Source organism: Nelusetta ayraudi, unplaced genomic scaffold, assembly GCF_046127955.1.
Source record: "Nelusetta ayraudi isolate G7.1 ecotype Tasmania unplaced genomic scaffold, CSIRO-AGI_Nayr_v1 ptg000052l, whole genome shotgun sequence".
Classification (NCBI taxonomy): domain Eukaryota; kingdom Metazoa; phylum Chordata; class Actinopteri; order Tetraodontiformes; family Monacanthidae; genus Nelusetta; species Nelusetta ayraudi.
In genome coordinates this window covers 6,052,035-6,297,810 of record NW_027466102.1, presented here as the reverse complement: position 1 = coordinate 6,297,810, position 245,776 = coordinate 6,052,035, and the positions used below count along the sequence as shown (strand labels likewise).

The 245,776-nt window shown below is 43.4% G+C and overlaps 5 protein-coding genes and 1 long non-coding RNA gene across 10 annotated transcripts; 3 read left to right on the top strand and 3 right to left on the bottom strand.

The window, feature by feature from the left end:
* Positions 1-4,552: 4,552 nt before the first annotated feature.
* Positions 4,553-142,557, top strand: fam184ab (family with sequence similarity 184 member Ab). Of its 3 annotated transcripts, XM_076037734.1 has the most exons (22): positions 4,553-5,367; positions 54,227-54,346; positions 55,136-55,294; positions 56,304-56,543; positions 58,502-58,585; positions 59,423-59,674; positions 65,862-65,997; positions 68,854-69,035; positions 76,045-76,230; positions 88,964-89,086; positions 89,985-90,146; positions 91,221-91,342; positions 97,782-97,932; positions 100,303-100,515; positions 107,583-107,736; positions 109,387-109,514; positions 114,883-115,067; positions 119,129-119,275; positions 130,056-130,173; positions 134,065-134,169; positions 135,917-136,164; positions 141,498-142,557. In XM_076037734.1, the coding sequence occupies exons 1-22, from the start codon at positions 5,203-5,205 to the stop codon at positions 141,577-141,579; spliced, it is 3,462 nt and encodes a 1,153-aa protein (XP_075893849.1). In that variant the 5' UTR covers positions 4,553-5,202; the 3' UTR covers positions 141,580-142,557. The 3 variants fall into 3 exon arrangements, with proteins under 3 accessions (XP_075893849.1, XP_075893850.1, XP_075893851.1); XM_076037735.1 differs by lacking the exon at positions 135,917-136,164 and having other exon boundaries at positions 4,554-5,367; XM_076037736.1 differs by lacking the exons at positions 4,553-5,367; positions 54,227-54,346; positions 55,136-55,294; positions 56,304-56,543 and adding an exon at positions 57,202-57,505.
* Positions 142,052-143,605, bottom strand: LOC142896203 (uncharacterized). The gene is made up of 2 exons (XR_012928308.1): positions 143,495-143,605; positions 142,052-142,971 (listed from the first exon to the last, which is right to left on the bottom strand). It is a non-coding gene; the product is annotated as an uncharacterized LOC142896203 (long non-coding RNA).
* ptrhd1 (peptidyl-tRNA hydrolase domain containing 1) lies at positions 143,507-145,794 on the top strand. Its single transcript, XM_076037740.1, has 2 exons — positions 143,507-143,729; positions 144,657-145,794. The coding sequence occupies exons 1-2, from the start codon at positions 143,520-143,522 to the stop codon at positions 144,825-144,827; spliced, it is 381 nt and encodes a 126-aa protein (XP_075893855.1). The 5' UTR covers positions 143,507-143,519; the 3' UTR covers positions 144,828-145,794.
* A 2,216-nt stretch (positions 145,795-148,010) lies between these two features.
* On the top strand, positions 148,011-198,646 carry ncoa1 (nuclear receptor coactivator 1). Its single transcript, XM_076037518.1, has 22 exons — positions 148,011-148,754; positions 157,940-158,164; positions 171,635-171,740; positions 175,964-176,130; positions 177,076-177,182; positions 177,304-177,481; positions 180,018-180,197; positions 180,919-181,011; positions 183,639-183,779; positions 184,724-184,871; positions 186,674-187,529; positions 188,580-188,813; positions 190,363-190,714; positions 191,262-191,444; positions 192,284-192,398; positions 192,483-192,651; positions 193,298-193,615; positions 193,727-193,831; positions 194,590-195,049; positions 196,528-196,696; positions 196,800-196,983; positions 197,923-198,646. The coding sequence occupies exons 3-22, from the start codon at positions 171,652-171,654 to the stop codon at positions 198,094-198,096; spliced, it is 4,422 nt and encodes a 1,473-aa protein (XP_075893633.1). The 5' UTR covers positions 148,011-148,754; positions 157,940-158,164; positions 171,635-171,651; the 3' UTR covers positions 198,097-198,646.
* An 8,310-nt stretch (positions 198,647-206,956) lies between these two features.
* LOC142896211 (protein unc-93 homolog A-like) lies at positions 206,957-215,954 on the bottom strand. Its single transcript, XM_076037753.1, has 8 exons — positions 215,687-215,954; positions 214,920-215,101; positions 212,705-212,934; positions 210,832-210,960; positions 210,147-210,358; positions 208,148-208,283; positions 207,535-207,666; positions 206,957-207,325 (listed from the first exon to the last, which is right to left on the bottom strand). Exons 1-8 carry the CDS (start codon positions 215,774-215,776, stop codon positions 207,030-207,032), a joined length of 1,407 nt encoding a protein of 468 aa, XP_075893868.1. The 5' UTR covers positions 215,777-215,954; the 3' UTR covers positions 206,957-207,029.
* Positions 215,955-218,656: 2,702 nt separating this feature from the next.
* Positions 218,657-240,037, bottom strand: LOC142896210 (protein unc-93 homolog A-like). Of its 3 annotated transcripts, XM_076037749.1 has the most exons (11): positions 239,926-240,037; positions 239,547-239,665; positions 236,257-236,319; positions 227,136-227,270; positions 225,996-226,177; positions 225,140-225,369; positions 223,732-223,866; positions 222,511-222,722; positions 220,199-220,334; positions 219,616-219,747; positions 218,657-219,183 (listed from the first exon to the last, which is right to left on the bottom strand). In XM_076037749.1, exons 2-11 carry the CDS (start codon positions 239,571-239,573, stop codon positions 218,888-218,890), a joined length of 1,548 nt encoding a protein of 515 aa, XP_075893864.1. In that variant the 5' UTR covers positions 239,574-239,665; positions 239,926-240,037; the 3' UTR covers positions 218,657-218,887. The 3 variants fall into 3 exon arrangements, with proteins under 3 accessions (XP_075893864.1, XP_075893865.1, XP_075893867.1); XM_076037750.1 differs by lacking the exon at positions 239,926-240,037 and having other exon boundaries at positions 239,547-239,684; XM_076037752.1 differs by lacking the exons at positions 239,547-239,665; positions 239,926-240,037 and having other exon boundaries at positions 218,658-219,183; positions 225,996-226,172.
* Between the last annotated feature and the right edge of the window lie 5,739 nt (positions 240,038-245,776).

Sequence of the window (245,776 nt, the reverse complement as noted above, 5' to 3'; positions counted from 1 at the left end):
GCAGACTTTCGCTGCGTGTGAAGTCTGCTGTACAAAGGAACACCTTGCGCCCATAAAATGACTCGCAGCTTCGAGGGAATAGCGCTGCTCTCCGCATCCTTCAAATTCTCAGCGTGTATTTTCAAATATAAACTTGCCCCCACTGTATTCACGCTATCGACCATCCATCCTCTACCAACGCAGCTACACTACTGGGTTACCAAACCCTAACCATAACTTGTCCTGGGGTGAAGGCGGGGGAATGTACGTCATAGCTTTGCTACCAGATTATCACAGGGCCAAATTCACAGGCACGGACAATTATAGCTACGAACAAGATTCACACCAACAGACAAGAGTGCATGTGATGCACCACTGCATTAAAAAAAAAAAAAAAAAAAGATTCATCTGTCTTAATCAATGTTGCCTAGATGCTTTACTTGTGACTAATTTTAATACACCTCATGTAATGTCTTTAAACGTGAAAGCAATTTCTCCCCCGCAGGAGATCATAGAAGCAGAGCCTACTGGTGGTAGATGGGTAGAAGGTGGGATTGCAAGAAAAAATAAAAATAAAAAAATAGGGAGCAATGTAGCGGTTAGCAGAGTAGCAGAGCGGTGTGGCAGTAGCATTGTTAGGAATAACCAAAGACGTTGGGAGTGTTTAAATAGCCCACTGTATTAGGTGTGGAGAGCATGAGGCCAATCAGCTGATCCGTCGCGTGACACACGCAGAATTGAGATGTCTGACTGCCGACTAGCTCCGCAGGCTAGCTTTGCATCGTTATTGTCAGATAGGATGTTTAATGATGATTCATACATGCTAATAATAATCTCTTGCGAGACTGAGGCTTGAGGCAACAAAAAAAAAAAAGAAAAAGGAAAACGCAATTATTTCAGTTGAATGTGATTATGTTGCGACAAGCCGATAGGTTGAAAACAGGTGGGAAACATTAATGGGAGAAAAAATATATTTTTTTCTAAGTTGAAGGCCCCCAGTCAGTTGCCCTCTAACCAGCATGAGTGATTCTGTTCCTAAACTAGGCCTTTGTGGATTACAGCCGAAGGTATCTGGACACGAAATGCTGACTGCATATGACAACCTTGTCTGCTGAAATGAATAACTTCACCACCTGGGCGCTTTATCCCTCTATTGATTGACCTTCAAGCAGATTGTTTTAACCCTTATAGAATATACTATTGCTAAATGCGTCAGACTAGCCGGGGTGACTCGCTAGGCTTGCCCGCTGGGTTGAGGACGTTCACGAGCGAGTTTTCCCACTCTTCTCCTAGGCTTGAAGAGTTATTGACCCACAACAAACATTTGTAGCTGTGTGTGAGTGCGTGTGTGCAGCGTGTGTGCTCTTCTGCTCGGGTTTTGCCGCAACGCTCATTTTGAGATATGGATCCCGCACAAATGCTGGGGCAAAGTGGAGGCTCTGGGAAATAAAGTTTAACAACAAGTTCAATCAACTGTATAAAGAGGCAATTGATTTACTTTGCTGCATCCTGTATTACATTCTCGGTTAAACAATTAGATTTGTGTGTGGGGTGTAAATATTTATGGTATCCACGGCAAACAAGATTGATCTCTCAAATATTTTTTAGCTTTTCTAGTCTTTTCTGAACCAATATGCCTGTGTCTTTGTTTTGTTTACTTTTCCATAAACTTGGTGTATTTTTGGGATAAACACACTGAATATTATCAGAGCGTAAATTAGTAGTATACTCATTTTAATCTTAGTCAATAATTCTAACTGCTACAAATGCATTGTTGTTCATTTTGGAGGAGAAAAAAAAAATCTAATGTCCTCACAAGTACAGAGAAGTCCGTTTAGCACCATGGACAGTGAAACAGACAATTGCCATCGTCCCTCATTAGTGGATTCAGCATTTCAGGATTTAGCTAGGCCTACATATTTAATATCAGATTTGTCTGTATTTTGCCTTGACAAGAATTTACATTATTTGGCCCTTTTCCCCCTCAGCTGTGCGCGCTGATGCCATCAGCGCGCACAGCAGCGTCACTCATCTCCAGTGTTGTTGGGATTACTCCGTAAAAGTAATGCAACTACTGATGACTCCTTAATAAAGTAATCTAATTACTTCTTTAACTACTTTTTTTTCATAAGTAATCAATTACCAATTACTTTACTTCAAAAAGATAAAGTAACAGCGGCTCAGTGCTTTGGAATGAACTTTATTGAAGCGCAATCTTTGCAATTCCAAACATTGTATGACAGCCCGATTTGTTGTTGATGTTGTTTAAGGATGGTTAAAATTCGGTTTCATTGGTATAAATAAATCTTTGATACGCCTTTCAAGTTCAAGCAACACTGCGTGTGTTAAATTTGAGAATTTCAGAATAAAATATCATCTCACAACTTCTTGCAGCTTCCTTATACGAGTAGATGTCAGTGCTGGAGGAAAAATGAGTAATGCATCTTCTTTGAAATAAATGGATCTTAATTTGGCTTGCGCTTCGATGATGGCTCTGACTTGAAGATATTTTCGTGTTTCTCTTAAACATGATTTCTTTAATATTGCGGTAGTTCTGACGTGCTTCAACATGCCACGATCACGGTGGCAGTCGAATTGCACTGGACTTGTTGACTGCCATGTCAACAGTTGCGTTCAGTTGCCGACACGGTGTCTATTGCAAACAATTATTTTTTATGAGTTGACATTCACCCACCCCTTGATGTCCCAAATAGAAGACATTAATGTGAATACCAAAACATACATGAGTTTGTATCCATAAGACAAATAGTTACAAACCCAGGTGCCACAGCAGGGAAAGTATAAATAGAAATCAAACCTGCTTGCGTCATCCTGGCCATTACGACCATGTCAGGTACCGCCTGCAGCTGCCATTCCAGCTGGTTGGAATTTTTTATTTCGCTTCAGTTTATGCGAGATGGAGGGATGTCACCTTAAATTCAGCTTGGTGGATTCATGTTTCACGGAGGAATGGCGCACTTCATATGAACTCCCTACTGGGACTTTCTGTTCATGTCCGCTGGTAAAAACACTGCAAGATAAAACTGGAAATCTGGACCGCGTTTAATTTACTGCGGTGGTTTGTCTCTCAGAACTCAAGTTTTTAAAAAGAAAGTTTGCTTTTTGTGAAAACTTTAGCTGGTGACCTCTCTTGGAAAAAGGCAGTGAAGAAGATGCGACTTAAAGACCCAGCAGCCGATGGGGTTCAACTGGAGTCGGTACGCCATCCTTTGCAGAGCAGATGGCGAGCCAGGTTTTAATCTTTATGAAAACACGGCATGCCGTGCATCTGAGGAAGGCCTCGCTATGGCTGTAATCACCATCACATGCTCTCTTTTTCACATCATGTCCAAGAACGACTGACGACAGAAAGACAGATGTTGTCATTGTATTGCAGTAGTTCAATAGGGACGTTAAAGTTGTGTGTTAATCTCATGGCAATTTTAGGGGTAAATTGTCACAACTTAGTAATAAGTGTAGTATTTTTTTTCTTCTTGTGTACCGAATGTATTATAGATGGGAATCCTTCTTTGTAAGAACATCTCATTGTTGCTGTTGTTGTGGGCTAAAACATCCAGAATGTCTTTCTTTGTTTTACAATAAAATAATTCAAACTCTCTGTAAAAGGCAAATTAAACAACCATCAAGAATTTTGCACACTGAAATAACAAATACAAAATAGCAGAAACATGTCAATAAAGAAACCCTGTCACAAAATGGTTTTGCACTCGCATGAGACGGTAGATACGTTGGTTTAGAGGAAATCTTAAATGGAAGAGTTACGGTCTTCAGTACAGTGGCAATACGTAGTTCTCACCGCTAGAGGGCACAGCCGGGCACAGAGGCTTTAAGCAGGTCATGTGAAAATTTGAGTCGACTCTGAAAGTCCATCGCCTCCAAAAATCCCATATGTGACAGCTGCCGCGCACAAAGAGCTTAATAATAATAATAATAATAATAATAATAATAATAATAATAAACTTAGAGCGTCCATCAAAACGACTGTACCACTGTATAATGACAATAGGATGTGCTTCTTGTCACATCACACTTTATGGAAAGAGTCATTTTGTATTTCAGTTGTCTTTTCTTATTAGCAACGTGCAACTTGAAACCCCTTTAATGGAACAGAGTCTTGATCGAAAAATTCTGGTACTTATCCAAATATTTCAAAAACATATTGATTCTGGGCAAATGTTTCTATGTTTATTTTTATTTATTTTTGTTTGCACATTTGAGCCTTGTGGTTGTTGATCAAGAATCAAAGTCATAATTGAATTAATGTAAAATGAGAAAGCTAACAAGATATTATTGATGAGCGTGAGCGAGTTAATCGAATTACGTCCTTCAATATTAGTAAGAAACCTCTGCAATTCTCTTCATTTTGAACTTATCTCGGGGTTTGTTTGTTAGCGGGTTTTTTTTTTTTGGGGGGGGGGGGAGATTTATTTTTTCCACGCAAATTATTCAACTCTTCTGACGTGACGTCTGACACTGAACGTCACACATTCATGTCGAGTCTCGCTAAAAACGCCCGTCGACCGTTTGCGGCTTTCTCCCAACCTTTCCGACGGCACTTGAACGCGGCACTGCTCCCATCCTTCGTGAATGCAGCACAAACTGTTGAGGTGATCCATGGCAACAGAGGAGCAGCAACCAACCGCTGAGCCTGTCCACCTCACTCAACACTCTCTCAAACACATACCTTCAGACTCTGCGCTCGCGCTTACCGCGGCTGGAATGCTACGGGGAGGAAATCGCCCGTAACGACTTCCGTTGATAAATTTCGTTATCAAGGTGACCGGGTGGGAGGCAGGCAGCCGAGCAGAGTGGCCGAGAGCCGCCGCTACATCAGGGCCAGGTGACAGCAGAGTGCACCGTGTCTCGGACCGCTGGAACGGCTTCATTTTTTTTTTTTTTTTTTTTTTTTTTTTTTTTGCACCGACAGGATGCTAATAGCTAACCTCTCCGGGGCTTGAAAGAATAACCTTTTTTTTGGTGTTATATTATCCGAACCTTAGCAAAAATGAAACAAAATTGTAACACTTTGTGGTCTAATAGGGGCTTTATTGTTTGAAAAAAAAAAAAAAAAAAATTCCTGGGAGAGGGGGAAAAAAATAATCGTACACTGCCCCGACCTCTCCTCCGTTCACTGGAAGCGTCCGGTTGAATAAAAAACAGCCCCTTTTATCGCTTATAGGCATCTGAAGCATCGCTGTGAAGATGGCGACGGGGTCTGGTTGGCAGCAGCAGTATTACTGCCCTCCCGGTCAGGGGAAATTTACTTCTTCCTCGGCAACCAGCGTGCCCTTTCAGTCCGGCATCGCCATGGAATATACGCAAGACCTGCACCTGAAGATGAGCAAGAAGATAGCACAGCTAACAAAGGTGAGTACCCTGAACTCCGGGGCCTGTCTCCCATCTCACTCTCGCCGAGCAGCGCGAACCGAACCTCTGGCTTCAGACCCCCGCGCTCGTCCCGTTCCGTCCCTGCGCGAGAAGTCCCGCCGGACTCCCTTCGCAATTCGATCAGTTTTTGACATTTTAGCGCCGTTTTTGACACTCTCAATGTACCCTAAATATATTTTACGGTCTATCAAATTTAAAGCACATTTCGTCGTTATCGGCGACATTTTGAAGAAAAAATACGCTCGTTTTGGTCGATGTAAAGGCGAATTGTTGTTGGCTTGGAAAGCTGGGTGTTTTTTTTTTGACAGGAAAGACGAACTACGCTGGATTAAAAATAAACCTGCCATTTGTTTCCCTCCCTCATTATCTCGAGAGCAAGGCTCGAGTAGTCGGCAAAGAGCCGCGGAGTCTTGGGGGGGGAGGTGAAAATAAAATAAAGTGTCGAAGGGAAATCCGTTTCCTCACTGGAGTGAAAGTGTACGCACGGGGAGGCGCGAGCCGCCCTGAAGGCGCGAGCCGCTCCGTTTCAACGCCGCATCCATCAATAGCGGGTCATTAGCCGAGACATTAATTAGATCAGTCATTAAATCACCTCTTGCATCGCCGTCTGCGTGCAGGCATTTCTGTTTTACTCGTCTCGCGTTAGCGTTCGTTTCCAGGGGGGGCTATAAATAATTATGCCGTTAAATAAGACACTTCCACCCAAACTTTGATCCCCCGTTATGACAAGCCGGACTTGAAAAGGTAGACGCAGCTCTGAAATTAAGACAGGCTTGCAAGGCATTTCGAACGTGCTGCTACACCTTAAGTGTTTTTTCTCCCCTCTCGTTTGTTTCGTTCCCTGTATAATTTCTCTTCCAGGCCACGCGTGAGGTGAATTAAAACAGGTCAGCCTTTGATGTGCGTCCCACTTCAGCATTTATTTACGCATGAGTTTCTCCTTGGTTCTGTGAAAAATATAAGTGTTTTACGTGATAAATATATCTATATGTATATATATAGATTAAGTCATTTATTAATAGGAATTAGTCCTTGGCAAACCTTAGCTTCTGCCCCCCCCAAGTGACAAGGGTGCTGGTGTTCCTGCGCCAACAGTCCCCGTGGGCTTTCAAGGGCATTTCAAATGCAGTTTCGCCCTGAGGAGCAGCGCTTTCATCTTTCACTTACCAAAATGACAGGGTTTTTCTTTTAACTTCTAACACAGAGCACCCCCCCGCCCCCCACACACACACACACGGTCCGCCAGGGTCAAAGTCTGTTTGTTGCTCAAGTGTGTCATTAGCTGAAAGCTGTAGGTTTACCTTTTGAATCACATTTCCAGGTGTTTTGGTTTGTTTGTTTTTTGATTTTACGAGCTGCCTAAAGGTTCGACACTTTCAATTTGTTGCGTTCCCGTGGGACTCACTGCAGTAACTAACGTCTGATTTGTGCCGGCAGTATTTGTCATCGTGCTCACCACCTGTATGTTGTAAATCATGGTGCGCGACTGATCTCTCTGAAATTCGAAAACGTGTATTTTTTCCTGTACAGTTTTTACCCCCTATGTTTTAATATATTATATGATTTTACCAAAAGAGAAGAGAGAGAAACAAAATGGCTCTGCGGGTGACAGCTCGGTGCAGTGCAGTCGCCGTTACCTTCACCACACAAGCTTTGAGAATCACTCGAGTCTTCATTGGTGGAGTTTGCTCGGCCTCTCCCCAGGTGCACACACACACACACACACACACACACACACACACACACACACACACACACACACACACACACACACACACACACACACACACACACACACACACACACACACACACAAGCCAAGTTGCCAATTTAAAATTGTTTCCAAGTGCAAATCTTTCTCCGTTTCTCCGTGTCGTCTACTGGCAACTTGCCCAACTTGCATCCAGCCTTTGGATGCTTGACCACACGTACACGTCTGGGAAAGAGCCTGCCTGTGTAGGAAGTGTTGATTAAGCAAGAAAACTTGGAGGCTAACAGAGCAAAGCTTCTGTCCGTCACATGCCGAGCGTCCGCTGTGCCTCGCGTCAGTGGGGAGCCGTGACGTGCTGGGCGGTTTAATGCAACTCTTGCCAAAACCAGTCGGGAGTGGAGTGAAAACACATCCACAGAGCCGTGGGTGCTGTTTTCGTTGTAGCTCAAGCATACCAGAGAACAAGATAAAATAAATCAAAGCAAATCCATCTTTTTAGGAGAGTGACACGTGACAGAAATTTGCCTCATTATCTCTGGATGTAGCGCATTGCACGTCATTTTTTGTCTAATTTTTCTCATTTGTGATTTCATTTTTTTTTTCAGGGTTGGCTGAAAATAACAGCACAGTCTTCAGTTGCAATATTGTTGCAAAGCTGCTGTGTAAAGGGGAAATGGTGTTTTTTTCTAAAAAAAAAACCAAAAAAAAAAAACCCCATCCTATAAATTCCCTCACATTTTGGAAGAAAACAACAGTCTTCATCAAAACAAGATAATTCCCCAATTATTCCATTAAAGTTTGTTCATATGGACAGTTGTTGCGCAGCAAAAACAACAAGGCATGCTTTATGTCAAGTCATATAATTCCCACACATTCCCACGGGCATCACGTCCGAAGCCCTGTACCTCCAGTGTCACAACAATGCAGGGGAAGAGGCCGATAGCATGCGAGCCATCTGCTCACACTGACTACTGATCCCTGTTGAGTCAGACCTGTGTTCAGGAGTGCATGGCAGCCCTGAAACCTATCGCGGTAGCTTCTGTATAATAGATATATTTTTTTATTTTTTTTATTCCGTCAGCCTCACTGCATCCGACTTTGGCATCTCATTTTTCATCACATTTTCTGACTGGCCTACTTAAATCTTGCTCTCATTCGCCCGGCATGTTACTGTGATTGATCAGCTCAGTTTTTAGACCACAGTCTATGTAATCCCTCATGCTGCCCTTCATGTATTCTGGGATGTTTCGTCTGGCTTCCACTGTGACTTTTCCCATCTTTTGATAAAGACGCTTGTCATAATAACAAGGGGGGGAAAAAGGAAATATGCACAGACATAAGACAGAGTGTGTGACACTGATATCTTCCTTTCACCCAAACATCGGCTCTACTACTTTTCCCTTAACAAGCACAGACCCGATAACCCAGATAGAAGGGAGGAAACTATACTGTGTATGTCTGTTCCATTCAAGTTACAATTTTTTTTTTTTACCACCTGCCATGTTCTGTCTGACGGAGGCCAATTTAAAACAGCTGCCTAATGAAAAATGGACAGTCTAGATATACATATATTTATATATAGATATTTTTTATTATATATTGAATTCTAGTGTGTTTCACGAAGACTTTGGCATATTTATTCAGCACGTGCAATTTATTTTCCACCATCGTCTGACAACCCAAAATTTAAACAAACACAGAAAGAACGTTGCAACCAAACATAAACCAGGACAGTTTGCACCCGAACCTTGACCCAGGGTGGATTCACCCCACTAATTGACCACATTCATCATCAGAAACCCAACTGCAAAACATCATCACAGAAGCGCACAGCTGGACACAGCACCATGGAAAAGTACAGTACATGTCTAACTAACAAGAATTAGAGCCGTGCGAAATAAAATTCCTCAGTACATCCTGGAATAATAATGACTTTTCCCCCCGTTCCAAAAATGTCATTAAGTCACTCTTGCCATGGGGAATTCTGCTTGGGTACAGGCGATTCCACTTAGAAGGGGTACGGCAATGCCACATGCACAGGACTGGGAATTGAATTTCTACTTTGTGAACTCTGGATGGTTAAGGGGCACTTCCAAAATATCAGTGAGTGGTTCAATATCTGTATCTGGACGTCGGACATTACCTCGAAACATTTTTCTCTCTCCAAAATCCCATTAATTTTGGACATTACCAGAAGGTGTGCGCTAGGTGGATTGGGTAGGGTGGCCTGGCTGGAGGGTGGCAGGGAAGTATTTTGCTTTAGCTCAGAGGATATGATAATATAACTTTAAGTCAGGCTACTCAGTTTTTATGGTTTGCCTAAGATGTTTGATAGAGGCAGAAATATAAATTAATGTAAGGCAAATCGAACTTGGTGGTATTCATTTAAATGTTCAGTGTGTGAAATTGGCCTGCTTTACTATTTTTGGTATTGGTAAAAGCTTAATATACTGACCTTAAATAGATTAACGAGAGCGTATACTTGCAGTACAATAGAAGTTATTCTATATATAACTCTTAAAAACGGTTCTTATTTATATACAAGAATATACACCAATTGTCTTGCTCCTAGTTAACTGCCATCTTGCACTGCCATATTTTTAAGGAAGCCAGTGTGGACAATGCGGCCCGCCTGTCAACCCGCTTCATATTTAGGGTGATTGCTCGCGTTGTCAAATAAACCACCAGCATCCAGGTTTGTGTGCGCAGGCTACCGTAGTTCACTGGCAAGCTTGGAAGATTGCCAGTGCCAAAATTTGTTAGATAAGAACATTTATGAACAGGGGCCTACATCATCTCTTAGACCCACTGGTTCAAGTAAACCCATCAATGGAATGACCATCATTATCAATTTCTCAATTTAGGTTTGCTTGCTCAGGTGGCGTGAGCTTGTAAACGAGTGCGTTGCCACAGAGGTCACCGTGACGGAACAGAAGGCGAGATTTCACATCGTAGGAACACGCCTTGGTTTTGCTGAAGCGTTTGGAGGGAAATAAATAATCAATGAGAAACCCAGTGCAGCTGCAGCCATACGAAGAAGCAACAATAGACAATTGTGTCAGTGTGCCAGTTATTCAGGACACAGGTAAATATGACAGCAACGACACAAATGAACCGTGCAAAATCCATGTGCTGAAAAATCCATGCGACCACAACAATGACAGTCTTATCCTCTCAGTTGAAATTATAAACATAAGGGTAAATTTGCCTACCTTTCATGACACAAGCTTTGAGAATCACTCGAGTCTTCATTGGTGGAGTTTGCTCGGCCTCTCCCCAGGTGCACACACACACACACACACACACACACACACACACACACACACACACACACACACACACACACACACACACACACACACACACACACACACACACACACACACACACACACACACACGATCTGGTTGCATTTTTGTCCGTTTTGTTAAATTAAAATTTGTATCTTACAGGCTGGTGGCTGTTTTGAACTATTTTTAAAAGGTCTCTTTTGACTTTGTCTGACAGTGTTAGACAAAGTGTTAGAAACAACTGCACAATATTAATTTACAGATCCCTAAAGGTTTTCGGGAAAAAACACTGCAAAGAAATACAGGACAAAACTATTCAACTCAAACTAACCCTTATCAGAGGAGTCTTTTTAATAAAAAAAATATAATAATATAATATATATAATATGGGTATGGGATAGGGTATAGTGGGTTAAAGGGAAATAGTCAAGGGCAGGTCATTCGGATTGAGCAGGTTTATTGCTCCCTTCCCTTTAACATGATTAAAAGCACCTTTTAGGCAAGCCTATCTCATCAGTGCATTGTGTTCCATTTGTTTGTATAACGTGTGATTCGTTTAAAAGTAAACCTTTCCATGTTATTTTGCTTTATACACAGTTTAAGTGTATTTTTACCCCAACTCATGCCCATCACCTTCAATATGTAGTGTATTTGTACGTCTCTGGAATATTTTCCATTTAAATGCAAGTCTTCCTACTTGTACAAATATTGGAACGCCAAGTACTTATGGGCCGTTGTGTTAGTAAATCAGTCGCAATCGATTTTCGTTTCCCTTCTGGCATGGAATTGCTTTAATTGCGAGGCAACACTTTGCTGTTCCAGTTATTTAAGACATCCTGACTCTTAATCCCACGAAGCAGCTTTTGAGCCTTTTGTATAGCACTGACGCAGCAAGGGTTTTTTTTTTTTTTTACCGTCATCATTTTTTTTTTGGAAAGTCCTATTTCATGAGTTGTACTCTCTGAGGGGTTTGCCTTATTGTTGTGCCTCTGTCAGGGAGAAGGCAATGTAGGGATTTTGCTGCTATGGCAACGGGTTTTTATATGAATTATAATTCAGGGCAGTGAGACGCAAGTGTGGTGTGCTGTGGACTTTTTTTCTTTTTTTTTGTCTGGGGTGAAATTTCGATTTTTGCGACCCACAGTAAATAAGACCTGAGCTTTCTGGTTATTGTCTGTGCACTGGGAAATGGGGAGCAACATGTCATTTTGCATCATCAGGAGAATGCCTTGTAACAAACGCATTACCTAGCCTAGGGAGTGTGTATGTGTGTGCGCGCGCGTGCGTGCCTGTGTGTGTTTCAGCAATGCCTCGATGTCTTTACTGTCGAAACAAATCAGAAATAGACCTTTGAGCTCTCCATCTAATTCCAGTCGAAGGGATTGAAAGAGACAAGAGATAGTGGAATAAAGTGTGTGCGTGCGCGTTTCTGGGGAGGCAGTGTTACATGGCATTGCACTCCCATCTACGACAAAAATATATATTGCCATAATTTTAACGCCTGCCATTTCATTTTGCTTTAAAAACTAAATTGCCTCGTTGTTTGCTCGACCACATTGACCCGTTGTGTGCTGCAGCAGGAGCTCCAGGTATGCGCTTGCCTTAAAAAAAACGAAAGTGGTTGAGGCCGTTGACGCAAACTCAACATTTCCATGTATTTTATTTTTTTTCAATGTAAAACCTATTAATGTCCACTGTAAGCACCGACTCATTAATCTAATGGAAGAGCATGGACGGTTATGATTAAAGTCTGAGGCAGAAGTAAAGAGGGGATTAAAGTAGCACACTGTAAAAACGCATAAACATAGAAACTGTCAAATGTGGAATATGGATTATCAGGTCTTGTACCTTTTCCTTCAAAATAAAGCAGCGAGGAGGCAAAAACTAAACGTTTTTGGAGCTCAACTCCAAATTTTTTTTGTAACTATTGTATTGTTATTACATATTACTAGAGAAAAATGTGCTTAAATGGTATTCTTAAAGGTTTGATGCGACAGTGCAACTTCTCATCCAAAGAGCTGTTATGGTGTTGATGCAGCAATAATCTAGTCTTTATTCATCGGCTCAGATATTTGCAATCAAATTGTGTTACTCGTCAAACTCTGTGTGTTTTCTCCCTCAACAAAAATATATAATAAAAATATATCTTTTGTAAAGAATAGAAATGAATTGATATGAAAAGGATTGCCATGGTTAGCCATGTGCATCTGTATATGCTAGTAACTGAATTGGCAGGCAATACTGCTGAAGAGGCAAACATCCTGACATCACTTGGCAGCAGTCAAGCCACAGTGTGTCAGTATGTGTGCGTGTGTGTGCGTACGTGTGCGTGTGTGTCCGCTTATGCCATAATCCAGGGGTGGTAGTGCAGTAATATGCAGGCAGGGCGGGGTTACAGAGCAGATGGTCCAGGCAACATGACTCCAGAATCAGGAATAAAGACGGGACAAATCCATTGGGATTTTAATTCCAACCACTACGACTACTCATACGAAACTGAAGCTGAGTCACCGCTATTATTGTCTCTTTACATTGTTTTTGAAAAGTACCTTGAAAGACAATTATATCTTGATTCGTTTTTTTTCCCTCAGCAGCAACTGTTGGATTTGTTAAACTCAGGAAATCAAATTAAATGAAGAAGAAATTAGGAAACCGGCGTTTCTTACATCATGCATACCAAGTCAAGATCATTTAAGGCATTATAAATCAACTCTCTCTGCTTTGGCGCAAATAAAAAAGGCAGCCGATGAAACAGAGAAGCAGTAAACATGATTATCCTTGTGGAAGGTGTTGTTTTCAAGCGGTGGCCTCATATGCTCTCTTCCTATTCTCACTCATCTCTAGTTTTGAGGTCTTCTTGAATCCTTTTAACTACTGGTAGTGCGAGCAGGCGTCTGCAGGCAAATCAATCGCACAAGATCAACTGGTCCCATGAGGGTGGCACCATACTGTGATGACACGTTTTGTAGTGTCTTAAACTGTGTGAAATTTGGCCTGATTTATGATTTTTACATTAGTAAAAGATTAATATACTGCCCAAAACACAACAAACAAAACATGAAATTAAAGTGTATACTCACAGTACAATCAAAGTTATTTGGTTTTCCTACCACTCGAACGGTTCTTTCTGCCAGTTAGCTGCCATCTTGTACCACCATATTTCTAAAGAAGCCGGTGTGGACAGTCCAGCTCGCCTGACAGCTTGTTTCATATTTAGGGTGAACGCTCGCTTCCTCAAATAAACCAACAAAGAAGAACTTGGACGAGGTATCCAGGTTTGTGTGCGCAGGCCACCGTAGGTTACTGGCAAGCTCGGCAGAGGTAGGGAGAGTAAAAGAGCACTGCAATCTAAAATGCAACCACTTGATGCTGCTCTCTCTTTTCAAAATCTCCAAATATTACACACTTAACCTTTAACAGTATGAAAGAAAAACCAAATGACAAAGGAACATAAACCAAGCTGGCATGTGTGCCATTGTGCAAGTAGATAAAACACGCACTTAAAAACAGAACAAGCAGTGACAGAGCCCTTCAGAATGACCCTAAGCTACAATCCCCAGGTTTTAATCAATGAAATTCCAGATGCAGAACACGGCTTTCACAAAATGGACAAATATAAGATGGCCTAACAGAGAAGCGAGTAGAAGGAGATGTAAATGTGTTTTTTTGCCAGTGCAGGTTAGATAAGCTACATACAGAATGAAATCTCTGAAGCATTTAACCGCACGACAGCAGATGTTACAGTCGTTTTGAATTGATGCATTTAAGATAGTTACAATCCTTCCCATTCAGACACAGATTCAGTTTGAGAAAAAAAAAAAAAGACTGAAGATAGAATTAGTCTTAATATAGAAGCCAAAAATATTCTGCTGCTCCTTTAAAAAGCCACATCCTGACTGCGGCCTGAGGATACCCATGACTGACTAGAGAGGGCGGTTCAACTGATTGGCTTTAGCTCCAATCAGCCACAAGTATCAGCAAAAGCAAAGGCATCATGGGCGATAAATTGCCCGTCCAATCAGTGAATCGAGTTGAATCATCAAGCGCATACCCAGAAAATGTACCTCATTTCAGAAGCTAAAAGTTTTACGCACTAATGCCATGGAGTCGACAAATGACCATCAGTTTCTAACAGTCTTCCTTTTGATGGAAATGTAAAATTATTTCCCTCTTCTTTCAGAAGTGCACACAGAAATGGTGTTGTAAAGAGATTCATGTGCAAATAAATCACAGAGAAAATCTGCTTCATGCTTTTCATTTATTCAAAAACTCCATGGATCATTTGATTCCTTTTTAAATAAATCATCCACTATATAAATCTATACAATGATAGATCAAATAAGATCAAATAAGTTTCAGCTTAAAGGCTCAGTGTGTGTCTAACTTGATGCAACACCAAAGAACACCGTGAAAACTGCAACACAATAAAAGGTTTCAATGAGTGCTTGTAACAATACAAATTCTTGTTCAAATACATTAACAAATAATAGTTAGCAACTTTTAATCAAAATAAATCACAAGTATAAATTTGCATTTAAAATTCAATAGCAATACAACAATAATCTAATCGTATAAAAGCGAGATAAATTGAAACATATTTAAAAGCAAAAATAAACAACCGAAGCGTCTCAAGCAGCGCAAATCAGTGCTCACACAAATCAGGTGCGCAGGCAGGACAACGCCGTAAACAGAGCAGAAGAACGCGAGTGCACATTGTCATGCACACCTTTCAGAGCGACAATCAATATTGCTAACAGAAAAGGAACAAAAAAAAAAAAGAACGTACCGTGTGCGCCCTTGACCAGTAGTTAAAAACTCTTTTAATGTCCCGTTCTGTGTTTTCCCGTCACTGTCTCTCTGTCGCTCTCGCTCCCTCTTCGTCGTTCTATTTGAGCGTTGCCGCGGTAAACTGTTTCCGGTTAGCGGATGTCAACATCTGGATGCCAAAATAAAGGTAACCGGAAACACATTACATGATCATTTACAGTGTGTATTTGGATTGCAAGTGTTTACATTTTAGATTGCGGTACTTACCTTCTCACCCTCCCTCTCCCGAGTTTGCCAGTGAACTATGGCAGCCTGCGCACACAAACCTAAATACCTCATCCACCTTCTTCTTTGTTGGTTTTTTGAGGATGCGAGCATTCACCGAATACGAAACGCGCTTTCAGGTGGGCTGGATTGTCCACACCAGGCTTCCTTAGAAATATGGCAGTGCAAGATGGCACCTAACTGGGAGCCTTGCTATATGCATATTCTTATACATAAATAAACACTGTTCTGTGGGTAGGAGAACCAAGTTACTTTTATCGTAGTTCGAGGATACACTTTTATTTGTGTATTTATGGGCAGTACATTAAGCATTTAGCAAAATAAAAATAGTAAATCAGGCCAAATATTACACACTGGACCTTTAAGGAACAGAAACGTAATGAATCTTAAAGTAAAAGCTCAGTCTGTATCTGTATGCAGGTCTGTGATGCAGCAGAAACTAGTAAAAACAAGTGTTGAGAAACTATTTGTTTCATGTTTGTAAAGATTATTTCAACAGAATTCAAAAGTCTTTTGAGCTGTGAGCAGATGAAATCCTTTCAGGAAGAAAGTTCTTTCTTTCTTTTTTGATGAGTGACTGTGACCTGCAGTTTTTTGCAGTTTTCTGCTGCATGAACAGCACAACAAACCAGCTTTCTATACGGCGTCAACCCCAGTTTGTGTCGTGCTTTGACCCTTGCTATGTGTCTATTCTTATAATAAGAACTGTTCTCTAGGTAAGAAAACCAAACTACTTCTGTTGAACTGCGACTATACACTTTATTTGATGTATTTCTGGGCAGTATTTTAAGCTTTTACCAATATAAAAATCCTAAATCAAGCTAAATAATACACAGCCGACCTTTAATCTGTTGATGTGAGTTGAACAGTGTGTTACTTTGCTTCCCACCTCCAATATTGTTAGTGTGTTGTTTAAATTTAGAATGAAAGGCTGCATTCTCAAATCCTTGACATCATCCTACCAGTGAGGAACAATTCCTCCAAGACTATTTACAGCCGCCGCTGTGATGATGTTCTGTCGGAACTTTTGTTGACTATAGGAAGTAGGAGGCAAACTATCACACGACAGTTTGTGAGTGATAGCTACTTACTGGGTGCTATTAATCACAGCCATCAGGGAGAGCCGCGTGCATTCGGGTCCCGCTAGTGAGGGCTTTATCTGGAGGCGTTAAACTTAGGAACATTACTCCTCACAGCGGCAGGCAAAAAAACAAAACAAAACAAAAGACACAATAAGAGAATGGGGCCTGTTGGTTAGCGTTTGCGCGGCGCTCTGCTGCTGCAGCTGGAGAGCACAGCTTATTAACCTCTGCAGGAAGCTGCTTCTCTGATTGCCACAATGCTATGTCAGATTTCATTACGATGCGGCCATTAACACACACACACACACGCGCGCGCACGCACGCGTACACACACACACACACACACAAACACACACACAAAGACACACAGACAATCACGCACGCCCAAGCCTTCACTGAAACACGCAAATAGGCTGGAGGTGGAGATGGAGGGAAAGGAAAATGCAAGCCCCAAGCACTGCTCAGTACAAATAAAACACGGCTGACGTGGACTTGGACTAACCAACTGGCTAGGACCATGTCACGCATGTGCGCGCACACACAGGGACAACACAAATTGGCCTCTGTCATGGAGAGGTACACACACACAGGATAATTTGATTAGCCATTCTTAACCTTAAATATTCCCTTTGCCTTCGGAATGCCCCTCAGGCATGTTTCTTCCATTCCTCTCTCACCTACCAGTGATGAAAGGAGGTCCCTCTTTCTCTGTTTCTGTGTTGCAGATGCTGTGTCTGATTGTCTTAAATGTTAGTTGTGTAATATTTGGAGATTTTGAAAAGGCACGGCGACACAAGTGTCTGCATTTTAGATTGCAGTGCTGCTTTACTCTCACTACCTCTCCTGAGCTTGCCTGTGAACTACGGTGGCCTGCGCACACAAAGCTGGATACCTTGTCCAACTACTCCTTCTTTGGTTTATTTGAAGATGCGAGCTTTCGCACCTAATTATGAAATGAAAAACTTTGATTGTACTGTGAGTATCCACTTAAATGAATGTATTTATGGGCAGTATGTTAAGCTTTTGCCAATACCAACATACTGAATCAAGCTAAAAAAGCTTTAAAAAAAAAAACAGTTCTTTGTGTTTATTTTGTCGATCACATTCAGTCGATATCTTTGTGCTGGCATCTAAAATGGACACCTATAGTTACACCGTCGCTTATTAGGTGGCGCAGTGAAGGAACAAATTCGAAAATTGAAAAAGACAGGAAGCGTGGACACCCACCCCAGCGTAATTTTCACTTACCAAAATGACATTTCTGCTGTTTCATACTTCCTCTTGGGATGCTTCAAAATAGTTTTCAGGTAGGCAACTATTGTGCTAGTGAGAAACGGGCGGGAGGTTTTCTCCCATTGTAGGTCAGCGGTTGAAGCGCTTGAAACGGTTTTTCCGTGGACGTCCCGTCACAGGCGGCTTCCTGCACGGGACTGTTTGACGTGAGAGCTTTCAGGTGATGTAACCGTCCTTCTGGTGACCATATTGAAAGGCAGCAGCCCGTGGGCAAGAGCAGCTGTGCAGTGATGCGTTGGTGGATGCATACTCACATTGTTAGAGATGGAGCGGTTACAGTAGGTTTTTTTGGAACCTCTTGTGCGTTTTCATTTTCTTTTAAAAGTTACCTATTCAGGTTATTTGGAGTTTTGTGTCTCATTCTGCCACGTTGTATCCTGCACTCACGGTTTAGTTAATATCTGTAATACATCACGCTTTTGACATACTCTGTGTTTTTGAAGGCAGTTGAGCTAATTTTCACCATAGACAAGTTAACTAATGAAAACACATAACCTGGGAACACCTTGGGGTCCCGCCGGATGAGCTGGAGGAGGTGACTGGGGCCAGGGAAGTCTGGGCATCTCTGCTGAGGCTGCTGCCCCCGCGACCCGACTCCGGATAATGCGGCAGAAGAAGAGAGAAGAGAGAACACACATAAAAAATAAAAAAAAACCTTCACCAACATTATTGTTAATAAACTGTTAACAATAATTGGCTTCTAAGTTATCCATGAAAGGCTGCTCTCCACAATTTGATAAATGACAATCCTCTGGATTTTCAATGGAAACCACAAGTCTTCTTCAAGCAAACAGCCCCCGATGGAAGCAGTCTGCTGAAGAAGAGTGACAGCGGGTGGCATTACCTCCAGGCTTTGTTCCCCCGGGTCCATATTCCAAGCTTAACAGTCCTTAAAACCAATATTTATGTAAATGCAGAATTGAAAAAAAAAATTACAATTAAATAAATTCCAAAGTTTATTTGTTAGTCATTTGCAGATTTATTCACATTAGCTTGCTAATATGAATGGATCTGGCTTTTTCATCTTGGCACAGAAAGAAACTTAATTAAATTTGAATCGACTTTTCAAAACCAAAAGCCTTTTATTAAGCAAATCCTTTTATCAACATTTTGGGTGGTTAAATACCTGGGACTCTCCAACCGTTATCTTTTAGAACTGAAGAAGCCCTTTGGATGAGAGGCGAAACGTCTTCAAGATCACAAAACAAGTCCAGTTGCCCTAACTCAACCCTTCTACCTTTTATGAACACTTTCTAACAATAATACTGTATGTATCTGTAGCCTGTAAAAAGGAAAAGCCCCAAAACTGAAGAAAGTCAAATCGTCAATAATTGAAAAGACGTTAAATCAAATTGCCCAGATTTACATATGGATACAAAAGCAATTTATTTCCTGAGGGCTTTGTTTTTTGTATTTGATCTCTTTTATTTTTGTTCCATTAAATGTTTCTGTTATTGCTAAGATTGGATATTTTCTGAGTTATGTATTTCATGTATGCAAATAGAATAAATGATCTTATTATCGGGCACATTGCCATGAGTCTACTTAGGTAATCTAAGACATAGGACTTGGCAGAAATTGTCAGTATTAGGTAACCAGATTCTGAAGGTGTTTGACTTTAGCCAATCAAATAATAGTGTCATACTACTACAAAATATACTAACAGCCAATCAAATAATAATAACACTACAAAACTAGCTGTACATTAGTCCTTTTCCTAATCAAACAAACAATACCATGTCTATGTTCAAGATATCGGCTTTAGCACCACAGGCTGCTTCACAGCTGTCATTGCTGCACTTGCAAAGTTTGAAACTATTCCCCTTAGTTATATTATTAGATGCTGCCACATGTTATTAAATATGCATGTAACAAGTGTCTTCTTTCAGAGTTGATATAGAAGAATTAGACCAAGAAAGAAGCATCGTAACACCATTGTCTGCAGGAAAAAGTTGAAGAAGTTAAGGACTTTTTGGGATTCTTTCTTTTTAGATGACACAAAAGACGGCAGTGTGATACCCTGAAATCATTTATAATTCATCCACATTAAAGTATAATTCCTATTATATATTAACCAAATGGCTTGCTGATGACTTTATTGCCTGTCTGTCCCGATTTCTGCATCTTGCCCCTTCCGTGCTTTTCATTTTTCATCAACTGAATCAGAGAGCCATCTTTGCATTTCCTGGATTTGGCAAGGCCGGTTTAATCCTCTCTCCTTCACGTCCTCGCTCCTTGTCTCTGTTTATCTGTCTGTCCTTCCCTGAAGCAAAAGCACATCCAAACAACAGTGGGGCTTGCTGTGACTTCACCCAGCCTTTAGTCTGTTTTCCCATTAAGCAGAGATGAAACAGATCCCTTGAGGGATATTTGGACCGTTTTAACAGCAAACGGTGGGAGGAAAAAAAAAAAAAAAATAGAGCCAACCTGGGTAGGCGCTAGCTCTTGAATTTCACATCACATAACTTAAGAATTTATTCAATATTTTCAGACTCCTGGAAATGTAAAACATTTCAAATGTAAACATTTAGCTACACACAAGCACAATAAAAAAAGATGGAAGAATGGTAGGTCCTTATCTCATGAATCTTGGTGGTTTGGGACGTCATATTTGCAGAGGTAGTCATAAAATCTTTGGCACTTTTTCTCTTTTTTTCCCTCAGTGGTAGAATGGATAAAAATAGGCAAATGAACTAAATCCATGCAGAAAATAAAACCTGACAAAAGCCTCAACAGTAGCAGCTGTTATTGGGATCCTGCTGTCTATTACCCATAAATATCCACTAATCCTCACACTTGTCTTTGACCTCATTGGCTGACTGCTTGACGGCCTCATGACTCAGCAGTCTGTTTAAAACTATCGCTTCTCTACGCTGGTAGTTTATGTTCAATCAATAAGGTTCATTTTGCACAAACGCTTACCTTGCCACTCTGCGCCTCTTCAGATTTCCCAGTGTTCTTTTAATCCACGGAGATGCCCGACTCTTATTATGAAAGGATTTGTTGCAGCTCAGGGTTAGTGGTGTTGCCTCACAGCAGGAGAGGTTGCGTGTTAGATTCCTCTGCCTGGGATGATCCTGTGTGGAGTTTTTTTTCCCTGTTTTTTCCCAGATGCTCTGGCTTCCATCCTCACATTCCAACACGTGAGGCCAACTGGGGACTCTAAATTGGCCGTAGGTGCGCGCGAGAGTGTGGATGGTTGTTTGTCTTTGTCGTCCTATGATAAACTGCCGTCTTGTCCGGGGGAAAGCCACGCCTTCGGCTGAAGCCAGCTGAGATAGGCTCGAGCATCCCCTGCCGCCCCAAGTGCAGGAGAAAGCGGTAATAGAAATTGCATGCATGCCGGAGCGGGGCAACAGTGAAGCAATACAGACAAATGTTGGACATAATCAAGCGGTGAGGTAGCGATTTGCGAGATGATTGCGCTCACCCTGAACTTCATATTAAAGCCATGCTTCCAAGTGAAAGGTTTCACTTCATTAAAGTTGAGGAGGCCCAGGGGAGAATTTCATGTTACAAATACATCTGCGTAGTCTGCCCAATGAGAAAGTACAGCTGCAACAAGGAAAATGACTCCCAGTATCGGGAACCAGGGAGCTGTACATTTACACTATTCCGTTGTTGATATGGTGACCTTGCTGCTCAAAGGAGAAAGGAATTGGCTCATTTCAGTAATGTCTTCCTGCCACTGTCTTGTTTGAATATTTACGGATGTTTTCTGCAAGAATTTATAAAATACCATGTTTAAACGTTTGCACTCCCCAGATGGCATTGCTGCAAGATGCAAGACATGCTGCTAGTTTGTCATGGGATAATTGCTGGGGTCTCTGGTGCTGTCAAACCTGTCAAGTGACTTTCAGGCGTTCTGTCAAAATTCCCAGCCATCAACGCCAACATAAAGGATGTGTCCCAATCAGCGAAATAAATGACTAGATAGCGTTGCACATTTAAAAACAAAAACAAAATTATTGATAAACCTTGGTTCTACATTAGCTCAGTTCCGTTTCATCTATTACTTTATAAAATGTAAGAATTGTAGTTTTAATTTGACAATGCTTTGCATGCTTTACAAAAAAATTGAAATGGGTTCAAGCTGTTAATCTTTTAAACGAAGAGTTTTGGGTTTTCGGTAATTTTGGTTCTTGTACTGATGAAGCCTGAGCTGTCATCTTGTGGAAATTTCACTGTGCCCATTAAAGACATTTTCAAATGTTAAATAATTGCTGACAGGTTTAGACTAACAGGTGTTGTGAAATCAAGGCGTGCACTAATAATCTTAGCGGTGAGTATTTTCCAAAGAATGCTTCAATATGTAATATACCATATCACTATGAAATGAATCCCAGAATATGATAGGTTGGCAAGTGTACAGCTATGACCTTTACCTCAAATGCAGTTAATCAAACTACTTAATAAAAATTATGTTTGTTTTTTTTTTTTGACATTTTATGAAAGATCTAGACAATCGTAAGATAGAATCCACACATCTGATTCATTGTGCCGTTTATCCACTTGCTCTTAAATTACCATGATCCATCTACTGACGTTTCAATCAGTCCTCAATTTTTATAAATCGACAAAATAGCCTGGACAACAGCCAGAAACGAAGATTCTCTTCAATGAATCAACCTTCAGTTTCAAACCATAGACAAAACAGAGTCAGATTCCTCCTGCCATACACCAGAACAATATAAACTATATATATATATACATATATATATATATATATATGTATATATATATATTTTTTTTTGCAAATATATCGTCATAAAATGTTAGCTCTTTGCTGTTGCTGGTCTAAACACAATAAAAAGAAGTATCATGGAGAGTGGGAAGTGGAAAGTGGGAGACTGAATACGGTGCCAGATGTCTGCGTTAATTCCTTTAGCTTGTCAGTCAGCGTAGCAAGCGGACAGTCGGCTGCAGTTTGGCAGCTTGCTGTCACTTTAGCGGAACGCTCCACTGACTTTTGATTGGAGTACAGCTCTGCGCACCTCTAGCTCACTGTTGTTGCGATGTTGACGTTCTGCGCTCGTCCTCCCTCTTTTTATCTCCACACCTAACCACCGAGGGGATTCACATATGTTTTCATCCTTATTCCTTTGACTTTCTCTAACTCGATGGAGTGAACGCACTCTCACAATGCAAAGCCGACTCGCTTTCCCCCTCTCTGTCTGAAGGCGGCTCGCTCGGCCCTGTTGCGTCTGAAATGCGTGCGCACGCCCCCACACCAGCGGAACTGTGAGACTGCAGGCTACAACTGCGGTGGCAGACACTCATGCCACCGCTAATGGAATTCAGTGTGCTGTGACTGTGCGCTAGCCAAACAGAAAAAGGGGCCCTGAAAAGAAGAACGCCGAGCGCTTTCCTCCGAGGGGCTCGGCGCTGAGCTATTCTTAACACTGTCTGTAATGGCTGTCCCATTCATACATCACGTCTTGCCTCGCTACGCTGACTCGTTCTGTGATGGACACTTTAATCAGAGTCGGAATTTTAATTAGGGACATTTGAGACAGCAGCCCGGTAGATTGAGAATTCTGGATTCATTACTCTCTTCTTGAACATAATTCAAGAGACCTATGGATGATTTTACTGTCTAACTGGCAAAGCTCACGGGAAATGTCCGTGAAGGTGAAGCGAAGATAAAGTCGAACGCAACTGGACTGCTATCTGGAAGACGTTTCACCTCTCGTCCGAAAGTAGGGATAAAAATAGTTCCGCCTTATCCGCAGTGCTGGATTTAGTTTAAATTGCTGGCTCATTCAGTAGGCCAGTGGTTCTCAAACTTTCTCTGTCATGCCCCCCTTTGGAGGAAGAACATTTTTCATACCCCCCCGCCCCGCACTGACAAAATAGGCTGTTTTCACCTTTAAAATGTCTGTCTTTTATTTTGTCGATAAGTTCTATTTCAAAGAAATTGTGCGATGAGTCATCATCACCTCTACGGTCATTGGCGACTTGTTCTTCTTTACCTGCGGACGTCCACCTCAGTTACGCCTTCTTTAAACGCATATATCTCCGTGCCTTCTTTGGCCCCTCAACAACCTCCCAACCTAGTTTCAGCAACTTAGTGGCCACTTGGTCAAGTCCTTTGATGCTCACAAGCGACACAATTGCATTCTGAAAATTCATCGCTTTGCATCCACTTAACCGTCTGATCAAACACCATTCGTCAAGATGTCCAGTTTCCTGCTCTCCTGACAGGAAAAGGAATTGCCCGTCACTTTTCATAATCGACATGATTTAACCGCCGTCTTCTCTTCATGAATGTCAGATGCTATATTCCTGCGGCCCTGTGACTGCCTCCCTGCACGTCACAGTTGCAACTCCAGGATTTTAGTTGAAGTTAGCTTAAGTTAAGTTCAACTCAGAAGTCACAAGCGTGTTAAGTCAACACCGCAGATTAGCTAATGAGCGAAAAAGGGAGAGACCAAAGAGGAAAATAAATAAAGAAATGATAATGACAGATTTTGGGCAAAATTCAGTTGGGCCTGAGCATGAAGTCAAATGCAGGCATGTGTCCTTGTTGTTCTCTATTTCATAGGAGAGTGAGTCGGAACCAGGTGACGTAGAACAGGAAGTCACTATTTAAAAGCTGTTCATACTCATCCACACACAAACACCCTCGAACCAGGCTTGTGTGTCGAAGGTCAGATTAAATCAGACTTTCGTTTCCACGACGGGCCATCGAATGTCTCTGCCTTGCTTTCTGGTGTGTGTGTGTGTGTGTGTGTGTGTGTGTGTGTGTGTGTGCCTGCAGAATACTGGATGCTTTTGGAACCACTATGTTGCATTTAGCCTCCGGGCAGGGTTGGTGTCTGTCAGGGTTAGCCAATGCAGGGAGGGGTGACAGCTGGAAGAGATGGTCGACTGGGCAAACAGGCCACCACCTGGACACCCACACCGCACACACACAGGTTACCCACGGCTCCAAGCTTGTGCTGCGGTTAACCTCAAACCATACCTTGACCCCTACAATAACTGGGGTCTAACCATTTTTTTTTTTTTTTCAAATCCAATTGATATGTAATGGGCTTACAAAATATATTGGGCGTTCATAATGTGCATAGATTTCCCGGTAAATAAGAAAAATGTGAGTGCATCATATTTCACAGGGGAGATTTATGGAACCTGAACGTGAGAACGTGTGATTATGGCTTTGGTCTTTGGAAATATTGTAGGTGGGTGAACTTTTAGACGCTGTGTCATTCTTTAAAGAATGACACCTTCAGTGGCATTAAACTAGTCTATGACCTTTAGATGATTGATGTACACTTTCCACAGAGGAGACAGTGGTGTTGTTGGCGCACTGCCACAGACCTCCACCTCTTGACAAATCAATCAATCTCTGACCTTAACCAATTATTGTCGGCCGTACCCTAGTTGAATTGATAACGTGTTTTACTTACATGTCTTCAAACCATGCAAGCAGTGGTCCGGTAGTTCTTTATCACCCCATTCAGTTTCGCCAATAAGCATAGAAATATTTTTGAGAGTGGGAACCTTGAAGATTCAAAGCTACAGATATTTACTTTAATAGATGCCCAAAAGGATTGTGTTTGCGCGCGGCCAGCAGTGATTGCACTTCCTCACGATGCTATGCAAAAATGACCTTGAGGTGAAGTTGCCGGGAGTTATTAAGACAGCCCTAGAAAAGAAAAAGAAAAGAAAAATCATCTTGCAACCCCTTTCACCCCAGTCGCTGTCTGTTCAACATCCTGTCCTCCTCTATGAGGGACAGGAGTATTGAATGCGCTGCAGAGTCAAGGACAGTTTTTATCCTTTAGCAATCACATTGTTGGACTCGGAAATATGCACTTGCCACAGTGCAATTCTATTAGTTGGATTTTAGATTTCCTTGGCGCAATGGCAATTTTCACTCTATCAAAAACAGAAGTTTGGGAGCCTCTTTAGTTCATGCTGTGCCGGCTGTGCGATGAATCGATTTCAAATCGAAATCGCATTTATTAGTCAAGACGATGTTGATTAATTTTACAAACATGTGAAAGTTTTGAGCTTTATTCATTCATCGTTGTTATTTTTAAAGCAATGTTTTGTGAAAGACAGTTGAGGTTGTCACTTTATCCACAGGGGGATTCATTTGTGTTTGGTTCTTAAGTTTTCACTTTACTCCCAAATAGGGGAACTTCATCTGTGTTTATAAAGAACGTGTTCATTTTCAAGGGAAGTTTAGTGAAAGTGAGGTTCTCAATTCATTAATCCCAAGGGTTTCATCTTTCTTTGGTCAAAAAGACTGTAAATGTTCTCACTTTACTAAACCCAAAGGAGAATTTATAGTATCTTTCAGTTGCACTTCATTCCCAATCGCTACATTTGTTTGCTATCTTGCTAAGATAAAATATTTCAAATAATACATTCCATTGTCTTTTGAATCCACAAATTGAAAGATTTTCTTTTTGTCCAAAATTTCCCAGCTCCAGTTCATGTCTCTATAAAGTAAAAGCCAATCGCCAGCGACTTTAGATCTTGACACACGTATGCCAAATGATTATTGACTTGCAGATGCTAGGATTTGACTGGTGGACAAGTAGGAAAAAGGGGTCTTCACACCACAACCCACATGTATTTTTTTTTTTTAGAATTGACATTGACATAAATACACTTTTGTAATCAACGTATCACTCTTAGTCTGTTGGGTTTTCAGTGAGGTTTATAAAAGCTTTGCATTGTCTGAAGCAGCAAAAAATAGATAGCTGTCATAGCAAGGCAATGCAAGAGTTATACAGTCAACACAAGAACTGATGATGCAGACAACATCCATTTAATTAGACCAGACACTTCCTGTTTTCCATTCATTACAGAAATTAAATCTGTGACAAATGTTTGTTGATAAGCCCTGTTTTATTTTTATTTTTTTCCAAGCATTTTTACATGAGTCACTTCGGATGTGGTCCACCAGCAGCTTTAAGTTCCAAACAATGACAACCTCAGAAAAAAAACAAAAAAAAAACAGGCACCAGTCAAAACCTTATTCAGGCAATTCACCAAGCAGGAGACAAACGGTACAAATTGTGAGACACCAGCCATCGACAGAAGAGCGAGCTGAATGAGATCACATTATCACATCAGGCTGAGAGTGGATTAGAGAGAATGTAGCTCTGGGCCTGTGCTGCTGGTGACTCATCTGACCTGAATGAGAATGGCAGTAACGGCGGAGGCAGCGCAGCACAATGAAACACAACAATTTATCACCTACATGTCATCCTATGTGGGATGTTACATTTTCATTTTATTTTTTGCATATGCCTTTTACATTTGAAATCCACAAAAACGAAACCTTGTGCGTGTCTGAAGGGGTGAAGTTGGGCAGATAAGGAAGTGCGGCGAGCCGGTTTGTTTTGTTCTACACGCTACACGGAACCACTTTTAGCGGTTCAACGTCAATATAATATACAAGCTTTTTTGCGCAAGAATGCCACACGCCCTGCAACAAACTGCCTTTAACGTCTTTTGCAAATGCATTTAATAATGCTGTGTTCGCTTGTAGTCCAGAAAACTGGAAGTTGTTTTTTCGTGGATGTAAGAAGGATGATAAAACTTGGTCGAGGCCGGCAGAGGATACACGTGACGTAGTGCCAAAAAGAGACAAAACACAGCTTACATCGACAATGAGAAGCTGGTTATTTAGTAGTAGCACCCAGAGTTATATACCTACACCGCAGAAGGCAGCTTTATTTGTATAGCACATGTCATAAACGGGGGCAATCCAATGTGCTCTACGCAAGTAAAATGAGAAGACAATGAAAAAGAAAGAAAGAAATGACAATCGAGGATGATCTACTCTTTGAAATCCACAATGACATTTTTATTTAGAATTAATTCGAGAATTTGGGTTTTAAAGAGATCACCTCGGACGCATGTGGATGAGGGAGATGATGTTTTGGAGGGAAATTTGAATTACAGTCAAATTTGCAATGCAATGTCTGTAGAGGAGAATGTTATCACGATACACCCTCCTGAGCTTGCCAGTGAACTACAGTGGCCTGCGAGCACAAACCCAGATACCTTGTCCACCTTCTTCTTCGTTGGTTTATTTGAAGGTGCGAGCGTTCACCCTAATTATGAAATGCGGTGTCTGGCGGGTTAAATTGTCCACACCAGGCTTCCTTAGAAATATGCCGGCGCAAGATGGCAGCTAATTGTCGCGATACACCCCTCCTGAGCTTGCCAGTGAACTACAGTGGCCTGTGACCACAAACCTGGATACCTCGTCCGCCTCCTTCTCCGTTGGTTTATTTGAAGGCGCGAGCGTTCACCCCAATTACTAAACGCGCTGCCTGGCGGCTGGATTGTCCACACCGGGCTTCCTTAGAAATATGGCGGTGCAAGATGGCAACTAATTGGGAGCAAGACTCCTTCCCCTCACTCTGTTCTATTTTGTATATATGAGAAGGGTAGGATAACAAGGTTACTTTTAATGCACTATGAGTACACACTTTCATTAATGCAAATTATGGGCAGTATAGTGAGCTTTTACCAATATAAATCATATATCAAGTCAAATATTAAACACTGACCCTTAAGGTTGTTTTCCGTTCACCACTGCCAGGATGGAAGAGTGAGATTTCTCTCTGAAGCTCAGCTCGTCCAGGTTGGCTGGGTCTCCCCCGAGCTGCGGAGCGGCGTAACATTTTTGCAGGGGTCGTCCATTCAACAGACTAGAAAACATGACTTAACCTTGTCCCTAATGTAGAATGGCCCTGAGCCCCTCTCAGCGCAACAGCAACTTGAAACAAATCCAACCGCCCGCCGTCACCGCAGGGTGCTCGGGGAGAACGGCGGGGACATGCCTGGGCGAGAGAAGTGTTTATCTGCTTCTTCTTTTTTTTTTTATTGGTCACACTGCAGTGGCGGCAGAGGACAACCGGTTCCTCCACGGCTGCTTCTAGATTGATCAGGTTCTGCTGTGGCAACGCCGCAGATACTGAGGAATAGTTTTTGGAAGTTTGGAAGAAAAAGCCAATTGCTCTGCTGCTCCTTCCGAATGTTTGAATTCACCAGTTTGTTAAAATGCAAATCCATGAATGTGGGCGGAACGGTCTGTGTTTATGTTTAGGCCAACCCATTTTCATCTGCAAGCATAAATTAGTATTTCAATTAATGGAGATTACACGGTGAGATTTAACGTAACCATTTGATTTAAACAATTTGTCTTCGCAACTGACGTTTTTTTTTTTTTTTTTTTGTTTAGTCTTCTCGAAGTGCAGATATTCTTGCATTTTTACATGATTACATACCAAGTGTCACCATTACTTAATATTCTGAGGGAGTAGCAGGCATCTCGCATCCGGAAATGACATTATTCTGCAGTAAACCTGCGTACAACGCGCAATTCATTGCCATTCAGCGGTGCTTACATAATACACACGACGTATACTTTTGAAACGAGCACATCTTTTTATCCTCAACTCTCTTTTCCCCCACAGTGCTGCAGCTCGCGAGGATGAAATAAGCTCTATTCATGGTTCCCCGTGGTTCACTGCCTTTTGCTCGGCAGCAGACATATCTTATCGTTTGTGATGGGTTTGAGCGTTTTTTTTTTTTTGTTTGTTTTTTTCATTTCCTCGTGCTTGCCGCTGCTGTAGTCTCAACGACGTGTGTTTACTCATGACAGGGAAGATGACAAAGGGGAGTATTTCACACCTTCATCACCGCGTAGGTGCCCAGCTGTTAGGGAGACAGTCTCAGGCGAAACGAGCTGCACCCTTCACTGTTCACTCGCAGAGATTTCACGATACCGATAATCACAAGCGGTGGTGTTTATCCTGCTTGGATCTCGAATGTCTGGACTGAGCGACCGTGATGAAAACTGAAGTAGTGACAATGATTAATGTGGAAGGAAGCAAAGCATGGAGATTCACAATAAATTGCCAAACCTTTTGAGGCAGCGAGATTAATGACATTTTTTTTTTTTTTTTTGTCTTGCTTCTTTGCTCCTTTGGTATCAAGTCCTACGGGGAGTCTTGAGAGGCATTCATAAATAGAATGTATTGTTTTCTAATTACATAGACCATTTATCATCGCATAAAAGCATACAAGGAGATTTTGTTTGACAGTCTTCTTTGTTGCAGCAAAGAATATGATAATTATTAGTTACATACCAGACCATCGGAATAATTCCAGCAATTTCAACTCCATAAACTTCCCAAACATCACGCACTGAGCTGCCGGTTTATTAGGCACCTGATATGAGTACCAAGAATGAGTGTATAATTTCTGTCTGGATTGTCGCGTACGACAAGTGCACGTCATACGCGACTTTGGAAAAATTATTTACTAACAGGTAGTGGCGAGGGCAGCATATGGGAATCACTTCCTGGTTTTAACATCTGCTGTAGCTAGGTCAACCACAGATGCGGGTAAACAAAGGTAGCCAGTTAACAGCTTCTCAAAGGGAGAGGAGGACTATGGTAGTGTAGAGGCGTCGACCCGGAAGCATGGGAGAGAAAAACTGATTTTCCGATTTTCCTCTTTTTAACATCGTCTTGACGAATAAAATCCTGTTTTGATTTAAAATCGATCAATCGCACAGCCCCAGTGTATGTATTTACACTGTCATCTATTTGATGGAAATGTCAGCATTTGAGGACTGTTTTGAGTCGAAATTTTATCCATGCGTACAAATTAGCATAGTGTTGCTCATCCACTGGAAATAGCTCCCCCTTGACCCTACGTTTTTACATACTCTCCCAGCAGGCGTTTTCACTCGGGGGCATTTCTTTTGCAAGGCAGCACTCGGATTTTGTGTGAGAAGTGACGGTGACCACGCCTTGGAAAACACAAGAAATGAGGTCTTTCCTCTATACCAGACAGATAATTATTTTAGACGTTATCTGCTTACCCTGGCATGTTTCGACGGAAGTGTACGAGCTGAGGCGGTGTGCTTTTTTTTTGTTCACTCACTTTAGCTTATTGAGTGTCGTCGAGCTCAAAAATGCTTATTTTCTGCAAGTTAAACTACTGGCCTTTCTAACATAAGTTACGCAACAAAAATCATCAGAATTTGAATTGTATCGAGGAGTAGATGGCATCACGTAGCCTAGCTGTGTACCGCACGCGCGCACGTCATCACGCTAGGCAAATCAAGTACTATTTGTTTTGATTGATACGATCATTTTCATGTGTGTACAGACTGGAAGTATTAACTCATTAGAGCTGAGTAGCAGCTATTTTTTTTTATATTTTTTTTAAAATCCTTTTCAAACAAACCGCTAATTTGAACCCGTTCTCACACAGCCGAGGCAGACGCAAGTTTTTCCACACAACTTTTAACCAGTAGGAGCCCTAATTGCCATAATGACTGCAATTAGCTCAATTATCATCTCCACTGCGAATTGCGCTCCCCAGCCACTTACACAACACCTGACTGCCAACCTGCACATGTGATTACCGCTTTTAGTACGTACGTCACCGGCTGATGCACAACCACTGTTTTTGAATATAAAAAAAAAATAAATGCTCGGCCTCTGAAGAGTGTTTCTGCCTCGCATCCACCCGGCCGCCCATCCCCCATCTTTTCCAACACCACCCCTCTCCCTCCACCCCCCATTTTTGTAGAAGCAGCTGTCTAGTTGCCATGGCAACCGCTGCGATCACCCTTGCCAATCAGGCGACTGTGTGCAAGTGAAGGCTCCGTGGCGCGGTGGATGTTTGAAGGCCCCCCCCCTCCGCCCCCCATACCTGTCTGCGCGCTGTGTAATTACCTCCTACCCACTTCTAAATATATTCAGCGCATCAGCATGTACCTGCGGAAACTTTTGCAAGTGGGTTTTCGGCGAAGACGGCTGCAGACATTTATTCCTTCGGCCCGGCGGCATCGGTGGCTCACGGTTCCCCGCGCGCGCTCTTGCGAGTCGTAGCTCGAGGGTACCGATACCGTGTGACTTCTAATGCAATGGAAAACGCAAAACAGGCAAACTGGGGCCAAAATGTGGGGAAAGCTGACAACCAACTCCCATTATGGTTTTTTTTCTCCCCCCCCCGACGGCTATCTAATGCATTGCCTGGTGATGATCCCCAAGTAAATTTCTCACCACATCGTCATTTGTCATCATCGTGACGCGTGCATTTTAAATTTGGAAAATCAGAGCTTTATTCGAATCCCCATGATGATAGATGCTGAAACGTATAAAAAGTTTTTTTTTTCGGAGGACTCGAAAAGCAATTAAGCACTTTCATATATCAAGACCTGTCAGCCGTCCTCCCACCGATTTCTGCTGCAGTGGTGATATTTGACGGTATAAAGTTGCACGGCCCACTGCTCGCCTTAATTAACAATCTCCAAACATGTACTGCAGTTGTCGCTGTTTATTTTGGTTTACGCTTTTCTCCATCCGATAAATGACCAAAATGCGGCTTCACTCGGATTAGCGTTCCTCTCTTTTTTATGTCGTAGTTGGATCAGAACAAACTGTCGTACAAAGCTCTTGTCCTCGGTGGCCTCGGATGTAAAAAGCACTGAATAAGCACTGAGCCAGCATGGATATAATGGGGCATTCATAGTTTTTGTTTTTTTTTTTGTTCTCTGCCAAATATCTTCTGTGGACCTGTTGCCGACTTTGGCCGGAATAAACTGTTAAACTGGCTTGGATATGTGTCTTTCCTGTCTGTGCCTTTGTCACAGACGGGATTATTGCATTCCAGGCGCACTTGTTCTTGCTGGAGAGGAGTTAGCATTGACCTCTAAGTAGGTCTTGGTACCGAAGTTTTGGTGCATTTGTAGCACTGACCCAAATGCTCCGAGGCTATCAATATCAAAAAATGAATAAACTTTCCGCTTCAAATTCCGATATCCAAAAAAAAGTATATCTTAGCTTCTGCGAGGCAATGATCATTTGGCATAGATTTGGCAATTGGCTTTCGCATTACAGATGTGAACTAAAGACACTTACAAATGTTTCAAAATTGCTGTGTCTCCACTTAGTAAAGGTAGATAATGCAATAAGCAACCCAACGGGAATACTAATTTGGTATCATAACGACAATTTTTGAACGATATCCATCCCTACCGCCAAGCATTCGGACGGGAAGAGTACTGGAGCTTTGCCAGTTGATGAATATTTGTCGTTTGGCAACTGTTACTCATGATCAACGTTTACAAATATAGCATCTTGCCCTGGTGCGTAATTTGTGCCCACTCAGATCTTTCCCTGTTTCTGTTGTGGCTGGAGTCCTAAATGGAAACAAAAACAGAGTGCGTGCAAACCCATGAGGAGAGTCGAAATTCTCGCACTCCTACGTTTTTCTGCACAGTCTGTTCTCTGGGGCGGTTGGTTGAGCCAGTTCTATCTAACAGTCGAACAGGTTCCAGCATCCAGATACACAGACATTTGCACAGATATCAGCTAAATCCACTAATTTTCATTCATATGGTGTTTGGCTCATGGTTTCAATCAAACTTCCCCTTTGTGTTGCTGATATGCGTCGCTTTATTTACATGAAAAAAAAAAAAAAGTTTATCTGGGAGCTGCCGTTTTACAATTCAAAATCAATTAAATAGGTGTTTGTGTTTCCAATAAGCTCAAGAAAATTGTTGTATTTGGAACCTTGTGTTTCATTGCTCTCATTCTAGTTAGTTTAGAGATATGATTAAAAAAAATGGACAGCTCCAAAATTGGCCTGCTATTTTTATTGCCAAAAAACAGTGGACAGGTTATCTTGTCTTTTTTGCCCCTAAAGATTAGCACTTTTAATGTGATGTTTTATTGATTCCTAATACGTCTTGATTTGCAATTGAAAGCTTGCTACCACGGAGCGCCGACAAAAAATATCAACCGCAGCACCGATTGCAATTGCGTGTCTTGCGTACTTGTATAATTAATGAGAGGAGCCAGCGCATTGAGCTCGGAAGCTCAGGGATAATTGGGACCATGTGAATTTCTTATTTCATCCTTTTCACCATATTTCATAAGCAGGTGAACTCACCGCAAACCCAATGTATTCACTGCATGCACAAGTGTGAAGGTCACTCACCACACAGTGCGAGGATCCGCATTATTCACGAGGCGTTCAGGTCCAGAGTTGCTGTTCGCCCACACGTGTTAGCCATATACCTACAGGAAGAGGAGAAAGATGGTGCCGGCTGGAGCGCAGCACGGAGAGGAGAGATAATGTCTCCTCATCAGTTTTATCTGCGCTTGGCTTTGGCACCTGTCCTCTGTTTCCCGGAGCCATGGCATTTTTATCTGCCAAAAGCATAGAGAGGAAGGAGCAAACGCTAGGATTAGTTGCACTAGGAAATTGTCTTCAGCACTGTGATCACCAACTATGGGCTGTGGCTGTTTTTGCGAAATTTTGGTTGCGCGTAGGGGCCTTCTGCAGGCTACAGTTTTGCACGTCAACACGCTTGGACGCAACTCTCACTGATGTGTTCACTTCATTGACACAGTGTCCTAGCAAGAGGACCCGTCAGTCTTTCATTTACTTTTACACGTTTTTTGACACCTGGTTGAGCTGGGAATGCTAACATTAGCTACATTAGCAAAATAGCTGGATGAAACCCTCAACCCAAAAGGGTCGCCTTCTCTTACCAAAAATCTGTTGCCATGTCTCTGAGGGGACCCACTGTCAAGGACGGCGTTCCTCCGACACAGAATTCCGACACCATACGAAATACTTTTTGTTGTTGTTGCTTAGTTCTATTTATCCAACGTCAGTTGAAATAAAACACAAACTAAAACCCCTCACGTGTTTTGAGTTCGGTATCACTTGGGGGGCTGTGACACCAAGTGACCCTGATAGTGGTCCCCTTGGAAACACGACATGGTCGCAGACATGGTCATTGCACAAAGTTATATCCAGCTTAATATTAGCGAAACATTAGCACTCATTTGAATCGCGTTTGTACTATTTGCATGTGTCTTTTGTAGTTGTGGCTCGTTTGACGACTGTAGAGGCTGTTGCTTTTTGCTATTTATACCGGCGTTAAGTCAACTGTTTTCAGTTGTATACCTTATATCCGACAATGATGAAAATCACTTGTTGCCCCGTTAGCAGTTCTGACTTCGGAAATAACCCTTATTAATGGTGTCGAGATTTGAATTCTCTGCTGTTTTTAGAGTATTGGTTAAATTTGTTAGGTTAAAACTTTGTACCTAATTTTGTTCATGCAAGCACTGCGTTTTTGCAATTTGTGGATATTCCTTGGAGAAAGGGCAGTACTCCCAGACTACAGACATGTCTTCTTATTTACATTTTCCTCACGGCCCACGGTACGTTGCTGCGAGACTGGACTCTTCCAAGCGCAACTCAGACAAATTTGGCTCAGTCCAGGGAGATAGATGATGGCGCTGTCTCTAAGATAATCAGGCCAATACTGATTTACCTATAAAAAACAAAACAAAACACTAATATCGTACCATCCTGATGCGGTCGCCAGCAAATCTTGCATCCCTATAGTTTTTTTTTTTTTTTTAGAGCAGCCATCCTTAGCTGTTGCCTGCACGATAATAATCTCACATTTACAAACTACATTTAGCTTTTAAGTGGCTGGCTGATCTCTCAAGTGATGCCTTTGACGACTGCAAAATAAGACAACAAATGAAAAAAAAACATTGGCTTCAAGCCATGAACCCAGTTCTCTCTTCACGTCAGGCTAATTAGATTTCTGACGCTTTCAGAAAAGTGTGCTAGTGCAGCACAGTTTCAGAACAAAAAATAAATCAGTCAAAAAGTAAGTCTGACTGATGATTTTTGATCTGTGCGAGTTTGCGTTGACTTTAGTCTGCTCACCCCTTATCTGGGTTTCTGATTTTGCTTCTTTTCCCGCATTGCCCAACTTCGTCTAACTTTTGGCGAGATACACAGTTAGGATCAGTTTAATTCCGTTTCCAATGAAGTGTAGTAATTGTAAGCAATTTAAGTGGTACAAGCCGCAGGGAGTGCTATTGAGTTTTGTCGATGATGTGGTTGAATTCATTCCTTCCCACTTGATTTCTTTAATGGAAACAAAACGTTTGCACGACTTCCCAGTTTGTTCGGTGTTAAAGGGCAATTGAACAGTAACAGTCCGGTGGGCACAGCCAAAGTTGTGCCTGTGCGTCAATTGCGACATTTAGATTTATTTCGAAAAATACAATAAAATAAATTTGGACTCTTCGGGCTGCCTGGATTGGAAACGGTTTGCATTTAAATGAGGAAGCCAGTGGTTCAGTGGATAAACCAGTGCTCTGAAGTCAGGCTTCTGTGTGAGAGTGCTGCCTGAAAGCTAGCTGAATGGGTTTGAAGAGCCGCAGCTGGGTTAACAAGAGGCAGATTGTGCTGAAGTGCAGTAATTATAAAGGTGAGCAAAAGTCAACATCAAGCCCTCTGAATTTTCGTCTCAAATGTCAGTTTTCTCAGCTTCATTTTAATGTCACACATGCACCAAAGCTTCTTTAATCAAACTCTGTGCTGTGTTTTGGGTGCCAAAATCTATTTATCCATTTCAGGTGTTTTTGTTGAGGTGATTTTGATGCCCAAAGGTAGCTGAGTCTGAAAAAAAAACCCAAAACACTATTCAGATTTTAACCCTAATGAATAGTGTTGGCTTTAATTACACAGTACTGGCGGTGTTCTGTTCCTGTTTCACTCATTTTCATACTTTTCTCAATCTCGTACGTGGCTATTCTCCCTACTTGTGGGCTTGCTTGGTTTAATGCTGTGGCGTTCACGTGGTCAGTGGGATCGAAATTGTCCCAAATTGAGACAATGTCCTGACACGAACGCTGAACGGAGTGATCGGATCGACGAAGCTCCGACGATGGCAGTCCGACGTGCCCGTTGTCATGGACTCTGATCCGAGGAAAAGCAAAGCTGCACCACTTCCTCGACTGAAATCTCGATCGAACGGTGCCCAATTCAGCGAGTGACGCAGTTTTTCACTGGGGTCACCGATCACTTCCACTTAAGTGCACCCTGGTATTTAAACACCCACATGTCACAGGTCTGTGCTTGCGATACCGACCTGTCAATGAAGCACCATGTTCATAAAACCTTACTTTGCAAACAACAAGGAACCTGTATGATGCTTCTTGCTGTTGTTTCGCACGGATGACTTCCACTGTAACAGGGCTCTGTTTCCGTGGATGACGTCACGTATCATGACACGCGGTACTTAATTGGACTTCTTCCAAAATGCTTTGCGAGTATCCGCCACGTGCTCGACGTGGCGTTGGCAAACATAGGCACTGCTATGCGGTAGGTAACAAGAATCTGATGAAATTTACAAGGAAAATTAAAACACGGCCAAACGTGGTATATCTTGGTTTTGCATTGGCTCAATATGTCTTGAGGCATATGTCCTAATGTTTAACATCTCAAAGTTCAGAGTTTCACACTTTGCAACTCGCTCGTCACGCATATAAGGAGAACTTCGCTCTGCTTTTCGTTGTTTTTTTTTTTTTGCGCTGATAATTTTAGAATTTCCCGTGAGCCTTGCCAGTGCATAATTCATGAACTTTACCATCGGCGGAGAAAGAACAGAAATGAACAGATTGTCGAGGACGCTTTCTAATTCTTCCCATCCGCGCCGAGGCGTCCGCGCTGCCAACTTGCGGCACGCTGGGAGGACTGCGGGGAGCGCATGAAAGTCCGACTGGCAGACCGAGGAGATTAAGGGGCTAACGGAACGTGGGCGTGTGTGTGCGCGCGCGCGCGCGCGAGCCCGCGCGCGTGCGCAGACCCATGCGAGGGGAATCAGATACAGGGAAAAGATGGAACGAAAAACTGTGATGTGTCAGCACAACTCTCCGCGGGTTTTCTCCTTGTCCCTCTCCCAGCTTTCCCTCCGTCTCGGCTGATACCCCCGTCAGCTCCGACGCGGACCTCCAGAGAGCCTCTTTTTTTCTCTCTCTCTCTCTCTCCCCTTCTTCTTCTTCTTCTTCTTCTTCTTCTTCTTCTTCTTCTTCTTCTTCTTCTTCAAAAGGCAAAAAAAAGTTGCCTTCACGCCGATATCTGCTGAGACGGGTGGAACGGTGGAAAGTGTGTGTGTGTGTGTGTGTGTGTGTGTGTGTGTGTGTGTGGGGGGGGGGGGGGGTACGGAGGAAAGAAATTGCTTTTGACTTGGTGTTATCTGAAGCGCTTCAGTGTGTGTGTGAGTGCGCAAACGTCCGCTCGCGCGTGTGTGCCGTATGAAGTGACATTAAATTCAGGTTGGCCCTCAATTTTAGAAAGTGCTCTTTGAAAGACTTTAAATTGAAGGCTTTAGGTCGCTGCAAGGGTTCTGGCTCTCGTTTTGAGGGTTGAGCTCCTCAAGTGATCGGACAAGGACCACTGACATACCTGAAGTATATTATCACACATTTAGTTCCATACAACTAAATTACTCAATAGAGACCCTATTTATATCTCAGGTATGTAGATAGCATTTGTAAATTCAACTGTCTGTAGCATGTAAATATCTTGCTCTTTATTTTTTTTTTTGTTTATACCTTACAGACATTTTATTTTTATTTTTGTCTGTTTCTTTAATTAATATCATTCTCGATCTTCTCAAGTTTTTTCCCGCACTGTACAGTTTTTTTTTTTTTTTTTGCTGCTGTAATTATGCAAATTTCCCCACCGTGGAATCAATAAATGGTTTTCTTTTCTTCTTCTACTCAAGTTGAAACATCAACAACTGTCTTGAGAACATCCCATGTAGTTTGTCAGTACAAAAAAAAAAGAAAAAAAAAACTGGATCAATCAGCCTCCCTTCAATTAGATTGAGAAGCATTATCCCCCAGCAGGGTTAAGCTGTGACAACGGCAAGAACAGCTGTGAGCTTGTAAACAACAGCAGTTACTGCTCGGGTGTTGCGATGTTTGGCAGCTTTATCAGAGCCGGACAGCAAAAAGGAGGAGCAAAGAACAACACTGAAGGTTTTTTTTTTTACTCCTCACTGTACTCACTCATCACTCTTAGCAAGGGGCACGTCAGCAATTTTGGTTGCCTTCAGGGCTGCGCGTAAACGTGCGCTTGCAATCACCGCTCAGCGTATTGCGGAACAGCTGTCTGTCTGTCATGTTTGATTATTATTCATTTAGCACTATTAATGTTCCATGTGCATTTGCATAGCTGTAAGAAAAAAGAAAAAAAAAACAAACAAAAAAAACATACAGTATGTGCAAGCATGCCATTTTAAATCATTTTAATTGAACAGGTTGAGAAACTCATATTGATCAAATGTGTTCATACAGTTCCGAAAAATGCACGCCTTTTTTTGGGGTGAATCCAAATCCAAATCCTAATGACGCACGTGACCTCCTATTATACGTGTAAGAGTATAATTATGGGGAATTAGAAGAATAGCAAGGTCAACTAATGAAAATTACATTAATCGCCATGAACATCATTCAAAAATGACCTAAGTTCAGCGAGACGACCTCCGCTTTATCACAACGTATGTAATACTGTTATCTCCGCCCATTAAGGCAAGGCCTTGATCTGAACGATGAAACGTCCACTTGATCAATGAGAAGCTACCAGCGTCGGCATCGGCCAGCGCTCACGGTCCTAGACGGCCTCTTCCAACCGTCCGTTGTGCTCGGACCGGAGCCCGATGTCGGACTTGAATCGTTCAAAGATCATTTCCCACCGCGCATGGCATTGATCTCGTCTCACTTTTGGATTCCGCCGCGGCCACGACCGCGGCCGCCCCCCTTGCCGCAGCTCCCGTTAGCCAGCGCGTCGTCCTCGGCGAGGCCTCGATCAGATGCGGCCCCTTGTCTTTTCCGAGTTGTTTTCTATACAGGCGGCCTTTTACACGGCGGCGCCTCGCGCTTTCAGACGAGCGGCGCTGAATTACCCGAGTTGAAAACAACTCCGTTCTAAAGCAGAAACACAGGTAAGTAGCGGCAGCATTTTTTGCGCTTTTCTCTCCTCATTGTCCTCTTGGATGGACTCGGCGCAGTCCTTTTGTGTAAATTTTTCGGTTGCTTGGAAACAGCAGGGGAAAAAAAATATACCTTTTTTTTTGTCTTTGTCTGAAAAATCCAAAGCTTTGTGACTTTTCAAACTGTGATCTCTGAAGTGCGAACAATACAAACCAGAGTCTGGGGGCAGAAAACTTTGTCATTTTCTGTTATTGCTGTGCAGTATTATTGCTTTTGTACTTTTTGTGTGGGCTTTGTACGTAATAGGAAAAAAATGAAGTTTCCTTTTTCTAAAATCAAAAAAATTATGAGCATATTGTCTATTTTCATTTGATTTGATATCATTGAAACAAGAAGTTTGCTTCCACTTTCCTTTGTATATATTGTGGTTCAGTCTCAGACTGTGGACTTTTAGTATAGTCCTGCCTCGTAACGTGCTGTGAGAAGTATTCCAACTCCACTTTTAGGGCGCTTTAAATTCTGATGTTACGAGTCTTTCATTTAAGAATTAGCCGGCAGGATGACGAAGCGGTTTCAAACCTGTGAGTCAACCAATTGCCGTCTTAGGGATGAGGCAAGTTGGATGGCTGACATCAAATAGGACACTTTTCTGGCACTGGTCAATCTTCTCTAAAAATTGCATGGGGATGTCATGTCTGTGGTTTGGTCATTGTCTCTGTGACTAGAAAGACTGCTACATCCCTTGTACTGTGCTGTCGATTTTCTTATCTAAATTGCAACATCAGAAAACTTTCTGAAAGTCTCTTTTTTTCGCAATGGCTTTGCTCTACGCAATCGCCGGGGTTTTCGCGGAAATGGCCCGCGCAATCAAGGGCGACTCCATTAGTGCGTCATAGAGAGGAGGTTGTTGGAATATATAAATCCTTTTTTTTTTTTATCCATCTCTTTGATCATCTCAAACACTACAACTGGCTTCAGGCAGTGTACAAGTCATGCTTGTGTTCGCTAGGATGTTGGAAGGCTTGGAGTTGGTTTAGATTAAAGACGACATCGCCGTACACCAGCCGAATTTACACTGTGTCGTCGGTTTGGGCCTTTGAAGAACCTGCACCACAAATCAAGCATGAAGAAAAACATTAACAGAGGGAAGACAAAACAGCACAAAGTTTATTTTATGCTCACGTTGCCAAGATATGCAGCATGAGAGTTCATCTTTATGATGAATACACTGGTAGGTTATTTCTGTCACAAAGGGCCCAAGACGGAAATAGCGCGAATTCGCAGTCATGTTGTTTGCGTCAGAAGGCATCTAAAACTAGCATCTCACTGTAGCAGTAACGTCTAACCGTGTCACTGCTTTGTTTGCGCTAAGCTAGCAGTAGGAGGGAGCTCCTACTGCTTTACAGTTCCAGCATTTCTCTTGATGGACGAACACAAACACCACCACACAACAGCTAGCAAGGAATGTCCTCTTCAGTCAAAACAGTCAGCGATCCACTGATTAACTCCTACTTTGAACAAACAAGTCGCAGGTAACTATTCGTCGTCTACGGGTATACCTTTCTCTTTCCCTCACTTTATTTCTTTTGGCAAAGTAACACGGTGTGTCACTATATCTTGCAATAGATTTAGAAAGAGTGTCCACACCACGACGGCAGACACTTGGCTACGCCTCGCATGGCCCAAGTTGCATTGTGGGCCATTCCGAAACTTCCCTATGACGTAAAATCATTCTTCTTGAATGTGAAGGATGCTTGTGATAGAGGAAAGGGAACTGCCTCAGTCATTAAACGAGACCTACTCCAGCATCCTTACGTCCTCCCTAGAAGGTTTAAGGCAATATTGCAATATTTAATGCACTCGATCCTGAGATTAATCTCCGTAACTGATCTTTAGGCCAAGTAGTCCGCTTTACGCGGCATCTTGGCAAGAGCGAACCGTCGCTGTCGGAGTAAGACTCTCCATCTGCTTCTCTGCAGCATGGATTCTGACGGAAAATCCAGTCTGTGGAACTCAGCCAGGTTTAGACCCAAAGAGGGAACTTGATGGCGTGGCCACAGTTACAGTGATTGACAGTGTTGCACATTGAAGGGACCATATATCCACCCATCGTATCAGAGTCCTCTTGCTCTCGTTGGGTTATTTTTTTGAAGAGACACCCACAGAAGACATACATACATACTGTACATACATACATAAACGACTGCTCATAACAACAACAGCTAAAGATGATCATCCGGAAATGGACTGGACCAGCTGCAAACAATAGTGGACAGTAACACATGGTGGTCTTGGATCGACCGTGGTACTGGAGCCCTTTCAGACCTTTTTGTTGCGTTTTCGTCAAAACAAAGACATATTTGGAGACTGCTTCGTCTAAACGCGACGTTTCTGAAAAATGGCGGTTCAAAGAAAATGTCTTTGTATAAACGGAGCCTCAGAATCAATGCTAGTGTCAGTAACGGAGCAATTGCTCCCATTTTAAGTGGCAAAAAAAAACAAAACGTCTGCATTCCTTGCAGACTGTCTTCTGTCAGGAATCTCCTTCTCGGCAGTCATTCGCCCTGCCATTGTGAGAGATTTAAGCTTTCATCACCACTTTGTCTGTCCAGCACAGGGGCGTGTTATTTGTAATTCAAAAATACACATCTTTCCCTGAAAGACGAGTGCGCGCTCACACACACACACACACAGGCACACACACGCACGCACGCACACACACACGTATTCAGAAACGTAATCGGATCACAGTGTTTTCCTCCGGGGCCTGTTGGCGACTGCAGAGAGGACCGGTCGGATGGATCGGGAGAAAGATAAACTCACCACTTTTTTTAATCCCCAGTTCCCTGACATCCCATTCTGGAAGATGGGAAGATAAAGTGTTGCTTATGAAATATCAAATGATTAAAGAAAATAGATCCAGGGTTTCTTTTAGAATGATTAAAATCCTAATTATCTCTTTGAAAGGCCCTTTAGCAATGGATGTGGGTGAGTTGAGCTTCTAGGATTTTTGCTTTTCAATCCAAAATGGGTGGCGAGCGAACCAATAAATGTCTCAAAAGTTCAGGTCCAAAGAAGACGTGACGACTAGGTGAAAAAAAAAAAAAATCAAACAATTATCCCTACAAATAAAACTTGTTTTCAGCTGCAGGTCACCATTGCGTTGCTTGTCTGTTTTCAGGCCCTGAAGAATATTGACTGTCCACCTGCAAGTCAGAATGAATGTTTCGCTATCTCTTACCCATTTATAACACTCTGAAACTTAGAAGTTGTTTTGACAAACATTCTGTCCGTGATAGCAAGCGGAAACAATCAACAAACCACCGTAATAGCAAATGGACCTCCTGCTTATCGTTGATTGGTTCTGTCCTTCAAACCTTATTTTCCAACTTTACACTGTACACAGTTTACTATAATCTCTTGTTAGTTCCAGAGAGCCTACAAAGACCGAGGAAAGTGAGTAAGAACATAGGTAAAACTAATAGCTTTGTTGCTACATCCATTGTCATTAGAAATAGTTTGAGAGAGTGAGATGAGACCTCGGTTGTTCGCCATAAAAGCGGAGTAAAGATCGGCTGTGGAGCTGGAAGATGGAAGAATGTGGAGAACGGCTTGTAATTAACTTAGAGCTTCCTGAATGCACAGTCACACAAACAAACAAATGGCCCGTGACAGCACACGGGCTGCATTCCAATAGCGTTATTGATGTTTGTTAAGCCAGGAGGGTGAAAAGACCTATTAGGAGACAGCCAATTACAGTGAGCTATAAAATTCACATTTCTTTGGCCTTTCTTTTTCTCGACCCATCAGGCCTTGTGGTCTCTCTGCAACGATATGCACAAGCCAACCCATTGGTCTGGTTAAGAATTCACTGATTAACACATTAAAATGTCTGGTCTCCCAGATATTGCATTTCTAAATAGGAGATCCACCAGCCTCCAGATGAAAACAAACATTCATGTTTTTCCACTTTTCCTTAACGGCCTAAGAAAACGTTGCTACACACAGTTAATATAACTACAATATAGAAACACCCTTTGCCATTTCCTTACCTCGACCGAAACAAATACGCAGGAAAAATCCAGAAAAACACACTGTTATTGTACGAAGCTTGTCGCGCTTTGGATTCATTCTGCCTCTTTTTTTTGTTTGAGAGACACAAAGAGCAATACAATGCATGACTAACTTGATGTGTTCTAATGGCTCCAGATGGTAATTTTTATGTAATTGGAGACATCTTGACTGCAGATTGCACAATGCTTTGAAAACACACAGATGTACACACATGCTGGTGAACAAACAAGCAGAGCGCAAACATATTTTGTACGTCTTTTGAGGTTGAATGTAGCGCTGACTAGAATAACTGTTGGGATAGATTGCGGCCATTTGGGTCTGTATGACAACGTAGACAATAAGAGTTCCCAGTTTGCCTCACATGCAGGTAAACAAGCTGGAAAACCCTCAGAGAACCCATGCAGACACGGGAAGATCATGCGAACTCACAGAAGAGCTCCTACGCTGTGAAGGCAACAGTACTAACCACTGCATCACCATGTGCATTATGTCTCTGAACAATTTGCATTGTATTTTTTTTTTCTACGCTAGTACTAGTTGTTAGTCAGTTGAAGTCATGTGACCAATTTCTTTTGTCCTTTGGCGTTCCTCAAGGTCTTGTACTGGTTGCTGTGCTGTTTGCCTTATATATGCCGCCCGTTGTCCAAATCATCAGCTGCACAGTGTCATCTATTTTCACACCGGTAACACGCAATTATATTTGAAATCGTTTAACTGAATTTCGTTTAAATTGTTGTACAAAAATGGAATTTTATCATCAACGATTTACCTAAAACTTTCCAAAAAAGGTTGCAAGCAGTTTCCATTTCTTTAGGGTTACATTAGTCACCTTGTAGTCCGTTTATGTTTCTTTTGTCAGTTGAGACACTTTGCTGTCACAATCAGTACCAATACGATTGAGATTGAAATGAAAGACTGATTTTTGCCCTCATCTCTTTTCATATCTTGTCTTTTTTTTTCTAACTTGCTGAGTATAGATTTTGTTAGCAGTTTTCAAAAATGCTGCTGCTCAGATTTTATGGCAAGAGATCATAAGTGACGCTTAGCTTCACTTTGTAGGCTCCCTGTTAACTTTGGTATTCAATTCACACTTGTGCTTACCAAAATACTGGAACTTGAGTCCTTACTTTCTCCAAACTTATTGCAGTTTAAAATGAGAGTTTACCATGTGTTCCAGGCTCTTTTACCATTTTGTGTTCATTAGATTTCAGTGTTGTTTTTATGAAACAGCTTTCCTACTCATAGAGGCGTATTCCTCATATTGGCTCTAAACAGCTGCTTCATCTTAGTTATGGCACAGTTGTTGGTCGCTGCTTTGTCTGCCAGCAGCTGTGTGGCCACTTTAGCCTGTTAAGATGTTTCTTCAGTTTTCTTATTTCCACATGGATGATTTTGTTCTCAGAAATATGGTTTCACATTCATGACTTAGTGTGAAAGGTGCTACGTCCTATAATTGCCATCAAGGCAATCTACGTTCCTTTAACGCACTGTATTGTGGCATCGTTCAGTTTACATTCATTACTTGACCCAATAACAAATTACTGGTTATACTGGTGAAACGACTTGCTTTTAATTAAGAGCTTTCCTATTTGAGTGGAGCCGAACACAGACACAGCCTGAACTAACCTCATTTCATTCTCTGCCCTTTTGAGACAACACATTCTCATAAGCAAGCCACAAATTTCACACGTTCTCTTCATTTTTAATTTGACGCCCACACAGGTTATTTGGCATATTACAGAGAAAAAAAAGTCATTTCCCTCATCCCAGCGACTGCATTTAATTAAGGCAAAACTTTATGTTTCACACTCAGACTTAAACTCATCTCAGCCTTGCCACCCCTGCACCAAAAACAGAACATCCAATAATTAGCTGGCGGATTATGGTGTAGCTTACAGTTTAGGAGAACACAGCTTCAAATTATAATTAAAGTAATTAGGACTTCTCTCTCATGCTCTCTGTCTGCTCTCCTAAATTCGCTTGCACTGAATGCATAAGGCCGTGGAACTGAGATGTGCACATTGCCTCAGTCGACAATTTCAATTTATGTGTAAGTCTTAAATGCTTATGGGGGGAGGTAACTGCTTCTGTACTGCTTCTTAGACGAACCCGGCCTGTTTATTCATCTGGTGTTTTTATCAGTACACATATACTTATGTAAAAAGCCTAAAGTTAAGCTTGATCCTAATGCAAAAGGACAATAGATTGAACTCAACTTGATCATTGCCGACATTTCATTGCCGACGGAAATGACCTCTGCTGATGTGCGGGCAATCTTCGGTCGACAGTTTATGATTAATATGGTGCGTTGAGCACTAAAACTGGACCCCCTCTGATTTCATTGTATTTAAGAGAAGGGATCTTTTCACCTTACCTCTTCAGAATAAGCAAACTAGACCAGTGAATGTATCTATGAACCACGAACCAAACAAGAGATGAACTGGGAGAGAGCTCAGGCTGAGTTGCCATTTCACTGCATCGTGTAAAAGGGCATCAGGACTAAACACCTCCATGTAGGAACGCAGGTAACAGGAGAGTTTAAACGCAGCCGATGAGTCATCGTTAATTACATTGAAAATGTTCCATGCATTTGTTTTGTGACGAGGGTTGTAACTAAGGCTTGCAAAGCATTTTATGTCTTTGCGCGGCTGTATATAGACTTGGAGTATAAGAGCTAAACAAAAAAAAAAGGTCAGAATAATGATTTGGAAGGTCTCCCCCTATATTTGATGGCTTTCTTAAAAAGTAAATTGGTTAGATCTCTCGCAACCTCTCTTATAATGTTTTATATTTTGCATTCACACTTGATAAACATGACCTTTGAATTAGACGTAGACCAATGAATCGATCGATTTTGGTTTGACCAATTACCTTTACATTGGGGGGGGGGGCAAAAAAAGCAATAAGGCCTTTTTTGGTCTTCAGATGACCTTAAGTGTTCTCATATATTTTATAGATTTTTGTGGAAGTTTTGTTTGTCATTATTTCTCATTAACATTTGCTGGTTTATGTCAATGGCAAAACCGGAAAACAAGCATTATGCTTTGGTGATTGGTTGACCTGTGCTCCATTCGTTGTATATAAGTGGACACTAATTGAAAAGCTGATTTTGGTCCAACTTCTTTAGCCTCAGCAATTGAAATTCACACACTGTAAAATGCTTCAAATGAATGTGGACGTATGGGACATCGTGACGAACACCATCCGCAGCTGGAGTCACAACTCTTGCGCCACCATTCAATTACTGTATAAACATCTTGGGAATGCACCAGGACTTGAGCAGACTCACAAAGTTTTCCGCATGTTTTCACAGCCCACTCTGCTGCAACGCTGATCTCCAGCTCGGGTAAATTAAGGCTTCAGACAGAGTATATGAAGCGGGAGATGAAATGTTTGGCTCCCCATCAACAGAATAATAGTTTAGCATGCTTCAGTAATGATGAAGTTAATAGCCCGCTAAAGCACTTTTATGCTAAACTGACTCTACCCTGTGCCTTCTGCAAAAGGCTGCTGCCAGTGAAATGACACATCAATAGTAGTTGCGGCAATTAAATGCTGCGTCCCAGTGCCCCTTCTTTCACGGGGTTAACGATTTTATCCCCAGGCGTACAAAAATCAGTACACTGCTTTGAAAACGCAGCCACTCATTTCTGCAGGGCTTTACTTTTGAATTCCGCCTGGTCTAATTTCACTCCGATTTGCCTTCAAAATGCAGAATCACCGTAAAGATCGTGACATTATTTATAAGGATTATCATAAGGAGCAGTGTGTAAGAGCAAGAGCCTTTCTCAAAGGAGGTCGCCATCTTGAAACGCCATGCTTGTATGGCAACCCAGGACGGACAGTCCAGCCTGAACACTATTATATTTAGGGTTGGATGCTTGCATTATTCTAAAATGACCTAAAAGCAAAGAACAAATGATTTACTGTCAATAAAACACAGTAAAACGGTGAATGGTAAATGGACTGCACTTATATAGCACTTTTCCAGCACCTTCAAGGTACCCCGAAAGTGCTTTAAATTGGCCTCTCACTCACCCATTCACACACACATTCTTACACCAATGGGTGGAATCTTTTGCGCATAGAGAGCATAAATGCTACACTGGTTGAAATATACTGTGTAACCAACAAATACAGCTCAACCTTTGAGCCTGAGTCCCACCCCATCCCCAAGGATACTGTTGCTACACCTAGCATGTGTTCACTTCTGCTTCATTCACTCCTGTATGTCAACCTGGATTTTCCCGCGATTTTGGAGGAAGATACTCCATAGCAAAGCGTATCTGATTTCTGCAGTAGCTGTTCGGAAATGTCAGGGGGAAGTCGAAAGAAAGGACTGCATCGGGCATTCGAGCGGCAGAGTAATGTGAACAAAAAGGACATTTAAACTGAAGGCTCACTGTTCCTATTGCTAAGACATGAAAGGATATTGCATTTGTTTTTTATAGCCAGCTAGCGCTGGGTGTCATGCGGTGCAACTTTGCAGCGCTTTGGCAATTTTTTTTACACAATTTATACAATAACCCTAACAACTAGCTCCCCCACCTAAATTGCCTTACTTTTGACCTTTCAAAATAGTTCTTTGCATGAACAACACAGTATACGGACTCTAAAAGTGGCTGCATGTTGCACCTGGTTGTTTCAGAGTTTCATTTATACAGTAGCTCCCACATTACAGCAAAAGCAGTGCCACTAAAGAGTGATCTGCATCACATATTGAGTCCCCAAAAAAAGAGAACACTCTCGGCAAGTGCTTTATTGCAGACAGAAGTTTTGCCCGCAGGAGTCGTGGACTTTACTCGATTTTTTTTGTGTTGAAAGTTTAAGCCACAAGATTGCAATTCCTAGTAATTGCTCGCTCAGGGGTGAGCCGGTTGTGTGCCCTACAATTACACAGGCTGCTGCCAGACTGAAGCTTTTCCACTTCATTTCTCGCATAGATTTTGCAGCGATATCCAGTTTATCATACGGCAACTTTCTTCATTGCACAATTTGCGCCTCAGCTTGTTTTGACTTGAGTCCTTCTTGGGTGTTTCTATGGGCTCACACCAAGAAAGTGGACCTTATCACCTCAGTCCTCAGATCTCTGCACTGGCTTCCCAGAGAACAGATTTTGATGGTTTACAAAGCATTAAGCGGTCCAGGGCCGAAATACATCTCTGACCTTCTACTCAACTATGAGCCATCCAGACCTCTCAGATCATCTGGTACTGGTCTTCTATCTGTACCTACAGTCAGAGGTAAACAAGATGAGGCATCATTTAGTTTCTATGCAACCACGAGTTGGTTGCAAACTCCCAGAAACCTGCAGGTGTACAAGAACCCAGAGTGCCTTTAAGTCAACATTGAAGACCTTCATGTTCGCTGATGCCTGTTTTTTTTAACTGCACCGTATTATTTTAAATATTTTTAAATAATGTTTTAATTTTTGTTTTAGCTTGTTTCTTTCTCGTTGGTTTTTAAATAACGTTTGCTTTTTATGTTCTCGTTTGCTCATATGTAAAGCACTTTGAGTTGCCTTGTTGCGGAAATTGTAATTCAAGCCAAATATAACACCTATTATTACATTACACCTAAGGTCCAATATTGGACCTTTAACTATATGTATTTCAAACTCAAAAACTCACTGTGCAGTGTTTTTGTTGTGCGTCTGTACCGACTGGGCTGGTAATGCAAAGCTGTACTGCCAGAGGCTACGAGAGGGTTGCTGGCTAGCGTTTAGGTAGTGAAAGGGGTCGTTATTAGACATGGCCATTAGCATCAAAGACTCCGTCAGTAATGAGCTTCGAGATAAATCAGGTGTGCGTTTGGGCCTGTGATGGTGAAATGAGACGAGATCACAGCGAACCCGAGTTCATGAGGACTCATCACATCCTTTGAGATCGGAGCCCAGCATCTTTTTTTTCTTTTTTTTTTTTTCCTTCCATATTCTTCTCTTTTGATCCTTTGTGAGGCCGGCGAGAACCAGCACCACGGCAACGCAATTTGGCGCACGCTGCCATTTCTGTGTCCAGCTTTAAGTGCAAATCACTCTTAATGCGTCTCCTCGCGGTGCGAAGGTCCATTGTGACATTTTCCGACGTCTGCACCGCGAAGGTGAGGACGCAGCTTTGTTAATGGACGACGCGTCGGCGGCTTTCATCCCGCTGATTCAAAGACCTTGGCAGCGAAAGTCTAGACACATCTCCAAGTTTGATGACCTCCGCATTTTTTTTTTTTTATTTAACTTGAGTTTAGTTTTTCCACACCGGAAAAAGTATTTACAAATTCTGAAATAATCCTCGTATTGCCTTTTTTTTTTTTTTTTTTTAACTGGAAAGGCTCGCATTTCGTTTTCATTAGCATTTGCAGTCATGTTTTGTCAATAATTGGCTACCCTGGACGTTTATGCACAGCATGGACTAGAGTGAGAGAATCACAGAGCTGTGGTTTTTCCCTCCTCCTTCATTAGTAGAAGTAAAGTAACACATGATGGGAAAATGTGTCCAAATATTGCATCTGTATCCAGCATTTAAGGCAGAAATATCAGCGGGAAAGAAAACTGCTACATGCATATTGGTGTAATAACACGTGGCGATGCCATGGTTTACCTCTCCTTTTATTTTCCGTTGCACTCCTCTACTTGAAATGCGGCACTTTCCTCCGTCATTTCTGTTTGTGCAAGTCTGAGGCAACTGGGTTGTTCGTAGAATGTTCTATACCTACTCTATATTTCAATGGAAGTGGGTTGAGTTGGAACTGCGCTTTTTTAGTGGTCTTGGGAAAAAAATTTCAGCCCCTTCAAATATATCTGACATGTAAAAATAAAAAAGGTTGATAACTGCTGTATCCAAAGATGTCTTTAAATATAGAAAGTTAGAGAAAGAGAGTGTGCGGAATAATATGTTCAGTTTGCTAAAAGGCTTTTAAACAAGTACGAGGGAGGGAAAAAAAAAGGGGGAAAGAAAGTAGCCGGAAAATGAAATGTTCCCACTTTTGCGGTGTTTTGACAGCGTCGTCATGTTCCACTGAGCAGCGAGCTCGGCTGGAGCTCCACTGGCGAGCGTCGCAGACTTTGACTTTCTCCCTGCTGACAGATGGAATTTGTGGCGTTCATGGCTGTCGCCGCATCGACCAAGCCAGGCTTAATTGTCAATTATGCAAACCCCTCCAAGGACATGGGACAGTATGGCGATGAGTGATCCAAGGCGCCGATAGAGGATCACGCGATCACGCGCCCGCAATCGTTCAAAACAGTAGATCCATCACGAAATGGGTCCCTTTCAGTGTAAATAACGTCCACGTTTGAAGTTGAACCGCTTCACGTGTCTCCCAAAATCGATGCAAAGCAAACGTTGCTTTTGGGGAAATGTTTTATTTTCCACCATATGAATGAATGAATGAATGAATTATATGCGTGTGTGCAATTTAAAGTGTGTTACTTCTAACTGATAAGAACAGCTGTTTTGCATGTTATTTCCGATGCTCAGGTTCACCCCAGAATCCTAAAGAAGTAAAATAGATGCGATTTTCAGATGTTCAAAGTGCCTGTTTCTCTATTGTCTTTTGTTTTTCCACTTTTTAAATGATAAAAATAATCATGACAATAACTTTGAAAAAAAAAACAAAAAAAAAAACTAGTTTCCTCTGTCAGGGGGAGGCTTTAGATGGGATAAAAATCTTCTAGGCGCCACTGAGGAGACTCAGTCGTCTAATATACAGTAAACGCCTCCTTCGCGCCTCGCGGCATGTATTTTGTCTTAGGACCGTCTTTTTTGGGCTCTGGCTGTTTGTTTTCATCAAACGGCAGCGTTCAAAGCATCTGCAGAAGCCCACACCGACTGTTACCCCCCCCCCCCCCGCAGATACTTCCTGGTTGTGTTTTGACTGTTGAAACATAAAAATTTAAGATACGTCGATGACTCGCTTCTCTCCGATTCCCCCCATTTAAGTTAATGTGTAGCAACTTTAATGGGTGCAACTTTCCAAAAAGGCATACAGGGTTCCCCCCCGAGCCCTCTCCCACACACACACACACACACACACACACACACACACACACACACACACACACACAAACACACACACGTTTTGGACGATGTACTACCTTCTGCATCTCGGGCATTCAGAGGGAAACCTGCTCTTAGGTCGTTAAATCAAATCAAGCATCCATCATGATTCCCATTATTGACGAGCAGTTCGTATTGACTTTGAGCAACATTGCGATATTCAATAGTTCTTGATCCGTTACGCTAATGGCGTTTATTAAAATTCTTGCAACTCGCCCTGCCAGTCACCCGAACACGCACATGCTTGGAAGGCAGAAACACAGACACACGGGTCATTGAGTCATTGGGTGTGCCGGTCAAATAAACTCAGAAATCCTTTGACTTGCCCTTTGTATATAATTCAGACCGTGACATTGTTCCTAAGTGACATTTACTTCTTTATTTGCTGTCCATTAGCTCAATTATAAGGCACAATGCGATGTGATGATCGACTAGATACCTGTCAATCAACCAGAGGGAAACGGCTCCAAATACTTTGGCACTTAAAACAAGGAGATGAGCAGACAAGGAGCACATGACAGCCTAATATGTGGTGAACACGTTTTTTACGTAAAGGCGTTGTTCACCCAGGGCCACTGCCACGCGGACCTGGCAGGTGCAGGACATACAAGAAGAAAGAATATTATTCATGAGCGAACAAATTGCCTCTTGATTCTCTTCCTGATTCTTGATTATGTTGTTCTATTTCCTTTTTTTTGCTGTTGCAACTGTGGCTTTCGGCACGGGGCAGACAGGGGATGTTGAAAAACACAATCACTTGTCGAACCAAGTGGCCCCCGAGCGGAGCGCCTCAAAAGAGAAACACAAAATACACCAAATTTCCATCACTTCTTTAATTCCGCCCGATGGACCACGATCCAGAGTCAGCAAAGGTTCTTTAGCTTCATTGCGCGGTTGCTGAATTATTGACTAGTTGTTTTGGGTTTTTTTTCCTTTCCGTCTTTTTTTCTTTCTTTTTTTTTACGAGGCGAAACGCAGCCGCTCCTCTCACGGCAAGGAGAGAGACGAGAGCCCCGCGGTTTCTCCTTGCGGACATGAACGAAACCCATATCTGACTGCGCGCTCTCTCTGCGCCTCTTTGCATGTGTGCCGGGGATCACTGCGCCGTCAGATTATCGCTCTATGGATGGGCCCGCGTGGTATTTTTGGTTTCGGATTTGAAAGGTCAATCCCGTGCTCGTGTTATTTTTATCTCCGGCAATACGGCCGTCAACCAGTTTCTAGTTTATTAACTGTGGGATGCCACTGATGCCTCGGAGGCCCGGAGCGTAAAAGCCTGTCGTGCACGCACCGTTTGCAGCGATATGCTTGTCATAGTGTCCAATCACGTCCCACCTGTCCAATCAGTTGCCTTTAGCAGTGCAGTAGCTGCGCTACCATCTCTCTTTTTTTGTTGGTTTTACCTTCATTATTTATTTAATCTGTTTGAAAATTTGAACAAAATGTGAGCCATTAATTCTATGCACTGTCAATCAAACAAACGGAAGAACGCGCACGGCCGCACGCTCAAGGTGAAAAAAGTTGTAGAGATGCTCGGCCAAAAAATTTAACTCCAAAATAGTCAAAAAGAGCCAGTCTGTGTTAATCTGTTGACTAGTGAATAAAAAATAATTTGGAAGGACACTTTTTGACTCTTTTGGATTTTCACAAAATCTGAAGAAATTTAGAGAAAAAAAAAAGGAAAACAGGTAGCAGGTTGCAGGATACGCAATCACAAACCAAACAATCCCACACACAAATGAAAAGGCCAAGGTTTTTTAACGCCTTTAGGAAGCATTTTGATTGTATAGACCACATTAGCCATGTTCACTGCTCAAGTGATTATCACGATTTTGCACAATACACATTCTATTTAGTCCATCCATCTCGTTATTAGCACTGAGTAGCTGCCAATTCAAGCAAAAGCTTGCAAAATTGATTGATTGATTGTTTATTTGAACATATTTGTGAGAAACCTTCTGATTCCATTTATGATTTTTAGTTTCTTTGTTCAAACTTTGCATCCGTGAAAACTACTCATAACATGTTTATCTTGTCAAAAATCCTATTATAGTAAAAAGGTATTCATCAGTGAACATCATAGTTTTTTTTGGCATGTTTATTTTAAGCACCAACCAGTTGATGACACAAAACAATACTGTTGCAAAATTACAGGAAGATTCTGAAAAAAAAACAAACCTTGATGCTCTCGGTAAAAAATGTGAAAAGTATTTAACCCTCGGACGATTCCGGGGCGGAAACAAAGTTCCTTGCTTTATCTCCTCCATTGTTTGCTTACTTTGCACGTCCTGCTGTTTAATCTCCGGCGTCCGTTTGATTGAGCACAGCGGCGCCTCACCTCTCCCCAGCCCGGATGAATCGGAGCGTGGAGAATTGCGCTTGGCCTCCCGCCCGCTTTTTTTAGGACCACAATAACTCCTGATTATGAGCGCGTCCAGCGCCTAATGGCTTTCTTCTCTCCCCTGTGCTGCAGGTTATCTATGCACTGAACACGAAAAACGATGAACACGAGGCGGCCATCGCCACTCTGAAGGAGGCCCACGAGGAGGAAGTGCAGCAGATCCTCTCCGAGACCCGGGAGAAGATATTACAGGTTGGGATCTCCTCGCTTTCATTTACCAAAAATGTTCATTATTTCTCCTTCTGGAGAGAGAGACTGAGAGAGAGCGAGAGAAAGAGAGAGAGAGAGAGAAATCTCCCAATACTTTAGAATTCCACTAATGGTTGCTGCTTCAGTTGAGGGATTTGTTTGCAGAGGAGTGCCACCTTAAACTGGCAACCAACCGCTGAGCGGGCAATTGATTTGTTTGCGATTGCAGATTTAACACTAGACTCAAGCGGTCACCCGGCACTTCAGAGAATTGTGGTCAATATGTAGCCCGGGCCCGCTTCACCGTCGGTCTCTCAATAATGTATAGTGGCTGCGCATAGAGCTGCGACATGATGCAGCGGAAGCTGATCCCCTTGGGAGCGAGAGAGAGACGAGATCGCGTTCATAGAGGAATTATGAATATTTAAATGAGCCGGGATTTAATTATTGAATGTGTGTGTTCTCACTTCCTCCCTCAAACAGCTACAAACTTTACAGTGGAGCACATCCTCACGGAGTCGGCCGGAGGCGAAGGTCTACATGCGAAACATGGCAAATGCGACACAGCCTGTGGCTATGCATTTATTTAAAGTCCCTGTTTCAGCAATGCAACGATATGTATCAAAGCCAAATGTAGCTGCCTTTGCCTTTCCCTGTTCGGCTGCCAAACCTATAATTAAAGATGTCTCCTGACTTGTTTTTGACTATTACGTCTTTAGTTTGGCGCGACAAACTTCCCCAGGCTTCAACTTTCTAGTGGTCCAATCAAACTCTGCTGCGCTCTCGAACCAGTACAAGAGCAAGATCAGCGACGAGATGGACCTGAAGAGGCGCATCCAGTCCCTGGAGGAGTCGATGGAGCTCCACGAGAGGATGAAGAGGCAGGCGCTGGCCGAGTTCGAGAGCTACCGACAGAGGGTGGAGGACATGCAGCTCTGCACCGAGGCTCAGGTACGCCCTGTGACGCCCTGTGCGTGTGTGTGTGTGTGTGTGTGTGTGTGTATGTGAGCGAGCGGGCACTCTTATTAGTTTTTAGTTTTTACTTTTATTAGCAAGTTTTTATTAAATTAATCGTGCGTTAACTCGGGACAGTATGCGATTAATCGCGATTAAAAAAAGTAATCGACTGTAATCGACTATATATATATATATATATATATATATGTACACAGACACCTACCTAAATACAAACGCATATACATACATACATACATACATACATAAACACACGTAGAAGTCTTACAGTTCTTATATTTCACTCTGTCGCAGTTTGTGCTGCAGCACGTGAGCTTGTGTGCGCGTTCAAATTTGCGCTCCGTGTCTATTTGCTGATTGTGTAATTAGCCGCTGCCTCGCTAAATGAAATGCTAATTCCAGACTACGCGGGCAAATTAAATGAGAGGCGCGCGTGTTTTCCTCACCGGCGTCATGTCACGAAGTCATTAGCGGTGAAATCGGAATAAATATGTCGCCAGCGAGCCGAACTTAATGCAGCTCGAACGGCACATTAAGGACTCAACAGTGTCAAAGAAAATGCTTTGTTTTTTTGCACCCTGCGGTGATATTGAATTGGCTGTCCTGCGAATGGAAACGTTTGAAAGATCGGGAAACATTTATTCCTGCGAAGGGTCACGCAGGGCTGAAAAGGGAATGAGTGAATTCATTTTTGCAGAACGTGTTAAATATTACCCTGAGCTTAGGAAGAAGCATGTATTGAAAATGGATGGATGAATGGATGGATGGATGGTGTTGAGTATTTTTCTTACTCTTGCTCTTTTGGCACAAGGTAGCTGTGTTTGCTTCCTTTCCACGCACATCTAAATCGGCTGCCAGTGGGTTCAATTCCCCAAGGTCGACCCGTCATCACCAGGCCTCAGGGCCTTTCAAAACGTTCACCCATGATGTGACAAGCCCGTGAGCCCATGGAAACTGTTCTTTTCGCCCCTGTGTATCTCGGCAGCACACGCAGCGTGTGGTCTCCATGTCGAGGGAGGTGGAGGAGATGCGGCGCTCCTTCGAGGAGAAGCTGCGCACGTTCAGCCAGGCGCAGAACCAGTTTGAGCAGGAGAAGAAGGTCGCCCTGGAGGAGCTCAAGGGCCAGCACAGGACGGAGGTCGGGGAGCTCCTGCGCAGCCACCAGAGCCAGAACGCAAACTACAGCAAAGACCAGGAGAAACTTGGGCAGCTGCACAAGGCGGAGGTAGTACACCCAGTCATCCCATCAATACTGTCAAAACTAATAATAAATGACAATTTGAATTTGTCAATAAAGTTTTAACAAGTGCAGCAAAAGTGCGCCGTGTGAGCTTAAACAAGTTTGTCCAATATGCACCGTTGCCATTTCATATAAGAAACAAACGAGACAATGACAAAACAAAACAAAATATTCATTGAAAATAAACGTTAAAGAGATTATTTGCATTTGTTGTAACAGCAAAACAACTGAACAATAAGGTGCCAAGTTATTTACATTATAAAAAGCAGATGATTCAGCACATTACCTTCTCCTCCTTCCACCACGAAGCTGCAAAGTTGCTTCTGATGCACGGTTATGATCATTGACGAAAACGACAGAAATAATGAAAACTAAAATTAAAAAAAATAAAAATAAATTATTTAGATAAAAACTAAAATTACAAGACAAAAACGATAACTAACTTAAACTGTTTTTGTGTGTTAGAAAACTAACTAAAACAGACTTAAATTTAAGTCATATTTCCCTTCGTTTTCGTATCTGTCAAATTAATATTTGCCACGGAAATTTTTAGTTTTAGTTTTAGTTTTCCGCAGCAGCACCTAAATGCAACTCGCGTTTTGTGGCGTCACCTGTCTTTCGCAGCCGTAGGTTAACAAAGGACTCTCGCGGCGGCAAAGTCCGATATGGGATTATTTCGAATATGACGGGGAGTGCGGTGAAAGCTAATGTCTTGTTGTGGAAAAAGACAAAATATGTGTCTTTCTTCTAAAGGGGAAAAACCGGATAAACCTCCATATAAGAAGCTCGCACAAAGCGGCTAATGTTGAGTACCTAAACAAGCTAGCCTCTGTCGGTCCCCTCCCCTGCCGCCGCCCTCCGACAGATAAGCAACATCTCGGCTAGGTAGCACGGGGAAGGAGACAACTGTAATGGACAGCTTTCACCGACGACCAAGCAGCTGGTCAGTAACTACACAGGAACACCACAAGCGGGAAGATGCATTAGTGTTTATTGAGACCGGGATGTCGACACGCCTGTGTGACAGTTGCCCTCAAAAGGTTCGGCACTTAACTCAGACCAAAATTCAAATGCCCCGATGCTTTTAGAGTGAATAACCTTTTTGGAGCTAATTTGGAAACGGTTCGGCTGGTTAATTTTATTTTAGTTTTAATTTTTTGGTTTTTGGTCACAGTGCCACACACAGTGTTCATTTTTAAAACTTCTATCTTTTGTTGAATTTTATCATACAATAGTCACTCCGACCTTTTTGAATCCTGCACCAAACAAATAAGTATGAAACAACTAAAACTGTAACTAAAAGTTATAAAAACAAAAAACAACTCAACAATAACTAAGCTTTTTTGAAAATATGAAAACTAGCAAACCGCTAAAAACTAATTTAAATGAACTACTAAATTGTTGGGAAATAAGTCAAAACGAAATAAAACTAAACTAAAATGAAAAATCCCAAACTATTATAACTCTGTTCTGAAGGACTCAGGCAGATTGCGTAGAACCTTACAACACAAGCTTGTTGAAATATGAAATGGTAAATGGTACTGCACTTATATAGTGCTTTCCAGCACCTTCACGGTACCCCAAAGCGCTCTAACCTTCTGAGTCACAGTCGCTCTGATATGATTGGATAAATACCATAGTACATCACAATGGAAGCAGCGGAACCCAGTGGACAATATAACATGAAGAAAGCAGCCCGTGGAGAATAACTTTGTTCTCATACTAATGGGAAAAAGCTACTATGTTTTGGCCAGCAGAGAAGGCCTAGCTGGCCCGGATGGTCCACCGCTAGGAGAAAGTGGGACTTTAACTGTTTATGTACAACCGTTTGTGTCTTGTTGTTGTTGTTGTTGTTGTTGTTGTAATGTATTCATCATAATTTTATTATGATCTCACTCGCCGTGCTAGGTTGCTGTTAACATGACTGTGTTGGTCCGTCCCAGGTGGATTCTCTGTCGGAGCGGGTGGAGGAGCTCAAGCAGGACAAAAAGAGGCTGGTGGAGGAGTACGAGGCCAAGCTCAGCAAGGTACGGCCGCTTGTCGACGAAACTTTGCGAGAGAAAAAAAATGTCCTGTGCCATGTCAGCTCACGTACTCCAATCCACAAACCTCATCCTTCCCTTCTCGTTCTGTTTGCTCAATGAGTCCATGATACTACGTGTTCTGCTCCACAAATACGTACAAAGCCAATGTGCCTTTGCGACTTTGCGCAACGTCACCTCAGGCAAGGTGATTCTCGGTGTGAAAAATTAAACCTTCTGGGCGTCACCGTGTGACGCTGTGTCCCGCCTGAGATATGATCCAGTTATATTTACATCTCGCCTGTCGACTTTTGCTATTGTCGCACCTTCATATGAAAATAACTGTGTCCCTGAAAAGACCTGAGGTTTATGATCAGGTTTTGCTGATTTAAAACTTTTAAGGACGGAAATATTGCGATCGCTGTCCTGTACGTGATTTGGTACGGATATCAGACTGTCCCTTTTGTACCATGAATGGTTTTGCAGCGAGGCGTTGAGCCGAAATTCTGAGAACATTCATTTCCCTCTGCCGTGTGTGCTTGAATGAGTTATGCTTTGAAAGAAGCCTGGAAACTGAGTCACAGTCCGTTGGCCTTCCTCAAAGTACAAAAACGCTGCGGTTCAATACGAGGAAAAGGCAGAATGGTGCATTTGATGTACTTCATATAGAAGCTATTAATTTCAATAAAGCAGGGGTCCCCACTTGACTGTGAGCACCGTCAGCCAAGTCATTTTGGCTTCAGTTTTTTTTTTTTTGCTGGCATATTAATTTTTTTAAACATGAGATTAGAATTTGATGAGAAAGCTACTCTGCCCAATCCAAATCCGGTCTTTTGTCATCAGGCTCAGGCCTTTTACGAGCGCGAACTGGAGGCCATGAAGAGAACCCAGCAGCTCACGGCGGACAACCTGCTGGCGTGGAAACGCACCGAGGCCGAGCTGCGGCGGGAATTCCAGAGCCAGGAGGCGGCGCTCCAGAAGACCCTCGGCAAACTGAGGGCCGAACTGGCCCGGGTGTCGGACGAGGCTCGGGACAACCGGGACAAGTGCCACAAGCTTCAGACGTCGCTCACGACGGCGGAGAACAATGTCAAGGTGAGTCTGAAAGCGAAACCCCACCCACCAACTCATTTTTACCCGTTGGCCCATGGAACCAAGTCACAAGAGGTCGAGGCTGAGGTTTTGCCCTACAAATTGTCCCCCGCCCACTTCAACAATGTCGGAGGTCGCCATTAACGTCTACATAGACAGACTTGACGTGTTTGCAGATGATTAATGACAATTTTGCAATGACACGAAGCCGAAATTTTATACTGACAGACCGTCGTCCGCCATCTATTGGTGGGAGGGTGGGATTGAAAGACAAAATACAACACTGATAATAACTAAGATCTGAAATTTATGTTACTAATACGAGTATTTTATGTGGCTTTTATAAAAAAGGGTCCCATAAATCATCAAAGTAATATAATAACAGAGACAACACCATCTAAATTTCAAGTCATTACCAGAGAAAATACTTCTTTGGACGCTTGAGTCGATTTTGCTGCCCCCTATTGGGTAATCAATGTCTTACAGCCCTCCGTCTGAAGTGAGGTCCAGAAAAATCTCAGTTTGAAGGGCTAGTTAGCCTTCACTCTTTACCCTACCTCTTCGTCATTAAGAGGATTGAGGCACCGTAGCCGTTAGCGTCGGGCTAAGGGGTTGTTGGGACTCATCAATGCTCACTTTCAAATATGTGGCTGGATGGTGAAATTTTTATTTATTTATTTTTTTTCACACTCAAGGGTCAAGGCTTAAGGTCTTTCAACACAAAATAACATTCAGCACAGTAAACATCCTGCACTGAAAATATGGTGCGCAAAGGTGGTCTTATTGTTATTAAAAATTCTTTCAGCACTTCTGCTCATTGTGTTATTTCAGAGTTGAAGCAAATTTGTGTAAATTTGAACTTTTTCTTGATGGGTCAGTGCAGTAACTCGTTCATTTTTCATTGCCTCTGCATTTGCCGGCATTTCTACTTCAAAGACGGACATGGTATTTGATATAATGCTCACCCAAATAATGAAAAAGTAGACACTAACATATGAAGAGTTGTCTAGACCTGCATTTTGTTGCGGGTTTAAGCTACCCTAATAAAATGCAGCTTGACAGCATGAATGATCAAGCATTGACAGGATGTTAAAACTTGCGAGGAACACTTTGGTCGCCTCATTCATCCCGACAGATCTGTTAATGCTCACGGCCACGTTTCCTCGCTCGTTATGGAAACATCCAGGAAGGAAGTAGGACTTGCCAGCCAAACCCCCTGTCTGTGAAACATTTTGAACATGAGCTCTGATTAAAAAACAACGGGGAAAAAAAAAAAAAAAAAAATCTATCCTTCAGCAATAACTTTATTGTAAATTAGACCAATTTGTTTCGAATGGTGCCGTTAACCGTAAAATTTAAAACACGTCCCTCCCTGAAGGGCTATAGGGATGTTTCACACCTGTAAAGTAGTGTTGTAAACCAGGAAACAGGGCCACACAGAAAACTATGTTTCCTGGTTAAAATACATTAAAATGTTTTTATGTTTTTGATTTTGACCTTATTCATGGTTTTTATATTGGTAAAAGCTTAATATACTGCCCACAAATACATTAATAAAAGTGTATACTCGCAGTATATTAAAAGTAATTTGGTTTTCCTACACACAGAATGGTTCTTATTTACATGTTAGAATATACATAGAGCAGCGGTCCCAGTTCGCTACCATCTTGCACCGCCATATTATTCAGGAAGTCGGTTTGGACAATCCAAGCCTGCCCGACAGCGCGTTTCATATTTAGGGTGAATGCCAGCGTCCTCAAACAAACTAACGAAGAAGAAGTAATTCACTGGCACGTTCAGGAGAGGGAGGAGGAATGAAGAAGCTCTGCAATCTAAAATGTAACCACTTGATGTTGCTGTTTCTTCTCAAAAACTCCAAATATTACACACTCATCCTTTAAAGTAGATTCCTTTCAAGACTTAGTCATATTTGGATTGTGCAGCTCAACTCCTGCGTGTTAAATACAGATCTTCTACCTCAAATACCTCAATTGCTTTGCATTTTGTGGGACAAATTCCGCAGACGTCTTGCCGCGCAGACGGCGTCCTTCTTTGTGGACCAAAAAAACAAAACAAAAGAAACCAAAACAACAACAACAGCAAGGGCTCCGGAGTGCCTTGCGTTCGTTTGCTCGAGTTGGTTTACGTAATTATCTCCAGCAGTTAAAAATAAAGTTGACACGCGCTTCAGGGGAATTTGTTAAGTCGGCTTTGTTTTGTTGTCACGGCTTCCCCTGAAGTTTGGTTGGAATCACCACTGACTGCACAGAGGACAGAAGCCCTTTTTCTCCGACATGCTGTGGGTGTGATCAAGGTCAGCAGTTGTTCCGTGGCCTGGAGTTAGTGGTTTTATTAGTTATCAGAGCAATTAAGCGTAACCCAGATAAGGAAGCGAAAAGAAGAAAAAAAAAGAACAGCAAGTTCCCGCAGTTCTGACAGAAAAAAAGAAATTTTAAAATGAAGAAACAGCCTTTTCCTGTTTCTCTCTCTTTTTTCTTTTCAATATTCAGGCTTTTAAACACACAACTGGTGGCACGATACATTATTGAAAAGTAATAACGGCGTAATCTCTCGGTAATGGCCCCAGTCTATAAACATATCCCTTAATCCTCCCCTGCTTCGTCGCGAGTTCACCATCGGCAGATAAGAAATTTGAATTTAGCCAAGCCAACACAAGATTTAATCTTTTATAACGGCACTTTTAAGCCTCACCCCATGTTTGTCTTGACTTGGATTATCTGTCGTGTGGGTTTACCAAGAGCAGTGTTGTGTCCAAAGTTGCTGTCAAGTTATATTTGCCAAGACTTTAAAAATGTTGATGATTTTTACTGATTTGATTTGATTTTTCATATTTTGATTTTAGAGCAATGGTTTCACCACTGGCCAGTCAAAGGGTGAAGAGCAGCTGAAGGCTCTCTTTTTCCATTTCCATTCAGATTTTAGGAGGCACGTATTCCGTAGCTTCAGATGAACAAAGGCTGCTATGGCAACCATTCTTAAAGACTCGTTCCCCAGTTTTGAGAGTTACAATTGAGGCCTGGGCAGACCTTTGCATAGAGTCTTTTATCGCTGTTCATCCCACATTCATGAACTGACTTCAACCAGGAGCATGTAGGATTAGCATTCAAGAAGAATCCGTGTATCTGGCTGTATCAAGCAAAGACATTTGGTCACTTTGGATATAAAAATATCGAATTTTTCCCAACGTCCTTTTTGAGCCGTTTCAGCTGCTTAATTCTGCACCACCTGCAGGGAGCGTACCGAGTCCTGGCCAAGGCGAGGTCAGTGCCGGGCACCAGACATGTGGGTACTAAATATTGACACGACGCTGGTCCAAAAGCCCCCCCAGTAGGTTTGTGTGAGAACGCTACTGCTCCTTTTTCTCAGTGCTGGCTGACATTCTCCTTTGGCTCGCGCATTAGTGGGCGAGTCTCCGTGGAAATGTGAGCAAACGATCGCTTGGAGAGGCCGTGAGAGACATAATTAATGGCTGAGTGTTTTCACCAGCTTCCGGACGGAATGTGCATGCCAATAATAAAAAAAAAAAGAAATCGCAAATTATCCCCCAAAGTGAAACGCTCCACTCCAACTACGTCAAACTGCCGCTGTCGCCGCGTTCGGACTGAGCACTTCCCCGTCAGGTACGTGCTGAGTACCTGAGTATCAAGTGGGATGAAGTAGCAGAGCGGCCGCTTTGATGGACCTCTGATTCTTCAGTGAAATTCACTCGGTACAATTTGGGTCTCGATGTGATTGGGCCTGCAATATTGAGCTGCTCCCAGTTATATTTTTACACTGCACTTTGTCAAATACACCAAACCTCCTCGCTCATGGTTGGCGCTGTGTTAAGAATTACTAAAAGAGCAGATGCGGTTTTGCTTCCGAATTGAGATTCCTAGTGTGTAAAGACATAGCAAGACAAGACAAGACCTAGCACAAACATAAAGAATAAAATAATAAAAAGCTGAGAGGTTTTTCTGAGTTATTTGCAGTGTTTTTCAATGTCTTTTGTTGCCTCATTGTTTCTACATTAACACCAATGAGCAGCTGTTGGTTAACTGCCGAAAGGACACCAAGCCTCTCTAATTTTCTTTTCATTAGAGCATTGTTAACAGTGAAGGTAAACCAGATATGTGTGTGTGTGTGTGTGTATATATATACTACAAACTTTTGAAAATTCAAATACACACACAAAAACAAAAGTGTGTGTGTGTGTGTGTGTGTGTGTGTGTGTGTGTGTGTGTATTTGAGTTTTCAAAAGTTTGCATAAAATTTACATTTTATGGAAAAGCGCTAAATGACCCATAACTGTTGTAAGAAATTGTTATTTTTGTCATTTTTAATGTTTTTATTTTCACATCTCACATATCCAAGTAAAAATGACATGGTGATAAATTAGTTGCAACGTTTTTTGTTTTTTTTGCCTCTCAATAAATAAGCTGTAGCTCTCCAAAGCTCAGGTCGATCCTCAAAGAGATGCGAGAGATGGAGGGTCTCGCACACACACACACACACATCACATCTAATTTGCCAGAGACTCCTCGGTGGTTAACAGCTTATTGAGGTTTCGTTCTCTTTTTTTTTCCTTTCTCTCCCCCTCTCAGCCTTGGCAGCAGTAATTAAGCTTGAGGCAGCCCGTTTGATGGGACTGAAAGATGTGAAATTGCCTCTCATGAGTTAAAGAGTTTTAAATGAAGCAGCCGCCCGTTATTGTGCGCGTGTGCGCTCGTGCGCGTGCGCCGCCCGCGTCACTCTCGTCCCCGAAGTCTAGTCCCTGTTAATTGAACAGCGTTCGGCAGCATTGACGCCCCTGATCTGTGGTATTAGTTGAAAGCCACCAATGTGCTCCGTTTGACGAACAAGCTGTGGCGGACCATGACATTTAAAACCCTGCTTCTGCCTCTGCCTCTGACTCGTGCATTAACAACGTGCGCAATTACAGCTAATGGCTACACGGCCTGTGTCTGTGCCCCGTGATGTTGAGGTTATTCATAAAACGTCCATGAATGTTTTCCTCCGTCTGGCTGCTGCTCATTTAGTGCTTTCCCATATTCACAAGCTCTTTGCTTCAGATGGGGGGGGCATTTTACTTATTTTGAGACTTAAACTTATAGTTTGTGGATGTCTAAATAGAGATATGCTGCTTTGTTATTAGTATTCAGTTGAATATCTAAATACTCCGAGTTATTATTAGGAGATAGATTAGTATGCGTCTAGATTATGAAATGCATCGGTGGTAAAAAGGTTTGGTAAAAAAAATATACATTGGTAAAAGCTTAATGTACTGCCCATAATTACATTAATAAAAAAAACAATAAGAATATACATAGATCAAGGGTCTTGCTTTCAGTTAGTTTCCCTCCTGCACCGCCATGTTTCTAAGGAAGCCTGGTGTGGACAATCCAGCCACTGACGGCGCGCTTCGTAATTAGGGTGACTGCTCGCAAATAAACCAACGAAGAAGAAGAAGAAGGTGGATAAAGTATTCAGGTTTGGGTGCACAGGTCAACGTAGTTTACTGGCAAGCTCAAGAGAGGTGGGGAGAGTGAAAGACGATTTCTTCTTCACAATCTCCAAATATTACACACTTAACCTTTTAAACTCCGAGTGAAATTTCTTTATTAGTACAGTCACCCACAACCCACAGGTCCACACATATCCAGGGCAAGTTTAAGAATTTACAGTAGTTTGCCTTTTGTTTTTTGAAAGTAAACAAAAAACATTTGTACGTTTGTGTTTGTCTGAAGTGGCCACAACTTTTGAAACCGAAACAAATATTTCCTCATAAGTGTAAAACCTTTTAAGGCTGTCCATTCTTTTCCCCGTCAACCGCCACTACTTCTACGGTTCTCTGTTTTATGATTTATTCTCTCATTCCGAATGCCCAGCTGTTGCCAAGTGCCTTCAGAAAATTCATGAAGCCCACTTTAATTTCACCTGACCAACCAACCAACTTCACCCTGAGACGCCAACGACTGATTTATTGTCAGTGTTTGTCTCCTGCTTGTCTGGTCCTTCACGGACTCTCATATTCTCCCATTTATTTAGCTTTTTACACTGAAACCCTGAAACCCCCCTGACCCCCCCCCCGAAAAGTAAGAAAAACTGTGGTTTTAATTATCTGGGGAGGCAAGTTAAAACCTCCCAGTGGTAACAGATGCCGTGTTTGGTTTCTCTGGTTCTTCCACAGGACTTAACCAAGCAGCTGGACGAGGTGACCCAGAACTCGGAGATCGTGGAGATCCGTCAGAAGGAAGCCGAGTGTGAACTGGAGGCGGCCAGAGATCGAGTCCAGCAGCAGGCCACTGAAATCCTGCTCAAAGCCAGTAAGACTCTCGCTCCTCCTCTCCTCTCCTCTCCTCTCCTCATTTTCCCCCCTCCCCAGTCGCTTCTTGCATCACCACCCGCAACAACGCGTCTTCGTTTTCCACACACACAAACGCATCAAACCTATCCCCGCGGATCCCCCGCTCTTGTCAGTGGAGTCGTCGCCTTGGACACTTTAATGGCCTTGTGCTGTACATCCACGCTCGTGTCATCATCCCCTCGGCCCCTAAAAGGAAAATCAGCGAAAATCCTCCTTGCGTCACTCGCGGTTGGCTAAACGCTGTGTTGTGCAAATTTGTCGCGCGCTAGCTTAGGAGTCCGATCGAATGTATTTTTTTATTTTTTATTTTTTCCTCAAGCAACGCTGCAGCGACGTCAGCGTCTGGGACGTGTCAGCAGCAGCATACCGCGTGCAGGATTATGCGCAGCCCATTAACTCCCACTGAGGGCGCGTTATTGGTTTCCACCGGAGCTGCTCGCGTGCAACCCCGGGTTCACCACGAGGGGCGAGAGAGGAGCCCCGGCTCCTCGTTTATTCATAGCGAGGGATCAACTGTTGTTTTTGCTCATTTAGCCGGTGCGAGGTCGCAGCGAAGCGGGAGAATGCAAAACAAAACCAAAAAAAATCCGCTTTTCGGCATCTGTAAGAGAATATTGAGGGAATATTGAAGGGGAAGAATATGTTTTTTAAATAAAGGGAAACTTTCCTCTGCAGGGTTTCCATTTAGAATTGTTTTATGCACCTTTGTTTCCTATTTGCGCACCAAAACAGTTTTGATGAAAGCCCACGGTAACTCGGAAATATTGCAGTGCGGCCAAGACGCGCATTTGAATAAAAGCATGAATAAAATATTATAAAATCCAAACTCGCGCAACTTCATCCACCCACTCTGCCCGAGCGAGGAAATAACGCCGGGGTTGAGGAGGGAATGGCGGCGTTCCACGTATTAGCGCATTCGTCACGCCGCATGTCGCGCTGTTTACACTCGCGCGTTCATAACAGTCGCCTTGGTCGTACATTAATACGAGGAAAAGACTGGGCCGCATGCTGTTTCTGTTGATGGACTGACTCCCGATACGCGTATTTGCGCAGCAGGAGTCGATGGAAATGCACACACGTGCACGCTTTCTCCTGCAGAATGTGTAAGTAGAAATAAAAAGTGGTCGGGCTGGAGTGGAGTAACGTCCGATGCGACACATTTTGAATATAAATCCAATCAGTGTCTTCCCATGTGTTCGCCCTGCCAAGGAAAAAAAGGCTATTCCAGGCTAAATGCCAATATCAGCATCTTCTAAAAGGTGCATTCTGAAGCAAACTGACTGGAACACTGACATACATATATTATTTTTTTATATTATTTCCTGGCCCAGGACCAAAAGAAGACTCTTATATTTAGTCCAGTTCTTCCACTCATCTGTGACAGTAATCAATGCGCTCGCTCAGAGGTGGGGAAACAAACCTATTGTAGTTGTGACCTCACCAACAAGCCCCTGAGGGACAAAAGACTTTGAACATCAGCTGCTCGGCCGTCAAGTCCGAGGCAGTATATTGAGATTGGCTCTTGACGAAACCTTTTAAACTTTACCTTTTACTTTTTTAACAGTCCTATGATGGGGATTCCTGAACTCTTGGGAATCTACAGCCACTTAATCTTACAACCATATGTGTGGCTGTGACTGTGGCGATAAAATACTTCATTACCCGGGTGTTCTGTGTGTCTTGCGAGAAGTTTTTTTATTTTTTTTATTTTTTTTTGCAACGTTAATTTGGTGTGCTGAGCGTTTGATAGAAACCTCTCAGCTACCTGAGCTCAGTGAGCCCTCATCACAATGTCTATATTGCAGAAATAACTGCAGTGGTGCCCTTCACGAGCTAAATGGGTCTTTGTTCATCAATTGCAGGGTTTTTAGATAAACCTAAGCACATTGTTATACAATATAATGATGTAATAATATAATAACAACAATATAATTATATTGTTATTTTATCATTTTATTGTTCTCTCTCAATAGATAGATAGGTGGATTGTTTTCTCTCAATGGATGAATGGATAGATAGATGATAGATCGATGTGTACACAAACAAACTCTGTTGACAGTCGTGTCCTTGAAAACGGGACACATTTGTTGTTGCTAGGCAGAATGACAGATAGATAGCCAGTGGAAAAAGTGATCGGAACACTTGTGGGGAAGACTGAAGAATATGAATTAAATCCTGTTGAGTGTTGTTAACCTTCGTGTAAGTTAACCTTCCCACAAGGAACCAAAGCCAAGTATCAAGCTGCTCCTTGATACTTAGGTTTTGTTGGTTTTTAACTATTAAAATAGATAATTACAATTTTGTTCTGGGCAATGATTCATACTGTGGACACAAACAGACTCAGTTGAGAGTTACATCCAGGATTCATCTCTTGTTGCCTGATAGAATGGGAGCAGTCTGTACTGCAGATAGATAGATAGATAGCTAGATAGATAGATAGATAGATAGATAGATAGATAGACAGATTGTCCCTTTTAACATTTCTACACTTTAGCTGCTTAGATTTCCTTTTCTGAAATATCTATGTTGACAGAAATCTGGAATCTGAAAATTAGATTGCTTCAGTTTCAACCACAGAATTATTTTGACTTAGCCAAATTGTGTATTCTGTACAAATAACTGTCAAATTGGTACAAAATGGTAAAAATGAAATAATGAATTACCAGACAAATTTTACCCTTCCAATACATCCCCCTTACGTCATGTGTTGTTTCCCGGGCGGGAGGCCTCCACGAATGACAATGAGCGCACGGCAGCCTGACCGTCTCCAGTCGGCGGCATTCGCCTCACGTCCGTTGCCTCTGTCCCGCTGCAGGTCAGATAAGCAGCCTGCAGGCCAACCAGATGACCCAGGAAGCCGCCATCAGGGACCTGGACAACGAGCGGAGCCGGCTGAAGGACAAAGGGATGAGGCTGGAAGAAGAGAGGGAGTCGCTGCACACACAGTGCCAGGCCCTGGAGGACCGGCAGAAACAACAGCTCCTGTCCCTGGAGAAGGTCTGTGCCGGAGACTGTCACCCGTCATCTGTGTGAATGGTCATAACTGAGCAGCTGAACTATTTATAGTGCATTCAGTACATTTAAAATAGAGTCTTTTCAAGCTTAAAATCCTGCATTGTCAGGATGAGATATGACAAGATTTTCTTACTGTAGTGACTGACTTAGTTACTAAAGTAACATAGTAACTTTAAAGTAACTTACTTAGTAACTTACTGCCCATAAATACATAAACAAAAGTGTGTGCAATAAAAGTAATTCGGTTTTCCTACCCTTGGAACGGTTCCTGTATGTATATAAGAATATAGACAGAAAAATGGTCTTCATCCCAGTTAGCTGCCATCCTGCACCACCATATTTCTAAGGAAGCCTGGTGTGGACAATCCAACCCGCCTGACAGAAGTGTTTTGTATTTAGGGAAGAAGCTTGAGAATAAACCAACGAAGAAGAAGGTGTACGAGGTATCCAAGTTGGTGCTCGCAGGCCTCCGTATCTCACTGGAAAGCTCGGGAGAGGGAGGGTAACAGAGTGTACAGAAGGAACTTAAGTGACAGAGCGCATCAATCTAAAATGAAACCACTTCATGTTGCTTTTTCTTCTTAAAAATCTAAAGTATTAAGCACGTAACCTTCGAAATGTTTCAGTTTTCAGCTAAACAAGACTTGAAAATGTTAGCACATGCTATGTCATCTAGGATTTCCTTAAAAATACTTTATATGTAAAAATGATAAAATATCAGAAAATTCTAAGATTATTCAGTTACTCTTTCTTTGGAGCTCTGTTTTATATAGCATGATGAACACATTTACAATGGACTCATAATGCTTCATAAATGAAGTGGTAAACATTGATAATCGCAAATGACAACTTTTGACAAGGCTCATTAAGGATTACAAATAGAGGATATACAACGCGTTATAACCTTGTCATTCAAAGTGATTTGTATCTACATTGCATGAAGTTGTGTTCTCATACTACCCGTAAAAATAATGAAAGGACGAATGTATGTATAACTGGATTCTGTACTGCTTCTTATAGTCTTTTACATTGTCATATGTAATTATATACGTAATTACTTTATGATCTAAGAATTACAATGCCTAACAAATGTGCTCATGATGCATTATACAATAGAGCACCATAGAAAGTGTTACCTAAGATCCACTTCTTGGTCACGAGGATCTTCTCAGCTGTCAAAATATCACACGCGTGACTCACTGACTTCAGCAAGCAGGCAGTTGATTTATTTTTTTTTTTTTTGGCTTGCTTAATATTCTAATCGTATTCTTATTGTTTCTGGTCATGTAAGATTTAGAGAAGTCCTCCAACCGCAATGGATTTGATGGTTTTGTCCTTGCGTGTAGTTATAAAAGATCTGTCCGTCACACCAAATATCAGACGTGCCATATTTACAGGAGCTGTCCCTGTGGGGCCATCCGTTTATTTTAGCACCACGTTTGCGGCTTGAGGCATGAGCGACGCAGATCATTTATTACGTGCATCTTTGTATTCCCTCCCTTTTGCCCTGAGCGTTCTCCTACTCCTATTTGATGAGGCCCATTTTCTCAAGAACTCTTCAGTAATCCCCAAAAGCAAAGACAATTTGTGGGCCCTGTGAAGCAATTCAAATGGTTATTTGCAACAGGAATTATGATAAAAAAAAATATGTTGTTAATTTTGTTGTTGTTGTTTCTTTACTTTCAGCCGAGTTGGAACAGCTTTGTCATTTATTTAGCAAAACTTGACTGACTGGCTTCTCCAGTGTGAGTCCGATGTTGTTTGCATCCTGAAGGAATATTAAGCTTCATATAGTCATATGGTTTCTGAATTCTTTTTTTTCTTTATATCATACTTTTAAAGCTTAAGTGTGCAATATTAGGAAATCTTGAGAAGAAACTGCGGCATCGAGGGGTTACATTTTAGATCACCCTCCCTCTCACCGTAGTTCGCCGGTGAACTACGGTGGCCTGCGCACACGCACCTACGCACCCTGTCCACCTTGTTCTTTGTTGGCTTGTTTGAGGCTTGCGTGCATTCACCCCAATTACGAAACACGCTGCCAGGTGGGCTGGAATGTCCACACCAGGCTCCCTTAGAAATATGGTGGTGCAAGATGGCATCTAACTGGGAGCGAGACCCTTGCTCTATGTATATTGTTATATATAAATATGAACTGTTCTGTGGGGAGGAAAACCAAATTACATTTATTGTACTGCGATTATACACATTTACCAATGTATATATGGGCAGTATATTGAGCTTTAGCCAATATAAAAATCAGAAATCAAGACAAATATTACACACTGGACCTTTCTTTTTCACATTTTCTGTCCATAACTACAAAGACATGGACCATAATAGTTCAAGGCAAAACAAAATAGACAGAGTAACAAAAACATGATGAGACAAAACCAGAAATTATGATAAAAGGGGGTGAGAAGGTTGGCACAGAATATTACGGCAAAGCGAAACAATGTAAAAATAATAATAATGAATAAATGTAGCTAATTTCTTTCAAGACAAAATCTAGTAAAATTCCAGGGACCATGAAGTTCATCAGGAATGACGTCATCTTGGAGAGTTAGAGCAACATGTTCCATTGAAAGTCAATCTGTAGTAAGTCCTTATACCAGTTTTCCATGCTAAAGCAGTTTGCTTTACGTTGTTTCCAGTTCATCAAGATATGTTTGGCTGAAAGAAAGGCACAATGGACCTTTAAATAGCCGCCGTGCAATTCATCAGTCCTCACAAGAGTTCATCCTAACTAGTTTTCAATGGATTGAGGTTTTACAGCACAACACAGCAAATCTGCCTTGATCAAAAGTGAAAGGCTGGGAGCAAAAAAAAAATCAATACCCTTAAAAAGTGTTCAACTTGCCAATCGTGTTGCATTTACAAACTGGCTGCTCCCCTGAAAAAGCTCAAAGGTCAGATGCTTTAAGAAACGCTGCAGTCAGCAGACCAACCGCAGCCAACGCTAAATGTCAAGTGCCGCTGCTTCATGTGTGTCCACCCCCACCACCACCACCGCCACACACACACACACGCACACCACCACCAACCCTCCCTGCCGCTCCTTTATGTCTGACATTTGGCGGCGTAATCCTCTGGGAGCCGGGAGAGTTCTCCCGCCGAGGGAGGCTGCTGTGAATTTGAATATTGTCCTCGGGATGAGAGAGAGAGGGAGAGAGACGATCTCGCGCCACATAAATTTTGCATCCCTCCCCTACTTCCCCGTGACGACCTCGGAGCTTGACTGATTCGGGCTTGAAATGGATTAATCCCAGTTATCAGCGGCTGTTTGCCGGCGGCGCGTCTCGTCAATCCGCATCAGGCGAATCTGGTCATGTAAAAGTGGCTTTTTTTGTCCCGACATACAGCTGCTCAACCTATCTGCATCTCGTCAAGATCGTTTGTCTGATTGCTGGTGATGACACTGGACGTAGGAGGGGAGGGAATAGAGGAGATGTCGAGGGTTATTCGATTTCAATGCGGCGACTGCAGCTCAGGAGGTAGAGCGGGTTGGCCAATTACCGAAAGGTTGGCGGTTCAAATCCCGCTCCATCCCAATCTCTCGTCCTGTCCTTGAGCAAGACACTTAACCCACATTGCCTCGTACGAATGTGAGTGGATGTCGGGTGGTGGTGGTGGTGGTTCTGAGGGGCCGTTTGGCGCAGATTGGCTGCCGGAACAGCTGCGGTGACACATGTAGCTCGCCGCCACCAGTGTAAATGTGGTGTGAATGAATAATAGGTTCAATGTAAAGTGCTTTGGGTCCTTGAAAAGCGCTACAGAAATCCAATCCAATCCAATGTATGTCTGTGAAGGTTCTCAGTCATCCAGGTCATCTTGAGGTATTAGAGTTGAGTGAGGGCAACTGGACTTTCAAGACCACAAAAACAAGTCCAGTTGCCCTAACTCAACTCTTCTACCTCATTGTTAAATGTAAAAAGTGGTAGACGTGCTCTCACGTCGACTTCATTTCTTTATTCAGATCCCTGTTAGCTTCCACAGCTGCGGTCGCTAATCTACCTGGGGTGCCGGGTATCAAGTTCAGAGAAGTCGGCAACACTGTGTATACGCGGCCGTTCAAAAGTGTGCGGTCACTGACTCATTGAAGGCCATTATAAGCAGCTTCATGAAATAATCCACTGGTCTAAGAACTGGTCTAAGAACATTACTAGTGCACGGAAATCATGTGGATGTTCTGAAGACATTATGGGATGACTTTCACAGTTGTTGCCTTGAATGTGATTTTAGAGATTGAATATCAAGTGCTCAATATGTGGCCATCGTTACAGATGTTGAAGGCCTAAATGCTAAAACATATAGATATTTCTAAAGCAAAGCTTTGTATTATAATCACGCTTAGCTGTGTGTGCTAAACCATAAAACAGTAAACAAAGCATCGTGGTTTATTCATGGCTCTTTCAAAACAGCCTAGTTTTAGCATTTAGAATTTTGCACGCTTGAAATTCTCCCAATGGTTTTCGTTAAACGCTAAAATGTTCGCGTCCTGGTTAGGCTCATCTTGAATGGAATTTTCCTGCACTCATAATGATGGCAGATCATTCAAGATCGTCATACAACTGGTAACAGTGGAGCCCAATGCAGAAATGAGTCAGTGAGGCTAAACCTTTGCACAGTAGTGTCACTTTGAATACATTGTGCAAATATAATTAACCTCTCATTAAAAAGACCAAGTCAGTTGCAGGAGCAAAGTGACTTTTGAGCGCTGACGGTGTGCAGTACAAGCAGAGTCATTCGTCTATTTCAATCATTCCTTAATCTATGTTTATCCTTAATGCTTCTCATGCTAGTTAATAAGGAATTCCACTGTTTTGTCTATGACTGCTTCCTTCATTGGCTTTGTTTTTGGCTGTGGGAAGTCAACACAGCCTGAAGGCTCCCTCGCTACTACCGCTCTCCGTTCCTCGTTCACGTCCCCTTTGCTTTTAATTGTCCTCCCATCAGCGGGACTAATTAAGGCCACACTGATGTTTCTGTGCCCCCGCTGTCGCATTCCGTGCTGTTTACCCCTCCCGCCGCTGCGTGGACGCGGGGAAAACACGGCAGCCGCCGCTCAGTTCGACCACTCCCGTGAATAATTCTTGGCCGTCGCCCAAAACAGCCTGTTGGTTTACAGCGACGGGTAATTACAGCTTTTCTTCTTTTTTTTTTTTTTCCCCCCTCCCTGCTCCAAGGTCAGTCGCGCACGCCTCGTCATCAGGCAGGCACTGGCTAGCTAGTATTGGAGTGCACTGTCAGAGAATCAGCTGATCCGCCAGCCCCGGTTGAGGCGGCTATGGGATCCGTTGATTTACTCGGGAACGGAAGAATTGGCTCGGTTGAAACATCCCGCAGCAAACTGCAACCATAAGTCCGTCAAAGTCCTGAAAGTGTTTTTGCAGCGGACGGCGGGACGGCCGCGTCGCTTCGTCCCGCCATTGTCCCCGTGCGGTGCCGCACGTCCGGCCTTATCGCGGCGCGAAAGCTCTTGTTTGTGCAGCTGTAAATCAGGACCGCCCGAGCTGTATCCGCTTACTGCGCAATCTGGCCTCCGACTAATCTGAATTGGCCGTTTTCGTTCCCATCTTTTTTTTTTTTCCCCCCTCCTCGTTTTTCCAGCTGTGTTTAGACTGCGTACCCGATCAGCTAATACACGGACCGCGTTGGCCAATAGTCTTCCGGTCGCTTAAGCTGCAACGAAAACACACAGGACACATTTCCCGGCTGTATTTTATAAATTGCTTGACTTGAGTCTGAATTCGAGGCCGAAAAAAAATCAATCTACTGGAAGCATATTAATTTGAGGGTTACTGTCAGCGGCTTTACCGCCCATGTACGATACGTGCTCCGCAATAGAAGACAACTTTGAGGTAAATGTCATACGTTCCTGTGCTGTTCTGCAACGTTTTTGCTGTTGTTTTTTTTGCTAGAATTGATGAGATGAATGTGTTTTGTCATGTGTCAATTGACAGAGCAAAGAACAGTAGTGAAATAATAATTTCCTATTTTGCTTTACATTGATTTATTTCATTCTCAATGGCAATAAAAAAGAGAAATATATTATATATATGTATATGTATATATATATTTGATTTAAAGCAAATATATTTTTTTCCCAGCACAGCATTGTGGGAATGTCTGCCATTCGGATCCAAGACTGATATGAGAATAAAAGTGGAACTGGCCCGTGATCGTTTTCACAGCTAATTGTCGAGACTCTGTAAGATTGGGTTGCAATCTCCGGCTGGTTCGAATTTGCTTTCATACTGCACACACATTGTCAAATGAACCAAACCTTTTGAACATGGCATTCCCCTCCACGCCTGTGGTGGCGCTGCATCAAGAATTAGTGAAGGTAGAGGTTCCCATGGTTGTGCGTTAACACTGTGATTCCATGGGGTTTATGGGTAATTTGAAGATTATTTTATCGAACAGATAGAAATGTCTCTGAGTTTTAAATTTATTTTTGATTGGAAGAAAAAAAAAATCAATTTGCGGGGGGAAAAAAACTCATCTTCAACCCCTGTTGAAGACAAATGGTTTAAAACATGAAATAAAAGCCACCTGCAAATTCAGCTGCAAAGTTGATCGTTGACAACTAAAAGCGACGCTCTGATGATTCTGAAAAGTTTGAAAAGAAAATTGATGACTGTTACTTTTGCTGAGGGCGAATTATTCTGAAAAACGCCACGCTGCTGCATCTGTCACGAGTGATAACAAGAGGCGGCACAAAACGGCCTAAAAATCCACCTGGAGTTGCAGCTCGCTGGCAGGGTGCTTTTCGGCACTGGTGTTACCACAGGTTTACCATCATCGTCTGCATGGATTATTTTTGTTTCAAAAAATCAGAGCTCTGGAAACGGAATGATATAAACGGCAGCCATCTGCACAGGAAATAACAGACGGGCCAAATTCCTTGGCCGTGTCTCGGAAAAACTGTGGCAATATGGTCTGTTTATTCTCCTGCCTCAATTTTTTTTTTTTTTTTTTTTTTTTATAGACCCTGTGTGATGAGAAGTCGGCCCATGAGAAGGACGTGAGCAACATGCGTGCCCAGTTCGAGGACGAGGCCAGCCAGATGAAGGAGAGCCAGACTCGAGCGCTGGACGAACTGGCCAAGAAACACCGAGTGACCCTGGAGAACACTCTCAATATCGCCGAGAAGGACAAGAACCGACTGCTCGCTGTGAGTAAAGAAAACCAAAGCAAAACACACGTTCGCGCACGTAGCACGAGGGTGGCTAACTGCGGTGGTCGCTAGGTGACTAGCGTTACCCAGAGTAAACGGGGAACTACTGTGGTGAAAACTGAGGTATATTACGAAGCTTTTTAACAGATTCTTTCTTTTTTAATCACAATATTCCGACTTTATTTCAATATTTATTTCAACATTCCGACTTTATTTCAAAGTGATGAGGGCCACTTTAATCCTCTTTTGTACATTTGTTTTTAAATCACATAATGTCGACTTTATTCTCAACATTTCAATTTTATTCAGGGAATCGAAACTTCAACTTTAATCTCTAACTTTTGACTTTATTCTCAATGTTTTGACTTAAAGCTCGAAATTTCAACGTTGATATCAAAATTGAAACTTGATTTTTTTTTTCTTTTCTTTTTTTTTCGTTCTCTCCTTCTTTGTGGCCCTAATCCTCTTCCGTACATGCACAGATCTCTGTGTGGACTGCAAGGGAAGGGTAACTTATGCAGGCCACCAGCAACGGTTGACTGGGTTTTAATAATCAGCGGCAGTTATTTGCAGCCGCTCTTCGTGATGCCGGTGCTGATTTTGAACTCCACTCCGTCGTCTGACATCTGAGGGAGCAGTCGGTGAGCAGGAGTGCTCGACAAGTCTCTGTCTGACAGTCTGCGTCAGACGGTTTGCTCCGCGGGGCAGAATGCATGAAGTAAACATCACATTAATTCATTCAAGATTCGTTTTTTCCGACCGCTTTGTCTTACGCAATCGGCCTTTAACTCAAATTTGGAGGGAATTGAGGAGCTGTGTATGTTTTATTCTATCTGAGCCTGGGGACCTATTAACAATCGTTTTGCACTAAGACTAAAGGCGGGTATGAAAAGTGCTTTACATGTTTGTTTGTTTTTTGTGTTGGTTAACACATCATAAAAGCTTCCAGATTTCCATCGTTTCAGGAATCATGTTTTCGGAATAAACGGGCCTCGCCTCCAATTTGTATCTGTCGGCTCTTTGCTACTGTTTTGCCTCATGAGAGATGTGAGACTGATTAAAGGCTCCATTTCTGTTATATATTGACTGTTCCTACTTTTAAATAATCAACACGCAACCATGTGCTGCACTTGGAAAAAGAAACAAACAAAAAAAAAAATCTAAATTCTAAATATGTGGTTTCATGAATATGATGAAAACACTTCGACAGAGTTGGACTCTAACTGAAGCAATGTCTGCAAATGTCGATGGTAATTGGAAATCAATTTAAGAAAAAAAATAATAAAAACAAGCAGACATTCGGTATTGAACACATTGCGCCTATATAGGGTTCTGAATGGAGGACGGAGAGGCGTTGCTGTGCAGAACGATACAGCCAGTATCGGTAATTTCATTTTTGGTTTTCTCTTGGTATCCCATCGTAATGGAAATAACTGGTTCAGCGTTTTGGTTAACTTTTAGCATTATTGTTTTTTTTTTTTTTTAATATACATAAATATAATTACAAGGTAAAAGTACTTAAGAAGCATCTGCCACCCCACTCCTTTTCATTATTTGAAGTTTTTAATTGACAGTATAGCCAAAATGTTTACTCCACCCCATGTTACTCCCTAGTGTATCAATAGAGGCTCTGGTTACAAGTTTCTAATCCACACAGAAATTTGGTTTTATGGATGTGAAGGAGATTTCAGCCCGTGTGTCCACTGGAGAACACCTGCCAGGGCGATCGAGGTCAGCCAGCTTGGGGTGAGGACGGCTGCTGAGATCTGGAATGCCCATCGTCTCTCTGATACTGTCCAAGAACCACATGACTCCAGTTCGGGAGGCTGCAGCGTGTGATTTTGTTAAAAATGTGGGTTTCAAAAGTTTCGCAGTCCAATGATGGGACTCCCCACCGGATCCAGGCACCAGCCGAAGTTAAAATTCCACTGATTGTCACATCCCAAAGGATTTTTTTCAAAGGAAATTTGGCCTCCTCATTTGACCCGTCCCTTTAGGGAGCGGTGATCAGCATTGCAACCATTGCTGGTAGCATTGGGCGATTGAACCATTGTCTTTGGTATGACCCGGCCAGGGATTGAACACACAACCTCCCACTCTCAAATTCTTTCCATCCGTTTCTTGAACGGTGGTTTTGGATCAGAAATGCCGCTAGCCGTTAAATCGCAAACGTCCTTCAGATTCTTCAGGAGGTCGTTATCAGTGCGGTCTAACCGCTGGGAAACGTCGCATGTGGTTTTTACGTCCGCTATCTTCGATTCGACAGCCCGGAGCTCATTACGCTCGGTGTCGAAATTTAAATGTGCTAGTCAGCATTACTGCTCGTCGGGGCCGGCTCGTGCAAAATAGAAGCTGTCAGCTCTCACTGCAAACAGGATTTGTTTCCTGCCAAAATATTTGGACCCGTTACATCCTTTCCGCACGTCGATATTAAACAGCGTTTGGGAGCAAATGCTCGGTGATGATGACTGGCAGACATCCGTGTGTTTCAGTCTGAGCGAAGCCACGTAGATGTCACAGAGACAAATAACACTTGGTCTCACATCGTAAACATATCGTAAAAATGAACCCATAAGCATAACACACTTCAGTTGATTCAACGCTGACGCAATGGAGACGCTACGCTTCCCCGTTGGCCTCAGATAGCTGCGAAAGAGAGCCATCCTTCCTGCCAAAGTTTTCAGCTGACTGTAAAAGCGAGATCAGTGTTCGGTTCCCTGACCTTGATCCTGGGCGCCACGGGAAACAGACGCTGCCAAAAAGTGCTGAAACCGTGTTCCAACCGTGACGAAACGTGGGTGCGCTTTTGAACAATAGGCCTTCCGATTGCCACCGTTTGAGAAAAAGGGCATTGTGAGAAAGGAACACAGCGTGCTGAAATTATAATGATATTTTTCCGCCGGCTGACACATCACCTTCCGCTTTGTTTGAAGATGTAATAGTTTCCTCCACCCCCACCACCCCGCCAACCCAAATAACCCCCAGGACTGTTTAGATTAAATAACTGGACCCCGACAGGATCTATTAAAGTTAACGGTAACCTCAAGTGGTGACAGATTTTTATAGACGATGTCATAAGGAGCCGAAAACGATCGTAACTTATTCCATTTTGCCTTCTGGCTTGCATTTCCAGTTCAAGCCCCTGAAATCCATGGCACATTAAACTGTTTTATCTTTACTACAAAAAAAAAAAAATACTGGCTAGTATCTATAACTCACACACGGGAAACTGAAGGTGGGAGGTCTTGAGTATTTAATGAATGAATGAATGAAGGCTTTATTTTAAACATGTGTGAGTAATACACATATAAATAATTATCAGAAGCAAAAGAAGAAATGAAAACACTTGTTTGAATCAGTCTACATACAGGGGTGTCAAACGCAAATACACCGTGGGGCCAAAATCAGTGAACTTTTTCATATGGACCCCCAAGTTTTGCTTCAACCTAAATGTCATTAGTAACCTTTTCCCACGGGCTAATAACACATTTAAAAACAAAAATAACAACAAGAAACCAATTAAGTAATAATATACTTCAATAAATGTCCTGCCCTGATTGGCGCATCAAAATACCAGCAGAGCATTCTGGGATTTGTAGTACTAGCGGTTACTTGTGCTGTATGATAGCGGTGGGCCAGCTTGAGTAGTGATTTTGTATTGCCTCGCGGACCAAATATGATTACACTGTGGGCCAAATTTGGCCCGCGGGCCACAGTTTGACAGTCTAAAACAATAGAAATGACATTAGAATAATGTATATAGGATTAGGGGTATATATTTTATCTTAGGCTTAGTCAAAATAGTAATAAAATGTCAAATAAGTCAACATATGTTGTGAGTTTGCATTCAATCAGCAGCTTAGCTTAGCTTCCGTTACCTTAGGTGCCCCGTGGATTCTCACACATCTGAAGGGGTTAGAACAGTGACTAAGAAGCCGGCTACCTTGAAGGATTCAGACGCACTCCCACTGGCGTGGGAGCGCGTTTATATTTATCATTCATGAATGTCATCTCGTCCGCCCACCGAGCTCACGTAACCTGGATGGGGCGGGCGTGAGCAACCTGGATGGGGCGCCACCGTCGCAGCGCGATCCTCGAGTCGGAAGACGAGCCATTCGCTTTTTTTTTCCCAATTAAAACAAAATGAGCGGACGGCAACGGAAGGAGGAAACCGCACAGTCCGGCTCAGGAAGATCACGGCAGCAGTGGTGGGAGCGGTTTTGCGCCGTAAGGGCGACGACTACGCTGCTGCCTTTCACCTGCAGTGCAGCTCTTTAGTGGCACTTGCCTTTACAAGTAAGCTAGCGGCGGTTGAAAAAAGGTTTTTGGATGGACATGAAATGATGTTTCTCGAACATATCTGAATATTTGTCGAGACATCATTCTTTGGAAAGTGTGGTTGCATTGGTCACTGTCAGACAGAAAATTGTTTTTTGTTTTTTGGTCTTTTGTTATCAAGAAGAAAAAAAAATCGTAGTTCTTGCACAGAAAGTAGAGAACAGCAATCTGTAATCAGAACTGCACTGAAGCTCTAAAGCTACATCAATCAAGGGGATTTAAAGGCTGTCGCCGCCACAGTGCAAATATTCAGGCTTCTTCAGAACAGATTCATAAGGGATTTGTGTTCGCGTCTTCGACAAAACACTTGCAGACGTATTTAAGTGGTAATGTAGTTATTTGTAATTATTTTCCGGCGCCATTTCTCTCCCGCAACGAAATCACAGTTTTTGGAAAAGCGCAGCGTTCTGACATTTAAATACGCGGAGTCACAGTTTGCATCCGCACTTGGGAAATTGCGCCGTGACATTTACCGCCTTGCAACTCTGGAAGTGGGTGGGGGGTGGGGGGGGGTGGGGAGGGGTGGGGGGGTCGGAATTTGAATTTTCAATTTGAAGAGTTGATGCGAGTCTGACACATCCATCTCGGCGCGCGCGCGCTAGCACGCCTCTGTGAGTTTTCGGACTTGCAGTATAAATATTTTACCTGTACTCACTTAGAAGAGAGTGTGGCTCTCCTAACAGGCCTTAAGCTCATACATACACTGCTCACTCGCTTCTTCGATGGCGCTTTTACGCTGCTTGTCTCCTGCATATTCTATGATATATATTTTTACTCCATCACCTTTTCCAGACCCTTATTTTCCTGTCTGTAAGCAGGTTTAAGATATTTTATGAGGAAACTGTTTATCTGTTTGTTTGTTTGTTTGTTTTTTTCCCCTGAAAGTGCTTTAAAGAATGCAGATAGACATTTGTTAGGTCTCGCGGGATGTCGAATGTATTGGCCCTGCCATTTTTGATGATGCCTCAGGCAACTGATAGAGCGCAATCAGTGAAAACGTGAGTTCTGAAAAACACATTCTGCACCATTTAAACACCACTGCATGATTTCAGGACGACAAAGCACACATTAAAAGGAATCTGTTTTAGCAACTAAGTTGTTGACATTTATTGAGGACAATTAAACAAGTGAAGTAAATTCATATCATGGTACGATGAGAACATTTGAAAAATAAAATGCAGTTCCAAAAAAAACGCAGTCATGTCATTTACAGCATTTACTGCTTACCAAAATGTTTTTTTTTCCCCACGTTTTTGTTGTTTCCATGCCAAACTCGACAAAACGGAAAATCGAGAAACAAATATTGCAATTATATTTAAATTGAGAAATCATGTTTTTTTAATAAAAAAAAAAACAACAACATTTGAATGTAACTTTGAGTGTAACTGCATTCCCCATCATACATTCTGAGGGACTGGCTCCTTAAAAGTGAACCCCCCACTTTATTTCATTATAAATGCTCATTTTGGGGGAATGAAAACACATTATATCTCGCCATTATGTTACGCCACTAATAGGGCCTTTAAATTGGAAATGCAAAAAGAGACAAAGGGGCAATTATATTTTAGAGGATACGTCCTTATGTACCTTAACAAAAAATATAATCCCCCTTTCCCGTGATTTCAAAGCATGTCCGGGGACCTGTTTAATGAGCCCGACGTCGAAACCGCAGTCGGCCACAGATCTGACTGCAGCCAGGAAGAAAGAAAAAAAAAAAAAAAAAATCACACTGATGCTTGCCTCAAATAGTCCCGTAATGACGATGATGATGGTGGCGGTGGTGGTGGTGAAGATGAAGCCGCCGAGTCTTTTATTCCGGGCGCACGCATCCACGCTATCAAGTATTCTCTTGCATCAAAGTTGCATAATGAGTGTGTGTTTTAAATCACATGACACGGTGGAGCTGATTGGGGCCGACAGCTGCATTAGGGGCAGAGCGGTGTGTGTTTCTCCCCGATATTAGATACGGCTTTTATGTGCGGCACTGCTTATTTATGGATGTATGTGATTTCTCTCGGCCTCATATTTCCTCCCTCTGTGCCTCTGACGCGCGCATTGATTCCCCCCTCCGCTCGCCCCCCCCACCGCGTGATTGTTCTGCCAGCGAGGGCGAGAGTGACGAGAGGGAGGCGGCGTTCATCCACCTTTCGTTCCGCGCGCCGCCTCGGTCGCATGGATTTCCCACTAGATCAGCGGGCAGCGCGGTGGAGGCCCAGTTTCTCCTCTTTCCCTTTCAAATTCAACCTTTTTTTTTTTTTTTTTCCTTTTTTTCCCACCCCTCTGCCTTATGTTTTATTTTAGACTTGTTAATCATCTCTCCCGTCATCAGCTCCACTCTTTCATCTCGTTAGATTGCCCGCGCGAGTCGTCTGCGAGAGTTGTCGGGTTTGGTGTTCATGTTTTCATACCTGCGATGCTTACGCCAGGGCTGCACGATTGATCGTCGAAAGAAATTGCGAGCTCGATTTATAACTTGCAGCTCATCTCATCTCAAAATTGGGACGATTTTCTGGCGATTCTACAAATTTTTCCCACAACATTTTCATTCGGGACTTCAACTGCACCACAACGAGCGCTCCTAAATGACAACGCAACTACTGCTTGAGAAGCACCCACGGATGTATTGTCAGAACTGAATACTGGACTGGCAACATGGCAGCGCGGCGATAATTTTCCAGTGGCCACCGGAGGTACTGCAGACTGCAAACTTTTGGCGTATGTGCTGAGTGAGCAGCTACGAGGCCCCCCAGAGTCCAAGATGGCGGCCCACTACAATGGAAAGATTTGCTATGAACTGCGTTTCAGGTCACAGTCGTCCTGTGAGCCGTTGTTTATTCTTGTATTACGGTTTATGGGGAAAATGCTTTTTGGGCCCATGGGTTTTTTTATGCTGCACTACCTCAAGTGGCCACTGGGAAAAATACGTGCGATACCATGTTTCAACGCGTGAAACGCATTGAAAGGAAGACGTGTACAGCCAACAAAATTAATTTAGAAGAATATGCATCAGTCCATGGTGAGAAGAATATTAAACTCCACTGTCCTCATACCGAACAAGAGATCACTCTTGAGATCAGAATCAAGAATGAGCTTTATTGGCCAAGTTTGTGCATGCCAATCAAGGAATTTGACTCCGGTTTTTTCTCTATCCCACTACTTAGGTTAAAAAAAACAAAAACAAACTACAGAATAAGTAAAAAGTAAGGGTAAACAAGTAAACAATGTGCAGTTGGAAGCATAAATAAACTATAAACAGTGTGCAAGTCGGTGGAGGAGTAAAATAAGGATCTATATACAAGTCTACATAGTATATATAAATAAAACATATATATAGATATATATAGATATGCCAGTATTTGTTAAATGTACACATATACCTAAAAATACCTAAATATAAAATATATACAAGCCTGTCTAAATATACCTAAATATAAAAAAAAAATATACAAGTCTACATGTGTATACCCTGTGACAGTAAAATAAAAAGAAACATATAAAGAAAAGAAAAGTCGAGGTGGAAATGTTCACTGTAGTGCAATATGAGTACTGTAATGTAATGTAATGTAAACGCCTATGGTAACAGGTACACAGTAGTGCAGTATGAGCAATGTAAGCAGGTGAAGTGGAAGGATGGTTATTGCGGCGATGTCCCCTGAGATGCAGTCGTTTGTGCAGAGATAATCGTGATCTAATTTCTAAACCGAAAGGAATTGGTGATTCTCATTTTCTTTCCGGAATATTGCAGCCCTGGCTCGCGCCTGGCACAAAACGGTGACGTACGCGTTGCGCTACATCTTCCCTCTTCTCGGCTCGCGGAAATGAGCCGTCGGCCTGATAAAAAGTCGCCCCACGGTGTGGCCACTTAAACGAGTCAATTCCCGGGGAGCTTTTTTCGTTGGCCAAAAGGCATTCCATCAGTGCTAACGTAGACTATTAGAGCAACCGGCGCTTCGAACTTTATGTATTAGCCTGTGTGGGAGTTAAAAGAAAAATCCCCACACAAAGAGGAGGTTCTTGAAGTCCGCGGCTGTTCATATCCAACTGGGCACAGAATCTCGCACAGCACAGAGCCGTGCGGAGAGGAGCTGCCGAAACAGAGAAACGCATCATTATTTTTTCTTGTCCTTCCATCACAAATCTGCGGATACGGCTGGAAGGGGTGAATTTCCCCAGGGAATGAAAATCTATCTATCTATCCATCCATCCATCTATCTACAGTACAGACTGCTCCCATTCTATGGAGCAACAACAGAATCCTTTTTTTTCCCGAGGATTTAACTCTCAACTGAGTTTATTTCTGTTTGGAACAATCTATGTCGATGGTTAAAAACCAACGTAACCTTCGTATCCATCATCGGTTCCTCGCATGAAGGTTCACTTACACAAGGATTAAAGCTCGACAGAATTTTTTTTCCCCATATTCATCAGTCTTCCACCGTTGTTGTTCCAATCCCCTTTTCACTCGGAATCCCACGAGCGAATTCAGCCGGTGCCTCCGGGTCTTGAGTAATTAATGTGACGGAGCCCTTTATGTGATGTTCAATTTGCGCAGTTCACTAAATTTGCATTGGCGGCCAACAGACTTGGCAGCCGCATTTGGACACGGACAGAGGAGCTGCGTTGGTTTTACCTTCAGACTCGTGCGTCGCCCACAGAAGTCGGAAGAAGAGCTTGCTTTAATTTTTGTCAGTGATAAATGCCTCACTGCTGATTCACTGAATATTTATTTTTTTGAGAACTGAAAGTCAAACCGGTCCATGTGGGAGTGTTTCTGTTTGCAAAGAATTTCAATTGATCTACCCACTAAAAAAAAATGTTTTGGTGTTTTTTTTTTTTGTTGTTGTTTTTTTATCCTAATTACTTCTGTTGAGACGCAAAATGACAATCAAACATTCAAGCCTGAAATTATGTGACCATTATTCAAACCCAGTGATTATAATTAGGACCACACAATGAATATGGAATGGGAACAATCATCTAGGCTAACGATGTTTTTCTTCTTTTCACTGCTCTTGGTATCGAGTTTAGCATGTAAAAAAAAAAAAATCAACAAAATGTAAACATAGAAGGGTCCGTCTGATGGACTCAGGGATGAGTTCAAAAGCGGGACAGAGCCAGTCAAATATTTTGGAGATAAAGCCAGACGGGCCAGAATGAGATGACTACTAGATATATAGACTGGAAGGTGTCGAGCGAAGGAACGCTGAGGTCGGAACCGTCAGACAGCAGGTCCAGAGGACGACCGGAGAGCAGATTTATTGATGCGGCGAAAGAGGAGAGGGTTTCGTAGTTTGTCTGAGAGACGAGGATGCAGAGGAGAGGCTTACACGGAGGCTTTCGACACAGATTGCTTCCGTGTCTCTCTCGTGTTCTCTTCATTTTTTTTGTAGTTACTTTTCACCCCAAGCGGTCGAATCAGAGAGTCGCCTTCCAGAGCTGGGGTCTGCTTTCTTTCCTGGTAACTGCCGCCCCTTTGCTTGCTCTGGAGAGATCAGTTGGTTATCTTTCTGATCCCGCGAAGAGCTCCGAAAACACCTTTGCATGTGATTTAGCGCTTTACAAATCAAATGTGACTGATTGATTTATTGATTGATTAGTTTCTTGGATTTCATTAGGAACATTTTTGAATATGTTTTCCATTGTGCTGACTCTGCAGCTTCTTTTCTGCTGAACTAAGGCAAAGCCCCTCCAACTCCTATTTCGACAGGTGGGTACATGTTCAACAGGTCATCACAAGTTTGAGTGCGATGCAGGAAGGACAGCATATATCTCACACACCACGCGCCATTCATTTCTAGTGAAGTGCTTTTTTCCCCCCCCTGTGAGAACAGCTGTTTTGTTCAGCTAGCCAACAGGTGTTTCAGGGTCAAGAGCGCTGAAGGCCTATCGCAACCGGCAGGGTTGAACAGGTCGCCAGTTCGTCACGCTTCCAAAACAGTGTCGGAGTGTTCAGTATTATCGGTGTTTATTTGGATCCTCGTATTCTATTTCAAAAAAAAAAAAAAAAAAAAAGGAACAGACCTCGCGCCAGTGTGTGTTGACAGGCGTCTCCCGGCGCTCATCAAGCGATGCTGCCGCGCGAGTGTGTCTTTATTCTCCGTTGACTACCTAGTGCGCAGCTCCAGCGATGGAACATTTTATGGCATCACAAACTCCATTGTCGGGGGGGTAATCAATAACGGTGGCAATTTTTATTCAATATCACAGCAGTTTCCCCTCGGCTCTAATTGTCCTTGGAAACCAGCAATCATTGCGCGTTGCAGAGGAAGATTGCTCCCCATTCGTCAGCGGACATAATCAGCGTTGTTACGGTAACAATGCCAGTACTTCATCTCTCTCTGTCTGGCAAGGACAATAAAAAAAAAAAGAAAGAAAGTATTTTTAGAAACTTGTGCGAGTACAGGCAGCTAATTTAAAGCTTCCGGAAGGGAAGTAGGCCGGTTATTCAACAAAAATGTTATTGTTTCAGAACGTGCGGAACGTGCGGAGGTTCCTCTCCATTTTGATCTGTTTTGTGTCACACCGTGGTGAGGTTTCGTCTCGTCTTGGGGTTTTGTCTGGTCATTTCCTGTTTTATTTTGACAACTTCCTCTCGCTTCAGATCACAACCTCTCCTCGTGTTCCACCTGTTCGTCTGACCCAATTACCCATTGTTTCCAGCTGTGCCTCGTTACCTTGTGTGTTCAAATAGTCTGCGTTAACCCTTGTCTCGTGCCAGAGTGTCTTCGTTCCGTCACGTCGAGCCCCGAACCCGGTCACAGCCACAGCCTTAAGATTCCACAGTAAGACGATTGTTCCCCGAGGTCGAGTGATTTTTCTTTTAATGCTAAGTTTTGTTATTAGAATAGGATTTTGTTTACTAGTCAGTCATTTTCCTCCTTGTGAGTGATTTTTCGTTAAAACCTAGATTTTTTATTAGAGTATACTTTTGTAAGTTGTTCAGTCCTTTTTTCCTCCGTGCGAGTGATTTTGATTTTGTTGCCAGCTCAGTGAGCATAGTTTTCTTATAGCCTGTTCATTTGACCTCTCTGATCTGAGGACAAATTGCTTGTGAAATAAAGTTACTTTTCTGTTAAACCCCTGCGTCTGAGTCGTGCCTCAAGTCCCGGGGCCTGACATTTTGTAGCTCAAAACAACCCTTTCCGAAAGCCCCATCTTGTCCCCACTGTGATCATTCAGCATTCACAAGTGAACATTGCCGTTAGTTTTCATGGCTTTGACATCGTCACCATTAGAGATTCCATATTGTGAAAAATTGCCTTTGCCAATGCTTTGTGACAAATATGTGTCTCTATCCTGCCTAGGAATATGAGTTCATCCATTATTTTTTTCCTTTTGCTTGATGCAAATTTCCAAGTCGTTGTCTGAAATACATCATTTTGGAAGTCAGCCCTTTGTAATGTCACAAAAGTCACCTGTCACCTGAGATATGTGGTATTTTGGGATGATTAATCATGCTCGGTTTCTCAAGTGGAGTGGTGAAAAATGAATGTTTATCGGGCCTTCAAAGGCATTGCTCAACACTTTGTAAAACTCACCTATTGCCATAATCCCTATAATCATTAGTACATTCCTTCTAATCATCAGTGCTGATTAAAAGACACAGCTCAGTGACCAAGATTGAGGTGAACAGCGCAGGTCTCCCCCCCTCGAAACCCATCAAATACACAATCCGACAACTCCAAAACGCTCTTGTGCACAAGTTGTGACCTGCACGTTCACCGCGCTAGGAAGTAATAACTTATAATGACGTAACATTACGACTTATTAAGCAAATACTGAAATCTGCTTTCTTGAGTAAACCGCTTGGCGGAGGGATGCAGTGCCGGAGTTACTGAGTTACTCGTTTTTTTGGCTCAAATATGATTATTTATATGTGGTTGTTGGTTAGTGATGAAATCATCATCCCCATCTGCCACAAAGTCTGCGACGTCGGCCTCTTCTCAACATTTTTTTTTTTCAGGATTGTAGTAGCTGCACTGAACCCGTCAGCTGTGTCTCGAATGCAGTTCCAGTTAGGCGTTTTCCGCATAACTGCTCAACTCTGTTCCTCAGTGGTACATTATGTCATAACGTGGTGCATGTGCAGGTCACAACTTGGGTTCTGACCCCACCCCACCCCATTTTATCGACCTCCCCAGTCTCAAAACCACAGACCCTGTTAATTGTAGAGACAGCACCTACTCAAATTTGCCAAAATGTTGAACAATATTGAATTGACAATTCAATATTGCCCAGAATGCTTAAACGGACGCGATGGCGCAGAGCTGATTTTACCAAAACGTGTTGATTATCGGGTGAGGCGCTGGAAATCGTTGGTGTTGATTCTCTTTAGCTTGACAGAGAACTAACTGTCTCTGTGTGTGTGTGTGTGTTTTGTTCACCTCGGCAGGAGCTGGAGCAGCAGTTTGAGCGCGAGCGCCTTTCGCTGGAGGAGCAGAAGACGCTTCTCAAGCAGCAGCTGGAGGCGCTGAGGGAGGAGCTGACGGCCAAGCTCGCCGCAGCCAACGAGGAGGTAACTCACCCACTTTAGGTCACAGTGAGACTTTACTAAACAAACTGCTGGGATCAATGTGAGACACCCCAGATTGGACCCTTATTACCGCTGCGAGCCTTTAAGTAACGTTTAAAAAAGCCCAAACAGACCATTTTTTTTTCCCGAAAAAAAATCGCTAGCTGGGATAAATGTCGCACTGCAGCGCTTCAAAGGGATCAATTCAAACTGAATCAAGACAAGTAGTGACATTAGCTTTACAAGGTACCTAAATGGCCTACACTCACTGCATCACGGGTATCTCAAGGCAGCACTTTAAAGTTGCGTGCCAACACGGCTGCAAGAACACTTGGCAACGCCGCCGTTTTACTTTTTACTGTTTTTCCATAGATATTAGCATTCATGATTTATGCATGGTGTTGGTTTTTTGTTTCTTTTGCACCAATAAGTGCTCAGGCTTCCTGGCATCAACTCTTGTGTGACTCGGCTATGCTTGCCAAAACTCTTGGGGACAGCCAATTATTTTTTTTTTCACGTTGATGGCTTGAAGAGTTTAGTTTTAATCAAATCTCTGGTTCAGCCTTTACGCCTTCAGTCTTTTCGAAATTTACTTTTTTTTTTTTTGGCCAACATCCTCCGTTTGAATCACAGCTTTGCCGTTTGTTCCGCACTCCGATGCTGGCGCACTGCAGAACCATGTTGCCGCGTTGACAAAAAGCACATGGGGCCCGTCTCATTTAAAAATCTGATGCAGAAGTAGTTATTAAATGCATTTTTGATGGCAATTCCTTCTCGCGTTTGCATAAAGTGCTGATGGAAGTAGTTTTTTTTCCCCTTTCCTGCCGAGAATGCAGCAGTAAGTTGTGAGGTTGTGGATTTGCTTCAGTCTCTGTGGGTAACCCTGCCCGACGTGCCGCAGGTGACCCGGCTGCAGCAGGGGATGCAGCAGGGGGAGCACGACATCATGACGGCCGAGGGACAGATCTCCACGATGAAGGACGCGCAGGACAAACTGCTGGAGGAGCTGGACGCCACCAGGGCCCGACTGAGGGAGACCAGCAACCTCCTGACTGCACTGCAGGTCTGAACTCACAGCCGGCGCTACGTGAGGCGCTGCAGGAGGAATGTCGTGAGAAGAGAAACCTTAAGAGAAACACTGCAGCACCATCCAGTGTAAAGTTAATGCCTCGGCTGATCTGAATTAACAGCACTGGGAAAGAAGTCGTTTTTTGTTTCTATAATGGTTAAGACGCCAACATGTAGAATATCGCACACATTTTTTTTTTCATGTTATAACATGATTATTACTCTTATCCATGAATTTTCTAAACCTACTTTTGCGGAAAAAAAACACTTTGAAAAATGTATGTTATCATTTAAAGGATGTGAAGTTAAAATGTTCAATTTACTTACTTGCATATTTGAACAATTTGCAAAACAATTTACAATTTCGTTACATATCATTTATTTCTGACCTCTCGGAGAAGTTTGTTGAGTTAACTCACTGAACCTATTATACCAATTAGCTTAAGGTGATTAATGGTAAATTTAAAAGATCCTTTTATATAAATTTTTTACTTTGTTTTAGTTTAGCTTAAAAAACAACAAGATTTTAATAGTAAAACTACCAACCAACTTAAATATTTACTTACCTATTTTACAACAGGTGGTTGAATCAATTTGTTATGCAGTGTATGTAAAAAAAAAATGACAATACTCAACTTTAAAATTCTACTGAACATTGACCTATAGACCTTTTCATTCTCACTTGGGTTCCCTGTCAACTTTTGCAAATGCAGTGGCAATGTCGACCATTAGCTGCCATTTAAAAAAAAATGTGTCACTTTGTGAATCATTTATTCCCACAAGTGAGATTTGCATCGGACCAGTGGGCGATTCAAGGTCTTCTGTGGAATCGACGCTGCCAAGAGCCAGCATTTGTGTTGGCCAACAGCTTCAGCTGGCCGCCGGCAATGTCGTTTCAACAGGCTTTAACCTTTACTCGCGCTTGCGAAGGGGTCCAAAATATTATTTTTTTTCCCGGGATGCCCAAGGAAACGGATGGTTGTCGGTGCAGACGGACCTCCGAGCGGCGGCGGCAGTGCGGCAAAGTTGGCCTGCTAATCCTTGCCTGTCCCGTCCGTCTGACTCACAGGGGGAGTTGGAGACCCAACAGCGTCACCACGAAGCCAAACTCATCACCACCAAAGAGGAGGAGAAACACAAGATGGACAAGATGGCCCTGGAGCTGGAGCTGAAATGGACCGAAACGCTGAGGTGAGCAGCGTGTCGGGCGTGTCTGACGCGGGGCGGAGCGCTCGCTTCAGCTCTTTCTGTTGTCCTGGAACCACGGTCGAGAATCTTTGGGTGCCTCGCGGTTCGATTCAAAAGTCGATTCTTGGGGTCACGATTCAATTCGAAATCAAATTATTATTTTTTTTGATTTGTCTCGATTCAACAAAACACTTGCAAAGTCTGCAAATTGCATGAGGCACGTCAACTTCGAGCCCGTTCTTGCCCGGGCCGGGTTGACGGTAAAATTCGAAAAGACGCGGAAGCACCGAACGTTCACACTCAGCCGCTGTTAACTCCCATGCAGACGACTCCCCTCTACTTCTCCGCTTCCAAGATCAATTTGACATCGACAACTCGTCGCCGCCTCTTTCTCGCTCTTTCCCTGTTTGCTTGCGACACCCTTTTCTTGTGTTTCTTCAAGCCACTTCCTGTCCAATTGACACGGATCGCTCGCGCAAAAATGCATCTACCCGACGAAACGATGGCTGTACAGCGACGCCATTGGTGAACGCAGGGCGCCGAATGGAAGCGGCCAGAAGGCTGCAGTTCTTTTGGCGACTCGGTTTCTTTTTCTTCCCGACTCGATATTTTTTAGTTTTTTTTTATCCGAACCCGGAAACGCGACAACGCGCTGCTTGTTGCGCAATACCTACGGCAGCCCAGAAGGCACATGCACATTGCCGGGAATAATTTTTTTTTTGTTTTTTTTTCGTAAATGAGAGTCAACACTGAATCGAACAACGTGAGAATCGCGATTTGAAATCGAATCGATTTTTTTTTTTTGCTCCTCCCCAAACCCCACCTTGTCACACAGACAAGAAAAACGCGTGACATTACGAATGAAAGAGAAGTGGATGTGTGTTTCGCTTTTCCTGTTTTCCCTCTCGGTCACGCTCACGCGAACCCACACAGCCCCACGTCGTTCTTGGCTCATGGCGCCGACCGTAACGGGTCGTTATACTCGCAGGGCCTCAGTCCGTGTGTCAAAGCCCCGCTGCTCAGAGCGCCTTTGAGGACGCCGTTACTCAGAGCCCAAATGAAATTGACTGTTTTCGAGGCGGGGAGTCTCCAAACAAGACTCCATAAAGTTTATGGCTGCATTAAATAGAACTATAAATGTTTTCAACTCGTAAAATAAAAATAAAAAAGAGGAGGTTTTTCTTGCTCGTGAGACGTCCTGGATACCACTACTATACCATACTAGAGCAGTGTTTCTCAACTGGTGGGTCGGGACCCAAAAGTGTGTCGCGGAGCTGTTTTGATTGTGTTGCAGCTTTGTGGGCAGTTTCCCTGTTTTATATATATATAAAAAAAAAGGATTTTAAAATACACGTATTTGTATTTTTTTTTTTTCAGTGCCTTGGAATAAATTCATGTTGCGACTTCGTGATAAGTGAAAAAAATGTGGGTCCTGAGACTCAGCCGACCAGTGGAAAACCACTTTTTTCGGGGGACTGTAAATCCAGGAGATGGTTGTGCCAGTGTGGAAATCCCTGTGGTTCAGCAGTTTCTGAAAGACTCACACAGGCCCCAACAAGCATGTTCACCACATTCAAGGTCACTTAACTCCCCCCCCCCCCCCCCCGGTCCCCGCCCCCCCCGCTTTGAGCTTCAGCAAGTCATCTCCACCAGCAACTTGGCTAAATGCTGCCATGTGGCTGGCTAGCTAGCTATGTGTCACGCTGCGCCTCGTAAAGTGGCTGATAATTGTCTATGTTATAGTGTCCAAGTAAACCAGTTAAAAAAAAAAAAAAAAAAACGTCAGTGGCCCACTATGTTTCCACTATCAGATCTTCTGCAACCTCCTCATTGTAGCAACAAGTTCATATGATGGTATTTAACCTTCCGTTTAAATTGTTTACCTCTGCTTACCAAATTATGTCATTGCACATTTCTATCCTGGCAAGTGTGAAAAACAACAAGAAACGCATCCGTGTGTGCGTGGGCGGTCATTGGGTATTTTGTCCCTTCCAAATACTCCTTGTAAAAGACTTTCTGAGTCTCACCAACATTCAAGTTCTGACTCTGATTCCTTTGTTTCCGTCCAATGACGACAAGTTGGTTTCGTTCTCTTTCAGCAAACACGTTTTAATTTTTTTTTTTTTTTTTTTTTCCCCCAGTTAATTCTCCTCTGCTCTTTGTAAAGGTCAGACTGACATCGTTTGATATTTTTAGTCTCTCCTCACTCTCCAGACCTTTGAATACTGTTGCGCTGCAACAACGTCTTATTACCCCGCTCCTCTCCCTTCTTTCTGTGCGGAATGCAGTAGATTTTGTTTTAGCTCTCCACATCTTTTCAGCAGCGCCACGTGTTTGGGGGCTTATTAAAAAGTTGAAGCATGGCATTTTTTTATTTTTTTATTTATTCATTTATTTTTTTTGGCGGTCTCCTTCAGGGTTCGCCAGCCGTGAACTGATTCATGTGTTGAGTTCGGCGTAGGTTTTCACATGGGATGCCCTCCCTGACACAATCCTTGCATTCAACTGGGCTTGGGGAAAAAAGGCATATACTGCTGTGATTTGGTGGAACCAAGAGACGTGTCAAAAATATCTAAATTTTTAATCAAAACAGTGGACCGAGTGTCAACTCCGCCATTAAATCCTGGAATACACTGATATAAAAAGACTTGACGATGCAGTTAATAAGCTTTGAACGTCTTTTCCTTTTATCTCCGGAATCAGAACAACCTCAATCTGTCAGCCAGCCTCTCTCCAGACATTTATTTTATTTATAGATCCCTGTGGGTTGAAGTTTTCCCAAAATATTTGAAGATGTGATCCTCCTCCGTCTACCAGGGACACGTGTCACTGAAAATAACCGAAAATGCTCGTGATCGTAGTCGCGGCACGCTTTCCCCTCCGTCTGGAGCCGTCGGGGGGGAGGGGGAGGGGGAGGTTTCCCAGACAGAATGCACCCAGTGCACTCCGAGCCCTTTTGTGAAGTCTCAGGTGCGTGAGGACAAAAGGACGCCGCGTCGCCCGCTGCAGTTTTTTGCGACTCGAGTCATTAAAGGCGTTCCGTGTCTCGGCCCCGTTTTCCGGGCTGCGTTTGGCTGGCTGGACTGAATTAAAATCGTAAATTGAGCGCCGCGCGGACCTCGAAAGCGAAGGTTTGCGTACCCGGCGAAGATAAGAACACAAAAAGACCCCGGCTAAGCTCTGAAGCGTGTTTGTCACCGCTCCGTCTCCTCCTCATTACCTCTCATCCACCTGCCTTTGTCTCAGCTCGCAAAGCTCTTTATTCTCGGGAGAGCGCTCGTTCATTTTGTGGCTGGGGGCGAACGCACTTTGGCTAGTGAGCCGTCTGAATTAAGGGGGCTGGGTTTAATCCTTTTTTACACGGCGGAAGCGCGTTCTTTGTGATAGTGTAATCATCGAGAGGGCTTTTCGGGATTATCCGGTGAACGGGAAAGGGTGAACCGCGGTAGCTAGCGAAGTTTGTCAGTCACTTTCGGTGGACTGAAGATCTCCACCAGCCCACCTCCAAAAAAGTTAGGAATATTCAGTTTTCAGAAGAAAAAAACAAACAGAATTGCACCCAAATGCATGTTGGCGCAAATGTTTGCAGGTAGATTCAATTCCTCACTGCCGTCGCATGCTGCTCTCTAACAATGAAATGCGTTGTTGAACACGTTACGTTTTTCATTGTCTGGAATTATCGTGATGGGCTGATCTGTCACGCATCACACCTATGATTTACCGTACATAGGTAAATATAAATGTACTCAGTAAGGCCAAGATAAACAAGGTGAAAGGTCCATGTTATATTGGTAAAAGCTTAATATACTGCCCATAAATACGTTATTAAAAGTGTATAATCGCAATACAATAAACGCCATTTGATTTTCCCACTCTTTTCTACGAAACACAGTTCTGGAACACTACTTCCAAATTGTATGGGAAATATAGGTGTCTGCTGATTAAGTGTTGGAATGTCTTTAACTGACCCCATCAAAAGTGAGACAACATATTACTCCACGTGTTTGTCGATATTGGAATGTCTATCTATTGGATATATTCTATTAATCTACATCTATTAATCACTAAGAAACACGTGTATCTGTAATCTTCCACGGTTGTCTGTTTTCTATGGGTGTCTTTTTACATCTGGCCCTTAAGGCTGCCAATAAAGAATGATCGTGTCACTCTGGTCCAGACTGACTGGACGAAAGCTCCAGCGGAAGATCCACTTGTGGTGCGTTTCCCCATTCAGAATTTCAATGGGACATGAAAGACCTGGCCTATCCTTCCAATTGATGTTTTCTCCTTCATTAGAACTTTTTGCAGCAGCCTCTTGGGTATTTCGAAGCCAATTCAGTTTGGCATCTGCGACTGACAGCCGGCCCTCTGTGCTGTTTGTGGGATAGTGGGGGAGTATCAAGTTGGCTTGAGACAAGAGGATGCAGCGGATAGATTGGGTTGGATTGAGGCAGATTGAAGAAGGCCCATTAAGATTCAGTGACCATCCCACAATAATGTCTATATCCTGTGATTGATTTGTATGAATTGATTGACGTCAGGGATTCTCATCTTCCTGTTTTGCCATTGCTACATGGGGGGGAAAAAAACAACCTACTTTTTATTCACCGCAGCTCATATGAAAAAAAAAAAAAAAAAAAAAAACACCCTGCTGCATTCCATCAGGATGTGCCTTCCACCACTTTGCGGTTTCTCCAACCTTCGGCCCACCTTGTGTCGCAGCTTCCATTGCGACATACCGCCGTTCACACGTGTCATTCAGGTTTGTTTTTTTGTTTTTGTTTTTTTTTACGGCGAACGTGACCATCTGGTGTGCGGGGACGGCATCGCAAGTTGTCGTTGTTGTTTTTTCCGCCACCGCCGAGGGAAAGAGCCTTCATCCGGATGGCTCTGGCTCTCAGAGTGACAACACAACGTGTCGGTCTCGATCCTTCATTTAGCGGATGCCATTTCCACTCCCACGCAGCTATTACACTGGCGTCGCGCGGGCATGCGAAACTCGCTCGGCGCTCACTCGCGCGGCTCGCGCAGGCGGCGCCCGTTTGCAAAGAGCAGTCGTGGAATGACTGCGGCGCAGACGCCCTGTTTGGTGGTGGTGGTGGTGGTGCGGGGCGGGGAGGTTGATAAAGGGCTACGGAAGTTTTGTCGACCCGGGGGGGGGGATTGGAAATCGCGCTAACGGCCCCGTATACTTTCGTTGGAGCGCTATTGCTAACGCTAACGTGCAGGCAAAGTTTCGTTGACAGGTGGGGAGGGGGGGCGGGGCTCTGTCCGGCCGTACTTTGCCCAGGTCTGTCTTTACAGCTACTATTGCATTGTTTTAAGTCACCTGTTGCTCTGGCCAAGCCTCTCATGCACAGTTAGTTCCGAAACCCTCGCGGAACGCCACGCACACAAATGCAAATGACGGCAAAAAGACACAAACAATAACGAAACAAACAAACAAGAAGCCCTGAAATTCCACTTCAAAATCTGCCGGTGCAGTGTCTCACGTCCACTCGTTTGGGGTTCGTGTCACTATATTGTATTGGCAATTGTCTGCCTTGCAGATGCCTGGGGGAAAATATGTTACCCTTTCGCCACTGCCGCTGTTATTTTTTCTTTTCTTTTCTTAAATTGAATCAATTCAAATGAAATTTCACTCCTACAACGGAGGTTTGCATTCGCTAATACGGTGCGTCAAATCAGTATGAAATGCGATTTGGGTCAGATAAGATCGCCGCGGCTTTTTTTTCACCCAAAGTGGCAGCCTTAATCTAATTTGTAACTTTTGTACGGTGTCAGTGACATCTATTCTTTGAACCCGGTCGTCGGATGGACCGCAAATAAAAGCTGTGCTATTTCAATACTACCGTAGCAATAAGGGACCAGAGAGAGAAACTATCCTCAGAGACAAAGAAATATCCAGACTCTAATCCTATCTAGACTGGAGCTGGAACTGTTCTGATATCTTTAAAGGGGTTCTAGTATTAAAAAAAAAGAAAAAGAAAGAGACTTTTTTTCAAAGCTATTTTTGTGCCTTTTTGCCTTGCTGACATGCTAGCTCACTATGTGCACTTCCAAATGGGCCATGTAAACGAGCCGTTCGGATTTTGCTCAGCTTTCTACATCACAAGTCATGCCGATTATCATTGTAATGCCTCTGTAGTTTTTTTTTGTTTGTTTGTTTGTTTCATTTTATGGCCATCTGATCCTGAAAGCCAGTAGCCCTCTTTCCCGTTAGCTAGTGCTACGGATCGAGCAGGGAGGGGAAAAGGGATCAGAGCCAAAGCAGAGTGAGAGAAATGCTTGTTTTGGTTTTTTTTGTAAGGCCTGTACACAGCTCAAGCTGGGATTTCAAAACGGTGTTCAAACCCGATGACGTCGTCCTCGTTGCGAATTTTGCGAACATTACAAACACCGATGTCAAGAAAACCGAAGGCTTTGTTTTCTCGCCTTGTAGACAGGAGTGCAAGAAGCTGCGCGAGGAGCTGAAAGAGGAGCACGAGGAAGACAAGGCCTCGGCACTCTCTCAGCTGGCACAGAGCAAGGAGCAGGAACTGAGCAGCGCCCGGGAGAGCTGGCAGAGGAAAGTGGAGGACCTGCTGGAACAGGTACTGCAGTTCGGCACAGAGTAAATGTACCATAAAGTAGTTGTTTTTTCCTGCTTTTTTCTGCCCGTGGCTACTAGTCTCCACTTACCTATAAAGATTTTTTTTTGTTTGTTTGTTTTTTTTTTGTTTTTTTTACATTTCATATCCACAAGGGCAAAGGTTTTCATCTGGGGTAGAGCAACACATTACACACCTTCGTCTGTTCATTTTGAGGCCACGTGCACACGATAGTGCACGTGCCTGTAAATCTTCACCTCGTTTTGGCCAATCAGAACAGTTACACTGGAAATAGAGAGCAGCAAATGCAACTTCACAAAATCCAAACAAATTAACGTTAGCTAAAGTTGTGAAAATCTCCCACCATGTTGTGTTTTCAAGGAAACCAGTATCAGTGATGGATCTGAAACTATGCAAAAAATACATAAGATTAAGAACATTATCGTTGGTTTTATTTTTAGTGAGTTTGATGTGAGTTTGGCTGCAGAATTGCGTCGTAATATACTTGCATCGTCACTCACTATGTCACTCAATGGGTGTTTGCTGTTTTCACGAATGAAGGTGTAAGACATCATTGCAGTCGTACACTCGGAAAAACAAGCATGGCCTTGTTTATTATGAAGAATTGATATTCATATTTGATTGCATGAATTTTGTTAAGTCGTTAGCAAAACTCATTACAATCAATACGCATATTAATATTGTACAATACACTGCTGGAAGTTCAGTTTTAATATTTTAATAATGACACATTATCTCTCCATTTTTATGATTAAAATCCTCGCTCGGTCTTTCCGGATCATAGGACGAACGTCTTTCGCTGTATTAGTTTGCAAAAGGTCAACTCTTAAAAAGTAGGTGGGAATGCGCAACACAATTAAAAAGTTCCTCCGACGTCATCGCGGGAGCCCGTTCGAAGAGCTAATACCCCCCTGACGCGACTCCGCTGCCCTTTTCACACGACACCCCGTCTTCTTCTCCTGCCGTCAGCTCAGCTCCCCCAAACATTTCACACGTCGGAGACCCAGTTGTGTCAGAAAGTGCACTCGGTAATAAGGTCGGAAGCGTTGCATACATAACCATATGCTTATCCAACCTCGTGACACATGGTGTGAGTCACTCTTAGTCATCGGGTCAATTCCAAATTTGGAGGGCTGCTGTGGAAGCCGGGTTCCGTTGGTCTTGGTTTTCTTCAATGATACAGTGTCTTAACGATGAACATTTTTGATGAAGATTCAATATCGAGCTAAGCAAAAAAAAAAAAAAAAATCCTTTGAGTTTGTTTTGCAGAACGTCGCGTTTCTGATGCGTTTCGCCCTTGATTCGTGCTAGCGGCGCTGGTCACGCAAAACTTGCTAGTTCAAAGAAGAAAAGCAGAGAATCAAAGCAATGGACAGACACGTCGGCGGCAACATCAGAAAAAAAAAAAAAAAAAAAAAAAACTTTTTCCCGTTGTGTGGTCTGTGATTTTCCGGATAAAGAAAATCAAACAAACAGGCCCGAGCTTCAAACAGACCTGCGTCTTTAGATGTCAAAGAAAGAGCCAGAGGAAACAAGTGAGAGGGAGACTGCTGGAAAAGCGAAACTGTCAGGTTTTCTAATCAACGCTATGCGGGCTACGTGAAGCTCTGTTGTAAACTGTTTGGGCAAAATATAAATATTCAAGAGAGTGGTTGAAAGGACTTGATGAAAGTTTCCACATTGTGACCCCTGGGTTCCGTGTCCAAGGAATAAAAAAACGGCAAATGCTTCCAACGTTCTGCCAGTAATTAATTTGCAACCTGCTGTGACTTTTTTTTTTTTTTTTCCCCCAAAACTTTCAAACTTAAACTTTCGGAAGTAAATTAAAGAGGGAGAGAGAGAGAGAGATCATTGACCTACCAGTATTTTCCTCACAACACAATGTGTCTGTTGCCAGTCAGGGAACTTTAGAAAATGTTTGTTTTTCATTTCTTACTCTTTAAATATTTGATTTGATTTCATATAAATTAATTTTTTTTTGTCTTTGCACTATAAGTTGCTGTAATTATCTAAATTTCCCCAACGGGGAATAAGTAACGGCATTCTATTTTATTGTATTCATTTCAGTCCTATTCTAGGATGGAAAGATGTCCATGTTTTATAATCCCTGTGAGGTTTCTCCCCTGGCATCTGACATAAATAAAATGACCTCATTTTATTTATTCGCTATTTATTTAATTTAACGGAAATCACTTTTATATTTAATGGCACAAAAATGGAAACGCCGTGTCCCAATTTGTCCGATCGGATTGACGTGGCCGTGCCTAGAAATACCTCACCACCCCCCACCCCCCACCGCCTTTGGATCCGTCGCTGACGTTCATATATTTCTTTGCCGCGCGCCACTTGCAGATCTCCCTGCTGAAGCAGAGTCTGGAGATGCAGCTGTCCCAGTCCCAGTCGTCGCTGCTGCAGCTCCAGCACCAGTTCAGCCAGGAGCGGGAGCACCTGAGGATGCAGCTGGACGAGCTGCAGACGGAGCACCAGAGGCGAGAGCAGCGTCTGCAAGAGGTCCACTGCTGCTCCATGCGGGACATGGAGCACGCCAGGCAGCGGGACCTGAAGGTAAGGATGCTGCACGCTAGTCCAGAGGATGAGATGAGATGAGAGGGTTTGATTGGATGAATTCAAGTGGGGAAAAACTTTGCATTTAAACAGGTTATTATAGCACGCAGACAGACAAATAATAAAAAAAAATCAACTGACAAATGGCAACATTTTTGCCATTTGTCAGTTCACCACCCGAGAGGTTATTATCATATATAATATTATGTATGTCTATATGTTAGTATTATTGTTATCGTGAAAGAGAAGTTAGTCGGTAGGAGAGAAGAGGCTGCAGGTGGAGAAGGTCAGATAGAGCCACGTGGTTGGCTGTGGCCCCTCCCGGAAGGTAAGAGGCCAGGGAGAAAAAAAGAAAGAGGAAGAAGCAGAAGTACGAGAGAGCTCGTGGTGCACCTGTGTGCAACTTCGAGCAAGCGCAAATAAAGCACAAGATCCCTGCAAAACTGCCAATCAACTTAAAGTTATGGGAGTTTGTCCCGGATGTAACTAACCCTGCTTTCACCTCGAGACAGCCGGGGATATTGGGATCCAACAGGAGTGTAAAAAAGTTTCTATAGAGCTGAACTGAACAGCGCACATGCAGTATGTGTGTATACACACACACACACACACACACACACACACGTACATATTTATATTTATATTTATGTATAAGGGATATATATATATAAGGGATTTCCGATATTGACTTTTTGCCGATATTGCGATATTGTCCAAACGCTTAATTCCGATTCCGAAACCGATATCGATATACACAGGCGTTTTCCCCCCAAACTATTTTGTGTCACATCACATATCTCTCGTCGTGGAATTAACACATCACCTACTTTTTATTGTCATGCCCAACTGAGCAAAAACAAAACCTGCACCCCCAGAAGCATCCACGATTTATTCGTGCACGTTTGGCGAAACCCGGCGTTATCAAAAAATTCCAATATCGGTCCGATATTATCGGACACCCCTAATAGATAGATAGATAGATAGATAGATAGATAGATAGGCACAATATCAGGGTTCTTAGCGTTGGTCAAAACGCCAAAGGAGGAACGTCATCGTTGCATAATTAAATGCCAACAATGCCGATGCATATGTGTATCTTGGAAGAACACCCCGGTTTGGAGCGTCTCAGGCATTTCCATAATTTCCGCCACTGGTTTAAAGAGGCTCCTCGGGAAAAGCCGTACATGGCATTCTAATCCAATGGAGGCTTGTCAGAGTCAAGGTTGAAGCGGCGGTGACTCACCGCCATTCATCGTTACTCACCCTCACTGACGGCACACAGCGTCTGCACCTCACAGCGGCACTGGCAGGTCCGCGCCTCCTCGCCGTAACGTCACGATGTGCATCTGCGAACGGCACTCCTCCCCCCCCTCCTCCCCCCCCCCTCTCGACGCGCAAGGAAAAATATTCTTCAAGCTTCCATCCCTCCCGTTTCACGGTCGAGGCTGATTCGCATCAGCTGTAACGTCGCGATTCAAAATCCCTCTTTCAACCTCGGATGCAGTAATTGTGTTAATGCTCTGCGCTGGGTCCTTGTGACGCACTCCCGGCGACTCATTGGGTTCAAACGCGGTCAAAGGATTTCACCTCTGAGTCACATATTGCTTATAAAGTCTGAGGTCTTCATTATTTTCTTGCAAACCCAAGTGGCTGCAGCATCAGCCCTCATGCGATTCCTGCAGAATAACAACAGAATTGATTGAATGCTCAGAGTATTATTTTTTTCTTGGCCCGACTCTTCATTTAATGAGCGAGGAAAATATGTTTAACGGGCCCACGGCGAGCTTCTGCATTGGTGAGGTGTGTATTTTTCTATCAGCAGCCATCAAGGGAAAACTCAATTACCCGGAGTGGAGGCATGAAGAAGTAATGTGATTGTAAACTCCTCACAATGAACAGGCAGTGAGACATAGCACTGTTTTTGCAGCGTGCCCACAAAAAAATGACTGAGAACTCAATGGAACTGCACTGTGAATTACATTCTACAGCAAAGAATCATCAGCCACTTTATCAGATACAGTTTTCAATTGCTCAGTAACACACATTGCTAATCAGCCCATCAAACAACAACAGATAATTATTGACTATATTCTAAAAGGATTCGAGCATTGATTGGAACCGGGACAAGGTTCCGATTCTCCCGGAATCTTTCAAATCTTTTACATTTCAAGTCCTAACTTCGATGTCCAGTCCGCCGATCACCAACAAAGAGGAAGCTGCCGAGCAGTGGGTGCGTAGCCGTGGACTAAAAGCGTGGCTTCACTTTACCAAAATAAGTACTCCGGGTATAATGTGCATACAAAATTTATCGTGCAAATGTGGGTACACAACCATTATGACATAACACACCTCCGGGGTCATGATTTGAAATAACTGCTGCTAATCTGGACTGGGTTGTTCAGCGTTTGTTTGTCTCATATTCTGCACCAGGTTCGTGCGTCACTGGGAGCTCAGTTACATGTACCTGCAGCATCAGACACTCAGGGCATGTAAAAGGTTGTCAAAAATAAAGCTCTCTTAATGAAAGCGTATGTCCTGTGAAAAGAGAATGCAGTGGTTAGCGCTGCCGCCTCACAGCAAGAAGGTTGTCGGTTCGATTCTGGGCCTTCGACCTTCCTGTGTAGATTTTGCATGTGAGGTGAATTGGGATTATGTGACATTGGTTTTGTAATGAGGGTGAATGCTCTCATATTCAAATCAAATCAAATCAACGAAGAAGAAGATGGAGGTATCCAGGTTTCTGTGCGCAGGCCACCGTAGCTTACTGGTAAGCTCAGGAGAGGGTGGGAGAGTGAAAGAATCAAACTGGAATAGTTCAAATTAAAACGATGCCCAAACCTAATTATAAATCTAGATATTATAAATGTACGACGTCATCAAGAGCATGGCTGGCAATTTTGGGCCCATGGAATTGTCCATGTCCGTAGCACAATCCTAAAAAAAAAATACCTCACACATATGTACTTTGAATCTTCTATTGTGAACACAGGAAATGTTCTTCTGACCTTTTCTGAAGCTGCAAGTGCCAGCAATAGTATATTTCAGGCAATCATTATTATGACAATGAAAGGGTGCTGAAATAACCCCAATGCACTTACCCCATCACGATTTTCCTTAGACAAGGAAGAAACATGCAATGCATTTAGGTGCCAAGTCAATGATGTCAAAATGTTGACTTCTGTTCACTTTTTGTACTTTAGTTTTAAAATGATTCGGCTCTGACGCCCAGATGCACATCCCTTAAACTGCACCAATTTTTGGAGTTGCCCTTGGGGTCAGGATTAAGGCCTGCGCAAAGCAGCTTCATCAGCTAACCAGAATGAACTAGAGTGCCGCGCTTGTGTGCATTCATCTGGTTTTAATGGATTCAGCCACCAGCTAAGCGACAAATATTGACTGTGGAGCAGACGGAAAGAAGATTGACCAGCCGAGCCTCCGAGCACAAACAGCACCGAGAGGCGAGAGGAGGAAGGAAGCGAATGGCGGGGGGAAAATAATAGGCAGTTTGTAATTATGAGAGTTGCTGTGTTTACAGATTATTCCGCTTTAATCAAAGGGGGAAAGGGTATGGCGTTAACTGACCCGCTGCACAAAACGACAAGCGATCGATACAATTCAGCTATACAAAATGGCTTTTAAAATGGACCCTCCCGCCGGAGCGTCAGCTTGCAGCGTAGTTTATGGTATTCAATTCCCACTCAATAAACTAAATTTATGCATTCTGGGTCCGTGCGTTGTTGCAGAAAAATGTGAACGTGGTGTCACTACAAGAGGCTTTTTAGGGTTCTTATTATTTGCTCGGATCACTCAGCAGCAAGGTTGTGGCTTAGAGCAGGAACATAATTCCATACGGAGCTTCACAGACCTTTTGTTGTCGCAGTTTCTGTCGGTAGGATTATTTCGGTACGTAAACAAATATACACATTTTCCCCAGAATGGCATTCAAAGAGACATCTTTGACTTCCCTGCGAGTTAACTCACAAAAATGACATGAATTCACCTTATCTGAGCCGAGCCAATGAAATTAGAATTAAATGGATTAAATTGAAAAAACAACTAATACACATGAATACCCAGAGACATGTAATAAATATTGCAACATTTATTGCTGGGACGGGCTCTAGAGGTTCCGACCCTGAGTGTTGGAGAACCAGTGTTAGCAATTTTTCTGCATAGCGGGAGAATGGATACCAGACTGCCAGTATGGCTGCGTGCTGATTTTTCCCTGTGGCCATTTTGAGGTACTGCAGAAAAAAAAAATCCCATGAGCCCAAAAAGCAATCCCCGCAATCTTGCCAGAAAAGTACCCAATCATGACAGCCATGACAAAAGACGAAATGCTTAAACTCTGCAGATCTAAATTGCGTACAGCTTTGGTATTGTATTGTACTGAATTACATTTTGAACATGCAAAAGAACATAGACAAAAAAAAAAAAAAACACACAATATATGCGTCACTCATAAAAGAGAACTGAGTATTTGAATCACTTGTCCCCGACCCAATCACCCTAGAGTGTGCGGAAATCCCGGAGCAAGTGGCTTATTTGCTCTCTCTTTTTTTTCTTTGCTGTTTTTGGGTCGGGCCAGCCTTCTGTGATCCCCTGTGATTCGCTCGTTCACCGCTCAGCCTCACAGCAGGGAGGGGAAAGTGTGTGAGTTAAAAAGCAAAACGAGAGCCGTTTGTTCGGCACTCGCACATCACTATAGGTGGGTTACAGCCAGTATCCTGGAAGGTCTGCAAGTGGCAAAACGTTGACTGGTTCTTGACATCACGGAGTTGTTGACTGCCAGTTTCACAATATAATGTAAGAAGGCTAAATATTTCTAGCTTCTTTTGAACATAGGGAAAAGGCAACGAATGGAGGGAATTGGTCCAGACTCTTTGCTGTTAGTTTGATTTATGATTTATTAGATTAAATTTAACATGGACGTAATTAAATCAACGTGCTGTGGCTCAGGCACTTTTTTCATGCACAGCTTTAAAAAAAAAAGAAAGAAAGAAAGAAAGAAGGAAAGAAAACATGACCGCAAACACAGCATGGGTGTTGCTTCAATAAGTACGAATCCGTCTGCTGTCACCCGGCTTGGAGGAGGAAGGCTCGTTTGCATATTCAGGGCTATCTTTGCTACGTGACTCATTTCCCGAAGGCATTTCACATTAGCAAATTAAAATGCCGCAGATGTTGCTGTCATCCTTCCACAGATCTCATTTTAGATGCTCCTGGTTGGGGGCTGCTGCTGAGGTGATACGGGCTCCAGTCGATTTTTGCAAAAGGACATTTAAACCAACGAGGAAAAGATGGGTTGAAGTCCACACGAACAGCCGCTGTGTGGGGTTTTAGCTTTTGCAGTCCAAATCAAGCAAGTGGACTTAAATGTGAGAACAGGCCTGCTGCTATATTAAGGGCGGGGGAAGTGTGTTGTAACTTTGTTGGCTGAAAGTGTCCAGTTAAAGTCAGCCATGCTTAGTACCAACAGACTGCAGACTAAAGAAAGTCAGGTGCCAGCCAACTTTGGCAGCTTGTTGAGATTATTGGACAACAGATGTCTTTCCTTTAAACTTGCGAAAGAACTGCAGCTGAAAACAATCAGGTGGAAAAAGTGGAAGCCTGCCCGTCAAAAGCCGCCGTTTGCTGCCAAAGCGAGGGCTTGAGTGCCAGCGCTGTGCGAGTGATTGAGATTCTATGTGCATCTAGTTCTCCAACTACTGTGATTAGACCACATGGTTGAATTTATTCATTCAATTCAATTCAATTCGAGCCCGTCTCACTCCCGTTGCCGACCGGACCGGTGTGGTCCTTGGTGCTTCGGTAGTCGCTTGGTATTTTTTATTTTATATTTTTAAAATTTCCCTGACACAGAAAAAACATTTTCTTGGAGCAGCGCATTGCGACATCACTTCTGGGGCAGAGCGGGGGCAGGCGGAACCAGTCCGAGAGTGTGCCGGAGCTTGGCCGTGAAAGGAGCTCCGGAACGCAATTATGTCATTGCGTTCCCAGTGTTAAAAAAAATCTCTGTGAACAGAGCCTTTAGAACCATGTCCAACAATTTGCATGGCTCACGTCCAAACGCATGAACCTCATTATTTGACGATTTTCTATCGTTTGACGATAGGGTTGAACATTGTAACAGTTTTTAAAGCTCAGAAAAGTGGCCCTAATCCTCTTCCGTACATAAATATGTTAAAAATCCAATTCTTATTTTTTCAAAGCTGAAACTGATTGCAGCCATTATCATGATGTTTTTATTAAGCACCTTTGAAAGGCAGGGTATACATACGTATAAATCCATAAAACTATAAAAGGGCTCATGACAATGTTTGTTTGTAGTTTAGAGCTCCATATTTCAGATTTTAGTAAATCAGCCTCTAAGTGTTCCTAAAATAAATAAAGTTGCTTTTGGATTAAGATGGCTGGACATCAACAAAGCCAAACTTCGCAAACATTCCCCCCCCCCAATTCACACAAAAGTTTGCGGGCTTTGTAACAACGTCAGGCTTCTTCAGTGTACTTTCAACTCAAGAGGTGGCGAGCGGAAGCCGGCCAAGAAGCACATCCCGATATCGACTCGTCCGAAATAATAATAATAAAAAAGAGTTATCTCAAAACACATGTCGTTGCGTTTCCTTTTGAACCTCAGCTTGAATCCGGCCCCTGTCAAGGCCGCCGTGCAGCCAAAATCCGCTGGAGGTGTGAGAAAGCCTTGAAAGCTTAGCCAGCCACCTTTTGAAAAGCAGCTTTTGCGAGACATCAAAACTTATGAGGGACGCTCGCCCGTGTTGTCGGAACAGCTTGAGGTGAATCGAGGGTCAGGCTTTTCTCCTCTCGCTGGCTGTAGCGCCTGAGTGCAGCTGAGGTCGGCGCTCGATGATTGAAAAGTTTCTCCTTCGCGCTCCTGCAGAGGATTTAAAACACTGTAATACTTCTCTCCCCATCCTCTTTCCTCTCCCACTCCCATCTTCTCCTCCCACATCTTGAAACTCCCCACCTGCAAATGATCCTCTTCCCCTTCCCAATCTGCGCCCTTTCTTTCTGTCCTTCTGTCGTTCGCATTGCCCGTCCACCAGGAGTTGGAGGAGCGCCTCCGCCATCACCACCACGCCGACCTGCAGTCCCTCAGAGAGGCTCACCGCCACAGCATCGAGACGCTCAAGCAGCAGTCGGAGCAGGAGCTCCAAACACTCCGCTTTGAACTGGAGGATGAGGGCAAAGCCATGCTGGGTAAGCTCGCGTTCGTTCTTCCGTGACCTTGCTGGTCCATTTTTGGAGATTTTCCTGCCCGCTGCACGCTCTGTTAAAATCGAAGCCAAGCTGCCGACGCCAAGTCGAGGGTTCAGTGCCGTAAGATCAAAAACCATCACGTCGATGCAACTGGCTTTGAAATTTAGACGGCCTTATTTCTTAGTTTTTTGGGTTTAACATGCGACACAAAAGGCGAACTCACACCTTCACACGCACTGTTTCAGTCGAACGCTTGGAGGCCCCCTTGACGTCTTTCATCCTTTCTGATGATGAGAACCTGTAAAAAAAAATATGAGCTGACAGTTTTGTCTACATCAAGGTTTGAAGTACTGTGTGTAATCTGTGTTTACATAAGGATCATATTTATTAAATTAAGTAGACATTTTTACTGCGTGCTACACAGTCAGTGGTTTGGGGGAGCAGCAGGGTATTGGGTTACATCTTTACATTTAACATTATTATATAATGCTTATTTAAGGTGGACAGTAGGTACTGGGCCTTCCATCTAGTCCACAAAAAATGTTTTGAAGGTCTGCTATGTAAAATTTTACCTGAGTTATAATTTTTACATTGACAAAAGCTTGATATACTGCCCATGAATATATTAGTGTATAGTGTATACTCGCAGTACAATAAAAGTATTTTGGTTTTCCTACCCTCAGAAAGGTTCTCCTACATGTAAGAACATACATACTGTATGCAGTTAGCTGCCATCTTGCACTGCCTTATTTCTAAGGAAGCCTGGTGTGGACAATCCAGCCCGCCTGGCAGTGCGTTTTGTAATTAGGGTGACTGCTCACATCCTTAAATAAACCAATGTAGAGGAAGGTGGAAAAGGTATCAAGGTTTGGTTGTGCAGGCCAACGTAGTTCACTGGCAAGCTCAATTCTGCACCGTTTTTGAAAGAAGATCAAGGTAACATAACATGAGCCCATTGAAACTGCTCCCTTAAATCAGCGCCGAGATACCAAATAGAAGTATTAAACGGCATAAACAGTTGATGTTGTCCATGGTTTACAATGCAGTGCGGAGACAGCAGTTTGTCGTAACCAGTATATACTGTGTGTTTGCGGAGCACAATGATGGAGCTTTATAACTCGCAGATAGCATTAAATCAGTCCGCTCCGGTTTTCAGAGCCAGCACAAGAGTGCCGTGGAGTGAAAAATGGTTTTTCATTAACCTTGATGTCATGGTTGTGACACCTCAGTGCCGCCTCCATCTATCTCTCACTTCCCACTTCCTGATGTTCTTTCATTCATTATGCATTTTACTCTTTATCTTCCTTCCGTGTGTGAGTGTGCGCATTTCTTTATTTAGATATTTTTAATTGGACTCCTTTTCAAGCGGAGACCTCAGTACCTCACTGTGCTCCCTCCCGCAGCCGACCGCTAAGGCCGTTTGCAATGAAAGGTGATAACCGGAAGAAGGATTAAGTCCGCGGGAATGATACTTGATGAGAACCCGACACAATAAACACAAAGATCGTGTCTGACAGTGAGAAATGAGGCCTTTGCATTCCTCCCGAGCAGAGAAAGAGTCCCGATAAATATAATGCCTTTTAATTGTGATTTTATTTCTTTGGGACGTAAATATTAACCAGACTCGTTCTCTTTCGGTTTCCCCATCAGCCTCTCTGCGATCGGAGCTGAACCACATCCACGCGTCTGCCATCGAGCATCTGAGGCAAACCCACCAGCAGGAGTCCGCAGTTGCCAAGGTGGAGCTGGAAAAAACTCTGGAGAACAGCCGCATGCAGGTAGGACTCGGGACTTGACTCGACGGCCCGCACATGAATGCCAGTCCATTTAAAGGGCCGGTGTGTAAAGAAGAAGGTGGACGAGGTATCCAGGTTTCTGTGCGCAGGCCACCGTAGCTCACTGGCGAGCTCAGGAGAGGGAGAGGGAGCAATAGGCCACTGCAATCTAAAATATAACCACTTGGTGTCGCTGTTTCAACTCTTTCCGAATATTACACACTTAAACTTATATACTATTCTTAATGGTTATGGCTGTGACCATTTGAAACACATACACTAATGACTGATGTCTTACTTGTAAATATACTGATCCCTTTCCCCCTATACCAGCACTTTGACCAAGAAGGAAAGACCCTGCAATTGGACCTGTAATTTGACTCTCGTATTTCCTTTGCGGTTGGTGGTGACATCATATGCCATTCCTGACACAACCGAATGCATTGATCGCCACTGCCAGGTTGCCGTCCATCACACCTGCTGATTTTATCCAAACAAGGCTCAAGCGTCAATCATCCGACACTGCACTGCCTTTTTATGGAATCCCACAGACAATGAGCACCAAATGAGGCGAGATCTATACGTTTAGGCTTAGTCCTAATTAGACACATCGAGCTCAGTTGATTGTATTGGGCTGACTTTTATTTGTCGTCCATCTCATTACAGCCAGTAGATTAAGGCTAATAAAAACTGCATGTGCAGATTAGTTTCAATTGACTTTCACTCATTAAAATTACATCCTGTAGGTTGACGATGCTAAAAAACCCGACTGAATTGATTCTCGGGGTTCACTGAAAAGGCTTCAGCAACAGACGAGCGTGATTGTAACTGATGGATATTTGAATGTGTTTGGATTTTGTATTCAGGACACTCCATACAGTTTTCACAAGGCATCAAAGCACGCAGCGTGGTTTGTTTTTGCCTGTGGCCCTGCATCAGGCTCCCCGCTGTGGCGATTCCCTTCATGACCCCTCGATCGCTGCAACATTTAAATTGAATCTCTACCGAAAAAAATGTATTTTAATTGTTTTCTGTCTGAATTATTTTTCTGTTTGAATTAATTTTTGGTGCTTAAAGGTGCTTTTACCTTTTTGTGCATGAAATAATGAACATATCAGGTCATTCACTGAAGATTCTTCAACATGTCTTGTAGTTCACTGATTGGCAGACAGTGTGAAACTAGTTTCAATCAAAAAGTTGAGTCTGGCTCAACTCTAGCCTTAGCCTCAATTACTAGTCAGAGTCACTGTTGGGTGTTTCTTGCAGAATTATCTGTGGTGTGAACTGAATCTAATCCAAACCTCCTATATGTGTCTGTTCCAACTGCTTAACAATATATACTCACTGGCCATTTAAAGATTAAGTGTGAAATATTTTGAGATTTTTAGAGGAAACAGCAAAAATAAGTGGTTACATTTTTAGAACGCAGCGTCTTTCACTCTCTCTCCCCCTCCTGTGCTTGCCAGTGAACTACTGTGGCCTGCGCACACAAACCTGGACACCTCGTCCACCTTCTTCTCTGTTGGTTTATTTGAGGACACGAGTGTTCACCCTAAATACAAAACTCACTGTCAGGTGGGCTGGATTGTCCGCACTGGGCTTCCGTAGAAGCATGGCAGTGCAGGATGGAAGCTAAGTGGTAGCGAGACGAGGATAATTCCTTGTGTGTTAACGTTGTAATGTAACCAGCACTCGGAAGATATACCTATGTACTAGTTCACTGCAAGTGTAATTGGTCAGATTATTTCAGTGTGGCAGCACCATAAGTAAGACACTGTATCCATAAATCAAATTTGGGCATCATGTCAACATATATCACTTTTAGCAGGAGCCAATGAAGCAGTTCAGCTAGCGGATTAGCCATTGTTTAATTTATTAGAATTTAATAAATAGTCTCGGAATTCGGATTTGCAATTGTTGCCCTTCTCAAAAACACTTAAGAAAAGGCAAAGGAGAAAATAAAGTGCATTACAGAAGGAATTTATTAATTCATTCAGTCATTCATTTATTCTCTCATTCATTCATACCTACTGTGTTACATCACAGAGGGTAAGAGGCAGTGGCTCGAGGCTCTTCCATTAGCTCCCTCCATCTCTCGTTCTCTCTCTGTACACACACACACACTCACACACTCACACACAACACTCTGACCATCTCTTGAAACTAATTAGCCCGAACACCAGGGGCTCCTCTCTGGTCACCTTGTGCTACAGATGTTCCAGCAGAGAAGCACAGCTGGTTGATTTTAATTTCCCGACAAGCCGCCGCCAGACGCCCTTATCTTCAGTTGCCACGACAATATGGAGTCACTGAAGGCTAATGGTGGGAGGGTGTCTCAGCCAGGGCTGCCTGCCTGTTCAGGCTTCACATTCCCCCGTAGCGGCGCACGAGCTTCTTTGTGGATAACTCGCTTGTTAAAGCAGTTTCCCCCCACCATAATGCAGCGTCATGTGACATTGTTCCCCCATAATGCCACATGGTGCTATGAAATTAGCGAAATCATCGTGCTTAACATGCAAGTGCATTTATGTGCATTATCTGTTGCAGAGGTTAATTATTACCCCTGCAAAAACAGTTGTAATCTAAATTTCTGAATCACACCATAAGATGATTCATGGAGATTGATTGGGCCGTGTTCAGACATCATAAACTGGTTGAATCTGGCCTAGCTAGTGTACGACATTTATATAGCACTTTTCACGCACGTAAAAAAAATGCAACCCAAAGTGCCTCACAGATTAAAACCAAAATAAAATGCCAAAGCATGCAGCAAAACGAACAAATAAAATTTGTGCCTAATGATACTGTCAAACGTAAGCAGGAGTCAGTTTCGAGACACGCTCATTTTGTCGTTGCTTTGTTTTTCGATTCCATTCCATGTTCACCGCGCCGGGTGCCCTGATTGCAGATCAGCCCAAAACGTCCCGAGATGGGTGATTAGGGTGAAAGAGCTCAGTGGCAGACGGCCGTCACGCTGCGTTAAATAAGGTTTTCATTCCTCCACTCGCTGAACAGGCGAGGGGGATCACGCTGACACGGTTGTGTGTGCGCGCAAGGCGGCACGCTGTTGCGCGTCAGTGCGGTCGCGTGTGTGAGATGTTATCTCGCCAGGTGCTTTAATGTTTCATCTGAACGGGCTACTTTGATTTCCAGGGCTGCGCTTTACGTCCTTCAGGAATGCTTCTTGCGATTTTCCTTTCCGTCGTTTATGTAAAAAAAAAAATAAGCTTGCGGTAAAGTCGCCGGGTTATATTAAAGACAGACCTGTTGGGCATACTGCTAAATTATCTCATTAGCATTCCGGTGTCCTTGAAGATTGCAGCAAACCTGACAAACTGTATACTTAGACTAATTACCACCTTAATGCAAATTAATGCCGCAGTCGAGTCGGACGTTTGAAAAAAGAGTTTGAATGTTGGGAGCGGAGACTGAAAAAAAAAAAAAGAAAAAGAAATTGCCTCGAGCTGAGTTGGCTGTCCTTTACAGTCTGGTTGAAGCAAAGTCTTTACGTTGGAGTGGAATGAAAAATAGCCCCCTCGAAAAAATGAAAGAAAAACAGCAATGATGAAACCATCAGACTGGTGTTTAGATCACAGAAGACCTTGAAATAGTCGCTCGCTGCACAAAGTACACGTTTTCATGGGCAACGCTGAAAAGAAGAAAAAAAAAAACTACTTTCGGCTTCCAAACCTCCGCCCATCTCTTCACTCCTCCTCCTCGTACGCTTGAAACAACTCTGGATTTTGTTGTCCACGCTGCTCCTTGCGGAGCGAAGCGAGTCATTAAAGATTAATCCACCTCGTCCCCATTCTGCTTAACTGCACTGCTGGCTTTATTGACAGCAAAAAAAATCGCCCATTGACATTCAATTAAGTGCTTAGAGAGAACCGATGCTGCATTGGGGGTTTGTGTCTGTGCCGCCATTATGCAAGCTTATGGCGCCTGGATGCGTGAGCGCGGTAGCCTCTGGCACAAACTGTGCTGATTGATATTTTAGCGGAATAGAGAGGCCGTTAGTGGACCATATGTGAGAAGCTCGACTCTAATTTGAACAATGTAGTAAACTGGCCTCTTGCTAGAAGTTTAGATAATGAGGCGGTTGTTTGCGTCCGTCGGGATGGAATTCAAGACGTAACCTGTTTAGACAAGATAGTCAGAAAGGGGCTTGTTTAATGCTGTAATCTATATGAATAGCTTTTATCTCACTGGTGATTCCAGCATTCCTTGCAATGCATCTTGAGCAGTTGGGTCACTTCCAGTGCGGTGTTCCAAAAGCTGACTTCAGTTGCTTTTAATATTGAGCGGCCAATCAGCTCCCTCGCAGGAAGTCCATTGAAGAAAATGAAGGTGAAGCTGCTGTGAGTCTTTGCTGCCGCGACTGAAAACTGCATACACAGGACGGAACAGCAGTGAAGGCTTTACTTCGTGGACCCTGTGTTGCCACTTATCAAGAATGCAGTTCAACACAGTGGCACAGTGGTTGCGGCTCACTCAGAGGCGTTGACAATTAGGAAGCCTCTTAGCCTTCGCCGAGCTACCTGGTTAAACTTTTGCTAAATCTATCCTAGTGGTTAGATTTGACCGAGTCAACTTCCAGCGTTTCGCTGATTGGGCAAACATTTTCTGTGGGCCTCTTTTCTAAATGGATGCGTAAAACGAATCAGTAATTGAAATAGAAATGAAACGTCATGTTTAAAACAAGTAATACTCACTCAAGCACTGTGTCTTTTACCTGTAGGCTGTTTTACTCTTAGTCATACACCTCAGTTAGCGTGTTTCCCTAAAATCTGAAACAGTTAAGGTGAAAGTTAGGGTTAAAAAAAATGAAACCGCCTGCGCAGAAAGTGGTTTGATGCAAATTAGCAAGCCTACATAAGGTGTAGTTACTTCCTGGGACGGAGTCACGTGTCGACCAGAAAAACCAGAGCGGAACAAAATCAGCAGAGGACTGGAGAAAGGATTTTGAGGAAATACTGTCAAACTTTTTTTTTTTTTTTTTTCCTTCTTAAATGAGTCCAAGGAACACTGTGTCCCTTATCTATCCAAACAGAACAGTTAATACAAATGGACTAAAACTAAAACCACCTCAAGGGAGCGTACAAACTTTATTGTAAATTGCAGGAAGTCGTTTCAAATTAAGCTGCCCCCCCCAAAAAAAAAAACTTCTCATGCTGTTTTCTTCTTAATACGCAATTGAAAGATTTTATGAACTAATTTCATGTACCTGTAAGTGACTGTTAATTTCATTTCGCGGTTGTAATTGGAAGGGAAATGTGCAAAAGGCTCGAAAAGCCCTTTGCATCTAGACGGCCAGCTTGCTTCCGAATCCCACCGAGCATCAGTCGCTCATTCCTGCCCGCTGTCCTTGCAGGAGCGCGAGCTGCTGGGCAGGATCACCGAGCTGCAGGAGGAGGTGTCCCGGAGGAAGAACCACATCGCCCAGCTGGACCTCCAGATTCACACCCTCAACGAGAACATCAGCACCCTGACCAAGGAGCTGGAGCTCAAGGGCAAGGAGGTGCTGAAGATCCGCAGCGAAGCCAATCAGCAGATCAGGTAGTGACCTCGCCCCCCACCCCCACCCCCTACCCCCCGCGAGTCGCGAATCCTCAAACGCGGCAACGGGTCTCTTTTGACGCCACGGCGTCCGCGGTAAACACTTACGCCCCTTAATCCGGACCGGGGAGTCGGCCGCTGCGGATGCCGTTCGCTCAGTCTGACCGGTGTCCCCACCGGACCTGCCGAGATAGAAATGCTCTGATTCGGGTTGTCACATTGGAGTTAGTGGAATGGAGGGACCTTGTCATCATGTATATTAGAAGTGATTCCTTCCTCTTGGAGGGCTTTTACAAGACAATCACTGCCGGGCCTTTTTATGCCCATCCAAAACAAGACGTCTTCTCTTTTCTGTTTGTCGGAGCCCGTTTCTGTATCGCAGTCAGATTTAGTCACAGTCACGCGAGTGAATCTTTATCTCGAATGCACAAAAAAAGAAACAGATGAGCCGCACTGCGCCACTGTTTGTTTTTGATCCTTTTTTTTTTTACGTGCAACCTAGCAATCAAAAACTGACATTCTGTGTTTTACTTTTTGTTCATTTAAAGGACCCTCTGTTCTTCTTCTTTTATGTTTCGTTGTCTTGGCTTCCAAGCGTTGCAAAGTCCTTTCTCATGTAGTGTCTTGCGTTAGTGGAACAAAGTAAAACAAACTTTCTCTGAGATCATTTGTAAAAAAGTCCAAGACTGATTTAGTTTGACCCTTTTTAAAGTTATCAAAACCAAAGCATTAAAGCTGGTATTGCCAAGAGGTACCAGAGCAAGATTTGTTATCAACGGGCTCCCATAGATTAGACCAGGCATGGGCAAACTATGGCTTGCGGGCCATTCGCGGCCCGTCAAGCTTTTTAAACCGGCCAGCCTAATTTGAAGAAATTATATTAGTAGTAAGTAAGCCCTAAAATAACTGTATTTCATCAATTTTTTCAGTGTTCTAAGAATAATTTCAGTAAAAAGCTCTAAACACCTCGAAAGACACATGTTTTGTTGTAATGCTTTGTTCATTTTCAGTAGATATTAAAGCACATGTTTTATACTTAACCCATGATGTATTTTTTTTTGTGGGTCACCACAACACTCAATCCATCTGCTCCTGGTCCTCCTCACCCAACCAACTGTTCCCACAGATTTACTAAAGAGCGATATAAAAACGCGTGTGAATGTTGTCCATGAGGCTTGTATCTATTGGCGTGTGAGTGTTGTCCTGGAGGTGCGTATCTATTGTAACAGCTCAAGCTAACAGACGAAGAAGAACTTGTTGTTCCAACCTGCTCCTGTTTATGAAGTTAGAGGTCACAGAGTTACAGTTTAATGAGGATGACCAGTAATCTAAAGGAAACAAATGGCCAATTATAACAAGTCTGTGGGAAAAATGCCTTTTTAGGGGTAGGAAGGGGATTTTGGCTCCAGTACCTCGAGTGGCCACTGGTGGCGGGGACGGTGTTCTAGCGGTAGAACGAGAGAGAGAGAGAGAGAGAGAGAGAGAGAGAGAGGGTAAGCGGCAAACCCGCCGCTGTGTTTCTCCTCCCGCCGCCCCGCTAGCGACCTGTGTCAGCGGCTCGAAGATCAGAAGCCGTTGCGGAGATTATCTCGGGCTCGAGCGGGAGACGGACTTTATAATTAAGCGGCTTCCCTGCTTCGTATTCACGCACAAGTCATTTGAAGCGGCGCGCGAGCGCGCACACTGTGCACGCGGACGGCTCCTCTCATTAGCACCAGTCTGTAGCTATGGATTTGTTTGTCTCGCGTTTGCATTGCGCTCGCGCCTCTGATCTCGCTGCGGGTTTTTTTTTTTTTTTTTCCTTCCGGGCGGCTCGCGCGCGCTCGCTTTTTCCCGCGCTCTGCTGGCTGTCTGGTTCACGCGCGCCGCGTTTTTCCCCTCCCATCTCTCCCTCCTGTTACGCAACCTCCCCCTCCTCCACCACCGCCGCCGCCGCCGCCCTCCCATCTGAATCCTGGTCATGGCGCTAAAAATAGACTCATAAATAAATAAAGAGGAAGCAGTGGGAGAGATGGGGGGGGGGGGGGGGTGGGAGCGAGGGAGGGAGAGGGAGATAAGATGTGCGCCCCCTCAGGGGGAGTTGACCCAGTCAGTGTGAGAGGCAGACAGACATCCATGCCTCTCCTCCATGCCCAGCATCCCTTTCAACCCTTTCTTTTCTCGTCCTTCTCATTTAATTATCGTCAGGGTTTTTTTGTGTTTTTTTCTTCACTCCTGCTCCTCTTCTTCTTCTTCCTTCTCCTTCTCCGTCCTCTTTTTTCTTTTTTTTTTTACGGAGCCCCTCTCGCTGCGGAGAAGGCTCCCGCGTTTCCCATCCTGAATATATGATGAAAGGGGGACTGAGAGCGCTGCGTTTGCGTACATGCGTAGCCCCCCCCGTGTGCCGTTAGCGTCCTGCGGTTTGGACATGAATTATTATTTTTTTTTTTCTCCCTTCATTATTACAATGTTCTCCGTATGTTGCAGTAGTGCAGTTTGGTTCCAGGAATCGGCTCGCTTCGTGTTCTCTGCCACTCGGAATATTCCCATCATGTTGTCGCAGCGATAGAAGAGGTGGAGTTCACTCAAGATGACAGAAGTGTTTTTCACTTTGCTGTGTCTTTTTCCGCTGAAACCCATCAGATTGAATCTAAATGAAGTGACGGCAGCAATCTAATACTTTACGCGGCCACGAAAACAAATAGGTGGCTAAATAAGACCTCAACTCATGTCCCAGCTCCCAGTGCGCCCCCCCCCCCCCACCCCCCCCACCCCTCCTCCTCCCGCTTCCCAAACTCAATTACGGAAGCTTTGTCCAAAACGATTACGCAGCAGGCACGAATCAGGTGGCAGGTGGCTGCTGCCCACCCGAGGTACCGAAGCGTGCGGCTTAATTGGCGGTCAGGTTGCAGCTTCCACCTTGCTGCCGTGAGATGGCAGGAGTGTGAGAGGCAGCCGTGATGGCGTGTCGAGCCTCCTGCCCAGCTGACAGAAGCTTTCTTCTTTCTTTTTTCTTTTTTTTTTTAGGTCTGCTTCCAAACAGACTGATATTTTGTTTTTGAAGAAATGAATGCACAGCTTATTTTGGTGACCATGTACAGTACCTAAATTGTAGGAATGCACAGATACCAGTATTGGTTATCGGTACCGATGCCGGGGCTGAGTATTCACGATCGTAAAATACAGTTTGATACCATGACACGGATAATAGTTGTGTACTGTATATATGTATCTGACAATTTTGTTGAAAGTAAAAAAAAAAAAAAAAATACAAAAGTCATTATTTCATATGTAATGGCTTTATTAAGTACTCAGTATCCGTATTGGTAAAATACAAGTACTCGTACTCTGCTTGTTATAATGTGCACATTATGCTCCCTGAACAAAATTAATAAACTGCATATTTTTGCCTATCCTCTAGAATCCATACATTAATCCAGGATATCAGTCATACAATGAAGAAAATCGTCATGATTTTTCATCCTTAATAAGTAATAATAGTAATCCTTAATTATTTTACTTTTCAATATTTTTGGAAACTCAACAGAGATCTACACAATGTCAATTCAGTACTAAACCCATTCCACAATCTAACTCCCAAACATGAAACACGTCGGTATTTAACATTGGTTCGCACATTACGCATTTTAATTCGCTTCATTTAAACCTAAATAACTTGGGAAAATCCTCAGAATGCTCGATATTCCAGAACCAATTGCTGTTTTAGTGGCGTCGCTAGTCTTGTTTTTGATACTAGTCCAGTGGCCACAGCAGCACGTTTATGGTTTGAGCTGATTGACATTGGACGCAGATTGACGCGTGCAAGATGGTTCACCTCAAGTTCGTGAAGTTCTTTGTGTCATTCCACTCCATCCCCTGCCTGGTTGCGACCGTGGTCGACGGCTCCTGCGAGTTTAACCGCCGACACGTCACCGAATGTCGAAATGGCGCGAGCTAAGCACACTTCAATCCTCCCCTGGCCTTTTCGTTTCAATCCCGTCGAGCGTCTACTCATCGTCCTTCCTCCTCCTCCTCCTCCTCCTCCTCCTCGGTTCCTCACCGATCCGTTTCTCCCTCCTCAGGGCTCGAGAGCAGGACCTGACGAAGAGGCAGGATCGGGAGCTGGCCGAGCTGAACGCCGTCCACAGCAGGGAGACGCAGAACATGCTGTCCGACTTCAACAAGGCCCAGGAAGTGCTGAAAGACAAGATCTCCGCCCTGCAGATCCTGTAAGTACATCCTGCTTCCCGGAGCCGAGGTCAGCGGAGCGGAGCGCCGACGCAACAGCGTTCATCTCGTTTCGAAAAGTTTCAAACGCCTTTTCTTTTTTTCTTTTTTTTCCTAAATGATGCAACGTTTTGTGGTACGGCGCTGGGTAAGAGTCTTGGGAGCAGGCGGCTTTTTTTTTTTCTCTCTCTCCTCCCCTCGGGAGAAAACATGTTTCACTGATCTCTTTTTTTTTTTTTTGTCTACTCTTCTCTCAAGCTCGTCAGCGTCCCCCGTCTGTAGTCGAGCCGTCAAATACGAGAGCCCTCTTTTCCGCGTCACACCGAGAGGGGGGGACGGGGGGGGGGGGAATAATACAACAAAAGCAAACCTTGCTTGTCAGTCACGGCTGGCTGGGCTTGGCGCGCCGTATAAATAGCTCCCCGCGACGTTCTCCGCTCTTTTGTTCGGGCTAATTACGCCGCTTGCGTCACCCGCGCCGGCGTGTGTGAAGCGGCCTCGGCAGGGAAAAGCTGGCTCCCCGTCAGAAGGCGCGAGCCGGGGAGATTTGTCGGTCTGTACCTGCAAACAGCGCGTTCCCCTTTTTCCAGAAGAAGGGAAGAAGAAGAAGAAGAAGAAGAAGAAGAAGAAGAGGAGAGCAGGTGAAAGGCAAAGCGTTGATGTAGTTGATGTAGGAATGACGTGCAAACGGTCACATGTAACGTCGTTGGGTAATTTAATTAGAAAATAAAGATAATTGTAATCAGTTACATTACTGGAAAAAAAATATGCAATTAAATTACAATTACTTGTGGATTTATTCATGATTACAATTTTAGTTACATCTAATCAATTTTTACAAAAAAGGTATACATAATATATATACACATATATTATGTCTGAGTGGTTCTGTTAAGTTCGGAATTGCAGCGCCCCCTGCCACTCGCCTGCCAGTTGAATTGTCTCTCTCTCTTTTTTGAGTGCTGATGAAAGCTTAACAGTGTCGTGTTCAAACAGTTGAGAACATTTATTCAAAATAAAAGAAAGTACTAGTTAACATTACTTTGATAAAGTAACTTGTGTAGGTGTAACCAATTACATTTTGCAAAGTAATCTTCCCAACACTGCATGGAAAGCTGTCTAGTTAAAACACGCGCGCACACACACACACACACACATATATATACAAATTATATTATATTATATTATATTATATTATATGGCTGTATATAGCCTATAGCTTTGTGCTGATGTGCATCAATTCGTCCGAGTCCGAGCGGCGCCATCGTCTGAACCATCTCACCGCCGGGGAAACGCCGCCTCTGTAACGGTGAGGCTCTATCCCCCGCGCCAACCATCGGATGGATCAAAAGTAATTAAACGTTGAGCCGTATCTCTCTGAAATCATTCTCTCCCCCGCCGAACCCGCTCGCCCCACCGACCGCGCGGCCAACCCTCAGTTTGTTGTCCTCCATCAAGTTGGAATGAACTGCGCAGTTCCACGTCGGTTTGGACGTTTGGACGCTCTCAGATCATGCAGAGATTGCAAATGAAACGCACGCGTCGTTTGCCTTTGTCAGCTCGCCAGACCGATCAACCGCATCCGAAACATTTCAAGGCGCTAAGGTGTTTAAAGGGGCCACGCGTAAGCTTCAGTGACATCCAGTGGCAAAAAAGACAAACGCAACGACATGAAGCATTGTGGCAATGGATATTTTGTCATGTCATGTTATTATATTTTCAGCTGTCAAAATCACAGACAGACTGTGGGCTAAGTGAGCCGCATCGCTCCAACATTTCCTGACGTCACACCTGGTCTCACGCAGCCGTGATGTCACAGTAAAATTGGCGAAAGGCTGAGCAGATACAGTCAATGGCGGCTTGTGCATATCCCAGTCTCTTTCATGGGACCTATTCGCCCCGCATGAGTATTTAAATCTTCATTACTGCTGAATATGAGCACTAGATGCCATAAATGTCTATTTTCTACCATCTTTAAGGTAAAAGAATATTGTAAATGCTCCACATTTGGCCTTTGAACGTGGGCAAACCATAAATGCATTATTTCTAGTCCCATTAAAAAAACAAAAAAAACAAAGTATTGCGTGTTATCGCTTATTGCTAGCAAAGGAGTATCATTTGTATCACTGTAAAAAGCATGCTCAGTGGTTCGAAATCATTGATTAGCCTGTGATTCGTCCAGGGCAGAGGAGCCGCCTTCGCCCTGACACAGCCGGGATGCAGCTCAGCAGCACCGCGACCTCAAGTGCAAGAGCGCTTTAGTGGAAAACAAATGAATGGATGTGGACGTCAAGGCAATAAAGATCAACCTGCTTGAGCTTATGTGGCGTCTTACTGCGGCCTCAAAATAAAACTTAATCGTCAACTTCATCAACTTTTATTTGTACTGCGCTAAGTCGACCGAAGCCTCCAGAGCAAGCGAGGTGCGACAGTGGCCAGGAAAAACTGCCCTGTGGGAAGAAACCTAGAAATAGAAATAGATGTAGCCAGAGTGGCAGACAGGCCAGAGTGAGTTAGAGGGTCAACAACAAAGCTCTCACAATGTAGATGCAGATATGTATTAATAAATAGATCAAATATAGAAATACAGAAGCCCCTGCATAGGAGTATGATGTTTAATACAAACATGTAGATTTACATTGATAAATGGTTGTGTATTAATGTGTAGTTATACATTGAATTATTATACATTGAATTATACTAAATGTATTGTAATGGGCTGCTTTGGCAGAACGTGTTTGTCCGTGTCTGGGGAGGGCAAGAGTTTGTGACGGCACATGATCCGCCACCGCTAAATCAAGTCCTAATAATAGTCCTCAATACATATAAGTTTAATATAATACTGCCCAGAACCTTCTGAGAAAACTGCTTCCCACTTTATGGTGACAGCTTACTCTCCAACTACCGGCACCTCTTGCTATGAGAAGCAAACTGGCCCACTAGGCTCTGTGTGTCTGTCATGACAAATATAGACAAAAAAATATAGATATATTTTGAAACTATAATCATAAAGTAGAGCATTATACATCGCATTTCTTCAGACTGACTCTTCGTTTAATTCAAATGCAGATGACGCAGGGTGAGTGTCGTGTTGTGCGGGAGGCGGGGGCCACAGCCAGCGTGGGGGCGGCAGCGTATCAGGGACGCAACGTGAATTATTTCAGACGAAGATGGATGGGTATGTTGATGTACGGTGGGGGGGAAGCTAAGAGGCGATACAGCCTGTTTTTCCTGTTATCCCGCGTCCTGTTGGCAGCAGGATAACAAAATTAATGACGAAACGTTGTTGTTGCTTTTACATACACCTCACGGTGATGAAGTAATGAATACACCAGCGGTGTACTTGACTGAAACAGAATTTAAAGCAACACTGCACACATTATCAACAACACTGCTTTTGTTCTGCTTCCTCCAGTAGCCACGTAGCGCCATCCTATGAAGCGACTGTGCATTACGCCGCCTCATTGGATTAAATCAAATCAAATCACCTTGGGGGAACGGGACTCGAGCATTTTGTTATTTATTTTTATTTTATAGAATTACACTAATTGTAAGACGCCAAGCTATCGTGATTGAAATTGTTGACATCATAGCTGTTTAATATCAGTAAATGCAAAAGAGTGAAAAGTAAAAATGAGCTAAAATCACTTAAATATGCATCTAAAATAATAGTACAAGTACAAGTACACATTTTGTTCGGCCATGTCACCAGTCGTCTTGTGTTTGACATGATGCAAATCACACAAATCACAATCACATTTCATTAGATTCATCGGCTTGGCCCGGTCCATTGTGGCCTGGTTTGATTAAAAAAAAAAAAAAAAAAATGAGCAACCACTTCTAAACAAGATTGTGTTTTAGTGCCCTCCCGATTTGGAACAGAACAAACTGGAACAAAACAGTCGGTTGTGGGCTGAACTCGTCAACAGCACGCTGCGTCCCGCTTTCTGGGACAAACTTTCTTTCATAGTCAGCAGCTTTAGTCTTTTGGCAGATTCTTTTCTTTTTTTCTTCTTTTAATATAACAGTGCAGATGCATCGCTGGCTCCGTCCCCAGAGATGATCCCAACAGTCTTCCTTCTAATTAACTCACACCCAGTTTTATCTTGACCAGCAGCCTTTCTTTGCATATCTAATAAATCACTGTGCGGATGACAAGCGCGCTCTCCCTGCTTCTGAGCCTGCTCCCCGAGCTGTCACCGCGGACGCTTTATGCGCTTTCTAATTTGATATATAATGCATCATTTGAACGTTTATTTTATTCCTTTGCCTTATCGGCGGGGCCTGTCGGAGCGTGTGTTCGGTCTTAGGTTATCGTTTGTTTTGTGTTTGTTTTGTGTTTGGCTCATTGAGCGAGCTGGAGATAAAGCCTTTATCAAGCATGAATATACATACAAAGCAGCTCCGCAGTCCGTGAAGAACAGTCAATAAAACTGCAGTAACCGCGGTAGGCGCTGTTTTGACATCACACAACTCAAGAGTGAAAGTATTGAAGGGGGGAAAAATTGACTTTCGCAGCGCTTTTTTGTGGCTTTTTATTGCATTACGAGCACACACACACCAAGTGTGAGAAATTACAAGTAAACCAAGCTGGCCAGTCTGCTCATTTAATGGATCGACATTCGACATTGCTACCTCATATTTCACATTTAAAGGTTGAGCGGGTAACATTTAGCCTGATATACCAGTTTTATATTGGTAAAAGCTTAATATACTGCCCAAAAATACACTAATAGAAGTATATACTCACAAGACAATAAAAGTCATTTGGTTTTCCTACCCTTAGAAAGGTTCTTTTTTGTATATATACATACAGCAAGGGTCTTGCTCCCAGTTAGCTGCCATCTTGCACCGCCGTATTTCTAAGGAAGCCTGGTGTGGTCAATCCTGCCCGCCTGAGCGCTGCAATCTGTGAATTGATTTTGCTGTTTCTTCTCAAAATCTCCAAATGTTAGACACTGAACCTTACAGTACAGGCAGCACACATATGCGACAGTAGACCTAACTTATTCTTGCAAACTCTTGTTCTAAGCTAAGGCTGGAGTCCAGAATCCCAAATTCATACCGTCACCAAAAAAAAAAAGAGAGAAAAAGGGAAAAAGCCACGAGGCTGTTATTTGTTGGACCATCAGTGCTACAAATTACCAGCCCTTTAAAAAGCAGAAGCTGTCTGCGGTGTGTGAAGATAACAGCCTGCTCTCTTCCCTCCAGAGTCCTTACAGGGGCTGTAACGGATGATGGTGTCTCGTCTCTTAATGGGACTTTTTACAAGTTCCTTTCTTTTAGCCTCCATTTGTCTCACATCTCCATTTGCTCTAAAGAAAAAAAAAAAAAAGAAAAAAAAAAGCTCCCTTTTAGCCAGCACGTGTCTCATTGTACACCTCAGAGAGCGTCATCACACTGAGTGCCAGGCACAAAGAGTAAATATTTGATTTGCTTTAGTCATTCAGTGCGTCACAAGCATACATATATTTGCCACATAAATACAAAGACTGAACTCGATGAGATTAACCTTGCTAGTAGATTTCTGTGTGCTTTATCGTAGCATTAATTATGTCCTTTGCTACTGCAGCTCTGTGAAGCTCCCTGAATGGACTTAAAGGACTATTCTGCTGTATTCTATTGTAACGTGTGGTGTCGAGTTTTGCCATATTAGCGAGGCAACGTGTCGTGATCGCTAATCAGCCAGCCGCGTGGCAGCAACACAATGCATTTGGACACGTGGACGAGGTGAAGACGAAGACGACCGGTTCAAAGCAATCGTCAGAATGGAGACGGAAATGAACAAAGTTTGATTTTGAGTGGCCAGAAGAAAGTAAACAAAGAAGCTAGCTTGTGTTTTTGGACTTCTAGAAATGTTTCAGAAATCTGGTTGCGATCACATTGAATCAAGTCAGCACTCAGATAAGTTGTCTGGAAGTCAGTTCCCCTTCAATAAACCTTCTGGAATGCATAACAATAAGAATAATATATAATGTTATGGAGTATTTATAGATTTCTCAAAGACACTTTACAGAGTTAAGATTAAGACATGGAATACAATTTGCCATTAAAGAATACTTAAAGTTATTCAAACAAATAAACCAAATGTAGTTTAGAGTAAAATAAATAAAATGGTAGATAAAAACCAATAAGCAAGTAAAAAGGTGAGTACCATTAAAACAGTAACTAAACATAAGCAGTAAAATAGATGTTTTAAGTAGTGATTTGAACGATGGCAGGTCAGCACACTGCAGAAATGCTCCAGACATGCTCCTTTTTTTCACTGAACTGATCAATTTTATTTGGATTCATATGACAATAGTTAATTCAGTCACTTGAAATGTAGATTTACTTTTTTTTTTCTGTCATATGTACAGAACACTAATGGCATCCTGGGTGGCGTGGGTCGTCCTCCGCGTGTCGCCGGCACTTCAGCAGAGGGTCTCTGCTCAGTGGAGGGCTGCTGATGCTTGGGCAGTCGGGTGTAAAATAGCTGCGAACCAGACATTTGGCCTCAATGTGCCGCTGCCCTGAGGACATTACGCTACAGTTCAGCGGGTGGAAAGATAGATAGGCACACGCACGCACGCACGCACGCACGCTCACACACAAACACGCGCACGCACGCTCACACACGCACACATGCACACACGCGCGTACCGAAGAAATTCTTTTGAGGTTATTGGACAAAGTCGCCACTAGTATTTCCACCTGCCTTGGAAATAGAGCGTAGTGCAGGTCAATTACTAAATCAATCTTGTACAGTTTAAGAGTGCAGGCTTCACCTGCCCGTCCCAGGGCTGCAGCGTATGGCTGGCGTCCCAGAGTCGAGTCCCCTGCGGTCACCGACCACAACTTCCCTCCACTTGTCCTTTAGTTTTTCATTAACCGTGCATGTTGTGCTACTTTTACACAATTGTGGGTTTACGGGACCTGGCAGAGGATCTTACATCATTTTGTACTTTATTGCATCATTTTCTATGGAGAGTATGAACGCCCCTGAATTAAATTTCTTTGTTATGTTCTGAAGATTGAACTGACTTGCAAGTTAATTGGCCCGCATTTTGACACCATTTTCAAATTGAATTATTTCTGTAACGTTGAGGCCGACAGCGATGTGTAATTTCCGTCTTTTACGGACTCGTCGCCACTGACGCTGATGGAAAGGATTTCAATTTATCGATTTCAGTCAGCAGGATCAATGCCATGTCTGCGATTGAACGCTTTGTGACAAATGTCAGAGGTCACAAAACCTTATATAGAATTGTGGGGCGATGAAATCATCGTGTTTTACTAAAGTAAAGTATGCGTATGTCTGATTGTATGACAAAAAGTATGAGAACCTTACGAAAAGAAAAGAAAGCATGTTATTGCATTCAGCCCATTGACTTTGAACCTATGGGGGGGGGGGGGGGTTATAATGTCCCCTGGCAGTAGACCTACCCATCTATCACAACCCAACCCGGCCGGCCCAAATGAGCGTCGGCCCACCGGGAATTGCCCGGTATGCCCGATGGCCAGTCCACCCCTGGTACTTAGTAATATAAAGCGAATCTGGCTAACTGGCTAATTGAGCCTAGCCAGTTAGCTAGTTAAGAAAGCATGTTCTTGTATTCAGTCCATTGACTTTGAACCTAAGAGCTTATTCCTTTAGGGTACATGGAAATATAAAGCGTGTCTGGCTAACTGGCTAATTGAGCCTAGCCAGTTAGCTAGTTAGCCAGTTAGCCAGCCAAGTCCTTCTTGCAGAAATCCATTGTCATATTCAACTTTTCTTTAATTAAACAGTCATAAAACAATATGCTAGGTGTGTTGTTGCCCTCTACGGGAAGTTTTAGTGTAAAAAAAAAAAAAAAAAAAATTCAACCCCCTGGTGTTTTGGTTCGGTGTTACTTCAGCCTTGTTCCCAGCTAATTTATGGACGGCTCTGATAAACCTGCTGCACGAAGATTTTACCATTGGGGAGAAAATGTACTATATTGCTCCCATATATAGTGTAAATATATATATATTTTATACACTTCTGAAGAGCAGCGTGCTGCTGTTTAATGGTGCCTCGGGACCAAATCCAGATTTCTATCAGGGTGTTTGAGTATTGAGTGCGAAGCCTTGAATACTGTGTGTGTGTGTGTGTGTGTGTGTGTGTGTGTGTGTGTGTGTGTGTGTGTGTGTGTGTGTGTGCGTGCGCGTGCGTGTGCGTGCGTGTGCGTGTGCGCATCCAGAGGAAGCCTACACAGGAAGAAAAAACTTGCCAACTCCACTCGGTTTGGGATTGAACCCAGCACGTCCTTGCCGCGAGGTGACAGTGCTAACCGCTACGCAGCGGCGGCAGTCGGCGTGATTTATCGCGGCAGTCATTTTCACTCAGAGCTTGTCGCTGTGCGCTGCGCATTTGTCAAACTCGAGCGCAAATTCGCATGTTTCCTCGTCTCCGCCGCGAAACGCCGCCACCGTCTCACAAAGGGCAATGCTGAGGAGGCGAAAGACACCCTGATGCCCGGTCTGCAAAAGTTGTATGACAAAGAGGATGAAGAAGATGACAAAAAAAGGGGCAGTTTATCTGATTTTCTTTCTTTCTTTTTTTTTTTTTGCTGCAGTTCAGCATGAATCAGTGTCTCCGAGCGCCGCTGCAGTTACTTACCGCCTCTGTCCGGCGAAGGACGTTCGTTCACGGGGAGACGCCTCGGCGTGTTGTACAGACAGCTTGTTCTGGTGCTCGGCCCTTAAGAAAGTGTGATTTCCCACTGCGTCATGAATGTCAAAGGGATGAGTCCCCTCTGTGACTTGCACTGCGGCACTGCGCTACGTTGAAAGACTGTTTAGCTCGCTGTCAGACCGTGTTGCATGAGGCGAAAGCTCAGGCAGAAGCTTTGTTCTGAATCAGCGGCCGAAAAAACAAAACAAAAAAAGGAGCCAAAACAATTAACAATGTATGATGGAGACTTTTATGTTTCCGGTGTTGTCACTGAGAACCAACCTATTTCCTAACTTTCTCAGGAGTTAATTAACTGGCTGCTGACCACAAGATGGCGCTAGAGCACCGCCTCGCTCCTCTAAGGCTCATTGAATAAAAAAACGATGAAGTCTGCTTTAAGGTCCTGATTTATCATTTTTATATTGGTAAACTCCTAATGTAGTGCCCATAAATACATACATACATACAGAGTCTTGCTCCCAATTGGTTGCCATCGGTTAACAGTTAGCCACGCGGAAGAAGGCGAATGAGATATCCAGGTTTGTGTGCAAAGGCCACTGTAGCTCACTGGCACGCTCAGGAGAGGGGGGGGGGGGGGGGGGGAGCGACATAGCGCTGCCATCTTAAATGTTACCACTTGATGTCGCTGTTTCTTCTCAAAATCTCTAAATATTGGGAGTGTATGATCACCGGGCCTGGGGCTATTACATGTGGAGTTTGCATGTTCTACCTGTTGTGTCTGGGCGGGTTCTCTGCGGGTACTCCAGCTACCTCCCACAACCCAAAAGCAGGCACACTCTTCAGGTGGCCATCGGTTGAAATGTGAGTGTTAATTGTTTTGTTTTTTTTATGTGTGGCCCCTTTGATAAACATGGCGACTTGTCAAGGGTGTAACCCCGCCTTTGCCCAAAGACAGCTGGGACCAGCCCCAGCAGACCCCTGCCACCCTGAGCGCAGGAGAAGCCGGAATAGAGGATGGATGAATGGATAATAACAGTGGCGGCCGACCACAAGAGCGGACTAAGGCACCACTTTTACCCTCCTGAACCTCATTGTATAAAAACGGTAGAGTTTGCTTAAACAGGACGAGGACAAGATTACACAATTGTTATTCTACAAAAACATCCTTTTAGTTGACATTCAGAGTCAGAAAAAAAAAGGATGTTATGGAAATCAGACCAGGCCGCCGAAATTTGCAAATCAGGCAACAGGCCGTGAACCGAAGAGGAACGTCCATCTGTCTACTCCCTCGGTGAACGGCAAAACGTCCATTAGATCCTTGTGTTTAGCCGTGTTCTTCGTTTAGGAACTCTACGGACTTCATCTTTATACTCCAAGTCCACAGAGGGAGTACAGCACTTTTTACTGAGCACCGCCAAAAAAAACAAAACATGCCAGCACTTCCTATTAAAAGCTACTGTTGTACATCCTTAAACAAAAATAAGCATTAGTTGAAAGCATTTTCAATAGATTCCGCCAATCAGATGACTTAACGGATCAAAAGCCTCGCCCCTTGAAAACCTCTTCGACCAAGAAACCTCGCTAGGTCGTTCCTTGTCCCCACCATTAATAGGTGAACTGGCTCATCGATATGTATGCTGCATTATAATGTTGCGTATTGTATTGTCGGCCATTGCACATGTGAGCAGTTTTTATAGGAGGAAAAAAAAAAATCAACAGGAAGTTTTGCAGAGGTGCGGAACTCTCCGAGGGCCAGTTGAGGCTTGGTACCATTTTTGTATGTTTTCATAACTGACAAAACAAAAACAATGGATACGGCCGCGCGGCTCCGTTTCCAATTGCAAAGCTCACCACCGTAATGGTTTTCCTAATGAAAAACGAGGAGAGGAGCAGAGGGACGGGGAACAATTACTATTTTTATTGATCAAAAGCTAATGAAAACGGAAGCGGATGCTTCGCTCATCTTTTTATTTCCCTCAGTGTAACCGTTTGACTTTCTCGTCTCCTCAACGCAAGTTCGGCTGGCTTTGTGCACCTGTTTTTTTGTTTTGTTTTGTTTGTTTTTATTGATATCGGCTCAGTTTGAAATTAGCCTCGTTTCATTTCTGAGCATCAGAGTTGTTTTTTTTTCTGTCGTTCTACAGGCTTGAAGGAACAGAGGATAAGTTCAGGAACAGAGAGAGCCGTCCTGAGGACCTGCAGCTCATCGCCGAGCTGAAGGACATGGTGTCCGAAAGAGAGTCGCTCGTCAAGAAACTGGTGGTAGGTAATTGGTGGCTAAGCAATACATATATAACAAGGGGATGCCTTTGGTCTTAGCGTTACCTATCCAGATGCGGAAGCCAATGCAAAATGAGTTCATTTAGCATTAAAACAGTCTGAAATTTTGTTAATTTATTGTATTTTCTCTCCTGGATGCAGAATTAAAAACTTTGTAACAGATCTGATTACCGGTAAAAATGCAGAAGGCATCAAGGCAATTGAGAGTTGGCACGTGTGGTTTATCGGGACTGCTTGTTATCGAATAACAGATATCGCAAATGTGATGATTCCAGAAATCAGATTTTTGCCTGCATGAAAACAGGGCTCGCTATCAACTCGATAGCAAAAGCACAATCACATGGAAGCAGAGTGAGAGGATTTGCAGGTGAGTCCTAAAGAAGAGTCCCTATTAGTCTGTCCTGGTTGATGTCCCACCAATCAGCTGGCAGTCATCCTTCCATGGCTCAAATGTCAGCTGGGCGCCCGAGAGGCAGCGCTGTGGAGGCCGACAACGTGTCCCATCACAGCAGGCCTCCTGGATTAATCGAACCTCAGCGAGGGGGAGTGGCACAGACGCAGCCCGTATCCATCACTCAGCAAGACGTTCGGCAGACAGAAGCGGTGGTGGCTGGAGCTCCATTGGGGTTGCAGCAGATATCTTGACACATCTCACAGAAAGTAATCAGTGTTTTGGGGGGAAAAAAACAAAAAAAAAAAAACAGATTTGGATTTTTGCTGAATGTTTTTTTTTTTTTTATTTTTTATAGCTGTGTCTTGGTTGTCCCCATTATGTGTCTTCTGGAAGGCTAATGGAATCCTGCCTTCTGTTTGTGGTGACCGTGCTACTAGTGTTGTAGTTCTGGCCACTTTTGATGCGGTTTAGATCTCTCTTCGGCCTCAACACTCTTTGGTCTTGGTTTCGGATGCAACAGCCTCAAAGATGGTGCAGTGTCATTATTTTTACGACTCCTTTGCCAAATGCAATCAATAAGATACATCTGTTATAAAAAAAAAAATACTACAATGAAAAAAACAGGGCAAAAAAAATACTACTTTTTGCCCTGTTTTTGAGTGGCATCTCTCACACTCCCCAATATGATTTTTCTTTTTTTTGCTCTACAATATATACAAGTGGTAATAGTAGTATTTTTCAGTCTTTGTCTTGACCATTGACTGAGTATAAAGATGGACAGAGCCATTGGTTTGCGAACCCCCGTTGGGAAGCTCAACGATTGGTCTCACAGTCGGAACCATCTTGAGTTTCCAGTTCGCTTTAAAACCGGAAAATTCCATATTCGAATGTGTGGGTGGCCCTGAAGGTGAGCGATAATTGGATCATGAGTGCAGCATACTGTATGCCCTAATGCCCACCCACCCAGTGGTAAACTGGCTGCAGTTGGATTCCATACATAAGCCATAACCACAACTGTATGGCCATTTTTACTCAAATTAGACCAAATTAGTGATAATAGGAATGTTTAACAAATGCTTCACAAATTGTTTTCTCCATCTATTTAGACCAACAAAAAGTTTGTGCCAATTTGTAACAGTATTTTTTGCAACCAATTTTGGCGGTTCCTGCTGGTCAAATGAGAGAATTCCGATTTTTGGTTCCTCCGTGTTGGCCTCCTTTCTCCTACTGGAAGCTCTGATTATCTTTCTATGCAGTCAATCGGCTCGACTCATTGTCGGTCTTGACTTGGTCTTGGTCTCCACAAGGTCTTGCTTGGTCTTGGTCTTGATCCTGTCTCATCTCAATACCCCAGTCTTTCCTTCCATACCACAGGATAAGTTAGCTTAAGAAAGAATAAAGCAAACACAGGATGAATTGTAAAATGCCAAGCGACCATTTAAGCTGAGGTCAGTAATCTCATTAAAGTGTGCTTTGTGTCCTGCCAGATGTTAGACATCGACATCACTTGCGATACTTTGTATCCTTGACATTTTAAGATCAAATGGGCCCCACCTCATTAACACTTGGGTTTTCATTTAGTGGGTCTGGGGGAAAAAACAGGGTCTGTGTAGTTCAGCTGGACTAATCACATGAGGGTGACCTAATAGATCAAATTTCAATTTGTCATGCTGTAGCACCACTGCGTGGAAATCCACAGTTCAAGTCCAAATGGGATGAAAGGTCCAGAGCTGGAGGACGTTTCAATTTTTTGAAATTTAGAAAATAAATTGTGTCTAAACTTAGAGGCTATGGAAGGGAGAACAGTACCAGAGTTCAAATGGACTTAAAAGGCAATTTTACACCCACTGTCTATGTCAAGAGTGGTAGATAGAGTGGATAGCTGGATAACTTTCAGTAATGTTTCTAAAATAATAATAAGGATAATAACAATAATTACACAATGCTGCCATCCACTTAGCAAAGTAAACCATCACGACAACTGGCAAAACAAGTTATCTCCAGGAAAACATGAATAATTTACGTTGCGTACAGCTCTTTGAGAGTCAAGAATGTTATCAACATGTTTGCTCCTTCTCGTGTCTCTTCTTGCATTTTAGAAATCCTAAAAAGTATGAATTTATTGAGCTAACAACAGTCAGAAGGGGGCTCCACAACGGGGTGATTGGGGCACAGTTGACACTAGTGAAGGGAAACGCAATTCTTTGCACTGACTTGCATGAGTCGTTATTCAAAGAGAATTATGTTTTTAAATCATTTGAGTCACTGTGAGTGAGAGTGAGCGGACATCCATATGATGACCCACTCCCAGAGCAGCAGACTGATCAATTGATTTACAGTTTTGTCAGGCATGGCTGAGGGTTGATGGTCCGAATCTCCTTCCCCATCTCTGTTATTGTGTCCTTGGGCAAGGCATTTTACCCACATTGCCTCATATGAAAGTGAGTGGATGTTTGGTGATGGTCATAGGGGCCATTCGGCGCAGATTGGCTGCAACGCTTCAGTCAGTCTGCCCTCGGGCTGCTGTGGCTACACGCGTAGTTTACCGCCACCAGTGTGACTGTAGTGTGAATGAATAATGGTTTAAATGCGAGCACTTTGAGTATCTGGTAGAAAAGCACAATTTGAAGCTATCCTGAGTTCAAACCATGGACTGTATATAAAGATGGACCGGGTCATAGTGACATCACCCATTGGTTTGCAAATACTGTATTTGAAATGTATACGCTGGTTTCATTGTTAGCGGCATCTTGATTTAACACTTCATTTTGAAACTGGAAGATTCCATATTTGGATGTGTGGGTGGTGCCCAAGGTTGGCAATGATTGGACTGTGGGAGCATCATGTGCCCCATTGCCTACTCACTCACTTGCTAGCGAGCCGACTACATTTGGCAAGTAAATTGTAGCCATGCCCACAAATGTGGCAACTTTTAGTCAAAATTAAAACCAAATTTGACAAAATGGTCATTTGGTCAATTTGATTTTGACTTTTATTGACCCGTGGTTGAAACCCACAAAAAATGTAAACAATTTTTAAAACCAATTTTTGAACCAGTCATTTTTGGGCAGACAGTGGATTACAAGTTTTTGGTACGTCTGTGTTGCCCTTCTTTTTGAAACTGGAAGCTCTGTCCATCTTATCAACATACAGTTGGTGGTTTGAACAAGAAATGGGCTATGAACATTTGCACAATAGTGACATGTTGTCTGGCCTCTTCTTTGCAATTAGCTTGAAAGCAGTAATAGAGAAGAGTCGGTGAACAAGTTAATAGAGACAAGGAATGGTGACCCATGAGTGAAATGACTTGACTTTTTCATGAGTTGTTCAAGACTCACATCACTCATTCATATACTCAATGGACTGTACTTTGGGCCTTGATCGGCTTTGGGGGTTGAAGCTCACACTGTAAAATCTATCGTTCAGGGGTTGCCTAACGATGGCCTGACTTGTGATGTAGCATGGTTTTTCTCCTCCAGGACGATAAGAAGTTCTACCAACTAGAGCTGGTCAACAGAGAGACCAACTTCAACAAAGTGTTCAATGCCAGTCCTAACGTTGGAGTAATCAACCCGCTCATTAAGGTAGGCCCTCATTTTTTTTTTGTGGCAAACCCGGGGCACTGTGATCAGCCTGTCGCCTTGTTTCAGTCCACGGAAAAAGTGATATCCTGTCCATCTCATCTCAGCTCTGAGGTTCAAATACTTCTCACTCTCTGTCACCAGATGAAGTCTATGTCTGGCAGAGAGTTACTGTGGTGCTGCTTTAGCAATGTGTTTCTCCCTTTTACACTCAACACAAAGGAGAGTCTAAAAAGAGCAGTGCACAGCAGATGGCCAATGCTCTAATGGGGATATCTGGCATTAAATAAGTAAGAAAGAAATACAGTGAAATATTTCCACAGTTAAAAGAACGATATCCAATAATTTTGTTCTGAGCGTGAACTGGTGCTCAGTTCAGTATCTCCGCTGTCACAAAAAGATGAAGTGGTAAATCTGCTTTCTGTTGCTGTTCTTCAACTACTAGCAGACGCTTTTGCAATAAAGCCCAGCCTCCTGAACCCTGATTATATTGTTTGAAACTAGATTAAAGGTCACATGCTGTGCAAAGAATACTTTTCTAGTTGTCTGCAGCAATAATACACACATCTTCAGCCTGACACGAAATTCCCCAGAATTTAGAGTCCGTCATTTACTACTTTGGCTTTGCTCATCTTCTCAGAATGTGCTTGCCAAAACCGAACTCCTCCCTTTGTGATGTCACAGAGGACACACACCTCACTGAGACCTCTCAGGATGGTTGCTACACCCCAGCATTGAGTTCATTGAACCTTCTGGGGGCATTTTTGTTTTCACCCCCTTCCAAAGCATCAGTTTTAGCAGGATTCCAAGCAGTAGCTCACTGGCAAGCTCCGGAGAGGGAGAGAGTGAGTGAAAGCCGCTGCATTATAAAATCTAAACACCTCACGTCGCTGTTTCTTCTTCAGAATCTCCAAATGTTACACACTTAACCTCAAAATCGATTTTATCAGATGCTAAATCGATTTAATAGCAGGATGCTAAAACTGAGCGGGGGGGGGGGGCGACAAACAGAGGGCTAAACGTTATGTCACATGGATTTTGTTAAACTTTAAGCTGGGGGTTTTGCCGTCAAGTAGGGTAACCATCACTAACATGACGGTGAGTCTGAGAAAATGTGCCTCCGACTCGTCTTCGCGGCCGGCAGTCCTGGTTGACAGGCACTGACGTCACTTTTCCCAGGGCGTCTCGAGTCCCCACTGCATGACGGGCATCGAACCACCGGCGTCCTACACCTTCCAGCTCCTGCCTCTTTGTGTACTCAACATCACACATGCGTGTGTCTGTCGTTGTCTCCTGTGCGTCGGACTCCCATCTACTCGTATGTGTGTGTGTCCCACTGGACTTAAATTCCGCTGACTCCTCCTCCCCGCTCTCCTCTTTTGCTTTCCAAGCCATTTGTTAGTGTGAGGTGTTTCTGCTTTGATGCATTTTTTTTCTCCCTCTCCCATCTAAACTTTCATCCTGCGCAGAGTGGCCGCCGCTTTAGGTTCTCGATCGAGAGTTTCCCGAAACCGATCAGCATTGAAATCTCAACAGCAGCACACTGCTCTTTCTCCTCTCTGACACTGGTTTAGACTTCTCTCCCTGGAAAACTCCCATTCTCCATCTTTGGTTTTCTTTCCTCTCCTCCATTTCCTCTTATCCTTTTTAACCTTATTTTGTTTTAAACCTTTTTTTCTTTTCTTTTTTTCCTTTTTGCTCCGTTTTTGATCCCGATGCCCCTCCTCTTCCCTATTTGTTTTCTGTGTAGCAAAAGAAAAAGAATGAGAAAACATCCAGCAGCAGATTCTGCAGCTCCTCTAATGTCAGGGCTACCACGGAGGCCGCAGGCGTGGGCGTGGCCGTTTCAGGCTCAGGCGGCGGGCTACCGCCCCCGCCCCCAGCCCTGCCCACTCGCCTCGAGCCCATCCCCAACTCCCCCCTCCACCACCTCGAGCTCAACTCCAACAAACCTCTTCCCCCGCCGACCCCTCCCACCGAAGCCAAGAAATACATGAGGTGAGACCTTGCAGACCAGACAGGCAGCAGCTGATCAGTCTGTCCGTTTCTTCCGAAAAAAGACTCTGATAAAGTCTCATGGTTGTAAAGGTGAAAGGCACTTTATTTGTCTGACTCGTCGTCGGCTGTAAAAAGCCTTTGTTTTTTTGGTTCTCAAGTGGAAACCTCGTAAAAGCCATTAAATTGTTTCTAAACCAAAACATGAAACTTCTTGGTAGGAGAATAAGTGGTGGTTTTAAATGTGTGTTCTTTCCTGCCTTGTTTATTTTTTAAGCTACTGGCTAATAGCTGTAGCATCTTAAGCGTAACATAAATAGCATAATAATAATCTCGCCTACATTCACTAAAAGTGGTGTTTAATTCCAGGATTAAAGGGGCCTTTAATAAAAGAGAAGTCTGAGACTTTAAGATAACAGGCTGTTGTTTTGGAGAGTTTGCTAATCAAGTCCTCCTTTCAGCACAGTTGTTAAGCTTGTAACATTTCCTGACCTCACGCAAAGTTGAGCTCCTAAAACCTTATGCCATGTTTGTACTAAGCCCGTGAGTAATATGTTACGTATCGTTTTTGCCGTGCTAGCTAGCTTTCTAATCTAGCCGTGGCTGTTTGCCTGGTTGGCGGTCTTATTGTGATCATAATCTTAATTGGTAATATTTGTTTTCTTGTAGACTATCTACAAAACAGATACTATGAATGCAAGGATTTTTAAAAAAAAATCCAGACTAATTTTATCGTAACGTGCTGAAGCTGAATGCAAAATTCTGCTTCCTCACATGCTGGTAATCTGACATTCTTTTGCTGCCATAGATCAGATATAAGAAACACAATGTCATTTCATTTCCGACGCGACTGTTTATCTACAAAAGGCAAGACGGATTAGATAATTGATTTATTGTCCTTATCTCCAAACACTGAGTAAATTCTAAACAGAGCCCTATCTGAGGTAACTCTGCTACTGGCTCTCTTAGAGATTAAATTTAACCGAATCAGCGACAGGGCAGAACACACAAAACTATACATTTTTTATTTTTACTAATTCCTACATACAACATGAAAACTGAACTCACTTACAAATGATTTAAAGTTCCAGTGTGTAACATTTGGCTTTATTTATGATTTTTATATTGCTAAAAGCTTAATATAAATCATTTATCATCAATATAAGTGTATGATTGCAATACAATAAAAGTAATTTGGTTTTCCTACCCTAGCAAGTTAGTTGCCATCTTGCACTGCCACTTTTCTAAGGAAGCCTGGTGTGGACAATCCAGCTGCCTGACAGTGAATTTTGTAACTAGGGCATTTTCAAATTAAACCAACAAAGAAGAAGGTTGACGACAGGTTTGGGTGCGCAGGACCCCCGTAGCTCACTGGCAAGCTCAGGAGACAGAGAGAGAGAGAGAGAGAGAGAGAGAGAGAGAGAGAGAGAGAGAGAGAGAGCCGCTGCATCCTAAAATGGAACCACCTCACGTCGCTGTTTCTTTTTCAAAATCTCCAAATGTTACACACTTAACCTTTAAATTGATTTTTATCAGATGTGCAAACAGTTGCATCTGACAACGTGCCACCGAACACTGTTGCAACACTTGTGCTCTAAGCAAAAAACAAATACTTTTGGAATCTGCTAAGCTGTCACTGAACACAACTAAACCCCTTAAACTGCTCTCATAGAGGGAGACCTGACTGGAGTTTCCCTGCGCACAGAATAGAATAGAATAGAATAGAACGTCTCTATTTATCCCACATTGGGGAAATCTGCATAATTACAATGACATGTAGGGCAATAGTTGGAACAAATTATATCAATTAAAAAGAAAATAAAGCAATACAATAGAATAAACTACCTAGACGAAAGAGTTAGAATGGAAGGAAAATCAACTATTTACATCGGTATGGACAGTTCTATTTTTTATCGAAGCAAGATTTGCCAACAGTGTTTGTATGCAAAGTGCTACATGGGACATGTAGAGTTCAACATTTGATACACGCATCCCACAGAAATACAAAGAATGGCCTTGGAATGCAAAAAGGGCATGTTTTTGTTTTTTTAAGTTTTTTTTTTTTGGTTTTATTTTCTCCTCTCTGTGTTTGTGTCAAGTGTGAACAGTGTTTAGCTAGCGCGCATGACGAGCTCCATATTTGTGTTCTCGGGACGCTGTGACAACCTTTGCCCGTCCGTGTCTGTTTTTGTGTGTGGGGGGCGGGGGGGTTCATGTCGTTGCTCTCGTGTCGTGTCACTTCTGTGGTTGTTCACCTCCGTCCGAAACTGCAGCATGTCGACGGCTCGAGCCGAGACGGGGCCCAGCAACTCTAAACGCCAAACCCCCCCGTCCTCCCCCCCCCTGTCGCTGTGAATACGTCATGGGGTTGATATTGCACTCCGCTCTAACAATCTGTCCCCTCTCGGTGTGGTTGGTGGCCGGCGTCTCCTCTTTACAACAGCTTCTTCTCTGTCCGGCGCGACGAAACGCTTCGCCTTTTGTTTTCTTCCCCTGGCTGCGTGCGATTGGTCACCGTGGCGTTCGAGCGACAGTATTGAATTATGTAACATGCTTCCTTACATGAATACATGCAGCAGCTGTGTCTCGCATGCCCGAGAGATTGTGTTGTGTAGGGTTGCTGGTGTTCGGGGGGGCGGGGGGGGGTTTCTTTAGCATGTGTCGAGCGCGCGTCGAAGGGAGAGAAAGTGAGCGCATGTCCCGGTTATTTTGATCTCCTCCGATGCATGATTTGCTGCTATTTATGTAAAGAGTGAAATGTTGGAGGCTGCTGCTTTGTATGAACTTCAAAACGGGGGATTGAATTGGTCCTCTTTTGCAGCAAAATATACACACGCACCCACACACACACAAACACACTCACAACAGAGCCAGACGATGACAGTATGAGGTCAGGTATCATGCATCCGCCCTGAAATATTTTCAGGCATCATTAAACGATTGGCTCCTCCTCCCCAGACGCACACCTTTTTGTTCTCTTAGCTTATTCTGATCCCGCCGCTCGTCGACGCTAATCCTCGCTCCAACGGCGGCGGTGAGCCGTTTGTTCACCTCGCCGCTTTAAATTAACGCATCGGTTTTGTTTTTGCTGTGTTTTTTTTTCTCGACAGGTAGACTTAGTTATCGTCGAACACAAAGTACTGAGCCAAACACAGAGTTAAATAACGCTCGAGGGTAATCAGTGTCACGCCACCATTGGGCCCAGACCATACACTTTTTCTTTTTCTTTTTTTCTTTTTTCTTTTTTCTTCTTTTTTTTTGGAGGACAAAAACGGAGCAGACTGATGAGAAGAAACACGTCTTTGAGGAGCTTGGTAGAAATCAATTAGCTCAGCACTAGCTCGTAGCTAGCTGCCGCTAGGATTTGCTTCTGTTAAATTGAAAAAAAAAAAATCAAACAGTATAGTTTCACTGGTGTTAAACTTGTGCAGCGCTAACCCAGGGGTGGCCAATTTTGTTTTGATTCATGGGGCCACAGTGGGTTCTAAAAATTTGAGAGAGGGGTCCGGGGGAGATGGATGGAGTGTTTTGGTGACTCACCTCATAGGAGAAAAAATATATACATCACGGGATGTGTAGAAAATTGTTAATGTTAAATGTTAGTGCTAAAGCGTTAAAACAAAAATATCTGTCTTTGAAGCACCAAAGTATTTCGCTCTTTATTGAAATGACTCTTAAAACACTGGGGGAAATAAATTGATGAAATACAGCTATTTTATTGCTTACTTGCTATCAATATAATTTCTTCAAGTTCAGAGGGCCGGAGTTTGCCCATGCCTGTGCTAAACAATACTTTTCATATATATATATTTGGGAAAAAAAACAAAACAATGGTGTTTTACTTTTGGCCAGCCATTGAATCATCAAATGATATTGCTAGCCTGATTCAAGGTGCAGAAGTTGTTTGTAGTTTTTACTGTTTGCCAGTAAACGTCAGCCAACACATCTCTTTCAACAATAGATTTTTAGCTAAGTTGAATGATGTTAGTCTAATAGGCCACACCCAAAAGGTTGTTACCCAGGGCGATCTCCATGCCACAGCGTTGAGTCATCCGGCAAAGGCAGAAGCACTTTTGCAGACTCAATACAGTAGTTATTCAACTGTGAAAGAAGATGCGGCATGATATAAGTGACTTCTCTGGTGTTTGTTTAAAACAAGAACCCGCCGGCAAAAGAGGCACAGACAATAATGAATATTTTATGGAATAATAACCGCTGCAGTCTGAGATGTGTTGTGGAATTTAAGCGCGACGCATCAGGCCACATACATTGGAAATTGTGCGGAAGCGAGTGAAAACAATAGGAAATCCAACGAAAGGGAAAATAAACATCAGCTTGGGGCTGCGTAGTGAAAAAAGTGTCAGCCCCAATAATAAACATTAGTGGTGTAAGATCTAAACATTGACTTTATGCTTGAGGATGACTAAGAGCCAGGAAATAGTGACTGCTTCTGGTCTCTCTCGGCCAGGCAAAATGATTACCATTTATTTTGAATGACTTTCACCACTTTGTGTGAGAGAACTTTTGCAATCGACATTGCTAGAACATGATGAAACCGCATGCTAGAACAGGTTAGATCCACCTTTTATGTCATTACAAAGAAAATGTAACTTGTCCGGTGGCTCGTTTGTCCGGTGCCCCTCGTCAAATTACCCTGGCGTACGTGTGTTTAACACCCGGGTTTGATTGGAGGATGATCATAATAATCAGGTGCAAATGAGGAAGCGGTTAAAAATATACATCTTTGGTTGGAAGAATTTCCCATCGATACATATGAACCAAATCCACTTTGGACCAGCGTGTGTGATATATGCGTAATTCCCAAATTTCAAAGTGTTGGATTAAGTCCGAGTCGTGAAAGTGTATTTTTTTTTTTTTTACAAATGCAATGCCTCCGATTTGAATCTTCTCCCGTCACTAAGCAGTTAAATCCTGAGCAGTTTATCCTGAACATTGAGCGTTGTGTACTTTTTCATTTACTGCCCCCTTGTGTATGGTTGCGTAAATAACACTCTCATCTGGGCCGTGGGCTTTCGGTCGTCGCTGGTCGTTTTGCTGTAATGCCAGTTAAATAAATCAACCCTACAAATCATTTTATACCTGGGAGTCTTGGGGGGGAGTTTCTCTGCTATTCAGTTCTGTGTTTGGTTCAGTAGTCACATGGCAGAAAGACAGAGGTAGAACTACCACTATCATTTACTCGGAGTGTAATTCTTTTCTTCTTTTTTTTTTTCATCTTTGTAACACAAACTCTGGCCCCTGCTCTGATTTATTTCTCTTCTCTTTGATTTTTTTTTCTTCCTGTTTGTTCTGGATTTTGCACCTGCACCCTGAAGCCCTCCTGAAACAAAGGACTCTGCCATCGACTCCCCAGACGCCCAGCGCCAGGAGTGGTTCGCCCAATACTTTTCCTTTTGATCGACCACAAACCGTCAAACACAAAGACTCAGCATGACAACCAAATGTTTATTAAAAAAGAAAGAAAAAAATCTGAAACTAAGAAAAAAAAAAAGGATAAAAATATTAAAACTCTTTCTTCTTTATTGTCATTAAAGGTTCGGGGGGGTCAATTCACTTTAGATCCAGTCAATTAAAAAAAATAAAGAATAAAACGGTAATCTGATGGGCTGAGATTTCTTTCTCGCTGATCTGTCGGGGAGATTGCACAGAACTTTGATGTCATTACTTTTCACTTTGGTAAAATAATGCATTAATGGTCCGCTTGATGTTGTTGACTGAGGCCAAACTGAATTGAACCCGAACCGTGACCATCAAATGTCATCACTCTGATCTGATTTGATTGTTTGATTCTCTCTGATTGTTTCACTGTGGATGAGTTTGTCTCTTAGTACAGTGACAATGATCATCACTATGTTTGATGTTTATTTAAAAAAAAACAAAAAAACAACAACCTTTACTTAACTTATTTTGCAGTTTCTAAGAACTAGGGGGTTGAGTGAGTGCATTATCATGCTGCTAAATGCCATTGTTGGACTACAGTAAGAAATATATATAGATATATATAAATGGTAGGTTATTGTGCTCTCTCTCTCTGTACGTGGGCTCACTGCATACTGCATTCTTAGACTAGGAGCGCTGATCTAAGACCAGTTTGCTTCTTCGGCTAAGGCGTGATTTGATCCTGGATCAGATGCACTTGTCCAGTGTGCTTCGTGAACACGGGCTGGTTGTGAGGAACGGCACCATCATGGCGAGTTTGTCGAAGCTGCATAGGAGTTTCTGCAAATTTTGGTAGAATATGAAAAACCTGTTTGTATGTTTGTCTGTCTCTACACAGATATAATGATGTCTCACCAAAATTTTAAAAACAAAAATAGCATATTTTATATTTATATTATAATGTGTATGCTTAATAAATAATTATTGTGACATTTACTTTTGGCTTATTTGTCGTTAATTCGAACATGCTGGCTGTGTAGAACGACTTCATTCATTGAATACCCTAACAGTTGTTTGATAATGAAAGGTTCACTTCACGCGGCGCACTATACTCCTCCACCAGGTTGGACCAAGATTTAGTGCTTTAGGATTGCCTGCAGCCATGACGCGGATGCAGCGAGGTCCTGGAAACACTCGGCGTGGATGCGACAGTGTCATGCGGCTGCTGCAGATTCGGTGATGCCAAACTCCAGCTCCGCCACCGCATTCAGTGAACATTGACACGGTGCGTCGCACATGCTGCTTAGTGGCAGCCATCTACGGATGGTCCAACGTGATTCACAAAGGGGTGGAGATGGACCTCAGTAAAACTCAGGTAGGCATCTGAGAGATGCTGATTAGTAATGGGCCCTGGGTAAAAAAAAAAAGAAAGAAAGAAAAAGATCCCCCACATCATTGCACCTGTAGCGGCAGCCAAGACTGTTACTGATACATAGCAGGATGAATCCATTACTTCAAATTCGGATTCCACCATAACTTGTCGCAGTTAAAATCACGACTCATTGTTATTTTCATAGTCGTAGAAAAAACCAAGAAAAAAAATGATTAAAAACTACTTCCATCTCGAACTTTGGGATAGTGAGGAGAGGTCTGAGCCAGGTTTGGATTTACATTTGGATTGAAAGTGATAAAGATGCGCCATAAAATATACAGGAATGGAATTTGTACTCCCTGATTTGCTAAATATGGTAAGTTTGAAGATAGGGGGCCTAAAAATACAGGATAACAGTCTACATGTAGGCCTGAAAACGTTCATTTCTGTGAACCGTCAGACAGATTTGCACATGCATTATTCAGAATGACCACAAGATGGGAGCAACGCTTCGATATGCTGTGTCACCTGGGGCCTGAACCGGAAGACAAACAAACTCACAAGTCACTTCCGGTACGTGGTAAACATGGCGGCCCCCGTAGCCGGTCCACCGACTCGTCTGGTCCAGTATGTTGTCGTCCGGTCGGACCTGGTCCACAAGCTGTCCTGGCCGCTGGGAGCCGTGATAACTCAGGCCTGCCATGCTGCCACCGCTGCCATCCACCTCCACTACGGGGACGCGGACACCCAGCAGTACCTGGCGGAGCTGGACTCCATGCACAAAGTGGTGCTCGGGGTGAGGGCCGCGTCGCACCAGACTCCATTCAAATAGTTGTCGATTTATTGTCGGCCGGCTCTAGGCACACGTTAAAAATGATGACAGTTAAGACAGTTGTGAATAAATAAAGTAAAATAAAAAGTTGTCTACGTTGTCCGTGTGGTTCAGGGATACCGGTACGTTTGAAGCACCTGTTAATTAAAAAGCACATGAATGTTTTTAAATGCCTCAGTTTGCCATGTGTGGTGGAAAGCCAGCAAGCAAACCTTTTATGCTCGTTGGGTGTCATAAATGTGCCGTAGTGAGCATGTGCGGTTGTTGTCGGTAGAAGCTGTGTGCCAGTTTCCTTGGAAACACTATTTTTGACCTGTAAAGAACCACTTGAACCCAACCACCCAACTGAACACTTCCGGGATCAGTTCACACGGGCTGTATGTGCTACACTGGCCCCCACAATCACGCCGGCTATCCTGCCATAAAGCCTGGTTGGGGAATGGGATGGCAGTATGAGGTGGAGGTACAGTACAAGTAGACTGTTGGGGCTGCATGTGGTTCTTCTTACCTGATTCTGTGACTCCTCATTCTTAAAAATAAATAAATAAATAAAATAAAAATAAACACATTAAAGTTAGCATTTCATCTCATTGATTCCTGCGTGTAGAGTTGACTGACAGTAGTGTAAACTTTCCTTCTGCCACATAATCCCAGACTCCTCTTCTCAGATGCGCTCTTCATCCAACAAGCTCACGGTCCTCTGAAATGGGACTGACTTCTCAGAAAGGGAGATTAACCAGCTTTGCCAATGGTGTCAGCAGATGTAATAGAAATGTCATGTGTCTCAGTGTTGAATTGTCTTGAATTGCTGTCATCAGAGCACTGTGGTGAACAAATGGACGTTCTCTCACACACATGAATGCGGCGTAAAACAGTTCTGTGTTAATCCAGGCTCCCGATGAGGCGGCGCTCTCCACTCTCGCCGAGACTTTGACGCAGGCCGGCGTGGCCCACAAGCTTTGGATTGAGCAGCCGGAGAACATCCCCACCTGCTTGGCGCTGAAGCCGTGCGCCAAAGAGACTGTGCAGCCGCTGCTGCGCAAGTTCAAGCTCTTCAAGTAACCACAACTGAGCGGTGAACTCAACCGCTCAGCACCAAAGTCTTAAAGGACGTTGCGTTGTAACGGGTGTAAAAAATGTTGCATTTGCGAGTTTCTCTCTTCCCCTCTTAGTGCATCCACACCCACCCTCAAACGCAAGATTAAAGGTGGAACATTTGTGAATTTCCTTCCTTGAATTGATCATTCTGACGGAACATAAGAAAGTATTTTTATTTGAAATGACTAATTGAAGAAATCTTGAATCTTTGATTCTATGGTGGTGCAGTGGTTAGCACTGTCTTTCTTTGAAGAAAGAAGGTTGCGAGTTGAAGTTCCACTCTGGGCCTTTCTGTATGGCAATTGTATTCTGCGTGGGTTCTCTCCTCTCACAGTCCAAAGCCATGCACTTTAGGTTAAATGGCAACAATGCATTGGTCGCAGGAGCGCGTTTGAATGGTCGTTTGTGTCTATGTGACCCTGCGATGAACTGGTGACTCGTCCAGGATGTGGCCCGCCTTTGCACTAAGACAGTTTAGGTCGGCTCCAGCACCACACACTGACCCTGAGTGCAGTGATAGAAAATTGATTTATGGATTCTGCTTTTTAATTCATTCTTAGTTTAAGACTTTCTTATGCTGTATGTTTTGGTTTTACATGAAAGACTTTCAAAGACATAAATTACTTTTTTTTTATATATATATATACATACTCGTGTGTGTGTGTGTGTGTTTTTTTTTTCGACTGGTCAAACTCTCCAATGCATCCTTCAAAGTACATTGTTTAAGCACCTTATTTATTGTTCTGGCTTTTCTCAGCACTGCTCAGAAGTATTAGCTGTAGAATTTGCGACAATTAAAAACATCCCCCATTTAGAAAACTCTGGTAAAGTTAATTTCAAGTTCTTGGCAGAGTGCCAACAGCAGGGATACAAAGCAAACAAAATCAAATTCCTGTAAAATTCTGAAATAAATCTCAACATTTTAACCCTGCTTTCAGGCTTCAGTCAATTATTCAGGAAATACACCCTTAACATATGCGAAGTTATTGTTTTAGTTCCACATTCATGTAACTAAATCAGGTTTTTTAGAAACAATACATTTCCTGCTTTCACTTTGTGTGAGGGTCAAGTTTTTCACAGTGTTTTTTTTTTCTCCCCCATGTTGTTGCATCTGAGAGCAGTTTAATCCGGCACAGCTCACTAAGTTCTTTGACTTTCCTCTCAGTCACAGTTGCATAATGGGAGGTTTATTGCAAGTAATTTGTCTCAGTGGCTGATTCCAGTGTTTCACTGAGAAGATATTTCCGCATGACACCCGGCTATTTTTGGAATCTGCCTCTTTGACTGACACGCATCGCAGCTCTGACATGAGAATGCAGGCATTGAGCTAACGAGAGTAGCGCACGGACTACAAAGTGGTTGCTGCTGTTGTTTTTTTTTTTGTATCAGTCCCTTTAAAGCATGCCACTCTTCGTTCGGTGCACTCTCCAGACACCAACAATCATTCAATATGGCAATATTACACATCCCTTACTAAGTTTTCCTCTGTGCTGTTTTATTCTAAGTCACAACTTGACCAAAGCCGGACTACCAGCCCCAGAGGAATGCGAGTGACCAATTAACATATTACACACAATGTAATTACTTCTCAGAGTATTTCCAAGAATATCTCCCGGAGACACGCCTTGGCATGCCGCTGACCCTCTCACGTGTCCTTCCATCACAATAGAGGAGAGCACAATGTACATGAGGAGCTGTAGGCATTTAACAGAGCTCCGCAACTCGTCAAGGCTCATAAATCTGGGGCGCACACAGTGTGTACGTGCTGGCTTTTTCTGTCTTCCCAACAACATCACATGCTTTGAGAAAGGAGAGTGAAACTGCAAGGGGCGGCAAACTGTAGGCCCGGTGTTCAACCTGCAAAAGTTCTCAATGGAGAAATTGACTGAAACTCAATTGTAATTTATCTAATCTGCAAAGCAATTTGTAGATTTCTAGCCCACAGGCCTCATGGGACAATCTCCGAAATGTAGCAGGTAACGGAGAAAGTGTAGTGAGATATTAGAGATAAACAACAACAACAACAACAACAAAAAAAGACCGTCCCAATCTGTCGTCCCTGCAGTGGATTTGTTGATTGCACATTGCAAGTACGCATAATTTATTGAGGGGTTTAATTCCGCTTCAGTGTGGAAGAGCCTTTCCAGTAAAGCAGCAGGAAGGGGAACTGTTTCTGGGTCACAGAAAATGCACATTGCAGTATAGCTTCTGTGGAGATTTATTATTATTATTATTATTATTATTATTATTATTAATAATAATAATAATAATATATATTTTTATTTTTTATTTTTGTTGTTTAATTTATTCAGCCTATTAGCACACGACGCGCACGTTCAATTGACAAACCGAGGTCGTTTTTTTTTGGCGAGGTGAATGACAAAAGCGCGCAGTTCCTATCTAACTTTCACCAACAGTCGTAATGTTGCATCAGACCCCTCTTCCTCTCTCTCAATTCCTGTTTAGACCACCAGGTGACTTAAAAACTTGTAATTATCAGGTTATAGTTTTCGGAGAATGTGCGGTGTTTCGCCTCTTTGTGGTTTCGGGATATGGCGTGGGTCGGAATGATGATTTAGGATACTTGAAAGTAATAGTTGCATAAAATTTAACAATTTCCAATGTGTTATTAATCTTTAGACATACATATCATTGAGATTTTCCTGGAAGACGTGAGGTGAAAAGAGATTAACGCCAGTCCTCGTGTTTAGTGCCTCCACCTCACCTGTAATAGTTTTCTGATTCTGTAACTTCCTTCTCAAAGTTTCGTGATTGCGTGATGATGGACGAAGTCGATGAGTTCTTTCTTCGCGTTTGCAAAAAGGCTTTTGGTTACAAAAAAGTACATTTCCAAGTTCATCAACAACACTGCAGTGAAATAACAAAATACTGTGGGGTTCCGTTTTTGCTCAATTCTGGAAAGCCGAGTCCGTGAAGCTGTTTTCTAACAGGCTGCTTTGTAACCCAAAAATTGTCGTTGAATAAAGTTTATGTAACCACGAGAATCTTGGAAAACACGTATACATGTGTATGCGTGTATGTATGTGAGCTTGCTGTCATTGCCTGTTACCAGTGTATTTTTCCGCCGCCGCCGCCCCCCCCTCCGAGAACATAGAACCTTCTCGTCGGGAACGCGCCCTTACGCTCCATGCGCACGAGCAGCCCTGTTTGTTTGTGTTGAGAGATTGGAAATGGCGGAGAGCAGAGACCAAAGCGATCACTTGGCTTTGCAGACGCGACTACGCCGTCGGTGAAACGCAGAAAACCTCGCGCAAGCGACTCGCGGACTTCCGAGGGATTTGCAGCAGCCGGCGGGACCCGAGTGGGACGCGACGGGCGAGGATTTTGGGCGCAGGGTTCGGGTTTAGCGGGCTGCTTAGCTCGCTGGGCTAACCTTGCTGCTGGCAGCAGCCTGGCGCTAGCTGCTAGCCCCCGAGACGTACGTGATTTGAAACTACGCAGCCTTGTGTTTGTCAACATAAGCTGGCGGTCGCGTCGCTCGCGCCCCGGCTAGCGCACACCTCGCGGGCGGTTTCCGAGCTCACGCGCTCGGGGCTTTGATAACATGAGCCGCGCGGGTGGCATGGGGAAGAAAACATTGTCAACGCGAAGGAACTGCGGATAGAAAGTCAGACATCTGACTATCATTGTTGCAAGCAGTTAAGTTAAGCTGGTTAGCCAAGTTGGCTAACTGGCTTGTTTCACATATACACACACTCACACACACACACACACACACACACACACACACACACACACACACAGTCTAAACTGAACACCCCCACCACCACCTCCTCCCCTGCATTGGATATAATTGTCCGTCGTGACGACTTGCACCGAGACCTCGCCGGAAGGATTGCTGTTTACGAGAATTAAAGGACGATTAAAGAGGTGAGCGAGCCGAGATTTCTCTTTCGCTGTTCATGCTTGACAACATGTCATCACGACCATCTGCGATCTAACTGGCCGCTGCGGAGCATATGCCCAGGGCCTCCGAAACATGCCTGACTCATTGTTGATTTTTCCACACAACGTTGCCACAGTTCACCGACACCGTCTTTTCGTCTTCTCGTACGAAAAACAACAACAGTGCAAGTGGGGTCGCTGGGATATTTCGCCACCTGTTTAAAAAAAAAAAAAAAAAAAAAAAAAAAACGACGCCGCTGTTATGTAAGACAATCCTAGCGGCCTAAAGGTGTCGCTGCGCTTGATTTATTCCAAACTTGCGTTCCAACCTGCGGAAACTTTACGGACTGTCTTGACCTCCTGTTTTTTTTTTTTTGTTTGTTTTTTTACTGCAAAAGCCCGTATTGTGTGCTCCTTATTTAGAGGACGCGCTGCCAAATTTACACCGTCGATTCAACGATTCAATAGCCCAGCCTTCTGTTGGTGGTAATTGGTTGAAAAGACCCTTAATTAACTTAATTTCGGAGTGACGTCAACGTCACCCTGGTGCGCCTTTAAATGGGTGGACGTTTAATTTACATCCGACCTGTTACGCAACGTGCATACTACGGTTATATTCTATCGCAGCGTTATTTTTTTTATTTTTTTTAAAGCGTCCACTTCTGCCATGTTATTCCCCACGTCCTCCTGCATGAATGTGAGAAATCCATAGAAGTTTGAGATTATGTAAAAGCTGATGGATGAACGTTGAATCCCCTTGCAGCAACAAGGAGGATTTGTAATGAACAGTTCAAAACAAGACAACGTGTGTGTACATTTTGGAGGGGGGGGGGGGGGGGGGGGTTTGTGCCTCTTTGTCCTTTTAATAAAAAAAGCTGCCCGATTGATTGAGAAGCATGCGTTGCATTACTTTGTAAATGCACTCAGGTTGTCCCAGAATCACAATGGAATTTGGCCCCTTTGTCATCAAAGTGCTGCAGGCTTTACGGAGCTCAGTGTTGCTCTTTGAAAAAAAACGTAAACGGAAGCCCCTCGCGTGAAGCTCTGCTCAGACGCCGTAAACATGAATCTACCGCGTCAGTAATAGAATGGGAAACTAATTTAAAGGGACGGTAGTTGGAGCGCATTGGGAGTTCCTGATAATTGCCCTCCCCCGGTCCCCCGGTCCCCCCCCCCTTTGCTGAACTGAAGTCTCGTGACGTAAGTGAACACAAAACATCTGAAATAACAACAAATCAAGCCGATGGACGTGGGAGGTCGTTGGAAAGGCCACTTTGTCGTCTTTCGCACGTTTCCCCAAACGCAATTAGAATTTTTGCGTGACGATTTCCTTTTCCAACCTTGTTTGGGAAAACACTACGGCGTCGCTCTGATTTGACCATAATTGCCTCAAAAGTAATTAGCCGACAAAAGTGTATAGGTTTTGAATCCGCGTAATTAAATCCGGTGTAGCATGGTGCTCCCTTTATTGCTCCTGTTGATTCGCCGCCTTCATCCCGACACGCTTGCCCGCAGGGAAATGCCCGGCTGCTGAAATTCAAACGTAATTGATTTGGAGCTTAATTAATAATTCAATTCCTCTCCTCGCGCACGCCGCGCGTCACAGAGTTGTTTTTAGTATTGCATTGCGGCGTACGCATGACTGTCGGTCACTCTCGCTTGCTAGATGCCGTCTGGAACGATCTATAAACACCAAATCGGTGTAAATGGTCCAGGTGAGAAAGGTCGCGACTGTTGCTTCGCAGCTGCTCAAACTTCGAACGAAGGCCATCTCCTCATTACAAGTCTGACTGAGGAGGAGCCCGGGCACATCTAAAACGCATGAAGAGATGAATTATGCTTTTGCCCAAACACGCAGCTGCGTGGAGATGAAGGTCCTTCGGCCCCGGATATCGTAGCCGAAAACAGTGACACACTTCTCGCTCTGAAATAAATCCCTTTGGGAGAAGTTTGTGTGTTTTGATGTGGATGGCTAATGAGGGGTTTTATTACCGCGGCTCTTGTTTTCGGGGGGGGGGGGGGGGGGGGCAGTGGGGGGAGTATTTCTCGTCCCTCATTACTGCGTTATCCCCACGTCTTTGAGATTTATGCTGCCGTGAGCAGAGGCCCTTCTTTGCCTTTTCCCTCCATTAGCTCCGCACGCGAGCTGTTAAACCTACCTGAGGATGAGGCACATTTGAGGCACATAGTTGGGGGGGGGGGGGGGGGGGGGGGAGCCGTCCTCTCAGCTGAGCTTTGTGTCTGTATGCAGAACGCCGGGCAGCCATTTTAGCGCACACAGCACCGCCGCGGCCCGTCCGCCACTGTCACGGCATTCCTTTTCTGCCGGACATACGGTCTAGATTTGTTTTGACCCCCTTCCCCACCCCCCACCCCCCCCTCGCCTCCCGCCCCTCACCCTCCCGCCGCCACCCTGGGACACCAGCAAGAAAACCTGTGAAAATGTCAGGACGATGCTTTCGTAACAGCAGGCCGCTGCACCAAGGAGTTACCCAATCCTCACGTGGTGGCAGGTGGTTCAGTGTGGCTACACTTTCCATCACTCCTTGGGAAATCGTTCCGTTTTCCTCGTATTTGTAAGATTTATGTACGCGTGTCTTTGTTAGCACTTGCAAAAAAAATGTTGGCAAAAAAGTGGGGATGCACCGAGACCGATGACAGTATCGTTACCGATACCAGGGTTGAGTACTCAGTTGCTCAGTATGCATATGACGATTTTGTTAAAAATGTGTTTGTACTGCAGTTAAACCTTACAGTCCTCCATGCTTTAAAAAGACAAGCTGAGGAATGTTGTTCAAATAACAGAACATCTGTGGGGGGGGGGATTCAAAGTAATTTTACAATTTGTATTGGCCTTATCAAGTACTCGGTATCTGTGATTACTGAAATGCAAGTACTCGTACTCGTACTCTACTCATTCTGTAAAAAAAAAAAAAGTGGTATGAAGGCATCCCTACTTTGGACATAGGACCTCATTTTCCAAGTTAGCCAGTGTGCTATGCACCAGTGGAGACCGTTTCAATGTTTCATGTTTCATCCGGTCCTTTAGCTTAGCAGAGTTCGCTGGTGCTCGGCCAGTGCGAGCCAATGGTTTCTGCTAGCCTGCCCATTAAAACCAACCTTACCCACTCGACGGTACACTGTGCTCTGCTTCTGTAGCAATGACAGTGGTGGGTAAATAAGAGTCAGTAGTTTAGGTAATATCAACGCACCACTGCAGTAGCTACAATGTTACTGATTCACAAGTCCCTCACAATGCAGTGCAGTGCAAGGGTGATATTATCAGTAACATTCTATCAACACAGCCATTTACATTGATAGGCTGAAATTATAATTTGTTTGCCGTCGGCGTACTTGATGAGTGGGCAAGATTGGTTTTCATTGACAGGCTAGCAGAAACCAATGAGTCGCGCTAGCCTAGCACCAGCAAACTCTGCTAAGACAGAGGAGTGGATGAAACACCGTGAAAAGGTCTCCACTGATAAATGGCACACTGGCTAACTGGTAACAGTGGACTTGCTCTACCGCCCTCACAAAGTTGCCTGCCATGTTGACAAGCGGGAAACTGCCAAAGTCCCCCAATTTAAGATCACAATCAACACTGCGATTCGACCAGTACAGTCAAGAACTTGTCATGCTTAAATGAGCACATAAACATTTCAAAGTGACTTCACGTTTGTTGCTCAATCTTCAAGTTGTTTATGGCTACGGCTGCACAGGAGAGAAATACAGAAAAGAGAAAGATTGGTTGGTTTTGATGAGCGTAATGTAAATTTAGTTGTAGTTTTGCTATAAGATCAATTAGTAGCAGAAATCTGTATTGTATTTTTAGTTCAATAATTTCTCATAGGGCCTTATAGATGTAAATATTCTTCAATACCAGCTTGCAAAATCAAAGTAGGATTTCTTGGCTGCCATCAACTCATTGAAATGAGTAACTGGAAAATGTATGTATGATTGATAAGATATAATCTAACGTCATCGTCATCATACAGACATCGGAGAAAGTATATATATATATATATATATATATATATTTTTTTTTTTTAAGATAAAACTGTTGAGTCCTGCTAGAAATGATTCTCTTGTTTCAGATATATCTGTAATGGCAACGCTTGCGAGTGTGCATCTTGTTACTTGCCAACATGGAAGAAAACACTCATCCCAGCAGTTACGGGCCGATTTTCAGTACCAAAAGTCAAAATCAAAGTCAAAACAGTTTTTTTTTTGCGTCATGCAGCTCCTGCAATTTGAACTGGCCCCCCCAGAAACCGCACAAATCCCATCGGTGCAATATCATTAGTATATCAGTGATATGTTAAGTAATATGGTGTTTACAAATGAAACCGAGCGTTTAAATGGTTAAAAACCCGTTGTCGTTTGAGAAAACTTGTTCTGGGTGTCGTGCCGTCGAGGAACTTGTACCCGCCCCATGGCTAATCCCCATGTTTTATGTAGTGTTTCTGTACGCAGACTAAAACGCAAGCAAAAACACGGCTCACCTCAAAATCAGTAACACATTTTTTTCCTCCGGTTTGCGGAGATTCCTGTCTTCTCTCAAACATACTGGGCAGCCTCGCGTCGGAACAATTCTCCCCGCGTGTCACCGCGCAGACGGTAACGCGGCGTCATCCGCCGGTCGTGGATAAGACGCCGCTAGCGAGCGCCGCTAGCGAGAGCCTTCACAGCGTCGTCAGTGTTTACACCCGGCCGGCTGGCCGGTCCTGACTGGATGTGTGTTTTCTTTAAGGCGGTTTCGGGGGGGGGGGGGGGAGAAAATGTTTCCGACGCGAAGCTCACAACAAGGCCTGTGAATTATCTTGCGTAACCGAGTTATGATATCTGGGAAGGAAAAAACATTGCCGCTACGTTCTGTCAAAGTATTGTTTTGGTGCGTCGAGAACCGCAAAACAAGTGCAGTCTTGTTCCATTATATTTGAGAACAGGCAGGGAGACCCACGGCCAATATTCCCAAAACGTAGCGACTCGCACCAAAACAATCTGAAGAGCTAAACACGACCACGGGCCGCTGGAAAAAAAAAAATCTCTATTTCTGATTTGGGGAGATTGGTGGGGGGGAGCTGGGGAGGGGGGGGGGGTAGTTAACTGTCCCTTTTAATAGACTCAGCTCCGACTGCGTGTTTGCGCATACGTAAATGTTTTAGAAATGCACGGATTTGTTTGCGCGAGCCGCACCGGTTGAACGGCATTGTCTCTGGCGCTCACGGCCGAGGCCTGGAAAGAAGAAGAAGAAGAAAAAAAAAAAAAGACGACAGCTCGGGTTTCGTCGGTCCGCGACTTTGCGGTTGCGGGGTTTGTTTACTTAAAGGGATATGAAAGAAAACTATCTTTCCCGATGCGACTTTTTTTTTTTTATATAATCAAAGGTGTGACGTCTGCACTTCTGGCCTAGATTCAGCCCGGCAGTATGGCGGGGCAGCCTCGGTTCTCGCCGTCTCAAGCGCATCCACGCCGCCGGTGAATTGTGAGTGGGATAACGTAGACTGTGGCTTTTTTTTTTTTTTTTTTTCTTCTTTGTTCTTCTGGATTATTTTTGATGATATCTAATTGGTTTCGTGGGAGTTCTTGTTTCTGCGAGAGCGAAACGGATCGTCGTATAGTGAGGTGTGCGTGTGCGTGTGCGTGTGCGTGTGCGTGCGTGCGTGTGCGTGTGTGTGTGTGTGTGTGTGTGTGCGTGTGCGTGTGTGTGTGCGTGTGTGTGTGCGTGCGTGCGTGCAGCTCGGGCTGCTGTGGTTTTGTCCCTCTGGCTTTCTGAGTCACCGTGAGGCAGCGACACGCATACGTGCGCACGGTGCGCACGGTCTGCAGCGAGCACGCAGGAAGGAGAGCAAAAACTCTACCGTCGGGAGCCTTATATTTTCTTCCGGGGAGGGGTTTTGGGGGGGGGTAGGGGGAGCCCGAGCGGACTGTGAGAATTTGCGAAGAAGGGAAGGTTGGAAAGGCGAAGAATGAGAGGAACAGAAAGACCTCGAACAGGAAGACATTTGTAGGGCAAGCGAGAAAACAGAGCAAGGAGAGGAGTCGTCGCGGTGTTGTAACGGGAGTTCACCGTCGAGCTCCAGTGGCCCACTTTCATGTGTGCTACAGTGAGAGGGGTCACACACGCACGCGCTTTTAATTTCTTGGCAATTTTTTTTTTCTAAGTTATTTTTTTTTAGGAAATGTTTTTTTTGATGGAACGTGCATGTACTCCGTGCGACCTTGTGCCCGGAGGAGCACCATCGAGCGAATTGAGCGGAATCCTGCATTGAGAATCCTGCAACAAAATAAATGTTTATGTTCACAGTCTTAAGTGGATGTATGTTGCAACTGAAATTGAGATAAACATTAGGTTAAAAAAACAACAACTCAGTTTTACGAAAGTATTGCTGTGCAAGTTGGTCGTTGGTCCTTCAACTTTCGGTTTTAAAGTTTCCGTCTCACCTGAACTTGTACGGCCGATGCCCACACGAGCGGGCCACTGAAGCCGCTGAAAGGGTTGCAACAGATTATCCCATCTGATGTTATGTAACGTTTCACTATACTCTAGGACAAAGCCCGACTTTGATCTACTGCCGTTTCTCCTGTTACGTGTTGTTTTACAGAAAGTCTTTTGGAATAAATGAGACTTTTTTTTTTTATTACTTCAAAAAGTTTGCATGTGTCTCTTTTCCATTGACGTGTTCTTACTGCATATTTTGTGTCAAACTTTAAAGGTACAGTGTGTAAATTTATGTCATCTAGTGCTCACATTTTGGATTGCCCAGCACTCATTCGCTCACCCTCCTTCTCCCAAGCCTGCCGGGTAACTACGTTGGTCTTCGCACACCATAAAAGGAGGTATTTGCCAACAAGCGTGTCAGACTTTTTTGAGGTTCCCCATAAATGCACCGGTTCAAAAACCTATTTGTTTGCGTCGCGCAAGACAGCCAGTATTGCAATGTCTTGACACTGGTAGCATTTGATGACCAGCCCCGTCTCTCGGTAGCCACTCGTGTCAGCACCTAGCGCTAGCTGTCCGCGCACAGGGACCTGGCCAGCCGGTGCTTGCGCTGGCCACTTCTATGAGTGCTAACACTATCATTTTGTTCAGCCAGTACAGAATTAATAACCCACATGCACAAGAACATTCAACTGCACTTCAGTGACGGTAAACAACAATTTGTTCTCTGCATAATTTGGTTTATTGAAGGACTATACAAGCATTAAAATGAATCTCGGTCTCAGGCTGGATTGAACCAGTTGCCTAGCAAACATGGCAGTGCAACATGGTGACCCCCAGTGAGCAAGACCCTCGCCGTATGTATCTGTAAAAGAGCCACTCTATGATTCGGAAGACCAAACCACTCTTATTGTACAGCGACTGAACACACACAAATATATTTGGGGCTAGAATATTAAGCCTTTGACAATAAGTAATAAATAACAATGAAACTTTAAATCATACTTTTAATTCTGACTGTAGAGCGGGATGATTGTTACATAAAAGCAAGTTCTTCTTTGCTGCTTTTAAACTGAATAAAGTGATTCATGGATTTTTCGAATGTCAATCTTTGTTTTTGGACGTTTGTGGCATGATCAGGTGATCGCCCACTCAGTTTTAAAAAGAAACTGAAACCGCAACAAGGAAATAATCTCCCTGCTAAAAAAAAAAAAGAAAATATGGGCAGGAAGAAAGTTGAAAACTTTCCATTGGAATAAATGGGTGTGTGCGTGTGCGTGTGTGAATAAACTAGAAATTTTGAGGTTGGCCCATGGCAACAAACTGAAATGCAGCTGCAGAGAATGTGTTGACGCATAATCATTGGTCAAGTACACTTGACCGTCTTTGCTATTCCTCAATCATTTGCTCACAGCACAGCCACTGATTTCCACTCATACCATAAATATTATATGTTTGGATATGATAAGGATATTTAGACTTGGAAAGATTATACTCTTTCCCCCTTTCCAGCGCATTCCCAATCTCCAATAATTCTACCGCTTAATTGGAAATTCACCATAAATCTTCTACTTACCCTTTTCAACCATAGACATCGCTTGACCGCATGTAAGGCTTAGCAACATCTTAGTAATCTTAGTACATCTGAAATGCACGTAGGGCACGTCTGCGTGCATAGTAAAGGTTGGTAGCTGGCTGCGGTTAGCTTATGTGGGGAGTAGCAACGACACTACCTGCAGCCCCCCTGTAGGGCAAGAAGTCCCAAACTTCTACAAGTCTGATTGATCCTTGATGGGTGACTATTAGCACTTCAATGCCAGACAACAATGGGTGGAAATCCAGGGCTGGTTTTGCTGAACCAGTCCAGTGTTTTGAATAAATAAAATGTCCCACATCTCCTTGGCCATTGGCCTTCATACAGAAGAGGGTAGCAATAAAAAATAGACACGGCATAAAAAGTAAGATGTTTGCTTTTTTCCAACGACATGGTGACGCATGATGCTTGTTCATTTCCTTTGACTCTAACAGGCAAAATTCATCAGCTGTTGTGTTGCTGTTAAGCCGTTTATGGTCAATTCCTTGTTGTTGTTTTTTTTGCATACCCGTTTTATTTTTTCCTGTGTAATCCACAAATATTCCACATTTTTTGGCTATGATGAGTTGAATTTCACATAACAGCATTCCAGAAACACAAGTTCTCTTCCCTGTTCTAAGTATGTAATAATGTGTGTGTAATCATTTATTAAATAATTTATTAATTTCTGAAAATGACCACATGTAGATTTGTTAATGTCAGACAATGAAACAAAAGAACCTAATATCAAGGATGTGTGTGTGTGTGTGTGTGTGTGTGTGTGTGTGTGTGTGTGTGTGTGTGTGTGTGTGTGTTCTTTTTTTTTTTCTTTTTTTTTACATGGAAAGTGGAAAAGTACTCACTCTGGCCCAATAACATTAAAGGAGCTTCATCCAATGTTCAGTTCTTTAGACTACAATATAAAAAGATTTTGCTTGCCAACATTGACATTGATCTCGCTTGTGCATTCAAACTCTTCAGAACCGTGTGCCCAAATTTGCAATTTATAGAAAAATCTAACAAATCAAATCATGGATTCTCACTTGCAACGCCATGCACTCACAAGGCGAAGGATTACTGGCCAGTCTGAAGGAAAGACGAGTTAACCAGGTGTTTTGCCCAGCTCATTTCCCTGTTTCTCGTGTCTTTCGCCAGTCGGAGGCCAGCCGGCTTCATCCAGCACCTGGAATGGTGCCATGTGACCGAGGGGCCTTGGAGCCGTAACGCCACTATCACCGCTCCATCATCTCGACTCAAGCCTCTCTCCCCCACAACTGATTGTACCCCCGTCTCCCAACCTCCTCCCGTTATCTCCGCTCTGAGCCCTGGACAAGGCCACCACAGCTGCCACATGACGCACTCGGTGGAGCCCTAGATAAAGTAAGTAAAATGTGGCCGCGCGGCATTGCATGATGCACCGACACCACAGGTTTTTTTGTTTTTTTGTTTTTTTTTTACAGGATGAGGAGAGTACGAGTATCTGCATTTCACTACTCGCCAATAGCGACAAAGAGTACAACAACGCCATCACAAATTAGAATTACTTAAGAATAGTTTTTTTTCAACCGACGTTCCGTTGTTTGAACAACGTTCCTCAGCATGTTTTTCTAGAACATGGGTGACTGTCACAAGTTTCACTTCAGTACAAACGCATGTTTAACAAAATTGACACATACATGCACCCGGTACTCTCAACTGCTATCGGTATCGTGCTATCTGCATTCCTGGTTTCGCCTGATAGTTCCAATTTTCTTCCATTTGATTGTTGCGGATCAATGGACCTTTTATGTGTGGCTGTGCGCCCGCTTGTTTGTTTGCACATGTTAGTCGATCTTTTTTCTGTGGTTTCATTTATCAAAGGGTCCGCGCGCTTGTTGTTATTTTAGATCCATGCTCTCCGGATTGGCCTCAGGCGGTCTTTGCAGGCTTCAGTGGCGGCGGTTAACAGAGGGCACTATTTTGAAAACGCAAGACACAGGAGCGGCTTGGTGAAACCAAATGCATCTGGAGATGAGTCAGCCGGTGATGACTCAATTTGCCTGGTTACTTCCAATGCGAAAGCTTTCAGTTGGTTGTTTGGTCCGTCTCACAGGGGGATTTCTATTGAAGGGGAGTGAGGGCACAGCCAATCAAAAGCACCGGAATATTTCAAATTACAACAAAGCGACGTTGGACATGAAGTACATTGTGTTGCGCATTACGTGAGGTGTACAATGGAAAGGAAGTTTTTCAATTGGGGAAAGTTGGGGTGGTGGTGTCGCCCTCTTTTTGGGGCCCCATTTATGTGTTTTTATACTCCTAACTGGGTAATTATTCACAGCGGAAAAGATGGTACTGCTACCGCCATCAGTTTTTATTACCGCGAGTGCCTCTAAAGAGTGCTCTGCGGTCAAATAATTGGAAGTCAAGAAGGGTTTTCATTCAAAAGGTGGAACAAAATGAACAATTGGGTGGATTTGAAAGTCTCGGGGCTTTACTGCCTCAACAAAGACCTAATAGCCTGTCATTTTAGTTTGGAAAAGGACCAGCTAGTTCAAATTATTTTTAATGGTTGGTAGTAGTGGGGGGGGACAAGATGATACCTTGCCGCTCACTCCTCCCTGCAGCCCCCCCTCTCACTCCAGCGGCCTCTCTCGGCATTGTTTCCCCGAGTTGTGTGTGCTTTGCGATTTGTGGCCCTAAAGCGTCTGCACGGCTCTTAACATCTCGGCATGTCTCACTGGCTCCCCCCCTCCGCCCCCTCCACAAACCCCCCGCCAGCGCTTGGCGAGGTGAAATGAGGACATGCATGCCCCTCCCCACACTTTCACCTCAAATTAAACAGAGCCCAAAAGAGTTCAGGGAATACATATTCATGTGGAATTATAAGCCCAGCAGTGAGCGCATTTTACGAATTATTAAAAAAAAAAAAAAAAAAAAGTCCCATGGCAAATAGGTAAACAGTAGACACTTACCCAGAGTACACAGTTCCTAGAAATGTTAAAGGAGCGGGTATCATTTTGGCACGCAAGGTTCTCTTCTCAGAAACCTTTTCGAACCATGTGCTGTGGAGATTTTGCAAACAACGAGAACGAGCGTTAACAATGTGAAAGACAGCAGAAACCATTTTGATTGAAAATGTCACCTTTTTTTTTTTTTTTAAACAATATTTAACCTTAAAGCACAGTGTTTAAAATTCATTTCTATGAAATTTGAGACTCTGGTCATAGCATTTGATGATAAATGTGGCCGTAATCTGTGTCACCCTTTGTGTCGAATCCACAAAGGTTTTTTTTTAGTTTGTTTTTGCGAATGATATGCAGGCGCAAAAATGCCAAGAAATGCGGCGCCCGAGGAGTCAGAACCGCAAATTGCGCTCCGTTAACCTGGCGTTGGTGCACACCTCAATCGCCAGAAGTTGAGTGTCTGACGGAATACTTTATTTTTGTTGTTGTCGAATAAATGCACATTAGCTTTCTCCCGAACTCGCGGCGAGAAAGAGACAAGTCGGCCCCGAGTTCCTTAGAACTGTAGGTGTCAAACATATTGGCAATGAGTGCAGTTGCCCTGAATTGGAAGAAAAAAAAGAAGATGTTTCTTTTTGACTGCCATTCGCAGAAGCACGTTTTGTTCACATTGTTGAATGGAAGGATAGGGCCGGTGAATGTTAGGTACCGTTGCTTTTTCGCTAGTGTGCTGGCTGTAATTTGCCACTGCACACTGCTCCACAGCACGCATCCTATACACTAAGGAGACGCACGCACTGTAATAGTGTGCAGGCATGTGTGCTGTAAAGGGTTTTGTCTCGCTCCATGTAAACATCCTGGCTCTGCGTATACACAGATGCTGAGAAACAATAGACAGCGTTTTGCGTGTTTGTATCCACCTACCACAAATCATGTATACATTGCTCCTAACCACCTTCTGTTGTGTTTTATAGTGTATTTAACCATATCCATCTTCGTGTTTGTTTCCATACATTTTACAATTTGACAACATTTATGTTAACTCCCATCAAATCAGAGCAATGTTTTGATTCCTTTTCCCGAAAGAAGGGATGAAGCTCAAAGAAGGAAACCATTTTTTTTTTTGAGTAATTTATATTGAGAGGAATTCTATAGATATATATAGATTTTTGTTTTTAAATAATGGGTAATTCTTTTTTCTTTTCCATTGTTGCCAGTGCTGTGTGTCTGACATTGTTGTCAGCACCGGGGATAAATCAGGATGATTCATCATTTTACCACCAAGGTTGATTGAAGGAATTGAAGGTCAAAAGTTTATCGCATTTCCTGTACTAGAACACACAACAATTGTTTTTTTGCCGTGATTTTCCTCTGACATTAAGGATATCATTCCACCCTCGGGAGCCTGCACTTTGATTTTACTACAAAATGAGATATCACAAGGCCATAAGTATTCAGACCCTTTGCTGTGACACTTGTATATTCAACTCAGGTGTTGTCCAATTCTTCTGATCGTCCTTGAGTTGGGCTGACGCCTTCATTGGAGTCCAGCTGTGCTGATTGGACTTGATTGGGAAAAGAACACACCTGTCAGTATAAGAACTTACAGCTGAAGTGGCAAGGCACTGATGTGGGCATGGCTACAAAAACTTTGTGGCCTCCATAATCCTTAAATGGAAGAAGTTTGGGACTCTTCTTTGAACTGTTGATATGGATCTGAGTTTGGAGTTGTTTTGGAGGCGGAAAAAGCACGAGCGAATGACAGTTTGGCACCGTCTCCTTTGGAAACTGGGGCGTTAGGTGCGATAATCAAAACCTCTGTTTTGGCTGCATCCTGTTGAAGGGAGTTAGTGGGAGTTAGAAGTCAGAAGGGAGTTAGAGTTAGTTAGTGAAAAATATAACTGGCGGTCATCCGCGTACATGTGGTATGAGCTACCTTTAGAATTGCTGATGACACCTCTGAGAGGGAGCGTGCACAAAGCAAAGAGGATCGGCCCGAGCGCAGTTCCCCGGGGAACCCCACATGAAAGGAGGACAAACCCTGAAATATGAGGTCCAACAGCCACAGAAAATGGATCTGTCAGACGGGTAGGATCTAAACCAGTCAGTAGATGCAGTCAGTAGATGTCTTGTGGCAGTGGTTGTAAGCGCCGAAAGTGGGTTACGTGGCTGTGACGTTTGTGGGTGAGATTATTCATTACTGCAGGAATGAAAGCGGGAGTTGGTGGGACAGCAGTGACGAGCTCAGTAGTATGGGCACTAGGAAAGCAGAAGGGATTGTCTAAAGGAATCAGTGGCAACAGGGGCCTGTGGGGGCTATTATTCAGCTGCAGGGACAGGACGACTGGTTCCAATTGATGGGAAGATGAATGCAGCCAAGTAGTACTATGTTTGATATCCACCTTTTCCAGAGTGTTCACAACCTCAGAATGTGCCTAAGGTTCACCTTCCACAACAAGACAATGATCCCAAGCACATAGTTGAAATAATGGAGTGGTTTCAGAACAACTCCTTGAATGTTCTTGAATGGCCGGGCCAGAGTCCTGTCCACCAACATTCACCATCCAACCAGACAGAACTGGAGAGGATCTGCAAGGAGAAATGGCAGAAGATCCCCAAATCCAGGTGTAAAAAACTTGTTGGATCAATGCCAAGAAAACTCATAGCTGTAATGGCTTAAAAAGGTGCTTCTACTCGATACTGAGCAAAGGGTCTGAATACTGACAGCCATGTGATATTTCAATGTTTATGTCGCAATAAATCTGCAAGAATGTCTACAAGTAATTTTAGCAAACGGCTGCAATATGACAAAGAGTGAGAAATTTAAGGGGGTCTGTATACTTTCCGATCCCACTGTAAACCAGCACATAGGACTATATATTTTTGATAGCTAGGTCCCAGTGCCTGCATCGACACACACTTATCACCATTAAGATCCAGACCGTCTGAAATGATTGAAGCCATCACTGCTCTGTTTACTAGATTGGTCTGTTGATCTGTCAAAGAACCAGCATTTGTGTTGTCAATAGTCTCCCCAAAGCAAAATCTGCCTCATCGTTTTTGCAGTGTTGTGCTGAAGGGAGGGGGGGGAGGGGGAGGGGGGGTGTTCATCTTGCATTTATACGGACATCCTGTAATCCTGGTAATTTGATGTAACTATATAGGGGGCACTCATGGTTAATTAATTGAGTGCTTTCCGGGAGAAAAAAAAAAGACAGGGTGGCCAGAAAAAAAAAAAAATTAGCAATGGTTTTCAGTTGCCCAGGAAACAGAGAGCATGAATCTGAACAGATCCCTTCTTCAGGAGGCTTTTATTGTCTGGTCTGATCTGATCGTGCTAAGCACTGTGCAACTCGTGCAAGCGTTTCCCGTGCATCCAAACGCTTCTTGGTTTCCAAGATCAAAGGCCGCGCTCTGGTCAGAGTGACTTCCCGCGCGCGGTCCACCTAAAAAGGTTCTGCCCTGGTCGAGAACTAACCCCGAGACTTTCTTGCCGCGCAGTGATCACAGTAACCACTAAACGGCAATTTCCATGTTTAACAAATAACATTAAAATTCCAGTAAATGCAAAAATATGATTGCAGGGTAAAAAAAAAAAAAAAAAAAAGTGAACTCAGCTCCCATCATCCATTGACTTAGACAGTGCTTACTTAGTATCGACATGCCCCAAAGGCAACATGAGACATTGAAAAAAAAAAAGACCAACGCTTGTTTGACTGATTTGGAATATTCTGTGACTCATGTTGGATTTAAGATGCACATTTAATGGAGCAGACAACAGCACACGGTGCAGAATCGTCAGAGAATGATTACACATCATTTTCACCAACAGCGGACACCACTGTACTTTTTCACGATATCGTTTTCGCCTTCTTGAGTCTGAAACTAGTATTTTTCGGGAAGTCTTTTTTTTTTCTTTCTTCAATGTGGGTTTAGAGCTCTGACTTCTTGGCGGTGTGACGGGATTTTCAGAGACCTCATAATCATTGTGGCTTTGATTGCATTTTTAGGCAATACGAAGCATGAACAAATGCAAATTTGGACATGTGCGAATCCTCAAAAGATCTCGGTTCTGAGTGAACCACTTGAAATTATATCCCCGGTAGTCCACAGGTGAGATGGAACAAACATCAGAAAAATGAGCAGACACGTTTGTTTGCATTTCTGATATTGTCTCCTGTCGTTGTGCATTACTCAACAGCTGTTTCCAGAAAATCTACTGTACCACTGGCATCTTCTAAAAAAAAAAAACAGAAAAAACAATTGGAAATTATTGGGTTTTCATACCAGTGCTGGGTTTTACAGTCAGTTTTCAAATCGCGAATAAAATTTTGTCCAGTCCAGTTGCTAAATGATTTGTGTCAGCGGAGGCGAACAAATCAACCAAATCATCGGTTCAAAGGTTTATTTTATTTTTATTTTTTATTGAAATAGGACCTTGACATGGCTGCAGTAAAAGTTAAAGAGAGAGGCAATAGAATTATTATGGGAAATGAAATGTTATACACAAAAAGCACATTATAAGAAACATTTTTGTAATGAAGTATAGTATTAATACGTAAATAGAAGATGGTCCAGGAATAAAGACATCTTAATTTTTAGAGATCAGTATATGCTTTTTTTTTTTAGGTTTTTTTTTAGGTTTTTTTTTTTTAGTTTTAGTTTTGTCTGATGGGAAGCAAAGTAATGCTTTGTATAAATTATTAATGTCTGGGGGATGTGTTTTTTTTTTTTTTTTTTTTTCAAATTAACTAACTATTGAGTATACGCTCTAACCTTTGCGTAGTTGTCACTAAATAACAAAACTTGCCAGAATAGATCACTTCTTCAGTTGGATAATTATGCGGCGAGTGGGGTGGTCGATTTGGTTTATGATGCGGGTCGTGGCGAGACGCTGGCAGTTTTTTTTTTTTTTTTTTTTTTTTTTTATCGATATTGGTTCGTTCATCGAGTGAATCACGGCTATAACGACCCGTAATCGGACATCATGTGAAGACAACTCGAGCGCTGACATGCTCCCACGAGACCAGTAGCTCTGCGACGCCGCTGCCGCAGTAAATCCACCTGACAGCATGTGAAAACCAAGAAGCCCCCACCGTCAACTGAAACTGTATACATTTTCCTGCCCGTGTCCCATATTCTGGATGGGTGGGCCTTAGCAACAGTGACTGAGCGGCTTCTCATGGGTCGTACCAAGCGCAGCGAGGCGGGGAGGGGAGGGGGGGGCGTGCCTGCGCCGCGGTACGCGCGTGAGCAAATGTCCGGCTTATGCCGCTCTAATTAGTTAGGTGGAACAATCAGATCTATTCTGCCGTTGGTTCACCGTCGCTGCTCTGACGTCTTGATTTGCTTTAGTGTTTATTTACGTTCAGCTGGTCCCACCGGGACTTTGAGCTTTAACAGCGAGAGATTTTTGCTTAAGTACTGTAAAGGCTTTATAGATTAAAAAATAAAAAGGTTTAAATTCTTTGTTGTTCTTAAAACCAGGCATTACATGCACTCATGTACATGTATATGTGTTTATATATGTATATATATATATATATATATATATATATATATATATGTATGTATGTATGTATGTATATATATGTATGTACGTATATATGCCATATTTGTAAGGAAGCCTGGTGTGGACAATTCAGCCCACCTGACAGCCCGTTTCGTATTTCGGGTAACTACTTGCCTCCTCAAATAAACCAATGAAGAAGAAGGTGGACAAGATAGATAGGTTTGGGTGTGCAGGCGACCGTAGCTCACTGCCAAGCTCCGGAGGGGGAGGGAGAGTGAAAGATGCTGCAATCTTAAATGTAACCACCTGATGTTGCTGTTTCTTTTTGAAATCTCAAAATATTACACCCTTAACTTTTAAGGGGGGAGAGTTCAGAAGATGCTGGAGGCTGAGCTGGGCTGTGTCTCAATCCAGGGTCTGCATCCTTCGAAGCATGCGTTTGAAGGCCAGTTGCGTCATAGCACTGCGCGAAGGCTTGGCCCAATTCCCAAAAATCCGAAGGACGCTCCAAATGTGCCTTTGAAATGCGCCCTACTATCCTTCGCGTCCTTCTGTATCCCAGGATGCTTTGCGTCCTGCTGCAAAGCATCGTGGGATCCTGGGAAGTCAGCTGAAATTAGCGGCATGTACTGGCAAAGATACAACGTATACAATTTAAGTATTCAAATTTCACATAAGATATTACTTTTTTAACGTTGGGTTTTTACTTATTTGAACATCCAACACCATCGTTGGCTGGCGAACCAATGGTTAGCTTGATGCTCTAAAAAAAAAAGTCACTTCCGGGGTTGGCCAGCAGGAGGGAACGACGGTGACGCAACCTGGAAATACGCCAAAGGCTAGGACCGGGGAGGCGGGTTTGGGTTCGTTCTTCTCGGCCGGGTCCTTCGGAGGACGCTTCCTTCCGACGGAGGACACTTCCTTCAAAGGATGCAGACCCTGAATTGAGACACAGCCCTGCTCTACAGGTGTGCAGGAAGGTGGACTCGCTTTTGGTGCGCGGTGTTGCTCCTCTACGGCAAAAGCTAATACGTAGGAAAGTCTGAGCGGTTCTCCCTCCTCGGCGCTGCAGCTGGAACAGTTTCTTGTAAAAGGTTGCCTCAGACACATGTAACACAGGCCAGGCATCATAATAAGTGCAAGCTGCGAAAGTGGTCATACGTCTTTTTTTTTCTTCTTCTTCTTCTTTTTTTTAAGCGCTTAAGTGGGTTGCTTGTTTTTCTGTTTTTTAATAGCCACTTAAAAGGGGTCACTGCGGCGGTTGCGAACCAGGAAGACGTTTGGAGCGAACCAATCAGCCGCTCGAAGCCATAAAAACCATTGGACACGTCTGTTTCTTGATGTATGTTGACACTTAGGAGTTAGCGTGGTCGAAATAGCCCAGCGTTTTGCTCATTAATAACGCTTTTATCTAATTCATATAGAAAACCCACGTTGATTAAGGTTTCATTAACTGTAAAGGAACTGATCTGTTGTTTTATTAAAAAAAAAAACTGGCTGACGTGAATAATTTCTATACGTAGAAAGAAGTTTTGGTGGCTGCTACAATCAATTCTGCGTCTTTACTTGTCACATAAACTAAATTGTAAACGACGTGAGAGACCACATCTTCATCTAGATTTAATTCGACGGTGGGTAGTAAAAGGTGTTTGTGTATGTAGCATGCATACACACTCATATGCACGTGTGCATTTATTTTAATTGGCAGGATACTCCAGGTCTTTGGCGTCATGTCTGCTTTTAACTGAGATTGACGATATTGTGGAGGGATAACTGGACCCAGCTGAGGTTTTGACGTTCCGCATTATGAAGATAGATACACACCAAAAAGGCATCTGCCTCCAATTAATTCCAGCCATAAAATAAGGCACCCCATCCCCATTTTTAAAAGACTTATTGAGATTTACCCCTTTTTTTTTTCCTTTTTTTTTTTATTTTAGCAATTCCTAAACGTGTCGTGGAGATGTATTTGCAGGATGTATACCTCCCTAGTTTTCAGTCCAAAAGCGTCATAAATGCTCAACACCTATTGTTTTTCCCATAGAAGATCCTCCAGGGAGTTAAAAGATGTAAATACTATGCAATTGTGCTCCGTAATTACATGTTTACTTTCCACGCAAGCGACTTTTCTGTTTAGCTTGTTTACACGCGCCCCTTGCTTTTACGTGAACCTCTTGACCGGACGTCCTTGGCTTGCTTCACCTCAAGTCTCTTTTGTTTCACTTTCATTGTATGTTTTTTTATTTTTGTTTGAAAGACCCACATGAGGTTCCCTGAAAGTCTTGCTTCTTTTTTTTTCCTACCGGCACACTATGGTGCCTTGATGATTTACATAGAATTCAGTTTTATCAGTCGTTATTGGCAGCCTCATGTGTTTTCTGATTTATTTATTTATTTTTTTTTATTGCCGTTTTAGAAGGTAGTCAGAGCATCCAGTTTTTTGTTTTAGGGCTAGTGATGCACCAATACCACTTTTTTACAGAACAAGTAGAGTTCAAGTACTTACTTTTAAGTGGATCCCACTACCCATGCTGAGTACATAATAGGGCCATTGCATATTAGTTACTTTGGTTTTTTTCTTTTAGTTTTCCGCAGATGTTCTGTTATTTGGACAACATTTTTTGGCATGTTTTTCTGGAACATGGGGTGACTGTTTCAAGTTTCACTGCACTAGAATTTATTGTATTGGCAAGTATTTTACAAGTACAAGTGCTCAACCTCAGTACCGGTACTGATACTTGTATCGGCATCGCTGCATCCCTAATCCTAACCCTTGATTGCTTTTATTACCATTGGACCATTCATCAATGCAGAACGTTGAGAACCGAGCTGCTGTATTCGCACCCCGTCGAAATCATCATCAAAATGCTTTTGGAGAATCAACTGCTGGTACTGAGATTTGTCTTGAACTCAAGTCACGTATGTGTTGGCTCCACTAATTGGACGAGGATCAAGGCAGCTTTATCTCTTCTAGTGCGGGAGCGTAATGCCACGGCTACCGCGCTAAGGTCGGAATTGAGATGATGAGCAAAGACAGTTACACATTGTGCCTATAAAACATTAGATGTAAAAACATTAATCCAAACCATCTGTGACAGCATTGATGGGAAATATGCAAAAGAGTGGACAGCCGAACCCAACGTTTCTCAATGCATCATGCAAGTTTGTTCAGTAGTAGTAGTTTATTTTGGTAATACAACATTTAACAACATTTCATCTGATGGTGTAATGCATTGGTTTAGTCAATAGAAGACTGAAGGTGTAGGCAGAATCAAAGGCTTGTGCCTTTGTATCTCCGTCTAACATGGAAGTAAACAATTGATTGGAAACAAGAAGCAAAGAAGAAACAGAAAACCTAAACAAAAGTTGTTTTTTGTGTTCACAAAACAAAAGAGAAGACGAACGAGCTTGACTTCCCAAGGTGTCATATTCTACACTGTCTTTCTGTTATAGATTGCAGTGAATTATCTATTGTTCTATATATTACTTGTAAGTTATTTTATTGCATGTTATGTATTATCATACAGAAACACAATGGCATCCTAGATGTGCTATTAAATAATACATGAAAAGCATTTCATTTTAATGCTAACTACATTGTAATTATTCTGTTTGTTTTATTTTGTTAGTATGTCATGTTAAAGCCCTATATTTGTCAATTATGTGGCGTTAGTACTTACTTTTAATGTGTAGAGGTACAAGCTACAGCCTCTTAAATTCATAATCTCAACTTTTCCATTGATTTACTTCTTCTTCATAACTATATATAATGACTTTTCTTGTTGTTATTTTTGTTATGATGCAATATCCTCTTAAATTTTGCCTGCTCCCACTTGGGCCGAACAGAGAATGAGCTTCTTTTCATTTTTTTTTTTTTCTTCTTCTTTTTTTGCCATCATGAGATGGGGAGTTTGTATTCAGAAGCTGAGTACATGCACATTAAAAATCAATTTAACTGAATTGAGGATGTAGATGTAGTTAGAAATGAAGAAGACATAAAGTTGGCATTGTATGAACACTGTACCACAGAGTTGCAGTCAACACTAGCTTGTTCGCATTAGCCGAACTTGCTGTGCCACTGTTGCCTGGTTATCAGCTCCACGGCATCACAAACAGCAGCTCGCTGTCCTGATAGCCGTCGCATTGAAGCTTTGTCACACTTTCTCCTTCATTTTGTCGTCTTCGCAACGTTCGCAAAGGACCGGGGGCCGTGTCAGACGCAGGTGATAAGTCCGTCCGTAGCGTTGTGCTCGGACCGCGACGTACCTTTGTACCACTCGCGTTTTAATTCTGGGCGAAAACCTCGGAATCAATATTTTGTCACCTTTTCGCTGCGTTACGTTCGTGGTGTGTGTGAAAATACGTATATCCTATTGTTGAGCGACTTTATGATCAGCTGCATACATACATTACCATGTACAACATCTTTTGAATAAAGTTAGAAATTGGCAGGGTTTTTTAGTAGTCTTGGCAGACGGCGAAAACTCTTGACTCAATTCGGTCCAAAACTTCCACGTCATAGCTCAGAACGTTAGTTTTGTCCTCTTTGAATAAATTTCAGTGGTAATTGTGTTTTTAAAAAGAACTAGTACTATTTATCAGGGGTATTTCAGTTGGGCGAATATGTGAATTTGGACATGAATAGTGATAATTTCAGTATTTTTTACACCTTTAACTCTGCGCAGTATCACTTGGGCTGACAGATGCTTTTAATATAATTCATTGTTGATGGGAGCTTTTAATGTGTGTCCATGGAGACTGGCTGTTGGCTGCACTCACTAGGTAGCAGTGATTCAGTACTGGGAGAGTTTGGCTGTCAGATCAGAGTGAAAAGGGAAAATAATAGAATGATTCTGCCAAATTAGATATCAAACATTATCATATACTGCATAGTAAATAATAGCTTAGGCAACAAGGGAAGAAAAATATCAATTCGATGAAAGACTAAAAGTTATTGGTGTTATTATTGTGCTGCACACACATGTATGACATAACTCTCGCAAACACAGCGGCACCAAGTAACGGTACCAATAAAAGGCCCATGCCGCGTCTTGCAATGTGTCTCACTTGTCTTCGGGAGCGAGCAGTTTTGCAGCCAGGCAGAGGAGAAACGGAAGACGATCCTCATCACCAATTCAGTGTCATTTAAGGACACCGCTGAGCCATTCTTTGAGAAACTGGGGCAATTTTGTTTTTTCACACACTCGATACGAGGCAGGGTTTGTTTTTTTTTGTTTTTTGTTCGCTCTTGTTAACGCGGCGGATGAATCCCTTTTAAAGCAGTGCGTGTCAGCAGCACAAGGGGGCCAGAGGTGGACCGGGGTGATCCGAGGTGAAACGTAAACAAGGCTCGTCAAGAAAGATTAGCGTCCAATGAGCAGCGCGGCCCCATGGTACCAACCGAAGCTGGGATGGCGGCGCCTTGAGATTCTTGTGCGCGCGCACACAATGCTCAATACGTTTCTTTACACCAGTTTTTTTTTTTTTTCAAGCTTTTTTGACCCACAACACATTTTTTACATTAAAAAAAATCCCATGGCACACGGCAGACCAAAAATATTAATAAAGTGACACTTTTTAGCCCTAATAATGACATTATAGTCTTAATTTATTCATACTCACTTGGTGTGAAACCTGGGCCTGTTTGGATGCGCACAAAACTGATGTCGTGGGAGGGATTAAGAGAGGAATATAGTCTTACATTTAAAGAGAAGTTTTTTTGGACACCTGACATTATCTCATGGTACATAAATGTGCCGTGGCACAGTGGTTGAAAAACACTGGTTTAGTTTAATGAACAGCAGCGCTATATCTATTTGTACATACAACAAATTTCCAGTTTTACAAAAAAAAAAAATTGAATAGGAAAACAAATATCTGTCTTGATTAAGTACCAAATATTAGGGTTATTTACTAGCATTCCTAAGCAGAACATTTTGCTTTCCAAGTTTAATGGAAATGTAATGTTGTGCTTGATCAAATTTCTGACTTTTTTTTTTTTTTTTTAGAGAAACTGACTTTATTTCAATTGTGAATTCCAAGGGCTTGTGGGTGACTTGCAATTTCTTGCATTTGCAGGTATATAGATGTTGCGTTTTGCATTTTGAAACATGGCATTCAGTGTGGTTACTTGGATCAGTTGGTTCGGGTTTGTCTTTTCTCGTTGTGTGTGTGCACTCCTGCCCCCTAAGTTTTTTGTTTGTCTGTTTGTCACCCCCGTTTATGTCCGATTTTGAGACGACAGACCTTTTAGTTTGGAATAAAAACAACAATGAATGAATGAATTACGTCCTTGTTTGCTGCAACAGTTCCGTGATTTTGATGGTAATATTTGCGCCAACTGAACTGTTTTTCTGACCTTTAACGTGTTTGCCATGTGCCGTTCCTCTGCAGGTCAGTTCGATCTGAAAATGAGTGCAGTAGGGGAAAACCCCCTGGGCCCTGCCACGCCAGAGTCACGCAAGAGAAGGGGATCACCATGCGACACATCGGGGCAAAGGTAAAGACCCGGCTGCCTGCTTGTGTGTTGCCGGTTACATCACGGCTTTGATTATTTTTGTTACTCAATTCTTCAGCCAGAGTTCTGGGGGGGGGGAATTGAACTTAACGTTGCATTTTGAACTTAACCCCAGCCAAACCTTTAAACCTAATCCTCAGCACTAGATTCCTACTCCTGCTAACTGTATTTGTATTCATTTTCAGACCAATCTGCTTCGTACTTTTAGTGACCTGAAACCTTTGATTTACACGTTGGCTGCTTATTGTTTAGCTCTTACTCTTCGGGTTGCGGCGAGCTCGTTCATACTTGTCACAAAGACTGCAAGAACTTTAGATGAAAACGTCAAGTTTACCAGGCAGAGTGGGTGACAGGAGGTCAAGGTTATTACGATAGATTCTGGTCAGTTAAACAGGTTTAAGGATCGGATTTTGGACAGCCTGAAGTGAAAAATATTTTTCATGGTATTGTAATTATAGCTCTTTGTAGTCTTTTTGTCATTGAGTCCAATCAAGTTTTTTCCCGCTTTGTCATACAGAACATGTTCTGAACCTTTGTTCATTTAAAACCATTAAATAATGGCAGTGCTACTTTCACTCTCTTAAGGTGGCAGCTCATACCACCAGCAAAGCCTGAATAAAGATGATAGTGTGTTGTTGTTGTTGTTGTTGTTGTTTTTAAAACGTTGTCTCTGAAAGTGCTAACTGGTCCATGACTCGTCTACTTTAAAATTCTCGTGGTATTTATGACTGAACGTCCCACACGATTACTTTTGTATCAATTGAGTATTGATGCTGTTGGATTACAGTGTTTTTGCTGTTTTAAAATGTTTTGCTTCCTAACTGAAAGATCCATAAGTACATACTGTATATTCTCCTACAATCTCAGTTAATATCTTGGACCATTTTCCTTCATTCATCAAGTGAGATTAAATTTGGATAGAATTATGTAGGTCAGTGTGGATGTTTTCTGCTTTCTTGCCTTGGCGCCATTCTGTATGAATGGTTTTCTTCAAGAAAAAGCTTTGAATTGATTTAAATTTGTTATTATTTTCACAGTGAAAGAGATCATTAATGCATTTAATTCCTGGTCAAAATGTATGTATCAGCTTATATATCTACATTATTAACATCAATATATCTATATCTAGCCATATTTAACTATATGTGGCCATATTTATTTCATACCATTTTGTTTTTCTGCAAAGTTTCTGTTTCCTTCTAAAAGTTCACAATCTATTAAATAAGACCTCCAAACACAACATGTGGATAATGTTAATGGTTTAATAGTCCACATCATCCATTTTTCCCCCAACCAATACTCAGTGTTGTTAGGTGTCTTTTTTCATTATTTATCTTTCAAACAACTTAGCACCAGCAAAGTTCTGTGTTTTTCGAAGCCTTACATTTGCTTATTATAATGTCAAGACAAACGGGTCCACATTAGCCTATAAACCTTGATGATCTGGGGAGGTCCTTTGAGTTCAGTCACATTTGTAAGATGCTGGTACTGTGGTGAAGACGAAGAAGGAAGGAAGGAAAAGTTAAATGCTATTAGCTAGTAGCTAAGCTAAGAAATGCATACCTCTAACTCTCTTCAAGAATAGGCATGCTAAATGTGCCTCTTTTGCCAACTCAGGACCGAGAACCAAACTCTCCTTCACACATTTCTTATTTTATTTCTAATTATCTATGAATTAATACATTGAATATACATTGTCTTCTCCGACATATTTTTGCAATTTGCGCGCCAGTATTCCTGACGGTTCCGTGAGACGCCACTCTGAGGAGGAAGGAGGTACAAAAAGTGTTGTATAAACCTATATTTCAATGTTGTTTGCTGTCAAGAATAGTTATTACATTTTTCTCTTTTACTACTTGTTAAAAAAAAAAGAAAAAAGAAAAGAAAAAGAAAAGATATTGTCTCCACCGTCCAAACATTACGCGCCATTTTCACTTCAAGTGAACTGGTCACGTGACTCTGAACGTCACCGCCCGGCGATGTGTAAATGCGAAAAAGTGTTGTTTCCATTACACTTTTGAGATATCTCTATATCGACACATCTGGGGGAAAACCACCTCATAAATGCGTAATTTGAGAGTGTTTTTTTTTCCCCGAAGTTTAGTTGTTACCAGTTTTTTTATTGCGATATTTAGGTTTTGCACACTTCTACGGGGATAATGGAAACGCAGGGACGCCGGATATCATTGCGCGTTTTTAGCTAGCCGTCGCTGTACGGTAAGCCAACATCTGTTCACGGGGCACCCGTGTCACACAGTTGTGCGCGTGACTGCAAAAACCGTGCCGTGCGTGTCTGCGTGCGGCGAGGGGAAGCCTCTGGACGCCGGAGAGTTTGCGACGGACGGAGTGCTTCCAGTGCGCCGAGTGTGTGTGTGTTTATAAGGGCCCGGTAGCTGATGTAAGAGCCCAGCTAGCAGTTCTCCGGCAACTGCACACAACCGGTGACCTGCTCATTCTCACAGCAGCGTGCATCCCCTCCCCTCCCCTCCTCTCCCCTCCCTCGGCCACCACGCCTGTGTGTTCTGGCTGGCCAACGCGCTGACCTACTTTTGCTGTTGTTGTCTCTCCCTCTCTCTCGCTCTCTCGCTCGCTCGCTCCCTCTCACACTCACATACGCGCACATGCGCTCCTACTTACGTATATACGCATTCCTCTTTTCATGTTTACCACATACCTTGCTGTAGCTCGTCAGGTTGGAAGTATGTTATTGAAGGAGGAAGGAAGGAGGGCAAGGAGAGGTTCAGCATAAAATTTTTGCGCCCCCTCCCCCTACAGCTGGAGGTTCAACGCAGAAGTACTTTGTCATTGTTTTGTAAATTAAATGTTACGATTTTTTTAATTTATTTTTTTTAACAGAAACACTTGGTCATTATTTTGTCAATGAAATTTTTAGATTTTTTTTGAACTTGGTCAGATATGGCAAGTTGAAAGTAAGGTGATTTAAATGACTTGTACCGACTGCTGAGTCACCCTTGTAATGATATTGTTCCCCACTGCAACTGAAATGATTTCCATTTCAAAGGTGATTAGCGATTTGGTGGGATCAATGTGTGCCGGAAATTGCATTTCATTTTGATGAATCCCGGAAAGCCTGAAGTGTCGAGACCAACTCTGCAATAGCGTTTTGTTTTGAGGTTGATATTGAAGCCGCGTCACAAACACAATGTACGAATATCGTTTGGAAATTATTATTGGGTGTCCTATCTGAAATTAATCAAGTAATGAAAGCGCTGTTGAATATTCACGCATTTAAGTCTACACACCACTCGGTCGCTTGAAAAATGAATTTGCCCATTTTGTTTGTTCGTGCTCCTCATCAACTTTTACTCTGTCTGCATATGAAGCAGCCAGGGGCTGTGTGTTCGTAATTTGTATCTTTCAACAACCCCTGTGAACGAATGCTTCCACAAAATTCCTCAGTTGCGCCGTTTAGAATATAAAGTTTCTGGCATCTGAACTTTTTATTCATGTTGTGACCTCACAAGGGACGTTGTGTTCAGAGCAATGCTTCAGAGCCACGATCTGTGGCCACAAGTCATGGCTAGACCGCCTCCTGGCAGGTGCTCAGTTCACTTGGAAGGAACTGGTGAATGGATTTTTCTATCCGATTGTTTCTAAGAAATAATATAATATAATATTTGGCAGACATTTGTTTTGTTGTTGCTTGCAAACAAATGAAAACCCATTTGTTGCTTATTGTTAATAAGACAAAATAGGACAACTAAATTCTTGTAGGTCCTGCACTCTTGTGCTGTGGGTGTGTTGCATCTCGCTGAAGCATCCGGTTCTGAGCTCGGCGGAATAGTGCACGTGGCTAAATGTTGGCGACTGCGATAAAACAAACTGCCCTGACTTCGGATTGATTCTTCGCACAATGCGGTACATCACAAATGTATGGGGTGTTCCAACAACTATTTTCCACCACCGCTTTCAGGCTTAAGGTAGCTTCATTGTCAATTCTGCAATACACGTGACATACAGAGGACTTTGAGAGAGAAACTGCGTTTTAAAGTCCTACCGTAAAGATTTAGTATATAAAAAAAAAAAACTATTAGTCAAATGTAAAAAATACAAGTCAAAATAGAAAGAAGCAGGTTGATCATTGCAAAAGGAAAAAGAAACGGTGTTTGAGCAATCAAGCACTGTCTTTAAAACAATAAATGAATAATATCCCTCCGCCGCTTCGCTCTCTTTCTTTCCCGCAGCGTGGAGAAGCGGAGACGGGAGCTGGAGTGCCGCTACATCGAGGAGCTGGCCGAGCTGCTGTCGTCCAACATTGGGGACATTGCCAGTCTCAGTGTCAAGCCGGACAAGTGCCACATCCTCAAGAGCACCGTGGACCAAATCCAGCAGATGAAGCGGCGAGAGCAGGGTAAAGCCGTCGCGGGTTTTTATAACTATAAAGTCTAGGAATTCCACCGATACGAGGACTGTTGCGTGTTATTGCAAAGGCGTTGGATCCGTGCCGCTCATTTTAAGAGCACGTTGTAAATTCTCCCAAGGAAGCACACGCCATAAGCCTCAATTCATTTTGATGAATGTGTTATTTTTGGGTCTGTTCACAGTGTAGCATCAAGAAAAAAAAAGAGAAAAAAAAAAGACGACAAAGTGCGAACAGATAGTTGACTCCAGAATTTAGACCAGTCTTATTTATTATGGACAAATATTGTTGTTTCTCCACTTTTAAGTTAAAAGACGAGATGTTTTTGGTCCAAGTTTGTATTCTCGTGTGTCGTGGGACATTAAAACACTGGTAATAACAGTCAAAACAAAATGTAATAAACATAAGTATCGTAACGTACACCCGTTCTGCTTATGTGCTGCAGAAGTTGAAATAAGAAAAAATAGTCACGCACCCTTAAAATGTTACACAATCTCATACGATCATGACATTTTTAGAGGAAACAAACAAAAATCATTCTGTTTATTTCAAATGTTGCAGCTGCATCAGACCAGCTTTTTATTTTCAACAATACAAAGTAATAAAAAAAATTCTCGTGCACGCTCAGGATGTGTGATGAGGGCCATTAGTTTGCTGAAAGCATTACGTTTCCATCTGGTCAGAACAGTGCACATGCAGAAATTGCATTTGGGGGACTTGAGCACTTGAAGTGATTCTCAAATGCAATTTAAGCATAGACATGGGGCACCCAAGGAAATCTTTTGCCACTGCTGGTGGAAACAACCATTTAGGGATAATAGGTGGCCAGTAAAATCTAAAAATCATCAAGTCGTTAATTCAATTCAATGGTTTTGACCAGTGTTAAAAAGCAGGGATTTTGAGTTTTCTGATGGATACTCGCCTCGCTTCCAACAGAGAAGGCAGCTCTTCTGTCTTCAGATGATGAGGTGCAGAAGAGCGACATCTCGTCCAGTAGCCAGGGGCTGCTGGAGAAAGAGGCCCTCGGGCCCGTGCTGCTAGAGGTAAAAACAAAACAGAACACACACACACACACACACACACACACACACACACACAAGTCCACACTCTCTGCAACCAGGTTCTGATCTCTTCCCCTTTTCCCCACTCGCCCTTCACATTTAGGCCCTCAACGGTTTCTTCTTCGTCGTCAACCGCGAGGGCCGCATCGTCTTTGTTTCCGAGAACGTGATGAGCTACCTTGGATACAACCAGGAGGAGCTGATGACCTCAAGCGTCTACAGCATCCTTCACGTGGGAGACCATAACGAATTTGTTCGCAATCTGCTGCCCAAAAGCCTGGGTGAGTCGTCTAAATTGCGCTCTTCACAGCTTATATGTTATTGCATTTAGCTTTTTTTTTTTTTTTTTTTCCATTTACATTAAAATGAATCAAGCCATTCCGTACAAATGTATCGATCAAATGCAAAATATCGTCATTCAGATGTAAAAAGAGTTCAACGGCAAACGTCCCAAGAAATGCCACAACCACGTGACGCAGCTACTGGAAAACTAATCTTTCACACTGGCGCCACAGAAAACATCCATTCATCCGTTTTTCCTTTCCATTTATCATTCTCCATTCATTGTCTGGATAATATGATTTTATGAGCCACATAGAAAAATTCCAATCGTTATCTAATTATTTCCCGGAAGCCCCTGCTCGAGTGTGCGACAACGACATGTTGTTTGATGCATCGCACGGGCATGAAATGGATTCAAGAGGAGAAGGAAACGCATGTGTGCTGCGACGGAGCTGCTACAAGTAAATCTTTGATTAGAAATAAGATATTACGTCAGTATTTACATGAAGAATCAGCAGCATGAGTTACCGCAGCCTAGAGTGTGGATCTATTTGATGTCTGGTGCTTTTATCCTGACATCACAGCAGGCATAACATCAAGTAGGAACTCTGGAAATGGGAAATTAGCATGGATGCTGTTTCACTACACTACCACTGTATCATATACATTGTCCCTAAATATATTGTTAAAACCCACTTTTCATTTATTTTATTTATTTATTTTTTCCAGTGTCCAGTGAAAATCATAAGGACAATGGCAATAGTCAGCAGATAGGTTGCAGACTTAAGACTGAAAAGTCCATTAATCAATTTTTTTTTTATCTTAGCCTAAGTTTGCAAGAACAGTTTGCCTCAGGGGGGCCTGTACGCTAGGGCCCTCAATGCAGTTGACAAGAACTTAAAAAAAAAAAAACATTAAGTGAAAAATAATCCAATAACAGGCATATCGTTAGCCTATTAGCATAATTGCCAAAGCCATTTTCTGGCCAAATTGTGATCTTTGCCTAACTTTACCAATGTGCTTGCTAAAAAAAAAAAAGTGTTTTTTTTCTTGTTTTCTGAAAATGTTGAAATTTGACCTAGGCAACTATGCTATTAGTATAACGATATATTTTAAAATGTATATTTTCGCTTCGCTGTCCCCCGTCTCTCCTCTTCTCTCCTCGTGACATGAAAATCCTTTCATGTCACGAGGAGAGCGCACACCACGCATTTGCCCAGCCTACGCGTATTTTACTGCATTTTAATTCAAATTAGGCGTATGACAAATCTGGGTAATTGTAAAGGGAAGATGAAGATGTGAGAGAACTTGTCAGGGTGTAACCGATCCTTTCAAGGAAAGAAATGACAATGCCTATAAAGTCTCAGCCAACCCTCTGAAAGGCCAAGCTGTCGTGCAAGAGGCCACACAACCAAACACTGGCCGCCGTAGTTCCAGCCAATCCAAACAGCTCAACAGCAACGTGGCTCCGCCTCCGCCGCTGGACGGCAGGTAACACTGCATGACCTGTCGCCGGAGCTTGTTTGAATTCCTCCAAATAAAGCCGGCATGGCAAGTGATGGACATTCCGGTGGGCAGCGAAGTATTTCAAACAAGACAAAGTGCACTGTTGGCAACAAAAGGGAATAACAGCAGGGGTGTGGGTGAGCTTCGCGCGAGGCGGGATTGAAAGACTGAAATCATTTGATCCCGTTTTTTAACCACACACGCGCTCGCTGTGATAAAAATCGATGGGGCACAATAGGGAAATACAGCAGTGTATCATCAGCATATACACGAATGCTGGATTTTCTGAATAGTTTGCCGTCTTCTTTTGTGTGTGCAATTCCTTCAGCAAGACGCCGTTTGCTTTGTGTCAAATAAACGGATACCTGGTTTTATAAATGCACATTGCGAACATTTAATAGACTAAAGGCAAATTCCCAGGCTTCTTCATGTCACACACATGAACTGTGCGGTCCTTTACATTCCAGGTTCGAGGTTAAACGTATACAGAGCATTGTCATTTTGTTGCTCGGCAGCCTGCGCAGTTTAAGGGCAGCATGCAGAGAACGAGAGCGTAAAAAAGTACATAAAGCATCAATCATCACATCATTAAAATAGGATTGAATAATTCTTGTTTAACTATATTTTATAAACTAAAATAGCAGCATAGAAATGGTAGACTTTAAAATGAAACGACTAACAGACAGACAGGCCCGTGGCATTGATCAATAGAACCCCAGTTTCCTGCTCGGCCAAGCTGCCCCCTGTCTTTCCTTTTCTTTCTCACCTCCTCCGTCTTTGCTCTCCAATGGCACCGCTACCATGTGGAGACGGTGAGCTGCAGTCTTACATCTGGCCAAGAGGTGTCCATATTGTAAATAATAACAATAACAAGGTTATATAGCCCGGCAACCAGGCGAAAACCCTTCTCCCTGTTACAAATCATATCAGAAATGGAAAGAAGCCAAAAGAAGAGAAGCAACTTGAAATCAATCGCAGGGAAAAGTTGAATCTTTCCTTCAAGCCAGTTTTCCCCCCGTGTGTCCACAGTGAACGGCGTGCCGTGGCCGCAGGAATCCGGCCGGAGGAACAGCCACACCTTCAACTGCCGAATGCTGAAGAGGCCGCCGGACGAGGTGGACTCGGAAAACCCGGAGGCCCGGCAGCAGTACGAGATCATGCAGTGTTTGACCGTGTCCCAACCGCGGAGCGTGCAGGAGGAGGGAGAGGGTGCGTGGAGCACACACGTCTGCGCGCTCTTTCACTTGTTTTCCTACATTACTGAAATTCCCGAATTCTGAATGGAACCCTGACCAAAGCACATTTGGAAATATTTGGTCGATTTAATTTCCAAAAACGTCTTTGGAAATGATTTCGTCCAATTTGCTCTGTGGCAAAGTCAATGAGCTTTTTAGGAGTCTGTGTGTCTTTCTTTTGACTTCTATATTTTTCACATCAATATATACATCATTTTTCATGCTATTTGTAACCTTTGTTCACCAAGACCTAAAAGCTACAGATAGCTAGCTTGAACCACCCTGGACACAATGGGTAACAAGCTGAAATCATTCGGCACCAACCAACACCTGAGGCTAGTAATGAAATTACAGTTTGTTTGCAAATTTTTAATTGAACACCACACACCGCTGCCTTGTTTTGCAGAGGAAAACCTTTTTTCTTTGTTTTCTTTTTTTGCGATTCAACCCTGATTTTTATGATTTCGACAAAACAAGAACGTGGTCTGGCCCTAGCTTAAGCTGCTGTGAGACGGAAACAAGATCGAGCAGAACAGATTCACGCGGCATCCCTGCCAGAATTGTCCGACAAACTTGTCATAATGAAGTGCTTTTGTCTCGCGAGTTATTTTAAGAAAAGCTGTCGTCCTTGCAGACTGTTGACATTTTCCTATCACTAATCTCTTGAATATTTTTTTCCTCTTATCTTTTGCCAGACCTGCAGAGCTGCCTGATATGTATTGCCTGCCGGATACCTCGCGCTCAGCCTTTCAGCACTGAGTCCTTTGTCACGAGACAGGACCCGACAGGTAAAGTCACGTGGAACCGCAACACGAAACAACGCTCACGAGGGAAAGACGTCCTTAATTCTCTGGAATCCTCAATGGATGCGGTTCACTTGCAAAACTCCTGCTCTCGTAATTTTGTGTGTGTGTGTGTGTGTGTGTGTGTGTGTGTGTGTGTGTGTGTGTGTGTGTGTGTGTGTGTGTGTGTGTGTGTGTGTGTGTGTGTGTGTGTAATAACCCGTTCAAAATTGACGAGCTAATGGGGAGGCCACGTGTGGGAGACGGACGTTTTTTTTGGCGTGGATTCAACCCCTTCATTGACGAACAGGGACTTCTGCCCGGAAGAGAGAGAGCAAAACGCATTTGCGCGTTTTTTCGGAGGGCTGTGTAGTTGCCACATGTGGTTAATTAGGGTCCCAGAGCATGAACCAGCGCAGTATTCCAAAAAAAAAAAATTGGAATTCACCGACGGTGATTGCTCACTGTTGTTGCGAGTTCCAGACTTCCGGCTCTACATATTTTTGGTGAAAATGTAAAAACTTATTTGTAAGGCTGAACTTTGAACGTATTTTGTATTTTGCGACCTCTTCACAAATGAGGCCCCGAAGGTGGAATAGCCGATCGGTTCCTTGCGTTGTTTTTAGCGCTTTTAGCACCACTGCTGCTCTTGTATTTATGCATTAAAAAGCTGAATACACCTCTTTTTATTGAACAGTTGAGAAATGATCAAGCCATCCATTTTGTTGCGTTTAGGGCCGCAGTTTAGTTTAGCTTAGGAATTAACTCTAAATACCAACGTTGTGATCTTGAGAAGTTGACAAAATAAGAAAACTAAATTAAACTAAATTCTTGTAGTTTTTGTACTCTCGATATATTGCGAGGGACGTCATCTTGCTGCATCATCCAGTTCTGGCATGTGGGTAAATGTTGGCGACTGCACAAAAAAACTGTGAAAAATTTGGCTACATTTATGATTTTTACATACTATACTACATACTACTACATACTATATATAAAATGTACTGCTCAAAGATAAAAGTGTATACTAGCATGACTATAAAAGTAATTTAGTTTTCCTTCTCTTGGAACAGTTCTTACTTGTACAGTATATAAGAATATACATATAGCAAGGGCCTTGCTCCCAGTTAGCTGCCTTCTTCTAAGGAAGCCTGGTGTGGACAATCCAGCCCACCTGACAGCGCATTTCATATTTTGCTCGTGTCTTCAAAAAAAAACAAAACAAAGAAGGTGGTCAAGATGTTCAGGTTTGGGTTCGCAGGCCACACTGTAGCTCACTGGCAGGCTCAGGAGGGAGAGAGTCAAAGGACACTGCAATCTAAAATGTAACCACTGGATGTCGCCGTTTCTTCTTCAAAATCTCCAAATATTACACGCGTAAACTCCGAAGTGTAAGCTGGGGGAGCGTGAGGGCAGCAGGACGTTGAGCACTCTTGAAAACAAGACGGGAGAACAGCTCTATATTGGTCTGTGTAGTCGGTGCGGCACAGAAAGACGGATCAACCCTCCAGCCCTCCAGCCGGTCGGAATTTCTCCGCGCACGTGGAGTGAAACGTGGAAGTTGCTGTGACCTCCACTAGCGTGGGTTCATTTCTTGTTCTCCGTTCTACCGAGAACTCGTTCTGACAGACTGCGGCCGCGCAACAGTCGGGTCACTGCGTCGCTAAGTGCGTTGCTAAATACGCCGCGATTATCCCGCAGTGTTTTGCCCTATTTTTAAGAACAGTAACTGGAAAACTAAATGTCCGGGAATACAGTTTCTTCTTTCAAGCTTCCCCCTCTGACTTTGTAATCCTACATTGGCATTGTTTCCTATTTTTCACCAGCGCTGAGAATACTCTTTTTAAGCATAAGACAATTGTTGTCTCCTCGTGTAATGATTTCAAAAGTTGCCGACAAATTCACAAACAAGCAAGGTGAAGATTCCTCGTTCATTCAGTCGATAGCGTCACGTCGCTGGTCCATCACATTAGCCATATTTAAAAAGAAAAAGAAAAAAAAACAAAAACGAAGAAGAAGAACTTTTGGTAACCAAGCTACTTTTGCCATCTGGGTCGCATCCTGTCAGCAGGTGGTAATAATAAAATAAGTACATTAATATAAAAGTATATATATATATATATACATATATCTTGTGACAGATACAAGCAGTACTAAGCGTCCTCCCAAATTTAAAAAAGAATAAAGCCCGCCTCATCTCGCCCGTCTGACATGTTTGTTTTACCCGTGGGTCATTATGAGCGCAATGCATGATGGGATATATTGAGTGGATTTTCACACACAGCCTATCAGTAGGACAAAAAGTTAAATGTGAAATTTAACCTTGTAATGTTAAATGTTAATTTAGATGCATCCCTCATACCAGAGCTTGCAGAATAACGTTTGTGCTAGCTCATCTGGTTTATCCTTCATTAACTGAAGACTTGAAGTTGAGTCTTGACCTACAGCCTTTAAAAATGTTGAATCCCGCAACCAGCAGCGGAAGAAAAATCTCTGAATACATTTTAGCAAAAACAAATGATGGGGCATCGTGTGTGACCCTTGATCTCAGGAAGGTTGCTGCAGAAGTTAACACAATGCCGAATGTGTCCGTGTGTCTGTGTGTGTGTGTATGTGGTTGTCCTCCATTCTAGGGAAGATCATCTCCATAGAAACGGGTGCATTGCGAGCGACGGGCCGGCCTGGCTGGGAGGACCTGGTCAGGAAGTGCATCTACGCATTCTTTCAGCCGCAGGGCAAAGAGCCCTCCCACGCCAAGAAGCTGCTGCAGGAGGGTGAGGAGCAAACGTGCTACGTTCACAGACCGCCAGGCGCTCTCGCCGCCAGTAAATGGCAGAGAGAGCCAATATTATTTCTTTAATAAAATGAATTGTACATTTTTTATTGGGGGTGGTAGGAAATGGGACACATATTGAATTTAATTTTTCGGTTTCCAACTTGTAAAAAGCACCTCTGTTGATATTTTTTTTTAAAAATTAAGAAAAATTGTTAAATCATTGATTATTGTCCATATGGTGATTTTCTTTTTTCAAATGTGTGTATATGTATATGTATATGTATATATATGTAAATATATGTGTGTATATATATATATATATATATATATATGTAAATATATCTGTATATCTGTATATATATATATATATGTATATATATATATATATATATATACATATATATACATGTATATATATATATATATATATATATATATATATATATACATGTGTGTGTGTGTGTATATCAGTATGTGTATGTATATATACATATATACATACATACTGTACATATATATATGCATATATATATTTAAAAAAATCTTTCTTTTTTACTCTATCAATATCAGTAATGCCAATGTGATGTGGCAAAGATCAAACATCAACTCATCCCTCCTCTGTCATCATGAAATGTCTTCTTTTTTTTTTTCTTCATCTAGCTGAGCCAATTTGTAATTTGTCCTTCACTGTGAAATATGTGCACATGCGACGCACCACAACAGAGGGGAATTGCGCCGGCATTTAAGCACTCCCGCTCCCAAATGCCCACATTTGAACGCTATAATTAGAAGCCGCGGTCGCTTCATGAGGCATAAATACATGCGGAATCGGAAAAAGACAAACAGAGGACGGGGGCCAAAGTCTAAAAGCCTGCTCTTGTTTTCTCCTTCCTCTTTCGGCCCGCGCGGGCCGCTGTGCACGCGTCGCCCCGACTCTCCCAGTGATGACTCACGGCAGCGCCATCAGCCCGCTGTACCATTTCACGTTGAGTGACGGCACCCCGCTCAGCGCTCAGACCCGCTGCAAGTTCTGCTGTCCCCCGAACCCCGACGTACAGCCCTTCATCATGGGCATCCACACTATTGACAGGTACTGTGGCAAGCAATCTTTTTTCAGTGCTCTATCGCCATCCTTTTAGCACAGTGATAACAAAAAATATTAATAAAACAATCAATTGCTTTTAATCACAAGTGAAAAAATATTTCATTTGCGTGTTTATTTCTTTATAATGTTTTGTTTCTGATTCATCAGATTGACCTCACTGCCTTTTAAATGAAGTCACGATCACAGTTGTGATAAGGAAAAAGCCTTTTGATTTTAAAACGTTAGCTCTCGTAGGGCTGCGTACCAATTCAAATTTTTTGATACAACATCAATCAAAACTTTGGTTTCCATACCAGTTCCAGAATGATACTTTTTATTTGTTACCAGATGTTTCAAAAACATTTTTAACAAACGAAGTAGGTTGCAATTACATCACAAAAATTTCCAGTTTTACTGATGATTCAAATCAGGATTTCCTCCAAATCAAATATGCTGTTTTCCCGTCCTCTGCACAGATGTTGCAGTTTGCTTTATTTGGATCCACCTTAATGATGCGGAGCTATACTTTGAAATCTTTGATATGTTGCTGCTAATTTTTCAATAAAACATAAACAGAAGTTTGTGAGCATTTTTAGTTCACACCTTTATAATATCAAAAATAATCATCAGCCACTTGGATATCAGAATTCCTAGATATTGGATCGGAATTTCGGTCGGAATGTCTTGGAATCAGTTTAGATTGGTCTTAATTGGATACAGTATGTAGTTAGTTTATGGGTTTTGGATTCATGAGGTTGTATTTGCCAACAGAAAACATAACCTCAATAATCCCCATTAAGTACAAACGTCTTAAGAGTATAAACTGTAGGTTACGGACCAATGTCGATGCAGGTGGATACAGTCGTTGCACGCAATTGAAAAAGTTTTAGGGGGAAAGTAACCAAACTACAGTGTTGGGTTAAATATATTTTGCACGCACATTGTTCTAAGTCGGAAAGGCTTATTGGTCGGCAAACAGCTGATCTGTGCCACAGGCAGAGTAACAAGCGGCCGAGTGTTCCTGAATGGGTCGTTATAATTGCATGGCCACAAGTCAACACAGAAACGTGTGGGTGTCGAGTCATTTTCAGTTAGATTTTCAAGTGTTTCTTAGTATATTTCAGACCTACTCTGACAAACCCGGTAATACTCCTATCATTCTTATTTTTTTTAGCATGATGATTCATATTACGAGGATTGTCGTTTTTTTAAATTACGTTCTTTGTAAATTAATTTCTGAGGATAAATTGGCAGATATAATAAGATTAGTCTTCATTCTAGACCTAAAAACATTTGTATTTATATTAAATTGTTTTTCTTGTCTTTTCTTTTATAAAGAATGAAATAAAGAAGAAATGAAATGAAATTACCAACAGGTTGTATGTTTGATGAAAGCAAAAAAAAAAAAAAGGGTCAAGATGAAGACGGCGTCGCTAAATGTAATGTTCCAGCTAAGGCAACAAGACCAGCATGAAAACAATCAGCTGACCTGCTGTTATGTTACATTTTTTTGCTCTTTACCCTTTGACCTTTGTTTGCAGTTTGTGACTGAAAGAATTCTTCTCAGTAAAATGACACGGTGTACGACGACAGAGCTAGGCTAACAAGTGCTAAACATAACCTGAATAAAACGGGTCGTTTTTACGCCTTCTATTTACACCAACGCCGAAGTGGCCAGGCTGGTCGACACAAATCTGCATCGGAGCGTATTTTCATCAATTTTGTTTTCTCAGCGGCCGCGTCAAACACACCAAAAAACAAAAAAGCAAAAACCCAAAACGTCTTGTCTTTCTGTCCCGTTTCGGCAGGGAACACAACACTGCTAGCTCTCAGGAAAACACTAACCCCAGCCTTCCGCCGAACCTTGGAAGCCTTGCCCAGACGCCCTCCCGCTCCCCATCTGTGCCCCTCCCCCTCCCGCCCGGCAGCAACTGGAACCAGGGCTCGGCCGCGGGCGGCGGCGGCGCCGCTGCCGCCGCCACCTCGGCCCTCGCCCGCAGCAACAGCAACAGCAGCAACAACGCGTCCCCCCACGGCTACCTGACGCCCGGCCGCCCCTCGCCCCTGAGCAGCCCACTCACAGCCGCCCCTACCTCGTTCGTGTCGCCCAGGGTGCCGCAGGCCAGTCCCGGCCCCGGCGGCGGGAGCCCCAGGGTACCCGGGAACCCGTTTTCTCCTTCCACGCCAGGCCTTCACTCTCCGGTGGGCGGAGGAGGAGGAGGCGACGGCGGCGGGGGGTCGACGGCCTCCTTCTTCCTGTCCTCGCCCTCCGCGCAGAGACAAGCCAAGCCCCCGACGGAGGAGGACTCGGCCAAGGCCAACGCCCGGCCCAACCAGCCGTCGCTCGACAGCAACGGGGCGGGCGCCGAGGCCAGCAACGCCCCGTCGCCTCGCCCCCCGAACCCCAACCCCAGCCCCGCCCACCAGTGCCCCGCCTCCCACAGCACCCTCACCGAGCGCCACAAGATCCTGCACCGGCTGCTCCAGGACACCAGCCCCAGCCCCAACGAGGCCTCGGCCGCCGGCGAGGACGGCGCCGGCAGGGCCGCGATGGAGGTGAAGAAGGAGCCGCCCGCCAGCCCGGCCACGGCCTCGGCCGCCCCCAAGTCCCGGGAGCCGCAGGACCACCAGCTGCTCCGCTTTCTCCTGGACACCGATGAAAAGGTATCCGAGCGTCACGACATTCTTAGAAATGTCTGCAATAATTATCGTAACCGTTTTTTTTGCTCTTCAAAATTCTTATCGTTAACTCGCTCGAGCGACAGCCAAGGGTCCCCACTGTCATGGCAAACCCTGGAAATGTCAGGGAAATTGCAAATGTCATTTTCCAGGCCTGGAAAAGTCAATTTATTTTGTGTCAAATCACTGAAAGTTTTTTTTTTTTTTTTAAGTCATGTAATTTGACTGTTCTACCCAAACCAGCGCAGTGGTCTGGTCGTGGAGTGTGGGTTCGGTCCCCACCTGGGTCATACCAAAGACTGTAAAAATAGTACCCATTGCCTCCCTGTTTTGGCATTCAGTTTTAAGGCTTGGACTCGGGGGGTGTTAGATCACTTAATGAATCCCCAGTGTGACAGGTGGGCTGGATTGTCCACAGCAGGCTTCCTTTGAAATATGGCAGTTTGAGACGGTAGCTAACTGGGAGCAAGACCCTTGCTCTGGGTTTACATATACCATTGTAAGGATAGGAAAACCAATTTACTTTTATTGTACTGCAATTATACACTTTTTTATTATAAATGTGTTTATGGGCAGTATATTAAGTTTTTACTAGGGCAGTCAAACGATTAATTTTTTTAATCGCAGAATCTTCATAGTTAACTGTGATTAATCGCTGTTTGGATTGCACGTGCAAAATTATTTTGCATTTCAAGTAAAGAATTTCTTACCAGAAATCAGCCAGAGAGGCCGACTACGGGTTAATAAAACGAAGTGAAGTGAACCCGGCCTCACGTTTGAAATGCGATTTCAAGAAAATTAACGCGTTTGGGATTGCATTAAATTAATCGCGATTATTGCTGTTAACGCTGACAGTCCTGGTTTTTACCAATATAAAAATCAAAGCCAAACAAAGCCAAATATTTAACACTGGACCTATGAAAATGAAAGTGAAAACCATGAAAGTCATGGAAAGGTTTGTTGAAATTTTGTCAGTGAAAATGAGCGGGAACCCTGTGCAAACTAACATGCGTGCATGCGTCTTGTTTTTCAAAGGACCTGGGTGACCTCCCGCCTCCATCCGCGCTCAGCCTGCAGACAGTCAGGGTGAAGGTGGAGAAGAGGACCAGCGTCGACGGCCCGGCCTGCGCGGCGTCGGGCGGCGCCGGCGCCGTCACAGCAGCCTCCAAACACGCGGCAGCGTCCGGCGGCTCCGCCGGCGTCAGCCCCAAGTCGAGCCCCGTCGGAGAGAACCGCCGGGACAGCCGCAGGGACAGCAGAGACTCCACGGTACCGATCGGACCCGTAAACCATGTCACGTTTCAAATTACAGTCGAATCTGTGAAACTTGATGCGCCGTTCTTTTTATGTTCCCTTGTTGTGAAGATATCGACTGATTATTCCATCCCATGATTACCTTCTCAGAGAGCGTTACCTAAATATCAATGTTCTTTATTGATTATCTCTTGCTAATTTCAGTGTAAATATAACTTCAGTCAGTCTTATAGAAAGCAGCATGACCCCTTTTTTTTTTCTTTTTCTTTTTCTTTTGACCTTTTTGGATCATTTAAAAGGCAAAAAAAAGAGGTTAATAGTAGAGCAGGTGTATGTCGTCACATTTAAAAAGCAGCATAATGAGCCCTAAAAAAAAAACGAAATAACTTTTCCAATATTTACGAAACCGAGGAGTCAGACAGACGGCTGTGGCCAAAAACCAGTTTTAATAAGTGCACCACTATCTTGAGAAAGTGCTAGACAAACTTGAGAGACAAGCGTCCAGCAAATTGTCGCAAATTGTAAGACACCAACTAGACGATAATGAGGCAAAGTGTTCATTGAAAATAGCAACAATACGCCAATACAGATAGTTTATTTCTGAGAATCTTCAACAGCAAAACAGCTGAACAGCAGTTGCTGCTGCAATGCACCATATTATTTACACTGTGAATTGCAGATGATTCAACAGCTAAATCTTCACCTTCTCCTTCAGCCACCGTGAGTTTGTCGCGGTAGCGAACAACTTTCTGGCTTTAGTTGAGTCTTACAGGCTCTCACGAGTGCTTATTCAATCACAAGAGACGTACACGTGAAGGTCAGCATGAGGCCAGCAGACTCGAGCTCTGATTGGCTGTTGCAACTGACCGCGGCTCGTTCACTTGCAGCGGTCGGGGAGCCTGCAGCGTTGATGCTGAAGGCTTCAGGCAGATTTCATAGGACCTGATGACAAAGCCTAGCCGGAATATGATTGGATGAAAACTCCACCGTAATATACAACAGTGGCAGCAGCGCAGCCAAGTGGATATATATATATATATAGCATGGCAACCAACTGCGGAGATTAACTTTATTGTTGTCTTTGCTGGAAACAACATGCTATTCTGCATATGTTTGGCCTCGCTGCACCTGATCTGACGTAAATACAGTTATTGTAATATTAATAGTAATGGACCTGTCATCAGGTGCGACATTTGTTTTGCACAACCAACGCGTCACTGCGGGGCCGTGGAGTTTTCCTCGACAGAGGCCTGGTGGTAGCGGCCCCGACAGCTGTTGTAAATCATGCAGAAGGTTTATTTTCTTGGACTTTGTCTCCACTGTAGGCTCAGCCACAAGCTGCATCTCTTTGAAGCTCGCTGGCCTTTGACCTTTTGTCTCCAGCCCATCGTTCTGTCACGGATCCCCGGCTCCCACCGCTGCCACCATTCTTTTTTTCTTTCTTTCACGCCATTAAGCAATTCGTTATTCCGTCCTGTCACCCTCCACCACCCCCTCTGAATTCCTGCTCCTCCTGTATCTTCTTTCAAATATTTCTGCTTTTTCCTCTCTCCCGACCCCTCAGATGTCTGGCGGCCCGGTGGACGCCGACGCTCTGGCCCAGCTGCTGCCGGGACTGAGAGGCCCCGGCGGTGCCAAGCAGTGCGGCGAGGAATCGGCGACCCCGGGAGGGGGCCCCCAGCTCCAGTCCCCAGGCCCCCAGCCCGCCACCGCTCAGCTCCAGTCCCCCGCGCCTCAGCTCCAGTCCCCCCTGTCCCAGCCCCAGTCGCTCCCGCAAATGCAGTCGCCCTCGCCCCAGCTCCACTCCCCCTCCCCTCAGCTCAAGCTCCAGTCACCCACTCAGCTGCAGCCCGCAGAGGTCAGCACTCCCCGCAACGCTAATGTGAAGAGAGAGCCCCCTGGCACTCCCAACCGAGGTACGGCCGAGGATGTGAAAGCACTTCTGCTAAAATTTGCTGCTGTAGTAGTAGTAGTACTAGTAGTAGTAGTACTAGTAGTAGTAGTAGTAGTAGTAATAGTAATTGCCATAATGTAAATGTTTGTGTGTACATATGTCTGTATACATATATGTATGTGTGTGTCTGTATATGTATAAGTATGTTTATATATTTGTTTATATAGATACATATATACATATATATGTACACATATGTGTGTGTATAGATATAGATATATATTTGTGTGTATATATATATACATATATATATGTTTATATATATATGTATATATACGCACATATCTATTTATATACAGTATATGGAGAGAGAGAGCGAGAGAAGGCAATTCTGCCACCTGGTGGTTCAAATGCACATCTAAAGCAGCAGACACAACAACAATGCATATTGGAGTGTGGCGCAGAACTCAATGCAGTTTAAATCTACTCAAAAGTCAGGAGTCCATTCGATGACAACTCAATTCAATCACGGAGGAACTTTCACGTTTACTCGGCGCTCTGTTTTCCAGGCCTGAACGACGTCGGCCCGCCCTCGGGCTGCAGCATCCAAAGCCAGCCGTCCTTTGACTTCTGCAGCTCGCCCACTCCAAGCCAGGTGGCGGCCCAGGGCCAGGGAGACCCCTTCCAGACCCCCAAAGACAACAGCCCCTTTCCCGAGACGGACCTTATCAACGCGTTCAGTTCAAGCACTGGTAAACAAACAGCGCGCAGCACTTTTGCATTAAAAAAGCAAACAGAGGAGAGCTGTGTTAGTCGCACATCAGAAACAAATCAAAGCAGCAGACCCTTGGCATCGTCACTAGATATAGTCAGACTGTGGTCGTTCGACAGTCACATTTGTAAAAGTCGAACACTTCTCTGGAGACAATAATGTTGTCCACCCGAAGTGTACAATTCATTAGATATTTTGCTGTGGTAAATGTGAATAATGTCCCAGTGTGCAAGCTCATTGCAGTAATATCTACATTTAAATAGGGCTGGGTTAGGGTTACATTTACATACGTTTGTGGCACTGACTGAAATTCTCTGATTTTTATCAAATATCGTGAAATCAATCATCTTTCCGTGAAAAAGTCCGACATCCCCTCCGCCCCCCAAAAAATGTACATCTTAGCATCTGCGGGTATAATAATCATTGGCATTATGTTTTTTTAAGATCTAAAGTCACTGGCCATTGACTTTCACATCACAGAGGCGTGAACTAAAGACACCTGCAAACTTTTGTTTATGCCTAAATGTGAATTAGCATCATGCTAAAAGAATTCGAAAGTGTGATTCCACTTCATTACGGTGGATGAAAATAAAGCACAAATGCAGCATCTGTGAGAAGAATGTGGCAGCAAAGGACGGAAACAAAACAAACTTGATTTGGAAAAAAAGAAATCTGATTGGGAAAATGAAATGTTTGCGCCGTAATGGCAATGATCCGTCGTATGAAAAAATGTTTTCCGCCTTCAGATCTTCGGTTCAAATGATCTTTAGCTTACTCACATATACACAAACCCCCATATTGAAACGCTTTCTCTTCCAGGCCTAACCAAGATGGACTTGGGCGAGTCCCAGTTCCAGCCTCTGCCGCTGTCCGACACCTTGTCTTTTGAAGGCCTCGGAACGCCTTTGCAAGCTCCTCTGGCCTCCCCACAAGAGTAAGCGCTCACCCCGCTGCCGGCGTGTCGAAGCGTACGCCGTCATACTAAATAAAGCTGTGTGTTTCTCCTCCTCGCGAGCAGGCAGTGTGTGCCCTGCACGCTGGACGAGGTGCTGGGCCCTCCGACCACGCCGGAGGCGCGCAACGACGAGAAGGCGCTGCTGGAGCAGCTCGTCTCCTTCCTCAGCGGGACCGACGAGAGCGAGCTGGCCGAACTAGATAAGGCGCTGGGTATTGACAAACTGGTGCAGGTAAATAGCAGGGGTTGGAAGGATACACATCGATAGGTCGATTTAGCAATTTTACGATTTGATTATACCGATTAAAAAAAAATGAAAATGTAAGTTGTATTAGGACCCCCATTTGCATTGCAAATAACCGGCTGTTTTTCCTAGAGTCCTCATTGACCACATAGAAATTCATATTAGTACACATGTGGGATAAAACATCACGTCACATGAACCCACAATCATTTAAAATGCAGACAAACGTCCAACCACGATGCGACTTTCAACAAAAAAATACGAGAAAAGCGTTTCCTATTGATAGTTTGATTCGATTTGATTTATTAGGACCAGGATGTCGACGTGCATTTTCACAACAACATGGGCCAAATTAGTGGAAGATGAACCTGGTTAGATTCTCATTGTTCAGAATTTGATATCACCGCAGGCTCCTGAATCGAATTGATATTCAATTGTGAAATTAACTTTGATACTGTGATACTTTGTGATATCTGAAAACATCGTGATCCTAGCAGATCAATGCAATACTGTATCGCGATAAAGTCGGCGATTTACAACCATAGTAAGTAGGGAGCTTGGGATTAACTCCGCCTCGGTTTATTAAGAGAATCATGAGAATATTGAAGATATTTTTTTCCGTCTTCCTCCCAAGGGGGGCTGTTTTGATCCTTTGGGCCAGAACTTCCCAACTCAGCAACCCACTGCCAGTCCGCTTCCCGTGGACCCCAAACTACCCACCTACCCTCCCCAGTACACACCAGCATCGCAGGCCCAGTTTCCTCCGGAGCTGGCCGCATTGGGACCACAGGGGCTGGCATTCGGGGCCCCCCGCGCCACCTTCCCCGGCGCGGCGCCCGGCCTCGGGCTGAGGCCCGGCGTGGCGCGGCCGCAGGGGATCGGCACGCAGCTGCGGCTGTCGCCCAACCAGCTGCGCCTGCAGCTGCAGCAGAGGCTGCAGGGCCCGCAACAGGTTGGCGAAAAACGAGCTGGGCTTCCCGTTTACAGTTTGCTCAAAATTTCTCACGCCCTCCGCTCATTCGACCTCTGACCCCTTTTTTACGCCCTCCCATTTGTCGCCCAGCTGCAGAACAGAATGGCAGGCATGAGTCCGTTCCCCGCGGGCCCCGCCCAGCACGTCAGCATCGGGATCCGCCAAGGGGTGCAACAACCCCAGATGCCGACGCAAGTGAGTTCCGTTGGGGTGGGTTTGTTTGCCCCGAGCATCACCGGGTCATGATTTTTTGCCAGTGGTTTTCAAAAGCAGGGGGAAGATTAGAAAACAGATGCAAATAAATAAATGTTACAACCGAATGATCATTTATTATTGTCATCAAATATGATCTAATTGTTGTTTAATCATTATTATTGAATATAATCTATAATAACTAGGGCTGTCAAAGTTGATGCGTTAATATCGTGTTAATATCGTGTTAATAACATGTTAACTGAAACTCCTTTTAACGGCACTCATTTTTTTTTACTTGTGATTAACGCCTGGTTCGCCTGTTCGAATATTTCAATAAAGGAGTTATCATTGTCCTCTCCAATATTTCCTGGAGTATAAGTAGCACAATTAACATCTTGTTAAGTTACATATAGAGCAGGGTAAAAAAATTAGCAATTAATTTGTGATTAATCGCGAGTTAAATCAAGTTTTGACTTGGCAGTGTATTTGAAAAAGCAGGGGTCAGATACTGATAAAGATGTGACTAATAATCTAATGTTTCAGCATCGGATAAATGGGCCCCTGCACCATTGTCGATCTTGACAAAAACATTCAATTAGCCAAATGAACTTACCTTTGGGAAGGTGAAAAACAAAAACCCATCGACTTTGTTCACAAGTTCTGTTACTTCATGTGAACAGTCTAGTTTTTTGGTGGGTTTTTTTTTTGTAGTTTTTGCTCAAGTCCTGGTGTAAGATGCTCTTTCCCGTGTCCCACAGCAGCCTCCGCTCAACGCCCAGATGCTGGCCCAACGTCAAAGGGAACTCTACAGCATCCAGCACCGCCAGCGCCAGCTTTTCCAGCAGAAGGTCATGCTGATGAGACAGAACATGACGGCCGGTCCGACCGGGGCCGTCGGAACTGTCAGGGTCCCGAAAGGACCCCCAACGACGCCTCAGCAGCAGCAGCAGCAGCAGCAGCAGCAGCAGCAGCAGCCGCCGCCCCAGCAGCAGCAGCAGCAGCAGCAGTTCAACTTCCCACAAGGTTACAACCCCATGACGGGAAAACCCTCTACCTCACAAAGTCACTTCAGCCCCGTGGCCGGGGGCCCTCTGGACAACGGCTCGGTCAGAGTCCCCCTGAACAGCCAGGCGTTGATGGGCGGGGCCCAGGGCCAGTTCAAGAGCAACGCCAACTCCTCAGCGCAGCAGGGCCTGTTTCAGCAGTTTGCCGGGTCGGGTGAGTTCGCACACAGTGCAGCCGTGGGCCTGTATTTTGGATTGAGTCACCTGTTCATTCAAGTGTCCAACACCGTGGTTGGTGCCCGGCCAACCACGGTGCCAATGCATTGACACTGGCCAATGCATTCATCAAATCATATTCCCAAAATTACGTCCACGACAGCCATGTGACATACGACAGAACAAAGCAAAACAAAACCTACGAAAATGGGGACATACAAATAAAAATGTTTTTTGTCATATAGGATACGAAATGCTTTTTCGCCCATACAAGGCCTTTACTATAAATATTTACCTAAGCAAAAAAAAAGAAGAAAAATATCTGTTTCAAACAACCAGCTCAGACCTTCATATTTCCAAACTTGAAAAGGAACTGAATTGATTAAAATAATAACAATAGTAATAATCATAATAATAATAGCTTATATTACAATATAAAGTACATACATAATGTACATACATGTTCAGGTGTATCTTCTTAACTGAGCACAGAGGGACTTCTAAAGAAAACATCAGGTTTTTCTAGCATAATCATTTTTACACCTAACATAACTTCTAAGCTCTGGCTTCCTACGTACATCCCGTTTCCCCTGATCTTCATATTTCATAAACAATCTTTGTCATTTGACAAAATGTACATTTCATTGCAAATATGTCTATATTGTACATATATCTGTATGTCTTTTAAACACTATTGCCCAATAATTTGAGGCAAAGTGGATGTGAGTTAGTCGTCGAAAGCACTCCTTCACTATCATATGCAGTCGTCCTGCATGAAAAAAATTAAAATGATTGCTCAGGCGGGTCGGCTGCAGAGCCTGCAGACTCGAGCACGGTCACACCGCAGACATTATCAGCTGATTCCAACTGGGAAAGGCCACTCCACCGACAATAAGTGCTCTCTGATTTCCCACTTGATCTCACGCTGTACTCTACGTGTGACGTCGAGGAGTAACAGTTAGCCTGGATCTGAAATGCGTTACACTGCGTCTGTTCTGGTCAAACTGCTTGGAACAGAAATACTGTATAGTTTTCCTTCTTTCTTGTTGTTCTCTTTGTGTTTAAAAGTAAGGCGTGTTTAACACCCTCCGGACGTGTCTCGCTTTGGATTTGTGACATCGGTCGTGTTTTAGCCTTCATTCAAGACGCACTTGTTTGAAAGAAGTAACGCACAAGATTAAAAAGGGAATATTTAGGGAAAAGGGAATTTTAAACGTTTGAATTAAAACGCAATTAATCGCGGTCGATTGCGGAAATTCAGAGATTAATCGCGATTTTAAAAATGAATCGTTCAACAGCCCGAGTAATAGTTAATCGGGGGTGCGTGGGGACAAAAAAAAAAAAAAAAAGGACGGTAATGAAAAGCCAGCAACAAAAAGACTTCTACAAAATGAGCGTGTGTAGTACCAAGCAAGCTTTCGTGTGATAAGCAAACTTCAATGTACGGGCCTGGGGTTTTGTTTCATGTTGTTGTAGCTGTAGTCCAGCAAGACCCACCGTTCCCTCCTGACATGAGCCCCACCAGCCCGCTGTTGTCACCTCAGAGCTCCACCTCCCAGACTCCTCTGCTTCAGCAAGCGCCCCCTCCTGGATACCAGTCACCAGACATGAAGAGCTGGCAACAGACAGGCATCAGCAGCAACAGGTGGGAGACGATTTGATAGTCGCTCGCTTTTCAAATACGCTGAATGTTACCGTTTTGACTTTTTTTGTTTTGTTTCGTTTCGTTTTGTTTTTTCACGTCGCAGCTTGTTCAGTCCGTCGGGACAGGGTGCGGGGCAGACCTTCGGCCAGCAGGGGGTCTACAACAACATGAGCATCACCGTCTCCATGGCCGGGGGCTCCGGTGGTGCCGGCTCATTACCTCCCATGGCGCAGGCGGTCGGCAACAGTAACCTCAACAGTGTCATCCCAGTGTGCAGCGACCAGCAGGTCAGTCAGCCAGAGGCAGCGGAAATTTAAATGCACCTCATTCTGTAGAGGCGCCTGCGTGTGTGTCTGTGCTGTTGATTGGGTTCTCCATTATAGCTTCCACAGCAGCGGTTGCTGATCTTCCCGGGCTCCGTCGAAAATACAAAAACGAACGTTTTACAAATTAGTATGAAATTTGCAAATTATTGAATGAGATGCATATATGAGAACAATTTCCACTTTTAACCTCAAAAATTGGACTGGCCCCGGCCATGCTGCTCACTCATTCCTGCATACACAATGCACAATTTGGCCTAATTTATGATTTTTATATTGGTTAAAGCGTAATATACTGCCCATAAAGACATTGATAAAAGTTTATACTCGCAGTACAAAAAAACAATATTTGGTTTTCCTCCCCTCCTACATTCTTTTATTGACATATAAGAATATACACAGAACAAGGGTCTTGCTCCCAGTTAGCTGTCATCTTGCACTGCCATGTTTCTACGGAAGCCCGCTGTGGACAATCCAGCCCACCTGACCAAATCAACCAAAGAATTAGAAGGTGAACACGGTATCCAGGTTTGTGTGCATGGACCGCCGTAGGTTACTGGCAAGCTCAGGAGAGGGTGGGAGAGAGTGTGAGAGCGCTGCAATCTAAAATGTAACCGCTTGATGCCGAGAAATACAGAGAGGAAGTGAAATCAACTGTGAAAGATGAGATTTGTTAGATTTGAGTAAAAGCCAGAATTGAAAAGGTGAATCTTGAGCCTGTGTTTGAATACATATTCAACCACCTGATGCCGCTGTTGCACCACAGTTAAAGAAGCCCGACCCCATTTTTTTGGGGTTCTACATTGAAAACGCTGCCGCGATTTTAATCCGTCTGGGGTTTTATACGCTCTTTCACTCTCACCTCAACCACCCCCCCACTCCCGCCACCCCCCTCCCCTGCAGGTGCAGCAGGTGCAGGTGTTTGCCGACGTCCAGTGCACGGTCAACCTGGTGGGCGGCGACTCGTACCTGAACCAGGGCTCCACCGCCGGCCACCAGAAGAGCTCCGGGCAGCAGGTCGCCCCGAACAGCCAGGCCCAGCAGAAGAGCCTCCTCCAGCAGCTGCTCACCGAGTGACGTGCCCCCTGCGCGCCCCCCGACCCTTGACCCCTGACCACCCACCCACCCTCCTCCAAACTCCTCATCGCTGGCGCCTCAGAACCCACCGGACCATCGCTGTCTCTGTCTCACCTGTCGGAGGTCGTGACCCTTTCGGACGTCTCCTGGAGAGGTTTGGCTGTGGGCGGTGGGGGAGGGGGGGGGTGGTCCGGGGGGCGCCGCCGCCCAGTACTCTGAAAGACTCGGAAGTCAGAAGGGAGCGGCGGCGTCTTTTTTTTTTTTTTTTTTTTTTTCCCAGAAAAAAAAAAAGAAAAAAACCTGCCTGTCTGATCTGTCTGACAACCTGTCTGTCTGCCTCAGCCTATCACAGGTGGCGTTGTCTTGCTGCTCATTCCTTTGGTGAAACTGCTTCCTGCTTCCTGACCTAAGAGAAAAAACACACACGCAAATAAATTAACAAACAGCCGCGACGTCGTCGTCGATTTTGCCAAGTTGCTGACGAAATCAGGGCCGGATTCATCTTTCCTCGTTTTTTTTTTTTTTCTTTTCTTTATTGTTTTTTTTTTTGTTTTGTTTTGTTTTCATTACGATCAGACGTCACGAGCAGCAGCAGCAGCAGCAGCAGCAGCAGCAGTGCATCTTGGGAGCATCTGATTAATTTTTCCTCTTTATTTTTTTGCGTTTTGTCGTGTGGGAAATAGCATACGCGCAAACACGCACTCACTCACACACGAACACACAGCACCTCTTGGCTTTTTTTTTTTTTTTTTTTTTAATGATCATCATCATCATCATTTCGTTTGTTTTTGTTGTTTTCCTCTACCTGTCTCTCAGCGATGTGGGAATGTTCTTTTTTTTTTTTTTTTTTTTTTTTTCAAAAAAAAAAAAAAAGGTTTTCAGACCTCAAGAGGCATTGTGGGATAGAAGCTCAGTGTGTCAGCTGGTCCTGCGACTGTCGCCCTCTATCGGCCACAGTGCCTGCCGGAAGTTTTGAGTTTTTTTTTTTTACCGAGCTCTTGCTTCTTCTTCTCCTCCTCCTCCTTCTACACGTTTATAACTCTTACGACTATTGTTGTTTTTTTTGTTGTTGTTTGTTTATTTTCCCTTGTTTTGAACGTTCTGTTCGGATTTAAAAAAAAAAAAAAGAAATCTGCTCTCGCCACCGCCGCCGCCGACGCCGTCGTCACGGTCATCAGAACAAGCTTTTTTCACGACAACGACAGCCTGGAAAATTGAGAAAAATGAAAAGGAAAAAAATGAAAAAGGAACAGATGGATGGATGGATGGATGGATGGTCGGGAGACAGACGGGATGCTGCTCAGTTTGGAACTTGTGTGTCTTTCTCCTTTTGGGAGAAGGTGTTATGTTTTTATTTGTTTTTTATTTTTATTTTTATTTTTTTTTTCGAAAGTATAAAGAAAAGACTGTTATGATTATTTAACTGTCTGTCCGTCACATTTTACCCCTCACCTCAGCAGCTGTGAATACAAGAGCCCCTCTGTTCTGTTGGGCTCTCTCTCTCTCTTTCTCTCTCTCTCTCTCTCTCTCTCTCTCTTTCTCTCTCTCTCTCTCTCTCTCTCTCTCACTCTCTCTCTCATGCCATCTCTCGGCCTATCAGTGTTGTTTGCCATGTGCGCCATGCGCACCATGCAAGCGGGTAGTATTGTACAGTACAGAAGGACAAAAAGACTTGGGGACGAGTTCACTCTGCCCTTGCTTTCCTGTAAAAAAAAAAAAAAAAAAAGAGAGAAAAAAAAGAAAAATGTAATTAATCGATTGCAGCGAAACTTATGTATAATGTGATTCGAACCAGGTCTTTTTTTTATTTTTATTTTTTTATTTTTTTCCCCTCTTACCGCTAACCTCCTCAGCTCACGGTCTTTTTGAGATTACAACCACCACACACACACACACACACCTCATTTTCATCAATCGATGGATTTCGGAATATCGCCTAAATATCGTCTGAAATGCGGAAGGAAAACTCGAAAAGTGATTGGAACCCCCCACCCACCCACCCACCCTCCCCCCCTCCCTCCACCACCACCACCACCCCGTCAGGAATTCTTGCAGCCTTCGCCATCCTACTGGACACCACGAGCCACAACCACACACACACCTTGAAAAACGATGTTTTGAAAAAAAATTGACGACCTCTGCAAGTTTCGTCTTTTTTTTTCGAATGTGTGTTTTCTTCCCAGACAATACGCGCGTTTGTCGTACGAAACAACAGTTGTACAACAAAAAGGATGGGACGGAGAAAAAATGAGTTCAAACTAATGGAAATGGAATGGAAATGGCTCGCGAACCTCCACTTCCTTCCCTCCCTCTTCCGCCTCCACTTCCACTTCCTGGTGTTCGGTTGTTCAGACTTCAGCCCCGCTGCTCACACGTTTAATTTCCCACCAAAAAAAAAAAACCCACAGGAGATTTTTTTTAGAAAAGGGCCTGTTGCCCAGATAGTCCTTCTTTTTGAAATTTCGCGATTGGAGGGGAGGGTAATCGCGAGTAGATCGTTTTAAAAAAAATTTTAAACCGATTAAAGATGAAAATGGCACTTCAGCAGCTTTTGGACCTTTCCTCTTATCAGCCTTCAAAAGTCGTCTTGTATATACAATTCACAGATTTAGATTTGTATTTTAAAAAACAAAAATTGTATTGGTCAGCCCTTGTATAAAAAAAAAAAGAGAGAGAGAGAGAGGGAGGGAATTCCTTTTTTTATACAAATTATAACGACTATAATTTATTGCGGGAATTATCTTTTTGACGATTCGGCCTTCAAAATCCGACGATTGTTCAGTTTCCCCCTTTGTGTGAAGCAGTGGAGGGCAGAGGTGGAGGGGTTTGGGGCGGTGGTCTTCATCCAGTCTTCTTCAGAACTTTCCCACCTCGTCGGTTCAGTTCAGGTCAACGCCAACCCCGCCCCGCCCCTCCCCGCCCACGCCCCTTTTTTTGGGGGGACCGCGGCTTCACCTGCGATTCGATCAATAGGTTCATTTTTTCGTGTGCGTGTGTGTGTTTTCCCTCATCACAACAACATCATCACGTGTAAACAGTGTCACCCCGAAACGGAGGGACAGCGTGTTAACGGTCAACATTCCAGCCACCAAGCTCCGCCCCTAGCCCAACCCCCTCCCACCGCAGTGTTTGTACGCCGCCAGAAACCACTTTGTGCTCCGCAACTCTGCGTGAGTTGAATTCGAGACCCCGAGACGCACAAAAAAAAAAAAAAAAAACTGTCAAAGGCGAAGAAAAGTAAAAACCCCGCTGCCTCCTGGACTGAAGTTATCTATGGAGTTTTACTTTGTTTTCTTTTTCTTAGATATTTATTAGGAAAAAAAGGATGTAGATGAATCTTTCAGCAGGCTTTTGTAGGTCTTTTGAGCACCTTATTACCTCCTTAGTGTTTTCCGTCTGACCGCTCTCTCCTGTTGGCCGGTGGGTTTTTATTTTTTTATTTTCACGCTGTGGGGGGGGGCTGCGGTCGTCGCACCTGATTGTACTCGTCCGAAGAATCCTCACAGTTAGCCTACTGTTGCCGGCTTACCTGCAAAAACTCGGGACTATCCAACTATCTTGTGCCCCCCGGTGGCGTTTCGGAGTACTTCTGACGCTGACAAGGCCTGATTTTTTTTTTTTTTTTTTTTTTTTTCTACAATGGATTTTTCTCGCCTTTTTCACCGCGTAACCTCGAAATGGATCTTTTTTTTTTCTTCACACAACACGGTACCGTCGGGCGTAACGTCAGAGTCTTTTCCGACGACTTTTCCCGGGGGGGTTCAAAGGTCAGCGGGGCTCCACTTCCGAGACTCGTCACCGTTTGTGCGAAAAAACGAAGCGGCGTCTCAGACAAAAACACGCCTCCCTCTACCTCTGAACTGAGACTTCCTAAGTTCTTACGCAAAAAAAAACAAACTAAACAAAACCAACACGGCAGTAACGAGCTAGTAGTAGTACTTCAGAACAACAGCAACACAACAACGTACCAAGTTTCCGACACGGCTTTCATTCCAGTTTGGGCCCCAACCAGCCACCTCACCCGAGTCTCGGAAGGTTGCACTGCGGACACTTAGTTTGAACCACCAGGGGGAGCCTCAGCGGAGAAGAGACGTCGGCTAGCACCACCAACAGATCGATCGCAAAAAAAAAAAAAAAAAACATTTTTGGTTTAATTTGCGTCTTCTCCTCCCCCCCCCCCCAGTGTGAAGTACCCTTTCGGACGATTTTAGAAACTTCAGAGCGCAAAGTGGAAGAATGTATCTGTTTTGGTTTTTTTTTGGTTTGTTTTCTTCATCTTAATTTTACTTCTCCACTTCTCCACTCGGAAGGATTCCGTCAGCCGTGGCGACCACGCCCCCACAACCCCACCCCTCCTCCTTTTTCCTTTTCACCTTCCCCATGGTGGAACAGGCATTCCCGCAGAACCGGTGTTTTTTCCTCCGCAAACCGCTCGCCTTCTCCCATCCCACTTCTCCCCTCCCCCCCGACGCGGTCTTTTTTTTTTCTTTTTTGTTTTTTAAACAAGCAACGACGACGGAGAAAAAACATGCCAAATGCAACCACGCGGTGTAACCCTTTTTTTTTAATGCAACAGCCATCCGGTGGAAGCGACGATCCCTCCTCCTTTACCACAACTAACAGGTACAAAGTTTAGCTTCTTCTTTTTCTTCTTCTTCTTCTTCTTCTTCTTCTTTTTGTTTTTTTGTATCATTGGTTAACACGATGTATATAACAGACAAATGTGAATATGTATTTGTTCCGAATCGACGAAAAAGAAAAAACAAGTAGTGCTCCGAGTTTGTGGTATTAAAAAGAAAAAAGTAAACAAAAAAAAAGCCTATTCGCCTCCGTCATCATGTTTTTATTTTACTTTTTTTTTTTTGTACTATTTTTTTTTTTTTTTTATCTGATGATGTACGTATGTATATGACTATCAACGAGTGCATATGTGTGTATGTGATTAATACTGTATATCTGGTGTTCTCTACAACAGCGGAAGAGTCGAAGATGTCCTCATCTGATATTTCTGTTTCTTCGTTTCACTCTCTAGACCCGGCGTTAGCACCTGTGGGCGTTTTCAGACACACAAAAAAAAACCTATACCAGAGAATGATTGTTTTGTTTTTATCCCTTTTGTTTTCTTTTCTCTATTTTTTTTTTTTTTTTTTTTTTTTAAGCGACTGCTGAATGTGATTTTACTGAGAAAGAAGCAGTGTGGACTGGCTTTTTTGTACGGGTTAATTTAAAAAGAAAAAGAAAAAAGGCCATATTATTTAATTTTCTCTGTTGTCGGAAAAAAAAAAAAAGTTTAAGCAGATGTGGGAGAGTGGAGCCTTGGTTTTTTTTTTATTTTTTATGGAGAAGCATTGCCTGGTTTGTGTATGTATATCAGTGGGCTGTTTCCTTTTCCTTTGTTTTATTTCAACTTTTCTAAATGTCTGACTGATGTAAGTAGCCTTGTTTCTCTTTTCTTTTCTTTTTTTTGTGTCACTTGTCAATAGTGTATGACCAAAGCTTCAAGATGTTTGATGGATCTCATATGCAAAACCTCACCACCATCACTGGACAAGACACAATGTAACGGTCATTCTGCTACGATATCTTTCCCATCCCTCCATCTCTGGTCTCCTCCGCCTCCTTTTCCTCTCCTGCGCTCGGCCACGCCCTGCACGGCGCCACCCAGAGTCACCTCCGTGACCGGACGCGTCCGGTTTCTATTATTATTTTTTGCCAATGAAGTGTTTTGTGCCTGAAGTGCTGATCACTTGTTTACAGAAGGAAAAACAAAAACAACAAAAAAAACATATTGCAAACCGATAGCTATGCACCTTACCGAAACGGGCGTTTCCTCATCGTGTCCCACTTTCCGGGTAATTCCGAATCACCACGGAGGAGCAACAGGAAGTCATGCCGTCACCATTAAGCCAAGCTCCCTTCTGTCCCGCTCACTTAGTCAACTCACGATCCGATGACTCCTCTCAGCTTTTTAATCTCATTCTTGGAAGAAGAAAAAAAAAAAAAAAACTGCTTTTGTCCCATAAATCGAATTCTTTATACCAAACTTAAGGTGCCTCGTGTATATATATATACATATATATTGTATATATGTTCTGCAGTGAAGAATTGTTCCTTTGCTGTTAAAACAGTAATAACCTTGTAACGTAGGGTGTTTTTTTAAGAATGAAAAAAAAAAAAACTATTTTAAATGATTTTTTTTTTTTTTTTTTTTTTTACACCTGTAGAAGCCGAATCAAATTGTTCCAGGAATTTTTGCAAATACAATCCAGTTTTGCACTTTAATGTAAGAGATTCACCCCGAAACGCTCTCAAATCGATATTTGGTCGTACCCCTCCTCCCCCCCCGCCCCCCCCCCCCCTCATCCAGCACTCCCGCCCACCTCCCTTGTGAATGTAAAGCGAACGCCGTAGTTGAGGACTTTTTGAAACTCACGTGAACGTGCTCAGGTTCGAAGCGAAGAGCTCGAGTGTTTTAGCGGACGCGCCCCACCCGCCGCCCCCAACCCCCCTCCCCCTGCCGATAGCCATGACGACTAAACTCCAAACACACACACACACACACGCACTCAAGACACACAACGTAACCTTTGTAGTGTTAGCTAGTTTCCTCTTTGCCTACGCCGAGTGATCCTCACTTATAAATACTATGCTATGAAACGCTCTTCTTCAGGTGACGCTCCTCCCCCCCTACCCCTCCCCCTCCCCCTCCCCCAACAGTGCTCTGTCAGCTGTTCAAGAAACAAAAAAAAAAAAAGACGAAGCCTCCTCCCGACTCCTGACTAACTCTCGGAAACATTCCTGACACTCTTTTCAGCAACACTAAGCTCCGGAGCAGCCGCCGCTGCTCCGCACTCAAACCTTTTCCTCACCCGCTTTGAACACAATTTTTTTTTTTCATCTTTTTTTTTCATTTTAATTCTCCCCCCCCCCCCCCCCCCCCCTCCCCACTACTCATTTAAACAATCCAAGGCGGACACTGGCTCTCTGTTTGCAAGTCTGGTTGCGCGAGACTTGACCTCCGCCGACCCCTAGCGACAATTGTGCACTGACATGAACGAGTGACGCCAACCGGAGTCGCTCGTTTTCTCTTTCTCTCTCTCTCTCTCTCTCTCTCTCTCTCTGTCTCGTCTCTTTCCTTTTTCCTTTTTCCTTTGTCTTTTTTTTTTTTTTTTTTTTTTTGAATTGTGCTCCCCGAATGTAGAAGCCGTCGCGGTGTCCACGGCGCGAGGATCAAGGTTCGCAGCTGCGGAAACTCAGTGCAAAAGCAAGAAACAAAAAAAAACAAAAGAAAAACGAGCTGCATCGTTATAACTTGTCGATGGTCCAGAGCGGTCCGGTCGCTGGTGTCCGGGCCGAGACTCTCCACTCCCACTCATTCCTTCACGCAGGTGTACAGAACGGATCTCGATGTTTGTCGGAAAAAAAAGAAAAAAATACTGTCGCGTTAAAATGTTGGCTGCCGATCCGAGGCCGGGTCTGATTTTCACCGACTCGCTATCAAAAGTCAACCACCACTCTGTGTCCGTTTCCAAGGGCGAGGATGCTTTCTCTGGAGAATCTAAGGGGGGGGGGGGGGGGGGAGAAAAAATGACCAAGGTTCCACTTTTTCCCTTGTAAAAATTAATATAAATAGATATATAAATATATATAAATATATATTATACATTTTACTCATTTTGTCCAGTTTTTGTATATTACACTCATGTAAAGTTTGTTTTAAATGAGGCATCGGAGCAGCTATTACAAGACAATGAGTGTCTGTTGATCTGGGAGAATTTTATGCATGTTCTATTTTTTTCTTCCTCTCTCCCTCTCTCTTTCTTATTCTCTTTCAAGCCCTCCTTCCCCTCTTCCCCCACACCACAGCCCCCCTGCCCCCCCAGTCGCCCCTCTTCAGGTGTGTAAATGAATATAAAGAACTGTTTGTTTGGAATGTCGTAGACAATCAGTCTCAGGCCGGGTCCAGTCCCTGTAGGGAGTCAGAGCCCTGAAGGCTGATGGACAAACAAAACTCATTTTGTTTGACAATTTACAAACTTTCTTTGTATCTACTGGAAGTCAAAAATTCGGAGGTTTTCGTTCGTTCATAACGTTTGTGGCTGCTCAAGTTTACACACACACACACACACACACACACACACACACTTCTCTACTACACTCAAAACACAAACACCTCGTGCGTTTGATCCCTCTGCTTTTTGTTTTTATTTTGTTGTTTTTTTTTTTTCCAAGGTGAGGATGCCAACCTTGAGGAAATGATGCTTTGACTAACAAATCTGTAACATCTATGAATGTGGGAATGCAACACATTGCAATAAAAGCACCATTTGAAATGCAGCTTGTTGTGCCTGTTTTTGATTTTGTTTGGGGGTTTTTTTTGTGTACCACTGGATGTGAGCTGCTGGTTAGTGCAGTTGTGGCTGCACCACACCAGGTGGCGGCCCAAGGGAGATAGGGGGACCCCAAGCACCCCAAGCATGAAGCAACGCCAACACTGCAGGTTGGGGAGAGGCCAAGAGCAGCACACCACATCGCTTCTGTATAACGTTAATCTCATCGACTATCATGATCTTCTGGGGCTGAATTAAAAACTTGCATTCCACAAACAAACCATACAAAGCTCATCTAGCTTTCACCAGGAAGTGAATGTTTGTGGCCGTTTCATGGCTGATGTGTGGAAGTTAACGTTGAATACATGTAGTTATTGTACTCTTCCTTTCCTTTACATCTTTAATAGTCTGAATATACAATAGATCAAAGAAGTTGCCCCGCGGTGACACAGCTGGATAAAACAGAGGAATCAAGGCTGGGGGAGTGTGTTTGTCCTTGTCCTAACCTGTATGACACGATGCATAAGTTCTGAGTAAGCTCTCTGAAGAGTTTCCATTTAACAGACAGCGTTGGGAGGTTATCAGGAACAGGAACATCAGTCTCTACATTTGCGTCTTGCAAATTACTCCCTTGCCATCCGTTATTTCGTCTTGGTCTTTGTTTTGAGACAGATAGTCCCCCTCTGTGCCGGGCGGCGTTGGGTGTCTGTGCTCGTGGAACTCCACCAAGGGGTAGGTGACCATGGCCAGCAGCAGAACGGCGAGCATAATGTACAGTTTGATCTCCAGACAGATGAAGGTGCTGTAGGCGAAGGCGATGACGAAGCCCAGTGAGTCCCACATGCGATTGTTGGCGAACGCTGCCTCTTTGTCCTGAGGGAAGAGGACTCCATAGAGGGCTGCAGGACAACGGGTAAAGGTGCATTAAGGTGTTTTAATAAGACAACCAAATTCTTGTACTTTTGTACTCTGGATGTGTTGCAAGGGACATCATCTTGCTGAAACATACAGTTTGGAACAGTACGGTACACATGCAGCATGCGGGTCGATGTTGGTGACGGCACCTAAATTAAATGCACTTGCTCATTTGTGTGGCATACCAACTTACATACGATTTGGGTCTGCCAGATGGCGTCAGCCATGCCCCACAGAGCAGGAAAGACAAAGAAAACTACCAGCTGGTCAGGATTTGGCTTCCAGTAGAGGAGGCCAATGATACAGGAGATGTTGGTCACAGCAGCTGAAAACAAAGACATATCGAATTTAGACTGCTATCTTCAGGATTATTTCAGGTTATGCATGATACATCAGCTACTACATTGAAATCAGTCTGATTTGTCGAATGTTGACTGTCTCTCAACCGCACTATTTGTTTCAGATGTAAACCTAAGAGTTGCATCACATGGCAAAGTATTGTAGGCTGACAAGCCAAATGACACATAAAGTCATGTTTGCAGCTAGAGTGCAAGACAAACAAATTGCAATTGTAGTAGTATTGACCGCATGGCATTGCACTGCCATATCTTAAAAGAACGAATCGAGTCCAGCTGACGGTATCAGTTTTCATCGATACCAGAAACATTATCAGATGTCGGTAATGGAAAACATCAATATCGTGCAGTACTCAAGAAAATGTTGCTACTGACAGTGATAAAACTTGAAATAGCAACCCAATTATGATTAATAAAACAAGGTGAGGTAAGCAATATATGACACAATACCTAATGAAAAAAGCGCTGGCCTCCCCATGTACTGTGACAGTCTTCCAACGATGAAGGAGCAAAGAGCATTGGTGGCCCCAGAACACATCATCACAAAACCAATAAAATGGATCCCAAGAGCGCAAGCAACGTAATTCTGGAAGGAAGAAGAAAAACAGACAAAAAATGTAAAGTTAGCTCTATTTATGTTTCGACACCTGGTTGGTTTGGACCCGAGTTGTTGAGACAGAGACTGAGGGCGAGATTTGTTGAAGTAATTTTAATTCAGCAAGGTCGAGGCAGGTTGTGGAATCCAGCTGGCCAGGTGAAGAAGTGAATGGTCTTGGCCGGCATGCAGAACTGGAGAAGATCTGGATTAGCAGATATCCAAACAGGCAGGCTAGACAGGTGACAATCAGGGATGCAGGTTTAGCAGGCGATGAATGTGCTGTAAGGAAACACAGACCAAAAATGAGCCCCACCCTCCTCTACAGGCTCCACTTGGTGCTTGCATAGCTTGGTTGGGTAGAGTCGGCTGAAGTCCATGTTGAGTAATGGGTCCAAGATGTGTCGTCTAGGGACCCATGAGTGTTCATTAGGGCCATGTCCCTGCCAGTCCATGAGGTAGAGGACCTCGTGACCCTGACAACGGATAATAAGTAGAGGCTGGACCTCATAGACTGGATCACCATCAATCACCTGGTGGAGATGGGGAAAACTGAAGGGGGAGCGAGAAGGCTGGCTCTGTATGTTTTCAGTTGGGAGACATGAAAGGTGGGATGGATCCTGAGAGGGGTGGGCAGTTTCAGTCAAGTGACACATGGGTTGATCATGGTTTCGACTTCACATGGTCCGAAGTAGCACATTTGGGAGAGGGAGTCCGATGACAGTTGGTCTGGATTTGGGATCTGGATTAAGCAAGTAACAGGGGCTGTGCGGGCAATCAGGGGGGCTGGTACCCAAGAGCGCATTCAAAGGGAAATAACATTGTAAAGGAGTTTGGCAGTGTGTTGTGGGCATTTCCAACTCATGGCACCCGTGAGCTCCATGATGAGGGATTTGTTTGCGGTTAAACAGCAGAGTTCCGCCTCCATCTCCTGATGGGAGGTTGCCCTCCCATTACCCTCTTGGCGGATGGGAGGAGCAGGATCTGAGCTAAGGGACCTGGTTGAACACAGTAGAAACAGGGCTGGTGCCTGACTCATCTGGTCCTTTCTTCAAGAGACACCTGGAGCCGGTCCACTTACATGGCCTCTAGTTTAATTCTCTGCGGGAATTCTCGACTGGTTTCGGACAGAGCTGGGGAAGGTGAGGCACCAATGGCACCATTGTCGGCTTTGGTCTTGGCCGTACGCGAAGAGGTCCGAACGGGCAGGCTGGGAAGGTGACATTTTGCCAGGCAGGTTGAGTAGACGGTAATCAGGCAGGCAGGTTGAGCAGGTGAAATTTCTGGTAGGCATGCTGAACAGGCGGTTGCACAGGTGAAGGTCAGGGTTGCATTATGCGAGTAAACGGTGGATGCCTGGTGTAGCAGTACTGGTGCTTCTGCAGAGTGTGCTTCTCACAATCTGGGGCCAACTTTGTCCCTCTGCTCTGATGGCTTGCAGCTGGCTCCACAAGCGACCTCCTCACACGATTGGTCCTTTATGATTTAGATAACGATTGAATGAAGCGTCAAGTAGGAAACAGAAGCAGAGGAACATGAATATGGAACTATGTTGTGCTGTCACCTGTTGGTTACAGCCGGTATTTATCTATTCATTTTGAGGTTTTAAAATAGATGCCAATAGATTTCAGTGATCTTCATTCATCCCATTGAGCTTTCACTTGTGTTTATCTATTCATCGGTTTAATCTGATCTATTGGCTCTGCACTGTCAAGGGCAGCATTGAGTTGCTATTCAGGGGGGGGGGGATGATCAGTATGTGAGCCCCACGCAGCTGAAGTTATCCAGTTTTCTTCTCACTTACACTTGTGTGTGTGTCTGTGTGTGTGTGTTGAACTTTATTGATCGCAGCACCTTAGTGTACTCCCCAGGGAGGAAGCTCTGCTCGAAGCCGCTGTACAAGGTGAGGGGGATGAGGGCCACCAGCCTCCAGTCCTTCAACAGCCGGAATGTGGCCAGGAACGTTTGAAGAAACGGCTCCCGGTTCCCACGGAATTGCCTGGTCTGCTCCCGGTCGATGTTGTCCAAAAACACTGCCACGATGATCATGGCAAGCACATTCAATCCTAACACACAGGACAGAACACGCACCGTCAGTCTGTGCGGAATATTATACCAATATCCAAGTGTAGTGTCCACGCAGACGTCAACACTGCGGAATGAGAACAGCTTTGACGCAATCAAATAAAAACTGTCAAAAATTGATCAACAATGGGGATCAATTAAGTCGTCTTGAAGGTCTTCTTCTGAGTGACATTGCACCCACAAATTTCACGGATAAAATCTAAAATATTGAAACTCGAATTTCATCTTCTTGCGCTTGCTCAGTGGTTGATGGGTGTCACATGAGACCAGGGAAGGGCCAAATCGATGGAGATGTGACTCACATCTCCACACGCTCCTCACATGATGTGAGTCTTCTTGTTTTGGTATACATGCAGTGCTCAGCTGCACTCTCTAGTGGTGAAAAATCACTTTTTGCCCTCTTAAAGTTTCATTCAGTTGCGTGGCAATCTATTTTCAAAAACGGGTGTTTTACCAATGTAGCAGCCGACGAGTGTGAATATGAGTCTCTGAGGTGGCCTGGTGCCGCTGCTGCTGCTGTTACTGACCGAGAGGCCGCAGTCAGCAGCCCCACACATCAGCAGCTCTTCCTCTGGGATGTCAGCTGTCAGAGGGAAAACACAAATAGTTATGGAGGTGCAAACCCATCATCAATTTTGGAAAGAAGCTTGTGCTAAGGTTTTGTACTTTGATATTAGCAATCGTCAGTTGAATTAGTGGGTCAGGGTGGACACGCTACCATCAAATGCCAATATGTATCATAAGTCATCTTTTCAAATTCCTTGCTTTGGGAAATTGATTAAAAAAAACAAAAAACAATAATGTTCTGACTTTAACTTGAAAAGATTGCAACAATTCAGTATTTTTTTTTCCCTCCCCATGGCGAGAAGATGCAGCAGTCCGAATTGATCCCTGATGTGTTCAGCTAGAAGTGGAGGCTGTTGGCAGGTCACTCCATTCTTTCCATCCCTGTATGGCGGCAGTATGTGAGCGTAGCATCGTCATCTTGGAGAACGTCCACTGGTTGCAGAATTTTGTCCTAACATGATAGAGCTTTGAGTTTGTCGTTGATGCTGACAAATCTTATTTTACCACTGCAATGGAGATACTCTGTCAATACAACACAACGTAACACTCCTCCACACCGTATTTGATTAAACCTGATCGCACAACATCCCTCCCTTAACAATTTTAATGTTCCATCGTCAATGTAGTCAGGCCTGATGGTCGATGGTAATCATTGGCTCTGAGCCTCTGGGCTCTTTGATTGAGGCGCTCATCTAACCTCATTTTTAGCTGCAGCTTCTCCCGCACTTAGGGTTCTGGAGGCTGTCCCAGCAGTCTTCAGGCAAAAGCAGTGTTACACCCTGGACAAGTCACAATTTTATCGAAGGGCCAATGGTGACAAACCCACGAAGACTCATGGAGAACATGCAAAAGCCACACAGCAAAACCCCCCCTGGCCTTGGGATCAAACCTCGTAACCTGCCCGCTGAGAGCCGACAGCACTTTGTCGCCCTATTCTGTCTCTTATAATTTCCTGCCAACCTTGCCTGTAAATCCGTGGACAACTGCTTGTGATTCCTAAGTATGGTGAACTACTCTTTTGAGGTCTGCTGTCTTCTGGAGACGCCTGCTTTACACCCACTACCAGTTTCACAGCGTTTTGTCTATCAATTCACAACTGTTCCAATAGTGTACTTCAAATAATGCTGCCACTTGCCTCTAGGAATGTACCCGGTAGAATGCGCCTTAACCACATGGATAAAGGTGGTATATTGGGACAACAAATGATCTTCTTTCAGACAGAGGCATGACATATCATCTCGTCAGAGAACAGCGGGTTATGCATTTAGTAAAAAAAAAAAAAAAAAAACACGGAACAAAATGTTAAGAAAATGTCAAATCAATCAATCAACCAATCAATTCACTTGAGGAGGTTCGAGTGCATTTTAGATGCAATCTGAAAATTCATCCTGAAGCCAAATACCCCTTTCAGTTGTGTGCATCACAAAAATTTAATTTTCTTTTTATGTATGAGACAAGAAAATAAACGTGTCATTGTATGCAAACAGGAAGTCTGTTTTCGGGTTTCTCCACATGCCAAGAGTTAAAGAAAAACATTCATAATTGTCTGCAGTCAGCACACACCACAAAATGGTACACACCCTGCCACCAAGATCATTGTTTACTCAATAAAGAAATTCACCAGCGTTCCATTGATAATGAGACTGAAAGACTCAGGACAATTACAACCAATAAAACAATTGACCGCACACCTGGCAAGAATATGGTCTGTGGAACCAGTTGACTTTGAACGCTATAACAACTTGAGTCCTGCTTCCTACCTATGGCGGTGTCCTGTCCAAAGATGAGCGACGACATGAGGTTCCCCCACACGCCTGCCGACTGGAACATGAAAAAGAAGATGCCAAAGTAATGATTGATGACATCAGAGGCCTTTTTGCCCTCCTTGGCGGCCTGTGCGTTTCCTGAGATGGTGAGGTACGTGCACTTGGCCGACCACAAGGTGGAGCCACCTATTCCTACGATGATTGATGCGGGGATGAGAGTGTACCTGTGTAAAAGAAAATGTTGTTTACACGTGTTTAATGCTGCTTCACATTGGAAATGCACTGTGATGTGGCCACAAGAGTCTTAGGAACAACTTTTGCCGTGGTTTTTACAATCGGATTTAAATGCAGAATTTCTTTTTAGCGATGGGCACTGAGCTAATGCATTGATTGAATTTAATGATTGAAATGGTTGTTTCAATCCTTCACACAACACAGTGAAATGTGAATCCTTAACAGCCCTTTAATTGAAGTTGCTTGTCTGCCAGTTTTCAACTGACGTGCTCGGGGGTGCCATGGCCATACACTAAACAAGATCTTGGAGAAGAAGGCCACGTCTGGTGGCAATGTAACCCAGGAGTATGACCTGCATGAGCTGCTGACAGACAGGGAATGCAGTTTAAATGACAGCCACTGAAGCCCAATGCAAGCTCCAAAGGATGCTGGGTCAAAGCATCCAGCACCATGGGCAAATCCCATGCTTGGGGCCCTCCAGACCCTCAGCGGTAGAGGAAGAGGCCAACCTGTTTCGGCCCACCGCGCCATTATCCATGAGGACATGGCAACTGGAAATTGCAGCAATGTACACCTTAAGTGTGGAAAGAGAACGACCACCATCCAGCAGCTACTGTCAAAAATCCAGGACCACCATATCTGGGCAGTGTAGCCCAGATACCTCACCGCCCTCAGGTCTCTGGGCGGTGTAGTAGATCCAAGCGTTTGTCAGCCAGCTTGGAGAATAGTTTCCACCTATTGGCATACTGCGTAGACTGAGTAGACGGCGCGCTGTCATTTAAAATGATGCCCCTCACCAGTTCACTGCAATCACTTAAGACCGGCTAGGCCATTGCAGAGGCAGGCGAGTGGGGTCTGGAAACCAGATTTGACCACACAGCTCGGACAGAACGTCTCTCCCATCTGAAAGCTGCCATAGTGCGCCGTGGCAGAGCCAACGCAACAGAGGGAAGCAAGATCAGGTAGCAGGGGAAAAGAGTAGAGCAGGGTCAGAGGCCAGTTGCGTACAACTGCAATTCATGCAGGGGCCTGCCGAGAGACCTGCCCTCGTGATCCATGCCCAGACACAAGGGGCAATGGTCGAGACCATCCTCCAACTCCAGTGGGCCACAGTGGCCAAAACAATGAGACGAGTACGAGCCAGGAGATCACTGATGGCTTCAGCAATAGCACTGCCGCCGACAGCGATATATGCACGTCAACAATTGAAACTAGCTTTCGCGTGAGAACCACAGCTTTGCCATGAGGGAGAAGTCATCAGCGTGAGCTTTGTAGCCTTACCAAAAAAAAGAATAATTCATCAAATAATTCGTTAATAACTCATTGATTTAAACCAACAAAAAAACGACAGCTGAAGCCACAACAACGTAACTAAGAGTGCGGCAGAGTGTGAAAGTAGCATCCAGATTTTACAAGCAAAAAACGGTGAAACAGGAGGCATTGCTGCCGGTACGCTATAGCTACAGAAAACGAAGACGCAAAATGCAAACAGCACCACCATAATGATTACGCAGTGAGCAGCGTGAGAGCGCTCTGGCCAAAACAAACCTCTGATCTGAAAGCAGCAAAAAAACAAGACGCTGGCGAGGACAGCGCAGGCGCTTGTTTGCTTATCTTGCAGTCAGGTTGTGTAAGAGAAAAAGAAAATCAGGACAAAGCCCCTTGAAGGCTCAGACAACAGCCACAACTCTGAACGGGGGGGGGGGTCATAATGACTTTGTACGTATACGTACTCGACCCGTGGGTTCACGAGGCGGAGATATCCGGTGCTTAAAGCACTGCCTCTGGCGGGCAATGGGGATGAAATAGAACTTATATTTTCAGCCCTTTAACATTTCCTTTAGTATTATTGGTATGCCAACTAACACACCAAGAAATGAAAAACAACAACAACTTGCTCAATTCTAGATAAACATAAGAATGTAATACGATGCAGTGACACATCTAATAGGCATTTCATCCTTTGATTGATTACCATCCAGGGTAGAGGTTCCCGATTGAGTAGGCCACGTAGCAGGCCATGCTGACCACAATGGTCCATTTACAGCCCAGGTTCTTGATCATGATCGGAGGAAGGAACATGGCGGAGACGATGATGGAGGCGTAACCTACGCTGAGGGAGGCCACGCCCATTCCCTGCTCTGCATTCAGGCTGCTCTGCACAGACAAAGATGTGATTCAATTATGGAACTGTGATAAAAAATACTTAATGTAGGAACAAAGTAAGAACACCCTCATTTTATAGGATTTTCTCCCTCTGCTATGCATCTTTGGCTGAAAAACCATGTCAGAACAGTCGCAGACTGATATTTTCCCTATTAGGAGTAAAAGAAAACTGATGTCTTGTTTTACATGTGCGTTTTTATGGGCAAAAACCAAAAAAAAAAATCATGTCTTTCAACTAACAGTAGCATAATTTAAAGAAAGAGAACATCGCCCTTGCAATTTTCATAGTGCATTTCCATGCATGATGACAATTAAACACCCACTTTACTGCCAGTCTAGTGTGGGAAATGGAATGGGTCAAATCTTAAAATGAACTAGTTTTAGAACCAACTATTCATTACATTTCCAAAACAATGTATCGTGTGCACCCGACAAAAAAAATACACGTGTCTCTAAATGTAGTCTGAATATTTGATAATCACAAGCTGCACTTGGGCACAAGTGCACCGTGGCAGAACAATACAAGGGAAAAAGAAGTGCCACGTTCCTACCGGTAACTTAAACAAAGCTACCTACCTGTAAGTTCTGCAGGCCTCCATTGGCTGTGAACAGAAACAGAAACCCGACGGAAACCACCAAAACGTTCTTCAAATTACGGCTGAACATGGTTTCCCCCCCCCCCGAAAGCAGGAGAACCTCAACACAGATGAGGACGTATTGTTTGGATGTGTGTTGTCGTACAGCAACTGTATCTCCTGTGTTATGCAATGGAAGTTTGTCACCTCTGCCATTGATTGCTTCTGCGAACAAGGTCCAGCCCTTGGACACGCGTGCGCACACAAAAAGAGAAACCTGCACACGTGCATCATTGTAATTATCCCTTGGCCAACACTGCTTTGTCTGATTCAATGAGAAAAAAAAAAATATATATATATAATATATTAAGTTAATATATATATACACAGTGCTCAAACATCAATCCCTACCCACCCCAGTAACTCTCTGCACATTCCTGATTTTTGCTCATTGTCGGGGGTTTAACAGCCTGGTAGTTTTTTTTTTGTTTTGTTTTCCAATCGTGAAATGAGTGCATATGGACAGCATATATATATGTGTATTATCATCTCACAGATATGACTACTGCCATGACTACTGCCATCAGCATTTTTGTCATTTATGACATCTCGACTTTTGAGCCATTTGTATAAGTGGTCTGTTGATTGTACTGTAAATTATAGACCATCTAGTTGTTTGGGACTATACTGTAATCCCAAACTTGCTGTTTCAACTCAAATACATGAGTGTCCGTGCTGCCTTGAAATTGCATGATAAGACAAGAAAAGTCTCTCCGCTCTCCTCCCCCACCAGCGGAGCCAACCCACCACCAGGTAGTGATTAGTTGACAACAAAGTCGATCATCTACCTCTGGCCCATGGCATCCTGATGCCACGTGTACCGGTGGACACCCCTGCGTTCGAACATGGTGTTCGTTATGGCCAAACTGTGACTAGCACAGAAGCCCAGCAACAGGACACCACCCGGGTTCAGATCAGGGAGGCCGTTCCTCCCAATCATGCCTTTCCAGGTCTCACTGTCGTTGCCCACATGTGCATTGAAGTCCCCCAGCAGAGCAACAGAGTCCCCCAGTCGGAGCACCATCCAGCACCCCTCCCCTTCCACGCGACCCTCTCGTTCACCGGGGTGAACTCCAACACGTGGCGGCTAAGCTGTGGGGCAACAAGCGAGCCCATACCAGCCTGCCACCGCTCACCGCATGCAACGCCAGAAAAATGGAGAAAAATGGCCGGGTTCCAGAGCCCATGCTGTGAATGGAGGTGAGCCCGGCAACATCTAGCCGGTATCTCTCAATCTCCTGCTCAAGCTCCTTCGCTCCCAGCGAGGTGACATTCCATGTCCATACAGCCGAGGGCTGTTTCCGAGGCCCCCGACCTCGACTGCCACGCAAACCACATTGCATCCAACCCCTACGGCTCCCTCTGTGGGTTGTGAGCCCACAGGAGGTTGGACCCACGTTGCTCATTCGGGCTGGGCCCGGCCGGGCCCCGGAGGCACAGACACGGCCACCAGGCGCTCGCGTGCGAGCCCCAATCCTGGGCCTGGATCCAGGCTGGGGCCCCATACAGGGTGATGTCACAATCCTTGCTTGCCGATGATCGACCATCATCGGGGTTTTCGAACATCTCTTAGTCTGTCCTGTCACCCGGGACCTGTTTGCCCTTAGACCCTGCAAGGGGCATAAATCCCCAGACAACATCTCTCCAAGGATCATTCCCCCACTGCGATAAGGTGGCAGTTCAGGGCGGAGACTACTATTCAAGTCAAATAAATGTTGATTGTTGATATAATTTATCCACTTGTTACTGTTAGTTGATACAACTTGGTGTCAATAATTGATATAATAGTAGTAGTTGAAGTAAAATTTTTCAAGTTGTATGTATTTTATTGCTACATATATATATATATATGTATATGTACACACACACACACATCTAGCAATAAAATACATGCAACAGACTTGAACCTGAAATAAATATTTTGGTTTTCAACAGCTAAAAACTATTTCAGCACATAATCATTCAAATAATTCAATTATTTATTTATTCAATACAATATGTTACAAATCTACAATATTTACTTAACAATGAAGAAAATATTTACATTTTACAACACATCAATGAAAATCACTTTGTACAGTGCTGCATTTCTTGTGCTCGAGTTTGTATTCAGGGATTTCAGGGAGGTGCTTAGGTAAATTGTGCAATATGTTTGTATTCTGTTAAGATCAAGTGACAAATAACTGATTTTCAATACAACGTAGTTTCATAATCCTTATTCCTTGATGCCAAGCCCCAGAAATGTTGTGACAATGCAACATTTGGGTAAACTGATAGAGTAGTCTTAGTTGCCACCGTCTATAAAGCGGTGTTTATCCTTTGCTGAATAGGCTGTTTAAAAGCAGGCATGAATTAGGAGTATACCCAGTTCTCCAGGGACCACTACACCACTGAGTCTGACTTAAATCCCATCAATTACCATGACCTTCTACTGTAAAGCCATTCATTTGTGGAGGTGAAGCAATAGCTCACATGATACAAATTTTACAAAGCTCCTTTGGCTTTCACTAGGAGGTGAATGCTTGAGGGCTCCCGTTGGCTTATGTGTGGAAGTGCACTGCTTTTGTGTAAAATACATACTGTATCGTTTTGCTATGCTTTTCCTTGTTGCCTTGCTCGTTTTCAGGTCCCAACTGAAACATTTCTGTGTTACAAATATTGTGCAAGTTTGACAATATTGTGATGTTCATTCAAATAGGTGATCTGATCGGGTGATAACTGATCCAGTCATCCATTTATTTACACTTTTTAGTATGAATATATGGTAGATCTTAGAAGTTGCCATTGGTGACTCTGCTGTATAAAACAGAGGAATCAAAGCAGAAAGAGTGTGTTTCTCCTTGTTGTAACTCACATTTTCAGTTTCAAAAGAAGAAGTGGTTATATATATATGTATATATATATTTATATTTATATATATATACATATATACATATATATATATATAATTATAATCAAATTTTGAGTATCAGCACTCTGAGGAGTGTTTGGGAGTTCGCAAATAATGAGAATTGAGGAGCGGGTTTATGCTTGCTGATGTTGCGAATTACTCTTACGAAACTGTACATGGTGATTGGCTGTGGCAGTTATCCTGTCCATTTCTACTGTTAGGCTGACCGGTCCAAAACCTGAACGTTAGTCTCTACATTTCCGTCTGGCAAATGACTTCCTTGCTATCTGTTTTCACGTCTTCGTCTTTCGTTTGGTTCAGGTAGCCTCCCTCTACGCCGGGCGGCGTTGGGTGTCTGTGCTCGTAGAACTCCACCACAGGGTAGGTGACCATGGCCAGCAGCAGGACGGCGAGCATAATGTACAGTTTGTGCTCCAGACAGATGAAGGTGCTGTACGCGAAGGCGATGACGAATCCCAGCGACTCCCACATGCGATAGTTGGCGAATGCTGCCTCTTTGTCCTTGGAGAAGAGGACTCCATAGAGGGCTGCAAAGCAATGGGTAAAGGTGCACCAATTACAAGAGTGTTCCCACGATGACAGTTGGTGTTAGTTGCTGGTTTTTGTTTTTAAGCAGTTTGTAGTAGGACAAAAGACCAATTCCAATTATTGTCACTGAATATTTGCGAGACAATTTGTGTGTTTAAAAAGGTTTGGCTGCATCAGAGGCACACAAACAATTATTTTGTTGTTGACACGATAAGAAAACTACGTTTTTTTTTGGGGGGGGAGGTCACCTGGAGACTTTCTTTCTTGGTTCAACTGGCACTGCTCCTCTGGCCAAGCAATGGGGAATCCATGTACAAGCTTGCCTGTTTTTTTCAGTATTAAACCTTCTAGAACTTAGTACTTTTGTAGCGGTCAAGAAAGCACCTAAGCAAACTCATTTTTGCCGCAGACCAAAGACGTCTTTAACTTACCGTTGATTTGGGTTTGCCAGACAGCGTCAGCCATGCCCCACAGAGCAGAAAAGGCAAAGAAAACCCCCAACTGGTCCGGGTTCGGCCTCCAGTAGAGGAGGGCGATGATACAGGAGATGTTGGTCACAGCAGCTGAAAACAGAGACATCAAAATTAGACCGCCACCTTCAGGATTACTTTAGGATACCTTCTTTTACTCTAAATTTGGAACAATGCAGCATGCAAGACATTTGCTTTGCTTAGGTTACAAATGTAGGAGTCGCGTCACACAGCACACAGAGTATTGTAGAATGGCGAGCTAACTGTCAAGCTAACTGGAAGTCATGTATGCAGCCAGAGTACAAGACAAACATATTGCAGTTGTAGTACTGTTAACAGGATGCCAAACAAATGGACAGCCCAGCTGACAAGCAACTTCAGTATCAGTTTTTGACAATATCAAAAATCATTAGCATCAGACATGGGTAATGGCAAACATTAATATTGTGCGTCACTCCAGGAAATGTTTCTGAAGGAGATAAAACTTGAAACAACACGATCATAAAAACCACGATAAGCAGAGAAGCAATATATATCACGATACCAAATGACAAGAGCGCTGGCCTCCCCGTGTACCGCGACAGTCTTCCGAAGATGATGGAGCAAAGAGAATCGACGGCCCCAGAGCACATCATCACAAAACCAACAAAATGGATCCCAAGAGCACAGGTCACATAGTTCTGCCAGGAGGAAGAAAAACGGACAATAAAAATGTGAAAGTAGCTCTATTTATGATTTAAATGTCCATTGAATGAAACATTTTCAAGTAGGGAATCGGAGCAGACGACAGAAGAAGGTGAGTATCCCAGTGATCTTCCACTGGCGTTTATCTATTAATCTATCTAATCTGATCTATTGGCTGTACACGAACAGTGCAGCAATGAGCTGCTATTCAGGAGGAGAAAATGATCCATGTTGCGGTATGTGAGTCCTGTGCAGATGATTTCAGGAGAAACAAAGTGCCTTCACCTTTGGAAAAGTCCCGTCTAGTTCTCTTGTGATCAAAAGACGTCAGAAAACTCTGTAAACGCTGCACAGCACAGCACAGCACAGCACAGCACAGCTCAGAAGAAGAAGAAGATGAGGAAGAAGACCTTTATTGATCCCACGGTGGGGAAATTTGCATAATTACAGCAGCAACAAAAAAAAAAGCAGCATTTTGCAGGCCACTTATCTGGCTAACAGATATGATTTTCACACTGGCCCTTAAGTAGATTAATTAATGTAATGTAGAAGGGCTAAGTTGAGGTAACTGGATTTTTGTTTTTGTTTTTTTGCTGTCTTGTAGACGTGCGCCTCTCACCCAATAGTCTTTTTCAGTTCTGAAGAAAAAGGTTGGACATTCCCATGTATTTAGTTCCCGTTTATACGAGGACGGCATTTTTTGAAACCGACAATTTTCGGAAACGCTCTTGACAAAAAAAAAAAACACGCTTTTACAAAGCCGTCTTCAAAAATATCCCCGTTTACGCCTGAAAATGATGTAACACCTATGCCCGGCCTTGTGTGGTGTTATGAGTGTACTCCCTGATAGCGCAAAAAATAAGAAGACCACCTGGAGTTGTCATGGTTTGCCATCATGCCCACAATGAATTGTCGTTTTTTTTTTTCCCCTGAAGGCATCATCACCTCACTCCACTCAGGACCATCAGCACTAATCTTCGCCTGCTATCCTTGCGGGGTTATTTAGACGCACTGTTCCCTCTCCTCCCTGCCAGATTGTTCCTCTGCTATGCACGACACTAAACGCTACGCACGCTAGCCTGGACTGATTCATCTGTTACCAACCTCACCTGTTCATGTTTCAGCCTCCAGCCTTTCCCTTGGACAAGAAAGCCTGAGTGAGTGTCTCCTTTTGAACCCTTTTTTGCGAGAAGAGAAATCCCTTTTTGACTTTGATCCCTTTTTTTTTTTTTGCCTTTTTGGAACGGGTTTTTGTTCAGACCCTTTTTCTACCTTTTGACTGACCAGTTGCCTTCCTCCACGAATAGAGCCGTTTTTTTTTTGTTTTTGTTTTTGTAACAATTAAACTTTGTCTGGTGTGGTGCATTTGGGTCCAAAAAACGCTCCCGTTTCAGGAATATGGCGTGTTGACAGAAGTGGCAGCTCACCAACATTAGCACCACGGAGATGGCACAGATCACTTGTGAAAAGACTGTGTGGATAAACGACAACGATGAACTTCTGCTTTGAGATACTTTAGAACGCGAAGCCTCAAAGCTACTTGGTGGGGTTGACTGGGAGTCGTGCCACTTAAAGTTGACATTTTGGTCATTTAGGTTTGTAACAACATTACAATATCTGAAGATCTCGGGCCCAAAATGCGACAGGAGAGAAAAAAAAAAGCCACATTTGTTCCACATAGAGCGACCCTCCCCGAACAGAGGGGGAGGCCTTTGACACCATCTCTCAGGCACATACAATACAGCCTTGACGACTTAACCATTCTTTACACCTTGTCTCATGGGATTCGAATGATGACTCATATGATGGCATGGCAGGAGAACGTGGAACCCCAAGTGGGTTGTCAGAGTAACGACCAACCTGAGTTTGACCCTATTATCATAATCACCAACAGCCTTTGGGCCCACCTCCAAACCGCCCCCTGGTGGTTAAATACATGGGACTTGGAACATGGGACTACCAACCTTTTGTTTTACAACTGAAGAGGCCTTTTGGGTGAGAGGCTAAACATCTTCAAAATAGCACCAAAAAAAGTTGCCTCAACTTAACCCTTCGCCATCAAGATGACCTGGATGATTCAGAACCTTCACAGACATAATCCAGCAAAAGTATTTCCATGCAGACACGAAGCTCATTTGCGGCATAAAGGAGGATGAGTGTGTGGCACAACACCTTGGTGTATTCCCCAGAGAGGAAGCTCTGCTCGAAGCCACTGTACATGGTGAGGGGGATGAGGGTCACCATCCTCCAGTCCTTCAGCAGCCGAAACGTGGACAGGGAGGTTTGGAGGAATGGCTCCCTATTCCCACGGAACTGGCTGGCCTGCTCCCGGTCGATGTTGTCCAGAAACACTGCCACGATGATCATGGCAAGCACACCCACTCCTAACACAAAGGACAGAACACACGCCCTCGGTCATGCGCAGAATGTTATCCCAATATCCATGTGTGGTTTTGACACAGACATCAACAGTGCAAAATAAAAGTCTTCTGACCTAACATAGACACTTTTTTCTTTGGGTTTACATGTTGCTCAGCTGCCCTCTCTTGTGGTGAAAAACTGACTCACTCACTTATTGCCCCTTTAAAGTCAAATTCAGTTACGTCACAATCTAACTCTTCTTCTTCTTCTTCTTCTTCTTCTTCTTCTTCTTCTTCTTCTTCTGCCGCTTATCCGGGGTCGGGTCGCGGGGGCAGCAGCCTTAGCAGAGATGCCCAGACCTCCCTGGCCCCAGTCACCTCCTCCAGCTCATCCGGTGGGACCCCAAGGCGTTCCCAGGCCAGCCGGGAGACATAGTCCCTCCAGCGTGTCCTGGGTCTTCCCCGAGGCCTCCTCCCGGTGGGACATGCCCGGAACACCTGCCCAGGGAGGCGTCCAGGAGGCATCCGGAACAGATGCCCGAGCCACCTCAGCTGGCCCCTCTCGATGTGGAGGAGCAGCGGCTCTACTCCGAGCTCCTCCCGGGTGGCCGAGCTTCTCACCCTGTCCCTCAGGGTACGCCCAGCCACCCTGCGGAGGAAACTCATTTCGGCCGCTTGTATTCGCGATCTTGTTCTTTCGGTCACTACCCAAAGCTCGTGACCATAGGTGAGGGTGGGAACGCAGATCGACCGGTAAATCGAGAGCCTCGCCTTTCGGCTTAGCTCCTTCTTCACCACGACGGACCGGTACAGCGGCCACATCACTGCAGCGGCTGCACCGATCCGCCTGTCGATCTCACGCTCCATCCTCCCCTCACTCGTGAACAAGACCCCGAGATACTTGAACTCCTCCACCAGGCAGGATCTCCCCACCGACCCGCAGAGGACAAGCCACCCTTTTTCTCCTTTGTCTAAGCTCAGTTTCAGTCTGGACTGAATCTCATCACATACATTACATGAAAGGTAGTTTTACCAATGTAGCAGCCGACGAGTGTGAACACGAGTCTCTGAGGTGGCTTTGTGCTGCTGCCACTGCCGCTGGTGCTGTTGACCGAGAGGCCGCAGTCAGCAGCCCCACACGTCAGCAGCTGTTCCTCTGGGATGTCAGCTGTCAAGGGGAAAAGACAAAGAGCTCATAGTGCAAACCCGTCATCACTCGTGGAAAGAAGCTTAGTACTTGTGCCAAGGTTTCCTTCTTCGATGTTAGCGGAATCATCAGCAAGATTAGCGGATCGTGTGGATATGTTGCCATCAAAAGCAGACGTTTATGATTGGTAATATTTTCAAATTTCTTGCTTTAGGAAATTGATATTTATTGTCACTCCATGATGCATACAGATGTGGGCAAAATTGTCAGAAGGCTTCGTTTAAGAAAGAGAAACCCACAATGACCACTGGAATAACTTGAAACTGACAAAAGTAGCATTAAAAATAACTGAAAATGGACTAATGAAAATCAAACATTGCTTTTGAGTTGTGGGGCAACAGAATCAATAAAAAAAAATAATAATGAAACTGGCCTTGACAAAAATGATGGTACCCTTAGTTTAATATTTTCTTACCAAACTGTTTTATTCACTAAAAAAAAACCTTATTGACAGCAGTATGGCTTATTACCTAGTTGGAGAACTACAGGTTATGCATGAAGCATCAAATTCTATTGTATTAGCGTTACAATGTTTGCAACGTTTACAAGTTCACTTGTAAAGATTACAATGCATTTTGGGTGCATTCTGTAAATTCCATCCCAAAGCCAAGAATCCCTCACTTTTTAGTAGCGTAGGTCACAAAGATTTTGTTTGATTTTTTTGTCGGAGACAACACCATAGACATGTACTCTATTCTTACGAGAAGTTTGTTTCAGGGTTTCTCCACGTGCCAAGAATAAAAAATCCTCCAGAATTGTCTGCAGGCACCAACCAACACGACAAAATCGGACACACCCTGCCACCAAAAAACATTCTTGTATATGCTTCTCAATAAAAATAAAAAAAAAACATTCATCAGTGATCCATTAATGCTGGAGCTGGTAAGATAAAGACAATTACGACCCATAAAACCATATGAAGTCTGCGGAAACGATTGACTGTGGACGTAACTACAACAACACAACGCAACAAGTACGGATCAACCTCATCAAATTATCAAATGGTGGCATTACAGATTCACATTATTGCCCTAGTGTGGATCAATGTATCAGAATACTAAAGTTTGACCCCCAAAGTACAAGTAGTTGATGTAGTATTTCCCTCTTAAGTGTAGCAGGAGAGACTCCTTAAATGGGTTTCACTGGGGTCCAATTCTTTTTTTTGCAAAGATTAATTGTTGCAATCACAATCATGCATTCTTGTCAACGGAGACACTACACGTCCTGCCCCTACCTACGGCGGTGTCCTGTCCAAAGATGAGCGACGACATGAGGTTCCCCCACACGCCTGCCGACTGGAACATGAAAAAGAAGATGCCAAAGTACTGGTTGATGATATCGGAGCCCTTTTTGCCCTCCTTGGCAGCCTGTGCGTTTCCGGAGATGGTGAGGTACGTGCACTTGGCTGACCACAGGGTGGAGCCACCTATTCCCAGTATGACTGACGTGGGCATGAGAGTGTACCTGTGTAAAAGAAAATGTTGTTTACACGCGTTGGCTGCGCTTCTTCACATTAGAAATGCACCGTGATGTGGCCACAGGAGTCTTAGCAACAACTTTTGCTGTGGTTTTGCAATCGAAATTAAATGCAGACATTTTTTTTTTTTTTTTTTTTTTAACTAAACACAATGAGGTAATACACTGATTGAATTTAAGGACTAACAGTTGTTTTAATCCTTCATGCAAGACATTGAAATGTTAATCATGAGCAGGTCTTTGATTGAAGTTCCTTGTCTATTGGTTTTCAACATACGGGTTCAGGGAGTTTGTGGGCCTGTTTGCAGTTTTACCACAGATAGAATAACAACACTTGAGGTTCCAATATTAATTTTTTATCACTTTATATCTGACAGTGATATAAATCACTTTCTGCCCCTTTGAAATGTTTCCACAGGAAACATTAACCTCATTTTGGTTGATTGATGCTGGTCAAGTTGTAATGGGTTTTATTGCCTCCCACATGTGATCATTAGGTTGGTGACTTCTGCGTTCTGGCTTCCAGCGGTGTGACACGGGAGCAAAATCACTGAGTCTGCCTATATAAATAATGACATCACATCTAATAGACATTTCATCCTTTGACTGATTACCATCCAGGGTAGAGGTTTCCCACTGAGTAGGACACGTAGCAGGCCATGCTGACCACAATGGTCCATTTACAGCCCAGGTTCTTGATCATGATCGGAGGAAGGAACATGGCGGAGACGATGATGGAGGCGTAGATGACGCTGAGGGAGGCCACGCCCATTCCCTGCTCTGCATTCAGGCTGCTCTGCACAGACAAAGATGTGATTCATTTAAGGAGCTGTAACAAATATCAAATACAGGAACAAAGTAAGAGCACCCTCAGTTTATAGGATTCTCCCCCACTGCTGTGCATCTTTGGTTGAAAACATGACCGCAACGGTCACAGACCGATATGTAAAGGAAAACCGCCCCAGGCTGTCTCCCTTTCGTTGAAAAATAAATAAATAAATAAACAACCCAACAACAACAACAAGAAAAACTGGGGTTGTGTGTCATGTTGGACCACAACTAACAGTATCAACTTTTACAACTCTACATTTTTTATTTATTAGTATAACTATTATTGTTTATTATTGATTGATTGATTGTTTGTTTGTTTGTTTGTTTGTTACAATAAAATTGACCTCTTTGGATGCTGCTGAAGCAGTTTCAGTCCAGGCAGAACTTGAGTCAGGAATTGTCCTTTACCCTCCACCGTCGCAATTGCCATTGTACATTTCCATGTATAGTGACAATGAAAAGAATTGTGTCACCTGCTTTACTGCTAGCCTAACATGGGGAATGGAATCTATTTGATTTGAAATTAAACTGACCTCGAGTAGTAAACAGACACAATGGCAATGACAGACGTTGACTGACGATGCTTCATATTTCTAAAAACAATGCATTGTCTGCACGAAACAAAACAAATGCATAAGTCTCTATACGTGGTCTATGTATCTGATAATGAAACGGGGCACTTGGCTACATGTTTACAGTGTTCCGTACGTGAAGCGTACTTTAAGTTTCGCATCTTTGCCAAATTGATATGTTAAGTATGTTACACATATCAAACACTAAAATAATTACACATCATAATAACACAGTGTGACTTTTGGACACATTAAGTGGGGAGAATGTCATTAACTCCAGCTGATCTTTAAATGCTTTGAAATACAATAAATTGAAGATTGAACAAAAAAAAAAAATGGTTTTACACCTACCTGCAAATTCTGAAGGGCTGCATAGGCTGTGAAGAGGAACAGAAACCCGGCAGACACCACCACTGTGTTTTTCAAGTTACGGCTGAACATGGCTGCCCTCAAAAAGAAAAGAGGAGACCCTCGCAGATCCTTGGCCTTATTAGAAAAAGAATATCTTCATAAAAGAGAATCAACACAAAAGTGTTGGGGGCCTCAGACAAGATGCCTCCGACTCTCTTCCAGAAACTCTTCAACTATTGTCTGGATGTATGGTGTCATACAGCAGCGGTGGCTCCTGCGGTGGCTCCTGCGCAGAGCAATGAAAGTTTGTAACTGCTGATATTGATTGCTTCTGAAGGCAGCTGGGAACAAAGTCCAGCCCTTGTGCACATGTACATGAACACACAAACACACGCTGAGAAACTTGCACACGTGCACCGTTTGAAATTGTCACTTGGCCAACAGTTTTTTTGTCTGCTTCAGTGTAAAAAAAAAACAAAAAAAAAAACTGCTCACACATCAAGCTCTGCCTATTCCAGTAATTCTCTGCGCACATCACATGAACATATTGGTCATCACCGCTCAATTGTACATTATGGTCCATAATGTACTTTCTTCTGCTGTAGCAAAGATCAAAGGTTTACTGATTGTCATTCCTGATTTTTGCTCATGGTCGTCTTTTTTTTTAACTGCCTGGTTTTTTTTTTGGTTCTTCTTCTTCTTCTATGGTGGAATAAGTGCAGCAGTTGTTTGCCCTCAAGACATTACGTTGCTTCATCCCGTTGCTTAAGTGTTTGCATTTAGCATATTCTTTCGTAAACCTTTGAGAGACCCTCCTTTAAGAGAAAATAAAATATTCTATATATATTCCATACTTAGGTAGTTGTTGTTGTTTTTATTTATTCATTTATTTATTGATTTATTTATTTTACCTGACCTCTCCTTTTTAAAACATTCTCAGTGCCAGAGCCCGAGATAAACCTTCTTATATCTCACAGCTAGGACGACTACCATGACTACCGACATCAATAATGTTGTCTTTTATGACAGCTTGACTTTTGGTTTTGGTTTGGTTTTTGCTTGACGGTTTGCATTGTTAGTTTATTGATCGTCCTGTAAATTGAAAAACCACGGAGCTGTTTGGGACTGGAAACACATTACATCACCAGCCGTTGCCTAACTTTACCTGCTGTAAATGAGGTGACCTGATATGATCGACACAAAGGAATTTATTTCATTGTATTTTGTTAGTTTTTGAAATGTTGTTGCACCAGTGATGAGGTCAGACAAACCAGCCATCCGTCTGGGGTCTGGGGCTTGTGCGTGTGCGGCCTAAAGATGCTGAGGCCAGACCACAGCAACTGTGACGTTAAGAACACCTTAAATGTTGATTGCAAGCAAGACACCACAGTGGTTCCTCATAATTCTCCTATCAGGAGATTTATGGAATCTATGTATGGTATTCAGCTAGAATTCAGAAGAAAAAAAAATATATGTGGCTAAATGCAGAGCAAATGGACAACTTTCTAATGATAATACAATACTTTAACAGTTTAGTGATACCTCAGATCTTACATACAACAGCAGATGAAAGCCAATCCCAGAGAATCAACTATCACTATTTGGTGCTTTACTTCATTTGTAAGATTATCCATCTCTCTAAGTCACACTTAAATTCCATTGCGTCACGGTTTATGGCTTTCTAACCCAGAGGAATGGAAATATTAAAGAAATAAGAACTAATAAAAATCTGAGTTTCCAATGAAGACGAACGCTAGTGCTGCTATATTGTGCTGACACTGTTCGCGTCCCTTCCACAGTACAATTCGGTTGGAAGCATTAGGCTACGTTTTGTTTGGTGGATTTTTGCCGAGAAGAGTTTAAGAGAAGAGGCTTTGTGATTTACATGTCATGACGTTATTCTTACTGGAACGCTTGGGTTGACAAATGCTCTTTATAATTACGGGATGTTCTGAAAAAGCTGCTGACTTTTCTTGCACCATCGACTGTGCCGAGAAATTCGAAGAGAGAGGAAGTCAAAATTAAGATTAAACAAGTTAAAATGGTAAAATAAGTTAAGTCAGATGACTCACTTCCTTCTGTTATCAGCAGATCATGCTTGTGCTGCATTAAAGAAGCTTAGAATATACACCCTACCCTGTTCTCACTTGATTGGCTACATCTATTCAACCGCATGTGCCTAAATGTAGACACATTGGTGAATATGCAATAGCTAGCGAGATGAGCTATTGAAGTTTCAACCAAGCATCAGAATTGGCAAGAAAGTTGATGCTGGTGGCTTCAAATGTGGATTGGTTGTTGGTTCCATGCTAGTGCGAGTATTTCATAAACTGTTGATCCAGAGAATGGTCCCAGAGAGACCAAATATGAGTAGAATAGCTCTCTAGTCACAGGAGTACAGGAGGACCAGACTGGTTCAAGATGACAAAAAGGACAACACTAGCTCTAAAAGTAGAACCGCTTGCTGCAAGTAAGGTGTGTATTTCTGAACACACAGCACATTGAAGATTGAAGAAAAAAAGCTTAAAAAGCTTAAAAAGCAAAAAATCTTTAGCATTTCTTTCGCCTGAGAACAATTAAAGCCGCAAGGTCATGATTCATACTGCCACGTCTTAAATGATAGAGGGAAGATTTTGCATAAACATCGAGCGTTTGAGTGGAGACTGAGGCGTAACAGACTCACGGTGTTGCCAGCTTACACAAGTACAACCTCTATTAAAGTCTGTGTCTCCAGGATTGGACTTGTGTAGCCATCAGAGAACTCACCGTTCCTAAAGACACAAACGCATGTCATCAGCAGACAGTCACGATGGACTGCCTACCATAAGCCAAGCTGATAAAACACCCCATGCTACGTGATCCGCACGGCCAACAAAATCCAACAAGAGGCACCGAACAAACTGCACTACGCAGTTACTGTTAAGTCAGACTGCTGGAGTGTTTATTTTATCTTATCTGCTTATCTTGATCCCTCAGGGGTTACTAAATGTGATCACTGGTTCTTTGACAACACAAGAGCCAGCCGCTTTCACTCTGTGAGACAAGATATTGTTTTATTTCATTGTTTCGATGGTCCATCATCTTTATGATGTGTGTGTGTTATGTGCTATTAGGTCAATAAAGAAAAAGGGCCGTTTGTAGAATATATTTTATATCATACTTCAAGATGACTTCGTGGAATTGCTGACAGAACAACACTTGGCGACATCTTGGGTGTGGCGTCCACCCAACAGGGTGTTTCCATCTGGTGGGTAGAAACACCTCAGAAATACACGTGTCATAACCCGTGTCATAACGGGAGGGACACTGTGGATTGCGGTAAATCAAAATATATTTTATTATAACAAAATAGATCATTAAAGAAAAATAATAACATCTATACAGTGTGTTTGTGAGTATTATCAGTAGTGTAAGTGTGGATGAGTGAATAGCAGGATTTGGGGGTGTTGTCAGGTGCAAAATGAACAAAAAGAGGTCGGGGGTCGGCCAGACTCAGACTGAATGGAGAATGGGGAAGAGAGCGAGCGGCACACGCAGTCGTATTTTTGTTTCGTTCATCATGCCCTTCACTGCAGTCTGCATTACAAGGTCGCCTTGCTTAAAGGTGAAGTAGGTAATATTTGGAGACTTTGAGAGAAAAGAGAGATATCAAGTGGTTTCATTTTAGATTGCAGCATTCTTTTACCCCCCCCCCCCCTCCCCTCCTGAGTTTGCCAGTGAACTACAATGGCCTGTGCACACAAACCTGGATACCGAGTCTACCTTCCTCTTCGTTGGTTGATTTGATTGCGCAAGCGTTCAAACGCGCAGTCACGCGGGCTGGATTGGCCACACCAGGCTTCCTTAGAAATATGGCGTTGCAAGATGGCAACTAAGTAGGAGCGAGACGTGTATAGTCTGAAGACATATATGCAAAACGTGTACATATGTATGTTCTCATATATAAATGAGAACCATTCTGTGGGTAGGAAAACCAAATTATTTTGATTTTGCTGTGACTCTCCACTTTTGATGTTATCATGGGCAGTATATTCATCTTTTATCAATATTAAAATCATAAATCAGGCAAAGTTGTACACACTGAAGCTTTATCCTTATTGCTGACAACACTAAACACCAAACCGATGGTGGTGACACCTGTGTCAAAGTGAGTGTTCTGCCCGACACAGCATATAGAGAGCAAAAAAAAAAATCTTGGCTCCTAAATTGGAGAGCCCAAAATAAAACCACTGATCTGAACTCACTTCCACGACTCTACTAATTGGCATCAAGTGGGGATACATCTGCTGGAGTTGTGTGTCATCCTCTTTGCGGTGCGAGGAGGACGATATTTTGATTTTGAAGTCACAAAAGACTTTTAAGACTCACAACTTATTCTCTTACTACTGCTCTCCCTCATTTTCTCTACAGTGCCAGAGAGATCTTTAGTGATCACCTCCTTGGGCCCGCTTCAGCCTCGACAGGCTGACCTAAGGGCTTGGAAGGGGTGAGGGTTGACCAACAGAGGGAGCCAAATTCCAAAAACAAACTTCCATCAGCGGTCGCAGATTTACATCTGACGAACAAACTCTACATTCTAAAGAAATTTTAGTTGGTCTCTAAGTAAGAGATGAACCTCCTGCTAGCAGCTACTTTTATTTTACTTTTGTTTGCATAAGTAACAGTCTGTTCTAATCTGCATAGGGAGGTCATGCAGTCATCGACGTCTGTACAGTTAGTGTTTTTATGTTGGAACGTTCGGAGTGTATGGCCGAAGTATGATTGCCACTGTGTTCCCTCGTGTTTACTTTAAATTGAGTCGATTTGTGAAGAGGAACCTGTACTCTTACTCTGCCTTGTTCCCATAGGTTGATCTAATTAACCATGTTTGAGTATACACACAGTCATTTCTTCCCTGGCTTCTCTCGTCCTTTGCTAATTATGTTGGTACAATTGATAGAATAAAACAAGAACAAGTTTGTAAGATCTCCTCCTGTTTGGTCTGTGCCCTAAAAGCTTGTGCCTTGAGTCAGTGCAAGTAAATACCCTGACCTCACCTCGCTCAAACTTGACATAACTCCTCTTGGGCCACAAAATACTTCATAATTAAGAGTTTCAAAGGCAAAGTAGTGGCTACTTGTCATGGAAAGCACTCTGACCTGTAATGTAGCGTATGTCTTGATAGTATTAATAGATCTAGATTCTCCCAAAATGCCGACTAACTGGTAAGACCCTAGAATAGCTGAAAGTAGCGTGGCGTCCAGAGACTTTCGCTATCTGGCTCCTCCTTCTGCGGAAACAGTTCCCAACTCAAATCTGCAGGGCCGACACCTTCTGTGCATTTAAGACTTCGAGGCATGTGTTTTTGACAAAGCTTATAGTTCGGGCTGAACACAGGTCATTTCATAGTTATGCAGCTATAAGGTAGGCCTAGACTGCTGGGGGACTTCCACTATGCCCCGGGCACGTCATTTTTCTCATACTTGGATAGCAACTGCACTCCAGGAGGTCTTCCTTCCAACAGTCTTTCTGCTCTTTATCTAAAAAAAAAAAAAAAAAAAAAATTCCACAGGCGGATTGCTAGCCAAGCAGATGAAGCGAAAAGAATAACAGTCTTCAATCAGCAGGCTGGGGGTGGACTTGCAATCAAACTAATAAGAAAAGAAACAACTTTTGTTGGCTTCAATAGATTCAAGATTGGAGAAAATAATCAATTTTTTCTTTTGTGTTGATTCAGATTCACATTTGTGTTTGTTCATTTGAATTGTATTTCAGTGAGCACAGTTGGGACATAATATAGCTCATAATCCTCTTACCCTCAGGAGCAAACTGGACATTTTTTTTTTTTTTTTTTTTTACTGCAACTTCGTTTCTGCTGCAAAAGCTCTCTGTCTCTCTCTTCTCTCAGTCACTCTTTATGTTAGTCTCTCTCGCTCTCTTTCTCTTTCTCTTTCTCTCTCTCTCTCTCTCTCTCTCTCGCTCACACACACACACACACACACACACACACACACACACACACACACACCTCATACCTGAGTAAGTGCAGACATACCTGTTTGTTTGCCAGTCTAATACCTGTGACACTCACCCCCGCCCCCCCCCACCCCCCCCCCATCTATCGCTCTGTCTGTCTGTCTGTCTGTCACTCTCTGTCTCTGTCTCTCCCCCCTCTGTGTGTTCGCGCGCGCGATTTTGAACACATTCAAGTGAAAGATGTGAAATGTTGCCACAAGGGGGCTCACTAGCTCTGCAAGTCTTCAGCTCGACTGTTCCCCATGATGTTGATTCGTTTTAATCACCACGTACTGAGTCCGTCTTACTTACTCTTTTTAGTGAGACGGATTGGTACACGGGTAAAATCAAACCTGACACATATAGCCCTTATAGCAAGTAGAATGTATTCACTGTGTTTCGTGTGAAAGCGACCGTTTCTATTCAATTTGTTTCTGGAAAAATGAACACATGAAGAAGAAATAACCGACAGCAACGCTTGTTTTGATGATTTTGATTTTTTTGCAGTTGCTATTTCTTTCACAACAAAGTCAACCTTTGACAGCGTCAAAAGCACCTGAAGGCTCGTGTTTGGTCGAGCATTTCGATGTGCTACTGCACTACATCTCTTCACCTGGTGCAGGAGTCAATCCGAGCTGTGACTCGGCTTCCATCTGACCAACTGACAGTGGAGGAATCACAGCCAACGACGTGAGGAAAACACCGTCCTCCTCCTCCTCCTCTTCCTCCTCTTCCTCCTTCCCTTTGCTGCAAATGTTAGCCCTCAGCTGATAGCACCTCTGTGTCAGATTACAGCTTCGCAGAGCTGCAGTGACAAAGAAACAAACCAAAACAATATTCCAGCGAGCACACTGAGGTTGGAAATCTTTTTTTTTTTTTTTTTTTTTTTTGAATGCGTTGAGATTGAGTGGCACTTTTTTCTTTTTTTTCTTTTTTTTCTTTTTTTGCCAACCACTCAAAACTTTTTGTTCAATTTGGCGTTTTTCCTGCAGGGGGTGCTCTATTCTTAGCTTGTTTGTTTATTTCACTGCCCAGAGCAGCTTGGCAGCTAACTGGTGGCTTAATTATAGGTGCTAAAATGGCAATAAATGTTTTGTGTAATCAATCTGAAGGAAGCATGTAGAGGATACACTCAATAAACACCTCACAAATAGGGAGTGGCTAACCTTGTGTGAAAAATGGACACTGAGCACAGTGGTTTTCAGATGTTATCTTCTTACAGACGGTGCCAAAGTAGGACAAATGCTTCGAGAGGGAGCTTTGAAGGGAGAATTCATTTCTCCTCACTGAGCTGGGTCACATTCTTTAATCTCAGGCCCCTACCTGTTTGACTGCTACTAAGTCATGGGGGGATCTCTCATGCAAGCACGCACACACACACACACACACACACACACACACACACACACACACACACACACACACACACACGCTTTCTTCCTCCAAAACTCTCCTTTCTCACTCAATCCTCCGGCTCTCTTGCCCTAAATCCCTCCTGGAATCTCAGACCTGTGTGTGAACCAGACTGCGGTCTGACTGATATGAGTTCTTAAACACTGAGAGACTGATACTGAGCCTCCCGGGGCTGAGGATGCCGTCAGCCTGCAGATCTTTCAATCTGACTTCTTCTACGACAAATAAGTATTCAGACTTTCCCCTCCAAATTTCTTTCATGTCCGTGCGGAAAATCCGGCAGGGTTAAAAAAGAATGAAAGAAAGATACAAAGAAAGAAAGAACGAAAGCGAAAGAGAGAGAGAGAAAGAAAGACGGCACACATTTAAACAAATACAGCTTCACTTCACTGGTCCGATGAAAGTCTTCTGGCTTACACAGAGAAGACCAGAGCAGTGAAGTAGTCGCTCCGAGCATGTAACCAATTATTTTGCATTTGGAGCGATCGAATCAAGAGACGGAGGATTATTAGGACAACATCTGATTCGAGTAAAGCTCACTCTTATTTCAAACATTTTTCTGTGCCATGAACAATACAAGGCCAGACAAAGACAAAAGCCCTGGACAAAGGGTTACTGGGCGTACCTTGTCCAGTATAAGCTGTGAAAACATTGATCCCTTTTCTGTCACGCCCTTGTTCTTGAAAGAGTAAATGTTGTCGTTTTGCATTATGACTTCAACGGGCATTGAAACTTGATCAACTCTCTTTCAAAATACCATGCTGGAAATGTGTTTTTTTTCTGCCATTTCAGTAAATCACCAATGACTAATCTATACGTCTGTTTTCTTGTTTCTTTGTCCTGCCACCTAAACCCGCCCCACCCGCCAGGTGATGTATGAAGAGCACCCAAAACATAACATTATTACTGATTGATTGTCGAAAAGTAAGACAATGTTTCCTGAATGTTGATGACGGTGGTTTCTTGTGACAGCTGCGGCGCTGTGAGGGAAACAAGTGTGTCAAACACATTGCAAAATATTGTAATTTGCATGCGAGTTTGGATTGGGAGACTAACTTGCTTTATGAAACTAGGACTCATGGGGACTCTAACTCTTAACACTGCTTTAATTTCTGATTCAGATACAAAAGTACAAGAACTACATGAATTTATTGTTCTTATTTTGTCCTACTAACAATAAACAGCATCATTTCAATTTGTTTGTGAACCTTTGTTGCTGTCAGACCTTTAGCAACACACACATACACACACAAAAAAACATCTTTCAAATATTTAGTGACAATAATTGGGATTGAGTAAAATTTTAAGGGTGTCTGAAAACGTTTTTTCCACTCCTGTCTTTCCAGTGAGCTAACTGATGTGCCAGAGAACTGCAGGTCAATTGGGAGTCGTGATAAATCTCAGGAAAACTATCTGACCTGAAACTGCGTTCATGGCCGCGGAGGTATGCGCGCGAGAACTCTGTGTTTACGATCTGGACGGCGGGAATGTTTCATACTTTTGGTGAGCCCAAATGTTTGGATCAGACAAATGCTGAGGGGATGTCAGAGTTCTCTGACCCCGTCAGCTTATCACGCAGCAAAGTGCCTTCTTTTGGGAGGGAAGAGTATGAAAGGGCTGAGGTGAGGGGTGAGGTGAGGTGGAAGGTGACAGTTTAGGGAAGAGGCGGGAAAGGGAAGTGGACAGAGGCAGAGACGGGTTTGACGTCACTCACATCCTTCCTCTGATATTTGACTCTAATCTGATGTACGAAGTGAGTCCTGCTGTAGCGTTCGTGCTCAGGGGGGAAAATGCATACATGTTTTAGAAATCTTGTTATTGATTGTTATTTATTAGGCAAATAAAGTAAAGCAACTAAATAGTTATATGAATTCAACTTTGTATGTGTAAATTTGACACATTGGGCTTTTTTGAGAAGTCAGGAAATAATCGAGCCTACCTATCAACCACTAAAGCCCACGTTTCTATCCAGGAATGTCAGCAAATCAATATAATTTCACATCTTAATCAAGACCCAATCATGTGGTTTATTTTTTTTTTTTCTGTTTGTATTTTATAAAATTGTAAATTTGAAAATTCATTCATTCAGTTGAACAGGTTTTATGAATTTGTCCCGTGACTAAAAGTCTCTCTTAAGCTTTCATTAAACGATCAAACTGAGAAATATCTTCCTATTTTAGCTACAATGAGTGGCCCCCTCATTCTCATATATTAAAGTACATGTTGGACACACTGTCTGTTTCTATCAATAACACATTAGCAGTGTTTATCACTTAGCATGACATTACATTCATGACAAATTTATCCTTGGGCTCTTTACATGTCATTCTGGTTTGGAATGACATGTGCCCTGTGAGAGCACTGAGGTAACAGCAGCGTGGAAAAATCTGCCTTTTTTTAAAAAGTAGAACCCTCCAAAAAGAGAATAATGAAACAGGCAACAAACAGTTAAAGTGGAGAGGCCAAAGAGGAAAAAACAGGAGCTGAGAGTAGAGATTTGATTGAAAAGAAGACCCAATTACAGTTTTCCTGAATCCAAACTTGGTTTTCATAACTTTTGCTGGCTCATTGGTTCTGCATGTTCTGTTATGTTTTGCATGGATGTTTATTGTGACATACATGATATATATTGTTTTATTTTTTGCTCATTGTGGTTGTTTATTCAGCTGATAAAGGACCGCATTTTATTCATGTCTGAATTTTGTCAAAATTTTCTTGGCCCATTTGAATAAACTCTGAACCTAATAGAGTAAAAGAAGAAATAATCAATTGATCAATCGTTTACAAAACCGATGGATCCCTGCGGCGCTGGAGTTGAGCCATCCCGAACTTTGAATGAAGGGAAACATATTTCACATTGTCATTTTCCTTTCTTTGATTCTTGTTAAGAAGAAAACAAAGAGGACTTAACACGAATCACAGTGCAGCAGCCGCCAGCCGCCCTGCTCCTGACGTGACCGCAGACATGCAGCCTTTTTCTTTTAGCAGTGAGCACTTGTGGTCGGCCTGGATTCCGGCCCCCCCCCCTCTCCCAAACCCTCACGGTGTATTCAGGTGTCGGCCCCTCTGCCAGTCGCAGCAACACGTGTGGGTATTTCAGAAGCTCCTCGTCAATTTGGCGGTTTCGGTATTTTTTTTTTACAGCTTCCCCAAAGATGAGCTCATCTTCTGCTGCCGCTAGTCGAATACGACTCGCGCTGTTTCCACCTAAAGCGTTTTCTTTTTTCTTTTTTTTTTAGTGCAGCCACAGCATCACTGCGCTCTAAACCCTGTTATTTTCATGTGCTTGGACAGTGACACAACGGCTGATGCTAAATACATCGCACAAGTAGACACGCTGACCATTTTGCCATTTTTTTTTATCACGTTAATGTTGGAAAAGAAAAACCTCATTCAATTTAGTTTTCAAGCAGCTGTTTCCCTTCTCTTGTTTTTGCAACACCCTCAGCTACTATTTATTCCTCCGAGTTCCAAGAATGTTCCGGTATTTGGGTCATAAACCGCCGTTGCGTTCGTGCCTTCTCGCCTCGTGTGGGTCTTTTGTGTGCAACTGTGTGCGTTTGCGTTACTTCTCGCTCGCATCGTGCTACGCGTTGCAGACGGGCCCCCGGCGGCGCTGACAGCTGGGAGTCACTCCTAAACATCTATTATGATGCTGCGCATGCACTGTGCGCGTGCGCGCATGTGTGTAACAGAGACGCCAGACAATCTATTGTTGAGTGTTTGCTGACACGGTGCATCATCCACTGTGTTGGAACTGTTGCTCTCCCCCCGGCAGCACAATGAACGGGCAACGCAGAGATGCTGAGCACAACACTTTGTGGCTTTATTTAGCTGCATGACACACACACACACACACACACACACACACACACACACACACACACACACACACACACACACACAGAGTTAGAGAAAGAGAGAGCAGGGTAAGAGAGAAATGTGTGCGCACACGCATGTGTTTGTGTGTCCCAGGAGGAATCAGACGAGAGTTCGTGACCTTTCGTTATTAGAGAAAAATGCCGCTTTCAGCAAATACAGCTTTTCAACACTGAGAAACTGCGGTTCAGTGGTTCGGCAATTTGCTGCCTCACTGTACGAAGGTTGTGGGTTCAATTGCCAGCGCCGGGCCTTTCCGTGTAGATTTTGCCTGTTGTCTCTCTCTTGAGTCAGCGTTGGGTTCCTTCCCTCTGTAAGGCATGTATGAGGTTTGACTGCTGAAATGCCAGTCGGTGTGAGTGAGTGAGTGTTGTTGGCTTGTCCAGGGTATAATCCCGCCTTCGCACCAAAACGGCTGGGATTGGCTCCAGCACCCAGTGATGAGGGAGAAATCGGATGGGGAAAACGAGGTTGTTGGTGAAAATCCCTGCAAATGAATCCCACACTTGCGAAGTTCAGCAGTAGTCACTGAACTCGTGCATTGGAAAATCAATATCTAGACCAGGTTGGGTCAAATTACTGACACGGCGTCAAATTCTATTTCCGGCTCTTCTATTTTGAGCTGCGAACAATTCAGTCTCATCGTCCGATGGTTCAAAAGCCATGCTTTGCAAACTCCAAATACAAGCTTAACGGAAATAGCCTGCCAATATGGCAGCAAATCTGCCAGTGTTTGCTCACTAGCTCCGTCTCACTGGAGCCAGGTTGAAACTGTCAGAAGCTTTGGTTGAAGCTTGCATGTTTTGCAGCTCCAGAGAGATAAAAACCCAAAAACCTAAAAACCCCAAAACTTGAGAGAATCGCCCGAGCTGGCTGGATGTTGAAGGAAAGCCGCTGGCGATACACGCTAAACTGAACTCTGAGGCAAATTGCGAAAGCTGTGTGTGAAAAGGGACTCCAGTGACTGTTCCGTTTGATAAGACCGTGCACCATCAACACTGGCAGGACCGTGCTGACCTTGTTTTTGTCTTCTACAGAATCACCTTTAAAGGTTAAGTGTGTAACATTTGGAGATTTTGAGAAGACACGACACCAAGTGGTGACATTTTAGATTGCAACACTCACTCTCTCGCCCCTCCCTCTTCCGCGCATGCCAGTGAACTACGGTGGTCTCCATGCGCTGAACCTGGATACCTCGCCCACCTCCTTCATTGTTGGTTTATTTGAAGACGCAAGCAGTCACCCTAAATACAAAACGCACTGTCAGGTGGGCTGGATTGTCCATAACAGACTTCCTTAGAAAATGGCAGTGAAAGATGACAGCTAATTTGGAACAAGACCTTGCTATATGTATATTCTTATATATAAATAAGAACTGTTATATTGGTAGGAAAACCAAATGACTTTTACTGTACTGCAAGTATACACTTTTATCAACGTATTTATGGGCAGTATATGATGTGTTTACCAATATAAAAACTAGCTCAGGCCAAAGTTTACTCACTGGACCTTTAATCTGTCTTTTTTGCTCCTCTCCACCGTCTGTAAAACATGTCTTAGACCAAAGGTTGGGGGGAAAAAATTGACTGGTTGGCCGCAGTGGTTCTAAAATGTGGCATAGGGGCCGAAGCAGCAGCAGATGGATGGAGTATATCATGGGATATGTAGAAAACATGTGCTTTAATGTCAATTGAAAATGAATCAAAGCAAAGTTCCGACAAAATATCACCCTTTTTGTTGAAGTGACTTTTTCAACAACAAAAAAATAAACGAATGAAATCCATCTTTTTTTTTTTCTACTTCTAACAGTTACTGCTATATTAAGGTAATTTAGAGTTATGTCATTCTTCAGAATACCATCATCATTATCACTGGGGCAGAAAATGCCAGAACGCTGGGAAACTAAAACATTAATAAGGTTTGTTAATATAGCCTCGAGTTCGGCCGGCCGGATTAATAAGCTTAACGGGCCGCATATGGCCCCCGGGCCGTAGTTTGCCCGTGCCTGTCTTCAACGATGGAGATGGCTTTTCCAATGAAAGGGTGAAGATATACAAAAATGGGTCTAATTCTGGGACCTTTGATACAGAATGTACTGTTCCCGATGCGACCTTCAATGATTGAAGAGCCCAACGCGATGTTAGCGTAGCCTCACGCGCCGGCTTCCTCCAGACTTCAGATGAGTCAATAGAGAACTGCGGCTGCTATCAAGGTTTAAATTAAGAACGTTGCCCCCGTCTCGCTCGCTCTGCGCCTCGTCGGCCAAATGCGCGGAGGAGATATTCGGAAGGAGAGAGCGAGACGCGGAGGGTGAGAGGATGACAAAGGAAAGCTCCGTCGGAGAGAGGAGGGGGGAAAAAACTGACATGAATAATTCAACTCTCCCTTTGTGCGCCCGGCATTTATCTCTCAATCCTCTCTTTTTCTCCCCTCTCCTCCGAGATGCTACACAACTCTGACAGCTTTATTGTGGCCGCTTGGAGCAGTTTTTCTGTGCCTGTGTGTGTGTGTGTGTGTGTGTGTGTGTGTGTGTGTGTGTGTGTGTGTGTGTGTGTGTGTTTCTATTCCCATGTTCTTGTGAAGAACAGGAGTTCAAGATGTGTGTATCGGATTTAAGTGCTGTATAACAGTGTGCAACTCTACCTTGTGTCCATCCCTCAGCCACTAGCTTGCTCGCGCACACACACACACACACACACACACACACACACACACACACACACACACACATACACACTCAGCACTTTAAATAGCCTGGTAATTAGACAGGCAAATTACAGCCCTTTCTGCCTTCTTTGCAGCCAAGGACTGTGGGAAACGTAGGCAGCTTAAGTGTTTCCTTTATTGCGACGATGGCAATAGGCCAGGAGACTGTTTTCCTTTTCTTTTTTTTCTTTAACTTTTTTGGTAGGGGGGCGTAGGGCTGTTCAAAGGATGCAGAAAAGAGGGATCTGGGTTTGTGAGGCTGCTGCTGGAGACCAGGGCTCCTCGCGGTGTTCGTCTCAAAGTGCAGAGAGACGCTCGAAACTGTTGCTGATTAATTGCTTTCACCATCTCGCCACCGCTGCGCTCGTTTAGAGGAGCAGATGGTTTGGTTCACTGATGACTGAGTTTTTAAGGACGGGGACAGAATCGTGGAGCGCTGGGGAGTGGGGGAGAGTTTAAAAGTACACACGCGGAACAGAAACGCTGTGTTTTTGTTGTGGATTTATTTATTTATTTATTTATTTTGCTTTTGCAAAAGACAGAAACACCCACACGAGGACTGCGCTGTGCTCAAAATACACCAGGTTATTAATAGCTTCCGTGGGTTTATTGTGCTGTTATATTTTGCATCTGTCTCTGCTGTGCTGCCATCCGCCCTGACAGTGACAGTTGTCTGAAAAGGCTTTGGCTGTAACGGCCATTGTGCAAAATTACAGTTCTCTATTTTGGACAGTTTGCATTTACGTCGAACAAGACTTTAATACTGAAAAGGTGTCAAAAAAAAAACAACAACAACAAAAAAAAAACAAGGTCTGTCTTTGCTGATGGACATTTGAGACAACATGAGAGACATTTCATAACCATTTTTGATGGAACAGATGAGCAGAACTGATGTCTACAAAGGGGTGATTGTTTCTTATTACAGTAATACTTTAATGTTATTTAATGTCTCAGATGTTGACAAAAACTAAAGAACAGAAGATCCATGAGTGAATCACTAAAGAGCCGGATGGAGTGTGCAAAAAAAAAAAAAAAAAGAATACATGATCTTACAAGCAGCGACCGCGGCAGGAGCAGGAGTTGATCTGATGTCATAGCAACAAAAAAAACAACAAAATAAATCAAAAATCACATCAACTGGAAGAAGTTGGCAGCGCCTGGAAATCGTTCAAGGTTGAAGGAAGTTCTCTCGGTCCTCATGAACAAGGTGGCCAGTTGATTCCACACAGTGAAAGGAAGAATGAGAGCGCGACGTCGGGGCAGCTGCATTCTTTAAGAGGCAGCATTTACCGCGGAGTTTCGAGTGTGAATAACCTAATAGCGGCGTTCACATGCAAAGCCAGTCTAACTGGTGTCGCGGCTCTCTGTCTCCTTATCTCTCCTTGGCTACGTAAACACAAAGCAAAGTGTTTGGCTCTCGCGGATCAGTCGCTGCAGGTGATTGCCAAATTAGTTTTTTTTTTTGTCAACTTCTAAATGGTCCACGTTGCGCAAAACAAGTGGTGTGGTGATGCATGAACATGCAAAGCACGCATTGTTTGCACGTGTTTGGCGAACTGAAAAAAGGTTCAGTAATATGCAATAGAGGTTGCACACTGTGAACTCACCCTGAAATGTGTCAAAAGCTGTTCCATGGTTTGCCCTACAAAAGTCGAGCATGATTGGATTATTAACATTAAAGGCTTGATTCAGAATGGTAATACGGATCTAAAATGGTCTAAAAAGCAATATACTGTAATATGGAACCTCAAAAGGCTCTCAGTGTTGTCTGTCTTTGATCAGTGTGTGATTCAATGGGCACTCATGTTTGCAAGTTGGAATTTTCTTTGTTTTGTCTTTTCTTTTGCCATGAAACTGTTTGGTATTGGCAGATTTGGCTCTTATTACAAGAACATACCACAGTATAGACTGTTGAATTTGGGTTTGGTTGCAGTAAATGGCTACGAAGGAGCTTTGAATGCTAGAAGCTGCAAAGCGAATTATTTTTATTATGGTGTGTTTTGTTTTCACAGTTGCTAAGTCACGTTGCTGTTAATTTGATAATGCAAAATACCAATCTTAGAACAGAATGTGCCCTGAAATGTGTTTGTTTGAGTTCACAGTAACAACTATTATCCTCTAAAACACACGCAAAAAAAAAAAAAATTCAAAGACTGATATTTCACAGCTTCTCATGTTGACAGACGACTGAAACGACGACGACGGCGACAAATCAAAAAAAACAAAAAACAAGATGAAAACCATGCAATGACAGATGCAGAGGAGAGGGGTCACGCTGTGCGTGTGTTTGTGTACACTGGCCTATGCACAGACGTGTGGTTTGATTCTGTGACCCGTTCAAAAGGATCGTTTCTATAGGGTCTATTGTGCGTTCCTGTCTGTCTGCCCGTGACAAAAGCTGACTTAATGGAGTGGTGCTGAGTGGTAGAGACTGACACGCGCGCACACACACACACACACACACACACACACACATACAAACACAAACACTACATGCATGGATTGATTTGACAAGCTTGTCCTCAATTTTTTCTTCTTTTTTTTCAAAGTGCTAATGCCAAATGCATTTCTGTTTTGTGCGTCATGTTTTGTGTTGTAACTCTACTTTCTATGACAGTTACAGCCGCTGTGCTTTGAGTTAAAAACACATCAGGAACATTATCATTTTCATCATTCTCGTTAGGTGACATGTCACCCTGCCCATCCTTCGCCACTCTGCTAGAAGCTTATGGCTTGGATTTGGTATTTGTGATTGGGGCATTTCTCTGTGGAGTTTGCATGGTTTCCCTGTGTCTACGTGGGATCTCGCCAGGTTCACCAGCTTCTACCCCATAGTTCGGTGCAGGTTAGGCGAACTGGCACCTCTAAATTGGCTGTGGATGTCCACCATCGCCCCTTGTCAAGACAGCTGGGTCAGGCTCCAGAATCCCAACAACAGAATTCAGGATAAAGAATAGAATAAAGATTAATGGATGGATGAATCGAAGTCCGCAGATCATCTCGTCAGCCTATGTCTAAACCATGAGTTGCACTTTTAAAATAAGCTTAAATGGGTCCGGTTTTGGAAAACAGACTATTTCAAATCTTTTTGTGTCATTTGTATGCCAAGCTAACACACCAAGTACAAAAAAATGATAACTTGCTCATTTCTAGATGGGCTGATTTTTCCTAACTTATGGAAATGGCCATATCATCCTTTAAACATCTCCAAAATGGTAAACTGCAACATGTAAATACAATAGGTCAAAGTGTTTTGAATGGAGCTAACTGTGTGGGAGCTAATTTTTCTTTTTCTTTTTTTAAAGAATGGGAGTTTGATCAACCTCCAGTGGAACACATTAGATAATATACAGTATGTATGGGGAATGACATGAAAATGCAAAGTGCCCATGTGCTGTCTAACAAATGCACACTAAAGAAGTCACATGCCAAAGGAATGTTGTAGAAAGATCAAAACAAAACCCCGAATGAATGATCCACTAAAGACCGATAAATCCCTTTTAATAAATCTGATCTAAATCCAACGGCAAATTCATAAGTTGCATTTCAGAACAAAATTTCTCCCACAGTTATGGCCTTGAATCATACCGGAGAGGGAACGACAACCTGTAGATTCCTCATCATCTTTTTTTTTTTTATTGTTGTTTAAAGTAGTAGCAAAAGGAGCGGCACTATTAGCTGATGATGTTGGAGTATGTTAGTAGTTAAGTCTGTCACGAAGATGCTTTTCTGAACTGTTTAAACAAAGCGTGTTTCGGCAAATACTCTTGAGTTGTTTTTGCCGTTCAGCTCCGACTTTTCATTTGTCATTAAATTGTTGTTTTGAAAAGTGGTGTTGCAATGGTGAGCAGCCCACGGCAAGCTGTGGGTTCATTTCCTGGGGATTCTGTGTGGTCTCTTTGCCCGCCCTCCCTTTTCTCTGCGTGGGTTCTCTCGAAAGTTTCCCTGCTTTCCTCCCACAGTCCAAAAGATGCTAGGCTAACTGAAAACCCCAAACTGCCCAGAGGGGTGAACGCGAATGTGGATGCTTGTGTTTGTCTCTCTGTTCTCTCTCTCTTAACCCCACTATTGAAATACTTACCCAAAATACTTATCTAGTCTCCAGTGTCCCCGTAGGATAAGTGATCTAGAAATATAGAACCCGGACTGATCAAAAACATCTTTTCTATATGACAGTGGGTTTATAAAATGTACAAGAGAGATGTCACACTCTCAGTGTAATGAAATATCTATTAGCCTCAGATGTAAATATCAGTCCACGTTCAAGAGGGCTTTAATGACTGTGGGAAGTGTTTGTGTTGTAGCTGAGCCGTCCAATAAAACTGACCTTTACAAAGTGGCCTTTAAGTGATGTGACCTGTGTAATCTCCGACCCCTCCCCCCTCCTTAAATGTTAATGAGCTCTGTGCTCTGCGTGGTCCGCTTATTGATTTCGCAGAGACCTCATTTGTCATGCAAGAATTAATCGTCAGACTCCATTATGGACACGCGCTTACGTGGGAATAGCCAGCGAAGCGCCGGCCCGCGCGGAGCTCCGATTTCTTCTGGACGCACCCATTTGATTTCCATCACTCCACTTCCTGGTCGTGAGCCAGAGGGAAGAGTTGAAGCTGCGGGTTGCCGACGGTGCGTTGCCGTGACTGATGGCT

What these genes read in the sequence shown, in the direction of transcription:
- fam184ab (XM_076037734.1), top strand. Translation starts at nt 5,203, where the DNA reads ATGGCGACGGGGTCTGGTTGGCAGCAGCAGTATTACTGCCCTCCCGGT. An exon ending in AAATGGACCGAAACGCTGAG is followed by an intron (nt 91,343 to 97,781) that starts GTGAGCAGCGTG and finishes CTCGCCTTGTAG; the next exon opens with ACAGGAGTGCAAGAAGCTGC. An exon ending in GAAGCCAATCAGCAGATCAG is followed by an intron (nt 115,068 to 119,128) that starts GTAGTGACCTCG and finishes CTCCCTCCTCAG; the next exon opens with GGCTCGAGAGCAGGACCTGA.
- ptrhd1 (XM_076037740.1), top strand. Translation starts at nt 143,520, where the DNA reads ATGGCGGCCCCCGTAGCCGGTCCACCGACTCGTCTGGTCCAGTATGTT. An exon ending in TGCACAAAGTGGTGCTCGGG is followed by an intron (nt 143,730 to 144,656) that starts GTGAGGGCCGCG and finishes GTGTTAATCCAG; the next exon opens with GCTCCCGATGAGGCGGCGCT.
- ncoa1 (XM_076037518.1), top strand. Translation starts at nt 171,652, where the DNA reads ATGAGTGCAGTAGGGGAAAACCCCCTGGGCCCTGCCACGCCAGAGTCA. An exon ending in GGCATCCACACTATTGACAG is followed by an intron (nt 184,872 to 186,673) that starts GTACTGTGGCAA and finishes CCGTTTCGGCAG; the next exon opens with GGAACACAACACTGCTAGCT. An exon ending in CAGTGTGCAGCGACCAGCAG is followed by an intron (nt 196,984 to 197,922) that starts GTCAGTCAGCCA and finishes CCTCCCCTGCAG; the next exon opens with GTGCAGCAGGTGCAGGTGTT.
- LOC142896211 (XM_076037753.1), bottom strand. Translation starts at nt 215,776, where the DNA reads ATGTTCAGCCGTAATTTGAAGAACGTTTTGGTGGTTTCCGTCGGGTTT. An exon ending in TGGACAGGACACCGCCATAG is followed by an intron (nt 210,961 to 212,704) that starts GTAGGAAGCAGG and finishes TCCCTCTGACAG; the next exon opens with CTGACATCCCAGAGGAAGAG. An exon ending in ACTCGTCGGCTGCTACATTG is followed by an intron (nt 210,359 to 210,831) that starts GTAAAACACCCG and finishes CCTGTGTGTTAG; the next exon opens with GATTGAATGTGCTTGCCATG.
- LOC142896210 (XM_076037749.1), bottom strand. Translation starts at nt 239,573, where the DNA reads ATGCGCGGAAGAGGGAGGGGCGAGAGA. An exon ending in GAAGAGGGAGGGGCGAGAGA is followed by an intron (nt 236,320 to 239,546) that starts GTGAGTGTTGCA and finishes TTCCCCCCTGAG; the next exon opens with CACGAACGCTACAGCAGGAC. An exon ending in TCTCTGGGGAATACACCAAG is followed by an intron (nt 220,335 to 222,510) that starts GTGTTGTGCCAC and finishes TCCTCCTGGCAG; the next exon opens with AACTATGTGACCTGTGCTCT.